Source organism: Diplotaxodon limnothrissa, linkage group LG20 (genome assembly GCF_057381915.1).
Source record: "Diplotaxodon limnothrissa isolate DT_005_m linkage group LG20, D_limnothrissa_male_GT1.1, whole genome shotgun sequence".
NCBI classification, from domain to species: Eukaryota; Metazoa; Chordata; class Actinopteri; order Cichliformes; family Cichlidae; genus Diplotaxodon; species Diplotaxodon limnothrissa.
Genome location: NC_140615.1, coordinates 23,993,455 through 24,232,694, shown reverse-complemented (window position 1 = coordinate 24,232,694; position 239,240 = coordinate 23,993,455). Strand labels below are relative to the sequence as shown.

At 40.2% G+C, this 239,240-nt stretch overlaps 9 protein-coding genes across 15 annotated transcripts in view; 4 read left to right on the top strand and 5 right to left on the bottom strand.

Moving 5' to 3' along the window:
- Nucleotides 1-4,002: 4,002 nt before the first annotated feature.
- Nucleotides 4,003-60,379, top strand: adcy6a (adenylate cyclase 6a). Of its 3 annotated transcripts, none has more exons than XM_085344283.1 (24): nucleotides 4,003-4,192; nucleotides 8,676-8,933; nucleotides 9,068-10,007; nucleotides 42,067-42,216; nucleotides 43,817-43,938; nucleotides 44,596-44,707; nucleotides 44,929-45,056; nucleotides 45,190-45,348; nucleotides 45,849-45,990; nucleotides 48,666-48,794; nucleotides 48,892-48,920; nucleotides 49,006-49,153; nucleotides 49,262-49,359; nucleotides 54,398-54,485; nucleotides 54,584-54,700; nucleotides 54,791-54,943; nucleotides 55,060-55,235; nucleotides 55,488-55,508; nucleotides 55,863-55,892; nucleotides 56,082-56,214; nucleotides 56,410-56,673; nucleotides 56,761-56,965; nucleotides 57,062-57,186; nucleotides 58,449-60,379. In XM_085344283.1, exons 2-24 carry the CDS (start codon nucleotides 8,914-8,916, stop codon nucleotides 58,575-58,577), a joined length of 3,618 nt encoding a protein of 1,205 aa, XP_085200409.1. In that variant the 5' UTR covers nucleotides 4,003-4,192; nucleotides 8,676-8,913; the 3' UTR covers nucleotides 58,578-60,379. The 3 variants fall into 3 exon arrangements, with proteins under 3 accessions (XP_085200409.1, XP_085200410.1, XP_085200411.1); XM_085344284.1 differs by having other exon boundaries at nucleotides 4,003-5,553; XM_085344285.1 differs by lacking the exon at nucleotides 4,003-4,192 and adding an exon at nucleotides 5,658-5,936.
- Nucleotides 60,380-65,264: 4,885 nt separating this feature from the next.
- On the bottom strand, nucleotides 65,265-66,533 carry spmip11 (sperm microtubule inner protein 11). Its single transcript, XM_085345541.1, has 4 exons — nucleotides 66,347-66,533; nucleotides 65,604-65,780; nucleotides 65,397-65,520; nucleotides 65,265-65,313 (listed from the first exon to the last, which is right to left on the bottom strand). Exons 1-4 carry the CDS (start codon nucleotides 66,531-66,533, stop codon nucleotides 65,265-65,267), a joined length of 537 nt encoding a protein of 178 aa, XP_085201667.1.
- Nucleotides 66,534-73,274: 6,741 nt separating this feature from the next.
- LOC146610962 (glucose-6-phosphate 1-dehydrogenase) lies at nucleotides 73,275-86,128 on the top strand. Of its 2 annotated transcripts, none has more exons than XM_085345452.1 (14): nucleotides 73,275-73,335; nucleotides 74,899-74,970; nucleotides 75,441-75,559; nucleotides 78,455-78,492; nucleotides 78,587-78,695; nucleotides 79,069-79,286; nucleotides 81,249-81,407; nucleotides 81,873-81,998; nucleotides 82,680-82,773; nucleotides 82,854-83,040; nucleotides 83,123-83,358; nucleotides 84,486-84,562; nucleotides 84,724-84,816; nucleotides 85,150-86,128. In XM_085345452.1, exons 1-14 carry the CDS (start codon nucleotides 73,284-73,286, stop codon nucleotides 85,238-85,240), a joined length of 1,671 nt encoding a protein of 556 aa, XP_085201578.1. In that variant the 5' UTR covers nucleotides 73,275-73,283; the 3' UTR covers nucleotides 85,241-86,128. The 2 variants fall into 2 exon arrangements, with proteins under 2 accessions (XP_085201578.1, XP_085201579.1); XM_085345453.1 differs by lacking the exon at nucleotides 73,275-73,335 and adding an exon at nucleotides 73,389-73,527.
- A 592-nt stretch (nucleotides 86,129-86,720) lies between these two features.
- On the bottom strand, nucleotides 86,721-96,908 carry LOC146610961 (glycerol-3-phosphate dehydrogenase [NAD(+)], cytoplasmic). Its single transcript, XM_085344199.1, has 8 exons — nucleotides 96,800-96,908; nucleotides 95,729-95,906; nucleotides 95,383-95,523; nucleotides 95,128-95,266; nucleotides 94,781-94,893; nucleotides 93,520-93,756; nucleotides 88,581-88,687; nucleotides 86,721-88,494 (listed from the first exon to the last, which is right to left on the bottom strand). Exons 1-8 carry the CDS (start codon nucleotides 96,841-96,843, stop codon nucleotides 88,398-88,400), a joined length of 1,056 nt encoding a protein of 351 aa, XP_085200325.1. The 5' UTR covers nucleotides 96,844-96,908; the 3' UTR covers nucleotides 86,721-88,397.
- A 13,864-nt stretch (nucleotides 96,909-110,772) lies between these two features.
- Nucleotides 110,773-174,099, bottom strand: LOC146610960 (acid-sensing ion channel 1-like). Its single transcript, XM_085344060.1, has 10 exons — nucleotides 173,738-174,099; nucleotides 167,535-167,730; nucleotides 114,623-114,773; nucleotides 114,324-114,451; nucleotides 113,173-113,323; nucleotides 112,986-113,042; nucleotides 112,520-112,673; nucleotides 111,335-111,426; nucleotides 111,170-111,249; nucleotides 110,773-110,892 (listed from the first exon to the last, which is right to left on the bottom strand). The coding sequence occupies exons 1-10, from the start codon at nucleotides 174,097-174,099 to the stop codon at nucleotides 110,773-110,775; spliced, it is 1,491 nt and encodes a 496-aa protein (XP_085200186.1).
- A 7,044-nt stretch (nucleotides 174,100-181,143) lies between these two features.
- Nucleotides 181,144-184,412, top strand: spryd4 (SPRY domain containing 4). The gene is made up of 2 exons (XM_085345107.1): nucleotides 181,144-181,278; nucleotides 183,487-184,412. The coding sequence occupies exons 1-2, from the start codon at nucleotides 181,146-181,148 to the stop codon at nucleotides 184,026-184,028; spliced, it is 675 nt and encodes a 224-aa protein (XP_085201233.1). The 5' UTR covers nucleotides 181,144-181,145; the 3' UTR covers nucleotides 184,029-184,412.
- gls2a (glutaminase 2a (liver, mitochondrial)) lies at nucleotides 184,360-206,653 on the bottom strand. Its single transcript, XM_085345106.1, has 18 exons — nucleotides 206,310-206,653; nucleotides 204,593-204,680; nucleotides 202,728-202,849; nucleotides 198,732-198,861; nucleotides 198,566-198,645; nucleotides 198,259-198,422; nucleotides 197,385-197,443; nucleotides 195,550-195,582; nucleotides 195,393-195,451; nucleotides 195,242-195,308; nucleotides 195,075-195,125; nucleotides 193,071-193,247; nucleotides 192,824-192,955; nucleotides 192,545-192,643; nucleotides 189,208-189,269; nucleotides 187,955-188,031; nucleotides 187,743-187,806; nucleotides 184,360-187,648 (listed from the first exon to the last, which is right to left on the bottom strand). The coding sequence occupies exons 1-18, from the start codon at nucleotides 206,519-206,521 to the stop codon at nucleotides 187,492-187,494; spliced, it is 1,833 nt and encodes a 610-aa protein (XP_085201232.1). The 5' UTR covers nucleotides 206,522-206,653; the 3' UTR covers nucleotides 184,360-187,491.
- A 7,376-nt stretch (nucleotides 206,654-214,029) lies between these two features.
- On the top strand, nucleotides 214,030-235,626 carry col2a1a (collagen, type II, alpha 1a). Of its 4 annotated transcripts, none has more exons than XM_085344544.1 (54): nucleotides 214,030-214,123; nucleotides 215,910-216,104; nucleotides 217,275-217,291; nucleotides 217,401-217,433; nucleotides 218,086-218,118; nucleotides 218,245-218,298; nucleotides 218,562-218,654; nucleotides 219,045-219,122; nucleotides 219,698-219,742; nucleotides 219,849-219,902; nucleotides 220,209-220,262; nucleotides 220,922-220,975; nucleotides 221,070-221,123; nucleotides 221,230-221,283; nucleotides 221,386-221,430; nucleotides 221,568-221,621; nucleotides 221,764-221,808; nucleotides 221,908-221,961; nucleotides 222,366-222,464; nucleotides 222,568-222,612; nucleotides 222,719-222,817; nucleotides 222,919-222,972; nucleotides 223,078-223,185; nucleotides 223,306-223,359; nucleotides 223,513-223,611; nucleotides 223,750-223,803; nucleotides 224,148-224,246; nucleotides 224,379-224,432; nucleotides 224,517-224,570; nucleotides 224,671-224,724; nucleotides 224,990-225,043; nucleotides 225,592-225,636; nucleotides 225,791-225,889; nucleotides 226,703-226,810; nucleotides 226,970-227,023; nucleotides 227,170-227,223; nucleotides 227,335-227,388; nucleotides 227,950-228,003; nucleotides 228,101-228,208; nucleotides 228,524-228,577; nucleotides 230,982-231,035; nucleotides 231,141-231,302; nucleotides 231,439-231,546; nucleotides 231,852-231,959; nucleotides 232,083-232,136; nucleotides 232,263-232,370; nucleotides 232,451-232,504; nucleotides 232,634-232,741; nucleotides 232,831-232,884; nucleotides 233,431-233,538; nucleotides 233,638-233,926; nucleotides 234,842-235,029; nucleotides 235,127-235,369; nucleotides 235,480-235,626. In XM_085344544.1, exons 1-54 carry the CDS (start codon nucleotides 214,030-214,032, stop codon nucleotides 235,624-235,626), a joined length of 4,452 nt encoding a protein of 1,483 aa, XP_085200670.1. The 4 variants fall into 4 exon arrangements, with proteins under 4 accessions (XP_085200670.1, XP_085200669.1, XP_085200668.1 ...); XM_085344543.1 differs by lacking the exon at nucleotides 217,275-217,291 and adding an exon at nucleotides 216,347-216,373 and having other exon boundaries at nucleotides 215,910-216,106; XM_085344542.1 differs by having other exon boundaries at nucleotides 215,910-216,116.
- A 3,170-nt stretch (nucleotides 235,627-238,796) lies between these two features.
- aaas (achalasia, adrenocortical insufficiency, alacrimia) overlaps nucleotides 238,797-239,240 on the bottom strand; it is an 8,484-nt gene continuing 8,040 nt past the window's right edge. The window contains exons 16-17 of the mRNA XM_085344760.1: nucleotides 239,225-239,240; nucleotides 238,797-238,981 (exon numbers count right to left, since the gene is read on the bottom strand). The exon at nucleotides 239,225-239,240 is cut by the window's right edge and continues 69 nt beyond it. Of these exons, the coding sequence (XP_085200886.1) occupies nucleotides 238,826-238,981; nucleotides 239,225-239,240 (172 nt within the window). The 3' untranslated portion in view covers nucleotides 238,797-238,825. The remainder of the gene's footprint in view (nucleotides 238,982-239,224) is intronic.

Here is a 239,240-nt window from a genome sequence, read left to right as displayed (position 1 = left end):
GGCACTCAAGTTCAAGTTTACAGCTTAAATACCAGTGTTAATTTAAGCTTGTCCACTGTAACCTGCTAATTTCTGTTTGTTTAAGGCTCAGTTTTATGAGTTGTCAGCCTTTGTAAACACCACTGTAGTGTCCTGTCTGATTTAGTTTAGGCACTGACGATAAATCAGGAGGCACTGCTTAGAAACCAAACCCTGTTCATCTCCAAGAAATGACTGTGATTACAGAGTTTACAGGAGCTGTTGGATTTTACTGTAAACTTATATTATTTTGGTTGTTTTTAATTAAATCAGAAGCAAGTGGAAACTATATACAGAACAAACATTGTTTAAAAGCTGATTCCATTTGAGTTTTACAGAGAAAGCTGTGAGATAACTAATTATATTGTTTTGAATGCATCTATGTACTGCGTTTAGCAGGTTGTATTCTTCCAAAGAAGGCATCAACCCTCTGAGGTCCACATGTAAGTCGGAATAGGTGACAATCCTAACCTTAACTTTAACTCTAAACCTAATCCAAATATATAACTCTTTATATAACTTTTTTTTATTTTGTATAAATTATTCATTAAAGTACAATTGGGGGGGAAAAAGAGAAAATAATCAATATAACTGCGCCACATCAAGAACTACTACTCTGTTTAATTTCTAAAAACAAGAAGAAATATGTTACAAGAACAAAATATTTTAACTAAGAGAGTTTTAAATATATATAGAAAAAATTGTAGTATTAGAAAAATGTTTGCGTGATCTTTTTTTTTTTTTTTTTTAAGAAAAAAAGGTCAATGCATCATACATACATGCATCATATATACCCAATTAGGGTAAATCAATATAATAAATATTAATTAGCACAACAAATGTAAGCAAGAGTAAATAATTCAGTATTAATCAAAATACACTAGCGAAATAAATGTTCAGTTTTAAAATAAGAATAAGTTATTCAAAAAAAGTTTAACTCCTTCGTCTTTGTTGTGGATTACAAAGACGAAGAAGAAAATATCTCTCCCTCACAATCTTTCAGATCTTTACATATCAAGCATAAATGAGGCTTGTGTGTAGTAATAATAAATTGAGCTTGCCATACAATTATAATGTGAATAGAGCTGCTACAGGTCTTATAGCTTAATTACATAAAGAAATATGCTATTTACCATGTGTAAAATCATGAAATAACATACTGTTAAGATTATTGTTTTTTGTTTTTTTTAATCATCTAAGAGTCTTTTTTTTTTTTTTTTTTTTTTTTGGGGGGGGTCCCCCATTCTGAAACCAAACCATTGGTTTTGAGTCATTACACAAAAAATCTGTGGATGTCTCTGACCTGACCCTCTCACATTTAGCTGTATTTGTTTGGTACTTTTAGAACTTTGCCATATTTAATGAAGCTATGCAAATCTGTAATGAGTCTTTTTTACTAGCTATACATATTTTCAGAGTAACAGGCCCTGGGGTACATGGAGCGTCTACATTTTGCTCTTTTTTAAACTTTAACATTTTTCCAGCATGTTTGAGCTCTTATAACTTTGTAACGCAGGTGATAGGCATGTTACATTTTTACAGCTGAAAAATACATTTAAGCTCTGTTAAAAGCTGGAACTAGTCCGACTTTTCAATGTAAAGCCATTGGTCTAACAAAGAGTAAAAGAAACAAGCATTGGCACCCAGGATGTTTGATCTGTTTTCTCATATTTCACTTGAAAAAAATACCTCAATAAATACATTTTGGGTAAACTTTAAAGGTTGTCATGTTGTGTAGGTCTTATAGCTTATGGCTCTGAAACAGAAGAACAATCACATTTTCTATATAAAAATTCAGACAGTTAAGTCCTGAAGAGATCTTTCGAAATCCTTGCAATGTGAGCACACAGAAGGGATTGCAGAGATCAAATTAACACAATACTGCTTTTCGCTGTATGTCTGTCTCCATAAATTAAAAGATAATAAATACAATTACTACACTGGTTAATTCTTTACTCTCTCACAGATCACAGCAGGTGTTTGACCTGCCCGGCTTGCTGCAGACTTCACCTCTAGAGGGCGTGCCGATTGAAAGCGGGAATGAGAGTGGTGTGAGCAGCAGCGGCGCGCCTCGGCGGAGCGGAGCTGCGCCAAGCAGCCAAAGTTAGACAGCATTACGCCGGAAATTAGAGGATTTTCATGTCAAAATAAAAGCCGAAAACGCCACAATTGGAACGTGCGAGGACCACAAGAAGTGAATAAGCTGATGCAATAGTTGAGATTTAATGGAATAAAACAAGATAGGCGTGAAGAACAAACCTTCATACTCATTTTAGTCAATTTTCTTTTAGCTGCTGTCAAGGTCTTTTTTTTTTCTTTTCTTTTTTTATTACTGGATCACTAGATTAAATGAACACCCAGATAAGAAGCTATGCATTAAATATTTATATAAATGAATGTAGTTCTTTTAGTTATTCATCAACTTAATCATTAGAAAACTGGGTGTTGCAAAAATATTGTTTAACTTGCTGCTAAAACTTGTTTTAGTTTGTAAAAGAAGGCCTGTTGTTCTCATCCACAGAAATCCTTACATGCGTACTATATGTAACACTGAGGTAAACTGTGCTTCAAAGCTATTGCTTATTTTTTTACAAACACAGACCTTCATGTTTGTCTAGAGCCCCTTATGTTTTTATTTGCAATATAGTTTTGATTAAAAAACCCATCATGGGTCTTTGAACTTTACTGCACAGAAGAAGTTTAATACTAAAAGAATGGATTCCGATTCTGCTTCTGAAACTGGGCTAAAACCTGCAAAGAATCACATTAGTCCTGTATTTTAATTAGGGGTCAAATTGTTTAACAGCTGGCTTGCATCAATGCGATAATATAACTCAAACAGAATTCATTATGAATGCTTTTTTCTAGTATGCAGGTGAAATCCTATTATATCCTGTGATCAGACTTTGTAAATTTAAGATATTTGGATGGTTTAACTATATTTTAAAAAAACGACACACCAATAATGTTAAAAGTTTTCTATCAGAATCAGAAAGCTTTAATAATCCCTAAGGAAATTATGTGGTTACAGTTGCTCCAAGACTGTAACAGTAACAGACTGAACAAAATGAAATAATGCTGTATATTACAAAGTTTACAAAGTATAAGGAATAGTTGTAATTATAATGATTTAACTTGGCAAGAGTCACATACATTATGTTCACCAAATATAACAGTGGTTCTAAAACATTTTCTATGATGTCACCCTATAGAAACCAAAAACATTCAGGGCCTCAGGGGTGCAAGTGAATTTACAGGTAAATAAAGCATCAGCAAAATGCTGCTTGTTTCTCACCCTTAAAGATAATTTTCAATCAGTTTGGTTTCACTTCGTACTTTTCCACTGATCATCTGAGCCTCTAACACTTCGATAACTACTGAATGTTTGTTTATCAGAAGCATGCACAGTGTGAGTATGAGTGACAGCACTGGCTGATTTCCAATCCTCTGCTGGGATTTCAACTTCATACTTTTACTTACATTCTAGCGGTTTTTTATATTAATGCTAAATACAAAATAAATCAGTCATTAAGAGTTTAAAAACAATTATAATCACAGAAAATATCCATGGGAAAATAAAACAACAATAATTTACATATATTTTATAACTATATTTTGCAAAAAAAAGAGCAAAGAAAATAATAAAGGTTCTAAACAGTCTTTCTCGTGCAGCCCCACAAGTTTGCGCCCTTTTTGACAGACGTAAACATTGGTCCTGACTGACCTCTGCCTCTTTAAACATCAGCCTAGGAACGCAGTTTGCCAGCAGATCGTTTTGTGCTTCGTACATAACCCGTGCTGTGTTAAGATCAACTAAATCTCTGAATTGTAAGATGTGTAGTTTTTATGTTCCTTCTGTCAAATACGTTTAGGATTCTTCTGCAGCGGCAGCAGCATTTGAGTTTGAAAACCGTATACGGAAGTGTGATGTTTGTACTCCCCCTGTCTTGACAGTGGTGCTGGGAGCCGAGAGGGTCAGGGGGAGGAGAGGCAAGGGAGTGGAGCGAGAAGACGACAGGAGGAGATCCACCACAGGGTGACCAATTTAACCGGACCATCCTTGGACCGCTAGGCTACAAATGGTCCTCCACCCTGGGCGCCACCACCGACAACCACCGCGCCGAATCGGATCGTGTGCTGCGCTCCTGTCGGCGGATAGAAAAAGATGATCTCGGTGAGTCCGTCCTTTTTTAAAAAAAAAAAACTGCTGCTGCTGCTGCTGCTGCACACCGCAGGCCGACATATATAAAATATGTTCTCCTGTCACACAAACGTCTCGGGCGCTGTTGCGCTGCGCCGCAGACGCCCGTGCCACCTCGCTGTCAGTACTCCATTTGTGCTGAAGTGAATGACATGGCTGGCGACAGTTGCTGCGAGGCCTCTGCTTCACATCGGCGGCGGTGTGGCGGCGGTGGTGGCAGAGGATACGCGGCCAGTACATGTTTTCCACTGGCGGCCAAAAACAACATATCTGTGTAGCAGTGGGGAAAGGATGAGCCGCATCACCGTGCGCCTGTGTTTCCGAGCACAGCTGACAGCGCTGACGGGCTGGCTTGCATCTCGCATGAGGCGCTCATAATGATTCGGATCTTTTTAATGACATAACTTTAAACTCAAACACCTCTCTTTATGCGCTAATTGCCTTTCGAATGCGGTGGATTTCTTTCTTTTCTTTTCTTTCTTTTGTAGGCGATCGCTCGCTTTCCTTGCACTGACTGATGCTGAGGAATGTGCAGCAGTAATAATATAAATATAATGCTAATCTGTTTATTTACCCAAGACTCGTGTTTGTCAGTGCACTAATCCTGTGAGCTATTGCTTTGCTGCAGACTGAAGGACAGAAGAGGAGAAGGAGGAGGGGGGACGACAAAAAGAGAATAAATCGCTGACAGAGGCGTGTTGTGTCCTAAGTTGAGATACGGGACGCGGCGGAATGGTTTTATGGTCCCCGCTATGGTTGTCACACAGGCCGTGGTGTTATGTAACAAGAAGCCTACGCTGTTTGAATGCGGGCCCTCACACACGGCCTGTCTGTGCATGGCATTTAGGCACAGGATCGCAGGCACATCATCCGCACATGAGCTAAACAGGGCCGCAGAATATGCGTAAATTGCCCTTTCAAAATCCACAGCGTACATTTGGTCCCCCCCACCCACTACCAACTGCTTGATCCTATTTTATTTCCTGCATTTTATCCTCTGGATGAGAAGTGCACCACAGGGAGAAAGAGACGCATGCATACGCGCCCTCGGACATGTCTACTGCCCCGTAATGAGTGACTTGAATGCTCGCTGTTTGTGGCCAGTTGTCCGGTTTAAAATGCCCCTTAGGAATCGGTCGGTCACCCCCCTTCTCACCCCCCTCCCCTCCCTGCCTGTCCTAGAGCCAGTGGGGAGGGATTGGGGGGCGGAGAGTGCAGCCAGGCACCATGCAAACACAAGCGGCTGGCAGCTCCGCGACGTTTGCAAATGGGCATGAGCTGGTCGACCTTGTGCAGGGGAGCGAGGGACGCAGCCGTGGAGGTGGGAGGAGAGGGTAGGGAAGTGTGTGTGTGTGTGTGTGTGTGTGTGTGTGTGTGTGTGTGTGTGTGTGTGTGTGTGTGTGTGTGTGAGAAAGAGAGAGAGAGAGAGAGAGAGAAGGGTGGTGAGGTGGTGTTGGTGGTTCTCCTTGAATGTTGTCGATACGCTGCCAGGGAGGAGGGATAGGCTACAGCTCGGACAGATACGTGCCAGCGAAGGCGCATGCAGGCAGCAGGATATAGCGAGGAAAATCTATTTTTGCTTCAACAACACATCGTGCCTCTCTCCGGTGAAAATACCGGCCGAGGAGGAGGAGGAGGCGGCGGCGGGTGCAGCAGCAGCAGAAGCGGCTGTGCGTTTCCTGCGTTATGCGTTCGACTCTGCACTACGGAGCTGAGGGTATCTGGCAGACAGACGTTTTATAACTCAATAAGGGACTGTAACAGTGCTTACAGTGAATGATTACAACGCCAAACTGTTATTGTGTGTATTTTCCATGACATGAGAGCTCTAATAGTGATATCACAACAGGTAGAAACACAATAAATTTGAACAGGTCAGCACAAATTCCCAATTTAATTCCACAGACATGCCCATTTTAACAGACACAGTACTGCACGTCCTAATCCATATTCTTATTCTTGGACTCAGCTAGAGTGGCTCTGGATTCAAAGTTATCCTTTATGTATCATTGCTGAAGTTCAACCACTGTCTGTAAAAACTGGCCACCCTCTGTTTAAACCAGCCATCCTATAATTAATTAAAGCCAGCATGAGTTATTAAACAAGACATTATCTTATACACAGTATAGCAAAATGCAGTAGTGAGTAGTGAAATTAATGATTTTGCTACTTTAGGCATTTGCGATCGAAACAAGAAAACAAAAATAGCAGACAAAAGTGAACTTTTATTAACAGTAATTTGAAAGGGAAGTTGCTGGGCCCATTTCAAGCTTCACAATATTAAACTTGAACTCTGCTAGAGTAGCTTTGCATAATTCAAAGCAGTTTGAAAATAATCCTTGTCTATCTCCTTGGCCTTTGTGCAGTCCCTCAGTTCATTCTCTGTCTGAGACAAGTTGTTATAGCTCATTTCTTCTGTTGGAACATCTGTGTGCCCGACATGACCACAATACAAATGTCTGCTTTTGTTGACATCATACAGAGCCAGAGTAGAAAAAAAAATGAAACATTATTCTGAAGTTCAAGCTTTTGCCTGTCAGGGGTTGGTTTATAGAATTGCTGACCTCATTATTTGAAACTTGCTTTGTCAGGTCATTGTTAGGCCATCTGGGGCTAAGGTTAGGGTTAAGTTTTGGTTAACGACCAGCCTTTTTTTTATGGATTATTTGATCACTTGAAACACCCAAAAGAAAAAGCTTTAAAATGTAAAATTTTCTAGTTTGTGAAAATGTAAGTATTTAGCAGGTGGTCACAACAAAACCCAATCCTAACAGGTTGCAGATTACCTGGTACATGTTAAGAGGTTATCATGTTATATTACAGTATACGTATATATAGTACCAATCAAAAGTTTGGTCATAGTCATAGTATTTCTTTATGATGGAAACAAAAAACATTTCAGCTGTCAGTCACCTACAGCAACTCGAGCTTTCTTCACCGAACTGAACCAGGAAATTGTGCCTTTAGCCAAATATGTGTACCTTGGTTCAAGCTTATTTTGCTGCCAAATTATTGTTCTGGATAAATCATTAACAGCCCAATGAGAGGAAAGCAAAACCCCAAATACACCTTAAACACTTTTACTGCCAGAGGATTGTTTTGAACTTACCAAAGACTCAGGAGAAAGTTCGATTTTTAATACCATCGCATGATGTAAGTCGCCGGCGCAGATAATGTGAAAGACAGCAAAAGAATCATCAATTTGAAGATTCCACTTCCAACCATCACTCGTGTTTTGTTATGACTTTTAATTGTTCAGAATTTTCCAAAACACTTAAAACACACAAATTTTCTTTTTGTGTGTGATGCATGGATACGATTTTCTTTCTTCTGTGGAGCTCACAGGGGTCATTCTCTTGTAAGGTAACATAAAGGCAGGCATTAGAGTGCCATATGCTATGTTTTCTTTTGGTTACCAAATATAACTGATAATAAAAATATGATTATGATTATCAAATTAAATTAGAAGACAAAAAAAAGTTTCTCCTAAACTTCATGGCATTAAGAGAGATGTAATATTCGAGATCATAAACCACATAAAGTAAACATACATAGAAGTCTTTAAAGGTTAATAAAACAGAGTGTGCTCTGAGTGTTGTCCTGTTAGACGGAGAGAAGCAATTTTCAGGAAAAGCACAACTCCAAAAGTTTAATTTCATTTATTCTGGAGTTCACAAAAAATCCCTACTTTTAAATTTTATCCAACCAGACGACAAATTACATGTAAGAAAATGTATGTATGAAATGCTGTGTGTGTTATGTACAACTAAAGGGAAAATATAGGTGAACAACTTGTGATTTAATCCTGCCGTGCCCCAGATCCTGTCATGTTGTATATGCTGCTCCTGTCTTGACAGTGTCCTGTTGTCCGGCTGCATTTATCTCCATTTTTCACTCGTCTGTTTATTGTTGATTGTGATTATCAGCAGAGCTTGAAGGAACCTTTCTGCATCTTCAAGCCCACCTGCCTTCAAATTTCTGTGTTTATACCAGAGGGTGTTTTGTTTTTTGTTTTTTTTGGTCTTTTTGTGTGTGTGTGTGTGTGTGTGTGTGTGTGTGGGGGGGGGGGTCAAACGGAGCAGGTTCTGGTTCACCTTAAAAAACCCACACCTACATGCTATTTTGGGCCCCCTCCCCCAGCTCTGAATCCATTTTCAGACTATATCAAGTGTGTCTGGTTTTCCAGGAAATTAGATTTATGTGCATTTTGCTCTCAGTATGATGCATTTTATTTCCTGTCAATTTGCGCATGGAGAAGCTTTCCCCCCCCCCTCTAACGAGCTATTAAAAGAGCTAAACGTGTGTCAGAAGAGTTTATTAGTATGACTACTAGCATCAGTGACAGGCTGCTTGTGTGTTTCACCTGATTACTTAAAAATGTTTTTTTGCTTCACCTTTTTCTGTTTGTCACTGTACAATCTTCTGTGTGTGTGGTTTTTTTTTTTTTTCCCTTTAGACCCAGCAGGAGCTGTGGAGATAGGCCTGGCAGCAGAGACTGGTCATCTTATTAATCTTGGTCTCTGATCACTGGCTCTGGCACAAACATCTGGAGCTTTGTGCGCCATTTAACCCCCATCCAGTCACTCCCACCCTGCGGCCCTGCAGCGTGGCTCCTAAAAACACCTCCTTGCGTCTTCAGAATTTTGTCCACGGGGATAAATGAGTGAACCGGCTGCAGGGGAAAGGGCTGGGACATGTACCAGAACCCCAACAGGTAAACGAACAACTCCTCTACTCCAGGCGAGGCGAGGAGTAAAACGGTGTTTTGGTCCTCCACTGTGGTATCAGTGCTGTGGCTGTTATGTGAACTGTTCTTTTACTGAATGTTTTTCCTCTCTGCTCACACAGAATGTCCTGGTTCAGTGGTTTCCTAGTTGCCAGAGTGGACGACCGCAAGACTGCGTGGGGGGAGCGCAATGGCAAGAAGTCCAAACGGAAGGGAGGCTCATCTCTCTGCAACCCGCGTTACATGAGCTGTCTGCGGGACCCCGATGCTATGGAGCCCCCTTCCGGAGCCCCCCTCCATCAGCACCACCGCGGAGGGGGGGCAGGGGCCATGGGAGGTGGGGGAAACTTCGGCGTCCGTTGCGGATGGCAGGAGGACCACTATGGCAAAAGGGGAGGGGCTCCGAGCGAAGGTGTGGGGCTGAAATCAGTTGACCTGGGCTTTGAGGACGGGGAGTTAAAAGGGAGGAAAGGGGGATGTAATGGAGGAAGCAGCGACATGGGCGACGAAGGTCCCAACGGCGCAGCGGGGGTAGTGACGGCTGCGGACTGCTGGCTCAGGGTGGTACGAGTATTCCAGTCGAAAAAATTCCAGTCCCGCAAACTGGAGCGTCTATACCAGCGTTACTTCTTTAGGCTGAACCAGAGCTCCTTGACCATGCTCATGGGGGTACTTGTGATCGTGTGCGGCATCATGCTGACCTTCCACTGTGTCCACGCCGCCCCTCACGTGGCCTATTCGTCAGCCCTTTCAGTGGCGATGGCACTCTTTATGGCTCTAATGGTAGTGTGCAACCGCAATGGCTTCCACCAGGACTACATGTGGATGGTCAGTTACCTGGTGATCGGGGTCTTAGTGTCCGTCCAGGTTTTTGGGGTGCTCATGGTGGCACCCAGGAGTGCTTCGGAAGGCATTTGGTGGTCCGTGTTCTTCATCTACATCATCTACACTCTGCTGCCTGTGAGGATGAGGGCGGCGGTACTAAGTGGAGCAGTGCTGTCCATCATACACGTGGTCACCACCTGGCAGGTCAACCAGGAAGACAAGTTCCTTTGGAAACAGGTAAAAAGCCTGATGTCTGAATGTTCTGTGGTGTCTTTGCTTTTCATGTGAAGCGACACAGATGGCCAACAGTAGTTGCTTTTTTGTCTCCATACATATTTGCTTGGCAAGTGAAAGATCGCTGGTTCATTTCCAGCCCACAGATACAGATCTCCTTTGGGGTTGTGGCGGGAAGGGAATCCGGTATAAAACTGCCAAATGAAACATGCAGAGCTAACTGCTGTGGTGACCCCTGTGACAAGGGAACAGCTCCTTCTTTTCTTCCCATTCTGTGGTTATTGATTTGTTGTCCTGCTGTTTTTTAGAAGTTCATGATCAAGTTCATACTCTCATATCCTCTTAAAACACACAGGCTCTTGGGTGAGTCACTCATTATAAATGGCATAGAGTGTAGCTAAGCATTGGTTGAATCAATATGCTGAGGTCTCCAGCAAAGTTTTTAACCCCCAACCTGAATAATAAAAAAAGAATGCCATTTTCCCACATTTAAAAAGTATTCGAATGACCAGATCCGTTTGAAGCAGAGGGCCACCACAAACAGGAACCCAAATGGTTTCCCCCCTGTTAATGGCCAGTATTGGCCTCTTACAGATGTATTGGTAGTCGTGAGATTAAAGCTGTTTTACAGAAAAAAAGGCGCTTGGATTCATTTAGTAATGATAACGAAGCAGCTGCGGCTCAGCAGATGGTGGTGCAAAAACAGGCGGCCTTTTCACATTTAGGTTTTACACATACTGCTGTTAAGGTAGCTAACAATAACATAATAATTCCGTTTAATGCTCCTAAAACCATGGTTGAGAGGTCCAACTGAAGTCTGTGACTTGCTGGCAATAGCAGCCTATTTTACCACATCTGCCAGTCAAAGTGGCCACACCCCTAACTCCATGAGGAGGAAACAAACTATAGAGGCTAAAGGGCCTTGTAGTTTTGATGCTTTTAAGCGGAGCATTTAACAAGGGAGTGTGAGGGTTTACTCAGCTTTGGAGCCAGAGCCTCAAGTGACACAAAGAGGAACTGCAGTTTTTGGGACTTAATTGTTGGCTTTATTTCTACAACCCTGAAAGTTGCTGCTTTATGTAGCCAAACCATATTGACTGATATATTATCATTTTTTTACTCTCTAAAAAAACCCTCAGGTTTTAAGATACCATAGCAATAACAGCAGGAATGGTGGTTAGTACCTTACTTTGTAATAAAACTGCATAACAGCAGAATAGTACCTTCTTACTTTTGTTCTTTTGACAAGTCAGAGAAACACAGTTTTAAGCCAAGCTTTTATCCCCATGTTTATTCTTCTTGGGCGTTATGCAAGAGAAGCATAAGAGCACTCAGATTGATTTAGGAGGTATCTAAATTAAAACTGCATTCTGGTAGAACATCTGTAAATGCTTTGAAGGCTGTAACATCCTAATAGTGATCTCTCAAATGTCACCTTTGCAAAACAATCTGTATTTACACGTCCAGGAGACAACAAGCTAAGTTAGATTCATTGGGAGTGGCCTTCCTGATGATTTGATGATCCAGTTTTTGTTCAAATATACTTGGTGCCTTTCTGTGTAGCGTTTGCATGTTCACCCCGGGCCTCTGGGTATTTCTGCTGGGTATTTCCAAAGACATGCATGTTTGGTTCATTGGTGGTAAACTGAACTGGCTATAGGTGTGAACGTGAGTATGAATGGTAATCTGTATTTCTGTGTTCTGTGTTAGAGTTTACGGTGTACTTTGGGTTTCTCATAGCATTTTTTTTATGGAATAAGCTGGCTGTAAGGGCTGAAAACAGAGTATATAAGAGCCAGGAAACAGAACAGAAACAGTTTCTTGTTGCAAAACCAAAATATGGAGCTGAAAGTTGTTAAGTTAGGTGATGGTGCACTGATATGAGTAAGGTTTCTTTTCTGGACTTAATTAAAATCAGTAAAATAAAACACACTCAAATTTCTGACAAGCACAACCAAACCAAACCAATGAGAAAATCAATTAACAGAAAATATGAACACAAATGGCATCCTTGGTGTAAATATTCTACATGATCCATCCAGTTTCCTCCGCTTATTCAATTCAGGGTCACTGGGGGGCTGGAGCCTTTCCCAGCTGTTGTTGGGAGAGAGGCAAAGTACACCCTGGACAGGTTTCCAGTCTCTCTCAGGCTAACACATAGAGGCAGACAACCACTAATGCACACGTTCACATCTACATCCAATTAACCCAACCCCATGTTAGGTTGTTTTTGGCCTCTGGGAAGAAGCCAGAATACTCAGAGAGGCCCCAGTGGCCCTAGACTGGATTCAAACCGAGGACGTTTTTGCTATGATGTGACAATGCAGATTTGTAATGAATTTCTGTTGCAGTGTGATTTTAAAAAAGCAGAAATAATTAGTCATTTTCAAAAACTTCTATTGAAAATCAGCTAATTTCAATAAAACACATTGCCGAAACTGGTCAGTTTAGTTATGAGTTTGTTGCTTTGTTAGGCAAAAGTAAAACTGAGCCTTACTACAGTGTGATAGGAATTTTATGTACCTACCCGACACTCTATAGATAAAATATTTATTCACAACAACAGCAATTACGTTCAGGTTCCAACTGTTTTGGGTTAATTAAAAAAGGGGAAACAATGAGGTTTTGAATATGCAAGCAAAACGAAACGTTGGATGTATAGTGATAAACTTCTCTGTAGATTGACTGAACTTGACTCTCAGTCATATCCCTGACTGCATTTAAAACACTGACATCATGCTGTTGATGGGGCGGCTAGCATGTGAACTGTAAACGGCTCTGCTGGGTTTTGTCACCACGTTGTATGTGCGTATTTACATGGACTTTGGGGCTTATGGGTCTCGCTGTACAGTGTGTTGTTTGTGCGTCATGCCAAGGACCTAGGGGCTCACTGAAGGTCAGTGGGCTGAATGAACCGCCCCAGCTGGACGGCTGTAAGTGTGTGCGCGTATGTGTGCTGTTGTGTGACAGTGGGAGAATACCATGATATAAAGCAGTATCACTCAGGTCTCTGTGCTCTCACACAAGGGACACTTTGTACTTTTCTCTCAGGGTGGGGGTGACGGGGGTGAGGCCGAAAGAGAGGGGGGGCAATATGGTGGATGTTTGGCCTCTGTAGTGCCTTAGCTGTTTTACAGCTGTCTTCTCCTCTGGGAAAAGTTATGCAAAACAAAATAGGAAGGCCATTACTAAGAAACAATAAGGGGGATATTAGGCTTAATCTTAACTAATTGTCATTGTAATGCATTTATCGACTCCTGTGTTATAATATTGTGATTGTTTATTATAAATTAATTACTGTAGCACAGGAGTAGATTAGGGATTCGTGGGAACTCAGTAATTACAGCGTGCTCTGTCACATCAGGCACGATATATCATAGTGTAATCCATCACATGTTCTTACATTGTTTGCCATCGTTACGTGAATGAAAGTCATGAGATCGCTGCAGCCCAGCTATGCTGTTAATTCCTAAGGTCGCTTGTGTACTGTGTGACCAGCTAATTCAGTGTCATCAATCACTGCTTCACGCTTGCCTGCAGCTATTTCCTCTTTCTCCCATAACTCATTAACCGGCTTTCTCTTTGGATGGATGAGTACAGGTGATTGGTGCAGGCGATTCGAAAACTGGGCATGACGAATGATGTAAATGCAGATAGTGTTTTTGTTTTTTGTTTTTTTTTAGGGTGGAGAGTTTGTTAGACTCTAGATGTCTTATTTCACTTCCCTTATTTTCTGTCAGAGTGAAGCTGATTAATCTGCATCACATAAATTGGGTTGGTTAGCATAGTTGATATGCTAAGCTAAAAAATGAAGAAAATTCTGTTTGTAATTCAGTGGATTTCTTTGAACTTTACCTGAAAACCTACAGAAATAAATCACTGGCTGAGGTTATCGTAGCTCAGTCTTATAGCTAAATTTGGACATGTATGAAGAGGCAAAAATAAAGGAAAATGGTTTGATTAAAGGCAGAATTAAAGAAATATTAACAACTAAAGCAGTGCAGTACTCAATCTTTCTCACTTGCCATGCTTTAAATATCAATGGATGCCAAAATTATCATTGAAATTGAAACAATTAGATAAATTGAGCAGCTCCGCATCAAACCCTAGTTTCATTTGCTTCTTGCAGAAATCATTTAAAGCCATAATCAAGTCAAAGAGAAACGATGAACTGAAACCACAGAGAACGTTGTTAATGAATAAAAAGTAATAAAGTTTGGGGAAATTGTTGCTGTTATTATTCCTGCATAGATTAGTATTTATAGAAAGCAGATATTATACTGCATACTCAGGTAGAATTAAATCTTGGGGAGAGATGGGATACACCCTGGAAAGTTGAGACTGCTGGAACCACTGATGACCCTGTTGTATGCCTGATTTAGACTAGATTTAGAAATCTACATCATAACTTACGACATAACCAGAAACCTCTTTTAAACCTGCAATGTAACCTTCCTGCGACTACCTGCAACTCGGAAGGTTACAGCAAAGAGTTAAAAAGGGTTTCTGGTTACGTTGTAATTTACGACTTAGATTACCCGCAGAAGTCTAAATCAGGCATAAGTCAGAAAAACTGTGTTTTAGTCTGGACGGGTTAAAACTGAGACTCTTAGTAAAAGATGGTGTTTGGTTCCTGGTTAGGTCTTACATTTTCAAATCGGCAGTGAATGGCTTATTTTTATTGCCCTGCTTTCCTTGAGTGAAAGTAAAATTGGCTGCTCGCTTATTTTGCAAGGGGTCACAATGGCACATCCATCTCAGATGGCCTTTCTGACCCTACCCAGGGTTGGAACCAATGTTCCCTCTAAGCTGCGCACAAGCGCAATTGCGCACTGCTGGCACGGTCTCTGCGCACAGAAAATCTGTGTTGCGCACAAAAAAATCTAACCTGAATTGAAATTAAAATTTAGTATTTAGTATTTAGTATTTATTTATTTATTGTCATTGTCAAGAACAATGAAATTGCGTTTGGGGCTTCCATACAACCCCAAAAAAAGAAGAAAATAATAAATACCCCTTAAAACCCAAGTGTACATATTTAACCCAGTGTGACTCCAATGCAATAAGACAATCCTTAGCAATAATGTTCGTAGAAATTCAGACAAAGACCTGAGAAACATGACAAAATACAACAATGCACCCATTCAATATTATTGTACTGTGAGATATGATATCAGATATGATAGTTATCTATTTAAGAAAGGGGGGGGGGGGGGGCAGGAGGGGGAAGAGAATAAAGATATGATGCACCAATGCAGACCAGTTCATTGCTATTAAGAAGTTGGATATGGTTATTGTCCGTGAGAGGGGGGCAGAGAGTTCAGGAGCCTCACAGCCTGTGGATACAGGCTGTTGGCCAGTCTGGATGTTCTGGCCTGTATAGACCTGTACCTTCTCCCTGAGGGCAGCAGATGGAAAAGGTGGCGCGCAGGGTGATGTTGGTCCCGCAGGATACTGTGCACCCTCCTCAGACAGCGAGTGGGGAAGATATTACTGATCTCTGGCAGACTTGTTCCAATAATTCTGCCAGCTTCTTTCACCACCCGCTGGAGTGCTTGCTGATCGGCCTTGGTGCAGCTGGGGAACCACACTAGAAATCCATACGTCAGAACGCTGCTGATGGCACAGTTGTAGAAGTTCAACATCAGAGATCTGGGAATGTGTGCGCTCCGCAGTCTCCTCAGGTAGTAGAGGCGCTGTTGGGCCTTCCGTACAACTGAGGTGATATGGTTGCCCCAGGACAGGTCCTCGGTCACAGTTACCCCCAAGAATTTAAAACTGCTCACCCTCTCCACCGCCTCACTGCCAATGAAGAGAGGCAGATGGTTGTTATGACCCCTCTTCCGGAAATCTACAATGATCTCCTTGGTCTTTTTGGTGTTTAAGACCAAGTTATTGTCGTGGCACCATGACTCTAGTTGTTGCACCTCTGTCCTATAGTTTGTCTCATCATTGTTGGATATAAGTCCGAGCACTGTAGTGTCATCTGCAAACTTAACAATGAGATTGGACGCGCAAAATAAATACGTTAACAGTTCTGTTTTGCAGTGTTAGTCAGTAAGTGACTGACTGCTCCAGTTTGGGATTAGAACGATGCCACCTTATACCATAGTGCAGCTAATGATGTGATTCACATTCGTATATACGCAGCTAATCAACGTTGTTGACAGGCTATGACAGCGTCCTTAGCTAGCAAAGCAGCGTGGCTGATGTGGAGTGAAGCCACGTTAATGACAACGTGTACAACCGTTGGAGATGTTAGCAGGACAGACGGAACAATTGACGGAAAAAGTGTGGACTTTATACCAGTTTTTAAATTGTGACGATAGGCCACGTAAAACCAGAGTTATGATAAAAATATATACAATGTTTGTCTTTTTTTTTTCCCTGGATACTAACGTTGTTTTTAATTACTGTGGGAAGAAACGGTAAAAACGGCATTTTATAAGGAAAATGCTCGAAAGCACTCTTCACCTGTGAGCAAAAACAAAACCAAAAAACCCCACCCTTTCCTATTGTTGGAAATTTTACCATGTGGACCAATCAAAAAAATTATATGGCAACATGGCATTTAGTTGTTTAGGAAGGGAGGAAGTTTTAGGAGTGACAGCGGTGTTTGAGATGTGAGAGATTTGAACAATGAGGCGACTGCTGAATGTTACAGGTGTTACAGGAGTTCAAGGTTCAAGGTTCAAGGTTCTTTATTTGTCACATGCATAGTTATACAAGTATAACACACAGTGAAATGTAGCCTGACACGCTCCATTTCACTGTGTGTTATACTTGTGATACAGGAGTGATACATCTCCTGTTGTCAGGCCTGCAGGTATCAGGCTGTTGTTCTCCTTTATCTCATAGTGGACAGAAATTATTTTTTGGAGTGGCACAAATAATTTGTGTGGCATCAGATTTGATGCAGAACACCTGATTGTTCTGTAAATAGTTTGAAATGTTTATTTAAAAAAACGCCTTGGCTGCATTTTTAGGTAAACAGCTGCAAGAAACTTTAATGTTTGCAAAACTCAGTTACTTTTTTGAAGAAGTAACTATATAATTAATTGCCCAACATTGGTCATTATTTACAGTATTTTGCAGACCGAGAGTTACAGGACTCGCTCCCAGACCACAGACTCATACTCATAATACAAATCAGAGCTTTATTAAAAAAAAGAAAGTTGTGTTTTCAAAATTGGAGTTCAAGTTATTTTTACTTCCAATAGTGTTAACATGCTACACAGGTCATGAACAACATTTTTTACATTTTCATTGTATGTGGGCTAAAGCAGTTAATTAAAAGTAGTCTAACATAAATGTAAATGCTGTAATTTGATTATTTTAATAAACCATGTGACTTGGATGGATTCGATGCTGGCGTGACCACAGTGCACACGTCTGCTGTTGCTCACAGTGGTCGCTCAGGGAGTTTGTGTGTTCGCTCAGACACATGAAAAATTAGAGGGAACATTGGTTGGAACCAACACTGAGAGTACACTAGCTTGTGATCCACTGAGGCTGGGTTTGTGTCATGAATGGTCAGTGTGTTAACCACGGAAGTAAATGGGCTTTTTCCACAGTCTACTCATCTTGGAAGATTTGTTCTGTGGGAAATAAGAGTTTATGACACCTTTTGTTCAGCAGGATAATCTTTAAAAATTAACAATACCTTTGAAGTATAAATGCAATAAATGGACTTTAGTGTCACTACGAGTCTCATAGTCACCAAATCCCGTGTGGGATGTGATGAACGTCTCCAACGTCATCTTCAAACTCTTTTAGCTGCTCGTTGGCTTTGAAATTCACAAGTGGCATATTTAGTACAGATTCTGTGCTGTAAAACAAAATGAAAGCGTTTCAAGCTTTTGTGAAGTCTTATTGTCCATATTGGATGTGATATAACCACCGGACGCTCAGGAAAAATGTGTACTTCCCAGCTGGTTGTTTCCTGGAGGTTGCTGGATTTTGCTGCATGAAATCAGATGCAAAGAAAGTGCTGCACATGAAACCTAATGATTGGTGTGGTTAACAACAGATTGCCTGTAGTTTTTCAAGGGTTGCTAAGGATTGGACATGGAGAAGGTCACCTTTTACTTTTCCCTCATGACTGGTGGTTGTCAGATGATCATGGACCAGTCTCCTGGCCTGGGGGCGTTGTTCACTTGAACCACGATTGTCCAAAATTATGGACAAGCCACTGAAAAAAACCTTCATGAGGATTCAACAGGAAGTGCAAAAATATAAAATAATTTGTGGGTTTGAAGACAAATTTCTGCAACACTCTACTCAAAGACTGAGTTCTATTGCATGAAAAACAAAGGCACAAAAAGATTCATGGTTTTGCTGTGGTTATTTTTATAAACTGACATTTTGACTGGCAAACTGAACAGTTTAAGGTGAAAAGCTAAATTAGCTTGTCTGTCTCTATAGCATATATGCATATGATTAAAAAAGACAGACCTTTACTGCTTTAAACATTGTATTACTGTGACTTGTTAAGTAGGATATATCACCACCAGAAGAAGAAGAAGAAGCTGCTTTTGGCTCATAAGGGGTCGCCATAGCGGGTAGCTCCACCCTGGACGCCCTTGATCTGTGTCTCCTCTCCGAAGCAAACTGTATATCACTGCACTATGGAGCAACTTTAATATGCCATCGTCAAAATAAAAGAACCTTTAATGAAGTTACAGCAAATTTCTGCATGAATGTGAGTGTTAGGATGTGTGTTCTGCTCAGGGTTGCTTTTTTTGTAACATTTCTCAGACGTGTTCAGACCAGCTAAGACTCTTGGAGACATCTCATAAGTGTGTAATCGCTGTATGGGGGGTACTTTTTGTTCAACCCATGACATTTCTGGTCCTCAAACCTTTCAAAACACAGGAAGACCTTGTGGTTGTTCCCTATTGCTCTTGGATTTGGTTTGGTAGGTGTGTTTTTACAGCTGTAGAATCGAGGATCATCTCTTTCCGCACAGCCTCGCACTGTAAACCACAAAATGTGGCGGTTTGATCGACCTTGTTGTATAAGGCTTACGAAACAAACACTAACAGTTTAAACATGGTTCGTGTTCGCCCTGTTACGTGAGTTGCGTGAGCTTCACTCTGCTGTTTTTGTGTCACGATGTCTGTGCTCCTCAAACTTCCTCAGCTGAAATCAATTAGCTGTAACTGTACAGTACGTACACATGTCCCCTGTCAACTCATACACACACGCACACACACACCCGCACACACGCACGCTTTGTTATGGTTTACGCCTTCCCTTCTCCCCTCTATTGAATGTTGTCAGAATTGCTGCTCTTTGTTTTTCTTTGGGAAATAACATCACAAAACAATGGTCCTGCTCGCCTGTGTGTGGGTGTCCGTTTCTGCGTCCATACTGACATGTGCTTGTCTACCTCCGTGCTCGGCATTAAATTAGAAACATGCAGCATGCACGCTTGAATCTGCACACTTTGTTTTTGCACCCTCGATCTTCTTTTTGTCGCACAATCTTCTCACGCTCGCACCTTTCGCACAGCAGAGTTGTTTGCTTTACGGCCACTAACAATGGCCAACATTGTCGTGGAGATGTTGTTGACACAAGTGCCGTGAGAGGTCAAAGACTGGTTCCTAAAAATACCTGGCCTTTGGCGTTTCTGCTAACTGTTGCGTCACATGGAACAGTCTTATCAGAGCCTGCGTCAGAGCAACGGGCAGGTCACTCTATCCCCCTTTTCTGTGGATACACATTGGCCTGCTCTTTCACATGCCCTGAAACACACTAGCCTCACTAGGGTAGAGGCTTCTAACGCTGTATAATCACAGATAGCCCAACCATTCCTTTATCTTTTAAAGTTGTGTGTAGATGAATGGGTATTTGAGTTTTGGCCACAGACGAGATGGCGGGTTAAGAAAGAGCACAGAGGGCAAATCAGGCCTCCTTGTAGACTACGAGGACCCTGAGTCAATTTGTTACACTGGCTTCCTTGTCTAGCTCTTATTTAATAAGTATTTTGTATTTGTTAGATAAGATTAGAGTATGCAAACCCCCTGGGGTTTCACGTCAAACTTTCCGAAAGGCTGTTTACTCAATTTTCAAATTTCCATGAGGTTTCACAGAGAATAGATGCATTTCCATCAGAGGAAACCTCACACAGACCATATCAGCTGTTTACAGTTTCAGCATCTCCCGGTGCTGGAGTAACCCTGTGTGCGCATCATGCATCAGGATGAGGGGCGGGGGGCGCTTGGATCTCAGTGGGAGAAGCGTCAGCCTGCGATGGCCACCTGTGCAAAGCCGCAGCTAGGGCTGAACGATTATGGAAAATAATCTAATTGCGATTTTTTGCCCCAATATTGCGATTGCGATGCGATATGCGATTATTTTTTAAGGTCTTTGTCTTCTGTATTATTAAACAAAGACAAGCAATACATCATATAGTATGGCCAATACTATATTACATTAATTTTAAACTGTTCTTTCCTGGAAGACAGACCTCTGTTATGATGACATGAGGTGATGCATGAATTGATGACTGACATTTTTATTTAACTTCTTCAATCACAACAGTATATTTGAACATACACAATAGTTTATTTTTAGCTTACAAACATCTGAGCATAAAGTGCTGACAAGGAACCCTGGTGTAAACATTAAAATGAAAGTCAGTACAATGTGCAGATTGCAGAAATATACATAAAAAAAATCAGTGGCTTTACCACACTCAGTTTTTCGACATCTGTGAACTACTAGACAGTCATTCAATTAAAAAATAATATTAAATAAATAAAACTAATAAATAAAAAATACACACATCTTACTGATCTCTGCAGTCAGTAACATTACACATAAAGTGCAAACATAATAGCAATTGTATAAACACACACACAAACACGCCTTTAAAGTTTAAAGGCGTGAAATTGGACGGTCTAGTTCTGATTAGCGTCACCGCTGTCTCGGTGGAGTTTAATAAACTCGGCCGTCTGCTTCTTGCTATCTAAAATATAACCAGACACTGGTGTAAATTCTCGACTGTCTCATACTTCTGTTTAATAAGTTTTCTGTTTGACGTTTAGTCAGCTGTGTGAAAACCAAGGAGGAACCCACCCGGGGGATTAATAAAGTTTTATTTTATCTAATCTAATAACTTTAATCTCAGCCAAACCGATTTACTCACGAACAAACAAAACACTGAAAAAAGCCCAACAATAACATTTTTAGGTTGTCTAAGTGACTTATATATTACGTTTAACCCGAGCAGCGAAACTCCGCGGTGATCTGAAAATGATGTGCCGGGAGTTGTGCCGTTCTCGGCCGCATCAGTAATCCTCGAGCTCCCGGCTAGCTGTCGAGCTGGTGGGTAGCAGACGCCTCTGAAAACGTCGAAGCACTTTTGCAAATATGGGATATCTTGATAAACCGAGCAGATATTTGATGTTTACACAACTACTTTCTCGCCTGAAAATATGTTAAAAGTTTATTTTGTGACCCTGAAAGATTAGTATGAGTAATTTTAAAACTTAGTAGCGGCCGCCATTGCTGGAAACTGGAGTTTGGCTGGGCCGCGCTATGAATTCTGGGATATGGTAGTAATTTGGACAGCCTTCGGCGCGTCGCTGTGACGTAATCGGTCTACAAATGCGGCCTCAGGAGGATGCAGCCCATGAATTTGGACATGTCCAGAGTATAATCGCAGCCTTTGCGGTTAGAAAATTGCACTTGATCATGTCGCGATATTATCGCAAATGCGATATATCGTTCAGCCCTAGCCGCAGCTATAGAATAAGGGAAAGAGGAACGGAGCAGAATCTGATATTCTCTGCACGTAATCCTTCCACAGCCTCCTTGATAAATAATTTGTGTGTTTAACTCGGCAGCAGCATTTTAACGAGGCTACCTGTCACATGTACGCTAGGCTCACAACCAGGATGGGACACGCACAGAAAACACACAGTGAAGAGAATTTGGAGGGAAATTTATTTTTGACTTTGGAAAATGATCAAATACAGTTATTTAGTGCTTAGTATGGCACAGTTCCACAGTTCCATTTTTTGTTGGACAAAGAGTTTTTGTAGTTTTGCTACTGTAGACCAAATCAAATAATCGATATGTGACAGAAATGCAGACGTTCACCTTTAATTTCAGGGGTTTTGTGAACATTTTACATGAATTGTTTAGGAATTACAACCATGTTTTATACACAGTCACCAGTTTTCAGTGGCTCAAAAGTAGTTGGATATTTGGTTGATTTGGAGTGTTGAATTTGCATTTTATAGCTTTTCACTGTCATTTTAAATATGATGCCTAAAGAGATTGCCAGTGCAAGTCAGGATAGCTATTATTAGGCTTATATAGCAAAACAAACTGATAAGGGAGATAGGAATTTCAGGAGTGGCCAAATCAACAATCATTCCTAAAAAGAGGAAACACTGGTAGAGCCATATAGTAGCTCGTCTTGTTATGTTGGTACTGAAGGCAATTGCAGGGCCTGGGTTTGAGTGTTCCTTTCACCATTTCCTGCACATCATTCCCCACACTTTCACCCTGCTTCACCATCACTCGTTTCACCATCCTGTTCCTATAATAAAAGCTTGAGCCCCCCCCCCCAAAAAAAGTTCCAAAAGACCTAACAAGATGACAGAATTCTTTCCTTGGTTAAGAAAAGTAGCTTCACAACATCTAACCAAGTCAAAAACACTCTCAGAGAGGTAAGCTTGTCATTGTCAAGGTCTACACTCAAGAGACAAGAAGGGCTTACAAGAAGGTGCAAACCACTGGATACACCCAAGAATATGAAGGCCAGAGTAGGCTTTACCAGAAAACAAAAGAGCGTGCACAGTTTTGGACAGGTGAAAGTAAGGTTAACTTGTTACCTTAGAAGAGAAACAGGTCATAACCCAAAACATACCTCATTACCCATCAAACATGGTAGAAGCAGTTATATAGCATGGACCACTGATAGAAGTAGCAGGATAAATTGTGAAGTGTCCAGGGCTATTCTTTCCGCTCCGATTGAGACAAGTGAGCTTCTCCTCACAATGGAAATAGATAATGATTCAAAATATACTGCAAGAGCAATCGAAGAGTTTCTCAAGGCAAAGAAATGGGATATTCTTCAACGACCAAGTCAGCACCTGAGCTCAACCCAATAGAACACGCTTTTCAGTTATCGAATACAAAACTGAATGCAGCGAAACCTGCAAACATGCAGAAACTGAAGACAGCTGCAAAAAAGGTATAGCAGAACACTCAATGGATACGTCATTTGATAGTATCCTTGGATTCTAGGCTTCAGGCAGTCATTGACTACAGAGGATTTTCATCCAGTAATTAAAAACAATCCTTATATTTGAAATTATGCTAGACTGCCCAGTTAATTCTGACGCTCTGAAAATGATTGCCTGTGTATAAAAATGCAAAAATGTTGGAATTAAAGCTAAAAGTCTGCCGTTAAATCATTTAAAAATGCTCTCTTGTGCTGGACAGACACAAAGATTGTGTGTTCAGACCTAACTGTACCTAGTAGTAAATTTTGTTTCGGCACGTCATTATACAATTCTAGTTGTTGTTTTTTTTCTTTGGTATGTCTGTGGGGGTAACATTTAAACAATAATTTAAGAATTATTTACTAGTACTCCACGCTACTAATCCAGTAAAAATGATTGCATTTTTAAGATAAAGCCACTGTAGTCAAAGCTCAAAAGATGTTAGCACTTTTCATAGCTGCCTGCATTAACTTAACTACGCACATACACACATGCACATACATGCTCACACATGTAACACCACCAACACCTCCCAGTATGCCAATCTGTGGACCAGTAAGAGTGCAGGGGAAGGAGTTAGCATCACTTCTGAGACTGATGGGGAATAAACAGCATCGCTAAGTGTCTCCCTCAGTGCTCGTGTTGAGTTGGTCCAGTGTTGCCATGGAAACAACTACGACTCAAGCAGCCAAGACCCAGTTTGGTAACCGTTGCCTCAAGTGAAGATGGGAGAAAAAAACCCATTTCAGAAATCAGGTCAAAATTGATTTCTGCCTTTTACCTCTCCTTCTGAGAACCACAAAGCTCGGGTGGGGGGGGGGGGCAGCCATTGGAGGGGGGTCTGTGCTTTCTAGACACGATGCTGTTCGGCTGCTCGGATAGATTTGTGCTTTGTTTTCCTCCCCCCTGCTGTCGAATTGAGACAGTCCGTAATTAAACATGGCGATGACAGGGAAGAGGTCATATGAGTGGAGGTGGTGGGGAGTCGAGAGGAGGGATACACAGGATGTTGTTTGCCAGTTGTCTGGTTCAGAGAAGCTTATCTCTGGTCAGCTATGACTGTGCATCTTTGTAACCCCAACTGCTGTGGAAACAGCGAGCGTGTTTTAGGCCTTAAAGACAAACAGCTTTTAAAGAAAGTTCACTTGCTTGAAACGTCGGCCTTGTACGGTTCTGCTATTTATACAGATTTCTTTTCTGGGTGCCGATAATTGGCTTTATTGCTAATTGCATCTCCTTTACGTTCCTCTAATACTGATGTAACTCCTCTATGAGGCTTTTTGTTTTATCACAGCAGTTATTCCTCAGTCTGCCGGGCCCTGCGTCGTTGCGGGGTGTCCCACGTATTCCAGACAACTTGATGATCGTGTGATTTTCTTCTTATGCAGATTTTGTTGCCATTAAAATACAGTAATTTTTTTTTTTTTCCCGCCTGTCCCATTTGGTTCTTTAGCCATCAGAATTGTTGTCTGAAGACCAACAAGGATACCCAATGGATTTACTTTGCCAAATGGATCATCGTGGCATTGCCGTATTGGTCCATTTGGTCGATCTTTGTTTTTATTATTTATTATATTTTATTTTCAGATGTTACAGACGGGACAGACATGAGTGAGAGATAGGAAAGGGAGAAAGAAAGAGGAAGGAAAGGAAAAACAGAAGGGGAGAGGGACAGTGAGAAAGGGGGGGAGAAAAAAAATAAAAATCTCCTGGATCACCTGTTGAGAGAAGAATAGAAAACAAGCAAAAAAAGACAAAAAAACCAAAACAAAGCAACATACTAAACACAACACCATCGCATTAATCTAGCTAAGTGTAAACAGCAGTAAATACTAAATATTCAATGTTGTTGTGCAGCACGCAGGACAGATGTGCTTCAAAGTAGCAGCCAAGAAAGGTGTAATTTGGGTCTACGAGCAGTGAACACCCGTGTGCATACCTGTGTGGATCAGCGCGCTTGTATTCCAAAGGTTTCTCCATGTAACGATCTGCTAGGGAGTGTGGGGGGGCCACAGCCCCGTCCTCCGGGGTGTGAAGCAGGTATGGAGGAGATCAAAACTCCAGACATCCAGAGGCCCCCAGACACAAGAGACCATGGAAGACCAACAGAGGGGCAGCCGCGCCACTGTTCCAGTAAGAGCTGAGGAGAGTCCCAGATGAGGGTTCACTCAAAATACAGTAAATTAAAAAGGTTTTTGCAGCACTAGTGCCAGAACCCTCTTCTTTTTTTGTTTTTTTCTTTCTTTCTTTTTTTAAAAGTCGCACTCTCTCCACAGAAGTCACACCCGCCTGGTTGCCAAAGGAAATGTGTGTGTTGCATAGTTTTTCAGTGTTAGGACCCCCAGCTTGTCTCTGTCCCTGCTTACAAAAACTGATGGGTAAGGAGTTTTAAAATGCTCAGTAAGAATAAGTTGCTTCATATTAAATTCACGTGAGTATTTGCGTTGAGTGTTCCTTCTTCAGTCATCTTTCTCACTCACTATGTGTTAATAGACCTCTCTGAATTGAATCATACCTGTTATTAATCCCTGGCTCTCCCACAGTATGCCTTTTGTCTTGTCTTCCTTCTCTCACCCCAACCAGTCGTGGCAGATGGCCCCGCCCCTCCCTGAGCCTGGTTCTGCCGGAGGTTTCTTCCTGTCAAAAGGGAGCTTTTCCTTCCCACTGTCGCCAAAGTGCTTGCACATATGGGGTCATATGATTGTTGGGTTTTTCTCTGTATGTATTATTGTAGGGTCTAACTTACAATATTAAGCACCTTGAGGCGACTGTTGTTGTGATTTGGCATTAATGCATTAAAACCAGCAGGCAGATTTATTAATAGACATCTGAGTGAGTGAAAGAGTTGGTCTGGTAGTGCAGTCAAGCTTCAAAACAATATTTGTTACAAGCAAACATATTGTTGCTGGCTTTGCAAATAAGTTACTTTTGAGAGCAGGAACAGTTGCGTAAAAGTATTCAGATATAACATGAGCCATCGGTTTTCCTTTTTTTCCCCCATTTATAACTCTAAAACTAAGAAAACTTAGTACTTCCTTTTTGCTTCCATGGGAATTAAGTGGGTAAATAGCAACCAGGTGCTGCTAATCTGTTGCACTTTATTAATTAATCATCAGCAAGTGTGAGCACCTATATAAAAGCTGTCTTATTGGTCTGGAGCATTCAGGTGTGTGTTATCACAATGTTGCCCAGCTTTGAACCCACTAGATTTCTATAGAATTGTCCTTTGGACAGACAAGCCCAAGGTGGAGATCTTTGACCAGAATAATAACACCGTAAATAATAATGCAAGGCAAAAATACAAAATACAGCGTGTCAGCACAAACACCTCACACAGCTAGCTGTCAGTCAGAGGGGAAGAGGTGATGATGTGGACTTGTTTTTCAGGCCACAGGACCTGGGCACCTTGCAGTCGTTGAGTCAACCATGAAATCCTCTGTGTGCCAAAGTTATGCATGAATGAATGCCCGCAAACCTCAGTGAACTGAAGCTGTATTGTAAAGTAGTATAGTGTAAAATGCAGGAAAACAAAATTCCTCCACAACAAGAGAGACTGATGAAGCCATATAGACGGCAATTATATGAAGTTACTGGTGCTAAAGGTGGTTCTACAAGCTATGAAGTCGTGAGATGTGGTGTCGTTTTTCATAGGACTGCAGCAAGTCCTTCCTTTGACTGTAAATATACTAAAAACCCACTTCATCCAGTAACTAATGCAAGCTGCAAGTAATAAATACTGAATAAATGGTTTATTCTTGCCTGGTGGAAAGGTATCTGCATAAATGACTTCTGAGTAAACGTGGCGCTATGATCCTAGACTGTGTTTGGTCTGAAGCACTGTTTCTTTGAGTCATACTTAAATTTCCACTCATTAATCAGATCTGTTTTTGTTTCTTGGATAGAAACGGACAAACAGAAGAGAGTGGATGACTTTTTGAAAATCTTTTGTAGCTGGTAAATGTTTTGTTGACGAGTATGCAAAGTGCTCACATTGTACTTTTATTATCAGCAAACAGAACCGTATTTGCACGAGAAAGTGCTATTTCTGTTTAAATGACGCTGATTCTTGTCAGTTTTAGACAGACAGGATGACAGAATTTGGAAACTGTGTTTTAAACAGTTTGATTAAAGGTGTCGTGGAAAAAAGGATTTCCTGGGAAACTCTGCTCTGCTGTTCATCACAACTTTACTGCTTCTGACAAGTTACAGGCACGACGGGACTGCACGGGTGACCACTCTCCAAACTGTTTAAAAAGATGTTAAATGTGTCTCAGCGGCTGACGCTCCGCTCGTAGACCACCCGGCCGAGCCAGGGAGCAGAATGAGCAGGCGGGGCTTGAATATTTATCTGTTGATGTGTTTCTGGTCATTTCAGATAAGGGCAGTGTGAGCTGCGTGTAGACATGAGGCTCAGGCTGAGTACACAAACCCAGCAGCTGCCTGGCACCAAACACACACAGACTCTTTCACAAAGGCTGAAAGTGACAGCGAACGCGAGTCAGAGCAGGCGGGAAAAATAAATAAATAAATGAAATGAAAGAATATGGAAATAAATAATCTGCCCACTCGAGGAAAGATAAGAGTCAACCTACGGGAGAGACTCTTAGGTTTTGTGGGGACTGAAACGCTGTCATTGTGTTTGAGGTGCGAGAGTGTGGTTTGCAGAGCCTGATCTAACACAGATGTTCTAAGGACTTCCAGATCCTTCTCAAAGGCTGATAGCCTATGACTTGCACTCTTGCTGGGATCGTTTCCACAATAATATCCCATCGTTCACCACTCCCTCTGGGAGAAAGTCTTAATAAATAAATTCAGAATCTTGTTTGTCGCGCAGTTTTCGCTCTGGGTAAATAATTTTTTTTCCTTGTCTCCTTGAAATGCTCTCAGTGTATTTCGGGACAACACCAAGCTCTTTGAGGTGAAGCGACGTCGAGAGAGTTCGTCGATTAATTGACATTTTGCGAAGCCACTCTCACGGACAGATGCTTGGGCTTAATTTTTCTGTACATGTTGGAAAAGTTTAAGCTGTGTGTTTGTTCACTCGAATGTCTGATTACAAGCTAGACACAATTAAGAGTTAGCAGACCATTAGATACTTAAATGAATTGCTTATTATTTCGTTTTAGTTTATTGATTTAGTCAATAATGATAATCTACTGTGAAAAAACAGGAACTTTTTTAATGTAATGGTGTCAGTTAATGCTTCATCTGTTACTTTGGTGTAGTGTGGCAGGCCGTGGGTGATGTCTGTCAGTAAGAAGGTTAAAATGCTCTCAGAGTTTCAAACTTTTGGCTTAGACTAAATAAACAGTTAACACTATGTATGTATATGTTCCACTCTCAATTAGAAAATGCAGGGTATCAACGGTTAATGCTATTGGAGGTGATGATGTAATGCTGTGGGGAAAATTTTCTTGGCACAACTAAGTGACTGCTGAGCACATAACACAACGGAGATGAAATGAATAGCAATGAAGTGCTAAAATAAAAAATTATGACGGTTTATAAACCAAATGCAAAAGATGATTCCGATAGAGAGGAACGGTGTCCCATTTATTTCATTTTGCATTAAGAATCTTACTTTAATACAAGCTTGTTAATGCATAACCTAAGAAACAAAAAATCTGAAAGGTGCGTCGATCGAATGTATTCATCTTGAACATTTTTAATCTCTAAGTGAACTTTTAGCAGCTTCTCAATGACTTGGTGAGTTAAAAAATATATAAATATATATATATATTGATGAAGAGTTGCTCATAGGAGGGAAATCAGGGCCAGGGCATCCTGAAAATGCAATATGTTCCTCTGACTTTGGTATGTTGACAAAGACACCAGCCAAGCCTCGCACACATTACCTCCCCCTCCTCGGCTGGTCCCCCACTCTGCACCCTCCCTGAATCTGGGGGGGGACGGGACTGCAGGTCATTGGAGTGAGGCTGAGGAATGTGGGTGATAGTTGCTAAGTGAAGGCTCCGTTGCCATCTCTGATAATTCACAGCCTCCGTGGGTGTAAGTTTCGGGCCAGCACTAAACAGAACCTTTCACAAGACTGAGAGAGAAGCTCACGCTGAGGAAGAGCGAGAGGGGGAAGGAGAGGATGCCTGAACAACATCGAGATATATGCAAAAATCTTTCTTCATACATTCTTATATAGTTCTATATTGTGTATTGTGTATTTTGTTGTACAGTTATTTTATTTTCAACTTTAATTTATATATTTATCTTTATCTTATTCTTCCCAGTTAAATTTACCCTTCATTCTAATTTGTGTTGTACAGTTATTTCATTTTTAACCTTAATTTATATTCTATTCCTTCCTAGTTAAATTTACCCTTTTTAATTTTTCATATTTATTTCCTATCTTATTCATAGCCTTTTCCTTTTTTGTTTTCTTTAGGTCACGAGCAGTTGTCCAAGCATTTCACTACATATCGTACTGTGTATGACTGTGTACGTGACAAATAAAATTTGAATTTGAATTTGATTTGAAAATCATCAGGTCTCTGTCTTCCACGTAGAACAAGGCCAACAATGAGCTCTTTTTACCTGAACGTTAAGTCACGAGACCGAACATAATACCTGTATGGACGTCACAGCAAAGCTTGTTTCCAATCTGACCATCTCGGTTAAAAAGATGAAACACGTCATATTTTCTTGCTTACAGCCAGTCTAAATGGATTTAAGGTGTAATTTTCACATCCTGAGAGAGAGAGCGAGAGAGCCTTTGGTGCTCTGTTTCATTTCACTGCCTTTTGTCAACTGACTTGTCACTTAAAGAGGTCTGGATAAATAAAGTGGTGTAGTAGTAATATCGTGTGTCAGTGGGAAATTTAGTTAAGGTCATCCGTGATCTGATAGTTTTGTACACTCATGCACACAAACGCCTTGTTGTGCACCGGGTTGGGTGTGGGCTGAGTATTGTTAAGAAGGATGGGGAGCAGGATGGGGGATTAAAGGAGGGGGTGGCAGGTCACCTACTGCTGCGCCATGTGAGCATACCGAGAAGAAAAGAAAGAGACGCTTGGACTTTGCACTGTAACCTTAGTTGCTTTGAGGCGGGGGTGTGGTTTGTAATGAAACTGGCTTGTGAGTGCCAGATATCAGCCTCACTGAACTGTCTGTGCAGGAGTGAAGTGTTAAGTAATTTAATTCCTTTATCTGCGCAGCACTTTTTCTTTGTTCTTGGCCTTTAAATTTGCACTACAAATACTGGATTTTTCTGAGTCAACAGTAAAAACAGTTTCTGCCAAACCTGTTATCACCCTCATCTTTTCTTATACGTCTTATATTTCCATTTTAAAAAAAAATCAAAGTCCACCCTGTTTGAAGGCAGGTGCATGTTAAGACGGTGGGAATGGCGTGGAACTGCTCTCTCCCCCCTCAAAATCTCATAGCCCTCTAGTGTCGTTCAGCTAGTAGTAACTTAGTACCTTACGGAAATATTTGTACTTGTAGAAATACTGCTTACTAGTATTTCTATGTTATCTGACTTTCTGCTTCTACTCCACTAAGTCTGAACCTCCATGGGATTTATATCTTGTCTTGATGCACGCTCAATCATCCAGGTAAAATAAAACCCAAAAAGCTGATGAACAGAATCAACTTTTTGGGGTTCTTTTTTGTCAGTTTTAAAAAACAAATTCTACTAATAAATGCTTTATTATTATGGATAAAGCTCCCTAGCTTTGTAATTCAGTTAATTTCCATTCAGTTTTATCAATATAGTGCTGATTTATAACAGAAGTTACCTCAGAGCGCTTTCTTGTTCTCGAGAATAAATGAACCCCTATGGTAGCACTTGGTAACAGTGGGAAGGAAGAACACCCTTATTACAGGAAGGGGGAGGGGAGTATAGATAGACAAGGACAAAAAACAAACTATGGGAGAGGGAATACAAAACTTCATGCACGGAAATGCATAAAAGATGGAAGTGGAAAATAAATTTTAAGTGTCCGAGCCAAAAGCAGCATAAGTAAGGAATAATTCATGTTCCCCTGATCCAGCTCTGACTATAAGCTTTATCAAAAAGGAAAGATTTGAGGTCTGTTTTAAAACTAGGCAGGGTGTCTGTCCTCTGAATCCAAACTGGGAACTGGTTCCACTGGAGAGGAGCCTGATAGCTGAAGGCTTTGCCTCCCGTTCTGCTTTTGTAAGCTAGGAACCAGAAGTGACCCCGCAATCTCTGAGAGTGACTGAGAGTGAAGTGCTCTGTAGGGATAATATGTCCCAGTGGAGTATCCCTCCCCCCTCGCCTTGTTCTGGGTGTCCCCTGTGTCACCCCATAAAAAAAATAAAAAAAATCCTGGAATCTCCTGGTAACATTTTAAGGGGCCCTTGAATGACAAGGAGGGAAGGCTCTGCTGCACATTTCATTCATCCACAGTTCATTTCACTTTTCTAAATATTTTTTAATCAGACTAAAACTTCTTAACACAGACGAATGAATTGTTGAATTGTTACAGTCGCCTCGGCAAAGGTTAAAATACTATAAACCAGCATAAAAATGACACAAACCACCATCGTTTAACCGACACATAACAAACACTCACTAAATGTGTTTGACTTGTGCGTCTTTCCTGTGTGGTTCCTTTTTATTTGGCATCGAAAGGCAAGGCAAGGCAAGGCAAGGCAAGGCAAGGCAAGGCAAGTTTATTTGTATAGCACAATTCAACAACAAGGTGATTCAAAGTGCTTTACAGAGACATTAGAAACAAGAACAAATAAAAAGCATGATTTAAAATTGATTAAAACAAGCAAATAAACTAACTAACTAATTAACAAACAAACAAACAACAGTATATAAAATCAAAACAGATAAAATCAGAACAGTAGATAAAATCAGTAGTTAAATGTAAGTTTTGAAATTTAAGCTTAAAGTGTGGATTTGGTGCTTTATTCAAATGCAGCTGAGAACAGGTGAGTCTTCAACCTGGATTTAAATAAACTGAGTGTTTCAGCTGATCTGAGGCTTTCTGGGAGTTTGTTCCAGATATAAGGAGCATAAAAGCTGAATGCAGCTTCTCCGTGTCTGGTTCTGATTCTGGGAACTGATAAAAGACCGGATCCAGATGACCTGAGGGATCTGGATGGTTCATACTGGGTCAGGAGGTCATTGATGTATTTTGGTCCTAAACCATTCAGAGCTTTATAGGCCAGCATCAGAACTTTAAAGTCTATCCTCTGACGGACAGGCAGCCAGTGTAAGGACCTCAGAGCTGGACTGATGTGGTCCACTTTTTTGGTCTTAGTGAGGACTCGAGCAGCAGAGTTCTGAATGAGCTGTAGTTGTCTGACTGATTTTTTAGGTAGACCTGTAAAGATGCTGTTACAGTAATCAAGCCTACTAAAGATGAATGCATGGACTAGTTTTTCCAGGTCCTGTTGAGACATCAGATCTTTTATCCTTGATATATTCTTGAGGTGATAGTAAGCTGACTTTGTTATTGTCTTAATGTGTTTTTCTAAGTTTAGGTCTGCATCCATCACTACACCCAAATTTCTCGCCTGGTTTGTGGTTTTTAGATGTATAGATTGAAGTTCTCTGGTGACCTGTAATCGTTTTTCTTTGGCGCCAAAGACTATTACCTCAGTTTTGTTTTTGTTTAGCTGGAGAAAATTGTGGCACAACCAGTCATTGATTTCCTCAATGCATTTACCAAGAGCCTGTACAGGGCCTCGGTCTCCTGGTGACATTGTGATATATATTTGTGTGTCATCTGCATAGCTGTGATAGTTTATTTTGTTGTTGTTTATAATCTGTGCCAGTGGGAGCATGTAGATGTTAAACAGAAGGGGTCCCAAGATGGAACCTTGGGGAACTCCACATGTGATACTTGTCTGCACAGATGTGAAGTTACCTATTGATACAAAGTATTTCCTGTTTTTTACGTATGTTTTGAACCAGTTTAGTACAGTTCCTGAAAGACCTGTCCAGTTCTCCAGTCGTTTGAGTAATATGTTGTGGTCAACTGTATCAAATGCTGCACTGAGATCCAGTAAAACTAAGACTGACATTTTTCCACTGTCTGTATTCAGACATATGTCATTGAACACTTTGGTCAGAGCGGTTTCAGTGCTGTGATTCTGTCTAAAACCTGACTGGAAGGCATCGTAGCAATTATTCTGTTTTAAGAAGTAACTGAGCTGTTGAGAAACTGCTTTTTCAATGATCTTACTTAAAAACGGGAGATTTGAGATCGGCCTGTAGTTGTTCATTTGTGTCTTGTCAAGATTGTTCTTTTTCAGTATAGGTTTGATTACAGCAGTTTTTAGTGATTCTGGAAACACACCTGATAATAAAGAAAAGTTGACGATCTGTAACAGGTCTGACTCTAAAGTCTTTGAGACCTTTTTGAAAAAACTTGTTGGCAGGACATCTAAACAGCAGGAGGAGGAGTTCAGTTGACCTAAGATGTCCTCCAGGTCTTTGCTGTTAATAGGTTGAAACTGTTTCATGGTGTTTAAACAGTTTTTTGGTGGACACAGTACATATCCTGGATCTGCTGTTGATGTACCAATTGCTTGTCTAATTTTTTGGATTTTTTCAGTGAAGAATTTGGCAAAGTCATTGCAGGCCATGGTCGAATGAAGTTCAGCTGCCACTGACACAGGAGGGTTTGTTAGCCTGTCAACTGTAGAAAATAAGACCCGAGCATTATGGCTGTTTTTAGTGATGATGTCAGAGAAGTAGGACCTCCTTGCATTCCTCAGTTGTAAATTATAATTGTGAAGTTTCTCTTTATAAATGTCATAATGAACCTGGAGGTTTGTTTTTCTCCATCTGCGCTCAGCTTTCCTACACTCTCTTTTTTCATTTTTCACCAGTGTGGAGTTCAAGGACCCTTGCTCTGTTTTCTTTTTCTGTTCTTCGCCGCCTCTTGAGGAATTTTATCAGGCTTTTAAAGGGTAAATACTCCCCCATACTCATGAGCTATTCTTTAACTTTCTAATTTGTGGATTTAAAGTATTTTTCATTAATAACAGCTTCCTGCTACAGTGAAGTAAACCAAAGTTGAAGCTAAAAAAAACATTTAAATCCCTCGTAGAGATGTGTGTGCAGCTGAGCAGCTACAAGAGATCCCTTTCCCTGGATTTGAAACCGTGTGATCAATTGCTAATGTAAAAATATTTCTGTTTTAAATAATGCCGTTCTGTTGCACTAAATTTGTTTTAGTCTCATTGGACACTTTCAAACATGTCATTTGTCCGTATTGTCACGCATTTCTCTCTCCTCTTTAAAGAACACTCTTTGTCAGTCTGAAAAGGGGCCCGATGGCCTTAAAAGTCAATGTTTATAGGCTCGCTGCCAGGACCGCAGACTTCCTGTTAAAGTAAATGGCCGCCGTGCTGAACCCATCATAAAAGGATGAGAGAAATTATAAATACATTTTCTGGATATTCCATTAACCCCCCCCCTCCTCTTATTCTCGCTTGCTCGTCTGGCAGCTTTGGAGCTTCGCTTTGATTGGAGGAGAAGAAAAGGTGTAGCGTTGCTGTTGTGACAAATGCTTACACATACAGAACAAGTGAAGACACAAATGTAGCACTTTGTTTGTTTAGTGTGTGTGTGTTTAATTTTAGCCTTGCTGGCTGCGTGGCTCTGGGGACGGAAATGCGAGCAGCTTTTCAATGGATTTCCATGACATTTTGTACAAACATTCGTGATCCCCAGAGGACGACTCCTACGGACTTTAATCCCTTGCTGAGAGGCTGCAGTTGAAATGCTTAGTGCAGCTAATTTTAATCATAATTATGAGCCATCATCTTAGCAGAGACAGCAATTCTTACTTTTCTTTAGTAATTAATGAGGTTTGTAACCATATTCACTTTTACATTTTGTCTTTCTTTTTTCAATATAAGTGAATTTAAGCTTATTTTTTAAAAGATGAAAGTCTTTCTTTATCAGCTATAGGTCCAACTCTTAGCTGAAGCCATTTGATGTTTACATTAGTTTTTACAGATGTTCTGACATCAGTAGATCTTTAATATTGTTGTTCTTTAATATTGCACTGTTTTCTGCATTTTTCCAAAATTTCATAGCCATATTTGATATTTATTTAATTAAGCACTCCTCTATCATAGCAAAAAATGTACTTTTATAATCAATAAATATAAACTTAATATATAATAATAATAATAATTATTATTAATAATAATAATAATTAAATTTTTTTTTAAATAGATTTAGATTATTACTGATAAATAATTATGCAGTCTTTTTTTTATTTACATATTAACTCTGGAGGTTAATATGAGAGCAACACCCTACTTGTTTTGTACTAAGGTTGTTATTGATTCAGCAATGCATCCATACAGTCATGCTAATCATTTATTGATTATACCCTCGTGTTCTTTGTAAGCTGATGGGGGCTTTCTGTGACTAAGTGCATTTTAATCTATGCTGTAGAATAGCCAGTGTTACTGCTGTTTTGGCTTTCCTGTGTAGATCTGAGCAGCTCTTACATAATGCCATTTTGATATCCAGGGATTAGGCTGAGGTCCTCTCCACAGACTGGCCGGCTGCTTCCATCATGTCACCCACGGGAAAATGACAACTGCTTTTATGGCAAAAACAAAACTATATGACATTCCAGTGACGTGATACATTTCGGTCTTCGCAAACCGAATATAACGTTTATAGTGGGCTGTAAGCCGAGCTGGTAATTCAGTCCAGTCGTGAATCTCACCTGCTGATGCGTAGTGGCGAGATTATAATGGCGCCGGATTAAACTGGGAAAAGTGACACCCTTAGATAAATGAGGGTGTTGTTGAACTTAGAGGACACGAGCAGGTGTGGTGGCCTTTTACAGGTAGCAGGTAAACGCTGCCAAGCAGAGCTGCTAAAGAGGTGGAGTGCTGTTGCGTAAACACAGGTCTTTACTGTGTACTCTGTAAACGCACTAGCCTGTGCCCTCTTGAGAAAAGCAAGCAATTAGTTTGAAGGCTGCACGCTCAGACGCTTGGAGTGCGATGCGGACGTTAAATGGATCTCAACAGATAAACACTGCAGCTCATTAAATATTGGAAAGAAGACCCACTCGCATGTAGTCTCAGCTGCACCCACGTTCAGACCGACGGGCCGCTCTCACCTGCAGACATGCATCGTGCTGCAGGTTTCACTTTTGTCTCATGCCTGTTTTTGCTTGAACAGTGAGAGTAATGTAAACAGAGCTGAGCGCTCTGAGCCATCTGCCTAATGTCACTGTGGCCCATATCTGTCCTCTCCCTCCCTCCCTCTCTTACTGGGACGCTTCTTATTCCTGTCATCCACACATTGTCTTTTTCCTTCCTCATGCCGCTTCTGTTTTAACCACTAATTTCCTTCCTCCCCTCAACATCTGTCATTCTTCAGTTTTATCTGCGTTATCCATTATGTGCTTTCTTTCTTTCTCTTTTTTTGTTTGTTTTGTTTTGTTTTGCCCTGCCCCGTGTTTACTTTCTTTTTAAACTCCTGTCCCCATTACCCATCTGCTTCTATTCTCATGTCTGTGATGCTCTGTAAACTATGTCATCTTGGCTTACCTTAATCCTCTGCTGCTATTCTTAGAATTACTTTCCAGCTGCAATATATATATTTATATATATATATTTAATCATGCAAACTCTCTACTTAAGCATGATTCTTTTGATCAGTGTTGGGACAGGCTGTTCTGTTTTTTAGCAAGTACTCTCAATTTGTACACTTAAATAAAAATTAAATAAAAAAAAAAAAAAAAGAAAGAAATCAAATTGTAAACAAATCATAAAGCCGCAATAAAAGAAATGCACAAACACATAACGTGCAGAATGTTTAAAGAAGTCAGTGACGCTTCAGAAATTAGGATAGAAATTAAAACCACTTATGAGGAGGAATAGTCGATCCTGTCTGAGAATGGGATTAAAAAATGTGTTATAATTTTGGAAAACGAGATTGAAGATTCCCAGCATTAACTTTAAAGTACCGTTTCCACATGTGAACAACCCTAGTCTATTAAGCTGCAAAGGTTGAGCTATCTGGCTGTACCTTTAAAGGTTCTTTTTTTTGGGGGGGCTTTTAGACGTTATTGTGTTAGGACAGTGGAGAGGAGGCAGAACTGGGAAGGCACAGAGTAAACGGCCTCGGGGCAGATTCAAACCCAAGCCTTACGTCATATGGGTCACCTGCTCAACTCAGTGAGCTAAACGGACACCCTAAAGGCACTACTTAACATTAAAGGATAACAAGTTCTTGCAGAAATGTGTTTTCAGACTCTTTTAACCTTTACTTAACCAGCAAGTGAAAGTCTTGAGATTAAGAATCTCTTTTGGGTTACCGAGTCCGGTAACCAAACAAATTCTAAATCACGTCGTGCTGTGAAGCAGCATTTCCAAAACCGAGCCACGTGTTATGACAGGCCTAAGGTGCTCGTTGTACAGCATTAACCTAGTCTTAGCCTTGTTGTAAGTCAGGTAATGTAAAATCTCTCTATTTACTTTCAATAATATGAACATAAAATCACATAAAATCCAAATTCTGGCTCTTATTTTTCTCACCATAATATAATTAATTGGTTTAGTCCATCACAGGGTTTGGAAAAAATAGGTTTTAAACCAAATCTTGTTATGTTTTTTCCAGTTTTTGCAGGGCCTGTCTTGTTTTTAGAGACGTGGAGGCTGTAACAATCTATTAGTGACAGCTTGACCACTGTCCAGAAACCTGTTTTCTGTATCTCACTAACAGAAAATCATTTCCTGATGGTCTTGCAGCATATAAAATATTTTAGCTGACTGTACTGATGTCAGTATCAACAACTATACTGAGCACAATAGTATTTATGAATTTTAGTCTAAGAGAGCATGGTGGTAGGTCTCTGGATCCCCAAGTCAGCATTCCAAACCTCAGTAATGGCTGCTTCTGGCTTATAACCCTTATCTTAACTTTATAACACTAAATGTCTTGTTGTGGTTTTACAGTTTCCATCATTTACAAAAATATCCATCCATCCATCCATCCATCTTCTGCTTATCAAATTCAGGGCTCTGTTCAGGGTGAATCCCGAACAGGTCGCGAGCCTCTCGCAGGGAAAATGACTAACACCGAGACTTGAAACACTCAAGTCAATGACAGAGGGGTAGCAACACAAAAGGCAGGAGTAAATAAAAACACAAAGAAACAACTAAACCAACAATTAAAACAGAGACCATGACAACACGGGACTCAGGAGCGCCTAAATTCTTGAACTGTTTTCCAAAAATACCTAACAGTGCACAAAGGTTTGCTGACTTCTATTATGTTTTGTTTTTAAACAAGCTTTTAATAAGGAATCTTTTATGTGTTTGCATAGATAAAATAAAGAACAGGGTCAAAGTAAGTGTAAAATAACTATTACATAGTTGAAGAAAAGTGCTGTCTTTGCTCTTTCATGGTCTTGTTTTGTCTGTTTTTTTGTTTCTAAGGTATGTTTAAAGCATTACCTGAAGCACAAAGTATCTCTGTGTATTTCCATTTCCACCCAGAAGATGTCAGTGTGTGATACACTTGGTGACAGAAAGACACTAAGCAGAAGGACTGGAAAGCAGATTTCCGTGTTAAAAACCGCTCCGTAACACAGACAAAATATTTTGGATTGAAGTTTCCACTTTACAGGCCTGAAATCTGTTTCTTTGCTCCTGTTGATATTTGATGCAGGATGTATCATCTCTGGGTTTCCTTCTGGTGCACAGACAACCTTTGTTACTGTCTAAGTGTATCCTCTACCGTGAGAGGCGTCACGTTTAAGTTGTAAACAAGAGCACATCTCTGAAGGAAGTGGCCTTATGTGGGGTCAGCAGCAATCCCCATGATGCGTTTGGGCACATTTGTATTATTATTTTTGGATACTGGGGGTTATCCCATGGCAGCAGCGCTTTAAACCACAAACACTTCAAAATAAGATAGCAGCACACAGCCAAGCTGCAAATATTAATAAGTGGTCAGTGGGCTGTGAGGGGTAGAGGGGACAACAAATCCCACAATCAGGACCATTTCCTGTCAGGAAGTGTGTGTGTGTGTGTAATCCTGTCTAGCTGTCTTGTGAGGACGCACTCACCGGTCCTCACAAGTTTGAAGGCCTTTTAGAGGCTCAAAATGTGGTTTTAGTGTCAGGGTTACATCTAGGTTATGGTTAGGTATAGGGTAAGGGTTAGGGTTAGGCATTCATTTTTAATGGTTAGGGTAAGGGGCTAGGGAAACCATTATGTCAATGAAGGTCCTCACTAAGATAGCTGAACGGGGTTGTGTGTGTGTGTGTTACTAGTTTTGGAGAAATTATTTAAAAATAAATATATATGAAATGAATATAAATATTCAGAAGAAGCAGTCTTCTAATCTGTTTAAGTCCTAGTTCATATTCGGTCTGAATTTGCACCATGTAACGTTTATTCTGTTTATTAATAAATGTTACATGGTGGCAGACGATGACTTTTCCAGGCATCTGTACAGAGATTGGATTTTGACTATCCAAAGGCTTATACAAATAGTCTGTTCACGATTATGAGAAACATCATTTAAATGTGGACATACAGGAACAGCATAATGATGCCTTTATTCCAGTAATACTAGTCTGTTTACCTGCAGAGTGGTTGCTGTGTAGCAGTTTGATCACAATCATTTCGCAACCAAATAAACTGTCGATCAAACGTTATGTTAAAAAAACAGACGTGTGCTTCCATTGGGCAGGTTGAAGAGTACCACTTAGATTTCATTTAGACCTCTAATCAGCAGGCATTTGCTCAGAGCATTTATGTTACAGATTACAGATTTTATGGACTATATTCCATCTGTGATCTGCGCTATGAGCATTTGTGATCTATTTATGCTACAGTCGCACTAATGAAAACGGTGCTTGGAGACCACAACACAACCAAAATTATTTCAACCATTAATATGTGACCTTGTCACCTTTAAAGAGTCTTTAAAGAGCACGTCTACAGCAACTTGCAGTCAGCTGCTGTCTTCAGAGGGACTTTGATGTGTCAAGACTAAGATACGATGGAGTCAATCTGCTATTATTTTGTGATTGAACGAGGTTCAGTTGGTAGTTACATGCAATCTGTTTGTGATAATATTGCAAATAACTGACAGATTGGTGAAAATAGCAAATCGGTTAACGTCTACATACACAGAAATTCGATTTAAGTACTTACATTCAGAGTCGAATCAGAACCTTAAACATCTGAAACAGAAGTTCTGAACTTCCTCCACAAACAGTGATGTAGTTGCTGCAGACTGACGATTCAACTGCAAAATGACGCTCTCTGAAATCTCGCTCTCACATAGGACCAGAATACACCAGCTATGAGGCACAGAGACGGACTCAGATTGTTTTTGTGTGATCGTGTAAGCAATCTATTGTCATCAACTAAACACTGATTATTTCAACCCTTAGCCAATCTTGTTATTTTTGTTATATTCATATGTTGGGAATAAAAAAAGTCAACCAGTCTGTCTAAAATTAGTGCAGGCAAACCAAGGGGTCAACCAAGGGGACAGGTTGTGTCCCACCAGGAAACCTGTGTAATTGATTTGAGCTAAAAAGTGGTCGCCCAGAGGCAACCGGTTTATTGTTACTTGCAAAACACATTGAGGGTTTTACCATCCATCACAAGAAGGTTGGTGTTTTTACTGAGGCTTTAGGGGCACAAGAACTTCTAAGAATCTTAGAGTAATAGCTGTATGGACGTGTAGCCCTGACAATCAGTCACATGCAGATCACATGCCACACCGCAGCAGATTAAAAACAACCACCATCCACTAAAAAGAAGTAAGATCTCTATATTGCAGTAGCTCAATACTAAGGAAGTATAATTGTGTTTTAAGACAAGTTTTAGGTCATGGTTGGTCACCGTCTAACTGCAAAAAGGCAATTTATTCCATAACCTCGGGGCAGCAATTGACTGCTCTGTCCCCCCTGAGCTTCTGCTTAGGTCACATGACCTGAGAGTTCGGACAGGAGTGTAGGGGTGAAGTAAAGTAAAGTCAGAGATGACTCTAAAAAGCACAAGTAGCTAGTGAAGCGAAGCCAGAATGAAACATGATGCTCTGGCTTCGTTTGATTTTTAACTATGTGTTAATGTTTTTGCCAAGTGCAACAAGTGGTTGCACTTGGCCTGCTGTTTTTATCTGTCCTGCAGCAAACATGACAAAAGTACACAACATGCTTTTTTTGTTTGAATTATTTGCCTCTATAGTACTTTAATTTGTTGTTTTACTGTTTATTTCAGACTCCATAGCTGACAGAAAACAGCCAGCATTTTATTAAATCAGCATTGGCTCTAACAGGATGTGAGTGTTTCTGTTACTTCCTGAAGCCTGCTGGAAACCATCTGTCTTGACTCGATTTTGGTCGGCAAAGCTTCAAACCGGCCATCTGTGATTTAGGACTTTTATTTTTGGACTGACGATGGAATATTTTACCAAGTTCCTCTCACACACGGCCCACAGTGTAAAGGCGCCTTAATGCACAAACAGTCTTGAGTCTCTTGAGACAAACGGAGAACTGAAATGTCAGAATGACAAAAAAGGTAAACAGCAGAATGAAACTCACACCGCTTGTGTCGTAGTTTCACCCTTACAATGAGTGTAACACAAACCCTGCCGTCAGTTATCGTTTTGTGTCCTTTTATGGAAGGAAGTGAAGTTGAACACCTGTATCTCTGAGTCTGTTTGCATCACTGCCGCTACTGTTACAAAGATTAAAGTACCTAATACAGACCGTTTTCTAGCAGTAAAAGCTGCGTTGCTAGTGCATGTTTGATTATTCCTCTTCCTTCTTCTTTTCTAATGCTTTATAATCTCTTCCCCCCCCCCCATTCACTCTCTCCAGGTGAGTGCTAATGTCCTGATCTTCCTGTGCACCAACATCATTGGCATCTGTACCCACTACCCTGCCGAGGTTTCCCAGAGACAAGCCTTCCAGGAGACCAGAGGATACATTCAGGCCCGGCTTCATCTGCAGAGGGAGAATCAACAACAGGTAAACCTGCACACACAATTCTATCTCCCAGCACTTATTTGCAACAGAACACAAAGAGTCTCTCTGCAGTGTCAGTGTTTAATGACTAGAAATGAACATAACTTTTTGATCTTGATGTTGCAACATTTAGCGACACTCCTAATTCATGGTGGTTGCTTTCTCCAAGACGCTGGAAACACCTTTGACTCGTTTTTATTGTCAGGAGTTTATCTACATTCTATATAACACCCTCATTTTACTTGGAACAATATCACTTACACAAGCACGTCCTCCAGGAAAAAGAACATCAGATGTACACGAGTACATTTATGAGTACATATACCTGCATGTGAACCTTTGCTGATTCCTGGTTTGGCTGTTGATGAGCTCTTTTGGTGTGGAGGAGGGCTCGTCACCAACACCACCATACTCAAACAGTTTCATTATTGAAAGCAGTGATGTTTTGACTCTTTCTGAAAGCGTACGGCCTGCACAGTCCATTTATTTCTTCTTTTTGTAAAGATGTATGTCAGTTAAAGTGAACTATATGTGGTTCAGTATGAAGCAGCAACAAAAACTAGAGATTGACACAAAAGTTGTTTGAAACAGTTGTTATGTTTAAATTAATAAATGGCTTTAAATTCGCTCATAGCATGAATAACATTTGAGCGAAGAGTATGATGAGATGTAGCAGGAAGTTGAGGCCCTCTTAAGCCAGCCAAGGCTTTATCAACAATGGAGGAGGGCTGAAGAGAGGCATAACAAGCAATAGACTATAAAGGCATGACAGCGGTACATTCTAGTGGCTGTTTTATTCTAAACCCAAGAATTAGCACCATCTCACAGCACAGTGTCCATAAAATGAAGCAACAAGCATATGAGATCAGCATCAATAGACCAACCCAGAAAACAGGGTATCAATAAATACACGCTCAGTGCCGACATCCATTTCCTGTGTGGTGCTCCGACAGAATCCTGGGTCCTACAAAAGACATCTTTATATAAAACTATATAAAGAAATATATGTATATCTGTCTAAGGCTTCTAACTTGGGAAAAATTTCACTTGCAAACTCAATGCAAATCTGTCCATTAATCTTTGTGTTCTCCTGCCAACAGACAAACTGAATTAATGAAATAAGTAACTTCCTCAAACAAATGTAGTTTTTAGCTCATGCTACTGAATCCAGAGGACTAAAAAGCATATTTTTGTCTCTCAAATGGATAGGATAAGTATTTTCAGCTGCTGACAGGATGTTCCTCTGTGAACGATGGAAAGAAAAATGCCGACATGTTCATGATAATGAAAGGAAAGGGCACCCTTTTATTTTTGATAGTTTAAGGATAACATCTGGGGCGCAGAAAAGTGCAGCATATCAGGCTCTGGATGCACTGACAACACTTGTTAGACAAATCAGAAAAAACACGTCCTGTCTGCCTAAATCTGGACTTCTACCACAGCACAAACACACAGAGCTACTCACTCTAAGATATGAGTTCTAAATGTCTCTGTAAATAATGGGATAATAAGAACACAGGCACAAACACATATATAGAAATGTAACCACAAAATTGTGACTGACAAGATCTGCATTTCCTTGTTTATTTTTTGTGATTTCCAGGAACGTCTGTTGCTTTCAGTGTTGCCGAGGCATGTTGCCATGGAGATGAAGGCTGACATCAATGCCAAGAAGGAAGACATGATGTTTCATAAGATCTATATCCAGAAACACGACAATGTCAGGTCAGCCGGGCGTGTGGCCTCAACACCTAACGTAACATTTAACCCATGAATTCAGATTTTAGCTACTAAATTGTCTTTCTTTTCTATAATTGTTGTAAGAGAGGTACATGATACACTGAAAAACATGTGACATTGTAAAGCATTAAAAAGCCTGTTAGGATTTTGTTAATCCCATAAAATGAAGAGAAAATAAACAAAATCATACCATAAATTCATCCTAAGAATGGCTAACTCACGTTGGTGCACACATAAACACAAAAACACACATGTTTGAGCGCGCTCACAGAGTCAGAAGACGGTAGAGTGGTTTGGCAGAGTGGAGGCTAATTAACACTAGTGAGGGAATACTTAATCACCAGCAGCCAAGATAAGATAATCCCCAAAGATGGAAAGCTTCAGCACACATTCAATTACAGCACTGAGCAAACACGGTGCACTCGGTCCCTCACACACACGCGCGCGCACGCACACACACACAGATGCTTTAAGGTCAAACACCCTTCCTCTCTCAAGGTCATCTGCCCTGATAGTAACATAATGCAATAGTATATCGCTGAGGTGTAGCTAAATCAAACTGAATCAGCTTCGTAGGTTTTTATCTCTCATGATCGAGGATTAACTGTGTTTTGTTTTTGCTCCTCTTCATCTCGTCCTCAGTATTCTGTTTGCAGACATCGAGGGTTTCACCAGCCTGGCGTCTCAGTGCACGGCTCAGGAGCTGGTCATGACACTAAACGAGCTCTTTGCCCGTTTTGACAAACTGGCGTCGGTAAGCAGTCTTCCGTTACTTGTGTCTGTTTCTAAAAGGGATAGTTTGGCAGTTTAAGGGGTTGTTTTAGAGTGTTGATAGTGGATTTTTTTTATCCTTTGCTGTTTCTTGTGTTTCTTTGTTTTAAGTTTAAAAGCAGGTGAGAAGTATGAAGTGCTTCCTGTATGGATATGTGTTTTTATTTATATTTTTATCTTGTCCTGTTGTCTTTTCTTCCTCAGGAGAATCACTGTCTCCGTATTAAAATTCTGGGTGATTGTTACTACTGCGTGTCCGGGCTGCCTGAACCCCGGGCTGACCACGCCCACTGCTGCGTGGAGATGGGTGTTGACATGATAGAGGCCATCTCGTGAGTAAAAACAGTGTATACATGCACCTGTATGTGGTGTTTGTTTCTGCGTTGTTTACAGTGTTTTGCATATTCCTCCCACTGCTGATGAGACACTCGTGTGTGTCTGTGTGTGTGTGTTTCTGTTTTCCAGGCTGGTGCGTGAGGTGACAGGGGTCAACGTTAACATGCGCGTCGGCATTCACAGTGGCCGTGTGCACTGCGGTGTGCTGGGACTCAGGAAGTGGCAGTTTGATGTGTGGTCCAATGATGTCACGCTGGCCAATCACATGGAGGCAGGAGGCAAAGCAGGGTGAGAGCGAGAGAAGCGTTTACAGTTTGTAAAAACTATCACAGTGTTTTAAGAACTCCAAATGCACGGCCACTTACTGCGATCATTTTTTTACCCTTTGTTTTGTTTTGATGTTTTTAAATTGCTACTGCTTCAAAAATAATTTGTTGCTGTCTGGAATTCATATTTTTCCGTGGTGGTACAGTTCGTACTGATGTCGGAGGTTGTTAAAAGCTCTCCTGTTATGAAAATATCATATTTGAACTTCAAGAAGTACAAGTGATAAGGCCATTTTGAGACTTGACTTGAAAAGCTTTCTGCGCTCTTGAACGTTGTTTTACAACAAATTAAAAGAAATTGTTTCATTCATTTCTAACATGTTCCTGACTTATGTTCAGCAGCAGTTCTGGAGCTATTAATATATGCCTGCTGTCCCCCTGTGTATGCCTTTAATGTGAAAAAAAATAATAATAATAAACACCCCACATAAAGCCACTTCCTGGTCTTTTCGTCCCTGCCAGGCGGATCCACATCACAAAGGCCACGTTGCAGTATCTGAATGGGGACTATGAGGTGGAGCCAGGTTTTGGAGGTGAGAGGAATGCGTATCTGAAGGAGAACAGCATTGAGACATTCCTGGTCCTTGGCTGCAGCCAAAAACGGGTCAGTACACAAACATACACACAAATATAAGAGGTGTAGGCGGGGAAATCTTCACCAAATTGAGACATTGGTCAGAGTTTTCTAGTCGAACCTGAAAAAAACCTCACCAGAAAGGGACCAACAAAAAGGTCGTCACACACTAAAAATATACATAGAGATCAGATGACTGCCATGACAGTATTGCCATTAAGAAAACTGAATCAAGAACATAAATAAAATAAATAAACAAAATTCAACATCCTATTGGTTTGAGGAAAAAGTAGAGGTCACTGCTTGTGACAGTTCATTTGGTATCGCTGAAGACAAGGCCCCCATCTCTTGTTAGATCTACCCTGAATATCTGTTTTATACTTATGCATTTCTTCCATCTGTATAACAAATAACACCACCTTAATTTAATATGCAAAGGTATATGGAGATTTAGACTTAAAGGTTTCTATGGAGCATCAAAAAATCACCAAGCTATGGTCCAGTCCATCTGGAGAACATGCCAGTCGCGTAGGGCCAAAAAATAAATACTAAAAGAAGAGTCGTACTGTATATGTGTCAACATGACAGGGATTTCACAGAGTAACAAGAAAGTAAAGTAACGAGTAAGAAAATGAGAAATATAAGTAATGAGTAATGTGTAATGTGTAATACATGCTCATTTGGAAGACCGTATTTGGTATAAAGGAAATGATGCTCGTCCGTAACACATCTGCCAGAGTCACAGTCTGCATCTACCTGCATCTAACACCTCATCCAGCTGAGCAGGCATAAAAGAATGGTTATGCCATAGTGGGACATGTAAGGAGACACTAGGAGCCTGTCTGTGATTGCAGCGCTGGAGAATAACAGAGTAAGAGGATGCATTTTTAACAACTGAGGTCTCAAGGTGTACCCACAGGGGGATATCTTCATTGCTTGCATCACTGGATTGGTCTATCCACTTCCAATAAACAAAGGCTCTTGAATTGGCTGCCCAGTAGTAGAGTCTCAGGAAGAAGAAGCCCAAGGCCTCCCACCCTACTGGACTTGTGTAGATGGGCCTTAGACTTTCAGTGTGACTTGTAGCCACAAGTAGGTAAAGTAGTAAAGTCAGTAAACTCACCATTTTAATAGGGTTCACCCTGACAGTCATAGTTAAAGGCAGCACTCTACAACGTTCGATATTGGCTCTGAGTTTGTTGACTAATTCCATGAAATTAAACTTCAAGAGTAAAAAAATCATCTGCTTGTCTAAATGGCAAGGTTTTCAGAAAGTCTGATGAAAGTTATGAATGTTAAGGGCATAATTTGACCAGATAGATTTAATAGATACAGTGTGAATACCATTCCACTGACAAACTGGGAGTTTTGTTGCTTTAGCAGGCGATCAGTCCAAAGAAAACAGGCCTGTCTTCTAAAGCCAAAAGAAGAGTTGGTGGGAGTGTGTTGCTTCAGGTGTTGCTGAAATATGAAATATAATCCAGGAAATACAGCAGCTGGAAAAACAGCAACCTCCCGCTAATCCAAGAGGAACATGTAAGATGACATAGGATAAAATATAGTGGGGAATTCTGGCTAAAACATTACATAACCTGTAAAACAGCTCAAATTGAGTAAAATACAATAAGAAAGGACAAAATAGCTTGATAAGATGAAACATTATACAAAAAAAGAACACAATTAAATTTGGCCACAGTTTGGATTTCCCCTGATATCTATAGTCTCAAAATCAAAAGGCGCAAACAAACACGTCCCTTCACCAAACGCCTACTTTCAGCTTCTCCTCTTTCCACATTGTATTCATGAGCACAGGAACACATCCCTCCACTTTCTTCCATTTATCCAACCTAAGATCATGGTGGACTGGAGGCTGTGCCAGCGGTCTTATGGCAAGAGGCAGGATACACCCACCAGTCTGTTGCAGGGCGAAAACAGAGACAGTCTACCAGTTACGCTTGCATTCACACCTACAATCAATTTAGATTTGCCAGTGAAGCTAACCTGCATCTCTGTAAATCCTATTTTGAACATGAATATTCACTTTTGCTTAAAACAATGAAGTCTTGCCAATTTAAAAAGTATTAACATATTACATTGGAAACACTGAATATGAAATAAACACAATTCCATTAATTATAAAAATGCATTTAGGCTCCTATGGTGTCTTCAGACCGTGAGAGGAAGACAGAGTACCAGGGGAGAGAACATGCAAACGATGGTTTGAAACCCAGAACCTTCTCACTGTGAGGCGACACGGCTAATCACCGAGTCATCATACCTGTTATAAAGCATTTATTATTATAACATAAATCATCAGATAAGAGTTTTGTGTAAGAGCAGGTTACACTTATCTTAACAGTAGGGTGTTAATTATTTTTTCCCAGTTGTGCTGGCAAAATAAAAAATGAAGTGCTTAATAAAATGATTCATTTCAAATCATTTTATATTTCTGAACTACTTTAAAGTACAAAGGTTTTGAAGCACATTGGCGATATAACAGATAGTGAAGATGTAATAGTTATTGAAGGAAACAGAGCTGAAAAAGCATAATTTGTGAATGAAGTCCTCTTGAAGATCCCGAGCTGCCTCGTGGGAAAATTGAAAGCCAGAATTTAAACAAACCCTCAGTCACACATTTTGTCGTTCTCCATGTTGTGTTGCACGAGAACAGTTGGTCAAGCCTTCGTGTTGTTCTCTCCGAGCAGAAGGAGGAGAAGGCGATGATGGCGAAGATGCAGCGGACAAGAGCCAACTCTAACGAGGGGCTGATGCCACGCTGGGTTCCCGACAGAACCTTCACCAGGACCAAAGACTCCAAAGTCTTCAGACAAATGGTGAGACTCGACATCGACGCGCTGCTTCACAGCGACAGAGCGGCGCTGCAGCTTTTCTGCCAGAACCATAATTTTGTCTGCTCTCTTTCTTCTCCAGGGGATTGATGAAACCTCCAGTAAAGACAAGTAAGCACGGACTCTGACACACCACTTTGCCTGATTGGGTTACCCCTGTTATCGCCTGCTCAGTCTGTGCCTCTTCTTTTTGCAGCCGTGGCGTTCAGGAAGCCATGAACCCAGAGGATGAGGTGGATGAGTTTCTGGGACGGGCCATTGACGCTCGCAGCATCGACCAGCTAAGAAAAGACCACGTTAAGAAGTTTCTACTCACCTTCCAGACTTCCAGTCTGGAGAAAAAGGTTAAAACTGTGATGCCTCATTATTGCTAAAGCTTTTTATCTTAAATATCAGCCATGTGTGGAAAAGTCTACTCCTATTATTTCTGATTTCTTCTTTTTTTTGTGCAGTATTCCAAGAAGGTGGACGATCGTTTTGGAGGCTATGTTGCCTGTACTCTGCTGGTATTCTGCTTCATATCCTTCATACAGATTGTTATTTTTCCACAGTGAGTATTTCACCCATTCCCATAATGCTCTACTGCGAATGCTTCTGTGTATAACCCCATCAAGGGGACCCGTTAGGCTCATTTGTAGCTATTCTTGGTTTCTGTGAGAGTACCTTTGCATGAGTCACAGCTGAAATGATTTATCTGTCCTTTTACAGATAAGATTGATTAAAAGAAAAAAATCTCACAACCCCAATGATGTAAAACATTTTAAGTTATTAACAAAAAACAAAAACAAACATGCTGATGTTATTTATGAGATCTGATCTCGTTCGTATTTTGACTTTAACCTCCTAGGACCTGGCGTCCACATATGTGGACGTCACATTTTGGGTTGCCTAGACCAAAATACAAAATTTTGCTCTACAAGGGCCTGATATTCATGTACAAGCACATGATATTGCCACTGCTCGATCAAAAATTAAAACGAATGTCCTCATTTATGGATCTCATTTTTCTCAGAAACAAAAATCTTGTAAAAAAACTATTTGTTTTTACATTCATGAGGTCCCAATCAGCCCAAATATCAAAGAGAAATTAAATGCCATGGTTAAAGATGGCGAAATGTTGTCGGTTTCAGCATAAAGACCAAACTGTTGCAGCTAATGTAGAAATTCTAAGGCTTCATTATGAAAAAGTTTTCATAATTTCATCTTTATTTCTGAAATATCTAGCTTTTTCTCACGCCAAAGTGTTTAAGCTCTAGGGGTGCAACGATACACAAAATTCACGGTTCGGTTCGATACTTTGGTGTCACGGTTCGATATTTTTTCGATACAAAAAAAATGTTCATGCCTTTTTAATTTGTCATTTATTAAAATTATAAATATATATTTTAACTCAAAAGTACAGTTTTTAAATTTAATGTTGCTGAAACAAAAGTAATGAAAAAAATAAATATATCTCAGGGCTCTCAAAATTTCAAAATCCCTGGTAGCCCTTCGGGCAGGGACTCTTCAGTTTTTGGTAGCCCAAAATAAATGTAAGTAGCCCGAATAAAAAAAGAGAGCAATTTTTTGATTGATATTTTGTTTCCTGTTTTGTTTCCTTTACAATATTATACATTAAAGTATAATATTGTAAAGGAAACAAAACATTCAACAAAAAATTGTTGAAAAACAAATTACAACATTGTATAAAAATTACAATCATCAACTCAAATACTTGGTTCTAATTGAACAGAAATTTCTATGAACTTGTAAGAACTGTGTAGGACATGAATCAGTCTGTGTCAGATCCTGAATTTGAAATTTCCGCTGAAGTCACAGGTAAGAGGCAAGTGGGACCAAGATCTAGGCCATTTGCTTTTTGAAGTTTGCAAAGACTACTAAATTTTGCCAGTGGTAGTTCACTCTTTGCAACATAGTACGCTGTTCTAAACAGATTTTTCAGGTTTATTTTTAGTATGTTATTTGCAATTGGTGTTTGTTCTGGGAAAGATATTGCAGACTGCGCAATAATGCATTTCTTGCATTTGGGGGCCTTTCTTAAAATGACTGGTCCCAGTAACAAAGGCGCTTGTCGACTCAGAAATCGAGAGAAAACCAACAACACACCCGGCAGAACATTATGTTATTTACACGGGTGCACATAAGTGGTCCGCATGTGCGCATTCGCTGTCAAAATAAAAGACGCGCACCAGATAAGAAGTTGCAACGCGCGTTTGCGTCCATATAAAAAGCACTGTTTTTGTCCACTAGAGTGGGATTTTCACGGCACATTCCGCACCACCTCTCTGTGCGTTCATCATTTGTTTGAAGCCAGCTCACCTCCTGCAACCACTTTTCTGAGAATACGCGCTTCTTTTGTGGTTCGGACTCCTTCTGACATTTCTTTGGAGGTGGAGGAACACCAAAGTAATTGCTTAAAGGAGCTTCTTCGACATCTTTAAGAGTTTTAAACAAATGTCTGTCCTCCTCCAGAAAATCTTATGTATGCAAACACGCGTTGCAACTTCATATCTTGTGCGCGTTTTTTTTTGTTGTTTTTTTGACAGCGAATGTGCACCTGCGGACCACTTATGTGCAGCCCCGGTTATATAGCTCGTCATATTGCAGCCACAGAAATTCTTTTGTCCATGAAACCATAAAGCTGCACTTTCTTTTTGCCTTTCAGTCTGATTTGTCATAACGTTTTGTGGTAAGCTTTTCTTTGGCTGTCACTTCTTCACCCTGACCTGTCTTATTTGGCTCAGCAGAACTAAAATATATATCCTGCTGCTTTTACACACACACACACACATAACGGTCAGTGATTCTCTGCGCGATCAACCTCTCATATGTTTAAGCTTGCTGCGGGAGATTTCACTTGTCATGTTTGCATAGTAAGCTAACGATTGATAAGACGATGTCAGAGGAATTGGTGCGCAAATTATCATCACTCACCAATCAGTACTGTCGCTCTCTATACACAGTTCGCGCGATTGCAAAGTGAAAGCTAGCCCCGGGACGTCGGGCTAGCGATTTTGCGAGCCCTGTATCTGATTGAGGAATCACTCATCTTTGAAAAAGAGAGTTTATTACAGAGAAATGGCTCTTTCCAAAATAAAAGCTATACTATACCCTTCTTCTGGGCTATATTCTCAGCAGCATATTGTAGCGGGTCAGGGCTGTTCGGGGTTCTGTTTGTACAGTTGTGTTTTGTTTATGTTGCCATAGTGACGGATGACGCCCTCTCGCTGCGACGATGTGTCTTTCCGGGGTCAGAGGGCGCCCTGTGTGTTGTTGTTGTTGCTGTGCGGTTGCCGCGCTGAGCAGTTAGCTAGCGGTAGTGTTCTTCTGCAGATGTCAATAAACGGCTGTGCTCCCTGGCTAGCTCACGGGAAGCAAGACCAAATGACACCTCCGTCTCCTCCTTGTCTGAGCTCGCCACATTGGTGTCAGAAGTGGGATGATGGTGGCACCCCATGTTCTGACCCGAGTGACTTTTCCCCCGCCGGTCGTGACCGGCCGGTGCGCCAAAAGAAGGCACCTGGACATTTGCAGGACTTTGTGTGGGGTAATGGGGTCGTCGGGGACGACTGACCCCTTAGGTGGGGGCTATGTAGAGGGTCAGGGCTGTTCGGGGTTCTGTTTGTACAGTTATGTTTTGTTTATGTTGCCATAGTGACGGGTGACGCCTTCTCGCTGCGACGGTGTGTCTTTCCGGGGTCAGAGGGCGCTCTGTGTGTTGTTGTTGCTGTGCGGTTGCCGCGCTGAGCAGTTAGCTAGCGGCAGTGTTCTTCTGCAGATGTCAATAAACGGCTGTGCTCCCTGGCTAGCTCACGGGAAGCAAGACCAAACGATACCTCCGTCTCCTCCTTGTCTGAGCTCGCCACAATATTAAACATATCAGGTCCCCATAAGGAGAATCATGTGCTAACGGCTGTCTAAATGACTCGGGTAAAGTTTGTAGCATGCATGTTTGTTGTTTTTGTCTGCTTCCACTTGTCTTTGCACTAGGATGATGTCGGCATAAATGTGCAGTCATATTCATTGTGTTCCCACTAGTGCTGTCAGCGTTAATCTCGTTGAAATGACGTTAACGCCACAACACGGCAAATCTCCGTTAACGAGCTACCCCTGATCGCCCCGTGCGTGGGGCTAGACGGCCAACACGTTAACGAGCTAACTGCGCTAACACACTAGTTCCCACCCATGTAATTGAGCATTGCGTGGCACATCCAACATACTGTTTTACTTTAGTCCATGACGCGCTTACCTTCAGGGTCATATGTCACATGAAACCCAAAATAATTCCAAACGCCAGATCTGAATGAGGGTGGGGGAGGTTCAATTTGCCATGTTGCAAGGAGAGCTTAACTTCTGTCTCGCTAGCTTGCCCTGCGCTCTTCCTTCTGACGATGCTGTCTGTGTTGAACGCTCAGTGGATCTGCGCTCGACAGTGCAGCCTAGGCGGAGTAGTTGAACGCAGATTCACTGAGCGCTCAACACAGACAGCATCGTCAGAAGGAAAGTTGATAAAATAAATTACAAATTTTGTATTGTTCATACATATGCGTACCGAACCGAAAGCACTGTATCGAACGGTTCAATATCGATACGAGTATCGTTGCACCCCTATTAAGCTCCCAATGTGTTTTGACAATATAAACTTTCACAGTGCAACAACGTTTCCTCCTGAAATCCACTTTTATGTCCAAGTTGTGTCACCTTTGAGCCCCCTGTTGTCAGCTGATTGAGTGCAGTTTATTATACACATCACTCCTGATGTGTAACTGACTGCTGGTCTGACCTTTCCCCACTGATGCACACCGTTCCAGTAAAACGTGATTGAACGACATGTTGCACATGTTGGTGAACTGAACCTGCCCGAGGGTTGCTCCGCCCACTTTAGTGACTAATAAGAACTGATGAGGAACTCACTGGTTGTACACTTTTAGTTATCCTACCTCCTTAGAGTTACAGGCTGTCATGCTGCTGGGCTTTTCCAGATGTTCACAAATATGGATTAAAGCCCCCACACTCATTTTAGACCAGCGTTCCCCAACCTTTTTTGCGCCATGGACCGATTTATGTCCGACAATATTTTCACGGACCGGCCTTTAAGGTGCCGCGCATAAATACAACAAAATAAAACCAGTGCCGATACCCCCAAAAAAGAAGATTTATTCATAACACACAGGAAAACTCCTGGGGAAACCGAGTTAACGATAAAAACATTAAAAAAATAACACTAAAAACCAATAAAAACCCCGAAAACCATAAATTTCACACCCAAGCCTCAACTCTTGCGGCCCTGTACCAAGCGACTCACGGACTGGTCTGTGGCCCAGTGGTTAGGGACCGCTGTTTTAGACCATGATTTTTTGGTATAAATATATTTAGATTGATTGTTTTTTTTTTTAAAACTGTTTTAAAAAATGTTGATATTGTGAAAAACCTTAAGGGTCTTTCAAGGTTCTTCCTTGAAAATGAAATGCCAAAAATAAACTGGGTATTTTTCTGAAATTTAACTGATTTAGATAATAATAATGATGATTGTAAAACAAAACCCTAAATGTCCTTTTATAATCTGTGTTCTCTATTCTTTCCTGCAGCACCCCGGTCATGCTGGGAATCTACATCAGTATCTTCATCATACTCGCCAACATCCTCTTCATCTGTGCCATATACTCTTGCATCAAGGTAGAGCAGGTCACCTGGACTCCATACCAAATGTTGCGCTCATTTTCTTTTTCTTGCCTTCACCGTGTATTTAACATGTTCATCATTTCCGCTCGTAGATTTTTCCAGCTGCGATGCAGACTGTCTCGAAGAAGATTGTCCAGTCTCGCACCAACAGCACGCTGGTCGGAGTATTCTCCATTATCCTCGTCTTTATCTCTGCCTTCGTTAATATGGTGAGATCAAAGTTATCGCTAAACAAATTAAGCGCATCTGCTAACTTTGTGCGACATTGTTTGAAGTTGTGCTGCTTCACTTTCATGCAGTTTGCCTGCGACACCACGGGTTTGGCTGAATGCGTCGCTGAGAAGCTGAACACCTCTGCGGTGACTCCCTGTCTGATCCGCAGCTTGAATGTGTCCGTCGAGGGGGGTCTAGAGATCTGCCCCAGCCGAGGCCCCTCCTGCCCCTTTCCTGAGGTGAGCAAACGGTCCACACGCTTTAAAAGAAGAGTCTCAGATTTGCATTTGTGTTTTCCTGACACCTATCGTCGATGATGCGTGCTTGTGACGCCGCTGCCTCCTGTTTGTGTCAGTATTTCAGCTACAGCGTGCTGCTGACGCTGCTGGCCTGCTCCGTGTTCCTGCAGATCAGCAGCATAGGGAAGCTGGCCCTCATGCTGCTCATCCAGCTCACCTTCCTGCTGCTGGTGGAGTGGCCACAAGTAGCACTGTTTGACAATGCAGACCTCTTTGTCACCTCCAATGCCATGTAAGTGAAACAAGTGTGAAATTACAAGTCACCGAGAGGGTTTACTTCATTTGTACTGATAATTTAAGGGATGAAAGGGAATGGAAGATTTTTATTTTCAGTAATTTAAGGATAAATCAAAATACTTAAAATACCCTTATTTGCTCTTTCATTGATTTTGCTTCTGTTTACTCATGAATTCGAGCATGTACAACAGTGAAATCAAGTTTGTGCATTTTATTAATATATTTGAATCTTTCTGTCTGTTTTTAGTGATTTAAATGAAACTCAGTGGTAAGTTTTTGTTTTTTTTTTATTATTGATGTTTTTGCATTTAAACCTTTGCCATTGAATTTTTTGGTCAGAACACAAACAAAAAAGTACGGTTTGTGGATTTAGCTTTTAATTCCTTCACTTCACTTCTATACATACATATTCCATTAGATTGAAATCCACAGTTTAAAACATGTTTCATTGTCTCTTTCTAAAAATCTACTTTCATTTATACCTTAGCTGCAAATATGTAGCATGAAATAAATTGATATCAAAATCAAATCCTTAGACTGCTGATGTAAATATCTCTTGCATCATCATTTTAAATGATTTATTACTACTGACTAAAAGTTGTTGTTTTTTTTTTAATTTAAGGCCCAGTTTCAATGAAACTACAAACCAGTGGTAAGCCTACATTCAATGTTACTTTTAATTTTTGCATCTTGTTCAGTTACTATAATGTATTTTGCCCAATTTTAAACATCACCTTTCTTTAAATGTTATTTTCTTGTTGATCTTTTGCTTGTTTCTTTTTCTGTTTAATGTTTTTTTGTAGTCTTTCTTTAATCTCACTGCTTGTCATTCTCTCCGCAGCTCGTTTGTTGTGACCAAAGTGTCCCTGAGGGTCATGACTCCAGTGATCCTCACAGTTTTTGTCCTGGCACTGTACCTGCACGCCCAACAGGTTGAATCTACTGCACGCCTCGACTTCCTGTGGAAATTACAGGTATGGACATCAGGGTCCGCTAGAGGGCGCCACCTGACAATGTTAACCTAAAAGATCTTCCATTAATACCTCAAACATGTCCATGAGTAAAAAGTTGATAGAGCTGTTGTATGGTTAATTGAAATTAATTATTATATTATTATATCACTGTGTCTATAAGAGCTGATTTAGTTAATAAATAACCTCTATTTCCAGGCCACAGAGGAGAAGGAGGAGATGGAGGAGCTGCAAGCCTACAATCGTCGCCTCCTCCATAATATCCTACCGAAGGACGTAGCTGCTCACTTCCTGGCACGTGAGCGGCGTAACGACGAGCTGTATTACCAGTCCTGTGAGTGTGTAGCCGTCATGTTTGCCTCCATCAGCAACTTCTCCGAGTTCTACGTGGAGCTGGAGGCCAATAATGAGGGAGTAGAATGCCTCCGGCTGCTTAACGAGATCATCGCAGACTTTGACGAGGTAAACTCAGCCTGTCTCGGAAGGCCGCGTGTGATCGTCATTTGTTTCTCAGGTGCAGTCACCATCTGTGATCTCCTTACTTCTCAGATCATCAGTGAGGAGAAGTACAGGCAGCTAGAGAAGATCAAGACCATCGGTTCCACCTACATGGCAGCGTCAGGTCTGAACGACTCCACCTATGACAAAGAAGGCCGTTCCCATATTACTGCACTAGCTGACTATGCCATGAGACTGAGAGAGCAGATGAAATATATCAACGAGCATTCCTTCAACAACTTCCAGATGAAGATAGGTAAGAGGAAGTTAGAGGAGGAAACACGGTGGTTATACATTGCTGGTTTTGTTGGTGCAGTTTAACTTTTTTTTGTTTTTTGTCTTGAATTGACAGGTCTGAACATTGGGCCGGTGGTTGCGGGGGTTATTGGAGCACGGAAACCTCAATATGATATCTGGGGAAACACAGTCAATGTGGCTAGTCGTATGGATAGCACAGGTGTACCTGACTGCATACAGGTAGGTTTCTTGTAACTAATAAAATCAGCCCGGATAGGTTATTAGGGAGCAATCAAATATCACTGGGTGGATTTGATGGTAATATTTTATATCTGCACATTTATAGATTGCTGTAGAAATGTGAAATAAAAACACTTTAGAGATAAGATGTCCAGGTGTGCTTTAATACTGAAATGAAATAATATAGAAACAACGATGAAAACAGAACAAAAACAAAATTTAAAGCAATAAAAAACGCAGGACTGCACATAAGTAACAAATACAGGACACATGCAGGACTATTTATACACAGAGGACAAACAGGAAGTAAAAGAAACCAAAACTTCAAAGTAAAATAAGAAATAACCAAAGAAGACCAATAGAGATATGAATACAAGCACTTAGCAGAATGTAAGAGACCTACATGAACACAAAGGGAACAAAGCGTAAACGCAGAAATGAGACTGAGGGAGGCACAACGCAGGGAACAAGACTACTATGCAGACAATAGACGAGGCTCAAACAAGAACACAAGAGACATCACAGAACTGAAAGAGTAAAGTAACAGCAAGAGACTCGATATCATGATATTAAAGATCGCAGTATACTAGAACAATAAAGAAGTAAAAACTCACAAAACTAACATTAGTCAAATAAAAATTGGAACTCAAAGCAGCTTACTATTTGCATTTTTTTCTGAGAGAAATTTATTGAGCAGATATTGAGCTTTTTAGTTGCTGAGTGCTTCTCTAAACTCAGCAGCCTTTTGCTTACTGTGTCTCTCTTCAGTTTAGTGCTGAAGTGTTTGTGGACAGTGGATTTCCCCCCCCTAAAAACTGGCAAAAGCTACTGCTAGCATTGTAAAGTTGTAAACGGTGAGATAAAATTTGTTTTAAAACTTTTATCTATTAGCGGAAGCTGAGACACTGTCTTAAATGTGAAAAACAAAACAAAACCAGAATATAATTTTTTTTTTAAAAACCCAAAAAAACCAACAAAGCAGGCCTCAAATATCTCAGTTTCAACATTTCACATATGATTTTTTTTAAAAATATTTTTGGTAAGATTTAGTGGTATGAGTGTTATTATTTACATTTTAACCAGCATCAATACGATTTAAATTAAAAGTTGCTTAATTCAGTTTTAAATGTAAAGATTTCTTGACTTCATTTTGTCAGCTTCATAATAAAAGTTTATCAGTGCAAAAACAGACGAAGAGTTTGAAGTGACTGCTTTTAAAATATTGCGCTCTTTTGTAAATCGTTGTGTACATCTTTTCACAGGTGACCACAGACCTCTACCAGGTGCTTGTAAGCAAAGGCTACGTGCTTGAGTGTCGTGGGGTCGTAAAGGTAAAAGGTAAAGGCGAAATGACAACCTACTTCCTGAATGATGGACCGCCCAACAGTTAGCAGCCAAGACAGCGGCAGCAGCAGCAGATGCTGGGATGACCCCCCCACTGCAAGGACACGGCACCACTGAGCGAGGACTCGCGGTGTGAGCGAGCGGCTAAGAACTAGAGACGCCACCACTTGAATCCCGAGCAAAGAGGGGAAAAAAGAGAAACTTTGAAGACTTCAAACGGAAAGTGTTCTAGATGAGAGGAAAATGTTCTCGTTTGACGGCCGTTTTGGATCCCGTACATGTCGAAGGACACGTGTTTTTCTCATGTCTAGCCTCTCTCTCAGGCTTCTTGAAAGATGCAAAGTCTGTTTATTTAAAACGCCTTTTAGCCTGTGTCAAAAGAAGATTAACGCTGTACATACGGCTACTTTTTTATTTTACTTTGGGTCTTTTTGTTCGTTTGTTTTCTTATTCTGTATTTTTTTTTTTTAATTTCACATGAATTACAAACAGGTACTCATGTTTTATTTCTGCATTAATTATTTATTTCGATCTCGATGTTTTGTGCAAAAAGGGTCCTTTATGAAAAAGTGTGGAAACATACGGGCACAAATATCCAGTCTATTACACGTTTTTTAAGTGTGTATGTACATGCATATTTGTGTGTGTATGAATATATGTATAAACTGAGGAGGAATATATTGACCAAAGACTAAAGTATTTACTAAAAGCAAGGCAAGACGTGTGGATATGTTCTTGCTAGAGTTAGCAATGATCTCCGCCTCTGTTATTTAAGCAGAGGGCCTGAACCCTCCGTCTTTCTGCCCAAATGCTGGCCACAAAGTCTGCTCCCTCCCTTTTTTAGACTATGTACAAAACATTTATTTCGTCTGTCATTCAGGCAGCAAAGAGCATATCACGAACCCTAAATTCAAACGCTGACCTCGATTGTTAAATTAGGTTAACTTAAAACTGACTAAAGACGACTAAGGATGTTATCAGAAGGTTATACCTGAGCAGTAAAAGTAGAGCCAGCCAGGATTTGGCCCCTCTTCATCCTCACTTCACATCCGATTGGTTCCTTAGAGCTTGAGCCGTTTTTTCGGCCGTGACAGTACACCGACATCAACTGCTCCTTCCCTTTCAGAGAGGTATTGTTTTGGTACAGATGGAAATGAAGGAACTTAGATCCGAGACCCGTTCCAGAGCCTTCGGGGGGGGAGGGGGAGAAACTTTGGATTTCAATGCATCGGTATCGCACAGCCTGATTCTTCTATGAAGAAGAAATAGATGAAGGAAATTAATATATATTGATTTTAACTGAATACTGTGCTTTGTAATCCTGAAGGGGCATAACTATTTTCACTGTGAGGTTTTTATGATACAATGAAACTGCTTTCTTGCCAAACATAACTGCTTTGAAGCATGTCTGATTGTGGTATCTGGTTTTCATTTTTGTTCGTTTTCAGCGTAGGGTATTTTGTATCACTTCTGTATCCATCATTTGTATATTCTTAATGTTGTTATTATTATGATGATTCTGATTAATTATTATGCTTAATATGATGACTCCATTCCGATGAAGAGGATCAAAGACCAGCACGCTTTCTTGTAAAATGCCAGTCGTAAAGCTCCAGCTCACTGGTACCAACTGATCAACTGCAGCCAATGAGTTCTGCTGTTCAGTCCTGATGTACAGTACAGTATTTTTAAGCTGACGATAGGTGTGATCATGTATAGTAAGTAATAACCATTAGCTGCCTTTGCAGCAGAGCCCAAGTGGTGTATGCTCACATAAGCATAGCAGTAAACACACACACATTTACAAATGAATCACTGTGCTTTTTTTGTTTTTTGCTCTTTTTTTTTTTTTTTTTTTTAAATTCATGCCACTACTGCAGTATTGTAAATCTCAGCCAGGCTTTTCGGTGACCTCCACACACGTTAAAGTTCTCAGTGGTAACAAACAGCATCCCTCGTGTTACGCTGTTTAAAGAGGACAAGGTCGAGTTGGTAGGCCTTCACATATTTTCTCTCCTATTACACCCGCCTCAGTGGAAAATGAAAGCACTGATTGCTGAGTCTGATTGCCTTAAGTTGACATAAAACAAATCACAGATTAACACTAAATGGGAAGTGTGCTTGCTTTCCCTGCCTGGACCGCTAATGTTCGGGCAGAGAGAGAGAAAGAGGGACAAGGGCTCGTCGACATTATTATTATTATTTTTTACGTTAACTTTCTCATCGTTGTAAAGGTCTTGGTTCCCCCGGGCGCAGCTTTCTGTTAATTTGTAGGATCAGCCCTGACTCAGCTCTTCCCTCACACTTAGCAGTGGCAACCAACAGTTGATCACGTTTGTACCAAAGCCAGCTCACGCAGCCCTGTGCTTTTGGTCCCTCCTGTGCAATGATACTCGGGCTTGCGTCTAGAGGACAGTAATGCAACGGAGATCACCAACTATCACATGAACTGTGACCAATGAAGAGTGATTCGTATAAAGCAAAGAGTTTATAAAATGCACTTGAGTTTATTATAAAGATGTTCATTGTATGTATTCTATTTCTATTGGCTGTCCATAGACTTGTGTTGATTGTTAACTCTTGGGATGCTTTTGGGAGGGGAAGGGAAGAGGAGAGGGAAGGAAGGTTTGTCCCCATACTACTGAAACAGTGTTTTTGCTCAGGCCTGATGAATCCTTCCGTATTTGTTTTTGTTTTATTTGTATTTTTCCCTGAGTTGGAAGAGTTGAAAAGGGGATTTTTTTTGTTGTTTTGTTTTTTGCAAAGTTTTGAAGGACGAGAAGAGTTGAGGACTATGACAAAGAGAAAAATAACATTTCCCCTTGAAGAAAAAAATAAAAAAAAATCAATGGCTGTTTTGTGTGACTGTATTTTTGCTCCTGATGCTGAATGTGACTCAGTCATTATCTTTGCTTTATAGAAACCTCCAGTAGTCTTAGCTTCCCTAAACCTTATTCTGCCAGAGGTTTTTTCCTGTTAAAAAGGAGTTATTCCTTCCCACTGTCACCAAGTGCTTGCTCATAGGGTGCTGTCTAATTATTGGGGTTTTTTTTTTCCTCTATTATTGTAGGGTCTTTACAATATAAAGCACCTTAAGGTGACTGTTGTGATATATAATTAAAACTAAATTGACCTGAGTTCCTTTTTTGTAAGAAAAAAGGGTTTTAGATCACATTTTTTATGTAGGGGGACCTTAAATCCATCATTTTTATGTGTAGGAAACAAGCCTTCAAACCAAGGTATTCTCAAAGGTAAAGGGCAACAGCAGCAGGAAACATGAGAAAAGACTCCTGATGATCAGTGCACCAACATTATCGGCATATATAAGCTGCTGAGGGCAGCACAGTGGCGTAACGGTTAGTGCTTTTACCTCCCAGCAAGTATTTCCTGTGTTTAAATCCACCATCTGTTCAGGGCCTTACTGTGTGGTGTTTACATGTATTTCAGCTTCCTCCTACAGTCTGAAGACATGCAGTTAGTGGGGTTAATTGGTTCACGTAGATTGACCATAGGTATGAATGTGAATGGTTGTCTGTCTCACTGTGTTAGCCCTTTGAGAGACTGGCCAAGGTGTACCCTGCCACTTACCCTATGGGAGCCGGGATAAGCTCCAGCCCCTCTGACCTTTGAGGGTCAGATTCATTGACCTCAAATTGGATAAGGGGAAATAACTGGGTGGATATTACCGATTTCTAACTGTTGGTATCTGTTATGGCCACAGGCTTTTGTGCAAGGTTTGCCATGTGTGTGTGTGTGTGTGTGTGTGTGTGTGTGTGTGTGTGTGTGTGTGTGTGTGTGTGTGTGTGTGTTGCAGGAGTTTCCTGGAAAACCTGGCCCTCCACACCCGGCCAGGGACATTTGAACCCTGCCTTTTGAGACCTCGCCCTGTCTTCACTCCGACTACTCCTTTGCTGACAGTGTTTGCACCGCCTCCATGCAATGGCAACCCTGTTTGTTTTGTTTTGTTTTGTTTTATTTGACCTATTATCTTAATTCAGTTTCTAAACATACAACTGCCATCCATTCATGGCTTTGCACCACTGATACAGCCTTACATGAACCATGATTATTACTAAGTTTAATAAACCTTTGGTAATCCCTATTCAGTGGGTGGTGTGATTCCATTCTTTGTTGTGGCCTTTGAGGCAGTCATAATAGCACCAGCATGTATAACAGCCAACAAATGAGCATGAAGAGACAGGAGAAACCATTCACAGCACAAACACAGAAACTAGCTGACCTGAGTATAAACGGAAAGGGAAATCTTTTTATGTTTTGTGTTTCTCAAAGACATAAATTGTGACACGATTAGATTTCAGGGAACAAACCGTTATCATTCTGCTGAAGGATCCCAGTGTCAGCCCATACTGTACTGATTTCACTGCTTCAGCACTGGAGGAGGTAAATATATTTCAGACACATAAGAAATAGGAAGCCTCAGTCATCACATACTAGTTGGCAGTTTTGATTTCCAGTGCCAAACAGGAAGTCTTCAAGGACTGGGTTTCAGGATCAGTTACTGCAACTTGTGAACTTGCGGTCATGCATACTTTATGAGATGAATATATAAGAGATTAAATTCGCTCAAACATGTGTTTATATTCCCAGATTCCAGCACAGAAGTGACAGAATCCCTCACCTGGTGTAACAGAGCTGAAACCTTTGTAGACTTACTTTCTGAGTCTACAAACACTGCTTACACACTGCTTTTTTTATGACTTAAATTGAAATATGTACTTTCAAACTTAATTATATTTTTTTTAACTGTAAGTAACCAACCTTAATTACCATGAGCATCTCAACTCTGAAAGTAATTGTAAGAGTTATTATTTGATTATTTTAGGAATCACTGCACTTACACATGGCTCCTTAACAAAGGGGATGTTGCTGACATGGTTTTGCTGTGGTGAAACCCAAAATCCACATCTTAAATCTTTTCTCTTTGTCTTCTTATGGGGCTGTTTTAATGCCATGTAAATGAGAACCACTGGTGAAAAAAAATCTTAATTTGTTGCCAAGGTTGGTACTTTAAAGAAAAAAAAAAACTGGCTAAAAAGGTGAAATTAGATGCCTTTTTTAAAGGCTTTGTATGACTTAATAAATGGAAATATTAAATAATGCAATACAGCAATGAACACAACTAACACATGAATTATGGTAAAACTTCAATTCACGTTAATCATTTTAAAAGAGCTCATTATCTTTAATTATGCAACTTTTTTCATACTAGGCAATGACATCACAAGAATATCAGGCGTGAGTTTAATGTAAGTTGTTTTGGAAGTCTTAAAACATATCAGCACGTCATGGCATGGAATGAAAAATGAACTGTTAGCTGGCATTATCTCTTTTCCTTTCAAAAAGGATGCTCCAGTGTATCCTCTGTGTAAGGAGGTAATACAAGAATCGCCAAAGCGACTCTAATGGTGACTATAATGGTGAGTTCCATTTGAAGCTGGAATTTCTGAGTTCCCGAGAGGAATTTTTAATTGCAATGCCCATTTATATATCAAATACTTTTCAAGATAAATATATATTTTTAGATGGTCCGTCAGCCCACTTCCACCATGTTTTTCCCACACTTTGAAATCTGAGGCAATGTTTGAACATGATTACCTCAAAAACCAAAAGCCTGAAATTTTCGCTGGTCTTTCTTACCATAAAAATAAATCATGACCTATAATTTGGGACGGATACATAAAAAAAAAAAATCAGAAAATGCATTTGCCATGCAATGTGGAACAAATATGCAAGTAGTCTTGTAAAGTTCCATATTTGAGCACACAAAAAAGAAATTAACAATGCAAAAAATGACTAGTGGCAATCTGTAAATTGTAACTAAAACATGCAAAACATTTTCTAAAAATGATTTTTTTTGGTGATAAAAATTATGGAAATGCTCTTTTCATTCAACTTTCGTGCTGGATTTAGCAAATATGTTACAAGTTATACCACAGAAACAACAATATCAGCAGATCTGAACAGAAAAAATATCCAAATAGTTTCCAAACTGTAATCAAATTAAAACTGAGACAATAACTTAAAATATATGTGTACTTTTTTTCATTTTTCACACCCACTTTATATGCATGCACATTGGCCTGGAAGGGTCAGATAAGTCATACTGAGTTTAAAAAATAATAAGAGGCATTAAAATTCAACAAGTAAAAATAAACACAGAAAAAAATATTAAATGTATTGAAAAAAACTAGTAACTCATCTGAAATGACTAGTCTTCAAGGAAAGGTTGCTGTGTCCAGATGATTTAAACACAAAATTATGACAGAAATCAGAGATAGTTAGAGATAGATAGAAAATGTTCTAAAAATTCAATGATCTGAGATGTAAGGACCCTTATTGTTAGTGATGCATCAATGGCCCTGTACCTTACTATGGAGTAAAGCAAATCCTGTTTTTCCTTGCTTTAACAACTTTAAGACTGAATACCCTTTTGTTTTTCTCCAATGAGCAACCCTCCAACATTTTTACACCTCCAAAAACTGGCTGAGCAGTAACTTTCTACAAAGGCTTAATACTGTACATGTCATTCAAAGAATTACTTAAATGTAAAAAAAGAGAGCACACTCATTACAAAAATAGGCTTAACACTATTGCATGAGGCAAAAAAAAAAAAACCTCTAAAAGTGTGCATGTTGTCAGTTTAATTTCACGTTTTCACATCATGTTTGTTGCTGTTTTTATGTGTGAGGTAATTTGTGTTACTGCAAAAGTTTTCATAACAGGCTGAAGTTCGGGTCCGTCTTTAACATTTCTTTAACAAACCTATGAAAGTAATAAAAACAAGTTCACTCACATGTTATAAAAAATAAAACAAAAAAATTATTTGATTTGAAAATGTTACATACTTGGTCATTTCGCTGTTCTTTCGAGGAAACCGTCTGACTAGCATCCATGGCTCAGGGTTCTTGGACACCATCCAGCCATACCTCTGGCTCTCTGTCAGAGGCACCATGTAGAGCTGGTTTGGAGCTGGAGAACAGAGGAAACCAAGGCTCTCATTGTTTGATGCAGCTGTTTACTCATCAACATTCACATCTGTTATATTTACTAACATCTAGGTGTTTGAAGCCGCTTAATCATCGCTTCGCATCTCTCATGGCTCCCATTGTGTATGTCAGTGCTGTGGGGAAGAGGCTGGTCAGAAAGTTGGCAGTCCTCTACACATCTGAGGTGTCTCGGTTGTTCTTGAAGAGAAGGTGGCATCCCGGCTTTGATGTTGCTGTTGCCATCTGTAATGAGATATGTTACCACTGCTGTTACAACTAAATATGGTCTAATAAAGCTTGTCAATGGCCCTAAAGGACAATATTAAGTTGCCTGCTGCTACAATCAATCTAATAGAGCAAATTTGGGGATTTGACGGATATACATCAGGGATGTGCAGCAACTGTGTGATGGCATCATGTCAATATGGACCAAAATCTCTGAGGAATATTTCCAGCGCCTTGTTGGATCGATGCCACAAAGAATAAAGGCAGTTCTGAAGGCAAAGGGGAGAAGCAATTACTGAGTGTAATTTAATTCTATTTTACTGACCAAATAAAAAGTCAAAAGATTGTGAAAATAAATTAGGTATTAATAAATTAAAATCAAAGTTCATGGTGTAGACATAAATCAAATGTCTACACCATGAACTCCAAATACAGACTGCTATCTTTTATTCTTTTTGAAGAGTTTTGAAATTATGAGCCAATTTTCCACGTAGCTAAACCTTTAGGTAACTCTAGGCCAAAAGACAACCAAGCCCCGCTTTCAGACCTATTGTTCACATAAGCGAAAGCAAAGCTCTCCTTACCGTTAGGATTAGACGGTCCCCGGGGATTCAGTATCATTCTATCGCCTATCGGGTTCTGATAACCCAGGTATGTCAAACCAAAAAAGGTCATAACGTTGCAGTTTGTCTGCCCGAACCTGCCGTAGAGACACACCAGAGACAAAACCCCCTGTAAATAAACCAGAACTTTCCGTTTACACATAACCATGGCAACAAGCCCCGCCTACCCGGAACCAACTTAATGATAAATAACTTGCTAGATTTCAAAGATGTCTGGTGCGAGTTAGGGCTGTCGTATATCTGTTGGATTCACATCATTACAAAGAAAAAATCTGTAATCATATTGGCATAAAAAAGGTTCAGTTAGAAAAGACAAAACAGATAGTGATTATAAAATTGTGTTTCGCTAACGTTATGAAGAATTTCTTTTTACTACTGATACTGCTATATCTCAAAAGCAGTCAATTTAATTTCTAAGGGTTTCTAAGGGTTCAAAATTCACTGTTCTACAATTTTCAAATAACTCTATAACTAAAATCTGTGTGGACTGTCACACATTTAACATTTCACACAAATAATTTAAACCGCCTGGCATGCAAAACAATGTCAGGAAGTCAGAAGTAGTTAGTGATCTGTAAATATTTGGTCCAGATCACCTGAAGGCATTTAAGCACAGCCAGTTCCCAGATGAAATAAAACTAAAAATACGAGGTGTTTTGCTGTATATATCAACAAAATTTTAAAAGCCGTTGATTAATGGGTAAAACCCTATGTAGAAAAAGTAACAATTTATAACTCAATGTCTTTATAACTCACTTTTAGACTAACAACTTCACCTATGATATCTTAAAGGTTAGAAATGCTTATTTCTAATAATGCATTGATATACACTGCATACATGTTATACAAAAATAGAATATTTGCTGTATAATGTTATTTAAACTGTGTTTGTGATCTAATTTTATATACAATATTAAAAATAACTCTTGCAGTAAAAGATAAAAAGGATACAAGTAAAGTGTGAAAGCAGTAAAAATCCAAGTTAAAAGAATAGAAAATTAAAGACAATTAACAAGCTAAGACAAGAGACAGCGAAGAAAACATGTAAAAGCTGTGGAATAAATAAAACATCTCTTCCAAACGATAAACCGGTTTGAGCAGTTGTTGTTCTTTTTGATTGATTAAATTGTTTCCTACTACCAGCCAAATTACACGTTCAAAAAACAATAATGGATGGGTTCAACACTTAGACCCATATAGGGATATGGGTAATGTGTAAGTGCTGATTAGAATTTACAATATAAACATTGTGTTAACTGCAGTAATTGTTCTGTAGATAATTATTTTCACATATATTTATTTTATATTATTTGTAAACACTTCTTACTCAATCATAGATGAAAATAAATATCATATGAAATCTGGTACATGGAAATTGAGTTTAATAATATACTTACTATAACAAAAAAAAAAGCATGCTGGTGGGTTTTATTTAAAGACCATTCAGCACATTTGCCAGCAATAAATGATTTTCTTTATGACTTAGTAAGTAAGTAAAACTTTATATAATTGCTTTCTTAAAGATTTTTACTGTTTTCTCTCATTTTTTTCTGCTCTGTTTTATGTCAGCACTACCTTGTGCTAATCATGTGCTTCTTCAGCCATCAATTCACCCGATCAGTAAAGTTAGCGATAACCTGCTTTTTGAGTTTGCTGTTCATTTCATACTACATCATTTACAAAGCCCCTCCACAAATGGCCTGTATTTGTATAGCGCTTTTCTAGTCCCTAAGGACCCCAAAGCGCTTTACACAACCTGTCATCCACCCATTCACACACACATTCACACACTGGTGATGGCAAGCTACATTGTAGCCACAGCCACCCTGGGGCGCACTGACAGAGGCAAGGCTGGCGCCACCAGGCCCTCTGACCACCACCAGTAGGCAACGGGTGAAGTGTCTTGCCCAAGGACACAACGACCGAGACTGTCCAAGCTGGGGCTCGAACCGGCAACCTTCCGATTACAAGGCGAACTCCCAACTCTTGAGCCACAATCGCCCCAACCACCATACCTCCCTTTGGCAGTGTGGGGAGACTCAGGGGACTCATCCTTGAGCATAATAGCGTGTTCCCAGATTCTTCAGGTCTCAGCTGTTCTCCTAGACTTTACCTTAAAGAGGAGCTCAAGCCTCAACTTCAGAGGCCTCTCCAAGATTCCAGGGCACCGGGCGCAAATGATAAAGACCATAAAGGGAAAGTAAAATGGACTAAGAAAAACCAGTTTAACCAGTTTGCCGGTGATTGTATCTCCCTCCACTGTGATCTGGGCAAAGACACACGAGCTCTAAAGTGAATAACCACACTGGTTGCTTTTTTCATGACTGCAGACACACACTCACACAACAGTGAGTGTCTGCAGTCATGAACATTACAAAACATGGTTTAGTCTCTGTAATAGTTTGGGGTCCACTCACGCTAGTGGTGTTGGGGATCTTGTCAAAATTGATGGAATTATGAACGCAGAAATGCGCCGTCAGATTTTGATCCACCATGTAATACCACATTAAAGCATCTGATTGGAAATTGCTTAATTTTTCAGCATGACAACAATCCCATACACATTATCAGTACAGTAGAGGTATACCTGGATAGAAAAACAGAGTGGAATCCTATCAGTGGTCTCTGGGTCATGACTGCTTCAATATTATTCAATATTAGTGAAGCAGTCATCTGTTATCTTGACAGAAAATGGAACAAAAGGCAACCAACATTTAAAGAAGAGCTTTGAACGTCCTTTAAGAAGCCCAGAGAACTATTTCTAAAGACTACTTAAAGAAATGACAAGAAAGCTTGCCTAAGTGAGTTCAGGCTGTGTTGAAGAATAAAGGTGGTCATACCAAATATTGGCTTTCAAGTTAGAATTATACAAACTCTCTTTTTCCCTTACATACTGTATTTCTATGTGTGTGACTCGAGATTTTGCACAGTACTGTACCCCTTGTTAAAAATCTAGTACGGGTTAACTTTCAGTTTGGCTCTGACAGCTGTTTGAAACGGATGTTTTGGCGTTGTCCTGGCCTCCCGACCACCAGTGTGATCATAGTGTTTCATAATGAGGCCTGGTCCGCTCTCCTCAGGATGGTCCACAGTGTCTTACACACAGCTCCTGCTGCCCTGCTCACAGAGATCTTACTGGAGGATGATGCCAGCACAGATGGTGAGTGCATTCACAGTACTGCATGATGAAGCTGTTGTAATTCTATTCACACTGCACATCAGTGGTTCTTCAAACCTTATTTTACTGTCATTGCTTGCATTTAAAACACACACTTTACCTATGAAGAAAGTACTTAGAAGATTATTAGGAATATTAGCAGTAAAGTGTGTTTGCTGGACATGTATATTGGCAGGTATATTGCTTCTGAGAGGACAAAAAGACTGTGACATTAATTGATCTTTTCCATATGCAACCATTTTCTAAAGCACATATCCAATTCCCAGGTGCCATCAGATCCATTATTCAGAAAGAGAGATGCTACACTTGGGCTGGGTTACCAGGTCATCACAGAGAAACAAGCAATAATTCAGATCTCCGGCCAATTTAGAATAACAAGTTAAACTAAGATGCATCTCTTTGGTGGAAGTAAAGATAGAGTCAACCCTTGGAAAGAAAAGCGTTTGGGCTTCTTTAAGTTGCTTGAAGACGTTTCACCTCTCATCCAAGAAGCTTCTTCACTTCTGAGGTCAAATGGTGAAGAGTCCCAGATTTAAGCCCCATGGGAGTGTCGACCCAAGAAGGACAAATGATCCAAATCATTTACCTTTACAATACCTAATCACATGAGCGAAGGTGTGAAAACAGGTGTAGGTCACAATCAGCAATCACAATAAGGTTTCAGGTGAACTCATTGTGAGACCTTGCCCCACCCTATTAGGTGATTTCCTGAGGTTAAAAGGCCCAGGATGTTAGTGGGGGTTAAGGCGTCTTTGAAGGGATCTCAAAACTGGATTATAGATGGCAGACAGTTTGTGTCAGACCCAGCCACAAAAAACTAGTTCATCCCAAAGACAAAACTCCTTGTCTTCAAGCACAGACACTTTTCTTTCCAAGCTCCTTAGACTACGATGACTTGACCTGGATGACTGAGAACCTTTACAGACATTATTCAACCCATAAACAGAGAGGCCGCAGCCAGTTGAACCCACACCCGTTTGCTGCAAATACCAACCACCGTACCACTCTCTGCACCACAAATCTCTGCTCCGAAAATGTAATACTGCTATCTACTGACACACTAAAGTAACTATTTTGCCACAGTCTAGATTTATACCTGCCTGTACACACACACACACACACACACACACACACACACACACACACACACATATAAAATATTGGGACTAATGATGAGCAGATGGAGTTCTGAGGAGGTGAGAATTTGGAAATATCCTTAAAGGTAAGAGACAGACTACAGACCTGTCCACCTGCCCTGCTTTTTGTTGTGTTTTTGTAAGAGCATGCAATACAGCTATTTTTGAGTTACCTCATCTTCTGAGTCCTGCACTTTGGGCTTATTCTGCCACACAGTAACTCTTTACATTTCCATGTTTTCTCAAACTGAGCCCGTAGTTGGAACAGGAAGTAGCAAGTTTATGTTTCCTCATTCTTATCACTTTGTATCTAAATAATGCATTGTTCTTATTTCCAGAACTTGAAGAACCCCTCATCAGGCAAGTGTTTGACAGTATCTGCAGGAACTCTGATATTAACTTTGTGCAAATCAGCCCAAGCCAGTCAAAGCTGGATCTTCATCAGGGACTTGTCATGGATTTATGTGTGTGGACTCTTCTTTGAGGATGTGTATCAGCTGTGGTGTGATCCGTGTTTAAGTGTTGGTCTCCTACTACAGTAACTCAAATTTTTTTTCTTATCACAAAGAAGGATTTTTGTCACTGTTTGGTAAATGCCCTCTTGGCTTAATTATTTGTACTGCTGAGCCTCATGTTAGTTCCACCTAAACTTTGAAAAGACTTTTAGTATAATGCAAGTGTTGTGCACTTCTTCAAAACAGTTACACAATGTTACACAAGTCTATAAGGCCGGAATGAAAAAGGGGAATCATTATAGTTGCTCTTTCTTTCACTAGTTATGTATGCGCATGTGACTGCTGAAATAAAGGTCTGTGAATATTCTGTATTTTGATTATAATGTAAGTCCCCTCCAACCAAAGACTTAACAGTTGGCTCTCTTGCACCAGCCCCCTACTCTCATTAAAAATCATAATGTCGATCACCACTGCAAAAAAGAAGGGACTCAAAGCAGATTCCTGATATATTCCCACCCCACCTTAAACTCATCTGTCAGTCCTACCACACACCTCGCAACTGTTTTGCTTTCCCCATACATGTCTTGCACCACCTTTAAATACTTCTCTTCCACTCTTGACTTCCTCATGCACTATCACAGTTCCCCTCTTGGCACCCTACCATATGCTTTTTCTATATCAACAAAGACACTGTGCAGCTTTTTTTTATACTTCTTCATCAACACTCTCAAAGAAAACATTGCATTGTTGGTGCTGTTTCTTGGCATGAAGCCATATTGCTGCTCACTGACCATCACCTCTGTCCTTATAGCTTCAACAGCTCTTTCCTATCTGTTCATGGTATGACTCATCAACTTTATCCTTCATAGTTACTATAGCTTCACACATCACCTTTGTTCTTGAAAATCAAAACCGGTACATCATCATCTCATTCTCCAGGTTAAATACTCTGCTTAAGAAGTCCATTGCTCTCTACCTCCAGTGTCTACACAGTCTCTAGAATGTCTTCTGGTACAGACCGCCTTTCCACTCTCCCTTTTTGCATTTCCTGATTCACTAGCTTTCCTCCATTTGTCCTCTTCTCACTCTCATCTTCTTTCATGAACTTTGTTTGAGAAAAAAAATTATTTATATAACCATATAATTCCAGTATTTATAAATACAATTATTGTCCCGATGGGCTCTTAGTATCCGGTTGTTCAGTCTGACGTCACTAGCCGTGTCTGGGTCTAAACTCCGCTGCAGGTCCATATATCAAACGATCACTGTGGCATTACTGAGAGTTGAAAAACTGTCTAAAGTCTTTCATCTTTAATAAAATGATCAGCGTTCTGCTCTACCAGGTGTAACAATTGAGTTTAACATCCAGGCATCCATGAAAACGGAATTTATGACATTTAACGGAGTTAGAAGTTAGCAGGGAGTTAGCTCGCTAGCTTCTATCTAAATACAATATAGCATGTCCTGACTGCGGGGTTTTGGAAACAAATTAAAACATACAGCTTTCTTATCACTTCCAGCATAAATGAAGACAGAAAACTAAACAGCAGTGACGTTTGTAGGGTTACTGAAGTTTGGCTAGCTGGTATATAATGATGTGCTACGTGACCGCTAGCGACATAGCTATGTTAGCATAATATAAACAAGCTAACTTTTTTTCCACTCGATAAAAGTTAACGTGAGTTTTCTCGGTGGTCAGAAACAAATGTAATCGCATGGCAGGATGCTGTAAAAGGACCAAACTTCAGCCAGGAGAACAACTGAGATAATTCATCTACAATACAAAGTTAGTCATTCATATACTGCTGCATGGGCTGGGCTGTAGTTACATCCTAAGGTTTTAAAAACTGAGCTTAAATAAATGATTAGCGGTAATAAAAGCCGAGGGAGGTCAACAGGGATCACTGACTGTTTTAGGAGCTTTTTGAGATCAAATAGAAGAAAATACATAGCATTAAACATGTTAACAACATAAAAGCCATATTAAACGCAGACTACTTTAGACCCGGAAGTAGGATTCGTCGCGTCATCACTGAACAACCGGATTGCGCAGTCATTAATATTTATATAAAGGTTTCATTCAGATTGGAATGGGGGTGCAGGGGAGGGGCGATTAAACACGCCCACTTATGGGCGTGGCGTCACCAGAGTCGACAATGATGGGATCTCGAGCGAGCGCTGGTGAGTTTCTTCCAACCCAATAAAATCTCTCAATTCTGCTTTGTCACCTCAACCGGGAAGTAGGCAGGACAGAGAAATAAGCACCACCGAGCAGGGCTGCCGTCGCTGTGAGGTTGCATAAAGGCTGTGGCGTCTTGTCTTGGGTTCACAGGTTTTAACTGCCAGGTTATCGTCTCCTTAACGGACCTGTTTGTAAGTAGCATTACAGTCGCATTAGCTTAGCTTGTAGTAGCTTTGCCGCTTTTTAAACGCACATTGTGTTAGCTAAGCGAAAGCTAGGTGCTCTTTTTTTCGCTAGCTGGGGTTGGTTCTGTCAATTCATGTTGTTATAAGAGGATGATAATGTTGAAGCTTTTGTCTCAGGCGAGGAAAACGCTTTGTATCTCCGTTTAATAAAAGTGTCATCAGAGCTCTTCCATATTGCCTACCAGTGCTGCTAACCGCACATTAAATAAAACGCTGGTTGAGCAACAAATTGTCTGCTGGGGTGTCATCCTGAGATGTTCGCCATCCAGCTTTATCATGGTGTTGTGCATTAAGGTTCAGCAGTCTAAACACGGGATTTGGTGGAGGATTTGACTAATGTCATTAGAGTATGTTGCTGTGTGTGAGACTATTTCTGGGAGTAGTAGCTTCCATCTGACAGGCACACACGTGCACTGTTGTTTGTCAGTACGTCAGTGGTAATGCAGCTTGCAGAAAGTGAAGAAGTCTGTGATAAAATTACTGGACCAACTTGTACTTCCTGATTGGCTAAGCCTATACCTTTTCCGTTGTTTTTCAACGTTAAGTAATATTCGAGGAAGTAAACGCCTAGTGCCAGGGGTTTTGCCTCATTTAGCTCGTTTTACAAGTCAGATGCCCTCTCATGACTGGTAACAACTATAGGGCGAAATCTATTCATTTGGATTCCCTTTTTATAGAGTCCAAAATGTCTTGCTTTGTCACAATCCCAATAGGATTCACTTTTCAGTCATTACAGTTTATTCAGAAACTAGAATCAGATATTTATGTGGGTTTTTTCCTAAACATTTGCTTTAATTGCTTTTTTTTGTTGTTGTTTGTTTTTTGTTACAAATTTTAAAAAATGCGCATATTAGCTGTGTGAACTGACTCTTCTGGCATTTATTATATTTAAAAATGCCTGAAGGAGTGAAAAACACCAGTACTAAAGGTGCCATCAAAATCAAAGGTTTTATTGTTAGTAAAATAATCATTAAATATAATATTTGCTCTTTTGAGCGTTTTGAAGAGAAGGACGAACACAAGGGGCGAAGGGTAGGCGAATGACATTTATTAAATGGTCTTGCCGACCATCAAATTGGATACTCGCTGAGGTAGCGTTGATGTATAGATGGATAGCTGCTGTGGTCTAGTAAGTAATTCGTATTATACAGAAATGAACTGGTGGCTGTAGGAGAATGATGCTAAAACAGTACAGCATGTAAGCATTAATGAAAATGTTAAGTTTTACATTTCTGCGCCAGTGTAAACTTGAGGTTTAAAATCTTAAGCATCACGCATTAAGTGAGCCATCTGACCAGACCTAAATTCATTTTGCAGAGCGACCGCAACTGACCAGGAGTGAAAGAGAGATGTCCTCAGCCACAAGAACAAGGAACACTGCAACAGATGGTAAAGAGCCCAAACCTCAAGATCACCAAATTGGTCTGAGATTGCAATATGAGAAAGAAGTAGAAGATGTTCGTAAAGATATTGGGAACAAATTATCTTAGAAAAGTTTGCTCTTTTAACGACTTGTGCAGTTTGCGTGAAGTTAAAGAAAACCAAATAAACAAATTAACATTATTTGTGGTATTTATTTGTAAAGGCTGAAAGTTTTGCACACGTGTGATCTTTAAGAAACTGTTCATTGCATTGTTTTTCTTTACATTATTTCTTTGAAGGAGAGTGATGATTTTGAGTGTCTTAGATACTTGTTATGTAGCTTTGGAGGGCGCGGAAAAATTCCTGACACTTTCTCCTGTCAGCTTGAGGCAACTTTGGCTGTGATTGGTGCTATAGAAATGAAATAGAATTGAAATTTGCTCTTTTTCTTTAACAGGTAAAATGACTTTTTAACCTTTTGTATGTCTGCTTTTTAGAGAAAATGAGCATCCCTCTCTCTCGCTCTGAGGTGTTTGGGGAGCTGAGGAAGGAGCTCTATGATGATGAAGAGTTTCATCAGTCCGATGTTCATGTCTTCATCATCATGGGCGCATCGGTAAGAGTTCAATCACTCCCAGAATAAAACCTAAAAAGGGTACTAATAAGCAGATTTGTGAAATCAAATAAAGAGGTGAATTGTCTAGAGGAATCGCACTCAAAATTAAAAACAATGAGCCTTCTATTATCAGGAGTATATAACTAATCTCTTTGTCGCTTTTTATTTTGGCACATTTAGACTGTAGGGCACTTAGCCAAGAGTGTTTGGCAATATTTTCAAAGAAAGTGTGTTGAAATCCTAAAAAAAACTTGCAATAATTGCACCCACTGTGATTAGGTAAATGTTGAAACTGATTTCAAAAAGCTTCTGCAAACAAGCACAACTGGGACAGTGTTCAAAACTGAGACAGTGAATCAGGCAAGGTTCCTCTTTGTTGTCATTTGAGGAGAGGTTATAAATGGAACATTTTAATTGATTGGCAGTAATTTTCTGTCTATATAAAGTAATAATTGCACCAGTGTTGTTTTTAGATCTGTGAACAGTTCACTTGCATTGAACTAATTGGTAAAATGAGCATTGCCTATATTTTTCAATATCTGCAAAATCTAAATGAACATTTTTATTTATGTTTTGTTACTCTCGGTTACTCTGAGGTTAAAAGGTGAAATGAAATCCATCCAGACAAGTGAATGAAATATGACTTTATTTATAGTATAACGTTTCCTTATACTTCTCAGGTGCTGTGTTCAGGAAATGAAACCATTTCCAGCATTGAAATTTTTTTTATTCCCCTTCTTTCCTTGTTGCACAATATTCTGATTTATCATCATTCTGTGCTTTTACCTACTGGTCCTTCAGTCTTAACTTATCATTAAAAACAAAAAAACACTTATCCTTAAAATTGCAAAGTCATGCTTTTTAAAGAATAAATCTCTTTTTATTGTCATCTTCAAAGACACTGTTTCAGTTATGATGTCACTGTTATGAAATGTAAAACAAAAATAGCTGCATTTGCGTTATATATGAACATCTAACTGGCTGTGGCATCTGTCTGCTGCACTGTGGCTCTTTGTAGGAGAGAGCGGCGCTGTGGCTGTTTTTTGCAGAGTCACAGACAGTCAGCGTTTTCCTTTCACTGTGCTATGTAGGATCAAGAGCAGGCCAGGGCTAGGCTGTGATTAGCCTCACTCTGGTTGTGCTCGTTTTATGTTTGTGTTTCACTACCGCTTTAAGAGGTGTAACTGCTTTTTCCCTTCAAACAAGGATCATGCCACATATTCAAACATTTATTTACCAAAAACAATTGCCTAGCTTTTGTGGTTTAAGTAGATAATATCTTTATCAGGTTAAACTCTGATTAATAAATGTAAAGAGGGTTGCTGTCATTTTAAATAAATATTATGGATTCAACTTTGTACAAAGTGGCAGGATTACAAGTCAAGGAACTCCCATGTGAGTGTTTTAAATGAGGTGTGTCAAACATAGAATAGAATAGTACTTTAATGCCGTTGTACATGTACAACGAAATTATGGGTGCTCCATGCCAACTGTGCAGGAATAAAATATAAATGGTAAGATGGCAGGAATAAATGGCATACAGAAGAAATTTATAAATAAGGAGAATGTATACAAAACAAGAGACATGTACACATTTGAGAACAAAGTTCTTGGAAGTAGTGCAAAGGACTTGGCTTAAGTATCGAGTCCATGTGTGAGTGGCCTGAGTGATGAGGGTTACTCAGGTCATCAGGTGCCTCAGATTGGTGAGGTGCGTGGGCAGAGTTGGGGTGTAGAGGGATGGTGTTTGTTAACAGTAACTGAATGGCCCAGGGAAAGAAGCTGTTTGTGAGACTGGAGGTGTGGGACCTGATTGACCTGAGGACACTAGGTAAAATAGGTGGCCCAGTGTCCACAATTGTTCCAGTGAAGAGTCCCATCCAGCCCCCTGAGAGTTTCAGTGAAATCAATAAATTCTGGAGTTTTTCCACTCTCGGTGATGCCAGCTTTACTACACAGGAACCAAAATCTCAGTTAAAGATAGAAAAGTACTTCTTTTGTCACAGTTTTATGCCTTTCTGCTGTACTTTGTAAACTACACGTAATGGGCAGGAAAGCAGACATTGTTGAAATGTGTTTTTATACCGACTGCTCACAAAATAAGAATAATAATTTAACAAGAAGTACTGTTTTAATATCTGGCACACTTTTAAGAAGCAAAGTTTCAGTTTTTAAGAAATCTACACTTTACACTTTTCTGTGGCGCTTTTACTGGTCCAACCCATTTGAGATCAATTTATGTCCCCCTAAACTAAAATGAGTTTGACACCAGCATTGGCAATTACATTTCTAATTAAGTTGGCTTCTAATGTTCTGCTATGACCGTTTGGTTACGCTGAGGTTAAAAGGCAATAAAAGTTGTACTTTTATTTGGGTTATAACTGATTTCAGAGCCTCTATTGCGTTTTATAGTGATTACAAGGCATTAGCCTTTATATAGCAGACAGGTTGGACCACTATGTTTAAGCCACTAAAGCAGCAGGTTATTCAGTAAGATTTCCATAAGCAGCAGGGCAGTGTTGTCTCCTGGTGGTTGGCATTTGTTTCCACTGGGATTACTGAGGTTGTGCAATTCTTAAATAAGCCAAAGCCGCCTACTTACCTGTAGCAGCACAGTGTAACCGGTTTGCACTGCAGCATCTTTAGACCTTTGTGTGCTTGGAAAATGACTAATGCTCGCTGAGATTACTAGCCTAAATAAATAGTACACTGACTTGCATGTGACTGTGCTTGTAGCCTGTATTTTGAAGGTGAGATGATATAAGATAACTGTTTATTGCCATTGCAAAGTCATACTTAGTACAATAGTACAACGCAATTGGGACACTAAACACAACAAAATACAACGCCGTAAACTTTAGAGTGGATCATTTTTGTGTGTGTTTGCTCCAATAGGGGGATCTGGCTAAGAAAAAAATCTACCCAACCTTATGGTGAGTACAGGCTCATTAAAGATACTACTTTAATCTGGATTGTAGCCTCAGTGGTGGGTTATAGTGAACCATGTGTTCCTCTGTTCTCTCCCAGGTGGTTGTTCAGAGATGGCCTACTACCTGAGCAGACGTACTTTGTGGGCTTTGCTCGCTCTGCCCTGACAGTTGATGCCATCCGGACTGCTTGCATGCCATACCTGAAGGTAAACATGGACACTTGAGATATAGTGCTCAACAGATTATTCATTTATTTAATGGAAGAAAGAAGGTCAGATCAGATTGTTATAATGAAATCATATCCACAAAACGAAGATGAGTATTAGAAAAATGCAAATAAATTGAAAACGCCATCTTAGTTTGTTGGCTTTTTTCTGTTCTAAATTAAAACTATTTGATAGCGATGTGAGTTATAGCAGCATCACACAAAATAATAGTGATTCAAAGTGTGTAGGAGGGTCTTGAGTTAAATCTCATTTAACTTTGCTAGATCTCAGAACACGGTGCATTTTTTTGTGAAAGATATTATCAACAATGTGTTGTCCATACATCATTAAAGGTTTTTCCTCTCTGGCACAGGTGGCAGACACAGAAGTAGACCGGTTGTCAGCCTTCTTCGGCAGGAACACGTACGTCAGTGGGAAATACGTAGATGGGGATTCTTTCTCCAAACTCAACACACACATCGAGTCTCTTCCAGGAGGCCCTGGGGCTAACAGGCTCTTCTACTTGGCCCTGCCACCCACCGTCTACCACGATGTTACCAAGAACATTAAGCACCACTGCATGAGCACAAAGTCAGTACACATTCCTGTCTCTGACGTCGATGTGCCACACAGCTTGTTTAATTTTTTTTTCTTGTGCTACCTGCTGTATCTGACTGTAAATCCATTTCATGTAAGTGGAGAGTTTGATGCAGTGGATTCTTTGCATTCATCTGATATGAGTGGAATGTCACCTAAAAGTCTGAGGTGTTTATCTGTGGTGTAGGAATTTGTAAATTAACTCCAGAATCTCACACTGAGAAATGAAGTGCGAGACATCATGGCAAACCTCCATTGCAATTTTGGAGTAGTAGTAGCTTCAATAATACTGTAATAAAATTTCCATTACCTGTTCTGCTAGCAACAGTTTTGTGGTTCAGTAAACTCAAAACATTTAGACTTTGAATTATCTGTAACTAGTACAGTGGGGCAAAAAAGTATTTAGTCAGCCACCGATTGTGCAAGTTCCCCCACCTAAAATGATGACAGAGGTCAGTAATTTGCACCAGAGGTACACTTCAACTGTGAGAGACAGAATGTGAAAAAAAAATCCATGAATCCACATGGTAGGATTTGTAAAGAATTTATTCGTAAATCAGGGTGGAAAATAAGTATTTGGTCAATAACAAAAATACAACTCAATACTTTGTAACATAACCTTTGTTGGCAATAACAGAGGTCAAACGTTTACTATAGGTCTTTACCAGGTTTGCACACACAGTAGCTGGTATTTTGGCCCATTCCTCCATGCAGAGCTTCTCGAGAGCAGTGATGTTTTGGGGCTGTCGCCGAGCAACACGGACTTTCAACTCCCGCCACAGATTTTCTATGGGGTTGAGGTCTGGAGACTGGCTAGGCCACTCCAGGACTTTCAAATGCTTCTTACGGAGCCACTCCTTTGTTGCCCGGGCGGTGTGTTTTGGATCATTGTCATGTTGGAAGACCCAGCCTCGTTTCATCTTCAAAGTTCTCACTGATGGAAGGAGGTTTTGGCTCAAAATCTCACGATACATGGCCCCATTCATTCTGTCCTTAACACGGATCAGTCGTCCTGTCCCCTTGGCAGAAAAACAGCCCCATAGAATGATGTTTCCACCCCCATGCTTCACAGTAGGTATGGTGTTCTTGGGATGCAACCCTCCAAACACGACGAGTTGAGTTTATACCAAAAAGTTCTACTTTGGTTTCATCTGACCACATGACATTCTCCCAATCCTCTGCTGTATCATCCATGTGCTCTCTGGCAAACTTCAGACGGGCCTGGACATGCACTGGCTTCAGCAGCGGAACACGTCTGGCACTGCGGGATTTGATTCCCTGCCGTTGTAGTGTGTTACTGATGGTGACCTTTGTTACTTTGGTCCCAGCTCTCTGCAGGTCATTCACCAGGTCCCCCCGTGTGGTTCTGGGATCTTTGCTCACCGTTCTCATGATCATTTTGACCCCACGGGATGAGATCTTGCGTGGAGCCCCAGATCGAGGGAGATTATCAGTGGTCTTGTATGTCTTCCATTTTCTGATGATTGCTCCCACAGTTGATTTTTTTTTTTTTTTTTTCCACATTCTGTCTCTCACAGTTGAAGTGTACCTCTGGTGCAAATTACTGACCTCTGTCATCATTTTAAGTGGGGGAACTTGCACAATCGGTGGCTGACTAAATACTTTTTTGCCCCACTGTATGTACATTTGTAAAGAAATACTGGTGAAAATGTACTACTTGCAGTTGGGATTTACTTGTTCTGTCATAATATGGTCACTTGATTATTTTCTTTCATTGTCTGCATATCAGTCATGAATGAAATGATTAGTTGCAGCTGTAGTTCATATTTGTCTATTTTGGCAACTATTCATTTAAAATTGTGTTGGATAGGTGGGACTATCAGATGCATTTTATCCCCCCTTAACTCTCAAACACACTGTGTAAATCTGATCATTTAATATATTGTTAAAGGTTTAAACTATTTGTTCGTGCCCCCCCCCTTCTCTGTTATTTAGGGGCTGGAACAGGGTGATTGTGGAGAAGCCATTTGGTCATGACCTTCAGAGCTCTGAGGAGCTGTCCACTCACCTCTCGTCCCTCTTCACTGAAGACCAGATCTATCGTATAGATCACTATCTGGGCAAAGAAATGGTGCAGAACCTCATGGTGCTAAGGTAGGAAACCTGAAATATAGTAGCTTTTTTTTTTTTTTTTTTTATTATAAATATGTGACACTTTTGATTGTTGTAAATGTGAAAGCAAGTGGCTTTATTACAGTTTACAGCAAGTGTAGCAGAACAGAGCCTCATGGAGAAATCAAATGTCTGGGGCTTCATCAAAAAACATTTCTTTTTAGCATCGTTATTCAAGTATGAAGAAGAAGACTTTTTTTTTAAATATTTAAATTTTCATCGTAAAAATAATGTGCTCTTGATTGTAAGTTAATTATGCAACACTTCATTTTCAGCTGGCCTGTGGTTTAAAAGAGCCACTATGAAAATCTTGCACCATGAATAGAAAGTGGGGGCTAATCAAGAACAAAACCAAAGATAAATGTTTATGCATGTTGTCATGAACAGCTGTGCTGTTGCTCTGTGTGTGCTGCTGAGCTGAGGACGAATGCACTGTGTTCGCTGCAGGTTTGGAAACCGAATCTTTGGGCCGATCTGGAACAGGGACAGCGTGGCCTGTGTCGTCCTCACCTTTAAGGAACCCTTTGGCACCCAAGGTCGAGGAGGCTACTTTGATGATTTTGGCATCATCCGGTGAGGAGAAAAATACTTCAATCAAGTTTAATGCTTTTTAAAGTACTGTGAATAAGCAGAATTATATGAGGGCTGCTTTAAGGCAAATGTTACACTTATTTTAGAAAATAAGTGATCACAATTATTTAACAAGGTTACCCACAGACTTTGGATTTATTTAGCTGATTTTTTATTTTTTTTTAATTCCACGCAGATTACCTTGAATGTTAACAATAATTCAGTTGTGGGGGGCACCCAAAAGAAATAAATACGTTGAACTAAATCTAAAACAAAGATTCAATGCGCTTATCTCTAATGATGAATATAAAAACAAGCGGAGTACCAGAGAGTAAATATGTGTAAGAATACTTCCTAATATTTATATTGGGACAAGACAAACATGTCTTTGGCTATGAGCTATCATCGCCAAAGAAAATATAATTCATTGGCAAGCTATATACCATTTATATTTATTAGCTATTCAAGTTTTGCTAATGTTACCACACTAGTGAGTTAAAGTGCAGTTGTGTTTTGTTTTTTTTCATTTGTACATTAAGAGCTCACTGCAGGGAGAATGTTAATAGATTTAACCGGTTTTACGAGCACATTAAAACCAACACATGATCAGTTATCATTTGAATTCATTTTGTAACAGTTTTCTGCGTCTTTAATGTGACCACCTGTTCTTTCATTCATAATCAGAGATGTCATGCAGAACCATTTGCTCCAGATGCTCTCCCTAGTTGCCATGGAGAAACCAGCTTCCACCAGCTCTGACGATGTCAGGGATGAAAAGGTACAAAGTCGCCTGGCAGAAACCAAATACTTGTGTTCTGTGTATTAAATGAGGTGTGTCTGGTCTTATACCTTTGTTAGGTGAAGGTGCTGAAGTGTATTGCTCCACCAACCATGTCGGATGTTGTGCTGGGTCAGTACGTGGGGGATCCAAAGGGTGAAGGAGATGCCAAACTGGGTTATCTGGATGATCCCACAGTACCTAAAGGATCAACTCAAGCCACATTTGCCACCACTGTGCTCTACGTACACAATGAACGCTGGGATGGTAAAGGCGCTTATTTGTTAAGAAAAAATAAAATAAGGTGTTTTAAACATTCTCCTGTGCTCATGAAAATGTTTCTCCTCAGGCGTTCCTTTCATCCTTCGCTGTGGCAAAGCACTGAATGAGAGAAAGGCCGAGGTGCGGCTGCAGTTCACCGACGTCCCCGGAGACATTTTTGGAACTCAGTGTCGCAGGAATGAGCTTGTGGTACGCGTCCAGCCCAACGAGGCTGTGTATGCCAAGATGATGAGCAAGAAACCTGGCGTGTACTTCAGCCCGGAAGAAACGGAGCTGGATCTCACCTACAAGAGCAGATACAAGGCAGGCTCAAGTTTTATTTATTTAATTGCCACACACACTCTGAGATCAACTTTGAGTAGGGCTGGGCCATATCATACCGTTCGCGGTAATACCGGTATAATGTTGGGCAACGATAAGAAAATGAAATATTGCGATAGAATATGGGTAAAACGCGCATGCGCAGTGCCTTTGTTTTCATACGCACATGGCGGAAAAAGCATGGCGGTGACGGTGAATGAGAAGAGCGAAAGCGGATCGTTGAATGAAACAGATGAACCAGAATTGGTTTGTAAAAATGCTGCAACTTCAGTGGTGTGGAACTGGTTTAGCTTTTGTCCGTCAGATACAAAACACAATTTTTGGTAGAGCATGCTAGTGGGCCGTCGTTATTACAGTTTTTTTTTTTTTTGGAAAATACGGCACACTTAAAATCAACCCTTTGATTTTTCTGAAAATCGACAGTGCCCCTTATAATCCCGTATGCCTTATGTATGAATTCTGGTTGTGTTTACTGACCTCGAAACAATTTTATGTGGAACACGGCGCTCGGAAATCTGTCAAATGTCGTAGGCAGGAGCCTCGCGGAGTGATACGCACTGTGCTTCAACATAGTATTACCGTATTTTGTGTGTGTGTGTGTGTGTGTGTAATCTCTTTTTAAGTTTTGTGGATATTATACATGGTCATGCTGAGGACATGTCGGCCAATTTCCACTGGCAATGCCTTTTGGTTAAATTGTCAGCAAGGAATTTGCATTTGCACTGTTAATTTTTTATATAACTTTAATGCACATAAAAAAACAGCTGCTTGTTTAAGTGAAAATACAACGATTGTTTTGTTGTTTTCTTTGCGCACCAATAAAGTTGTGGAGTTATAAAGTATTTTGTCTAGTGTCAACTATATGGTCAGTTATCGCAAATTTTCAAATGTATATCGTGATAAATATTTTTGGTCGTATCGCCCTGCTCTAACTTTGAGTATTTTGGGGTGTTACAAGGTAATATAAAGAAGAATCTAGCACATATTTAACACTGACTTCAAAGACTGATTAAGAGTTTCACCCCGTTTTAGAGCTTCAGAGGTAGTAGTACAAAAAAAACCCCAAAACAGGTCTCTAACAAAGCTGTAATATGGTATTTTTCTTTTAGGACGTGAAGCTTCCCGATGCTTATGAGCGTCTCATCCTGGATGTCTTCTGCGGGAGCCAAATGCACTTTGTACGCAGGTCTGTACTTTTCCTTGTCCACTCTTAAGTCACTGCTTGTAATCTAAAATCTCCATCACTAGATGGAGCCAGAGGGACCTCTTTTTGCTATCAGGTGCTGAGTAGTGAAAACCTTGCACCTCTGTTTGACCTACTTCTGCATGTTGAATTATTGTCTGCAGTGATGAACTGAGGGAAGCATGGAGGATCTTCACTCCTCTCCTTCATCAAATAGAGAAAGAGAAGCCGAAGCCAATTCCTTACAATTATGGAAGGTAGGAAAGGTTTTACTCAGCTCTCACTTGGAAGAGGAAAATCATACCACATTCAAAAAAAGATTCTTTAGCCTCAGCAAACATGAAGAAATAATTGTGTGTAAAATGCAGCTGAAATATATGAAATCAAAGTATTAAAATAGTAAATCATTAAGGAAACCATGTTTGGTATTTAATATGAAGATATTCCGTTAAGTGTAAGCTTTTACATTGTACTTGCTTAATGAAATTACACAGAAAGTTTACATGTCAGCAGGTTTTTAAAAAAATTTGTTTTTAATGTAATTACTTTAAAAAAAAAAAAAAAAAATTTCCCCCCTTCCTTCTTTTTAGCCGTGGCCCTCAAGAAGCAGATGACCTCGTGCAGAAAGTTGGATTTCGTTACGAAGGCACTTACAAATGGGTGAACCCTCACAGACTTTGAATTGCGATGATATGAGGGATGAGTGGAGGTAGGATGGTAGGAGGGGTGCAGTAGGGCGAGTGGTTAGATATTTTCCAGTACAGGATCATCTTTGAGAAACAAGGCTTTTCCACGATGTGGATCTATCATGCCGCAAAGACAGAAAATCTCAGGTATTGCAGTTATTCCATAAGGCCTGGTCAAACTTTCACTAGACATTTGTGAGTTGATTGTGTTTTCATGGGCTTGTACCACAGTTACGGTGGTAGTTTTCATACATTCACAGCAGTTTTCAGCTTTAAGTAGAGATGGGATCAAGTCTGTGAAAAAACAGAACGATCAAGGATTTTTGGGAACAGATTATTCTGCTAAGTGGAACTCCTTATTCCTGTCTTCAGTGATTAGATCAGATATCCAAACCACAAGAACAAAACGCTGCAAGCTAAGTGTTGTCCACATAGTGTCAACCAATGGACACAGAAAATGAAGAATAGGAACAAATGTCCGCTAGCTGTCGCTCTTAAATCACCACAATTTTAATGCCATTCTGCTTTTGATTGCATTGTTTGCATTTCTACTTTTGCTGCTGTTTTTCGCCTCCTCTGTGTGGGACCAAGGACATCATGGTGGTTTTAAAAATAAACAGATTAGTTTCCACGAGGCGATTTTCTTCAAAGCGTTTATACTGTGAGTCTTAACTGTCTTCACGGACGAGCAAAGCAGGCTCCTTTTTAGTTTCTGCACTTTGAGCTTCATTCCCTTTTTGTTTACATTTTCCAGATTTATTTAAGTTGCTGACATTGATTCCATATTTCAAAATCCAGACGACAGTGGTGTGTACCACAGGTCAGCAGTGAATGTCTGTTTTGATGCATTGTATACCGCACACTCATGTAAAGCTAGCTACATTTCCACAAGTTGTAATAAACTAGTTTTGCTTGTTATCGTGTTGTTTTGCCTTCTCGTCTAACCGGCCATCCTGCCTTTGACACAGAAATCAGAATTTCTAAAATGCATGTGGAGAGGGGAGAGGAGGCTTGCTGGAAGCGCTATAACATATCATACTGACATTGCTTTAAACCAGGGGTGTCAAACTCAAATACACAGTGGGCCAAAAATCAAAACTGGAACAAAGTCGCGGCTAACGTTAATATTTATTGAAAAGAAAAAAAAAAAAAAAATCTTCCTCTAGATATAAGAATCTTTTCTTATGGACTCAAACAAGTTTTGCTGAAAAACTGAATATGGAACAAGTGAAATTTAATACTAAACTATATATATATATATATATATATATATATATATATATATATATATATATATATATATATATATATATATATATATATATATATATATATATATATATATATAAAAAAAACCTGTAAGTGGGGAAAAATAATCAACCCTTTTATTGAATAACAAGAAATGCTGTAATTTCTACTGCAATTTCCAATTTCATTGTTTCCTTTCTAATGAAAATGGAAAAAAATTAGTCCAGCCATGATTTGATACTAGAATGAATTTATTCACAGACAAATGTTGATGATTTCAAATGTATTAGTAACTGAGTGAAAACTGGGTCAGGCAGGATCACAGCTACAAATGACGTAGCGGACGGATGTTTAAAGACTTAATTCAGATTCATTTCAGCCTGGCATGTTTCCTCATTGATGTGGCCATTGTGGTATATTATACCAATGAATAACCTCATATAGCTACAGCACTGGATTTTATATGTATTCAGCTAATAATATAAATTAATTTATACTTGGTCCTTATTGACATTGTTGGAAGTCCAGCTATATATCTAAATACTATCTAAATACAAAAAAATTGATCATAGTTTGCAATTATCACACGTTAATTCCACGTCTGATGATTTATAGGATGGTGTTAAACCTTGACGCGCTTCACTAAATGGCATTTTTCTTAACCCCTTCTCCTCATTGGAGTGGGGCTGGAGCCCATCCCAGCTTCCATAGTGCAGAGGAAACACATTTAAATGCATGAAGTTCACAATTAAGCACTCTTTAAGTGCTTTCTGCCAGCACTTCTTTCACACCTTTTTGCAGCGTGTATTATTATTATTATTATTATTATTATTATTTTGTTTTAATTTTTAAACAATGATCTCAATGATCTGTTCTTCTTGGCTTAAGTAGGCAGTACTCCGTTGCTCCATTTTTATGTGGAGAAGAGTGAGCTGACATGTTAAATTCCCAATTTTTATGGGGGCATACACGCAGCGCCTGATGAAAAACGTCTGATTATAAAAGCAGATTATGCCTGATGTGAGGCCCATTATCTTTGATGGAGGATTTTAGGATTTGTTGAGACAGCTAAGGCAAAGACAGCCTAGTTATGTCAAACACCTGCTTACTAACTGCAGTAGAGATCTGCAGCTTCATGCAATAATACATCTTCAAGGAGCCATCTTGTTAGCACGACCCATACAGACATAATGAAATTTAAGCCAAGCGGAAATAAACCGTAATTATCCTTTGACTTTTTTTGGTCAGACCACAAACAAAAGCTAAAGACTTGAACCATGCATTTTAAGGCACATTAGCTTTTTCCATTTAAAAACAGTTTTTGTGCGATTGACAGTATTTTTCACTTACAGTACAAGGCAGCAGATGTCAATGAATGATGTAAGACACTTAAAGCATACAGAGACGTGACGAGATGAGGTAATACATCTATTATTAAATAACTTGTGGCGATGGAAAGGTGTTTACTGGACGGAAACATTAAAGATTAATCCCACTCCAGAAGGCAGGCAATGGCCCTGCATTTTCTGAAGTCGTGAATGTTAATTTCTGTATTAGTGTTGTGATTTAAAAACTGACAGATTTAATTAGTTTTAAAACATAAAAAGCATGCATCTTAAGCAAAAAGTAGTGGACAATTACATGAATTGGTTATCCTTCAAGTTTCAGTACACGTCAGGAAATAAAAGTACTTTTAACATGTTGGAAATTCAGTGTTCTGGTTTCAGAATTTGCTGAATTGGAGTTGAAGAGCCACACTTTGCTGGCACCATTTCCTTGCACGACAGCTGTGGTGTGTCCGGTGCAGCCTACTCCATCGATTTCTGAACGGCTGCGAAAGGGGTCGTGTTCTCCGTTAAGAAGGCACCTTTAGTTTTGTTTGTTTTGGGGTTTTTTCGTTCTCTTTACATGTGTTCTGGGTGGTTCTGCAGACAGCTTATGAACTCTGTGACTGGGTGGCCCTCGAAGCAGATCTGATAGACTGCGTTGAACAGAGGAAACCTAAAGGAAGGAGGAGGCATAGTTGAGTGCTGGAGTGAAACAAACTGATTTCATTTCAAAGCAAATGGAACCTGTGAGTGTCTTACTTGTCGACCATGTTTTTGTGCTTGAGGATGAGATAGACCTCAGCTGCTGTTGCTGGTCCCTGCAGCTTCTGGCCATTCAGCATCTCTTTCTCCAGTTCCTCGATGGACTGAATGAGATAAGAACCAAGACATGCTGAAGATTCTTGAGTTTAAAATGAGAGAAGGTGTACACGTCTGATGCTCAGATTGGCGAAAGCTCGGAAATAATTACAGTTTAATTATAAACGCAGGGACACTTCCAACATGATGCAATCAATGGAGTCTGTTGCCATTAATGAAGAGCAGAACTTGTCTGAGATGCGTCTCTTTAAAATAAGGGATTTGACTCAACTGGTTGTTCTCTGGTTTCAAAGCACCTTTGTCATTTTTCAGCTAACTTGTTGTTGTGCAGCAGCTACGTCAGTGGCTCTGTGTTAATGTCATTTTATTAATGGTTCAATACACCAGTGCCACTTTGTAGATGACGTCGCTGACCTGGTCCCCATCTTCAAAGAAGCCATTTCAAAGGCAATGACATTGCAAGTTTATTGCACCCATTTACAATAATCCTCTGACCACTTTCTGACTCTGTCGTCTTTGGCGTGACTGTAGAATTCAGAGTTTGCTGGGGTTTTTTAAAACCAGTTTCTGAATCTTTAGTGAGTATTAGTAGACAATATATAGTGCACACAAAGTATCTCTCAATACATTGTGAGAAGTACAGCTGATGGTCACTACACTGCATCAGAGACCAGATTTGTGGGAAGAAAGAGTCAGAACATCACAACAGCACTAACACAAAATCACATTTGAATTTATTATTTGAGAAAATGTGCTCATTCTAATTGTGTCATGGTGTTGATGTAATTAATATTGGAGAGAAAATGACCAGAATGTTGTTTTTTTTTTTTTTTTAATTTTGCTGACGAACTCGCTCACAGTTCTAAAAAAGAAAACTATGTATGTGTCAACCTCTACAGTGTGTGTATATATATATATATATATACACACACATATACACACACACACATATATATATATATATATATATATATATATATATATATATATATATATATATATATATATATATATATATATATATATATATATATATATATATATATATACACACGTGTGTGTGTATGTACGTATATACACACGTGTGTATGTGAGCAGCTGGATAGCGTAGTGGTTAAACTACACGCCTTTGGAACAGAGGATCGCAAGTTCGATTCCTGCCTGGGGCGTCTGTATCCAGTAAGGGTCCTAAGGCTAGACCCCCTATGCTAAGCAAGCCTACCGCAGACATGAGCGAGACAGATAAATATGAAGGCATGCCGGCTCGGACGTCGCCCGGATCAACAAGGTCCGCGTCAGGTGTTGAGGAACCAGGGCACCCTGACGAAAAGTGGGCTACTGGAACAAGAAGGCATCGGTGGGCAAGGGACGAAAACAGGGCGTTGTTGGAATGCTACTACGCAAGTAACCCCGGCGGAAGGGGCTACATGAATAGGATGAGGGACCTATGGATTCTTCGATACCCAACATCCACAATGACGGCAAAACAACTAGTAGCTCAGTGTTCCAACATTCGAAAGAAGGGACTGCTCTCACAGCTAGAGATTGACAAGGTGCTATGGCAAGGAGGAGTCAGGACGCCAGGTCAGGGGGGAGATATCATCACCCCCACCCGAGATTGGGTACATAGCCCCAAGTGCGATAGGAGAAGGATCGTTGAGTGCGAGAGGAACTGACCTGAAAAATAGGATCATGGCCAAGCTTGAAACCTGGATCCCCCGTAGCCGGTTACCAAGATTACGTGAAGTACCCTCAGAAGGTCTGCTAGATGATGTTAATGCAGCACTACGGGCAATACCTACAACCACGATTACCGACACTAACAAGCTGATCTACAATACGGCAGCAGTGATCAGTGAGATGCTTGGCTACAAGTTGAACAGCCACAAGGGGCAGTACCCTCCATGGAGAAGGAGGCTAGAGGGCAAGATCAAAGTAGCACGGAGGGAGGTTAGCCAACTAACGGAGTTGCAGAAAGGTGCGACAAATAAGGTGCCTAAGAAATACAGCAAGCTGTCCATACCTGAGGCCTTGGAAACTGCCAAGCAAAGACTCACAGCCTTGGCCAGCCGCTTGAGGAGGTACACCAGAGAGATAGAAGGCAGGAGAATAAACCAGCTGTTCTCCACAGAACCAGCAAAGGTGTACTCTCAGTGGCAAGGGAACAATAAGAGAACAGCACCACCAAGGCTGGAGACGGAGCAATACTGGAAGAGCATATGGGAGAAGGATGCAACCCATAACGGCAATGCTCAGTGGCTAGTGTATCTGAGGGCAGACCACAGCGGCCTCCCTGAACAGGGTCCAGTAACCATCACAGTGGCAGATATCCAAGAAAGGGTCTCCAGTATGAAGAGTTGGACAGCACCAGGGCCCGACATGGTTCACGCCTACTGGCTGAAGAAGCTGACTGCACTCCACGAGCGTCTGGCAGCACAAATGAACCAGCTGCTAGTTAACAAGAGACACCCGGAATGGCTAACTGAAGGCCGGACGGTCCTGATCCCCAAGGACCCCAAGAAGGGACCGGTCCCCTCCAACTACCGACCAATAACCTGCCTCAGTACTACATGGAAGCTCCTGTCAGGCATCATATCGGCTAAGATGAACAGGCACATGGGTCAATACATGAGCGGGACACAGAAAGGAATTGGCAAGAATACCAGAGGTGCAAAACACCAGCTACTGGTAGACAGAACAATCAGCCGAGACTGCAAGACCAGACTGACCAACCTGTGCACTGCCTGGATTGATTACAAGAAGGCCTATGACTCAATGCCCCACAGCTGGATACTGGAATGCCTAGAATTGTACAAGATCAATGGGACCCTAAGAGCCTTCATCAGGAACTCAATGGGGATGTGGCGTACAACACTAGAGGCCAACTCCAAGCCCATAGCACAAGTTACCATCAAGTGCGGGATCTACCAAGGAGATGCTCTGTCCCCACTGCTGTTCTGCATAGGCCTGAACCCCCTCAGTGAGATCATTAACAAGACTGGCTACGGATACCGACTACGGAACGGAGCAGTTGTCAGCCACCTCCTGTACATGGATGACATCAAGCTGTATGCCAAGAGTGAACGAGACATCGATTCACTGATCCACACTACCAGGCTATACAGCAATGACATTGGAATGTCGTTCGGACTGGAGAAGTGTAGTCGGATGGTAACAAAGAGAGGGAAGGTAGTCAGAACTGAGGGGATTGAACTACCAGAAGGCAACATTGCAGACATAGAGGACAGTTACAAGTACCTGGGGATCCCGCAGGCAAATGGGAACCATGAAGAGGCCACTAGAAAGGCTGCAACCACCAAGTACCTGCAGAGGGTCAGGCAAGTCCTGAGGAGTCAGCTGAATGGTAAGAACAAGATCCGGGCCATCAACACATACGCCCTGCCCGTGATCAGGTACCCTGCTGGGGTAATAGGCTGGCCAAAGGAGGAGATAGAAGCCACTGACATAAAGACAAGAAAGCTCCTGACCATGCATGGAGGGTTTCACCCCAAGTCCAGCACCCTGAGGCTGTACGCTAAGCGGAAGGAAGGGGGCCGGGGACTGGTGAGTGTCAGCACCACAGTCCAGGATGAGACAAGGAACATCCAAGAATACATTGGGAAGATGGCCCCAACTGACCGAGTGCTCAGTGAATACCTCAGGCAGCAGAAACCCAAGAAAGAGGAGGGAGACGAGGAACCATCGTGGAAGGACAGGCCCCTGCACGGTATGTACCACCGGCAGATAGAGGAGGTGGCTGATATCCAGAAATCCTACCAGTGGCTGGACAAAGCTGGACTGAAAGACAGCACAGAGGCACTAATCATGGCAGCACAAGAACAAGCTCTGAGTACAAGATCCATAGAGGCTGGGGTCTATCACACCAGGCAAGACCCCAGGTGCAGGCTGTGTAAAGATGCCCCAGAGACAATCCAGCACATAACAGCAGGGTGCAAGATGCTAGCAGGCAAGGCATACATGGAACGCCATAACCAAGTGGCCGGCATAGTGTACAGGAACATCTGTGCCGAGTATAACCTGGAAGTCCCGAGGTCAAAATGGGAGATGCCCCCAAGGGTGGTGGAGAATGACCGAGCTAAGATCCTGTGGGACTTCCAGATACAGACGGACAAAATGGTGGTGGCTAACCAACCGGACATAGTGGTGGTAGACAAACAGAAGAAGACGGCCGTAGTGATCGATGTAGCGGTTCCGAATGACAGCAATATCAGGAAGAAGGAACACGAGAAGCTGGAGAAATACCAAGGGCTCAGAGAAGAGCTCGAGAGGATGTGGAGGGTGAAGGTAACGGTGGTCCCCGTGGTAATCGGAGCACTAGGTGCGGTGACTCCCAAGCTAGGCGAGTGGCTCCAGCAGATCCCGGGAATAACATCGGAGATCTCTGTCCAGAAGAGCGCAGTCCTGGGAACAGCTAAGATACTGCGCAGGACCCTCAAGCTCCCAGGCCTCTGGTAGAGGACCCGAGCTTGAAGGATAAACCGCCCGCAGGGGCGTGCTGGGTGTTTTTTTTAATATATATATATATATATATATATATATATATATATATATGTATATGTGTATGTATATGTGTGTATATGTGTATGTATATGTGTGTATATGTGTATATATATATATGTATATGTGTATATATATATATGTATATGTATATGTGTATATGTATATGTGTATATATATGTGTATATATATATGTGTATATGTGTATATATATGTATATGTGTATATATGTGTGTATATATGTATATATATATATGTGTATATATGTATGTGTGTGTGTGTGTGTGTGTGTGTGTGTGTGTGTGTGTGTGTGTGTGTGTGTGTATTAAAAAAAAAAAAAAAAAATCTTTAAAATTTGTACCTTCCCCGTTCTCACAAAAGCTTCAGCAACTTTGCGGTTACGTCCACCGTAGCAGGTTGTGATGAGGTCGGCCACGCCGCAGCTTTCAAGGAAGGTTGCTGAGGACACGGGCCCTTCTTTGCAGAAAATACGGGCGAAGGCAATCATCTCCATCAGGCCCAGCCTGATCACTGCCGCCTTCGTGTTGTCCCCGAAGCCCAGACCGTCACAGAAACCAGCTCCGACTGCAACAATGTTCTGTAGGACACACACAAAAATAATCGGATATATTATAATGACTTTTTTTTTATTTGACTCTATACAAAACAGACTAGAAAAAGGCTCCAAAGCCTCATATCTGAGAAGTTGCAATGAGAGAATGTTTGGGCATTATCCTCTCCTATGATATTCTTATTTATTCTTTAATTAAAGGAAAATTAAGCAGAGAAAAGGAACACAACCACCAACAAACTAATTCTCTAAAAACATGGGAATCCACATCCTACAATGACGTGTGTAAAATTTCTTCGAAAACAAAATATTTGAGTTCACATTAAGAAAAAAATCCTTCCAGACTTTTCAACAACTATTTAGATTAATGTCTCATTAGAGCCAACCCTTTCACAATGCTCACAATGGGTCCTTAGACATTTTGTTTGGGCAGCTTTACTTGAAGTGTTTAAAGCCTCACTGCGTACGTCTACAGAGATCTCTGATCCTCACTGCCTAATTAACAGAGTGACTAGATCCCAGCACACTAAATGTGGGGCAAACAGCATGTTTGTGTGTGTGGCAGTGTGGTAAATGTTAATAATGCTGAGAGAGAGAGTCTGCAATGGTGACACATCCAAACACACAAACTCTGCAGGAAGAGAACACATTCTTTGGTTTCAACAAAAATAAATGTTGATGTTTAATTTTTAACCTAAATCTTTTGAATCTGTTGTTATCTGTTCTGTGGGATCATCAGCTTTCAGTTTCAGTACTGACGTGCCCATAGATCAGCATGTCTTTATGAGGCACGTGCTTCTTATGTGACTCACAAGTACTGTGTCACTTCACTTTATAATCTCACGCATGTGAAACAGGAACTCTGTGGGGGAAAAAAAAAAACTGGGACAAGGGATAAAATGCCTCTACTCTGTTTCGTGTGACTTTTGCTGAGTGCGCAAAAATAGTCATTGGTCCTTGATACCATAAATAAACCTGTGTTGAAATCAAGATGACTGTCCATGTTTTGTAATCGTGTTGCAAGCAGACATATTCTGCACTGAGAGCTCACCTTCAGGGCTCCGCAGATTTCCACCACATCGTATTCCTCCACTACAGTAACTCGGAAGTTGCTGGTCTGCATGAGCTCCTTCAGGAGAGCACCGTGATTTTTATTCTTACAGCCTGTAAACCAGAAGAAATATGCTGACTGTAAACCCTGTAAAAAAAAAACATGATGGAAGCACGCGTTGAACCAAAGAACTAACGCTGAGGTCGCACAAAGCTTTAACCGAAACAAATGTGCTTCCCGTTTTTAGGCTAAAAGCTGCTTATCTGGATCTTTAATTCTTAATTAAAGTGCAAAAATAATTCAACAACAATGGGCCCATTTGAGCGCAACAAAGGGACAAAACTAACCAATGGTTGTCTCACAAAACTTCTCATCAGCAACTTCATTGGCGATGTTTGCACCCATCAGCACGCTCATGGTGATATCGAGCTTCTCCTGGATCACGTCAGAGATGAGTTTGAGTCCATCTGGACCCTCGTCTACGCCCTGAGGGAACAAAAGCACAACATGCTGGTGTCTGGATCAAACACCACTGAATAAACTTGGCAATATTTTGGAGATAAAAGGTGTAAAATCCATGTCTAGTAATAAAAAAAAACAACCTTGATGAGTGATATTCCCAGTGCATCGTTCTTTATCTTCCCTTTTATGGTGTCACATACTTTCCCCACAAACTGGTGCGGGATCACAAACACCAAAATGTCTGCATCGCTGGACGCCTCCACCAAGTCCGGCACTGCCAGCTGAGAAGGGATGATGACATGTCTTTAAAGCCCGAGGCAACTTACTGTAGAGTAGGAACCTGCTGCATTCAAAAAACTCACTCACTCTTACAGCTGTTAAACTTATTATAAAACTAACAGCTGCAAAGCATCTATTCAAGGACCTTATTTACATATATGAGACAACAGGCACTAAAATGTTTGTTTAAAAATACATTTTTCTTACCACATTTGCTGGCAGCTTGTGTCCAGGAAGGTACTTGACGTTTTCGTGCTCGGAGTTGATTATTTCAGTGAGTTTGCGCCCATTCACAGTCTCCTCAAACACCCACATTTTTACAGTATTGTCGAACTTTGCATTTTTACCAGCATTGGCACCCACGATCTTGGCAATGGCTGAGCCCCTGCGTGGTTAACAGTTACAAGTCAGTGTTCATTTTACGGGAAAAATCCATATTCTCACTCAGTCACACTGTGATCTAATGGGGTGATCATTAAAGGTAATGATTCCTATTTGATCATTAACTAATATTTCAGGGCAGGCAAGACGGCAAAGCTGCACGCAGAGATAAGCTGATAGCGGTATGCTGCAATCACCAATCCTCCATACGGTTTCCACGGGTGTACACCGAACTCCATTGAGAATTCTTGCAATTTTATTTTAGCATAAGCAGCAGCAAAATTACAATGGCTTTATAACCAGTTTATGGAATGATTTTAATTATTTGGGGGGTAATCATGAATTCGGAAATAAAAAGAAATAGACATACATTTAATTTCGTTCCAAAATAAGAGCTACAACTACAAAAACCACAGTGTGTGTATGAAAAGAATGTAAAAATTTAATATTTTTTATTCGGCTCATAAACTGAACCCACACACCGAATTTACAGGATGATTTAAAAATCTATTTTTCGTGTCAAATCATCTTTTATCTCTTTGGGGAGGTAACGTTAATTTATTAGACCGGTAAACGGAGCAGAGACATCAGCTACTGCTGTCTCTGCTACCGCTAATAAGAGCGAGCTAACAGGCGGCAGACACCTTAAAGCTAACGACAAAAATCCCAGTAATGTTGCCAGACTTGTGGCCAGTTTTCTGCGATTATAAGCCGGCTTGTCAGCATGTGACTCCACGCGGAGATAAACCCAACTGTCGCCTCCGCTAACGAAGCCTATCTGGTAGTTACAGGTACAGCAGGTCAAACTTCCCGCACGTTACTGTGCACCGTGTCCAGCGGATAACCGCACATATGAGACAACCGGAGACGGTTCAAAACATCAACACTTCGACTTGCCAGTTTCCAGAGCCCACGATGCAGACTTTCTTTGGAGCTGCCATTGTGAAGAGGTAAACCGCTGAGTGTGTGGAGTGAACCTGTACTGACTGCAGTCCAGTTATGCAACACACACACACACACACAGTGCCTCCCTGGTTTTATTGGTCTGCCCGAGGGGAGACACCGGCCCGCCCATTAAAGCAAGGCCAAGGCCATCAGAGCAGAGGCTAGCATGCTAGACTGGGGCCAAAGTCTCCATGTCAGCCTTTATGGTTTCACATCATCTGCATGTGCAAGTGACTTTTCACCCAGAGGCGGCCAAGTATGGAACGCCAGGACTGCCATAATGAATTAATTAAATACACCATTAAATAATTAATTAAATGTGTCAATAATTAATTAAAATTGGAATTAATTAATTAAATAAATAGTTATGACACATGTAATTAATTAATTATTGACACATTTAATTAATTATTTATGTATTTCACATTTTAATTAATTATTGACACATTTAATTAATTAATTATTGACACATTTAATTAATTATTTATGTATTTCACATTTTAATTAATTATTGACACATTTAATTAATTATTTAATGATATATTTATTTATTTCATTTTGGCAGTCCTGACGCCTGGCTCTCGTCATGAAATAATTTTATCTGTCAGCCTCACCCATCAAACTCAGGGGGCGGGGTTAACGCTGCCCATGCTCTTCTCTAACATTTGATTGGTTGCCGTGCAAAGTAAGTCAAAACAGGTCGATCCTAGATAATCGATTGCTTGTGTAGACTTGGGGCAGCCAGTTATCCCAGAATGCAGATCAAATCACAGGCAGCAATGGTGGTGGTGTAGTTTTTCTGTCACCAGCTACACTTTTAACAGTGTTTTAGCCGCGAATGTCGCGCCGTATGTCTGGTCAGGTTGTCAACATAGAACATGTTTGCAAAAGTGCTCAGATGTTTTCAGAGATTTCACTAGCTCTGCTAACAGTTAGCATGCAGAGCGCACCGAGGGGGTTACGTTAACCGGTTTGTTTACATATTCCACTCTCCGTGTTCCACATGTTGTATTCGCAGATTCTCATTTTCACCGAACGATCGTCTCTTTCCGCCTGGTCTTGTGTCTCTGTGCTTCTGTAACATAAAGAACGAGCTGACATTTTTCTCACGAAACCAGCGATCAGCTCAGCAGACCCTCAGTTTACCTGCATGCATCCTCCTCCTCATCTGTCAGCTGTTTAACACCTGCTGCTAATTCAAGAAACACGCCTACGTTACCTGGTGATAGTCACAGTTTAACTGGGCAGCCGGTGCTCGATATAACGCAATGTCAGCGCATTTTTCTGCACAAGATAAGTAAATATAGTATTTTCCCCGAGCGCAGAGCTGCTGGAGCTTGTTTCCTTACAGAGCACTTTATAGGCGAGCCAGCTTTATCAGCGGCTGATGTCCAATCACCAGCACACAGCTTTCAAACCTCAGCTGAGTTTTAGCTCTCAGTGGTTAAACGCTGGACTTCATTCACTCAGGTTCTGTCTGTCGGGTCACGTTTACTTCGCTGTTTTATTTACAACTGAGCAAATCGGTTTGGCTGAGGTTAAAGTTACGTTTCATAACTGCATAGTTTCACAGACGTTTAATGGTTCACTGGCACATGTGTTAGACTGAACTATCATCTAAATATCATCTGTTTTTTAATAGTTATTCAACTGTATTCTAAGCACCAGCTGTCTGTTAGAATGTGATTTTTTTTTCTCTCTCTGTTGGCAGAGGTATAAAAATGCGCAGGAAAATCTGACGTGCATGGCAAACTTCACCGACGATATTTAGGGAGGAATAAACACACATCAAACATAAATGAACCATTTGCCTGTCTCCATAATTGAGAGCATTTTCTCTTCTTATGTCAACACTCTCTCTCTCTCTTTTTTTTTTTTTTTTTTTTTTTTGCTTTTTCGGTCATGTTATGTTTACCTGTCAAAGGCTTGTTACAAACTATGAAACACATTGTGCAGACTTCTGGATGTTAGAAGAAAACGAATACTGCTCATGAATGAGACTAAAGGCAGGAAGGTGTCCTTTAAAACTAAACATGTTAATAGGACCTCCCTGTTTATATCATAGTTTATGATATAGCATGTGTATTTCAGTAATAGCCTGCTGAGGCCACTATACGTGCTGGCCTCATATCAAATGTGAAGGCAGACTGAGTCTATGTTTGACGTTTGTTTATATCTAATCTTCCTTTTCAAACATTTAAACAGCAGCGAGTCTGCAGCTGAGGGAATACAAATTCAAATTGTCGGAACAGGTTTGCTCGTTTCTTGGATTCATTTGGTGATTTATTAAATGTATAACTGTTATTCTAATCTGCTGCTGAGTCTCTTACACTTTTCTTTATGCTGTATATTTTCACGTCTCTGGAATAGTTGGCAGTTAGATAGTCAGCTGGGAAACTTTGTGTTAACTCATGGAGCTGAGGATATCGTGGATATGCTGACCTCGCTGCGTGGTGTACAGAGCGAGGTCAGCATGATTAATATTCACAATAAAAATATTAGCCGAACATCATGAAGTCTGTATGTGTTTCATAGTGTCGAACAACCTTTGTACAGTTAAAGCCAGCAGTTACTACATGTCGGAAACACCAACGTTATCTCTTTTATGTGTTTATACACAGGTCACGCTGATTACTGAACAAAAACCCAAAGATCAGATGTTAAACAGATTTATTTGCTCTCTCTCCTCCTTAACAGAGGCGGAGCCAGACATTTGAAACACCCGGGGCTTAGCCCTAAAGGGTAGTATGCATGTGGGATTTTTTATTTTATTTTATTTTATTTTTTTTGGGGGGGGGGGGGGTTTAGAAATGACTGAAAAATTAATTGGCTCTGTTTTGAGTTAGGGAAAAATAAATATCACATATGCAGGACACCTTAAACTAGTTTTTTAATTAAGCAGCGAGGCAGAACAAAGTCAGGGCTGTATCAAGACACGAGGACTAATCCCCAATTCAACCAGACCCAGAACTGATCCGGAATTAAAACAGGACTACAACAGTTCAAAATCAGGACTACTGAGGACTTAACCAAGACAGAACCAGAATCAGAACTAGATGATAGCAGCACTAAAAATCATCATAGACCTGCACTACACTTATTTTTTAATTCTACCAAAGTACAATATTTAGATTGAGAAAAGTTTATATAATTATTTAGCCTTGTTGTGCAAACAAGCCTGCAAAACTTAATAAATGTAGAATTTGAAAAATAGCAAACCTAAAAAGAAACACGAGATACATGAGTACCTATGATACGGTGATACTTTTGGTAAACAACCATTTGACTAACATGTGTGTCTCACCTGCTCTTGTTCATCTGTTCTGTCCTCATTCTCTCTCTCCCTCTCTGCTCCTCTCTCTCTCTTTGTGCTGACAATCATCAAATATACAGTTGAAACCACATATTTACTCTTCAGATAAAAACACTTTTTTAATTGTAACATCAAATCAGACTAAAAGTTTATTTTTTTTAGATTGATAAATATAAAAAAACATATTTGTTAACTTTAAGAGTAAAGAGAGAAACTGTCTGTATTTCTTAATTGTAAATGGCACCAAATTGTATTCAAACTGAGCCACACTTATGGAGCTCCACAGTTCTGTTCCTGGTGTTTGTTTTGGTTGACATTAGAGCAGGGCGATATGGCCAAAAATATTTATCACGATATATATTTGAAAATTTGCGATAACGATATAACTGACGATATAATTGATGCGAGACAAAATACAACTCCACAACATTACTAGCGCAAAAAGACAAACTTCCATTTATTTTCACTTAAACAAGAAGCTGGTTTTTATGTACATTAAAGCTTTATAAAAATGTAACAGTGCAAATGCAAATTCCTTGCTGAAAGTTTAACCAAAAGGCATTTCCAGTAGAAATGGGCTGACATATCCTGAGCATAACCATGTATAATATCCACTGAAGTTAAAAAGAGGTGCTTTGCAACATTAAACTGCAGTGTGCAGTACGCATTTTTCGGACCATAAGGTGCACGGGATTATAAGGCACATTAAGCGAAACAAAGCAGTCAGATAAATCAAACTTTATTAAACTCATTCTTCTTGCTTCCTCCACTTCTGTACCATTGATTCATTAATGTTGAATTCTCTGGCAGCTGCTCTATTCCCATGTTGTTGCAGTATATTAATGACTAACCTCGTATTGTGGATGGATTATCTCAGTTGTTCTCCTGACTGAAGTTTGGTCCGTTTACAGCATCCTGCCATGCGATTGCATTTGTTTCTAACCATGAAGAACCTTCACGTTAACTTTTATAAGTGGAAAAGTGTTAGTGTTCGTCCTCCAGCTTCACTGTTTATGTTATGCTAACATAGCTGTGTCGCTAGCGATCACGTAGCACATCATTATATACCAGCTAGCCCAACTTCAGTAACCCTACAAACGTCACTGCTGTTTAGTTTCCTGTCTTCATTTATGTTGGAAGTGATAGCAGAGCTGTACGTTTGATTTTTTTCAGAAATCTCTCAGTCAGAACATGCTATATCATGCTTAGGTAACTAGCGAAACTAGCGAGCTAACTTCCGCTAGCTTCCTGCTAACTTCTAACTCAGTTAAATGTAATAACTTTTGTTTTCATGGATGCCTGGAAGTTAAACTTTATAGTTACACCTGGTAAAGCAGCAATGCTGATCGTTTTATTAAAGATGAAAGAATTTAGACAGTTTTTAACTCTAAGTGATGCTGCAGTGTTGTTTGACCTGAAGCATACGGAGTTTAGGACCCAGATTACTCCCAGATTTAAGAGCATCTTAGTCCGACAAATACGACAATAACAACGGCCGCTTGCATGTTCTGCAAAAAAATGTGCTTTGTTGTGTATCTGACGGACAAACACCAAACCAGTTCCACATCACAGAAGTTGCACCATTTTTACAAACCAATTCTGGTTCATCTGTTTCACTCAACAATCGGCCATGTGCGTATGAAAACAAAGGCACTGCGCATGTGCGTTTTACTCCCATTCTATCGCGATATTTCATTTTCCTATCGTTGCCTAACATTATACCGGTATTACCGTGAACGGTATAATATGGCCCAGCCCTAGTTGACATCTCTTGATGTTCCCATGTCACAGAAACAGGCTCTGTGTTTTGCCTTATATGCATCCACAGCTGTGCCACCAATTTACTCACATGGACTCTACGAACCAATCAGAAGCTTCTTCAGCTCAGAATGGAATCGTCTGGAGTTTCTTATTAATTAACAATAAACTTAGTGTATATGTACTCCTAAATTTGATGAAAGTGATGATAAATAGAAGCTCTGTCTCTCTTTATTCTGACATTTAACTAATTCAAAAGATATTTCAATATTTATCCAAAACAAAACAAGTTTACTCTAAATGACATTGTACAGTAAAAAAATGTTCTTGTGTTTTCCATAAAGTGTAAATATCTGGTTTCAGCTGTGAATACACACATGTAAGCTGAGACTCTCCAAAGAAACAGCATTGTTGTTGTTCGGCTTTTCATTTCGCCATTTGTTGATTCACTTGAAGAGCAATAACGTAATATTGGTCAAGTGATCAGTTTAATATCAATCTTTCGTGATGCACCGTCATATTTACATTATTTGTACGGTACGAATGATTTGCTTTGGTACCTGGTCAAACTTAAGCTCTCCTTAGTATGGCTGGCTCCGTCTCTCCAACCTCCAACAGCGCACTCACAGGCGGCAGCTGCCCCGCCCCCTCGCTCAGTCGCTTAGTGCCTGAGCTCGGATCATACCAATATCAGGGGGGATTCACGCACAGTCGTAAATTCCCACAGTGTGCACTATGTGCTTCGACTATTGTGTGTACTTTTTGTTTTATACAGTTGTCAGCCAGACATCTAACTATGAAAAAATTACACCCCAAAATACCCCGGGCTTCTGACAAAACAACCCGGGCTTAAGCCCAGTAAGCCACCCCCACGCTCCGCCACTGCTCCTTAAACATGTTTTTAATGTTAGTTATAATTCAGAATTGGCGACTGAAACACGTAGGACACATAAGAACATCAGGAAATAAAACACCGATAAATATAACCTCAGTAAAAGAAGTCAGCGGGGGTTACTACAGCTGTGTACCGGGGCCTGCGCTTTGTCGGTGGGATTGCTTGCGAGGCGAGCGGGTCTATCCCACGCTTTGCCGTGAGACTGGGACGACATCTCCGAAATCATCGAAACACTTTTGCAAAGAGGCTGTATCTTGACAAACCGACCAGACACATGAAGATTAAACCACTACATTCTCGGCTAAAAAAATATTAAAACGGTATTTGGTAACACACAAACAGGGTTTTTCAAAGCTCAGTTCTGTTAGCTTCCACATGCCGGTTGTTGTGTGCTAGAAACAATGGCCACCAGGCCAAAGCAATGGTTTTGACTCGATCAGCGTTAACCCCGCCCCCTGAGTTTGATGGGTGAGGCTGACAGATAAAATTATTTCATGATGAGAGCCAGGCGTCAGGACTGCCAAAATGAAATAAATAAATATATCATTAAATAATTAATTAAATGTGTCAATAATTAATTAAATGTGTCAATAATTAATTAAAATGTGAAATACATAAATAATTAATTAAATATGTCAATAATTAATTAATTAAATGTGTCAATAATTAATTAAAACGTGAAATACATAAATAATTAATTAAATGTGTCAATAATTAATTAATTACAAATATCATATTTATTTAATTAATTAATTCCAATTTTAATTAATTATTGACACATTTAATTAATTATTTAATGATGTATTTAATTAATTCATTATGGCAGTCCTGGCATTCCATAGGCCAAGCTGTCGGATTTTATTTAATTTAAAACCTGAACTATGGTTGTTTGAATTATATAGATGATCAATGCTGACATACTAACACGCAATCTAAACCATTATCTTGTCTGTATATGTGTAATATATACTCACCAGACGTAGATTTAGATTAATGACATATCTTACAATTGTAATTGACAAAACGAGATGGTTAAATATCGAATAATTACCAACTTAGCAACAATTACTAAATGATTACAACTTAATCAAATCTTGTAATGACATATGATAACATATGGGGGCTTTGCCAATTCCTGTAAAACAAACAAACAAAAGTGTTGGGAGTTGTAGTTTAAATAAATTACTGGATTAATGATACAAAACATTTGTTTAAACAGGACATAAAATTGTAATGTCAAGGTGATTATTTAACAGTTATATTCACACAGATAAAACATTTTTTATTTTGACTACATAAAACAGTTGCTTAAAAACATTGAAGTAAATATTAAAGTTTTCATTCCTTGAGCTCCTTGTTATTAACAATCAAAGCAAGGCAATCAGTGGATTATCTTGATAATCTAACCTGATACTAAGATACCTGAAATTTTAACTGAGGGGAAAAACAAAACAAAAAATATGAAACAGGATTAATGTTCAGGTTAGTATCTTCAAACTTTAACTGAAAATGTTCTTACAAACTAAAAATTTTAAGTTATACTTAGAAAAGTGCTTGAAATTTTCAGATACGTAACTCCAAATTTTGTGATAAGTTGAGATTTCAACTTTTATTTATTTATTTTTCAGTGGCAGAAACAATATTACATCGAAATATTACCTATATTTATATTTTCTCATGGGTGCTAGTGACTGCATACTCATACATCACTACTTCAAAAATGAGTCCTTTATTCTCCATTCTGGTGCTTTAAAGTATTTTTACTTACCTGTATTACTACTTCATTAAATGCTTGAATTTAGGAATGTTAATTGTATTTGATTGTTTTTACTTAGAGTGTGTTTCAAAGGCAAAAACAAAAGAAGTACTTAATCCTGTGAGACCCAGCCCATCAAAAGATAGCCAGAAAATTCTGATTTTTTTGGAACTGAGATGTTTATTAACCCTTAGAACAAAATCCATATTTTTTGCTATATGATATTGTGTATGATACATTTTTATTATATATTTATTACATATTTTTTGTATCATATTTCATACATTGGGCGTTTTTGGCAACTTTTTGTTAACAACAATAATGTTAATTTTACACAAAAAAAAAAAAAAGAGTTTCGTCCATAACATTTTGAAATTACGGCAAGTATTGATCATGTTGATGAGATAGAGGTCTCAGAAACTTGTGTATCAAATATAATACAAATGGCATTATAGGTCTTTTTCCAGTCTTTTAATTTAGGGTAATATGTAAACACTTTAAACGTGCATTCTTTTTTAATGATCAGCAGGGGGCGACTCCTCTGGAGGAAAAAAAAAGTCAGATTGTATAGAATTTAGAGGGATAGCGATCATTTGGCTCCCTTGATGTATAACCTCAGTAAACATTTTCCTGATGACTTTATGGTGTCGGTCTATTTTGCAAAATCTCATTGAGGACAGCATGATGGTGTAAGTTGGATCCCAGTGATTAGAAAAGTAAATAGGTTCAACAGTAAAGGCAGCCTAAGTTTTTGGGTAGGCTTATTTAATGATTTAAAAGTCTCAAAAGATGGTTGGTGGTTCGATTCCTGGCTTCCCCTAGTCTGCATGCCAAATATCCTTGGGCAAGATACTAACCCCAAATTGCTCTCTGATGCATCCGATGTGTGTGAATGCTACATAGAAAGCACCTAGAAAAATGTGCTTGTGCGAATGGGTGTGAATGGGTGAATGCACAAGTTGTGTAAAGCGCTTTGAGTGCTCAGAAGAGTAGAAAAGCGCTATACAAGAACCAGTCCATTTACCATTTAACAATGAGACTAGTATCTCTTATGTACAGTGTAACCACATTGTATTGTTAATGCAGCAGCAAATAATCTGAAGATCATCCAGTATAATTTTTGTTGAAGATAAAAAAGAAGTAGTAGTCCGTGAAATATTTAAAACTTTTCCATGGAATCCATTATGGCAGTCGTGTCTAATATTAGTCTCTGGTTGTAGCGCTAGCTTGTGGTTAAACCATTTTTTTTTCACCAGTTAAAATAAAACAAAACTTTTTTATTAGCAGTGTTTTTGAGTTTACTGTCCACTTCAATGGCTGAAAAAACTGTCAGAACATTAAAAGCAGGCCAATTTTAACAGTTTAATGCATCAGCACCAATAGCACAATGTTTGATAAACATTAGACAGGTAGGAACTTCTAAGTGAATTTGTAATGGTGTATTTTTTTTCTTTACCACTTTACTGCTCTTTCTGAACTTCTCTTTAAAATATAAGCAGGACATTAAAAGTCACTGGAGCAAACCACAAAAAGCTCACTGTGGCAAAAATTATTTGGTCCAAAGGGCTCAAACAAAGGACCGCCTTGTTACGCAAGTGTTGATCAGTGGGTGAAGAGGCAACACGGGAAGGAAGTGCTCTCAGCAGTCTGGTTTAGCAAATTTAAAACAAACTGACAAAATCCAGCTTATTCTGCAGAAAATAGTTCAAAAAGAAAGAGTTGACTGGTCTGATATGTGAAGCTGTGTTGCTGCGGGGTTATTAGAGTCTAGGAGATATTTACTGTAGTTCATTTATAAGTGAAAATGTAAACGTTATAATGAATTTAAGCCAATATGCTTGTTCTTAAGCCAGTGGTTTTTTTTCCAGGATCTTTCAAAGGGGGGCAGTGGTCCATCCATCAATCCCTTTTCCACACTTATTCAGCTCAACTCCCAGGGGCAGCACTGAAAGCACAGATGCCCAGACCTCCTGCTTCATAGCCACCTCCAACTCACACAGAAGAGTCCCCAAACTAGTCCAAAGACATAATCTCTCCCAGTCAGACATTCACATTCTTCCCTCACTTACAGGCAAGACCCCAAGATACTTGGAATTCCTCCACATAAGTCAGCAAGCCCTCCCCAACCCAGAGTGTGTGCACTATATTTTACAGCTGTTATACATGTCATCCCAGCCCACTCCACACCCACCTGCAAACTGCCCTAGTGCAAGCTGGGAGTCAGTTGAAGCCAACAAGAACAAATCATCATCATTATCAGGATCACATTGACGATACTGAAGATGTCATCCTGCCCTTGTAGCATGCACTGAGAGACTGCTGTAAAAACAACAGAAGCTGCACCGAAACACAGGATTCAACAGTGAGGTCATGGTGCTAACAAAAGCACGAGTATAAAAGGAATTGGGGGAGTGGACCAAACCACTTCGAGATATGAGGGGGGAGTCCATTTAAAAAAAGAAAGTGTTGTTTTGCAGCTAAAATGAGCACAGGAACCTTCAGTGTATTATTTAACATTATATATTTATAGTTACAATGTTCCACTGAGGAGGACCACTGTGCTTTTTCTAGAAAAACGGGATCTGGATCCATCCCAGATCCACATTCAGCCACGCTCCTGCCTCCAAAGAAATTTCTTCAAAGCCAGAAGTCCATTTTTCGAACCTTTTACTGATTTTTCATGACGAAAGTGTAAATGATGACACATAACTCCTCGAAATGAATAAGAGATACATACAGTTAGCATTTGATCTTTAATGTAACAACCGATTCAAGTCCATTATTCATCTTTACATCACCAGACTAAAACAGCTGTCCTTTCATATCACAAATGAAAAGGCAAAAGTAAAGGAGGAGGCAAAAACAAAAGCAGTAAGCTGGGCGACCTCATGCAGCAACAGTCTGGCTATTTAATTCTCATGTACTGATGAGAACGGCTGCTGTGACTCAACTCTAGCAATATTAATAAAAACAAACAAACAGCCCCCCCTACTTTGTCTTTGACAAATAAACAAATTTACAGTCATTTACAGAAGAAAAAAATGAATTGAGACACACAGCAAGTTTCTTTGAAATAAATCCATTAAGTACACCGTTAGACAAACCAGACTATGCTAATACACGAGGATTATTATCCACAGTCAACAGTAATATTTACACTAAATTACAACTGATGGAATAATTGTGCTTGATAGTAACACCACACAGCTACACGCTAATCAGATCCCACTTCCTGTTGAGAACAACTAGGAGCAGAATAATGAACATGGTTAGATTTTTGGTAGGGATGCACCGACTGTGAACTTCTGGGCACGCCACGCTTTGTTCTTGTTTGCTTTTCCTTCGTGTGCCAGGAAGACAAGTACATTTTCAATAACAGAACTGACACACCATCTTAAACATTAGGCATTGTGAAAAAAAGATCAGAAAACACTCACGTCAATAAATACATTCTTGTTTGCAGAGAAGTGAATGGTCAACAAGGCGGAGATCAGGCTGTGCCGAGGGAAACTCTCAAACATGCTCCGCAGAGCTCAGATTTTCTCCATCTACCTGACACCACACTCACTGTTGAGCATTTTAGGGCAGTTTCTTTCCACTTTTCTTTCATCGCCGTAAAACCGCAAATGAATACATGCTCACAAAACGCACCCAGACACGAGGACAGAAGAAGGCTTAAACTGCAGGTGTGGATGAACTGTACATATAGGATGCTTGCTGTACAGTGCTACATGCAAGTAAGCGTTCGAAAGTAAAAAAACATTCAAAATATTGATTCTAGTTGATGTGATCCAGCCTTGTTGACACAACAGAAGCAAAATTCCTTAAAATGTGACAAAAAGCATGTAAACATGAATGACATTCTCTTAAACGAATGTTATGGCATCACGTGTTAATAAATTTCTCATTTCTACAGCAAAGCTATACAGTACACGATGATTAAGTCTCTTTGTCATATTGTTCGATTACATCTTTTTTGTGGGGAATCTAGCAACTGGTTTTTAACTTCCTGCTCGTGTTTAACCCAAGTAGTTCCCTTGGGCAGATCTTTTTCACAGCGGGCATTTGAACTTGTTACAGCAGGAAAAACACAGGTTACTGATAACATTCACAAGCGTCATATGATGGGCCAAAGTGCGAAACCGTGCGCAACATCAGAGGCTGGATGTATAAACTATGCGTGTGCATAAAAATCATACGTAGGCCTTTTTTACTCTCATACATAAACTGGTTATAACAAAGAATGTGCGGTGAAAATGTGCAAACAAACGTTTGAGAGAAAGTGAGAAAGAGCTTATAGTGCTCATTTCCAATTCTGTATTTTTATTGTGGACTACATTACAATAGGTCTACATGAGTTACAGTTCAAATTATTCTTTGTGTGTCTTATGCTGGGCCTTTGGGTAGTTTATCGGTTCATTCGCTGTCTGAAAAAAGCAAAAACAAGAGCACTCAGAGAGCAACCGACTAGACTAAAACTTTGATGTTTTATGGTGTTTTTATTACAATACATAACGTTAGCCTGTCATGGTGTTACTGCAACACCATAGGGCACTGTATTGCAAAAAAAAGTGTCCTCCATGCCCTTTCATATGAGATATTACTTGTTATAGATTCTTGAAATTTTGATCTTCGTGCTAACAGTATAGGTCAAATGCTTACCCAGGTACTTGTATCCCCAAAGGCCTTGTATATTGTTGTGAAGTTTGAAGACGAGCCATTAAAAACATTGGGTAATATAACGTTTTTACTGATTTTCACATGTCACCTTGACCTGATTTCCACCTAAATGAAATCAGCTTGAGCTGTTATTGGTATCTACCATCACACAAAATTGAAAATAATATCTTGAAAACTGCAGAGGCTAAACTGTTAACAGACAGACAAGCAAATGTAACCAATTGTATATTCCCTGTCTTCAAGGGAAGAAAAACTCTTAGCGCTTCTCCAATTCAGCCAACTTTCGTCTGATTGGCTGCCTTTTGCAAATAGAAGGTTTGTCCTGATATCTCAGGTTATTATGACAGTGGGGTCTGAACTAGCTTAAAGCTGCCTTTTTGCTAGCAGGGATTATTTACACATATCTGAAACTCTGGCCATGTTTATTATGACCATCCACCATTACCTCAGGATTTATGTGACAGAAAATAACTACCATAAAACAAAACAGTTACTTTCACAGAGCTTACACTTACTCTTATTATTTAATCTTTTTCTATTTACAAACAGACCTAGCTACACTAATATGAGCAATTTAACATCTATAACATTAAATACAAATTCGGGGTGTACTAATTTTTATTGGGCTTAAAAAGTTCAATTAGGTTTCATTCACATAGTGCCCCTTCACAACTAAAGATGTGTGACTGTGCTAAGGTAAAGACCCTACAATAAGAAAGACAGAACCGCAGTAAACAGATGATGCCCTCTGAGCAAGCACGTGGTGACGGTGGGAAGCGAGATTTTATTACGTTTTATTCATCCAGCTGCAGGAACCCATAATTAAAGTAAATGGATCTCAGCTATCCTTACATTTGTGCTTTTACCTATTGTGACACATCAAAATGCTTTCTGTGCAAACCGCCTGCAACTACTTTTCAAGAAAATGTTGGGCTTTCTTTAATGTCCGCCTACTCTACATGGCAGTTACCTTTTAATCAGTCAGTTTTACTTAAATTATTTTTAGCACTGTCATCCTGCGAGACGAGGTAGTACAGTATGATGGCAAAATGCGTAGTTTAACAGGGGAAGACAGCTGTAAGTAAAAGAGAAAGCTGGTTTAGTCCAAACAAAAATTCCTGTAAATTAACAACTATTTCACACAAAAACAGTCAAACTGACACCACATTGCTGGGATTTCTAACACTGATTTACTGAACATATAATGAACCTGTGTAACCTTTAACTGTATCTGTTACTACGTCTTGAAAAGGTGTTTACAGAAGACCATGCAGTTATTCTAACATTTTTTAAGTTTTATTTCTCTTGGTTCTCCTGCCCTCGCGTCTCTGTGGCCGTCCGCCTACCTCAGCCACACGTCCCTATTTCATCATGTCGCTTACACACTTTAATCAGGCACAGTTCACGCACTTCCTCTGTTGTTCCAGCAGTGGGAAAAGAAAGAAAACCTGCAAAGAACAAAGTCCACGAAGCTGCTCACAAGCGAGAGAGTGCGGCGGCTCTCTGCCCCCGGCTGCAGAAGCTTAGTGAAAGTTACTGACGTGACACTTGACATCGTCTAAGCTCAGGACCGTTCCCTGGTCATTGTTGTTGTTATGCTTGTGCTTCTTATCGGAGCAGCGGCACAGTTTGTACTTCATTACCTGAGGGGATGAAAAGCACAGTCGCAGCAAGGTCGGTGCAGGAAAAGAAATAAGTCGCATAACGCAACAAGAAATGCTTTTAATTATTTCAATTTTCTAAATATGAGGTGTAAACACTGCTTCAAAGCCAGAAATAAAACAAAACTGTGTTGTGAAATACGGTCTCCTCTGATCACTCCTACTGATCTAATTATGGTCAGGTTTAAATACATCAAGTCCAAAGCTTTGCATATTAAAAATGACAGACTATATGGCCTCTTAAATGCCTATGTCTTACCTCATAAAGGTAGTCAAATATCTCCAGAATAGTCAGTATACTTGCACCAATAAAAAGTCCCATCTGACCACCAATATCACCTGAAATGAAAGCATATTCATAACAAATGCATGAAGACAAAAAAACGCAAGCAGTCTATGTTATATAATAGAAATGAAGCTATACCTAAAAGTCCAGCCACTTCATATGCTTTCTTCTGTTCAATAGTTTCATAATTGAGAGCTTCAAAGAAGATATCTAAAACCAGGATATTTTCCCTGTGGAGACAACATAAACAAATGAAGACACAAATCCCTCATTTTGAAGCTGCTCAATAATAATTAAGAGCACTTGAGAGATGAGATTTGAATGTTTTCTTTGTCAGTGGCTCTGAAAGGACTGGTTCGACGTTTGAAATATGACCCTGACAATGCCATCTAAGTTATCACAACACAGCTTTTGAGACAACCTTTTTCTTCTTCCTTCAGCTTCTGCCTTTGGAGGCCACATCTCACTCTATCCCAACATCCTCCAACACATCAACCCTCTGAATGTCCTCCTTCGCTATATCTCATCTGCGCTCTTTCTGTTTTCCTCCTGTCTGACAGCTCTATCTTTAACTTCCTCTGTCCAGTATGTCCACTATCCCTCCTCTGCACATGTCTGAAGCATCTCAACTTTGTCTCTCTAAATTTATCTCCAAACTGTTCAGCCTGATACATTCATTTCTAATCTTCTCCCGGTCCCTCATTCTGAAAATCTTGGCATCTTCAACTCAGCCACCTCCAAAGTTACTCCAGGGTAACTTTGTCTCCAAACTGATTCCCGATCCTCTCCATCCTGGTCGCTCCTGTTGTCTCAACACTGGGTTTAATACGGTTTTAATCTACTCCTAGATTTCAGTGTGATAATGGGGTAATCTTGGGCACATAGCTCTTGCTGTGAAGGCAGAAGCCCCACCTACTTACTGTCTGTCTGTACAGAAATATGATCAGAAAATATCAAAATGCACAAAAGATGGTATAAGTTGATGAAAACTGAATCAAAGCAGTTTGGTATTAGATTTTATTTCACCCCTTAAAACCATTTAGAAAGTCATCAGTCAGCACACGTTTCTATTGATGATGGCCTCTCAGGTTGGGTTTTTCTTCCTTTTTCTTTTATTTGAGAGGGAAACTAAAAATGTTTAGCTTCTGGACACAATGAAACTAAATGAATATCTTGAAAGAACACATTGGGCCTTTGAAAATGCCCCTTTTTTATATTTTGTTAGTGAAAGTCAATGAAATACAATAATCCTGTAATAAAAGAATTATTCATCGCAGGCTTTGCTTTGCGCACACAATAATGAGAAAACCCAAACATACTTACTTAATGTACTGCTCAGATTTGTTGTATTTTTTTGCAAGATATTTAGCAGAGGCCTTGCTGGGGATCTTGACAAAAGACAGCTCTTTGCTGTATCTGGTCATGTTGCACGGCGTCTCACACACACAGAAATCATTGTCTCTTTCCACCAGGAAATCTGGAGAGAGGAAAACCAGAGCTCAGCTTGACCTTTGAATCAGTGCGACTGCGACTTCAAGATGTCACGAGCTGATGTGCCTGCATCTGTGTGCGCGTGTGTGTCTTTCTGATGTTTTTGGGGTATAAATCTGTGCATTCTCCTTTTTTGGGGGAAACTAATATCATAAAGACATATTAAGGTAATATCAGGTTTTGGTTAAATGTGCAGGAAATAAATGTGATGTCCTGTGAAGCGATGCAAACATGGCTCTGTTTGTGCATGTGTTGCTGTTCTTTAAAGATTTAGAGGAGTATGAAGCCTCTTTCTTACCCAGAGCTGGGTCAGCACATTCTTTGTACAGCTCGGGGGTGCAGTAGGGGGCATCGCCTGTAGCAGCAGCAGCAACACACACTCACGTTAATGAATTTTTTCTTTGATTTCCTTCTTTGAAGTGCCTTCAGTAATTTCTCAGATCGGCGTAAGTCTGATACAACACAGAGAAAGACCGGACGCCTACCAGGCATGTGCACCATGCGACAGTTGCAGTTGTCCACCAGGTAGCGCGTTTCGCAGTCAATGCGACAGGCTGTGATGCTGTAAGTGTCAAAGAAGTCCGACTCCATTGGCGTCACCTTGCAGTCTCCCCAGGGTGGGGGGAGATATATCAGCTGCAATGACCACATAACGACTTAATAGTGTTTTAAATAAGAAATAAATACCGCATGAAATAAAAAGCAGGCTTCTCCTTGCAGGGAAAAGCAAGAACTAAACAACTGAATCCATTTTTTTTTTTTTTTTAATTCTACAACTGCACAAATGGGAAAGAGATTTAAAATGTCTGATGTGACCTGCGGATAATTCTAATCTATTATTCAGAGCTATGGATGTGATTTTTTTTATTAGGAATAATAAAGTAAAACACTCATTTAGTTTAAAAAAAAGAGATTTTAAAGAGGCTCCAGTTTAACTTTGTTCAGTCGAAGAAAAGGGAAAGTGAAAACTATAAACATCTGCCATAATTCACAGAAATGTTTTTTTTACCAGCTGTGGCTATTATTTTCAATTTCATATTCATATCAGTGTTGAAACTAAAGTATTTCTGGTTCTTCAAATGTTTGATTTTAGATTTATAAATAGGTCTCACAAGGGAAATCTTTGTCCTACAGCAACATGATAAAGAGTAAAAATAGCACAGCCTACAATAAACAACGCAGTCAAATAAAAAGTGCCACAGAAGCCCAGTAAGTGCCTTATACTGTGAGATAGTGCAACAGAAACAAAACAAAACAGAAAGGTCAAAATAAAGTTAGTTAAAACCACTAAAAGTATGACTGACATTGTGTAAAAGTGATTTTATCCAAACAAAACACTGAAAAGGATCCAAAGACGCATTCTTGGTTCGTGTGTACTTTTATTTTTAATTATAGGACAAAATGTGTCTGATTGAAAGCTGATTAGTGAATCAATGAATCAATCAAATGGCAAGAAATCAGTTGGTAACCAAACTGTTTCAATCATTTGAAACCAGATTATTTCATGTCTGTTCCTCATATGGAACCTTGCTTTGCTTTGTTATAGTGAATTATTAATTGTTCAGATCTCTGAACTCTTCCTTTGCCGAGTATGATAACGTAATAATTGTAAAAATTAATAAGCAACAGTTTGTACCCTCTGTTCCTGACAGGAAACAAATGTCTGGAACCCGGGTGCCACTCCGAATCCGAGCTGGTCAATGAAGGACGGCTCGTCCTGACTGTGGATCTGAACTTTGACCCCCGCTTCAAACGAAGTCTCATCTGCAGGAAAGCAAAACGTTTGGGATCACTGTAAAAATGAGTTTCACTAAGGATCCAAACACGCAGAAGAGTTTCAGGCTCTGAGGTATCGACGCCCACAAACACCAACACATCAATCACACCAGTGTGACAGACAGCTATAACCTGCCACGTGAGTGGGCTTCTTCTCACCTGTTTCTCCCCAGACTGGCAGGTATTCATCCTGCTGAATGTCCAGCATGAGCTCGAGGCCGTTACCCATACCTCCCTTGGTGGTGATGAGGGGAGTGCGCCCATCACCGCCAGCGTTAAAGGTGTAACACTTCCCATAGCGAGTGAAGACCTGAGTGACACAGGAAAGATATATAATTTTTTAAGCAGTTAGAGAAATGTTTCTGAGAGAAGGATTCAGGTCAATTTTGTCACAGCCACACAATATTACTGGAATATACAACTGAATGGAAAATTATGGGCTACTCCACTGCACTCATTTTCCTTAAAAAACAACAACAACAAAACAAAACAAAAAAAGGGTATTAAATGGAAACCCGATCTGTCTGCACAGTTGTGGGATGCTGGAAAAAAATGAGAGCCTGGAACATATAAGACTTCCACTGAGCGCTCAGAGGATAACAAGGGTTAAAAGCGGATCACCTTCTTGCGTGGTGTAAACCACCAGCGCAGATGGCTCACCAACAAAAGAAAAGACAAGAATCTATACACAGCATCAAAAAAGCTACCTCGTCGTCAGGTCATGTGTGATATCTCTAGGGAAATGTTGGCCAGTTCTAAGATGCTGCAGAGCAAACTGAACAGGCACCTGGCAACCAAGACTCTCTTTAGAGGAGAAACTTCAAAAACAGTCCTGGCTCTGAACCAGAGACTACAACCTACTCAGCAGTCTAAACAGTGCAGGCAGTGTAGGCTAGCAGATTTGAATCCCAAAACTTCTCGTGTCACAGCAAGAAGGCCCTCAGTGAACATTCTACACTTAAATATCGGATGAAAAGCTTTGACTGTCTAGAGATTTGCACAAATAGGTTCACTTTGGCACCCAGTGTGGTCTCCTGCTGCTGCAGCCCATCTGCTTCAAGGTTTAACATGTCACACATTCAAAGATGTGCATACTTTGTTTGTGACGAGCGCAAGCAGTCAGGCCATTCTACTCTGACCTCTGACATCAGGAAGGCATTTATGCCTGCTGCTCACTGTATATTTTCTGTTTTGGATTAGCTTCTGTAAACTCTAGGGATGGCTACGCTGGAAAATCCCAGTAGATCAGCAGTTTCTGAAATTCTCAGATGACTCCATCTGGCACTGACCACCGGGCCACACTCAAAGTCACTTAAATCACTTTTCTTCCCCATTTACTTTGGGCACCTTAACCATGTTTACGTAGATATGCTGCCAAAGGATTGGCTGATTGAGAAGGAGCAGTCTAAGGAGGAGATGAATAGGTGTGCCCAATAAAGTGGACAGTGTGCCATAAATGGCTTAATATACAGCTTGGTGTGAATTAGAAATGTTTATGTGATCTATTAAACTCTACCATCTAGACCTCTAATCAACAGCAGAAAACCAGCAGTCAGTCTGCAAACAGTGTTTTGCAGACATTTGGTGCTTGGGAAGAGACTGTGGGACTGTGTGAAAAGTGTCTGATAAGGTGATGGAGGCAAGGTAAATGCTATTGAAGTGTCGACATTCTTGGAAATAAAATTGCTGGTGTTGTGCCTGATCCATTGCCTTTATTTGACAATGCAATCCAAAGAAAACCTTATGATGTAAAGGCTATTTTATGCAGATATGAATTGAGATGTACAGCCTCGTCTTTCTTGCTGGTGTAGGGTTAGGGGGGTTAAATAAAAAGTGATTTGATTTGATTTGGTGTGCCTTGGACAGTAAAACTTGTGTCAGAGGATTTGAGAGTGTTTTTCCACTGGGGGTCAGTGTTTGACTCGATAAATGGTGTGTGTGTGTGTGTGTGTGTGTGTGTGTGTGTGTGTGTGTGTGTGTGTGTGTGTGCGCGCGCGCTGACTGTATGACTGAAATAGTATGAGAGGAAAGGAGAGAGGCAAATGTGTGACAGACAGAGGAGAAAGAAGGAGAGTGGAAGAGAACGAGGGAGAAAGGAGGTTTTCCCGTGGGAGTGTGAGTTACACAATCAACCCAGTGAGGTGATGGAGACTGGCAGACTGGCGATTTAACATTCCCTCACATGCTCTTTATGGCACTTATAATGGACCTGATGTTACCATGGAGACCAAGCATCCCGACAAGGAAGAATACCGCCTTAATTTTAAAGGAAAGCCGAGACACAGACGTTAGACTGAACCTCTGTGAGACATCAGCAAAAGGCCTTTTGACAAACAGCCTCGAGCGTGCGACGGTGAACAGACAGAAGCGTAACAATATTGAGCTTTCTTCGGCGCGGAGTTAATGTTGTATTAGTTTTTAGTGTTGTGTGAGTCACATAACCCATGCAGGGAGAGAGCAGGAGAGCAAGGAGCAATGGAGGAGCGAAGGAGGGCAGGGATGCAAAGTGAAAGAGACAGAGAGGAGGGGGGGGGGGATTTAGCTGCTAACGCTTGAAGCTGGCTATTGTTCAGCATTATAGCACAGAATGACATATCTATGATTAGAAAGAACAAACCAAGCAAGTAATTGTAGAGAAAGAGTTGGGATCTTGCCGAGGGCAGTTTAAACATTTAGGCCATCTATCACGTCAAGTCAGCGAGAGACTGCTGCTGGTTGCAGAAGCAGACATCAATCTGAGTGGGAGAAAAAAACAAAACAAAACACAAAAAGATTCTGCACAAAAAAAGCAAATAAAAGCAACAAAATAATGTGTGTCCACACCTTTAGAATTTTTCTGTCATATGCTGCAGGCTTAAATAAAAACTGATGAGGGTAAAGACGCACTTGTTACTTTTAGAGACTGACACTCTAACATCGACGCCCACCTCACACCACGACGGGCCAGATGGGTGTTCACAACTCACCTCCGCACAAGTGCCACAGTATGAACGGCTTCCACATGAGGCTGTCTAAAAATGGGCACCTAAATTTCCATATTTACCTTCAAAACAAGCAACAGCTGGCCAGTGGGTTGGTTGTTTAAAGAAAAACAAAAGTTTTAAATTCTGGTGTATATTTCAAAGTCTTTGAAGTTACTTATAAATATGTCAGTCTTAATTGTGGAAGTTGTCTCTTAGTGTAGATTTACCGAGGTGTTGGGTCTACTTTTATGCCACATATTAACAGTTACAATGCTCATCTTTAAGGGCATATAATCCTTGTCAACCTAAAGTTTGGGCTTCATAATGCTCTAAACACTCAAATTCAGTCAGATTGTTCAATTCGCTGCTTTGTATGATGCCAAAGGAAAGGCGAAATCTCAAGCAAACAGCTCTGACTGTAAGCACAGCACCTGCTGTTCAATTCTTCCCTTTCTGCGGCGCAGCCAATGATTAGAGAGTTTGCCTAAAGGTCCTTGTTGTAGACCCCTGTGTTTAAAAATAGTTTAAATCCCTCTAAACTAACTAAACATATCGATAACATTTAAAGAAACAACACCTATGACTTCATGTCCTGAACATTTATGTATCGTGTTGACAAGATAACAAGTGAAGGTAAATTAGAGATGAGCTGTACTTTTGTGTAATACCAATCTTTTTTAACCACAAGATGATGCAGAACGTTAACCAGGTAAGAAATTAATAACACGTTCTTATTTAAAATAGGCCACATTATGGAAGTTTGTTTATGCCACTAAAAATATTATTTTTTCTTTTGCCATCCTTAAGTCAAAGTTTCAGAAAGAACAGCAGCACACATCTGAAAACTATTACACACATGAACTGGTAAAATGCTGCCTCCTAGTGGTTTTTGTTAAAATCTTCACAGGGTAACTACAAAAGTAACTTTTAGAACAAGCTGGCAATCTCAAACCTTTCATCTTGAATGTGTGTGTGTGTGTGTGTTTTTAAAGGGAATCCATCCAACATTTGTTGGGATATTTGACCCACAGTCTCAAAAGTTAATTTAATAATGCTGCATGAAAAACCGAGAGAACATCAAAATCAGCAGGAATCCTGTGGGGATTTTAAAAGTTTCATGGCAATATTTCTGATAAATGTTGAAGTATTTCAGTTAGGATTAAAGTGAACCAACTGACAGACCAACACCATCCCTTGAGCCCTGGTGTCACCGCAGGTAGAAATCATCCAGTAAACATAGCACTACCCAGCCTCTCTTTTCCCCATTTACTCCCAGCCTTCTGTAATTGCTCTTTGCTGCACACTATTGATCACAGGTACACACTGTGGACCCTGACAGATTGTCAAACATGTGTAAGAGTGGAAAGGCTCTTTCAGATCATAAGGTGACTGAATTTCATAAATAAAATCAATCATGACAAAAATGTTAAACCCGTGTGTATGACAGGTGCACGATTGTTCATAGGCGGCTCGATCAATACGCAGATCTGAGTTGATGTCAGGTAACTGGTGTTCTTTTCCTCTGGTTGAATAGTTGTGACAGAGGTGGTAGGAATAAAAACATGAACCATGTATAATGCACAAAGTCTGCACGGCACACTGTTATGATGAATAAATAAATGATCGTGCACATGTGTAAAAGGTTTTCTGCAGCAGAAATTATACGCTGCATGAGGAATAATGAGTGTTACAACAGAGAAGGACTTTAATTATGACAGATGCATGACTGTCACACCCTTTTGTCACTACTTAGAGGTACTTCAAACAACAAATCAATGCCCTTTTTTCCACAGAATTGAATGCATTACTTACCAACTGCAGTTTACACACACACTATCTTTACAGCTCTGATCAATAAAACTGTCACTCACACACAATTTCCCATGTATTGAAAAGCACTCAACAGAGCTCTGCAGTAATTAATCATTATGCACATAATCATGAATATCTGTTTCTATAGCCATCAAAAGTTGAAGGAATCTCTAAATCGCAAATCCCTGCTCTTTGCCATCCATTTAGGGAGGTCTTAATACAGTCTTGCAGTCTGCAAGCAGCTAAAAGACGTCTCGACAGGCTAAGTTCAATCCATTAGTGCTCTGTTGTTTTATGGGGATGTTTTCAAAGACTTTAAAGCCATCTCTGTAAAGTGCAAACACTTTCACTGTTATTATGCTGTTATAGCCACCACTGGGGAAAAAAAGCTATTTAAATGGAATGGTGAGCAGACAGTAGTCCACAGTGACCAGGGCTGAAAAAAATAAAAATTAAAAATTAAAAAACGGAAATCATTCACGGTTATTGCTGCCTATTGTGCATTTACAACATAACTCAGGATTGTAATCTGATGAGGACTTCAGGTGACCTGGAAAAAGTGGGAAGTTTCACACCATGCTGCTTTCCTTCACACATGGATGAACTTATTAATAAGAAAACAAGAGTCTGCAGTCATACAGCCTCTGGCAGCCTACTGTAGTCAGAGTTCTGCTTTAAGCTAAATGCTAACATACTCATATTTACAATGCTAAAACGTTGATGTTAGCATAATATTTACATAAAGTGCATCTTAGGTTAATATTACAATTATCTGGTTTACACCCATAAAGCTTGTACATGCATGTCAGGGATGACCATGAAATCAAATTATTTACAGTTTATGCAGGTTTTTTTTAAATTAAATATATTTTTTTTTACTGATACCTGGGGATGTAATGCAGTACTCTGCCACTACAATGACTGGTGCTATGAATGCATCTAAACAACTAGAAAATGGGAGAACTACAGTCAACCCCCCGTAACTCCAAATTATTCGCGGAAAATACTCCTATTCGCTTTTTTGGGGGGCGGGGGTAGAGCATTTCTAAAATATTCGCTAATTATTTTCATTTTATTTTCGTGAGGGTCTAAAGTATTTGCAGATTTCAGCTATTCACGGGCAGTTGTGGTCCCTAACCCCCACGAACTCTCTGAATACCGGCACTTATTACCTGCCATGGTTGCTGGACTGGTTCAGTGTCATTGGTACTGTATAAAGCACACTGCTGCTCGTAGTCTTCAATCACAGGCTCAGAATTTGCTGGTTGTTCCGCGTATACCAGGGGTGGGCAATTCCAGGCCCCGAAGGCCGGTGTCCCTGCAGGTTTTAGATGTGTCCTTGAACCAACACAGCTGATTTAAATGGCTAAATTAGCTCCTCAACATGTCCTGAAGTTCTCCAGAGGCCTGGTAACGAACTAATCATGTGATTCAGGTGTGTTGACCCAAGGTGAGATCTAAAACCTGTAGGACACCGGCCCTCGGGGCCTGGAATTGCCCACTCCTGGCGTATACGATTGAAGACTAGGGGAGACGGAGCTTTTCAGTCGGTGGTGCCAAAGCTTTGGAACAGTCTCCCATTACAATTATGTTTATTTCAATTTCCTTTTATTGTGATACTTTTAATTATTTTAATTTATTCTGTTTCTTACCGTGTTTTTATATATTTTACTATCATTTATGTAAAGCACTTTGTGATCACTTGTCTGTGAAAGGTACTCTATAAATAAACATTACTTACTTCCTTTCTACGGCTATGAAAACGTCTACCACCTCTCTGCAGAGGTGTGGTGCAATATTCAAAGCACAGTCAAAAAGTGCCCAGTGAATATGAAACTGTATTTTTGCTTGAAATGTCAATTGCCAATACAAATGTAACATGTTCCTCTGCGTTTTGTTGTTCATTGCAAAAAAGTTAAAATATATAGAATCTAAGTTTCTTTTCCTTTGAACTGCTTTTATCTATTGCTCATACTGAGGCTGCTGGCGTGCAGTTGGCTCAGGTTTATATCTTTAGACACTTTGTTAGTTTCTTTTAAATGTCCATGTTCAGTTAGATGAAGGTGATTTAAGAGCCTGATTAGGTTTGTCATTACAAACATTTTCATGGTATCTAAAAGATACATGTTATCATGTATCTTTCCTCATTGTGAGGCCCTTTCACACTAATGAGCATGTGGGCTATAAGTCTGTGTGAAAGTATTTGCCTGCACTGCTGTGCGCATATTGTGCATGCATGAAATAGAGTGGCTCATAATCAGGCATACAGCTAACCGACAGGTTATGGGTGAGGGCTGAGAACGCTGCAAAACAGCTGATTCTGGTCTCTGGCTGGTCAGTTTGTGCACCTCAAACTACATGTGTTAAGGAATTCTTTGGTGTTGGTTCCTATTAAAATTTTATCCTTCATGACACTGAACTGGGTGTAAATTTTTTTAAAAACTTTTTCTCCTAATTTATATTTTGGATGAATGAGGTGAAGTTTGGAATCAAAATCAACCTTTGGATAGGTGACTACATGTAAAGCACGCACCATCTGTGAAGATCTTGAAGCATCGACTCTGTGTTATCTGGCAAAAATCTTGGCATTTTTCTGTTTTATGACCATTTGGAAGAACACGTACAGCTTCTGTGTTTGAGCAACTACAAATTCAATCAACAAAATTGATTAAAAATTTGTATATTGTTTTTGCTACAATGCACGTGTTCTTCCTTTGGTTCTTTGAGGGAGGTTTAAACTGGTAAAACTCTGACATTGCACCACATTTATTACTTTTACATTTAATAGCGATCCATCCACTATTATTTGAGTTTTTCTTTGATCTTTAAACAAAACCCAAAAGCCCAGGAGCGTGATTATTCAATGAAAATACAGCGTGTGTTAAAAATCAAAGGAAAATAGTGATATTATGTACCAATAAAGAGTGCTGGCTTTTGTGTCCTGCACAGGTGATTTATTACGCTTTACACTCTCAAAGATGTGCGTGATCTTAAAGTCTGAGCGCGCCTGCTAGCTGCACACAGGTTAAATTAATTCGAGAATAAAAGCATCAGAGCCAAACCAAACACTCCCCCGCTCTGTTTTGAATGAATAGCTGACTCACCACACTAATAACCAGTCTTGGGTGGAAAAGAAAGCTACTCCAAAGACAAAATAAAGTATAGGCAGGGGATTGAAAGCCAGAGGCACGGTGGAGCTTGGGTGTTTGTGTGTGTAATAATGATGCCCAGAATATAGAATCAGACCCTGAGTCACTGGTTGTCAAAATAAAGAAGTAAAGATGAGAGGCAAACAAGAAAAGGTAGAGAAGAACCACAGGGCTCCTCGGGGGAGTACAGATAACTAAAGGGTTCATAGAGAAAAGCTTTTTTCTTAATTAGGGAGAAAAGACCAAAGACTATCCTGCGCTACTGAGATACCCACTTTGTGGATCTTCCATCTTTGTACCTGTAGTTTCAGCGTGGTCAGAAAAAAAAAAACACTACAAGAAACACACTTATCCTCACCACATTTTGATTTGTACTTTCAGCAGCAGTAATGTGAAGGCTGTACGACAGTTTCTCCATCTCTTTGGCGGAGACCGAAAACTCTAAACAACTAGTAGATTATATCAGCCTCTGCATCAGAAATAGTATATATATAAAAAGAATTAGTACAGTGCTAATATTTAAATGGAAAACAGTCACCTCAAACATCAAGTAATCAAATCAAATCAAATCACTTTTTATTGTCACATCACATGTGCAGGCACACTGGCACAGCACATGCGAGTGAAATTCTTGTGTGCGAGCCCCACAAGCAACAGAGATGTGCAAACACAACAACACAAACGAGCAAAATACAAGAATGGCCAACCTGAAACTAAGTATCAGCATGAGTATTGTCATTGTGAGCAAAATACAGGTGTGAGTCACGGAGCTGCTGACAAGGCCAACATGACTCTACGATTTATTCACAGTCTACAAATCAAGATCCACACCAGACGTCTGTCACCGCTGTGGTTATTTAAGATGGCAAATCTGTGTTTTTCAGTAGTTTAAAGAAAAATCCTGAGATTGAAACATCAAGCAGTTCAATAAATCCTCATATGAGAGCTGGCTTGTCTGAGGATCAATCTGTTCTCATACTTTCTGATTCAAGTCCCTTTTGTTTCCATTTATTCTTTAAAAATAGGTCACAATTAGGTGTACAAAGATTCTCATAATCCACCATTTGGTTCATATCTTTTATTTTTTATGAGGTGGGTGAATAGGGTGAATCATCCCGTTCTGTTCATGATCCAATCATGACCATCTGATCCTTCCGGCACAGGAAAAAAAAAAAAATTCAAATGGATTTCCAGCACACTCTTTATCAGAAGGATGGTTAATCGCCACATTTTTCACCAATGTGGTATGCTTTAACCAGTTATTAAATACCACCACTCCAAATTTACCTTAACAACCTAATTTTACAACAATACAAAATACGCTCCAAGTAAAAAAAGGCTAAACAATTACTTAAATACCAGCACATAGCTTGATAATAAGCCTCAGACCTAGAGACAAAACACAGCGTCCTTGGGGAAAAAGTCTATTCCCTAACAGGCCGATAGCTTCTATCCGGTTGTGATGATGTATGAACCGTGCTTCCAGATCCAAACTACACTGCGTTCATTAAGGCTGTTGTCTTTATAACGTGTTTTAATGCTTGGTGTCTTGTTCTATTTAACCTGAAGAAGCTCCTAAAAATAGTCGGTGATCACTGACGGCCTCTCTGGATTTTTATTATCACTATTCATCATCAGCAGGTTTCAAAACTCAGTTAACTAAGTTAGTAGTCCTCTTCTTCTTGTCCTTTGCGCGGGCGACCAGCGGCGGTGGTGGTCGGCCGCGCAACCAGTACGCTGCTGTAGGTGCCGCAGGTTCTCTTGCTTGACCAACGATTATCTTCCACGCTTTTCGATCTAAGGTGATGGTTCTTGCCTGCTCGAGGTCAAGTCGAAGGGCCTTCAAATCATCCTGGATTTGTTTCATCCATGTCTTTTTTGGTGCATTTCGATGCACCCTCCAATCGGTGGGGCGGGTCAACCAGAGTAGGCCATGGGGGTAGCGGCTCTGGTCCATTCGACAAATGTGGCCAAACCAACGGAGTCGGTGGCGCTGGATTAGGTCGCCGATCGTTGGTTGGCTGCCGCAGCTGGTGAGGATGGTGTCATTCGAATGACGGTCGCGAAGGGAAACGCCGAGAACGCATCTAAGGCAACGCATTTGGAAAACTTCGAGCTTGCTCAGGTCGTGTTTGGGCATTGTCCACGTCTCCGCGCCGTAAAGTAGAATGGGCAGGATCAGGGTTCGGTAAAGGCGGATCTTTGTCGCCAATGAGATGTTGTTCTTCTTCCAAATGCACCTGTTCTTCTTCCAATGAGCGTATCTCCACTGATGATGCCACTTTCTTCTCCTCGACGAGGGACCCCAGATATTTAAATTGTTGGACTTGTGTGATCTGCACACTGTCGAGGTGGGCGATCGCTGGTGAACCGTCTGTGGTCAGGACTTTGGTCTTCTCTGCGTTAATCTTGAGGCCGCATGGTTTGGAGTGCCGGGCGATGTCATAGAGGATGTGAGTCGCCTCGGTGTCGTCTTCAGCAAAAATGGTGCTATCGTCAGCAAACATTAGTGTTAGTAGTATTAACTATTAAGATTATTTTTTTTCAACTTTAATTTTTATTAGTTTTAGTTAACATTGAAATATTAAGTTTATTTTTATAGGACATCTGGAAATGAATACAGAGCCGTTTACTTGCTGTGAACGTGGTATATTGAGTGTTACAAAATTAGGATTACACAGACGTGATTTGATGCTTGCCAAGCATACACGATTTTAGTTTTGTTAGCTACTGAGTGAAATGTGATAGTAAACCATTAAACAAGAGAAGCTACACTGTCTCCTAGATTTTTCCCCCTCACATTAATATTAGCATTTATTCTGAATAGTGGACCTCTTTCACCCAAGGTTAGGTAGTCAATCTGTGGGTTGAACCGGGCTAATGTCAGCATGGTAGTGTAATAAAAATATTTGCAGCTGATGTTTATATCTAACGTTTAAGATAAGAAATAATAACATACAGTATATGTTATTTATTCTGACAGTTAAGAATTAGATTCGATTATTAGATTAGATTAGAATTAGAACAAAACCTAATACAACTTAAAATATGTAGCGAAATAACATAGCTTTATAAAGTAAATTAATTAATTTAGATTAGTAATGTTTGGGTAATGCTAGGAAATAATTAAAAAAGTATCCAATTGAAAAAAAAAAATCAATTAGAATTCATCATTCATTTTAGCATGTGTCCAGAAAATTCAGAAAAAAAGTTTGTTGGGGATTCTTTTCAAGAATTAGCTAAACTGGCTGTTCCTAAAAGGTTTAATTTTGGTCTTTTCAAGGCATTTGGTGACAATAACAATAAAACTCACTACATGGCTGAACTATCAGGAGACTAACACTCTATCAACGTTGCATTATTGACAAAAAAAAAAAAAAAAGAATAAAAATGTCATATCCAGTGCATCGATTGGCAGACACCTTGAGATGGTACCGGCTAAGAGAAAAGCTGCGTATGATGAACACTTTGTTGTTTTAGACAAAAGTCCTTCTGACAGCTGTTTGCAAAAGCTTTTCAGTGCTTGTAAAAAATGAGTGTTTACCAGTTTAAATGTCAGAATTTAATGCATGTAGGAAACCATCATCTGTCTCTCGCCTTCCTCACCAGCTACATGAAATACTATCAAACCTCCCCCACTACTGTGAGGGGAGTTTTTATCTATCATATTTGGAAATTTATCCACTAGCTCCCACACAATAAAAATATTTCTTTCCCTCCTTTATTTCATTATTCCCTGGACTGCAGAGCTCTTCCATGGTTCCCTTGTGGCTCTTGAACTATGATGTTCTTTCCCCTGTGGACTTCACTCCATCTCCTGCCGCACTTCCCCACCCACCATTGCTTCATTTGATGAATATTTCACAGGCCAGTAGAGACAGTCGTCCTCCTCTCTCATCCTATTCCCAGACACTACTCAGCTCTCAGTACAGAATCAGAATCAGAAACTTTATTGTCATTGTCATGAGAACAACGAAATTAAGAATGGTCCCCGATCATTGCATCATCCCTAGCAATATCAAAATATAAATAAAACAATAAAATTCAATAAATAAAATAGATAGAATACTTAAAATACTAAAACTTCAGAGATGATAACATCCTAGCGCTGGGTAAGTGGCACCTGAGGAGTCAGCTGGGTCTCTGGGAGCATGCCATATGAAGAAAAATGGAATTGTGTATTAACTTAAGCTCTATACGCCTATCTAAAACCATCTAAAACCTGACCGTAGCACCATATGAGATTTAGGCTAAAGCTGGCAGATATTACAAAACAAAACGGCAACACCCATCAGGTGCGAAGAGGAAAAGGACCCGCATGGGCGCACCATGATACTGTCCAGTGGTGGAAGAATTATTTTAAGCTTTTACCAGAGCACAACAACACCTAAAATACTCCAGTACTACAGTAGTGAAAGCAGCCAAGTGTACTTATATAGATAGATCAATACCAGTGATGCAAATGATTCATTAGGCAATTAATCATTTTTTATAATCACTAAAAAAAAAAACTAAGCTGCACGCTCACAGGGTCCAATTTCTAAGGATTTGAGAAAGGATTCTCTTTTTGTTGCTTATTTACTTAATCCCTTGTTTGATTAATCCCTTGGATCCCTTTTGACAAATGTCAATATAAAAAACAATAAATTAAAAATGATAAGTGATGAACAGAATTTTTGCAGTTCTTTCTGATCATTAAGTTTTAACTCCTTTACATGTTTCAGAACAAGGATTCTGAACCTAGAGAGACACACCAATGGTCACAATTTCAAATTCCAGCGTCACCTTTCTCAAGTTCACAAGATTTTCAGAAAAATTTGACTTTGACTACCAGGTGATTGAGATTCGAATACGCTCGAGTTTTTTAGTAGGGTAAGGTGAATGTAAAAACCTAATAAAGTAGTTAAAAATCAATACAGTGTCAGTACTTAAAATGACTAAGTTGTCTGGCCAATAAATAAATCAATAAATACAGTATAGGTTTAACCTTCCAAAGGTTTAACCTATAATATAGAACCAAAAGTTAATATGTAGGTTTTAGACTGTAGGTCTCCTCTTTAGAACAACTCGTAAAGGGCTTGTAAAGGCAGACTGCGTGGCTCGATGGTAGATTTTATACACCTGTGGCAAACAGACTAAAACACCTCAAAGATTAACAGATGCGTTGTATTCAATATGCATATTTGCAGATGCAACTAGGGGTAACTGAAATGGGTGTCTTCACATAGTTTGCCCAGCAGAATGACTCCGTTGTTTACAATACTCTCACCGTCTGCAGCATTGGCAATAGAGTAAAGTTCAGAGCTCAGCAGGTAAAGGTGCAGAGTCAAGTGACGACTTCGTGGTAAGCTGCAACCTAGTTTTTGCAATATGGTGCAGAAAAGTTATTAAAAAAAATGACTCAATCATTTTCTGTTTTTAATATAACCAACACGCATGTATACATTTGTTTATATGCATGAACACTGGACAAAAATCTTCTAGACTAAAATGATAAACCAGAGTTTATTTATCCATCTTAGTGTATTTTCTATAAATTTCTAACTTGAAGATGTCAAACTGCATCTGTTCTTTGAAGTACTGTTTGGCAACAATGTAAAACAATACTTGTAGCTGATTTGTAACTAATAAAACTAATGAAAATTCCACCAGGTTTGCATGAAATCATTGATGACAGTCTAGAGTACACACCATTATCGTCACAGGCTAAAGACAGAAAACCCAAAAAGTTTATTTAAAAGGATTTTGGGGCAAAATAGAGCAGTTTTATTTGCAGTTTATGTAGACTAGTCAATAAACTACATTTTTCAGGCAGTTTTTTTTCCAGGTTAGATATGACGTTGAAAGGTCCCCAACTGACCAGGAGACACAATATCAAAAGATTCAGGCCTAAACAAAAATTTTGTATTTCTCAGGCTCACATTGCTTATTTTTCGTCATTTTATTAATGAAATTATTAATCAAAAATGAAGAAACAAAAGAAAATAACAGACAGGCGGAAAACAATGAAATAATATCAGAGGGTGGCACCAGTCTGTCATTATCATTTAGATAGATGTGGCACAGTGGGATCCAAATCAGTGGAGAATTAAAGAGAGACCCTTCTTGTGAAAAAACAAAGGAGAATCACAACAAAACAACATAATAGCTGATCAAGAGGCGACAGAAGAGCCTACAGGCTGCAGTCTTTCCTCTGAGGAAAACTAATTGTTGTTTTAATGCGATCGCTGGTCTCTATGGTGGATGGACTTGGAGATGCATGACACACTGAGAGGAAATAACGCCCCGGGGAAGACTGCATACAATTCCTCCCTCCTATGCCTGCTTTTCACTCAAATGAAGACAGAGGGAGATTTCTGTTGAAAGGCTTCTTTAAATGACTAATGAAAAATGACGCTTCCACATTCCTCCAGAGTGCCGGCTTCTCGGTGAATAATGGAAATGATCTTGTGAATTTGGATGGGAGACATAAATGTCTTAGAGTTGCCGGTTCACATTCATTCAGAGCTGTTAAATTTTCAGTTGAAGCTCTCACAGTTAGCAGAAACCCTCTCATTCTCCCCCCAAGTGAGCAAAGGAGAGCAAAGTGAGACCGTAAATAGCTGTACAAAAGGGCTGATACATTCGATATGAGCCAGTTACAGGATGTACTTATACAGTTCATTTTTATAATGCACTTATATTAGATTAAATAGCTATATGGCAGCTTAAAAGTACTTGCACTGCTCGCAAACTGTGACATGCAGCATTAATCTCTGCTTTGTTGTGCCCCTTCTCTCCCTCCCTCGATGCTGCAGATCCATATGGAATGTTAAAACCTCCTCTGCCTGCCTTTTCCCTCAATCATCACTGTCGCCTACAAATCTCCTGCCTACAAATCCTGTGTCAGCCATGTGCAGAGCCCACGCTCGCTCTCTGCTGAGGGGAAAAACTGCCAGGCAGCCGGAGAGGCCATCACTGTAGCAGCAAGCTTCGCTGTAACTCCAGCGTGCGCTGCCCTCTCATCCGCTACAGCTGAGTAAACATCGGGGGGATAAACAGCCAGAGGGGCAGAGGCCTTACTACAGCTGAGGGCAGTTTAGTTTGCACACAGCACAGTGGGGTTAACTAGGATTAAATCATCATGTGTCAAGTGTGACTATGTGTCTTCATTCGTCATGTACTTTAATATATCAGCACAATGTGAGAGAAACTGTGAATAAAAGACTCATGGAGTGACAAAAAAGAAGCGATAGTGTCGACTTACATGAGAACAAGCAAGGTGATAACGGATGAGACATTTGAACGTGACGTGGTGGATGTGCAGGATTTATAGTGTAGTAATTAGAATATAAAGAGTGACAGCACACTGGGGGACCAAAAATAATTTTTTTTTTTTTTAATGAACCAATTTTTGTGGCTCGAATGAAGGTCTGTGCAAAGGATTGTGATAGCCTGATGAAAGAAACCTACCATCAGATCCCTTGAGATCCCTTCCCAGACGCCTTAACGCCCACTCACATCCTGGGCCATCTGACCTCAGGAATTCGCATGATAAGGTGGGGCCAGGTTTCACAATGAACACACCCGAAACCCTGGCTGATTGGGACCCACACCCAGTTTCACACCTTGGCTCAGGCGATTAGAGGATCATCAGGGGGTCCTTTTGTCCCTCTGTGGGGGGATACTCCCACTAGGTTTATATCTGGGCTCTCCACCATTTGACCTTAGAACTGAAGAAGCTTCTCGGATGAGAGGTGAAACGTCTTCAAGCAACTTAAAGAAGTCCAGACGCTTTTCTTTGCAAGCTCCTTTGACTACGATGACCTGGATGACTGAGAACCTTCACAGACACCTACCATCAGCTTCTTTGAGCTTCTCCTCAGATTACAGTAAAGCCTCCCTTACAGCGACACAGAGAGGGGTCATTGTTGGGAACCGTTTTCCTTGATTTGGTCCTAAATGACATCAGGTTTGGGTGATGCAGGCTTCATGGTGCACTTTAACTCTTAACCAAAGCATCACCTGAAGGCTTTTACACTGATGGATTTCTGATGCATATTCCAACCCACTATATTTCCCATAACTGGTCACTGTGACTCTGTGGATACTGGTAACTCTTAAATGCACAATCAGTAACACATTTGCCCACCTGAGAATTTGTAATTGATAAGATATGCCAATGAATCTTTTAAGAGTCCAAATTGGATTACAGAATATGGACACAGGCACAGAGACATTGCCCACTGGTTTGTCGAAGTCAGCTTTTCAAGCTTTGACCCGTGATCGTATTTGGAAACTTGCTTGGTTAGCAAACTGGGTTAGCAGGCTGCGTCAACAGACGTAGATATTTGCTAATTAGTGCAAAGCCACTCACTAAAACTAGAGCACAGACTTCTTTGTCGATTTGTCAATACAATTAGATACATAGCAAGCTGTATTGCTTTTCAGATAATTAAATTTAAAAGGCACAAACAGTCAACAGGTCCATGCTCAGTGACTTGAATTAGCTCAGGCGAACCTTAGCAGAGTGCCTGCCAGTCAAAGCAAACATGCCGTCCACATTAAAAACTTTTAATTATTGTCACAAAGGCTGAAATTAGCTATAAAAAAACAAAATGATTTTCTGTACCAGGCTTTAAACATGTGTATTTCATCTGTAATGATGAAAAAACATGGTAGTCTATGAGAAATGACTCACTTGTTACTTGTCGTTGTTGTCCTTGTCTCAGAAGATTATCTCAGGAGAGTCAGAGAAACAAAGTCTTTTAGGACTTTTTAGCACATCATCTACGTAACTCGGCCTGTGGATTGCTTACAATTTATGTAATCATTATTTATTTATTTTTTATTCCATCCATCCATCCATCCATCTTCATCCGCTTTATCCGAGGCCGGGTCGCGGGGACAGCAGCCTAAGCAAAGAGGCCCAGACCTCCCTCTCCCCAGCCACCTCCTCCAGCTTATCCGGGGGAATACCAAGGCGTTCCCAGGCCAGCCGAGAGATATAATCTCTCCAGCGTGTCCTGGGTCTGCCCCGGGGCCTCCTCCCGGTGGGACATGCCTGGAACACCTCACCCAGGAGGCGCCCAGGGGGCATCCTTGTCAGATGCCCGAACCACCTCAGCTGGCTCCTTTCGATGTGGAGCAGCAGCTGCTCTACTCTGAGCCCTTCCCGGATGGCCGAACTTCTCACCCCATCTCTAAGGGAGAGGCCAGCCACCCTTCGGAGGAAGCTCATTTCTGCCGCTTGTATTCGCGATCTCGTTCTTTCGGTCACTACCCACAGCTCGTGGCCATAGGTGAGGGTAGGGACGTAGATCGACCGGTAAATTGAGAGCTTCGCTTTTACACTCAGCTCCCTCTTCACCATGACGGACTGGTGCAGCGTCTGCATTACTGCAGCTGCAGCCCCAATCCGTCTGTCGATCTCCGGCTCCCTTCTCCCATCACTCGCGAACAAGACCCTGAGATACTTGAACTCCTCCACTTGGGGCAGGAACTCATCCCCGACCCGGAGTGGGCACTCCACCCTTTTCCGGCTGAGAACCATGGCCTCAGATTTGGAGGTGCTTCACACTTGGCTGTGAACCATTCCAGTGCGAGCTGGAGGCCTTCACCCGATGAAGCCAACAGAACCACATCATCCGCAAAAATCAGAGATGAGATTCTGAGGCCACCAAAGCGAAAGCCCTCCGCCACTTGGCTGCGCCTAGAAATCCTGTCCATAAAAATTATGAACAGAACCGGAGACAAAGAACAGCCCTGGCGGAGCCCATCACCCACCGGGAACGAGTCCGACTTATTGCCGGCAATGCGAACCAAGCTCTTGCAACGGTTGTATAGGGATCGAATGGCCCGTAGCAATGGGCCAGACACCCCATACTCCCGCAACACCTCCCACAGGACACCCCGAGGGACACGGTCGAATGCCTTCTCCAAGTCCACAAAACACATGTAGACTGGTTGGGCAAACTCCCATGCACCCTCAAGTATCCTCGAGAGGATAAAGAGCTGGTCCAGTGTTCCGCGACCAGGATGAAAACCGCATTGTTCCTCCTGTATCCGAGGTTCGACTAACGGACGAACTCTCCTTTCCAGCACCCTGGCATAGACTTTCCCAGGGAGGCTGAGGAGTGTGATCCCCCTGTAGTTGGAACACACCCTCCGGTCCCCCTTCTTAAAGATGGGGACCACCACCGCGGTCTGCCAGTCCACAGGTACTGCCCCTGATCTCCACTCAACATTGCAGAGGCGTGTCAACCAGGACAGCCCTACAATGTCCAGAGCCTTCAGGAACTTGGGGCGGACCTCATCAACACCAGGGGCTCTGCCACCAAGGAGTTGTTTAACTGCCTCAGTGACCTCGCCCCCGGAAATTGGCGGGTCATTCCCCTCATCCCCAGACTCTGCTTCCTCCTCGGAAGACGTGTCAGTGGGATTAAGGAGGTCCTCGAAGTATTCCTTCCACCGCCCGACAATTTTCTCAGTCGACGTCAGCAGCGCTCCGCCAGCACTATACACAGTGCAGGTAGAGCACCGCTTTCCCCTCCTGAGACGCCTGACGGTTTGCCAGAATCTCTTCGAGGCAGTCCGAAAGTCTTTTTCGATGGCCTCTCCGAACTCCTCCCACACCCGAGTTTTTGCTTCAGCCACTGCCCGAGCCGCATTCCGCTTGGCCTGTCGATACCTGTCGGCTGCCTCCGGAGTCCCACAGGCTAACCAAGCCTGATAGGACTCCTTCAGCCTGGTGGCTCCCTTCACCTCTGGTGTCCACCATTTGGTTTGGGGATTACCACCACGGCAGGCACCAACCACCTTGCGGCTGAACATGGTCCATTCGGACTCAATGTCCCCAGTCTCCCTCGGAATGCTGTTGAAGCTCTGCCGGAGGTGTGCGTTGAAGATCTCGCGGACTGGGGCCTCTGCTAGACGTTCCCAGCACACCCTCACTATGCGTTTAGGTGCACCAGGTCTGTCCAGCGTCCTCCCCCGCCACCTGATCCAACTCACCACCAGGTGGTGATCAGTTGACAGCTCAGCCCCTCTCTTTACCCGAGTGTCCAGAACATATGGTCGCAGGTCTGGTGATACGATTACAAAATCAATCATCGACCTACGGCCTAGAGCGTCCTGGTGCCACGTGCACTTATGGACACTCTTATGTTCGAACAGGGTGTTCGTTATGGCCAAACTGTGATTAGCACAGAAGTCCAATAACAAAGCACCGCTCGGGTTCAGATCAGGGAGGCCGTTCCTCTCAATCACGTCCCTCCAGGTCTCGCTGTCGTTACCCACGTGAGCATTGAAGTTTCCCAGCAGGACAACAGAGTCTCCAGGTGGAGCACCTTCCAGCACCCCCCCCCCCCCCCCCCCCCCAGGGACTCTAAGAAGGCTGGGTACTCCGAACTGCCACTCGGCGCATAAGCGCAGATGACAGTCAGGACCCGTTCCCCGACCCTAAGGCGCAGGGAACAAACCCTCTCGTCCACCGGGAGAAACCCCAACGTACCGGCAGCAAGCCGAGGGGATATTAGAATACCCACCCCAGCCCGCCGCCTCTCACCAGGGGCAACTCCAGACTGAGACAGAGTCCAGCCCCACTCCAGGAGACTGGTTCCAGAGCCCAAGCCATGCGTAGAGGTGAGCCCGACTATATCTAGCCGGTACCTCTCAACCTCACGCACTAACTCAGGCTCCTTCCCCACCAGAGAGGTGACATTCCATGTCCCTATTGCCAGTCTTGGCAGCCGGGGGTCAGTCCGCCAGGGCCTCCGCTCCTGGCCGCCACCCGGCACACAATGCACCCGACCCCTATGGCGCCTCCTGCGGGTGGTGGGCCTGCGGGAGGATGGGCCCATGACTCCTCTTCGGGCTGTGCCCGGCCGGGCCCCATGGACTAAGGCCCGGCCACCAGATGCTCGCCCTCGGGCACCCCCCCCAGGCCTGGCTCCAGGGCGGGGCCCCGGTAACCCTATCCCGGGCAGGGTAAACTGTTCCCTCGATATTCTTTTCATAAGGGTCTTCTGAATCGCTCTTTGTCTGGTCCCTCACCCAGGACCAATTTGCCATGGGAGACCCTACCATGGCAAATTCCCTATATCTATTTTTATTTACTAGCTTTGGTGGCACAAGATTAGTTACGGGCTCACATATTATTTCTATGCCTTTATCTCCCGTGTTTTGTCTTACATTGAAGCAGTCTAAATGTTCTGTACAGTGCCACAGCCCACATGGGTCTCTGTGAATTGAGCTGGAGTGGAGCCTAATAATGACGGGTCATTTCTGTAGAGTTTAAATTAGTCTCCAGAGTCAAATGACAGCGTGTCTGTCTGCCTGCTAAGCCCGAGACAAAAGGTTAGCTGTAAATTAGGAATGATTAGCTATAATAGGTCATATACCACTACCAATATTGGGTGGACATTTATCGATAGGTACAGTGTGTGTGGCTATATGTCAGACTGCCTGTTTCTTTTGAATGTTTAAATTTGCATGCAAGCCTCTTTTCATGCGTGTCTAATAGTGAGCTGTAATCCCCTTCCAACAGGAATGGGGTGGGATGGGGGGGGGGGGGGGGGGGGGGGGTTCATTTCACAAAGCCAAAAGGCTGTCACAGCGCATTTAACCTGACACCTGACTTGAACTTAGTAATGGCCTCAGAAAGCTGTTGAGATTGCATGTTTCACTTCGCACATACATCCCAGCTCCTCACATAATTTACACCGACTTAAATCGATACTGTCTTTGCCTGTTTAATGAAATTTCATGCCGTGCTTAAGCTAGTCTCAGTAGTTTTTTTTTTTTTTTTTTAATCAAAATCTAACACGGTTTCCACGAGCACGATCACTTACTCCACTGCAATGCTGGGGCACAGTGATGCCTTTGTGATCCTGTCGTGTGATGTGAAAACTTAACTAAATTTCACATTAAGAAATGCTGTGTGTGCAACATGCAGTCAGACAGCTTCCCAGGAAAAAACCCAGCATATAAATAAGTCACACAGTTTGTTCCTGGGTGGGATGAGGATGGTATAGACATATGGTAACAGTATATCAGAGGGCAACAGTGCATATCCATGCATAGACACGTAATGGAGATATACAGATGGGTGATACGTGACATATATATTCCTGCTGGATGCCTCTCGTAAAACATAGTTGAGTTGCACAATAGAGTACTCATCGGTTTATTTTAGGAATTGAGCCGTGATTCAACATCTGAGTGGCTGTAATGAAAACGTTGAGCTCCTCGAGGGGGTGAATTGGGACCAGCTTGTACAGGAGATATTCTCTATGAAGGAAGGTGGACAGCAGTCATTGCAGTCAGTCTCGATCTTTTGCTCATAGGCCAATTTGTTCACCGGGACGGCATCGCATCTGCTGAGAAGGAGGAAACCATCACCCTCATTAATAAGAAAACATCAAAAGACAGATAGAAGCACTCCTGGAGAAGAGCGCCTCTCTGCAGCTGTGCTGCTAACAAGCCCCTCTTTTATCAAACGTCTTTGATTTTGCAATTCCCAAAATACCACCCAGCGAAGGTGGGACGAACAACGATTAATGAATGTGTTTATTACTTCTGTCACTTTATGGTGCAGTTTAGAGGGCGGGAAAAAAAGTCAGGAGGGAGAAAAGGCCCTGCAGCTGTACCCCTGGAGTGAACCTCCTCCATGTGACAAATTTCACAGTCTGTTGAGAGAAATCCGCTGAGGCTTTATGTTCCTTTTTCACTAGTACCTACTCGGTCGGCTCGCCATGGCTCGGCACCGTTTCCGGGGGTTTCTTTCCTAACATTTACTCTGCCAGGGTTCCAAACAATCCGGGTCGATCCGAAAATGTGACGTCAACAGACTGCATGCCACTGATTGGCTGGTCAGCGGCGTCGCTTGGCAAGTCATGAGTATGTCCCCACGCCACTTTTGAAACCCGGCAACGAGGTAAAGGGCTACTAAAAACTAGAGATGGCACGATACCACTTTTTAATGTCCGATACAGATTCCGATATCATAAATTTGGATATCTACCAATACTGATATGAATCCGATATAGCGTATTTTGTAATCAAAACTGTTTTTTTCTAAATATCTTGCTGCATTTTGTATAAGTTCATACTCAAGTTTTAAAAAACAAGAGACTGAAGCTATTCTGTTGTACCTGTATGCAAAAAATACACTGCACCCAAAACATTTTATAGTTCAGCAACACTGATCAATCTAATAAATTTAAACCTACACCATCCTCCCTATTCTGGTATTCTAAAGAGTACTTACCTACCTAACTAATAGGGTTACCAACTCCCAGCAAAAATAATAGGGAACCACAGCCCACCCATAATCGATGTAATCAACTTTAATTTAATGCAAGTGTAAAACAAATGCACAGAAATTATTTATTTTTCTACAATATTTAAATAGATTCAACATATTTCTTCAACAGAATTGCAGACTGCACAGATGGTACCTTCCCAAAGGAAAAAGTACTATAGCTTAGTAGGGTGTATATTAGACTTATTAGTTACTATATACAATAATGGATTTCTATACATTTAATCAGAAGACCACTTTTGTTGTAAGATTCAGATAAGTTTTTAAATGACAAAGAAAAATATTTCTTTGTGTCCCCCTTTCCCAGTTAATGCCCTATCGGCCCCCCTGACAAAACTTTGCTAGACCCGCCCCTGCACAGTTACCAGCCTTCAGCTACGTAGAAAAGGATCCTGGTGTTATTTGTCTCTCAAAAACAGTTCACTTCCCTTCAACTCATTCATGTCACCTAAAAGGTAAACCTGTTTCTCCATCACCTGCTCAGCTCTGATGTTTTAGTAAGGACATCTCCTGGTTTCATCTTCATGTTTCCCTCTCACCACATGTCCAAACGGATATCGTGACCAGCAGCTTTTACAGCCGTGGCTCCAGCAAACCTCAGCTGATACTAGAAAGTAATATTAAATACATTCTAACAACAGCTTATCACGCTTAAATGTGCTACTGTTGTTTATCCGCTGGTCTCCTCTTTCTAACGCAAAGTGGGCGATAAACAAACAAGAAAGCTGATCAGCTGATCATTGATCAGTTTCATGTTTGAAGTAATAACAGGAGAGGAAGGGGGAGTGAATGAGAGAAGAAGATGCAACTGCACAGCAAAGACAGAATAACTCCAGCTTTGTGTCTATTTTTTAATTCTAGCTGAAGTACGTGACAAATCGCTGCCTTTTCACCTCAGTATGGAACTCCGATGGCCAGTCCAGCAGTGGCTCAATATATCAGTTGTAAAGCTTAACGTGGAAATACTATGCAAACATTCAGGGATGAACTTCCATACTTGCTTTACTTCTCTGGGATAGTTTTTGCCGAGATGAAAAGCCGCGGTTAGGGAGCATGTAGCGAGGCTCCAAATGCTCCAACAGACCGCCGCCAGGTCTCGCAGACAACAGCCGCTCTATCACGTGACACATACTGCTCCGATGCGCCGAGCTGGGTTACTCCAAGTAGCGCGTTTTGTGAGGTAATTTTGTGACTTCGGATCGGATTACATTTTTTATTTCTCTCCGATATCCGATCCAGTAATTTAGGTCAGTATCGGACCGATACCGATACGTAATATCGGATCGGTCCATCTCTATTAGAAACAACGGTGCGATTCCAGAGTCTGGCGAAAAGCCAGAGACTGAATGAGCAGCAGGCGATGATATGCCTGCTGCTCATTCAGTCTGCTGCTTTTTCACTAGTACCTACTTGGGTCGGCCCGCCACAGTTTTCGGGGCTTTCCATCAGGTCATGGTATCTGTTACCAGGTACTTTTTTAGTACAGTTGGAAAATGTGACATCAACAGATTGCATGCCACCGACTGGCTGGTCAGTGAGTGAGTCTCCTTCACGAAAATCAAAACCGCCATTTTTGAAGGGCAGCAACGAGGGAAATGGCTGCAAAAAACAACGGCTGACAAAAAGTCACAGACCGAGCAGATCATTGCCTTGACGTCCACGACTGTTGTGGCGTTCATATCATACACCTATTACATCACGGGATGCTGGGACGCGTTGCTATAATGACCCCACGCACATTAGGTGGTACTTGATTGTAATGGAAAACGAGCTGAGGCGAGTCACACCGAGCCAATCTGAGTTGGTGCTAATGGAAAAAATGGCTTTAGAGGGCGGGAAAACAGTGAGGAGGGAGAAAAGGCCCTGCAGCTCTACTCCTGGAGTGAACCTCCTCCATTTGACAAATTTCACAGTCTGCTGGGAAAAATCCGCTGAGGCTTTCAGCTTGTCTCATGCTGTTGCTGAATACCAAGAGATTAATTCATTTCGCAGATAATGCGTGTAAGTGACTCCAACTCCCAAATATGCAGGATTCAGACCGACACTACCTGCCCAATCTCTCAGCGACAACAAGGGAAGATTCAGGCTGGGAGGCGAGATAACAGACAGCACACAAAGGTCAACACATCAAACAAAAGATCCTGTTTGTAGACTGAAACAAGAATAACACAATTCCAAACTAATTTTACCCCCTCTCCCTGTCCCTGCACCAAGTCTGATTAAGGAGAGCCTGAGGCAGCAGTAAAAGCTTTTTGGACTGGAAGCTGATTTTCAGTGCAAATAAAGAACCTACTGTAAAAACTGTCTGTTTTTTTAAGTAAGTCGGGAAGGTCAAATGTAGATGTGACTTACAAAAATGCTTTAATCTTCTTATATTGATAATCATTCGCTAGTTTTTGTTGTATTAGTTTTTACTAATCAGAAGGTCGGTGCTTCAGCTATCTACTCTAGTGTGCAAGAAACTGACCTTAAGCCAGAGGTTCCCAAAGTGGGGGGCGCAGAGCCACTGCAGATGGTGAGGGTATGAATAAAAACAAACAAAAAAACACAACGCTTGGACACTGGATATAATGGGCTCCCACACAAACGCAAAGCAGAAAATGAAGCATCGCCAAATATGTTTCCAAACCAACTTCCTTCCAAGCCAAATACTAGAAAATATGATAAAGCATATCTTCCCTTTGGCTTCTGCACAAGTGCAAAGGTAGGTCTCCCTGACAGAATTTGTTTCCCCTGCGTCGGGAGCACGCGCTGGGCTGTCCAAACCACAGACAAACAGTATCCCACATTTTTTATTTTTAGTTCACAAACACTTCTTATAACGACTAACTACTCCTGACAAAAAAACCCAACTACACGTAAAATAATCACACCATGACGCCTCTGCCTTTCTAAACGGAGGGACAGTAACTGCATGTGTATATGTAAGCGTGTAAAAACTGCAGATAGTAAGGTTAACAGTAACAGTATTTTGTCTCTATCCACCATTGTAGAAATTCATCTCATGTAAACAATAGCGTGGCGAACAGCGCAAAGATTTTCTTGTAAAACAAAGGGGGGCCTAGCAAAAGAAGTTTGGGAAGCACTGCCTTAAGCTAACCTAAACCCTAAATTGCCTGCAATGCATTTAGAGTAAGAATGTGTGGAAGTGTGTGAATAACACAGAACTGGCAGTTCTAGTGTTAATTTCCTTTTCAGCAACCCAAACTTTTATTTATTTTATATTTTGGCATCTTTGGCATTAAAAAAAAAAAAAATGTAGGCATGTCAAACTATACCTTAAGACTTAAGAGGCTTAGTGGTTTTCAACACCTTCAGGATGAATTGACGTTATTGCCACAGTTTTGGATACTCAGCGTCCCTTACATGTTTAATTTAAGATGTGTCCATCAGGTAGGAGGTGCAGTCTCATTTTGAGCAGCTCTACACCTGCTCCTCGTCAGGCCTGAGCAGAAGCAGGTGTAGGTGAGTCCCGCAGTGTGCTAGTTGCTGATTGTGGTTTTTACATTTTGTCGTGTGCTTATTTTTGGCCCAGCACCCGTCCCTGTTTTGGTGTGGATGCACGTGTATTTTTCTAGTCTTTTGTATAGGAGCATTAGTCTCTCAGTAGGAAGCACAACTAGTCAGAAATTATGTCAGTGTCATCATGTCGACCTTTTTTCTCTTTTCCCATGATTCATTGTGTCAGTGTAAGAGATTTGGATCTTGTACCGTGTTTGCTGATTATGTTGGACTACCATCTGTAAAGCAAATTGCCCCACAGGGACATACAAGTTCTACTCTATTCTACTTGATTTAACGCCCTTGGGATATAATTAAATGAATGAAAAATGAATCAACTGTATTACTCCAGTTGCAGCAATCATTAAACAGCATAAAACTGTATGCCCTGTATCCTATTAGTCCTTCATCAACTGAATAGCAGAGCCATGGGAGGTTTTATTAAAGACATCATCGTGTTTTTCACACGCAAAGCAGGCGGCAGTCAATTTATATTAAAAGGTTGGTAAAGATGCATCTAGGCATCCATACCCTCTGATAAACAACCATTTCTGTTTCTACACTGAAGACCCAGACAGAAAATAATGTTGCGCTGTATGACTTTCAAAGGGAATGAGCCACTGTTCAGCCAGTTTTGTGTGTGTGAGTGTGTGTGCGTTTTGTGCACAGTGTTTCAAAGAATCAATGCTGTTTTATTTGCCTCACGCTGTGTGTGTTTCTTTGGTTGGCTGGATAGATATGAGTGCGTGTATGTTGGTGTGTAGCAGAGCCTGCTATGTGTATGGGCTGGTGTGTAGCTTGCTGTGTACCTGAGCTAGCTCTGAGATAGATATTGTGGTAGCTTTGTACCATGTCTTATCTTCTGAATCTGTGAGGATGAGTATGCCAGTCATTATCACATATGACAAAGGAATAGAAAACCTGAAAAATCTCTCAGTGATATTTAGGCCTGTTCCAACTAGTTTGTCTCAAGACTATGATTTACGCATAAAGGGGGCTGCTTTTACATTTCTGTCATGCTACAACAATAATAAGAACAATAAGAATTGGGTTTAAATTAAGTAGACATCGTGTTGAGAAAGTGCCCACTTCCAGGAGTAAATCATAGTACGAGACATATGACTCTCATAAGACTTATAAATAAAACATAAACATTTACTATTTGAGGCAATGGGGCAGTCTTTTTCTGTTTCTTTTCCATGACCTACTTAAAAATGTGGACTTGCTCCATGTTGACTTACAGCAGCCAGCAGGAGAGGAGACAAACCCAGCAATAAACTGCGTGAAGAAATAGGAGGGCTGCTTAAAGCAAATATGCTGTTTAATTGTGCTGCAGCTGAGCAGCTAATTAACTATCAAGCTTGCAACTCGACATTAGCCGTGTATTTTTTTCCGGCTGATCGTTCGCTTGGTTGACTGCTTGTTGCACAAACGGTGCGGGGAAAGATGTGTCTCTGTTTGCAAGTTAGAAACCAAGCAGACTTCAGCAGAAAAACAAATGTCGACTGTTGTTAAGAGTCAGTGGCTCGGGTGCTCCGGTTCAAGGTGAAAGCATGGGTAGCATGTGGTTTAGCGCTGGCACCTTGCTTTATGTAAAGATTTTATTTTGCTCTAAAGAAGATAGACCTACAAATGTTATTGCTTAAAATATGTAAAATATGAATTTCTATTTTTCAGTTTAGGATTTTTTTTGTCATCAAAAGGAGCACTACATGTGGCATTGACAAAAAACAAAAAACACCACCAACAAATATATGCAACCAGTTTCATATGCATGCTTTGGAGACAACAATCCCTTCTGCACTGTTAAATCAATCATAAGTCTAAAAGCTGTGACGACGGCTGACAAGAAGCTGGAAAACACCCCAATGGCAATGTCACACGTGGAAATGAATTAGTAGTTATCAGAATCCATTTGGAAAACATTTAGAACTAATTAGAAGCTGTTAATAATGAGGAAAAGTATTTTAAATAATATTTAACACTATCAGAAAATGATAGAAGAGAGCAATTACAAAAAGTCACACCAATCTGTGACAAATGGGTGTTAAAATGATTTCCATCTGTAAATGACTGGCTCTTATAAATTATTTCCCCACATTTTTTCCCTTATGGATTTTAGTCTCTTCTTATCAGTTAGAAGCTGCACTGCTTCTCCTTTTTCTTTTTTCCCCCTCTACAAGCTGGTTTATTTTAGAAATCCCAGTGAGCTTACATCAAGTGAATAGTGTCAGTGAAAGTTGAGGGTCAGGCTCTTAACAGCCTGGGGTTTCCATGGTGACCTAAAAAGGGGCTAGCAGGAGGCTAACAGCTCATTTAGACAGAGACTCACTGTAGTCTTTTTTTTTTTTTTTTTTCTTAAATGACATCACAAACAGCAGTATGCGACATTACGTGATGGCAGAGCTTCAGTTCATCCTTTGTCATTTTTTTTTTTTTTTTTTTTTTTTTTTTAATAAATAGGACAGGGGGAATGAATGAGAGAAAGAGGGGGAGAGACTACTCACTGTAGTCTTAAACACAGGTGCCTCCTGCTTCCACAGACCTGTGGGAGTGCCTGTGTGTCTTTACGTGTTCATTTTCTGTGAGTGAAGATGTTTTCAAGTTCAAGGACAAAAAAAAAAAAAAACTAAACAAACAAACACATAAAAACAAATACTGCAGTCATCTTTGCTGTCTAGAGTAAGAGCGTAGGTCTCAGCCACAGCTAATGAGAGGCATCGCTCAAGGCGATGGCGTCTTTTTTTTATCAAAGTACACGATGTAATCAAATGATGACTTGATGAGCGCCTCACTGTTGCACAAATCACAGAGCAAACCAAACACAGAATCACGCAGCACTATTTCTGCTGCAGCAACTACAGTACATATTAATATTTTCCAACTGCCTATGAGGCTCCAGTTACAGACAGGCATGTTTGAAGTGTAGAGCATTGTCAGTGTCAAGACCAGTATTCACTATGCCAAGGAGTACATAGAGCTGAATGTCTCTTTTAATACAGTACTCTGAGAAATGTGAAAGAATCCGTTGGTAAGCAGGGGGAAATGAATGGATGGATGGATAAAATGATGTAGGTGGTAACAAGTCAAAACAAAACAGTGACATTCAGCAAATCCAGTAATGCTGATTTTTGGGGATTTGCTGTTGAAATTTTTTTAATTTAAATGAAAAATTTAGATTTTTAGACATCCAGTGTACATTTAAATCAATTTAATTGGACTGAATTTCAGCTGTTGAACATATTTGAACTGATCTGAACAAAAGCTGTCAGAACACATTCAGACTGTAGCCTCGTAAACTCACTTTATTTTCCCTCAAATATTCACTTCATCTCAAACAAAATGTTAATGAAACTCTTCACACCGGCTTTCAAAAGTGATTAAAAAGGTGTTTAATGTTTATAATTGTACTACCCGCAGACCTATATTACTGCTTTCTCAATTTTTAAAAGTACTGGAAAGCATTTTTGAACAGAATAGAGCTATTTTATTAACACAGCTGTGGAAAGAACAGATCTATGAAAATGGTCATTATAGATTTTATAGAAAATCTACGGTAAATCTGCAGCATAAAAAAAGACGTTACACAACTGGGCTATTTATTGATGTTAAGAAGTTTTGTTAAAATTCTGTGAACCACAACATTTTTTTTCCAAGGTATAGCGTATAATTTGGGGTTCCACAGGGATCAATACTAGACCCCAACTTTTTGTCAGGTAGTTTTACCTGACAAAAAGTGGTATTACTTTTTGCTGATAATACCACTTCTAATGATACATTGTTGGGCTCTTTTACGAATTAAATTGTGAAATAAAAAAAAAATGCAGATGAAACAAAATGTATTATTTTTGGAAAGAGGAGTAAAGATATACAGATTGAAATGCTTGAAAGTAAACTGCTTGGTGTTTAGGATAATTCACAAGATGGTTTGAAGAGAAAACACCAACAAATTGTTTCTAAATTCTCAGTGAGACTTCACAATCTAGATGACTTGAAATTTTTATTAATGATGTTTAATGCAGTACATGGAACATTACCTGCTGATGTACTGAAGTCGTGTGCTATTAGTAACAATTCTGCTGAGCACAGGAGAAAACTTCACACTTAAGTTACTACAGGTAACATTAGCTGACTACTAAAAAAAAAAGTTTCTAATTATGCAGTGAAACTATGGAACCATTAAGACATCTTTACATTGCACCATGAACACGATGAGCTGTATCTTTTGTGATTCACAAAAAATGGCCAGTTCAGTGGCTCAGTTCAAAGTTGTCATTCTTTTGTTTTGAGCACATGTATGAAATATGCAATCATCTGTATATTTATTTGGTTGTGTATTGACAGGCGTAGGTAGATCTGCATGTATGCATAAAGACATTCTGGTATTTCAAATTACCTTATTGCTATTCACTCCCATAAAGAAAATATAGAAACTAAAATAAAATATTCTTCTCCCTGAACCTTTTTCACTCACCTTGACAGTAGTGTGGAAGTTATTATTGTGCCTGACAAATATTTTCCATTAATGCAACAGATTACAGTATGACAAATGACTGATTACTGATCAGTGTTCTATGTCTCTAAAGCGTCACGGTGATTCATTTTATTTAAAGAGCGATTACCACAGTAACATATGGTAAATGTTTCAGTGCAGGGAACTGGCTGACATCCTGACAGCTGCATTACTATCCAGAGCCACAGCATTAGAAAGATGTGGCCTATAGATTTTCTTCTAAGCAGATAATAAATCCATGATTGCTGTCTCCGTCCTTACATTAATGACTGATTAATTATAAAAGCATTCGAGGAGATGAGTCCGAGTGTAACTTTGAATTTGTGCAACAAAACCTGCCAGCTAGCTGGTTACATTCATAAAGCCTGTTACCTCGGTAACTGACTCATAGTTAAATTCATCTCTTTCTCTGGAACAGAAAACCCAGAGTTTTGTTGTACCACACACACACCCTGATTCACTCTGATTACTTTCACCCAGCCGGTGTGGCACTAACTCAGCCTGCTGAGAACGGGATGAGTGCACTTGAGGCTAAAGGAGGAGGAAATTTCAGAAACGTATAACTTGATGTCCATCAGTAGTTTTATAGCCCTGGCTGCCTATAAACTATTCCCCTCAGCATAGCCACGGCTGGTTTTCTGAGTCATACATACTGCATTTCCTAAACTGCTTTTCACTTTTAACACATTGACATTCTCTGAGTGTCTGAGAGCAGCAGTGCACTGCATCTTTGGTGTGTGGGTACAGTTGAACTCTGAGCAGGTCCGTCTGGTGGTTTTCAGGACAAGGAGGACATCAGTAAAAAAAAGAAGTGCATATCTTGTTCAATTTTTCAACTACTGCTGAATGTTTCTTTGACGGTATATGCCCTCAGTAATACATTAATGTTCTGGTGGCTCAGTGTTTCTCCACAGCAGGTCCAAGTGCATGCTGGGATATAGGTCCTGTCCCTTCTGCGACCCTGAATAAGAATAAGCTGATATAGAAAGTGGACTGCTGGACCTTAATTTAAATCTTTTGTGTTTTTCTCAGTCACAGATCCCAGTCTCCCACACAGGTGTTCACTTGTTCACATGGCAATTGCACTCAAGCACCACCCACTGCATGAAGGAAAACATATTTATACATAGCTTTCACTGCCAGTTAAGTTTATCCTGACTCTCCACCACCTGCTGCTGTCTAACTGTCAGAGGTTTTTCATCACATCTACTTCTTTCATCTACCGTCCTTGCTACTGCGTAACGGCACTCTGGTGTGGCAAAACGGAGCTCAGACAGTGGATAACGATGTAATTTGTGCCACCCAAACACAAAGGTGCAAAGCAGCTAACAAGAAAGTCAGCCAATTATGCAAACACAAGACAGATCACAGCATTCAAAAGGTGCAGTCAGGGCACAACTGATTTACATGATATGGCAATAAGCAAAGGTGACAGAAATAGCATGGGCAGGACTGTAGACATAAACTCTGTGTCATAGCTAACCAAAGATGTAAATGAGCCATTTGATTGCCATTAAAAAGCTCTATAAAACAGGCTAAACAATCAATAATTCCTGAATAAGATGTCAGACCCCCCCGCCCTTCATTCAAACCGGCTGAATATCAAGTTCAGTTAAATTCAACTGGTTCAGCTAGTAACAGAGACCACATTTCTCACCTTAGAAATGTAAAATAAGAGCAAGATCCAGTGTGCCTGCACATTTGCACATAAAATTTCAGACCTTATGGGCTCAAAGCTGTGATTTGTTCCACCCCAAAAGGCATAACAATGCTAACAGTGAAGTGAAAGAAATGTCAAACAGATTCTGCATACACCTACACAGCAATCTTAAGAAGCCTGATTATCCAAAATAATTCCATTCTCTTGCATGGGCTTACATGGATTTGCAGGCATTGGTGAACACATCTATGAGAAAGCTAAACATGCGATTTTGCATCCTTTCAGGACTGTGTGAAAGTGCAGAGACCTTTCGGCTGACATTTCACTCAGCAGCCTCTTAACTTTGATCTAGCTGTTAGACTCACAAACATGAAGGTACAACCAGACTGAATTTTTCTCCCTTTCCACGTGGAATATTAAGACGTGATTGATTCGTTTGTGCAAACTGACCCCCTCTCTTTTACTTGAAACAGGTCAGGCTTAAAAGTTTAAAACATGGGCTCAGGTTGCAGACATTGAGGGTAAGATGTTAGCCAAAGCAGGCTCCTAACATCACATAAACCTCATTTGAAGAAATTCAGAGCTTTGCCTCGTGTGCCCACGCGTGTAATCAAACCAAAATAAGCATACATCTACAAAACAAATCTCTCAAGCTAGAAGATGAGCCAGTGGGCTGAGATAATAAGGTTTTAAAAACTGCCTGCATTTGATTTCATTAACAAAGTTTTAAAGGAAGGCTTCCCAAGTTCAGTATTTACCCGAGGAGTATAAGAGTAAGACAGCCTTGAGACCTGAATCGGAACAGTGGTTTTAAGTATGGGAAGACATGATATACTGAGGCAGCTCCTGCCGGAGACTTTTTATGAAGAAAACTAATAGAACATGTTTTTTGTGCCACAGGAAATACTCTGGATTGAAGAAAAGCATACTGTAGGTGTTAATCACATTAACAAAGGCTCCTAGTAAGGTATGTGAGTGTGACAGTAAGCTGGAACCGTCAAGAAAAAGCCTGCTGACCTCCAAGTGCATCGCTGTGCTAAGGTTGCAAGTGACAAATTGGCGTCTTAATTATACAAACATAATCTCAAGGTGGGATTTTACACCGGCTTCCTCTCTCCTTGTCTTTCTTCTCTTGGTCTATGTGATTCTCAGTCACCCTCAGCTATTCATTATGCATTCTTCCTCCCTTTTCCGTATCTGAACCTGCGCAGCCCACTTCCACAAAGTGGAACTCATTTGTCTGTCTTCAAATGCTAATAGAACACATAATGAGTGCCACTCAAAATTATCTCCCCTCGCCTATATCAGCGTATAATTAAAACAACACTGTCCTTAATAAGGTGTCAGAGGTGATAACGCAGGGCGCTGATAACTCTTTAAAGACACACACATACACATGCATGCACCCAATCACTCCCGCGGTGCCAAGCAACAATAGACTTATAATGAGTAGGACCATCAGGCCAAAACTAATTTCCAAGTATAAAGACAAAAGCTCTGATTGCTCAGTGGCGTTCCATAAGTAGGTTATTGCCTTTAGTTATTTACTGTTTTAATTAACCTTTTTTACAAACTCAACACATCATTTCTCTAAGAAATGCTTTGCTTTATAAGCTAATTTTTTAAATAATTTTGAATTAACAATTACAGTACTTGAAGTTCTCACTTGAACTTTTGCAGTTTCCCTTGACCGCTTTCACCTCCCAACTTTACTGCTTCGGTTTACTCTCAATCTTTCACAGAGTTATGGCCGCTTAAACCCCCCCCAAAAAAAAAACAAAACAAAACAAAACTTTGAAAAACTGTAAAAATCCAAGCCCAGCACTCAATAACAAAGCAAAAGTGAAGCATTCAGCAGCTAACAAGTCAGACATTGCATTAAGCACATCTATCAAGTGGCCAGAAGCACAACACAACAAGTCCAAATGAATGATGATGTTGCTCTTTATCTGCTGGAATGCGTCTGCTAACAAGTTCAACAGTGTGTCAGTTTGTAGTGTTTGTTTCTGCTGCCAAAGGGGAAAAAAAAAAATAGCCAGTAGCTCATTTAATTCGGCTGCACCTGTAGAGGACTCAAATCAGATTTTACCGTTTCTGTTCCCCATTCCAAACCTCATTCAAATTATGCTAATTTCCACATTTTTACACTTTGACCAATTCAGCTTTGCATAATTCGCAAGATTCACATTAATTTTTTTTTATTATATACTGGGCCTTCAGTAGTTCAACAGTTCAGTTTTTTCTTCCTTATTGTTACCAATCATCCCCTTTGCAAATAAAAGGGTTTAACAGCATTCGACCCCAGAGTTTACAGCTATGAAAAAGAAACTTTTAAATCGCAAAAGGAAGAGATTAATACCTATAAGTGTGCTACTTTTTTCACTCAATCCCTAGCTCAATTACTTGAAAGCACTTGCTTGCCCTCGGGTGAGACACTTAACCCTGATTTGCTGCAGAGGGTCAGGCCAGCATCTGTTATTTTTGCATATATTACTGAAAATAAATCTAAACATATGAACGCACCAAATTGAAACAACAAACAGTTTCAGCATCTGATAATAACTGCTGTACAGGATGATGACAGGTCTTAGGATAAGAGTCCAGGAACATTTCTGCACGGCGCTGAATCTTATGCAATGGCACAGACATGATGTCATCTCTCTACAGACTAATTTTAGGTAACTTTGGAAAGAGTAAACTCATCAGCTGCATGCTTCTGAAGACAAACTCTTCATCACTGGGCTGCGAAGTTAAAAAAAAAATAAATCTCAAGATTTAAGGGCAGAAACTGAGTCATGTGAGACGTCAGATCAAGAATTATGACCTGAGGTTGTGAAGCAGTGAGACAGGCTGTTCCATCAACCTTGTTTTCTGCTGTCCCGACTGTACACACACTTTATTGCTTTAATTGAGCCCAGAAGTATAATTGAGGTGGAGAGTTGGGAGAGAAGCTGGACCAGCGGGGGGCTCAGGCACAGACAGCAGCATCTGCAGGCAGCGGACACAGACGACTGGAGGAGCATATTAAGTTGCTGCTCCTACTTTACCAGGTGTGTCCCTGTCAATTGGAGGACACGGGGAAAGCGGGAGACAGCGCGCCTGACAACTCAGCCACAGCTTCCACTTCAGCTCAGCTCCACTTATCAGAGCACAGACAAACAATGACCAGCGGAGAGTAAACAACAAATGAGTCTATTTACTTTTTCAGATATACCTTTCACTCCTGAATGTTGCCACACACTGCAGTGACTGATATACCCAATCCAGGCTCATTGTCAGAACATCACTCACTAAGCGGTAATGCCGGGTTTACCCAACGTCAGTGCATAGCAGCATGACTGATAGGTTTAATTTCATTTCATTATATAAAGCGAACAATTCAGGATCATATTTGCTGACTGTGTGTGGGAGGCAGGTGAAAAATGTCCAGATATGTTTGAAATCTAGTGAACAACACTGCCATCCCCGGTTACTCATCTTAACGACTCAGGCAATCTGATTAGTCTCCTTTTTGTGTCTGAATAAGGCATTAAATAAATAAATCATTATCTGTCCCCCTGTGATCTCCACAACGCAAACAGGTTTGAAAACAGCAACCCAGAGCGAGCAGTTGCAAACTTGTTTCCCATCTTCGAGGCAACAATGTGAAGGTATCGAGATTACAAGTTCTCTGCACACGGTCGCGATAATTTTGGTCATACTGTGGTCTCCAACCACTGTTTCCCATAGTGTTACTGTAACATTATAAAAACATAAGTGCACATTACTGAGAAATGTATTTAATTCGAATAATGCATGACTTATTAGTAAATGTTGCCATTACTCATCCTAGTTCTACATTTTATGTTTGCTATCCATCCATTTTCTTCTACTTATTGAGGGCTAGAAAAGAGAAGCCCACACTTTTCTCTCCCTGGCCACTTCCTCCAGCTTGTCCCAGTAAGACCAAGGTGTTCCCAGGCCAGCCTAGAGATATAATCTCTATATAATTTCTGCCACTTTTATCCAAAATCTTCTTTTGGTCACTACCCAAAGCCCGTGACCATAGGTGAAGGTAGGGACGTAGATTGACCGGCAAATTGAGAGCTTCACTTTTAGGATCACCTCTCTTTACTATGATGGACTGGTACAGCGTCTGCATCACTGCAGCTGCAGCACCACTCCTTTTTCATCTCATTCGCCGACCCCTACGACACCTCCTGCAGGTGGTGGGCTTACAGGATGGTGGGCCCATGTTCGCTCTTTGGGCTGTGCCCGGGCAGGCCCCGTGGAATAAGGCCCGGCCACCAAACACTTGCCCTTGGGCACCCTCCCCAGGACTAACTCCAGGGCAGTGCCACAGAAACACTATCCCTCGTGTGTTGAACTGTTCTCTAAATTTCACATTCGTTGCTTTTTGTCTGGTCCCTCACCCGGGACCAGTTTGCCATGGGAGACCCTACCAGGGGGCTTGACAACTTAGCCCTAGGGATCCCTGGGACACACAAACCCCTCCACCACAATAAGGTAGTAATTCATGGAGGAAAGGAATTATTTTAACTGAAACAAATGAACAGTTAGTAAAAGTTAGTAAGATTTTTCCCTACATTTTTACCATTTACACTTTGGATCTTGCTGCACTTACAGAAAAAGAGAATAAATTCACCTTTAATAAAAATTAAAAGAATGAGCTAATAAACGAATTTCAGAAGTTATTTATCTTTATTGGGCACTCTGCCCAGCCATTCTGTCCTCTCTCTTTTCTCTTTTCCTCCTCCCCATCACCCTGTAAATGCTATTCTATCCATCTCCCCACTCTGCTGTCAGTCTGCATTGTATTCTGTGCGGCAGAAACAAAATGTCATAATGATAATATTTCAAGAAAGAGGTGCAAAGGTCTCAACAAATCAACAATCCACACCACAAACACACCAGCTTCACTGGCAGCACACAAACGCACACATCATGCCAGCTAATGAACTTATTTCCACATACATGCCCCCATTTTCCACGGACACAATAAAAAAGAAAAAAAAAAAAACAGAAAGAAATGTTGCCTAAACTCAGGCTGCAGGCCAAGACAGAGCCATCGCTGGTTAACTGATTAGCTCAGTAATTGCAGTGGAAATGCCATTCTAAGACTGATATAAAAGTGCAAAGGCACATCCAGGAAATACTAATCAGTCTCTCGGCTGTTCTCCCAGGAGGCTGCTCTTCTAGTCCTTGCTGCTGTTGGTAATGCCACTGCCTCCAGCAACAGCATGTTATCTAAGTGTAGGTTTTTGTATTTGTGTATGTTTGTGCTACATATTTGCACCTTGAGCTTACTGGCTAGTAATTAATATCTCCTTCTTTACTTGCAGGAATAAAAAACCTTTAATATGGGCGCTGTAAATCTGGGCAGGATCTTTCTGCATGTCAGAATAAATGACTCATTACAGCGGCGTCAGTGTAAGACATGCAAAGAGAGCCTTCCTTGTTCAAAATCTCCTCATTATAAACCTCATTTTTGTTCTGCGTAACATGCCTCGGGCTTTTTTTCCCTTCACTCCCCTTTCTTTCATCCATTTGTCCTTGCCTCGTTCAGAGAGAGTTTGTTTGTGCGCCATGGATCACACCTACAGTGACTACAGTCTACATCCTCACCTGTCACTACAACTGCTCCCATCTGTCTTTTCTCACTTTGTCCTGCCCTGCATCCATTTCTCTGACCTCGTTACACACAGTGACGCAGTCTGTTTGCACACAAATTTTGCACGTGAACTCAGAAACGGGCAATATTTAAGTTCACACAGACACACAACTTAAAAGGAGGCTCTTCTAAAAGACAATTTGAGGCGAGTTGAAAACACAGCTCACGCCTCTCTTCTCCAAACTCTGTGTTTGTGTCTCTGTCAGGTCTGTTTGTACGGTGGAAGGATTATTTGATTGTTTACAGGTTTAGAGCTTGTCTGCAATCAATCTGCTGTGTTTACGGTGCATGTTGTCTGACAATGAAGGATTATTGGGAATTGCTGTTTGTGTGTGTGCTTGTGCATCTGACTGGATAACCTACTTTAACTACAAAAATGTTCAGTTTTCCCCCCCATGCTCCTGTTACGTGGCTTCATTTTATCCACTCCGCTGAGCAATGTGTCAAATATACTGCTTGTTACTGCGCTTCATTGAAGCAATATGACATTCAAACAGAGTGAAATATTAGAAAACAATATGTCATGTTTTCATGGCTACATCGTTAGATCAAATGAAAACATCTCTTGATTGTGATTCAGTCTGGCTTTGCAACTTTCTCTTAATTTTACCAAAACTTCAGTGGGATAAAATTAACTGCCTGCACATCATAATGGTCCTATTACTGATTTTAGACAATTTCAACCCCCTACCAACCTACTACCAAGGTCTAAAATTGAGCTAACAAAGAAGTACCAAAACTACAGTTCCACCAATTGCTATTGCAGCCTTGTCTCAACAGCAGGTCAATCTCTAAATTTGCCCACTAAAAATGCCCATCTTCTGTAAGGAAATTTAATATTTGGTCTTTATTGCCATTATCTTTCTTTGTCGTGTCTTCCTCCCCTCACCCCTAACTGGTCACGGCAGATAGCCACCTCTTCCTGAACCTGGTTCTGTTAGAAGGGAGGTTTTCCCTTCACTATCACCAAAACGGTTGCTCATAAGGGATGATATGATTGTTGGGTTTTTTTTCTCAGCTACAAATTTCTTCTTTGTATTATTGTCAGGTCTTTACCTTACAATATAAAGTGCCTTGAGGCAACTGTTTTTGTGATTTGGTGCTATATTAAAAAAAATGAATTGAATTGAATTTTCTTCCCTTGTTTTGAAAGACAGGACGGCGTCCTAACAGTTAGCAAAGCTTCACCACATTTAATGCAGGTTATTGAACTCCAGCACTTGATGTTTGCAGTGTTGGTGCCTTTCTGGGCATTTTTAATAGAATTACCTCATCATTAATATGTCTCACTGTGTGGTACAGAGTGTCTAAGAAGTTTGTGTTTTCTTTTTGGTGATTGACAAAAACAAAAATGTTGAGGCCTCAAAATTATAAGTTCAAAAACGAATAGGTGATGTCATGATGCCCATTGTCTATTTACAGTCTATGTGTACTATTCACACCGGTGTAGGGACTACTCAGGCAAAGGAAGTAAACTAAATGTAAGACCTTCTATCTGTGGCCACACACACCTGCCATCACAGCAGCTTTCTGAGTGAACTGTCCAATTACTGAATTACTCTCAAACTTCTTTAAAAACAAAAGCAAAGAAAGAGGTATGTGCATATAAATGGCTCTAATTCTTTAAAGGTTCATGTATTTTTCTTCAACCTTTTGAATTTAAGCTAAAAGCATACACTTTCAATTGAATCTTGATTCTTTTATTTCATATCTATTGTGGCTAAGAACAAAGCCAAAAGAGTGTGTCACCGTCCAAACATTTTTCGAGCATTACTGTAGATTTAATTTGTTATATGACTAATCAGAGAGAACAAAAGTAAAAGCCATATCTTAGAATGCAAAAGCACATTTATTTTTGAGATTTTGTTAAAGCTTTTAGTGAAACAAAACCTCCCTCTCTTCTAAATAACAGAATTTGAAGTGAGATGTTTAGAGGGAAGATGTCTCTTTGGTGGAACTACTCGGGAACATATGAAATGTGACAAGCATCCCCAACTAGACGCTACATTTTTGTAGGTGTCACAACCCAAAAACCCCTTTTTAGAACAACTGGTTTGACATGCAACAACTTTGCTTTCAATTTCAAGTTTCTCCTTAACTGAAAGTAACTGTCAGAAATATTCATTTCTGGGAAGAACTATGACTGAAAAAGAAGAGTGATACTTAAGTAACTAAATACATGTACTTGGATACTTTTTAAGCTTGGCTATCAAGCCGGTCTGTCACATCTAAAAGAAGCCACTGGAGAGACAATTAGCGTAATTATGGGGTCAGTCGAGAGAGCAACCCGAACTCTGCCGTTCCTTCTCAGTCTCCTCCTCCTAAACTCCATCCAGCAGCTTGAGTCACTGCTAGCCCTTTGCCAGCTTGCCTCCTGCCCACACACAGCTTGGCCCTTAAGTCACCTGCACTAACCCACAGGATAAATAAACCATGTGCAGAGCAGGGTAGCCACCAACCTGGGCTATTTTCAGCCCCACTGTGCTCTTTTTTCCCCCTTCTTCTTTTCTTTACCGCCTTCTTCCTCAGTCCAAAATGTCTTCTTAAAAAGCATTTCCCCCTCTCAGTCTCAGATAAATAGAGCGTGCTTAGGCAGCATTACTGATCCATCTCGAAACAAGCCGGAGTCGTTGAGACGTGTCAACCTTTCACTATAACAACACAGGAAAAAGATATGGTTTTAAAATAAAAATGTAAGATTACTGATCCTTAATTGCACTGTTACAGTTAAAGCAAGACATCGTAAAGAATGACTGGGATATCTAAAGCTCGTGATCCCCGATTATACATTTTTCTGTGCAGCAAAAACTCATTTGTTATGCTCATTCCCTTGTCACCAAACTGCACGCCTCCTTCTATTCTTACATCTCATTTTACCTGTACTTCCTTCACACTCCCTCCTTACTTGTCCTACAAAAGCACCAGCCTCAACTTGTTTCGGGAGGATTGATTCTCAGATGGCATGAAACAAAAAAAGATTTTTCTGCAGGAAAAAAAAAGAAAAAAAAAGAAATGAATTATTAGATAGAAATGGGCAGAAAAAAAAAAGACTACTGCAGGAAACAAAAACAAAATAGAGAGTACAGTGGAAATGGCTTAAATGTCACCTGCCTTAGAGAGACAACTGTGGGATACTAAAACATCAGATTGCAGCACTGGGTGGAACAAAATCTCAAAAGTGGAACAAAACGTAAATGCAAGATTTCCATTAGTTTTTCCCCTGTTTGAGGTCTGACTGGAGCTCATAATTATATCTCATGTTGCCAAAATTTTACAGCAGTGGTGCAGCCAACTGGTGAATTAGTACCACCAGCTGTTATCCATGTGTTAGGTCCTAATATTCACACAAAAGTATTCTTTTGGGGGGGAAAGACTAATGAGTTTTTCACCATATTTGAGATCCAACATTATAATTTAAGTGGTGCAAGCAGGATGACACTCGGCTTTAAGTTGTATGCCTTGTCATATATGAAGGTAATCTGCAGGGATGCATGGAAGATGAATGTTTATTAAATTTGCGTTTTAAAGTGTGTAATAAAGCTGCACTTGAGCTCTCCTGCTGTGTTGGGCACTTTCACTGCTGACAGATGGCTTTTGTGTACAGGATTACTCCCCATTATGAGCCCTGAGCATTTACCTGCCGATCTGGATAATGTGGTTACGCTGGGCCTCAATCACTCTTTGGACATGGTCAGCACTAAATAGCCCTCGTTCAGCAATGTGCTGCAAATATTAATTTAATCCTCAGTAAGTGTGTTCAGATGATTTTTTTTGTTGTTGTTTTTTAATCCAATTCACCACTAGTAGAGAGATTGAGGAGTCAAAGGGGAATGTCATGGGAGCAAAGAGAACAAAGGATAGGGGCACAAGAGTGAGGCAGGCAAAGGGAGATAGTAAGAAGAGGCGAGAACATGTCATGAAAACATAATGAACACCGTCATGCCCATGAGGTTTGATGTGCATTCCTCACATCAAACCTCATGGAGTGTAATGTGAAGGGTTGCGATGAAGGAGGAATGCAGAAACTCTCTAAGAAGTGAAGGGGGGGGGGGGGGGGTAAACACTGTGACTGAGATATGACATAACTTTGCAAACTCAGCACCAGAGCACGTGGCAGGTTCACGAGTCAGGCTGCGAAGAGCAGCTGTGCTGACCCACAAGCCGCTGGGCGGTGTGGGTGGTGGCTGTGCTCCACATCTGTCGCTTCGGGCCACAAACCCTGAGGAAATGCAAGCCTAAGTATATTCCTGCCAAGGGAAAGATTGGCTGCCCCCATTCCAGAGTCTGGTTCTTTTCCAGCTCCCAGCACGGCTGCAGTTGTCAGAGAAATCTGAGCTCATTGTCACCCTGAGGGTTGCTTTTGGAGAGTTGATCCTGGGGCTTAAGACCATCACCACAGGTTTTACAGCAGTCAAAAGAGAAATAAGATGTGAAAACACAACAAATGTGTTCAACTGCAACCCTGCAGACCAATGAATACAGAGAGGAAAACAGTGCAGAACTGAAAACTCCGCAGAGGCTTTATTTAACAGCTTTTCCCCCCTAAAGTATTCCAGTTATTTTACATCGCCCTTCCAAACAGTTACTGGTTTACGTTCTCTAGGTATTTATTTTGACCAAAGTTATTTTACATATTCTGCAGATGTGTGAAGTGACAGCTCTAAAACCACAATGCTTTGGGATATTTAATTAGGATATGCAGAATTTATAGCAAGTATACTAAAGCATGCACAGACCTTAGACTTGTATATGACTTCTTCTTAAACAGGCTTTCTCATGACATCTACAGCTGCACAGCTTGCAAATGATGAAATATATAAAACACTGTTATTCTCATACCACCAGGCTCTCGCTTCTCTTCTCCTCGGCACAGCTTGTCTTACATTTTGTCAGCGAAATCTACAAATGCATGTTGCCTTCTTGAGACATGACAGCAGCGATCAGAGTACTGAAATTATAACACAACTGTCACGATAGCAGTGTGCTGGGAGCTTGCAAACACACATCTATTCCCCGGGTAGAGCTGTCAAAGCCTGACTTTGACAAACAAAAAAGGGACAAGCATCAGGCCAAGGGAAACGCTCATCAGAGTGAGACTCACTCTGTTCTCCTTTACTGGAGTTCACTGCTGAGTGGGTTCTTAAATAAGCCCAGTTTGCTCTCTACTATAGAAATACCTCAGAGTCCAATTAGCAGTGATCATTCTCTTCAACTGTTAAGGAGCAGAGGGGGAGCGCTGGGTGCTTTCGATAACGCTGCAATAAATACTGGCACGACATTACAGGAAAAATGTCATCCATTATGCTTTTCTTGCTTTAAAGCTGCAATCAGTTAAATGTCTTTAGGCAAATGTCTGACATTTTGGGGATTTTGAACATTTGAAAGGACACTTGTCTTATACAGCTACAGCCAGTGGGCTGTTAGCTTAGCACAAAAATAATAAAAAAAATAAAATAAAATCTGCCATCAAGCACCTCCAAAGCTCACTAACCAACACAATCTCTCTTTTTCAAACAGCACCGTCACAGATCATTGCTTTAAACAGTGTGCAGCATAGCAGCTAAATGTCATTTCACCCTGTTCAGCTTCAGAATACCACCAGCTAACCACTTCCTGCAGATCACAAAGACCTGTCATGTTTATGTTCATTAAACATGTCAGAGAAATATTTACTGCCAAACCATTTTGTAACTTATAGACAATAAGTATTAATTTGAAGTAAATTCTATATCTTACAGGAAACCAGTGCAGGGAGCAGAGAATTGGAACGATGTTTTCCCTTTAGCCAGTTTTTCTTAAAATCCCAGCTGCACCATTCGGAATGAAATGTAGCGTCTACACTGTAGAAGAGCGGCTGTAGTTAGTCAACTCTACAGGAGATGAAAGGATGAATACGTTTCTCTGCGGTTTGCTCTGACACTCTCACTCACTCTAAATTTCTAAAATACCAAACGGCTGATTTAGTTACAGCCTTAATATGTTGGGTAAAACCAGGCCCTCATCTTACACCAGGATTTATCACATTGGTTGAAATTTTTAGTGCCCTCGATTCTAGGTAGGAACTAATTTGCATCGGTGCATTTTTGTTTGCAGACAGGAGAGTCTCACAGCCTTGTTTCCATTTAATTAAGAGAAATTTTGTTGCTCCAGCTGTCCAATTTTTCAACACACAAACATAATACAGTAAATCAATAGAACTGAAGTCATTTGGTGAGACGGTGAATGGCCCACATTCACACCAGAGTAAAATAAATAAAATAAAATAAAATAATAATTTTATTTTTTCGTATTTACCGAATTACTCCAGTGGTGCAATCATGGAATCACCTCAACCGGTTGTATTCTGGTTATATTCCTATATAAATGAAAGGTTGCTGAGTGCATATGCCATTTTGCAGGTCACTCACCATCCTGCAGCAACTATGTTACTATTTGTGGTAAAATTTCTTAATTTCTGTACCAAATCTTTAAGGTTCTGTCTGGATTCTGAAAGTAAGAAGTTACTAAATTTCTGTTTAATGCGAATTTTGTATGTAGATGGCAACAGATTTACAATTTTCTACAGCTTATCACATTTAATCGATGTATCATCACCAACAGATTCCATGTAATTACAAATTTAAAATGTGCTAAGACCTGAACCATCTAAGGACAGTAAGCAGTAGTGCTAAGGCACATCAGCTTCTCATGCAAATGTTTACAAAACAACAAATAAGTGCATTTGCTTTTTCTTTGACACTTCGATAGGTAGAATAAAGACTCGGACATCAACTTTTAATTAAACTCAAAAGTCTTCTGTCAAACTGAGTCTTATTTTCAAGCCAATACAAACATGTTTAAGATTTTTTATGAGAACATTTCAAACATATAATTCTCTTTTGGGAGCTTCTCTTTAATACACTGAAACTCAACAGCAGAGGAAATATCTTCTGCAAAAATATGGAGAAATAAGCTGGCACGACTCAACAGAAAACGATAACGTATTGTCAGCTCTCCGCATGCACCATCATTTGGAAAAATCTACCCTTGAGGTATCTTACAAGTGCAGAATAGTTCTTTCGTTTTCCACATTATATGGAATAAAAATATTTCTTTAAAAAAAAAAGAAAAAAAGAGAGAGAAGTGATCCTGTCAGTTCAGTCGAGTTTTCAGTCTGTATTCGTGTCACAAACAGCTTGGAATAGTTTATCAGCCTCTTTTCTGGGTTTGATCTTTTTACAAAGAACAGTCTGTTGGGATATATCTCTTTCCTTATTCATCAAGTATGTTGCAATGAAACAATGAAAAGATTAACAACGCAATGCATCAAAGACAGTCTTCAAAGGAAGTGTATTTTCCAGTTTTCTGGAGCTACGCGGTGATGTAGATAACAAAAGGAAGTGGAGAGGAGAGAAATAAAGGCCTTAAACCTCTCCAGGGGAAACACCTCTCTGCTGCCACTATGTTCTGGCCAGATGTAATTTCCTGAGCAGCGTTCTGCTCTTCAAAGAGTGGAGAAATTGCCCTATCACAGTAGACACAGTAGAGAGGATGTGGGGGCTGTCTGAGTAACAGTCTTAGGCACATGTGCAGCAGATATTAACTACTACATAAATTATCCATCCCCCACAAATTAGAAGAAAAACACATAAAGGTCAATAAGATGTCTGAACGTGTATTAGACTCAGAACTACAGAGCCAGGAACGGGGTGACACGAAACAACTATTTACATGATTCATGTGCGCACATTTCATATTCCAGTGCTGAAATGAATTGTTGAGGCAGAACTAATCAAATGTTTGGGAGCATGTGCTCGCAACCAGAAAGCAGTTTTGAATTCTACGAAGGAAAAAAAAAGAAAAAGAAAATCATGATTCAATTCAATGTTTGGGTTAAAGAGAAGGGCAAGCAGCTCGGCCAACATCGGCTGTGTCATTAAAGCACCACAACACAACTGCAATCTTCACCTTTCAGTTCAAGGGGCTGTTTGGTTGGGTGGAATAAATATGTCCTATTGTGGAGAGAAAAAACTCATTACCAACCTTGTTATGTTTCTGTGTGCAACTTGAAGGTAGGTTGAAAGGTGATCTCAGACCATGTAATCTTAGCAGAATGTCATCTTTAATGAGTATTTCTACTTGCGAAAAAAAAAAAAATCAAGCGTAGGTTCTACTAACAAGAAGTGTGACTCGTTTCTTTTCAAGCGTCCAGTAAATCAGCTAGACCCTGAAAATGACACACCTAGATAGAACTGAGCCATAAAAATGATTATTTACAGCTCTTTCTTTCCTCCTGTAATGTGTGACAATTACTACCTTGAAACAGCCAGAATACACTTTGAAATTACAGTGTGAAGAAACTTCTTTAGCCACCATATATAGATTATATAGTGGCTAGGTAGAAAAAGTTCAGGAAGCACACACTCTTTCCCCCATAAAGTCAATGTTTGACAACCTCCCGTGTATCTTTAACGGCGAGTTTTGACACCTCGGTAAATATCAACGAAGATGTAGTTTGATGACCATCAGAATAGTTTCAGAGTTTTTCCAAGAGACCACCCTCACAAACTCCTGATGCACACCCAGTCATTTTGCTCTATAAGCAGGTCTGAAATATGACAGAAATCACTCAGTTCAGAAAAGAGCTTCTAGGGTTACTCCTAGCAGGCTTTCAAGGGGTAAAGATTATTACTTAACAGGACATCATATAAAAAAACAAAACAAAAAAAAACCCATCTGGTCCTTAGCAGAGTCTAAAATTATTTAAATTCGACCTAAGAACAACAACAACACATGACATATACTGTGCTGTGTTTATGTTGTGGCCTTTTATGCAGCATTTCCTGGTATGGTTACATAATTTAAGAGTGTTCAAACCATTTGCCATTTTTCTTGCAAAAGATAAAGAAATGAGGGGAAGTTCAAGACTTTTGAAGACTACTGTAGATAAATGGTGCCAAAATACAGAAGTAAATGTCATGATTCAGGACCTTTAGCAGCAATAACTTGCAATAATTGTTTTTTGTATGACGTTATCACTCTTGCACATCACTGTTGTGGAGGTTTGGCCCACTCTTTACAATGTTGCTTTAGTTCATTGAAGTTTGCAAGCTTTCATCTATACACAGCTCTGTTAATGTCCCGCCACAGCAGCTCAGTCAGGTTGAAGTCTGGACTTTGACTGGGTCATTGTAGCACCTTGATTCTTTTCTTTTTCAGCCATTCTTTTGTAGATTTGCTGCTGTGCTTTGGATCGTTATCCTGCCGCATGACCTAATTTTAACCAAACTTTACTTGTTGGTCAGATGGCCCCACTTTTAACTCTGGATTGACGCAGTGACTGCAGTGTGTTCAGGTAAATCATCACCCCTCGTGCTCATCGTGCTCAGCAGTTATATGAACAGATGTTATGTGCTGATATGCTTTGTTTGCTTTTTGACCAAATGGGGGAAAAAGTGGGGAAACTTGTCTTACAGCAGAATATTTAAATTAAAAAAGAAATCTGCTCATTTTTCTCTTTAGGAGGTTTAACCCTTGTTCTGAAGTTAATTACTGATTTTTTTGTAAAGAATGTCCTTTGTGGCCATCCAAGAAAAAGCTTTTACTTGGCAAACCCTCCAAACAAACCAAAATTGTTCTAATTATAATGACATGAACTTTAAAATTTTAAATGCTAACTGAGCCCTGTAATGTCTGAGAAGTAGCTGTTTATTTTTGTTTTGTTTTGCAGTTTTCCTAAGCATTACCTGATCTGACCTTGAGTTGAATTTGCTGGGACAGCCACTCCCAGGAAGACTGAATGTTTTCCATTTGTTGGGGGGAAAAAAAAAAAAAAAAAAAATCACCCAAAAGTGATGGACTTCAAATTGTTTGGAAATGACCTCCCAGATCAGTGGGCAGCCAGAATTGCGCTGCTGATGTCCTTCCACCTTGGCATCATGTTAACATACAGCTGAATGAACCAGACCATCAAAACGTCTTCTTTTATAGAGGTGATCGATTAATCCAATGCATTTGATTAGCAGCACTTAGGCGTTACTTATCCCCTTAATTCCTATGGAAGCAGTGAGGTTATTCTTAAGTTTTTCACAGGATTTTGCATTATGTTTTTCTTAAACAATTAATGATATGACATATGACATTTAAGATTGTATTTACCTAAGTTAAAGACATGGCAAGGATCAAATGACTTTTTAATAATGACCTGATAATAATAAAATAAATAAAATAAAAAAAAACCCTCAGAATTCAAATAAGTTTATTTTTTCAATAATTTATATTGACTATATATAACTATATATGAAGATTTGTTTCCAGGTGGCCTCAACCTAAACCTATAAAAAGTCAACAGGTTTCACACGCATACGTACATTAATGCCAAAGGGAACTTCTTATTCTTGTCTTGTTTTTGTTTGTTTTTTTGCCATTCATACATTATTAGACCAGCACCCAATGTAATGTTTATGCCATAGATGCCCTAACAGTACTGGTAATTACCAAAATCATTCATAATTCAGCACATTAGTAACATTAGTATTTTTAATTAAAATGCCAAATTAGTTATTTACTTGCATTATTGAAAAGCAAAAAAAAAAAAATGTTTTAGTGGTTGAATGTTGTGCTTGATTAACTTTTGATTTCTCAGTGAAGTCCTGTGTGCCGGCTCAAATTATAAAAATATAGTAGAAGTATAAAAATGTGCATACAGAAACAAGTTTTTGACAGATGCCATAAAAACAAGACAGCAAATATTTTAGATCGTTAATATAAGCACTTTGCACACAATATTACAACAGTAGATATTCAGATTAAATACTGCCAAAGTCTGACATAATAATGCAAGCAAATAAACCTTATCATCAATGACGTCAGGTTACAGACAACTGTATGAAATGTCCCCCCCCCCCTTTCTGGTCACTCTGTATAATGTCATATGGAGGGAATATAGCTAATAAAATCATCTCTGAATCTTGCTGTATGACGAAAGTTACAGTCATCTGCTTAAAAAGGGGAAAAGGAGCCAGAAAAGAGTATAAACTGAGGGTATGTAGAAAGATCAGGGGCGTAATTTACAGGGGGGTTAGGGAGGTTATGCCCCCCCGATAATCAGACCTAGCCAATATAACCCGCCAATAAAATTATGAATTATCTTGCATAAACAGGCTGTTGATTTTCTTTACTCATCACCAGCAAAATAGTTGCATGTTTAATCATCTGGGAATCCAAGAAGCGTCTTCAGTTCTAAGGTCAAGTGGTGGGGAGTCCCCACCTGGTGGGGCCAGGTTTCACAATGAGCTCACCCGAAACTCTGGCTGATTGGGACCCACACCCATTTTCACACCTTGGCTCAGGCGATTAGAGGATCATCAGGGGGTCCCTTTGTCCCTCTTTGGGGGGGATACTCCCACTAGGTTTAAATCTGGGACTCCCCACCATTTGACCCTAGAACTGAAGAAGCTTCTCGGATGAGAGGTGAAACGTCATCAAGCAACTTAAAGAAGTCCAGACGCTTTTCTTTGCAAGCTCCTTTGACAGTATTAAACATCCATTTTCCATTTGTTGCTTATCAAGCTAGGCTTGCAAAGGGCTGCAAAAGGCTGTTTTGAGCAAGAGTTGGTCTACACACTGGTCAGGTCACCAGACCATCAGCAAGCTAACGCAGAGAGACAATCATGCACGCCCACGGCCCATTGACAGTCACTAGTTGACCTAACAGACAGGTCTTTGGACTGTAAACTGGAGCAAACCCACACATGTGTAGGGAGAATAACACACACTACACACACCTCAGATCTAAATCCAGAACCTCTCACCTATGAGTGGGGAGCACTCACCACTGCACCACAAACCAATACATATTCATAAAATCATTTATTTGACCCCTACTGTAGAAAAGTGTGAAAGGACTATTGTGAGTGTGCCTTTAAGTGTGACCTCTTTGAACAACTATTTATAATACCAGTATAATTAAGCCACATTTAATTCCAAGCTTGATTGCACAGCATGACAAAGAGACTTCTTATTTCCTTAACACACCTGTCCCTTTAAATCTCACCACTATAAAAAGGTAAAAAAAAAAAAACAACAACAACCAAACCAAAAAAAACCCCCAAAGCAATAAAATTTATTGAAATAGGAAGGACACTACTCAAAGTGTCTCAATAAAAAAAAGAAACAGACACCAAAGTGAGGAGCTAAAATATCGGTTGTCATATGCTGCATGTAAAGTCCTTTAATTAAGGCAATTTGTCATTTGGGCTATATCAATAAACTAGACTTGATGCACAATACAAATAGTGTGGGTGTGGAAAATGAAATATGAAATCAGAGGTTTAGCAGCCACAATCTTAAAGGTACAGGCTCTTTTTGTTTTAAGTCTGGAGTGAGAAACAACCCAGAAGCTTGCTTTAGAAGATCTACTAACTACTCTAATGCAAGCAAGGAGAGCTGTGACTGCTCTGACCATGCAGAGATCTAAGAGGTTTTGTTTTTTTAAATTTGAAGATGGTTGAAAGAAAAGCGGGGAGATGAAAATAGATCAGAGCTGCTGCGACTTGCTACCAGGCATGTCTGTTTTTTTAAAAAAGACACTCTAGTAGTGCTGCTTCCAACTACATGTGGAGACTCAAAAAAAGGCACCCAGTTGCTTTGCTTTTATTGGTTTAGCAGGAAAAATGGCAAAATTGCCCATAAGCAGAAATATCACTTCAAAGCTACTCCAGTGCAGCTGCTACACTAAGCGGCAGCTTTAAGAGCTCCTCTCTGGTGTCATTGTGGATGAATGCATGTCATTATATTCCTCCTTTAATCTCTTCGGACTGCACATGCACGCTTGTTCTTCCTCAAATCTGCTGGTTAGATCGAGGTAAAAACTCTTTGACGACTCGTGCTCCCGTGAATAATATCTGCCAGATAGTAACAGAGATGCTCACAGAAAGTAAACGGAAATCTTGTTAGGAAAACAACTACAACTGAACTTAATCCAATCTACTCAGCGAGCTCGCCGTTTCGAATGATCAATGTTCAGCTCCAAATTAAAAACCATGTCTGCTGCCAGTGACTTCTGGCTACAGCGTTTGGGTGGGCCGGCGTCAGCAGAAGGTTTTATAGCAGAGACATTACAGTCGGGCAGCTCTGCTCCTGTGCTGCAGGGGAAACGTACTTTTCCAGTCAGTCAGGCAGACATATATAATGTCAGTGGACTGCTTAAACAAATTTTGCCAGCTCCAGTGCATTATTTCACATCCATTCTCCACAAGGACATCTGTGCACATTGTTTACTGGTTTGTTTTATTTATTAGGATCCCCTTTAGCTATAAACACAAAGCACATCTAGTCTTCCTGGGGTAAAAATATACAACACATTTTCAAACAATGCCTCCCTTTCATTGTTTAAAGGATAAAATTAAAAACACTAAAAACCATTTTTATTTTAAAAAGGTAGACGCGAACATTTTTTTTTTTAAAAGCTGAAGGGATTCAAGCGAAATAACTAAAAAGCTCAAAACAATGCTTGATCATTTACTTTAACAAGAACTTGTTAGAAGACACGGAAGACTCACAGAAGTGAAAATGGGGGTTTTAAACATCTGCGTGCACTTGGGATTAAAAGAAATGGCGTACATGCCCATACAACAACACGTACTGTGGCAAATTTTGCCACATATATGCTTTAAAATATATATATTTTAGAATTGATCTAAATCTTACAGTATAAAGCTGGTTATTTTATCAAAAGCTTTATTTTCATGTTGATCTCTGTAACGATGGCTTTACACTGGATTTACCACAAGGTGTTTGTTCTGACTGTCAATGTTGCATTTGATTGGTTCAGTATCTGTGTGTGCAGATATGATTAATGGTTTGCAATTTCAATTTAGTTTCATTGGCTACATAGCAATTAACTATCCGAGGTGCTGACTTCAGCTGTTGCTCATTCCCATCTCGGATTCGAGCGCAGCCAACACAACTCCGCGTCATGATCTCAGTCCCTGGTTGGCGACTTTTATCAGTCTGGTCATTTGCCAACATAACAACTGGAGCCATAAAAGAAAGACAGCTAATGCTTGACACCGCATCCTCTGTACTTTAATATAGGAGAAACAAAATAGGGGCTCTGTCAAAACAGTATAAAACATTAAATCCCAAAAAAGCACATAACTCAAGGGATGAGCCAGTGTTGCAGCCTGTTGCAGAAAACACAATTTGTTCCCATTTGTTTAGTTGACTGTCCAAAAAGAAAAAAAAAAGAAAAAAAAAGCCAAAGATAGCAAAGAGGAGGAGGAGTTGTTCAGGAGGGAGGTACAACAGTGGGTGTCTTCAGCTATCTGTAAAACACGGTGGAGGCTCTGTTATGGTTTGCCGTTGCATTTCAGCAAGGAGTGTTGGGGATTTTTTTCAAAATTGATGGAATTGGGAACAGAAGAAAGTACCAGCCAATTTTGATCCACCATGCAATACAATCTGGAAAACATCTGATTGGCAACAGCTTCTCCTTCTTTTTTAATGTATCGACCAATTTTAAGTGTTTTTTTTTTCCCCTTTATTATTTTTCAGTAGCAGAGTAGAGTAGACAGGAAAGGAGGAAGAGAGTGTGGGAAACAACAGAGAGGAAACAGCCCAGGTTGAAATCACATCTGGACCCCTGCTGAGCTATACCAGCACTTCAGGTAACACTTACAGCTTTAATACCAAACACACTACCAATGCAGTAAAGGCATACCTGGATAGAAATAAAGCACAAACACACACACCATCAGTGATGGACTGGCCTCTTCAGAGCTCAGACCTCAGCATTATCATCTTGACAGAAAACAAAACAAAAGGCAGCCAACATCCAAAGAAAGGCTTTAAATGTCCTTCAAGAAGCCTAGAGAATATTCCTGAAGACTACTTAAAGAAATTACATGAAAGCTTGCCTAAGAGACTTCAGGCTGTGTTGAAAAGTAAAGGTGTTCATACCAACGAAAGCCTTCTAAGCTTGTTAGAATTGCTTGCACATGTTTCATTTCACATTTTCCTGACAAAATATAAAGAAGTGCAAAAGTGAGTGATCATCCCATGCACAGTTACCATTAAAAGTTGTGAAATTTGTTGACACTGAGTGTAGTGCACTGCATACTGTAATATGCATGTATGGATGAGTGTGCAGAACTGCTGATGACTCAGTATGGGAACCACTTGGGTCAGCAGGCATGCCCATCAAAATGCACTGAGGATTGCAATTGTTTTTTTTTTAAAGTTTAACACAGTAATTTTTATCTCTGTTTTGTCACAGCCTGTTTAATAAAGCACTCTATCAATTAAATTTCAGCTTCAAAAAAGCCTGGACTGACATAAAACATCAATGTTTGTTCACGGCTCTGCAGACAGTTATTCTGTCAGATATATGAGAGGTTTCAGAAAAATTCCCAGCTATAATTACAGCTCGGTTGTTGCAAACTAGCAATTATAGAAACAATGTGACTAGAGCGTAATCCTTTAATAATCTTCTGATCAAATCTTCTGGAGCAATGACTTACCACTTTGAAGTCCTCTGCTCTGCACTCGGTGCCGTGGAAGTGGCAGGAGAGCAGCATGTCACTGATATCGTGGCCGGTACGGTCGTAGAATTCCCGCATGTTGAAGGGTCGCGGTTTAAAGTTGTGGAAGTCGGCTTTGACCTTGAGACTCTCCAGAACGCTCTCCTCCACCAGGTGCATGTCTCTGATCTCATACCTTTGAAATCAGATAGAGAAGGAGAGTTCATAGAAATGTTTCAGCAATTGCAAATTTCATGTCTCGTAGTTTGGTATGGACTCAGCCGCTTGCTTGAGCAGCACATCCCAGCAGTTAACAATCACTCCCTTATCATAGACTTTGTAAAGGTGCCTTTGTACACTTCCAAGAAAATTTATGAGCGTCTACACCAGTGAACCTTTACTCTCCTCAACCTAAAAATAATACTGCACAATGAATCATAAGGTGCAGAAACCAGACGATAAAAATGTACAAGATGGTTTTTCTGTGGCATTTTCCACCTCTCAGATGACAAGGACTACCAAAGTGTAAAGCTTTATTTTATATTACAGTGCATTATAAAGTTGAGACAGGAGCTGTACAAGGCCATTAACCCAGTAGTCCCTTCACTGCAACAGTTCCAGGCTGCATGGTATTTCAATTTGAACCAACCTTATGTTGACTGGATTATGTTGCCTGTCAGAACATTTGGTTAAACTTTCATGTGAATTTTTAAGCTGACTGTCTCCTTCAGAAGTAAAAGTAACTAAATCTTTTAAATCCATGGCAGAGGTATGGTGAAAAAAAAAAAAGGGAATTTTTCAGAACAATGGAATCATTAATATATTTCTGGGTCACAGTTCAGCTGGTAGAGGAAGCCATAACAGAATTACCACCATGTTTGAAAGATGAGACATTATGGTGGGAAACGTGATGGCTTTTTGCTTCACATGGTGCTCTTTCTATCATTTTGACAGAAGCTCATTTTTGTTTCATCAATCAACAAAACTTAGTTTTGTTACTTAGATTATGGACATTAGCAAAGAAACATGTGCACCCACATCCCAGAGAGCATTCTCCAGCTAGCAGTTCATGAACATACTCAAATACAGTCATGGTCCCTGTTATATGTGCTGGTTTGCTGTCCTTTTGCTGAATTTTCTCCTTCCTTCTGTGCTTCCCCATCAGTGTAAGCTATTTGTTATTTCCGGTTTTACTTTGAAGTCTCGTTCTGTGTATCTCCATGCTTTTGCTCCTGAGCCCTCTGGCTCACCTTAATTGTGTCTCTTTCTGAAATCAGCCCTCTAAGTGTGCATACACACATACACACCAGCCAATTCATTAGCTACACCTTGCTGGTACCAGGGTGCACTCTTTTTTTGTCTTAAAAAGTGCCTTAAATTATTATGGCACAGATTCAGCAAGGTGCAGGAAAAATTCTGAGATTTTGATCCATGTTGACAAGATGGAATCACACAGTCACTGTAGGCTGAAGCATTTGAACAATGATCAACTGCCACTAAGGGGCACACCACCAAGAACCACTGGTACAAGGCAGGATGGAGCCATGCTTTCATGCTGACTCTACCATCTGAATGTTCCAGCAGAACTCGAGACTCATCAGACCACAACAGAGCACAGGTGAACTGTCGCCTCCATTTCCCGTTTCTGTCTGACATTAGTAACACCCAGTGTAATCTGCTGCTACTGTAGCCCATATCTTTCAAGGTTTGACTTAATGTACTCGCAGAGATACTCTTCTGAATAGTGGTTATTTGAGTTACTGTTGCCTTCCTAACAGCTGGAAACATTTTGACTAGTCTCCACTAATCTCTGGCATTAGGAATTCATTTTCTCCCAAAGCATTCCCATTCAATGGATATTTTATACTTTTTTGGGAGGGGACCATTCTCTGTAAAACCTGAAGATGCTTCTGTTGGAACCCCCCCCCCACAGCTTCTCAAAAACCCAGGCTAGCTTGTGTGGCACCACCAACAACGCCACTTTTGAACTTTTAACTCACGTTTCTTGCCCGCTTTAGCAAGTCATTTTGACTATGTCTACATGCCTAAATGCAACGAGTTGACGCCATGTAATCTGCTGATTAACATTGAACGGGTGTATCTAATGAAGTGGCCAGTGAGTGCATAGTTTTGTCCTTTTATCAGATTGTCCGTTTACCTTCTGAATCTTTGTCTGTGCACTTCGTTCAATTATATCAAATACACATTTTAGTTAAGTTAGCAAATGTCAGCTAGCTAACAAGCTTAACATCAAAAAGTTTGCATAGTTATTGTAGCCATCTTGGAATATTAATAAAGTAGCATCCACTAACCAACCCTAGAGTGGCCACAATTGATATCTGTATAGTTGCTAATGGTGGGGACCTTCACAGGATGCCAAGGAAAAGTACAGTAAATAATAAAAAGCTAACTCTTTCCCCATAAAAACAGGTTCAGGTAGCAAACAATCTGACAATGAACAAAGGTAAAAATAAGACTACATATGCACAAAAAGCTGCTTAACCAAGTACGCACATGAGGAAACAATCAAACCAGGACAGAGTCACAGGGGAAGGAAATCAGACAGCAGAAGGCAAGACACAGGCTGAAACAATCAGGCAGAAAGCGAAGATGCAGGCAAGGAAGTGATAAATAAATAAATGATAAATGTTAAACTAAGGTACGAGCATAGAAACAAGAAAGAGAGAGGCAAAGACAGGGAAACAGGAGACACTGGGAACATTAAAAGCAGAAGATAGTATATTAAACAGAAAAAAAAAATCAAAAAGCCTAATTAGGTCTGTGTTTTAGCATTTAATACCCATATTAATGAGTTTCTCATCTGTAATATCATGTATGATGTTTAACATAGCTCTGCCTCACTGATAGCTTGGCATTCAGTTACATTTCTGTTGGTTTCGTCTGTTTCTCCTGACAGACTCTTAACTATAAAGGCCTATGTGTAACGTAGTGGGGAGCCAGACAACCCACATCATACGCAGCATTATCGGTAGCACTGGGAAATTTACTTTCATTTAATGGAGCTCACAAAAATCTGACCACGCTGCCTTGTATTAAAAGTGAGCAGAATAGCTGTAAATGCAGCCGCTCTCCAGCCTTGCTGTGATCTCCCACTGAGCTATTATTAAAAATGTCACCATTTTAATGGACTCACCAAAGAGCAGACTACTCCAGCCCCCCATCTCACCCCACCTCAAACGCTGCTTCAAATGAAAGGATTTTTTAGAAATTTCTCATATGAATGTACTGTGAATATGGTCTTTTATTGTGGCAAATACAATTAATACACACCATGTGTTTTATGTGCAATATGAATAAGAATGAGATCCAGTGGCTGCTTACTTTAAGAATGGAGTCGGTAATGTGCAATTATGCCAAGCTATTAAAATTTCTTATAAAAACAGGGTGCAGTAAATGCTTTTCTTTTCATTTTGCGGAAGGCAAAAGGGCATCCAACTAAGTGAAATCATCAAAACAACAGATCAATAACAACTAGCTTCATTCTGGTTTAAAAATAAGTTCATAGATTTTAGACATTAAGAAGAGCCTAACCTTATTAGGATGGGGCAGGGAGCGCTTTTGTTTGATTGAAAGTGAACTTAATTGAGGAGAGGCATTGACTCCCTGCTGTTTGTACTGTGGACAAACCTGCCAAGAAGGCACTTATGAGATAAAATCCCAGAAGTACAAGCCGACAGGATCAGCAGAGAGTGACACTTCAGTATGTGCACAGCTTAAATATCATGCCACAAGACATTTCCCAGACCAGTGACTCCAAACATGGGAAGTAGGTGGAGAATGATCTTAAATGGATTTCATGCAACGAGCACTTTCATTTCTGGCTGGGGTATAACAGCTAAGTGTGTTGTTGCATCGCCTCTCTACCTTGCCAAGGGAGGCAGGATAATGAGCACTAAACCTACTTCAGAGTGTAAGAGTTGAGATAAGTACACAAGGAAAGAAACTTAGAAGGAAATTCAACCCCTTTCTGATTTGGTGGCCAACTTTGACAAAAAATTCAAAGGGATTAGGAGATGAATTGATGTAGAAAAATCCAGATGGCAAGTGTTGATCATCAGCCACACCAGCCTCACAGGAAAACAAAGCTAATTTTACTCTTCAACTTCAATTTCTGTTAAAGATTTAGAATAGAAATTGTCTCCATCTCCATGTTAAAGTAAACCCACCAGATGCTGAGTCTTCTCCTTGATCTCTTTAACAGACAACATGTTCAAGCCTGGCATAATCTGAGGACACTTTCGTGTTTTTGATGACTCGGGTGAAACAACGGTCCAAACTCTCCTGAAATGCTCTCAAGCCCTGATTGTAGTGAATGTCAAAATCTTGCTAATTGTTGCATTATTGCTACCTCTGTTGACATTTGGAAGAAAAAAAAATATTACAACACCACAGGGAAAGCAATCAAACAGCATCTTAAGCAAGGATTAACGCAGCCTCTTGTTTTTGCCTGCCTCTTCAACAGCCCTGTGCGTGATCATAATCAGCATTCATTCTGAACACCTCCACGTAATATAACATTTAAAATCTACTGAGTAGATTTAATGTGCAGGAGGAGAATTTTTGGTGAGGTTTCACTGACATGAAGGATGTAAGTATGTGAACGACAAAAAAAAAATAAATAAAAAAAAATACCCACAGCGTCTTCCATTTCACTTGCAATCAAAGGAAGCAGACTTTCCACATCTTTTCCTCCTGTGCATGCTGTACAGTACGACGCTGCTTCCAGCTCCATTACCCAGAGCCTTCAGCTGCACCAACAAGGCGGCTGGAGTTTTCTGATTAGTACGCCTTAGTTAATTCAAGCCTGCCAAGCATGCTCTCTCCAAGCCCTGAATCACTCAACAAGGTATGAACTATTAGGGCTTGCTGGATAAAGGAGTGCAAACTGCCAGTGGGGGATGAAGAACTCAATCCTATGCTTAAAACTGGGGTATGCTTTGAAGGTGGGGCCACTGGACTTTAAAAGAAAATCCAGATTAACCTTTCAGCACATTGTAGTTTAAGTGATCTAAGAAGTAACTAGACTACTGCACCTTCTCTAGCCTGTAATGCAAGAATTTGACCACAGAGGTCATAGAGTAGTAGAAAGTGGTAAGACATAGTGGCATAGTGGGTTAAGTAGAGTTCTTTCCACAGGAAAGCAGGTTTGGAATCCCAAGTGAAGCCAAAAGTCAGTGTAAACTTATTTTAGTGCATATGCCATGCTCATCAGGTGGGAGGGAATTTATTTTTCGTCTTTCTTAGACTTCTGCCAGTTTTCAGTAACAATGCTGCAAAATACAACCACTCTGTTACATTCCTGTATTGAAAATATCACCTAGAAGTATGTATGATTTATTCTAAAAATATGTCTAAATGGACAAAAAACAGAATATTAAAAGACAATTTGCTAATTAATCTGGAACAACGTTTGATAAAAACATTAAATGTTTTATCTAAACTTTGAAAGTGTGAATTACTTTACTAACTATCATAGGGTGAAAAGCAGGTACGCCTGTTGGGTGGTTGGTGCCTATCCCAGCTGTCATAGGACATAGTGTCATAGTGAGCTACACCCTGGACAGGCCACTAGGCAGCACAGCTCATATTCACACAATTAACCTAGCGTGCATGTTTTTGCACATTTGTACTCGTTTGTGTGGGAGGAAGTCAAAGTACCCAAACTCCACCCTTCCGGAGTTCGAACCCAGGAATTTCCAACACTGGCTCACTGGAAAAACGACCTAAACCTGTTGGTTAAATCTTTGACTTTAGTTAAAAAGAAAAAGGCTGCTTTTTTTGTTTCCTTTGTAGAAGATTTTGATTTAGTGAGTTAATAATCTGTTAATTTATGTGACCCCATCTTTATATTTTATTTTCACTATATATGAAAGTTGCTAATATGTAAGAAATGTTTATTCTCTGAATCTGTAATATATGGTGCATTTTGTTTGTATGTTTATATTACTAATAAAAAAAAAATTAAAAAAAACCCGGAAAAAAAAAAAAATTAAAAAAAAAACCCAGGAATTTCTTTTTATGAGGCATCGGTGCTAACCACTGGTGCAGTGGGGTGTAAAATATGGGGCGTTTTAAATGCCCAGCTAAAAGGGCAATATTAAATGCAGTAATTCTCCTGTAGCGGAGGCAGAGTTGGAAATTAAATTCGGAGCGCTCTCTATTAACTTTTCTTTAACAGCTACCTTTGGTTGAGAAGGGCCAGCAGCTCCCCTGCGTGGTACAGGTCGTTGCGCGTCACGCGGCTGAAGCGGAAAGCGTTCAGGTTGCAGAAAGTGACGGCGGGGAACGTCATGATCGGGGTCGTGACCTCATCCAGTTTGGTGACGTGAGGGTACTCGAGGTAGAAGTGGATCCGGTCCACGCACACGTACAGCAAGAAGGTCAGAGAGCCCAAGAAAAACACGAGCCACAGGCAGCGTTTGACGCAGAACCGCTCGTACGTGAAGATGTGAGAGATTCCGTGCAGGGTCGAGCTGTGCGCAAAAACTTCTATGGGTGGAGGTTGATTTGACTCCATTTCTTCGGTTTCCACTTTGAGATCCATTGTTCACCGTGCAGCCCTCTCGAGTTGTATGCCAGAGTCAGAAAGCGGCTTCAAAACAGAAAATATTCATTCACCTGTGGCATAAATTCTCATTATCCACGCGAACAGGTCCAAACGTGCAGATAACCTCTCCGTCACCTGGTGCGGTTCGGACGCCATCGCTCATACACACCGACAAAACATTTTAAGCTTTAAAGAAAGTCAGGCGAGCGAGAGATGTGTGCAGAAGTAGCGCCTTTGAAAAAAAGCACAATGTCTCCAATGCGTGCATAACCGAGACGCCAAAGCGAATGTCCATCACCGCTGCGCTACAATGATGTTTTGCAGGTTTCTCGCTGGGCTGCAGAAAAGCAAAGAACAATATAAGGGCTGACAAAGTGCTTCATCAGCCTGGAAATTCGCTGGTCGATTATAAGTCCAGTGAAGCACGCGTCGTTCCTGCGCGACAGCGAGAAGAAAGCCGGAGCTGTGGGAGAAATGGAAATCCTTCTTGGCACTTCAGCCCGTTCATAAAGAGTTCCTCTGTAGCTGCGCTGCACGCATGCCCCTTACAGTCAGTCCGCAGATTTTCAGGTCAGACCCGGAGATTTTTTTTTTATACCCTACTCAGGAATCTGAAAACCTGTTTAGGAGTCAGACGGTTGGTTGTTGTGGTGAGTCGTGAGGTTTCCTCCCCCCGCGCGCTCATTTATGTCTGTCTGCAAGCAGCAGTGGACTGAAGCTCTGCTGTTCACCTGCGAGTTAGTTACTCCAGTTGTTTTTTATATGTCAGCACTACACAAGCTGGCAGCCGGGAGGAAGAAAAAAAAAAAGAGAGCGAGAGGTGGGATTTCAGAGACTGTGCAGATTAAAGTGGATTTGTTATCTTGGGATATATTTATTTAAAAATATAATTGAATCAGTGATTTACACCCTATCGATATTTCAGGGATTCAATAGAATATTGAGCAAGTCATTTATACAGATTGTTAACTTTGGTCTAAAATGATCAAAGCATATCACCATCCTTAAAATATACAAACTTGCCTCGGGGCTTAAATGAGGCTTTGGTGATTCACTGGGCATATAAGAACAGCTACTTGGCATATATTTAAGTCAGTGACTGACTTAACTGTGCGTTTTCATTTTTATTTTGTCCTGGCTCTTAGACAAAGTAACGGACAAAACTTGTTTTTGTGTCTAGGAATTTTATTTTACTTTACGTTGCTGAGTTAAACTAACACGTTTCTAAATACTTAACCAGCTAGAGCAACCGAAAAAAGCAACTTTTTTCAACCCCCTTTGTTTTATCTAAGGGAGATGCAGTAAGTGCGTTGTAATATGTGTTGGTTTATGTGGCTGACTCAATTTTTGTATGTTTTTTTGTTCACATAAGATTACCTGTTTAAATGAGGGAATAAGAAGAAGAAGAAGAAGAAGAACGCCCCCTCAACTTGGACTTGCAAATCAGAAAGTTGCAGCAGACCAAAGTACCCCAAGTTAGCAATCCAAGATAGCAGGACCGAAATAAACAGTTGTAAAACTGTAAACTTTTAAATGTGTACTGCAACTGTATATTTTTGACTCACTAAATAAGCCATACACCGAGCGCTGATCAGGCTCCATCCATGAATGTGTTTGAAACACAAAAGTATTATGTTGTACTGCTAGTATTACCCGAATGACTATTTTGCTAAGAACCAAAACAAATCCTTATTTTCTCACTTTTTCTAGAACAAGCTAACTCAGGAGTGACATGACTCCTGATTAAAACTCCCATGCCACTGGTTCAATCACTGTCTCATCTTGGACCACTTGCATGCCTCCCACCAGACACATTGTTAAAAGTCCTTTTTGAAGGACTTTGGTTCGAACTGGTGCATACATGCGAGAACACTCAAAATCCCCAAAACATGGTAAATGGCCTGTATTTATATAGCGCTTTACTAGTCCCTAAGGACCCCAAAGCGCTTTACATATCCAGTCATCCACCCATTCACGCAAAACATGCTTTTTTGGAAACTCTCTGGCCGAGTCATCCAGCAGTCACAGTTTGTCCCTTGTTTGTCAGCACTTCACAGATTCTTACATTTGCTCATTTTACCTTTTTGCAGAGCATTAACTTCAAGAACTGAGTGTTCACCTGCTACTCAATACATGCCTCTCCATGGCAGGTGCCATTGCAGAGAGATAATCAGAGTTATTATTAGCACCTGTCAGGGATTGTAACATTTTGCCTGATTGGTGAAGACAATTTGGACTAATTAGCTTCTTACACAATAAGCCCATTTGGAAAACCTGAAAGGTGTATAATAGTAAAACTGACAAAATGAGTCATTTGGATGAAAAAAATTCTATTGCGATATTATGGCAGCATCCATCTGTCTGTCTGTGTTTTTTGTTTTCTTCTAGCTTTGTTTCTAGCACACTTGCGTTGTATTAAGAACTGATCAGCTGCTAGCTAAAATGGATGCTCTAAGCTGTGAGTCTACACAATACAGTACAACCTAACTTTTCCCACAGAATGGGAGTTAAAAGAAAAAGTTGTAAACTTCCCACTGTAATTGTTTAGAATCAAATGTCAGATCAAAAGAGCAAGACATTTACGTATTCAAGCTGAGCTGAAAGAAAGTAAATACCGGACCTATATTTGTCAGGCAAAATCCAAATGAATGAGAGAATAGTGAACAGCCAATTTGGCAGAAGGTTTTCAGAGAACATTATTTCCTGTTAAACAGAAACTATTTGGGTGCTTTGACTGTTTTTTGTTATAGGAGTAAGAGCTACATCTTCCAGCTTAAGGGAAGTGATTCCTTATGTGTACTGAAGTTCCTTTGAACTCTAAAAGAAGAAAAAGTTTGGGAGAAAAAAGGGGAGGGAACTGCATAATCAGTGAATCTTTGAAGTTAAAGGAACAAAGTGATTTGAATCTGCAAAGATATTCATGATTTCCACCTTTATAATATCAACCTAGAAGGTGATAGTTAACGCCATGTACGTTATTGCATTTTTAAAGAGGACAGACTCTCACATAGCAGATGACTTCACTCACCCTCTGTAATTTAAAGTCAAATTCAAAGAAAATAATTTCAGCACACAAAGGAGAAAACTGAATTTTCCACAGGTTCATTCCTTACACAGACAATCCCAACGCCAGGATTAAAGTCATATTACTCCTCATATGAATTAAAAAAGACATGAGCAGTTCTTTTGTTTGACTGCAGCCTCAGAGAGAAAAGAGCCTGCTGAGTTTTGAGGCCAAAAACGCAATAAAGAAAGTCAATTTCAGTGGTATTTGGAACTAAACAGACCATACAAAACAATACAATAAAGTGCAATACGTTAAATAAATACTCCAGCAATTTAATAATACTGGTGATCTCCAAAGATGCAACATTAAAAAATAAAAACAAAACAGAGGTGAAATTAAGATGAAACTCAAAAGCATCTTTTATTAGACAGTCTAAAGATGTGGAAGGAGACTCTCCCCAAAACAGGATCATTATGAGCTACACAGGAAGGAAAAATAATGATATGTGCCACGTTTAGATTGGACCCATGAATAAACAATGACATTTTATCCTCAGCTGGATGTTGGCGTGAAAAATAGATCCGGCTGTGCAACATGGCTGAATCAAGCTTTGTTAATATCACAAAATATTTATCACATGTCATGAAAGATGCATTGAGCTCCCTAAATACCTCAGCATGAGAAGAAAAAGTCCTCATCTCTGACATTAAATGTCCTGTAACATTCGGCACTGTGCCTTGGAGCAGTTCTTATCTCAAATGCTACATAAACAGCTATATGTGTTGCAGAATGTGTATTGAATTAAATATATATATATAGACATTTTTATGTGATTCAAGCAAAGCCTTTTCCACATGTTTACAGTCATGACTGCATGATGTCTCTCTTACGTACAGTCATATGGTGGAAAGAAACTGAATGTTTTATTCATGGACTGTACTGTACTACTCAAGAATAAGAACTGTAAGTATTTTACTTTAAATGGGTACTTGAGTATTTCCAATTTTCTGCTTTATATCCATATTTTTTTCTAGTCAAATATATTTAATTATAAGGTTTATTTGCTTTAGTGATTGTTACTTTTGAATTTTGTCTCCTCCTTTGTAAATCAAACTCTCATCTGGTGCCTCATAAAACTATATATGAACTAGCTTAGCTTCCTACTACAGGGAGTGTCAAACATGTGGCCCAGGGGCTAGGAAAGGCCCACTAAAGGCTTCAATTTGGCCCACTGGATGGCTTTAGAAAATAATTTAAATAAGAGAAAGGAATACATTTTCCACTCGTAGCTATATTTTGGTTAGTTTTACAGTCTTCTCATAGCCTGGCAAGCTACACCAGAGTAAGTAAGTAAAAGATAAACCATTATAAACCATTAAAAAACAGAAAGGACCCTGTTTGTTAATGCTTACTTTAGAAATTTCAGTTGTTGTTGTTGTTGTTTTTTGTTTTTTGTTTGTTTTTGGGTTTGTTTGTTTTTACAGTGGTTCCATTGTAAAATATTAAAAGAGGGATATTTTCTCTGAACTAACAGAAAATTTCAGATTTTCTTCACAGTAATTAAAAACTGAATGGGCTGCCAGGTAATTATGATTAAAAAAAATCATTAGTAAAAGTCATGAAGGACCTTCACTTCTAAACAAGCTCAATGCTCAAAAACATGAAAGGAACTCGTCACAATATATCACAAAGATGATGCTGTTGGCAGCATATTGTTCACCACAGCATCTCCAGACTCTCTCATGTCTGTCACACGTGCTCAGTGTGAACCTGCTGTCATTTCTGAAGAGAACAGTGCAGTGCCAGTGGCAGACCTGCTGACTGAGCTGCATGCCACTGGTTTATGAGCACAGGTCCCATCAAAGGACATTGGACTCTCATGTCATGCTCACTGAGTCTGATTCTACTGCTCTGGCAGTGATCTTCCTCTTCCTCCTCGTGCAGTGGAGCAGATACAGGTCCCGCTCCTGGGCTGAAGCCCTTCTATGGCTCTCTTCCACTCACTCATGTAGCAGTCTGTCTTCTGGCATCTCCTCCACACTCTTGAGACTGTGCTGAGAGACACAGCAAACCTTATTGCAACAACACATATGGATTGTGCCACTCTGGAGGAGCTGTGAAACCTGACTAAGCTGCAGGTCTAATGCAACCTGAAGTGACAAGGGAACTAGCAAAAGGCAAGGCTAAAGAAAAATCAGTCAGGAGGGATAATAAGAGACCAATGTTCTGTTCAAAAGCATTCCCTTTTGGGGGGATTGCCTTTTGTTGCCCCTGCAGTGCACCTGTTGTCACTTCCATTTGCAGCAATGTAGCTGAAATTGATGCACAGTGCTTTATACTTCCCTGAAGTTTATCTGGCCTTGTGTTACACTGTGATGGTCAAGTGTTCCCTTATTTTTATTTTTTATTTTTTTGAGTAGCATAGTTTACACTCTTGTAGTGGTCTTTTTACTTACATAAAGGATCTGAATATTTCATGTACTGATTCACTGCCTGGTTTGAAGCCGATGTTGTACAGAGGATATTTTTCCTCCATTTACTATTCTTTAAACAAATTCAGCTGCCACCAGAAACTGAAGTTGGCATTTGAGAGACGTTATATTTCACAATACAATCTCATATTATTTATGCTGTATATTAAGAGCTCATTATTACATATTTATATTACAGGGTGATTCCAATATGGTAACTGGTATGATTACTTTTAAGCTGTGGAAGTGGAAAATGGGAGTGAATAAAGAATTCACTATTTACCAACATGGAGCTCCTGGCAGTACCATCTGCATATCCTCCTTTACTACATCCATGAACACCGTCCCTCCTCTGCAGTTGTCCAAACCATCTCACCCTAGTCTCTTTAACTTTGTCTCCAAACTGCTCAACCTGAGGTGTCCCTGTGATACTCCCTCTGATTCTAGTCCGGTCCATCTTGGTCACATCAAATAAATAATAATAATAATTACTGATATATGATCGGAGTATCCACCTCCTGTCTTTTTATTAGTGACACTGTCTCCAAAACACAATTCCTAGCAGCTCTCACTACCATCTTGTAAACCTTCCCTTTTCCTCTTGTTGCTATCCTTCTGTCACAAATCACCCCCGACACACATCTCTACCTCCTCCACCCTGGCTTCACCTCTCTTTTTGTGCAATTCAATTAAATTCAGTTGCATTTATATAGCACCAAATCACAACCAAAGTTGCCTGAAGGCACTGAATATTGTAAGGTAAAGACCCTACAACAATACAGAGAAACCCCAACAATCAGATGCACACTGTCCCTATGTGTCAATTTGTGTGCTGTATTGTAATAATGTTTGCATAAAATGTATTTTGTACTAGCTCTTCACTGAAGTCGTGTCAGGTTTAATAGACCTTGTGGTCGGTACTGTATATAGAAACACCCGTCCATCCATCCATGTCGTTGCAAAGGCTGTATCCTGTCCCAGCTAGGCTGTTGCTGAGCCACTCCCAGAGTGACCAACAACCATTCATGCACACATTCAATAATACTAATAATAATTCAGTAATACTGAAATACATACATGTATTATCCATGCCACGCAGTGGGCTAAATCCTGTAAAAGTAGATTGAAAAATGCATGGAAGAAAACATGTTTGCTCTTATATACATCACAACTGCTCATAGAAAAAATACAGCTAGGGCCATAAATCACCTACTAGGCTGTTTAAAGGTTAAACTAATAATTAATATTGAAAATGTATTGTTGTGAATCTAATATTACTAAAATATTCCAAAAGTGTTGCTCCCTTCTGTTAAATGCTTTATTGCATGATGTTTATATTACTGTATGTATTATTTATTATGGATAGAATAAATAATATATAATGCATCAATTATGTAAGGATAATTGATAATAGGCAGGCTGCTGTCCGTGGTACTGATCAATGTTTTGGCCACGCGGGTGTCGGTGCTACTCTCCAGGCCTGCAGGGGGCGGCAGAGCGCGCAGCTGCTACATTTGATGAGCAAAAGGAGCTAAAACGTGAACAGCAGCAGCCGCAGCGAAAACATGGCGATGCCCGTGAGTGCGGCTCGTGTCTGTCGCCTGGCAGGACGCACTGTTTCCTCCCTGTCAGCCGGACACAGACGGGCTGTCAACCTGCCAGCGAGGACCTGCTTCATCTCCACATCCACGGCCAGCAGTGAGTTAATGTAGTGGTTAAATAAAGGTTAGCTTTTGAGCCCGCCCCCTTAGAGGTCAGTGTCTCAACAGGCGTAACCTGACAGCTAACGGGTTATGTTTGTTAGTGTGGATTCTCCGTTATGGCCTACCTTTTCTGTAGTAGTAAGGGCTGTAAGTGGTCATAAAATCCGAATAAATTTATATTTAAAGCAAAAACAAAAAAACAAAGAAAGCTGTGCGGATACGCCTGACTGATGTTTTCACACGGAGCCGTAGCTGTCTTTGTACCTTGAAATGCACGCCCATTGGGACTAAAATTTTAATAAACATAGACCATAGTATGTGTGCACAGTGTTGAAGTAATAGAAGTTTAAACTGAAATAAAAAGCAGCGAAACAAGTACTGTCCGAAAATAGGTGCATTAAACTCCTGCCTTCAAATGTTTTTCTGAGTAAATGTACCTTTAAATGAGCAGTTTTATTACTTTTCTAATGTCCATTGCATTCAGAAAACACTTGAGCACCTGTGCATACTAAGATCTACTGTAGTCAGGTTAGTAATTGTACGATAATGTACAACAGACCGATGGGCTTAAACCTGGGAGAAAAATCAGGGTTTTTAACATTTCGAGTTGCCAAGTAATGCACTGATAATTGTTGGCAAGTTTAGAAGATGTCTAAATGCAGAATGAATGATTTTCAAATCTCATAAACCTGTATTTTATTCCTAATAGAAAAGAGAAAACATATCAAATGTGTTTGGGGTTTTTTAATGAATAAATATTAGCTCACTTTGAAGTTGATGCGAGCAACGTATCTCAAAAAAGTTGGCACAAGGGGTGCCACTTTGGCTCAGTGGGTGAGTAGGTGAACACATAAGAAAAGACTAAGAAAGTAAGTGTTCATTAAGGGCATCTTGGAGAGGGCAGTTTCTCAGGAGTAAAAATGTGTAGAGGTTCACCAGTCTGCAAAACAAATCAATCTACACGTTGTGGAACAATTCAGGATAATGTTATTCGACATAAAATTGCAAAGACTTTGAATATCTCATCATCTACAGTGTATAATATCAAAAGATTTAAAGAAACTGGTGAAATCTTTGTGTGCAAGGGACAAAGCTCAAATTCTGTATTGGGTGCCTGTGATCTTCAGGCCCTAAGGCAGCAAAAAAAAAAAAAACAGGCATGGAAATCACTGTGAACACAGTTCACTGTGCCATCACAAATTCAGGATAAAGGTCTGTAAAGAAAAAGCTATATGTGAACGTGCACCAGGAATGCTGCTGTTTTCACTGAAAGCTACTTTAAAATGGACCGAGTCAAAGTGGAAAACTGTTCTGTGATCACCTGAATTGAAATTTGAAGTTCATTTAGGAAAACATGGACATAACATCCTTTGATCTGAGGAGAAGAGGGACCGTCTGACTTTTCATCAATGCTCAGTTCAAATGCCTGCAACTCCGATGGTATTAAGCTGCTTTAAGTGTATATGGATCTGACAACTTGCACAGCTGGAATGCCACCATAGGTATATACAGGTTCTTAGAGCCAAGTATGTTCCAATCCGGTGACGTCTCTTCTTAGGTCTCGTATATTTCAGCAAGATAATGTTAAACCACATTCTGCACCTATTAAAACAGCATGGCTTTATAATAGAAGATCCCGGGTACTGAACTGGCCTGCCTTCAGTGATGCACATGCATTTGCAAAAGAGACGTACAGCACCTAGTAACTGAAGCCATATATTTTTAAAGCTGTCAACTTATTTAATCACTTCTCAGTGGAGAGTGTGTGTGTGTGTGTGTGTGTGTGTGTGTGTGTTGGCCCGCGCTATCAGTGTCCCAGAATTGATTTAAATATTACTTATGAGTTGGGACTGCTTGCACATCTGCCCCCCCCCTCAAATCTCAGTGTAACCACAATAAAGTGATAATTAATAGTCCGGATCACAGCATCTTCTGAGAATCGAATTCAACAGTATTAGAAAAGCTGGTATGCAAAGCGTCCAGGTTTCTTTATTGATATGAAAGAAAGGAGAAGAAGGTCAACTTTTTTAAAGGATTCACGTCTCTCTTACTTAGAACTTTTCTTGTAGCCCATGCTCTTTTGCTTTCTTTTTTCACAGGCAGGCAAATCACAGATGAAAGAGACTTTTTTTTTTTTCCTTCCACTAAACTGATATCAAACTTGAGTCATGTAAAGATACATTCCTGTTGTCTTTATCTCTAGGTCTGCAGTTCAGGCTCGACGAGCGAACAGCCCACAGCAGTCTGGACCTCTTCAAGAAAGACACAGGCGTCATCTATCGCATGATGGGCCTTGACCCCAGCCAGGTCCAAGATGACCCCGAGCGTTTCCGGGACTGGGCTGTCGTGTTCGGCGACAAGAAGATCAGCAGCGGACGACACTACTGGGAGGTGACGGTGAAAAAGTCTCAAGAATTTCGTCTGGGCGTGGCCGAGGCGGCGATGTCCAGAGACGACTGCGTGGGCACCAACAGCTCCTCCTGGGTGTTTGGTTATGCTCAGCGGAAGTGGTTTGCCATGACCAGCAATAAGATAGTTCCCGTGACACTGGTGGGCAAGCCAGACCGTGTTGGGATCCTTCTTGACTATGAAGGGGGTTTCCTGGGGCTGGTTGACGTGGAGCAGCCCAGGATCATTCACACTGTTAGGGGTCAGTTCAAGGCCCCCCTGTGTCCGGCGTTTGGACTTTGGGATGGGGAGCTGCTCACACACTCGGGTCTGGAGGAGCCCGAAGGCCTAATGTGAAGCTGGATGGCGTGATCGTTGTAAAGGTCGGGGAAAAGTAGCAGGCTAGGCTTGTTACCATGGCAGTACTTATGAGAACAGTATCTTTAATAAGTGGAGAAAAGAAAGCAATATCTTTATGCATCATGTCTACCTTAATTTGTGTGTGTGTGTGTGGTCCAGATGTTTTCTAACCATCCAGTACTCTGTATGTCATCAAGCCTCAGGCAATTATAAGTGTACCTCATGTGCTACCTCTGAGAGGAACATCAGCTGCCAAGTTTTTGTTTTGTTTTTTTACATTGAATGTGCTGGCATTACCCACCTTTGCAAACTTAAGTCAACACAAAGCATTTTTCAAGCTCATGTTCACACTCAAATTTAATAAAATAACTTCACTGATGCTGCCTCTACATTCTTTTATTTACAACAGTTTGTCATTTACAGTGACCTTAAGGCTTTAATACAAATCAGGAAACTGCTTTTTCATTGCAGGTAAAGCAGTTTTCACACATGAACTTTTCAGCAACAACACAGTCACGCTCGTCATTCAATCCCTCTTTAGAATGAGGAGACTGTGCAGGAAGCACCCTCACTTAAACCAGAATATTTCCAGAAGTGAGAACTGTCAGGACATGAACTTTCTCCTGTTGAATGCGGCATTTGAGAAAGGAAACTGGACATCATCCCAACATTTTCCAGACTTCATGTGTGTGAAAACAGTTCACGTTGCAAATGAAGCGCAGTGAAATCATCACAGGTCTGCATACTGATAAAACACAAGTTTGCGTTCATATATGTGCACAGCTTATATTCACATTCACATATTGTGTCAGCCCAAATGTACACTGTTCCCAGCACCTGACACATTCAGATATTTGTTTGACAAGAATATCCAATGAGAAGTGTTTTTCAAACTGCAAAAAAGAAAAACAAAATCACATCACAGTCCATCAGCAGAGTAAACTGAAGCCTTGACAAAGAAGAGTGTTTCTCATGGGCATTAATACCCGTTTTATATGTTTCACATATAATCAACATCCTGGTTTTGAGAAACATGGACAATCCGCCTGACGTACTTCAGCAGAAACTTGAACAGTGTGGCATGTCAAAACCTTTTCTGAACATCTTGTGGCTGAGAAAGAAATCAAAACAACTGCACAAAGATGATCAGAAATTACTGCATGGTCATGTACACAGGAAAATAGGGGAAAAAAAAATAGGTTACTCATGTTTCCTATAAAGACTAATTTGGACATACAGGAGTCTGATATGAAACTGACTGAAACGGTACTTTTAGTGTTTCAGACATTAACTACAGTCATGGTAAAAAGAAATTACAGCCCCCGTCAGTTGTATGGTTTTTTTGAACAGTTATGGTCAGATGTTTACATAACACTCATTGTGAGCATGAATGATTTCTTCCAACTGTTCTTTTTCAGGGTGGAATAACTATACAGCACAAATCTTTAATGACTTTAAAATCCAAAAACTGGATTCACGAGTTGAAGTTATTTTGGATTATTTCTAATCCACACAGGGTCAAATATACTGCTTAATGTACTACAGTGTCTTGACTTCATAAGGCCTATTAACTTCTCCTTAGTGATCATGATTGGTCATTGATATACAGTCTATTTGACAGCACTCATTGAACTGACCAATACTCAGAACAATGGTAAAGTCCAAAGAGCCCAGTGAAGATGTAAGAAGGAGAAACACAGATTTACAGAAACTGGGAAGGTATCTGGAGCCATTTCTAAAGAACTGCAGTTTCTAAGATCATAAGTTCAAACTGTACACAAGTACAGGTTATTTGGATGTGTCACCACTTTGCAAATGGTAGGAAGAAGATCCAAACTGTCACATTTAAATAAAGGGAAATTAGTTAGGATGATCAGGAAGAATGCAGGAACCACCAAGTCTGCCATGAACTGGAAACTGCTGGAACACCAGTGTTAAGTTCTGGACTTTGGATCATTGCAACATCTTCATTCTTTTCTGTTTTTTTCAGTTTTGTGACCTGACATTTAGCCGTCAGACTGACGGCCTTACACTTGAATCGGAACACTTTGGTATACAGAGGAGTTTATGGTCGACTCAATGACTGCAGGATGCCCAGATCCTCTGACTACTAAACTAACAAATCATCACCCCTACATTATCCAGCTTAAAAGCTAGTATGAGGTTTGTGCTGGTATGCTGTGTTTGGTTTTTTGCCAAACACAGCTCTTTGCTTTTGGACCGAATATCTCCATTTTGCTGTTGTGCTCAAAGGACATTTGTGGGTTGTTCAGATTAAATTTTGCAAACTGAAGTTGTGCTGACAAGGTCTTTTTAGGGAGAAGCTTTCTCCTAGAAACCTTTCCAAGACATTTTCTGTCATTTTCTAATTGTACTGTCTAACTGAGGCCTGTAGAGTCTTGGCACTGTGTTAACACACCTGAATGCTTCACACCTGCAAACTATCTAAACATCTGCTTTTACAAAAGGTGGTCAAACTTGCTGATCATCAGTTAATTAAGTGCACTTAGCAGCGCTTGGCTGCCATTTACCCCCTTAATTCCTATGGCTGCAGAGAGGCTCTACTTAGTTTTTCCACACACAGCTTTTGGATTTTTTGTTTAGTTTTTTTTAATAACGTCCTTTCACTAGCTGGAACCACATCACATTTAGGTTTTACAGCATTTCAAGTTGATAATGGCAGATGGTGTGAATATGAATTGAGACTGTGGTTTGGGGAAGGCCTCAGATGGGACTGGCAGCAGGGCAGATGCCAAGGTAAAAATGAGGAGGGCATGAACTGAAAAAGAGAGGAAGGCTGGGAGACAAAATCAAGAACAAACAGCTTGTAGTGTAGGGGTAGGGGTCATATAAAGACAGAACTAGAAGGGGTTTGTATAGAGGTGTGGTCCTACTCCAGAAATTATCTACAAGATATTAAAACCTTATAATTTAAAGAGGATGTCCCTTCTTTTTGCCATGACTATGAATCATATCCTGTCAAGGTAGAATAATTATTAAAGCAGCTTTAGGCATATTTACAGTCATTTCAGTAGAAGCATAAACCTATTATTATGATTAAATTACTCTCTAATAAGGCAGATGATACAACATCTCACCGTGTTAAAAATAAATAAGCACTTTAGATATTTACATCTCATTTATCTATCGGAAGCTGAGCATAAAAAAAGCATTAAAGTTTCAACGCAGTCCAAATCACAATATAAATCAATGTAATTTTTCTCCACACAAGCCTGACATTGCTTGTTTGTATAGCGCTTTTCTGATACAAACCTTCTGTCTGCAAAGAGATACAGCTTTTCACAGTCTATGAGACGATGCTCACGTAACATTTCTACCACATTTAAGTTGAACTAATTCATTCATCACTGCTCTCAGTCTCACTTCTCTTTCATTCCTCTCAGCTACATAATAAAAAAAGACTAATTTTCATTGCAAGCTCTCATGATCCCTAGTAGATTTAAACAATGCTCTTCAGCGTATCAAATGCGGCTTTCTGCTCATCTGTGTTGCTCAGTGAGTCGATGTCATCGTACACACGCTGGTACTCTTGCAGAAGCGAAACAACAACTCCATGGCCAAACTGCACGGCGTCATCTAGAGGTGTATTCCCCCATCTAACAAGTAACAGGGCACAAAATGGACATAAATGTTTTTTTAAAGTTAGTGTTATCGCTTTCAAATGAAGGAGAGGACAATTTAAATTCCTACCTGTCCTTCATGTGAGGATTCACTTTACATATCTCGGTTAGAAAGATTATAGCTTCCACTTGACCTGAAAAGAGAGGAAAAAAAAATGCAGCAAGCCCAACGTCAGAGCCCAAAGAACAGAAGACTAAACATGCTGTAGTCAATTTAGACTTCTTTGAATATTGAAGCCAGGATTTTCCAACAATGAAAGAAATAATAATGAAAAGTGTCACCTTCTGCAGCAGCGATGTGGAGCACTGTGCGAGAGTCGTAGTCCCTCTGCTCCATGTTCACAGCCGAAAGGGCAAACCTGGGGGGATAACAAGGACACGGGAAGGCGAGATAAGACGCACACGAAAAGGTTATTGTAACTCCAGTGAAGGACAACTGTCAGAAACCATGGTATGTGAGAAACAGTTACATGATGAAATCACATTTATATGGCAGCTAACATGCTCTTTAATGTTTTTTCCCTTTCTTTATGGAGAATTAGGTAAGAAGACTGATACCGCCTCATAAAGGTCTGTTACAGCCAGCAGACAAGCTAGCTAGACATAAAGACTGTTAACATACAGTAGGGGTGGGGGGAAAAATCGATACTGTGTAGTATCGTGATATTTTGTTTGCTAATAATGTATCGATACAGGGACAGCAGAAATCGCTATTTTGTTACAAAAAAAGTTTTTGTGCTCTGACTTCAGAGCATGTTGATCCTTTTTCTGAGCAAGAATCCTGACATTCCTTCACTGTCCAAATGTATTTAACTTTTTTTTGGCAGCAATAAACATGACAGTTTACTTATTTTAATTTAAGACATGTTTTATTTTAATTAAGTTTAAAACTTTTTTATTTAATGTTAAATTATATTTTGTTTTAATTTACTTTCAAATTCTTCAGTTGCTGAATGGGCTGCATAGTTTTCATAAATTGCATAGTTCAGAATAGCTATAATTGTACCAGATGGTTGCATTCAGTTAAGTTGGACTAGACTGTAATACAAACCGTTCAGTTTGTCAACAATAAAACTGACTGAAATGAGAGAAAGACTGAGTGCAAGACTTTGATATTAGATAAAATGAATATTGATAAAGTTTACCTTTATGTACAGAATCTGAATATCGCAGATATTTAAAAACAAAACAAAAAAAAAACAAAAAAACAATCGCAATAATATCGTATAGTGCGTTAAGTATTGTGATAATATCGTATCGTGGGATGTATGGTGATTCCCACCTCTAACATACAGTATGTTAAAATGTATTTATTTAGTATGACAACAAGAAAACTTAGCACAAAAAGTGATTATTTCTTTGTTGTAACAATGTGACACTGTTGTTTCCTTTTAAATGGTGCCACATTATAAGGAAAATGCATTTGCATTGATGCCCAAAAATCTGCTTATGTAAGAATGCATCATACAACAGTTTGTGTTGTGTATGTGTTTCTGGTAAAAACTAAAAAACGATTATATCCAGGTTTTACTTACCTTCTTAGAGCAGAGACGTCACCATTGTATGCTGCGAACATCAGGTTTACCACTGACTTGTTCTAATGGATCAAACAACAAACACTGTGAGAGTGGTTGTATCTGCTTTGTTTTGGATGCTCATACTAAACATGGCCAAAGTATTGCATATTAAGGCAATCTGTATAATGTTAAAGCTCAGCCTTCAGATTGCTCTAGAATCTTAGTTTCAGATGCATTTTGTCTCCTTTAGGCTCAAAGAAAGGGAGTCCTTAATTATGTCATCTCAAACACAGATGGTTGAGAACAGTTCCAGTCAGTCACAATCAAGATCATGCAACTCATCAAAAGTGTACAAGGTCGCAACAATAATGGAGACCGGAGAAAAACTCGGGCACCTAAATACTTAGACTGGTCCATTGTAGGTGATGTGAAGCGATACAGAAAGAGTGTGATTACGCAAATACCACATCCTATGTGTGGTATAAAGTGTTTACACAAATTAGTATTTCATGCAGTGAGTTGTAGTTAGAAACCTCACAGCTTTAACAGTGTTAAACGAGTACATTCTAAACACCTTTAACCTCCTAAGACCCGAACTCTTCCATGGCATGCATTTTTAATTTCTCTTTGATATTTGGGCTGATTGTTTTTACGTTCATCAGGTCCCAAAGAATTGCCAGATTTTTCTTTACCTAATCTTTGTTTCTAAGAAAAATGAGATCCACATATGAGGATATTCATATAAAATTTCGATAGAACAGTAGCAGTATAATGTCCTCGTAAGTGGATATCAGGCCCTTGTAGAGCAAAATTGAGTATTTTGGTCTAAATAACCCAAAATGTGATGTCCACATATGTGGATGCCAGGTCCTAGGAGGCTAAACAATCAAACCTTTAAACAATCACAGATCTTGCTGTCCAAACCTTCTGTTTTTGAGAGCAGCCAATCAGAAGAAAGCTTATTTAAAGAGACGGGTAAGGGAGATAAATCTGTTTGTTTAATGGAGTGGATAAATAAGAACTATTTATCCTCATCCTTGTAACCTTGGACTCTATTTGAGACCAAGGTTACAAATATGAACCTTGATAATGAGCATAACAGGGCTCCAGTATATTGTTAGTAATTCATGTTCCTACTTCTCTGACATCATCACCAAAACCAGTCATAATGCTCGGGTCTTATTTTCTACAGTTGACAGGCTAACAAACCCTCCTGTGTCAGTGGCAGCTAAACTTCATTCGACCATGGCCTGCAATGACTTCGCCAAATTCTTCACAGACAAAATCCAAAAGATTAGACAAGCAATTGGTACATCAACAGCAGATTCAGGATATGTACTGTGTCCACTGAAAAACTGTTTAAACACCATCAAACAGTTTCACCCTATTAACAGCAAAGACCTGGAGGACATCTTAGGTCAACTGAACACCTCCTCTTGCCGTTTAGATGTCCTGCCAACAAGTTTTTTCAAAAAGGTCTCAAAGACTTTGGAGTCAGACCTGAATAACTGCTATGATGCCTTCCAGTCAGGTTTTAGACAGAACCACAGCACTGAAACCGCTCTGACCAAATATGTCTGAATACAGACAGTGGAAAAATGTCAGTCTTAGTTTTGCTGGATCTCAGTGCAGCATTTGATACAGTTGACCACAACATATTACTCAAACGACTGGAGAACTGGGCAGGTCTTTCAGGAACTGTACTAAACTGGTTCAAAACATACTTAAAAAACAGGAAATACTTTGCATCAATAGGTAACTTCACATCTGTGCAGACAAGTATCACATGTGGAGTTCCCCAAGGTTCCATCTTGGGACCCCTTCTGTTTAACATTTACATGCTCCCACTGGCACAGATTATAAAGAACAACAAAATAAACTACCACAGCTATGCAGATGACACACAAATATATATCACAATGTCACCAGGAGACCGAGGCCCTGTACAGGCTCTTGGTAAATGCATGACTGGTTATGTCACAATTTTCTCCAGCTAAACAAAAACAAAACTGAGGTAATAGTCTTTGGTGCCAAAGAAAAACGATTACAGGTCACCAGAGAACTTCAATCTATACATCTAAAAACCACAAACCAGGTGAGAAATTTGGGTGTAGTGATGGATGCAGACCTAAACTTAGAAAAACCCATTAAGACAATAACAAAATCAGCTTACTATCACCTCAAGAATATATCAAGGATAAAAGATCTGATGTCTCAACAGGACCTGGAAAAACTAGTCCATGCATTCATCTTTAGCAGGCTTGATTACTGTAACAGCATCTTTACAGGTCTACCTAAAAAAAAAAAAAAAAAAAAAAAAAAAAAAAAAAAAAAAAAATCAGTCAGACAACTACAGCTCATTCAGAACTCTGCTGCTCGAGTCCTCACTAAGACCAAAAAAGTGGACCACATCAGTCCAGCTCTGAGGTCTTTACACTGGCTGCCTGTCCGTCAGAGGATAGACTTTAAAGTTCTGATGCTGGTCTATAAAGCTCTAAATGGTTTAGGACCAAAATACATCAGTGACCTCCTGACCCAGTATGAACCTTCCAGATCCCTCAGGTCATCTGGATCCGGTCTTTTATCAGTTCCCAGAGTCAGAACCAGACACGGAGAAGCTGCATTCAGCTTTTATGCTCCTTATATCTGGAACAAACTCCCAGAAAGCCTCAGATCAGCTGAAACACTCAGTTTATTTAAATCCAGGTTGAAGACTCACCTGTTCTCAGCTGCATTTGAATAAAGCACCAAATCCACACTTTTAAGCTTAAATTTCAAAACTTATATTTTAACTACTGATTTTATCTACTGTTTTTTTAAATCAATTTTAAATCATGCTTTTTATTGTTTGTTTTTTAATGTCTCTGTAAAGCACTTTGAATTACCTTGTTGTTGAATTGTGCTATATAAATAAACTTGGCTTGCCCTCTGCTGTTTAGACTGCTTACATTGAACTCTGGTTCTCTCTCTCTCTCCCTCTCTCTTCGGTGCAGTTTGTTTGTGCAGATGTGAACATGGTGCAGACCAAAACTAAGAAGTTGGCAACTGACTGCTTCCAAATATGTGATGATGTGTGATGCTTTATTTATATTTGGTCAGATAACCACTTTTGTCAGCTCTTTCCTGTATTTACTTTTGTTGCGCCTTCCACAGATACATTAGGCTAATATAAGAGGACTGAAAGTCCATATTTGGCTTGTTCGCTGTGAGTTTTGTGAAGTAACCAAATGGGAAAGTTTACAAACTCATCCTCTGACCCCAGACCAGAGGAAGCAAACTATCGGTGTGAAAACACCCTTAGTTAGTCAGTCACCTGAAAAGAAAGCACTGGCTACACTTGTTGCACTAAACTCACTGGATCATCATCGTCATCTAATCGTCTCCTCGGGTCGTGTTTCTTAGTGAAATGCCTCAGGTTGTCGTAATTGTGGAAGTTAAAGCAAGACACGAGATCCTGATGAATCAACAAATAAAAGACAATAATTAATATGACATACATAACATGTGGTGAATTTGATCTTTAACTTTTTATCATAAAAACACAAAGAAGACATGAACATTTAGCTTCTGTTACAAAATGTAAATATTTAAGACTTAAAAAAAAAAAAACTGTCATTATGTTTAAGAAGCATACCTGACAGAAGTGAATGCCACGAACACTGTTTCCAAGACGATCTAATGGTGGGGACCAACACATCATACCCATGACATTGGGGACCACCAGCAGTACAGCACCTGAAACGCCAGATTTAGCCGGCAAGCCCACCTAGACAAGGACAACCAACAAAACATCTGAAATCTCGATGCAAACATCTCATGATTAGTACTCTATGATAAAAAAAAAAAAAAATCTATTTTCTTCCTCCAGTACAGGGACTCACTTGGAAGGCAAACTGTCCAGAAAAGTCATACATGCCGCACGAATGCATGAGACTTAGGGTGTTGCGCACTGCCTCGGCACTCAGCACGCGGTTGCCTGTGATTGGACAAATACCCCCATTTGCCAGCGTGGCAGCCATGACGCTTCCTGACTCGCAGGTTACCTCTATGGAGCACAGCTGGAGTTTAAGAGAAAAAAAAAAAGATTAAATACTCACAGAATTGGACTATATTGTTCTTACTGTATTATTCTTACATTACAGATTTCTTTTGCAACGTGGAAACTTGTGAGGGAAATATTTTGCTCTATAGTAGTTTTAGTGTTTAACCCTTCACTTTCTTGATCAGCTGGTCGCCAACTATGTCAGTTTCTTGATGCAGAAAAGATTGTGTGTAAAGACTGCTAAGAGATGAGTCCGTAAACTATAACAGAAAAAGATCAATTAGCTAAATCATGTAAATTTCAGGTGTTAATTCTGGTCGCCATGATTGACTTTTCATGGTGCACATTAAAATTTGATCTTATTATGACGAATCTATCGACAGTAAGAGATGAGGGTGTTTTATTTTATTTTTTAGCTAAATGCTAATGTTTCGCTGATGCTTAGCAGGTACAGTTAGATCCGTCATTTGTTGGTCAAAAACACAATTTCTGTAGTTTTGCCTCTGTGTACCACCACAGTGGATTTTAAACCAAACTTCAGCTTTAATTCAAGGTTTTTTACAAGAATCTTGCAATAACTCTTTAGTAAATACAATTTTTTTTATATATAGGCTCTGATTTTCAATAGCTTAAAAGCAACTGAACAATTCACTGACAAGTTTCAGGGTCGGGTGAGTGTTGAATGGGTATTTCATGGCTTTTTACTGATATTTTAAATATGAGAGCTGCAGACTTGTCAAGTGAGGGAGGCCATCATTTGGCTGAAAAAGCAAAATTAACCTATCACAGAGATGGCAAAACTTTAGAAGTGGCCAAATAAAAAAATCTGACAGAAGGAAGGACGAAAGAAGAAACTAGCTTAATCGTTTCTGACCATTAAGGACCCTGAAATGTACTTTATAGGTTTTTTTGGTTCACTACAGACTTCTTGGCTTTAAATATATTATCTGCCCCTGCTGGTAATGCAACTTCTGCATGCATGCCCATTTCATGTTTCGGAGAGGCAAAGTATGACATTGACAACTAACAATATCTAACCAGGAGAAAAACATTTTGCAGGAGGTAGGAATATCATAATCAAAGTCTATAACCAAGAGACACTCAAGAACAGGAAGGCTAAACTTTGCCAAAAAAACCAAAAAAAAAAAACTAACACTCAAGCCTGCAAAATTCTGCAAAAGCGTAGAGGGCTATGTTCTGATTCAGCCAAATGCTGCAAAACAGCATGACAGCACTACAGAGCAAATCGATAATGACCCCCAAAAATGCTACATAATCAAACAAAACGTTTCTTAACGTAAAGAAATGGGATAATCTTCAGTAGCCAAGTCAATCATCTCAACGCTACAGAGCATGCTTTGATAAAAATGTCTGTAGTACCTTAACAGTTAACGGAAAATTGTTGTAAAACCCCTTGAAGTAAAGCGGGAAGTATGTACTTCAATCACATATTGATAGTTTGATTTAAAATTCACTGTGATGTGATGAACAGAGGCAGTGAACTGTAGCAGAGTGTAGATTTGCCCTAGAAAAAGAAGTTTCACTGTCCAGCAAATTATCGACCTATAATAATCATGAGGTTTCTAATTACACTGCTTACTTAGCTAAACATTAATATTAAAGCTGAGGTTAGTGGGAGTGATACTTATTTAAATACTTGCAAAGTGTCATAGATTATTGGACAATTGGAAACTTGAACAAGGGGTAAAAAGATTCATGACTGGTGCCGCCATCCAGTTGTGTTTAATCTGGATCAAATTGTTGGACCAACTGACAGGGAGCTGCTCTGCTAGCATACACATGCTAAAATATTGTTTCCAACAACTTTAAAGGACAATCTCACCTGAAAGTAAAAGTCAAGAGCTGCAATCATATCTGCATTTTCAGGAAAGCACTGCAAGGAATAAGATTAGAGTCAGCATATACTATTCAATTAAATTTAAAACCTCAATTCAATAACCCCTGAAGTAATTAATATTGTATGCAAAACACCAAAAATAATAAACGCACCTTTTTCTCTTTGAGGTAATACCCAATGGCAAAATTCCTGTCACCAGTCTCCCTCTCTGACTGGAAACTGCCGGCACACAGCGATATGAAAACCATCATTCAGGGCACAAAATGACAATAGTTTTTACATTTCTTGCAGCAGGCCACTCACGTTGCATTGCTGAAGCCCACATACTCTGTACCAACCATGCTTTTCAAGAACTCCATCACCTGCAGTAACATCACTTTTAGAGACCATTGAGCAGGAAGAACAAATACCAAAAAGGGACTAGATATAAAAATTTCTAAAAAATAAAACATTTACTTACATAGTCAAACCTCTCAGCCTTATTTGAATGAGGCTGTAAGAAGAGAAGAGGAAAAATAACTTTCTGTTGCCAGCTCAATAGAGTCAGTAAGTCCCTACAGATGGCAGTGTTTGAGTGCTTTGACACTGAAGCATACTTTTGATCTTGGGTGTGTGTCAATATCTGATGTGCACATGGTGTGTTTGAGCGTGTCAGCCCTCGTGGCAATGTGCTCGCTGTGACGTGAGGGCTGCTTATGGTTGTGCTTGAATTTCATGGACCAGCAGATGATCATTACCGTGTTGTAGAGGTACCAAAAGGGGATGGCGCTACATTCATATTTAATGGCCTTATCTCGAAAGGTTAAGGATGATAGCAGACATCACTGAGTTCAAGGAAAGACCTGAGGACTAAATCTCATGACCACTAAAAGAGTAGGCTTTATGTCTTTCAAGGGAATTTATCTCTGGTGTGCTACCTAATATGAAAAATTATTTTTGACCAAAACATACAGATGTTTGATGTTAAACTTTGATATGTAAACCTTAGCAATATTTATGCACTCCCGAATGTGCACAAATGTTGCATCTTCTATATACTTTGTAGTTTTAGCCTTTAATTTCCTTTTCTGTGTCTAAAATAAATGCTTTTTAAGTATATAATCTCCTCAGTGTAAATATAAACTATATGCAGATACACTGAATAAACTATGTTGACACAAGTATTGCCCCCTCTAAACACACTGAGCTGTGAGGCTGGCTAACACACCTTCAGTTCTGGGGGCCACAATTGGCCACAAGCATGCACACGCCATGTTGTCCGCCCCAGACCGATTCCCCTCCCTTGCAGCTGCACTTGGCCCACATATGATAAGAGTCAGCTGTCAGACTTCAAAAACCAACACAAGCAAAGCCTCTACGACCATATATGACTGTATGTTTTGGAGTAAAGGCAAAGATCACAGATAAGTCACTATGGGGGGCATATAATCTCAGCCAATAGATAAGGATGTCATGGCTGTTGCTGACGTTATCCATCAGGAGGAAGTTTGTTCAGTAAACTTCAACCTATTTGGTATAAAAGTGTTGCTTTCTAGAACTTTGCATTGTAAATAACATTACATCACCAATAGTTTGACCTTTAAGAAACCAGCAATCTGTGGCTTTCAGCTGTGTATTTCTTTAGCGCTTCATACCCATGAAAAAAGCAATTTTCTAAACTAGTTCACAACATTTAGCTCACAATTGTCTTTATATTGAATATTCTACCGTCCAAAGTACCACTAAAGGGATTTGCTTGCTTAGGTCACACACAGATTGCAAACTGTGGCACAATCAGGTTTCATAATGACTGCAAATTTTATAAGATTGCAAACCATACAGGGCTCGTCCCTACTCATGCACTGGCTACAGGAATAAAAAAAGAGTTTGTCTATTTTTTTGAAAGAGTTATTTTTTTGGCAACTTCAAGCTCGTGTTGAGCCGGCAGCTAAAACCCAAGTGAAACCATACATTATGAAAAAATCTTTTGCAAAACCTATTTCACTCCTGCTTTGTACAGACTTTTAAACAGGTGATTACCCCTTTGAACTGTGAATCTCTGGAGAGGCTACAGAACACTATGCTGCACTGTACTAATTAAAGGGAAAACATTTAATAAGGACTGGGTTTAAAAATGGAAAGCCTATTTTTGGTCATGTCCAGCTGCCTCCTAAGAGACTCCTCTGTTTTGCCCCAACAACCTCATATAATGACCGACAACTACGTAGTTATTTTATGTGCATATTCTTAAACACAGACATGTGCATTCAGTAAGCATCTATTATCACATCAATGTATTCAGGGCTTAGATTTTACCTTAATTAAAGAACTGATGACAATAGCTCCAGCATTCACCATGGGGTTGTGTGGTTTATCTGCACAAGAAATGAGAGCAAGTTATCACTGATTTGCCCCTAACCACAAGAATAATAAACTGAGACTGCTGAGACTGGAGAATAAATTTCATCTTGGGGGCTTAGGATGCAGCGACGGCTAATGAACTGAAGACATGCAGTAAAATCCAATTGGCTTTAGAGATGAGCAGGTACTTTAATTGTAACCCAGCTGGCAGGAAAATTTCATACAACATTTGTAAATGTTATACCTACAAGCTCTAATGATGTTTCCGATTGAATGTTCAAGGAATATTTCTAGGTTAGAAGTTTAATGCATTTCTGACTGCAATATACATAATAAATATAATGCTTTGAAAATGTTCATTCATAATATTACATGGAAACATTAAAAATGCAAATATTCTCTGCATTCAGAGAATATTTCCAGGATGTTTTTGGCATTCCTTTAATGTGATGGAAAAAAGATAATAAGCAAAATAAAAACAAACAAAAAAATACACAGCCTGTGTGGGTTGACTCTGGGTACTCTGTTGGGACATTAGGTTAACTGTGGTTCTTAACTGGAAATAGGTGGGAATAACCATCAAACCCTCTAACTGCAGCTAAATACACAGATAACTGTTTTCAATTCTGAAATTGCGTAGTAATGTTGTTCCCATCCACATAATGTCCTCACAGAGACCACGCACGTGCTGATCGCTGGGTCGGGCAGAATAATATGTGCAGCAGTGTCTGGACATTTGAAAAAATGGAGGGACAGATGTTCTTGTAAACTCTGACTCATGTTATTATCGCAGGGAGCATAAATGGGGTTCTTTACGCAAATCACTTGCCTTCCTCATTTAGGGACAGTTTGTTGAACTTGAGACCACTTGGCTCTTTGCCCACAAACTGGTGAACGTGCTCACTGCCAAACTCGTGCACAGCGATGGCGTACTCCAGAGGCTTCACACATGACTGCAGACAGAAGGGAACCTTGGTGTCACCCACAGAGTGTCTGCATGACATGAGGATGTAATGGAGAAAAAAATAAAATAAAATAAAAAATAAAATAAAAATGGAGGCGTGTTAGTGAGGCAGTACACACGGTGGAGGTTTAGAGAATGGAAAGACGTAGAACAAGTGGAACTGATACTGCACCTCTGTCCGTCGATTGTGCACAGAGATACACCCCACAGGTCAGGGCTGAACTTAGCCAACTGTGGAATGTAGTCAGCCACCTGCATAAAGACAAGAAACATGTGAGTGAGCTAAAAAATGATGACGCACACGCTAAAATCAATACGCGTGTTGGTCTGGCACTTACCTGTCCCCCCTCCTGCTGATGCGCACTGTCGTACATTGTATCAATTTGGTGGACAAACTTTTCAAAGTCTGGGATGATAAATTTTTTTCTGAAAGCCTTAGTCAGCAGCATGATGTTGTTGCCCACACACCTACAAAAGGACACAATTACAATGAGGTCAAGAAACCCTTAAAAGGCGCGCTTTAATTAGTAAATTTTGATATTCCTAACTGTCACTGAAGCTACTTTGTAGCAAAAACACTGCCCATAAAACCACCCTTCAATAGGAGGAGCCAAATAAAAGCCTTTCAGTGAGTAAATCCAGGTACCGATCAGTGTTTTCATGGCAGACATTATGACCCTTTACAGTTAAAAGACATTATATATATTAATGCAAAGATGGTTCTGTGCCAGGGAGCCGTGTCAATGTGACAGAAATGCAGCATGTACAATTCCCACAACTGAACCAGACTAATGGATTTAATAAATTTTATTATTCACACCAGTGTGATAAAACAGGACTTTTATCCCATGTAATAAAGTGTAATGGAGACTGAGATGTTTTCATAAACAAATAAAATCCCTTTGCCTCTGCTGTGTTAAGTTACAGCAGAAATTGTGGGAAATATTGGCTTACTTGGATTATTAATATCAGACGTATTCTTTGTGATGTGAGACAGGCAAGCAACTACACCTCAGCTTCACACGTAAGACAACAGAAAACGCTGAACAGCAAACACCAATCATAAACAATTAACAATTACAGGGCCTCTTGGGTACTTCGCTAAGCCAAGTCGAGACGAGCTACGTGATTAAAGTACTAAGTTAAATTTAATGAAATTTGGTGGAGAGGTGGAGCTTTGTGAGGTTTTTGATGACTGCGGTCTTGGTCTAGGATATTGTTTCAGAGTGACTCTCAGGACGATTAATCAAACAAAGAGCTGTACAGCTAGCAGGTCCTCAAATGGAGCCATATAATACTGTGCAAAGGTATTGAGCTTTCACTCATGTCTTGGCATTTTGCTTAAAAAAAAAAAAAAAAAAAGGAAAATATGTGCAGGATTTTACTGAAACTTGCAAACAAATCAAGGTACAGCACGTAAGGCAAAAAACAGAGTTTCTGCAATTCTAAATAAGCTTGAAAGCCAATATTTGAGATCAGCACCTTGCGTGTATTAAGCAGTAGCTTGAGTGCAGGAAGCTGGTGAGGAACTTTGTGGAGAGGTCTGGAAGAAATCACCTCCTTTTCAATGTCAGCAAGGCAAATTGTAGACTGCACTATTTTTCATTCTTAACCTGTTACTGTAAGACAACAACTTCCCTTGTAAGGATCAATAAAGTAGCTATCGGTCTATTCTTTCACATAGCCTGAACTCTCTGAGGCAAGCTTTTGCTTTAACTTCTTTAAGTAGTCTTCAGAAATAGTTATCCAGTCTTCTTGGCCAACCTGTGACTAATAGCGTTTTATTGTGTTTCATATTCAGGTATGCTTTTACTGCACTGACGGTGTTTTGGGGAATGTTGTTATGAAGCTGTTGCCCGTGAGACACTTTGTAGATAGTATTGCATCACAATGTGACTTTTCTGAGTTCATAATTAAATCAGTTTTCAAGATCCTCAACACCACTGGCTGAAATGCAATCTCATTTCAGCCAGTGGTGTTTTCAGCCATGACAGAGACTCTGCTGTGTTTTGAAACACACCATTCACTTTTGTAGTTTTCTAATGACCTTCCCATGACAGTGATTTGAACTACAAATGCACCTTTCTTAAGAATGTTTCTTCACGGCAGCTTCAGTGAACAGCAGATGGATCAACTGAAGGTCCAGATCCATCCATCATGTCTCGTATCAGGTCTTTGTTGGATTTCTCTCCCATTTCTTAAGGACATGAATTTCAGATACGGTTCATCTTTTGCAGATAGTTTTTCATGCCTCCTACTTCTTCTTTTGTACTCCATATTTCCAGTTCCCTTAAAAAAATTTTTTAAGAGCACACTATGCACTGTACATGCTTATATTTTCTACAAAAAGTCTTTGGGAATCACCTAGTTGGTGCAAAAACACTATCTTAGGCCAATCAAACTGTTATCATTAGCATTTTTCAAGGATTAATCTAAAGAAATATGAAGAAACGATTAGCTTTTGCTGCTAGTAACAGTAAAATCTTTATTTATTATGGGTTGTTATGTGTACACTCAACACTAGTTCATTACTTGAGCCTTGCATGATTTATAAGTCAAATGGCAAAGAAACAATTCCTCTGAAAAAGGTTAACGATTGGACTGACTCAAGACTTTTTGCACAGTACTGTATAAACTGAATGGCTTATACATCAGAATGGCTGATTGCACCTTTAAGCTAAAAGTTATATTAAGTAGTTTACTCTGAGTTATATGTAGTTGTATTACTACATAACCGTTTTTGAGAATTAGTCAAAACACTCCTCTGTAATATGAGCGTCCAACCTTAAACCCTTAAAAACCTGAACCATGAAATAAAGCATTTATTGAAACTTAAATAACATTAATTTGCATATATTTTAGTTCATCAAATGAGTATAATATTTGTTACGTTTGGCTTTTTTTGCAATTTTGTTTTATTGCAGAAAAGAAAAACTCATTGATGATGTAAAAGTCTCAAAAAAATGATACACTTGGCTTTACAAGATAAACCTTTGGCTTTTTTCAAAGAAAAGGAGTCCAGACATTTTCTTTAGCTTCTTTGATCCAAGCGGAAAATCCTGAAGTTATTGAGAAAAGTGGTGCCTGAAAAATTGTTTATATAACTAAAACATCAATCAATAATTGAAATCTTCAACACGCAGGCTTCAAAGTAACCTGTTTCAGGCCAACTGACATTTAGCTAAAAGGGTAAACAAACCTGCCCATACCAACTCATCCAGTAGTTATTATAGATTTCCATTGCTGTGTGTGTTAACTGCTCAGCAATGCAGTATGCTCTCAAGGAAAAGTATGCACATTCTGTCACAGCTCTGAACTAAAATATCTGGGCCCAGAGGCCTCACTAATCCAAGACGATGCTAACGTGAGGTTTGGGACACCAGGAAAAGAGAGTGGAGAGAGCTTCCATTATTCATACGGGTCATATCTTTAAAAAAAATAAAAGCTAGCTCTCTCCGTTTCTAGTAGCATATTTATAGTATGCTCTTGAGTGTTCTTCAGGAACAGATGACCTCACAAATTTTAGAAAACAAGCACAGAAAATCAGAAATGACCAATTAATTTTAACAGAGATAGTCAGACTATTTAACCCTGTGCTGTTCCAGGCCAAAGGAAGAGAGCGAGTGAATTACACAAGTCTGCTATGAAATGATATGTCTGGTCAGCAGCCTGCATAGCACTTACGGATCTGTTGGGCCTGCTAATGTAATTGCCACAGTCTGGAGCCAAACCAGAATGATGCCCTTTCATTAACAGCCCCAGAGACCCCCTGTCTTCCAGCACACTCCACTGCTTTGGCTGGCATGCATGCACGTGAATTTTGTTAGCTGCAGCTGTCGGCCATAAAACGCCCGTCTCTGTCAGGCCCTTGGACTCAAATAGCACTGATCACAGATCACTAACAAACACTCATGTGAAAACTCAACCAAACTTCATCATTTTCCTCCCATTTACTCAATCTTTATTTGAAAGATTATAATTAAATATATTTCACTCAAGGTCTTCTGACTAGTTCAAGTATTCAGCAACTGTGTCCCCAAACGAAATCAGTTTGGCGATCGTTGCTCAAGAGTTGGCAGTTTGTCTTGTAATCAGAAGGTTGCCAGTTCGAGCCCCAGCTTGGACAGTCTCGGTCGTCGCCTACTGGTGACGGCCAGAGGGGCCGATGGCAGCCTCGCTTCTGTCAGTCTGCCCCAGGGCAGCTGTGGCTACAACTGTAGCTTGCCACCAGTGAGTGAATGAATAGTGGAATTGTAAAGTGCTTCGAGGGTCTCGAAAAGCACTATATAAATGCAATCCATTATTATTACATCACCATACACAATGTTTTTCACCTTCTGAAAAGTTTCTTATCCATCATGACTATCCCAATGGAGTCACGGGTGGATTGTCGCATCTGATGGACACAATCGCGTAGCCGAGGGTCAGATGTTAACAAGCCTGTTTTTCTTAAAGCCTGCAGAGAAGGGAAATAAGAAGCACAAGGGAGAAAAGAAGGGAGTGACCTACTGACATATTCTTTCACACACTGAAAAAGCTTTTTATGTAAGAATATTAAACATGTGTCAAGGACATGTACAGTGAAAGAGCTGCAAAGCTTCAGGTGTTGCCACAAGGGAGAGAGGCGGAAATACAGGCATAGACCAGATCACTGGAATCCCTCTCGCAAGTCACAGTGACAGCCGCTGTATGTGGGTCTATTTTGGGGACACCATGTGTACAACCCTCCTGACCAGTGAGACACCTTTTGACTGGTAAGTAATTCTGTAAGCAAGCACGCGGCTCCAAACATGCTCTTGCAGGAAGTGCTGAAATTAGACTGTTGTAGTGTTCCTGAGTCTATTTTAGAGTCGAGCCCTTCAGTTGACTGTTTGAGGGTTGGGTTTGTGAGCACAACAGACAGAACTTTTTATAAATATATGTTAGCGAAAGGCAACAGCTTTTAAATGAAGCAGATTGTTTTTTTAACAGCAACATGACGTTCAGTTGTGCATTTAACAGCTTGTTGAAAATAAAAAATAAAAAAGAAGAAAAAATTGGGTCAGTGGAAAACACACTTATAATTAATTTTTACAAGCTGTTCATCATCACACACAATTATCTCCTTTTCATTCACAAATGATGGCCCAGTGTATCCTTTGCTAAAGAAGGAAGTAAAGGAAGAACCAAAGTAGCTTTTTTAGTATTTAGAAATTTCAAACATCTCTAATTATGGCTGCCATGCATATACTTCTGGGTCACTTTACTCACTTAGAAACCTTTCTAAGCAAATGTAACTATTTGACTGCACTCAAAGTCCTGACTCTGCCTTTTTTAGATCACCTGCTTTAGGTTTCCAGTGTTTTATGACACCCTGAGGGTCAATGTGTTTTGCAGTTGTTATTTCCATTGCAGGGACACCGAGTACCACTTTCCCGTTCCATCTCCGCTCCAGTAACCTCTACAAACACACCAAGTCATTTGTGCTGTCACCTGTGTTGACACACGTCTCTCCTTCTTAATGTACGTTCTGTTTTAAAAAGACTGAGTCGTCATAGACACCGCAGTCACCAGCTGTCTGTATAACATGTCCCATCACAGGAGAAAAGGGAAAAAGACTCCGAGTTTATGTTCTATGCTCTAAGTCTATGTTCTACTTCTCAGTAACCTGAGCTCTTGTGAGACTTTTAAGATATGAAAAGGTTCATATCTGTTCATAGAAGCATGACTTTTTTGAATGTGTGAGCTTAGTGGGACCTCATGTATCTGACAGGAACCTCATAATGCTCCTAAGATTAAGTAAGGAAATAGTAGGTGCTGGTTCCTAAATTAAATTCCTTTAATCTACTAATATTATTAAATCGACCAGTACAACATCTCAACTGTAAAGTCCTGTTGTAATTAAAGGCAAAATAATAATTAAAAATTAATGTGAACAATTAATATTGCTCTCTGATTCTAATTACTTTGGTCCTTAGTGCCACAGCTACTATATATAGTCCTATTGCATAAGAAAGTCCCTAGACACTTTTTAAACTGGACTCCTCAGTCAGGTGGAGATACTCTGGATTCCTGTTGTGGGATAACATGGCACTGCCAAGGGTGATTTGGTTAAAGTCAACGGTGTAGTCGAGTGTGTTTGTGTATGTTCACATGGGCCATGAAAAGCCAAAACAGTGCTCAGTGTGACAGAGGAAGTGTAAATGTGCTGCTGACGTACAGAGATGAACTGGGAGAGAGGGATCATCTCTTTGCCATCAGTGATGGTGTAGAAAAGCAGGTCCTCCATGCTGGACATCAACCTGCTTCTATAAAAACAAAAAACACACACGCAATAGGTTTTGATGTTTAAATGTGGACAAGCTTCAATGTCAGAACTTGAGCAATGAGTCAAAGTTTATGTCAACATAAAGCTAGTGTAAATACTGGCATTTTTCCAGTGATCTACTTTGATCCTAACATAAACTTTGTTTTAGAGAAGGCTTAACTACATGTATATTTTTAAAAAAATCTACATAAAATATACAGTGTAGTTTTTGGAGTGTTGCATACAATTAATATGCAGACAGATATTTTAAAATATAATTGAACTTATCAATTTTCATCTATAAGAAGGGCAAAACAATTAACCTGCTTGTCATGAAGTGTTATAGAGTTAGCAAGGGTGACTGAATCAGTTTCCAAAGAACCCAAAGTAACAGCACCATAGTCATTTTAAGATTGATAATGGTGTCACTCCTTTTTACAGCAATTTTTGCATCTTTCCTGCTGTAATTATATACATAATAGTGATCACTTGAGATTTACAGAATATGCACTTTAATATAGTGTTAATCACTGCACTTTTAATGTGTCTGTGTTTAGGCAATTAGCAGAATAAAGAAGGAAATTAACTGCTTTAAGTCTGGCAAGTAATTTGGTGCCAATTAAATAAAAAATACTGTTATATCAAATAATATGAATTCAGTGCCTCAATTATGCCATATTTCTCAATTGAGTAACTTTTATCACTAGCAAATACTTATTATTTAATCTACAAATTACTTTTTTGTATACACAGAGATTCTTGTTTTGTTTGACCAGGAGCCCAAATTAGAGATATTTAGTTACTCGCTATACATTCCTTACTTAAATCACTGAAGGTAAGTGAAAAGCATCAAATCAACATATTTAAAAATTTGAAACAGTGAAAATGTGAACAGCATAAAGAGGAAAAAGGGGACCAGGCAGAGTGATGGCCTGCTAATTAAACACAATATGTGTTATGGTAGCCTAGCTTTATATGTATTTTTTTACATTTGTTTTTTTTTGTTTTTTTAATGTATTGGGTTTGCTCATTTCAGTTTAGCTTTTATTGTTTAAAAATGTATAATTTTAGTTTAGGATACGGGTCATGTCAAATAGGAACCCCAGTCTCAGTTAGCCTGCATTAAAGCCTCCTGATGTAGTAACCACACCGACAAAAGTTTCAAAATAGCCTTCAGTGTAGTTTTGTGGGAAGCAGATGTTATATTGTTTCTTGACCTGGCACACTGCCGTATTGTTAGTATTACAACTGTTTTGTCAAAGTTTGCTTTCCATGCATGTGTTTAATTGCTTTTATTAACCTCTGGACAAAAGCAAACCAACATTTTTTTCCAGCTATTAGCAAACATTAGCTGCCTGCAAGCTGCAGTTTTACATCTTACAGACTTCATTGGTGAATCTTCCCATCTTTACATAAAAGGTAAGACTATTTACCACAAAATAAGAAACTTTTCTGACAAATTTTACTTTAGTTAGTGTGGCCACCTGTTACTACAAGCTTGAATAATGAGGGGGACTTAAGCAGCTAATGCTAGTAGAATTATTACTCTTATTGTGAGAGTACTGTAGTAAAAATAAAAGTACTGAATGATTTTTTGACTAATTAATGATGACAGTCTTCTGTGACCTACTTGGTGTGTCCTTGGTCCACATCAGGGCCCTGCTGGTGATGATAGGCTCTGTGGGTGTGGGGTGATGCTGCTGCCCAGCAGGGGAGAAGAACAGGTTGCTGAGTCCTGGACAAAACCATGCTGTCAGCTCCAACTCTAGCAAAGATCCCTGCATTTTTAAATAGCTGCAGGATTCCCGGGTTAGCTGTCCTCAGACTTTTCAGGCAATGCATTGTGATAAGTAGGGCTCAGCGTTTAATAATTCAAAGTAGTTTTTTTTTTCTTTCCTCCAGTAGCTGATCTTGAGAGATATCTGTGACCTGCGCTCCTTGGTCCTCGGAGTTTTAATAGCAGCAGCTGTCTTACAGACGGGATCAAGTAGAGGCTGTTGCTCCGGGGCGGGGCTGTGACACCGGCAGCATGGTGGGGTCAACAACCAGTACCTATCGACATGAAACTGATGTAATTTCGGCCAAAGTTAAATCACTTCCATTTAAACAAAAGAAAAAAAGAGAAAAAGATATATTCTCTATACTTTTCAGGGATTTATATTTTCCCCCTCCATTGACCATCCAAAAATATTTATAAATTGAGATTAAATGGAGTTAAAACCTGAAATGAGCTCATAAACAAGCTTTGCTTTCGTTTTTAGGCATATATATATATATATAACTTACAGAAAACAATCTAAAATGGTTTGTTTCTTACTGCATGAATAACACATCCAATATCCAATGCCTAATATTGAATTCATATTTGATTGTTTATGCAAAATCTTACATATATTTCTCCTATTAAACTGTTATTTTTGTTTTTATTATTACTAATAATAATGTTGGTGATGATAGTGTTTAACAACAACAACAACAACAACAACAATAACAGTGTTTTCCACATTTTATATGAAGAATATAGGCAGTGTTTCATTATAAATGCGTCAGTAGGACAACTGGCTCTTCTATTAGTCATGATATGTAAATATGGACTGATGTAAATGACCAACTGTGTTGTGTTTGTCTCCTACATACTTCCTGTAAGGTTGCAGTCAGGTTGTCGCTACGGTATTTTCTAGTGTTGTGACATAGTGACACCACCTGGTGAGTTTCCCACGCTCATGGACTGAAATCTTACGGTCCTGTCCGCTAGGTGGCGTACTCACTCCAGGACCTTCAACTCAGGTCAGTTTCCCCTCTCTAACTCTGTAGTTTTACTGAGTACACATCACAGTGAGATCTTTCCTCTCCAGAGGGTTTCTCAGCATGTTTCCTGGTGCTTCAAAGACACTTTAAAAAGATCCCTTCTTATTTTTTTGAGTTTTGGACTTGGCTTCCTGTCTTTGATCTCAGCTGCTATGTGAGATGTTCACTGAAGAGTATCACCAAAACTTTTACTCCTTAGTAAAACTATTTCTCATCGTAGTGGAGGATTCTTCCGAATTGCAGACATCACATGAAAATATGTATATTTTCTATTTTTATCTATTCATATTTATCTATTTATTATTAAGGCAATCAAATCATTGAAATACAGTCTTTCTCACGCTTTCAAACTGTGCAGTAACACTTTAATTGTAGACTAAAGGGACAAGATATTATCTTTATTACCAAATAAACAAGGCCTTGCTAGGAATGGCCTTCTCCTTCGCATTTCCAGCCATATCAGTTCTCTAAAGAAGTATATGCTAACCCATGGTCCCTCTGTGCTACCTCTGCCGGTTGTAGCTTCTCTGTTTTCAGCAGAAAATGTTTTCCATTCCTGGGCCAATGAATGCCACCTTTGTCCCTTCATCCTCCGTGTTGTGTGAGAAAACCCCCCTCACTGCACTCACCAAGCCTGCACAAACTTAACCTCTTTCCCCCTCCACCTCACACAGGGAAAGAAACTTACCGGCTCTGGAGCTTTGATTCCATCTTAGTAATCTGGAGGTCTGGCTAAAGCCTTGCAATAGAGGCCACTTTGGACAGACGTTTTTAAGTACCTTAGGGAGGAAAAAAGGTGAAATGTGATTGGAACAATTGTTAGGATACTCTGGATCAAAACAACAAATATAGAATAAAGGCTGCTATATAAGAACATAGAAAGAGCTAGAGAAAGATGTTGGTTATAGCTGTTTCGTCAAAGTGAATTGTGTAGAGGTAGTTCATACAAAAAAGTGTGGTAATTAACAGGGTAGGAGATATCTATTAGTTCAAGGCTAATTTAAAGCCCTGGGAAATCCTCATTATCAGCCTGTCCTCACCACATTACCAATTACACTGCCATTTTCACTGGATTGGGGCATGCTTATTTTCCTGAATCACTCAAAACCGTCCAAGCCCTGAAACACATTTTACTCATGCTACCACACACCACTCTTGTTCGGATATTACCCCAGAAACAAAGGATGTAAAACGCCTTAATTTAATCCATTTCCAGTTCCTGTTAAACTCAAAGCCTCCTACACCGCCTGCATGGCAATAATATGATATTAGGAAGAGGTATTAAATAGGTATAGCACATTGTGAAATAAAGCTCCTCATTAGAAACTATTGAAACCTTGTAGAGATTTAATGCATCGTTTAATGCATCTCTCAAATGAAAGGATAAGGGCCATTATCCCTGTGCCACCCAGGGTGTAAGGAATTCCATCTCTTCTCTAAATTGAGTCTTACCCACATAGCGACACACACACACACACACACACACACACACACACACACACACACACACACACACACACACACACACACATAGAGGGCATAAAACTGAATTATAATACATTCATTTCCTGGAGACTTATCCTAACCATCCAATCCAGTATCATAGGATGTCTTGTCATATCTGTTGCTCGTCTGTCTGTCATAATATTGCCCCCAAAGTGGCAGCAGTAACACCCCGGGATGTTGTAGTGAGCATAATACTCATTAAAAAGATATCTAAGTTGAAACTGTTTTTTTTTTCTTTCATTGTAATATTCTTTCTCTCTGTGGTGACCAAAATCAATCGCAGTCTTTGGTCTGTACAAAAACTACCAGCTTATGTTTAACTGAGGCTTGATCAGATGTATCTGGTGGCTATAATTAAAACTGACTATCCTTTTAATTTGAAATTCCTTTTTTGTGTTTCTCTGTTGGAATAGTAATGCAAAGTGAGGATTTTATTTAATTCAGCCTCCTGTTAGCTTATTGGCCGCATCACATTAAGAAGAGATTACTAAAAGTCCAGTATGGGTATGATGTTTGATTACAGCATTATTCAATCAGACTTGAACAAATCAGAGCCTGTCTTTTAAATCTGTAACTATTACTGTTCACCTTGAGCTCTAACCTTTAATAATAAGCATACTTTTTGACAAAGCTTATTATGACACTGTACCCTCCCTGATGCATTGACCGTTTCTTCTTCACTTACATATTTTTACTCACTGTTATTATTAAACTCTGGCTCTTTTCCACAGTCTACCTTTGTCCTGTCTTCCTCTCCTCACCCTCAGGTTGTGGCTGATGGCTGCCTCTACCAAAGCCTCGTTCTGCTGGAGCTTTCTTCCTGGAGAAAGGGAGTTTTCCTTCCTACAGTCACAAAGTGCTTGCTCACAGGGATCATCTGTTTGTTGGGGTTTCCCTGTATTATCATAGGGCCTTTACCTTTAAATACAAAGTGCTTTGAGGTGACTGTTGTTGTGAAGTGGCCCTATATAAATTAAATTAAATTGAATTACTATAGCAACATACAGAAGTTCATATGTCCATATGTTCATTTGTCACTAGTTCAATGTACAAATGAATCACTTTAATGGATGTCTATACTGATATGAAATAAAATTATTAGTAGCTTACTAGCTTTGAATATAGCAAAAAGTAAACAAGAGATAGGAACGTTTGACTTCAACCAAAGTCCAGCAGCCAATCTGGCATATCAGTAAGCCAGCGGTAAAACAAGGCCAAGTTTGTTCATGTTCAATTCTTAATGACTTTATTCATTTATTTAGATTAATAGTACACAGCTGGAGGGGCTTGATATGAGCCATGTAGGTCTGTCCTTCTATGCTAACCACCACTAATGAGGTTCAACAAAAATAAGACCGCAATTTTCAGTCATCTAGTTTTTTGTCAATATCAAAGGGAACCATTAACGACGGGTAAAAAAGTTGCAGGTTTGATACCACTGGCCTAGATGTTAGACTCCAGTGATTTGTGGGGACGTATTGCAGTTTCTATAGACATTTTTACAGATTTCATGAATTGCAGAAATTCCTCATTCCTCTCTAAAATTTCTGATTGAATTTCTTATTCTCTCTACTAACTCATGACAAAGGTTGAAACGCTGGTTCAGTGTGCACAGACTAAAACCCTGTCTGTAAGTCTCAGATGAAGTAAAAACAAGATAAAGATTAATGTGGTAACTTTAACTCACATGTAAGCTTAAATGCTATACATTAAGGTCTTTATGAAGTGCACTGGTAAATTATAATGCACACTGGGGATGTGAACATCTCAGTATTCAAGAGTTGGTGCATAAGCACACAACTGGTCAGCTACAAAGAAGAACTTGAACTATTAAAAACTGAGTCAAGTCTGAGGCTGACAGGTTGGATCTTAATTGACCCAAAGTGGCCAGTGCACAGCAAATCTTTGTTAGTAGAAACATGACCCTTTCTGTGGCACCGGTAAAGCTACACATTCCACCCCAACGAGACAAAATCAGGTATGTAATGAGCGTTATAGCCCTGTAGGACAACTGAATTTTTGCTGCATATGTTTTTCCTCCTCATTGAAATTTGGCATCCTTTAGTCTCAACAATGGCAGAAACATTAAAGCGGAGTTTCTTGCAGCCACTACTATCTTATGTGTTCTTCACAACCAAATGAGGGACAAGATATGTTGTGAATAGGGCCTGTTCATACTCTCTTCTGCCCTAGGTGGGTGCTAATTATCACCACTTTGCCTGTACACAGGGCTACATCCACCCCCTCTCTTACGGTCACTGTGCCGAAACCTAGACACCCTCTAGACCCCAGGAGCCTCAGTGCACCCGTACAGTACTGAAAGATCAGCCCCCCATCACCACCACCTTCCGCCTTCCTTACCATCTCTTCCCCTTTCCTTTCCCCTACCCCAAAACCAACCCCTCCCAGTTTTCATCCTCCGAGCACCCACACCCTTCCTCACCCTCCAACCCCCATCCTCACCATGTAGCTATCCCACTGCCCTGCCATCTCGCAGCATTCCGCGGGCCGTGCACACAGAGGCCTATTGTGTGGGCTGGGAGACGGCAGGAGGCTATATACAGTCAGAGCACCAGAGAAAAGGCATGTGTAGGGCTGAACTGGGCTCAGTATTCCTGCTGTACTTTGAAACAGATCTGTAACTGAAATTGTGCTGGAAATCAGCGCTATTCCTGTAACATGAGTTTAAAGAGAGCTATATCAATGCAACACTGATGAATGTCAAATGATTGCTACACAGCTCTCTTCTGCGTTCGTGTTTGGAGGTTATACATACTCAGCACTTGTTGGATGCTGTAAATGGTGGCAGTAATTTCTCTAAACCACCAGTGTTGCTTCTCCTGGCATTGCATAAACACTTGATATTTATAGTTTTATCACTGGAGTTTGTTGTCTATGATTATGATTTGAGGGTTATTTAGAAGATGTAATATAAAAGACTCAGAGTTATTTTCCAAGTAACCAATGAAGCTTCACCACATCTTTCTCTGTGTGACACAGCAACATTGACTTGACACCACAGTGGATAGAGTTAGTGCAGAGTGGCACTGTGTACTCCTTCTTGTGTTAAAGACTGGTGATTATTGGTTCAGCTGGACCGTTAAATTCCTGAAATGTTTTTGTTGTTGGACTCATTAGCTTTATTGCTGGTTTGTCCTGTCCTGTTAAACTTGATGACTACATTTTAAAAATCATTTTAAACAAGCATCTGTTTTCCTAGGTATCAGCTGTACTATGAAAATCAAACTTTATAGTACAATGAATGCTTCTGTGAATACTTCTGCTGCATCAATTTTCTTCCTCGAGTGCAATTCCAATATACAAAATTGCTCACTGCTCACACAGGTCCAGGTAAGAAGTCAGTTTCAGATCTTTCTTTTCTCTGTGTGGAATGAAGTTGGGCTCTCTAGAAGGTCATGACCCTGGAATTACTGGTCCTTTGCTCATGACAGACTCCTTTTCAAGCTCACTAATCTGGGTCTATCCACCAGAGAGATATAGTAAAGATCATGCAGATCTTTCATCTCTATTTTATTTCAGCTTCACAGGAGATGCTGTAAATCTGGTATATATTGGATTTTTGCATGAACTGTTGCCTCAAGATCAGCTAACTCTTGATTGCAGAACCTTTTGCCTTAACTCAAAGGCCAGAAGAATTATCCATTTAACTGGATAGCCACTTGTTACTTGTCTTTGTCCGAAGAGAGAAGCCTCTCAGAATGTCTGACTGTAATGAGAGTGTGACATAGCTGCTGATTGGTCAGCTCAACACTTAAAGGTTGTCTAAAGTCTGCAGTTTAATCCATAATCCAAAAGGCTAAACTGACCCAAACAACCCTGCTGACCCACTATTGAGTTGCCATAAACTGAGAGTTTAACTGCAAGTAGCGGTTCATTACTCAGAAAACAAAAACATGTATTCTGTTCTCTTTTGCAAAGGTTAGATGCATTTCTAATATTGTATATGTTGTATTGTATATATTTTTCAAATAAATACAGCAGTCTGGTGAAACGTTACTGTCAAAGTGCTCACTAAATCACAACAATATGACCAGAGAAAATTCAATGTGGAACGCTTCATGACTTTATGGGATTATTCCCAGAACTTTTTGATTGCACCTTACGTGCTGAATGAATCAACTCTCTATTTACCTCCTCTCCAAAAATCTTATGATCCAAATAAAAACAACCACAGGGCATCAATCAGTCACCAATGCACATGCAGAGCCTGTGCATTAAAAAATATGTTTTTTTGTGTGAATAAAAATAAATTTTTTGAAGAAGGGATTGCTGTATTGTTGATATGTACCAGGATGTTTGCAACCCCCTTAACCATCAAAATGAGACCCCCCTCCCCCCTTTGGATCTGTTTAATTCAGTTGAAGAATCATCTGAAGAAAATGCTATAGTTTGTGTGTAGTCATTTCCCATGTGACCAACATCATCATATATGTTCCTATTAAAACATTTTTGGTGTATATCCTGATATTAATTGATACTTTCTTTAAGTTTGTTCACAAGACAGAAATATGAGTCACTCTAAAACAGGCATTTCATAATGCCCTGACACAGTGGCATGTGACTGACCTGTGCTCTGCTTCATGCAGCCTCCTTTGTAATGTGAAAGTGTAGGTGCGTCTCCTAGCCAGGCCAGGCCAGGCCAAGCAGGGCAAGGGAAGAAGGAGGGCTTGAGTTAAAAAAAAAAGTCCCAGGGAGAGTCGTCGGTGCTGGATTGTGGGGAGGGAGATGAGGTTCAGGTTACAGCCTGACAGGGGGTCTGGGGGAAGGACTGGTATTTTGGAATATACGAAGATCCATACAAGGCACAGTGACATAAAACCGCGGTGCCTGCACTGACACAGTGGGTGCAGAGTGCCAGCTGGGGCCCCGTGGTGGATTCCACTTAGATTTTGGAGGGTTTGACTGCATGGTGCCATAAGTCTCCGGGAACACACTTAACATACCACTGACTGAAAGCCTGGTCTCCTCCATCCCTTTATTTCTCACCCAAGCTCTTGCATGTCTAATTTTTAGACATGTTCAGCTTTGTGGACTCAAGGACTGTTCTGCTACTTGTAGCATCCCAAGTTGTTTTACTATCCGTGGTCAGATGTCAGGAAGAGGATGACCGTAAGTTGCAGTATTTTTCTTTTGCACTTCCTTATTTATAATTGAATTGTAATTCTGATTCCATCACCAGTCTTTTCTGTTTCTATCTTTGTAGATCTAGAAAATCCAATGAAAGTTGTCTGTTTTCACAAAAAGAACTGTGGATACATGTTTCTGTTTCTATGTACACTTTTTAGACAATTTTTTCAAAGCAGTAATTAAATGTTATTGATGCTGTCTGCTTGTAAAATATCTCCCCAACGAAGTTAATAGATTTTTTTTCAGTAGATAGGTAAGGTTGACAAGGTGCATCTGTGTGGGATGGAGGACCAGGTGAACAAGTGCCTGTTTGTCCTCACCTGGGTCCTACAACTCAGCCTTTCATGCTCTGTTTGATTACTTTGTAGTGAAAGTTTTTAGCAAAAAAATTAAGAAAAAGAAAAGCTAATAATACAGCATCTAGCAGCTGTTTTTTTTTTCTAGTATTGAGCAGAAACACTTTGGTAACAACACTTAGCAAATAAAAAACTAAGTTTACTTTTTCTTAAGGACTTGTAGAAATAAACCTTCCCCACAGATTTTGGCCGGAGCAGTCTAAGATTTTTTTCCACTATGTTAAGTGACAGTGCCAGACAGTGCCTGACCCCAGACTAGCAGGCTCAAAGGGTAGCAGGACAGTGTGCACAGCAAGGAGTCAACAGATGATGGACATATAGGTGTATTTATAGCAAGACAAATTTCACTGTAACTGTTTTTATTTCGACATCTTCTTGTTTTAATAGCTTTTGCTTTAATTCCAAAGTTTCATTTTTTACAATTTAGTTCAGGAGGTTTCATTAGCAAGTAGCCAGACTAATCAATCCTGACTTAAACATTCATGTTACATATATATGCTATATATATACATATATATAAGTATCACTTTGACAAATAGACCTAAAACACAGATAGCAGGAGTTAGTAGGCCCAGTTCTAAGCTGTATAAGCTGCATGATCGAAACAAATCACCCATTCTTAATTCCCCAGCGTGTTTGCCCTGGCGCTTAACATAACTATGGGATCCAGATGGAGAAATGTAGAAGGACCCTCTGTTTACTTAAAGCAGCAGCGTGTCAATTGGGCATGCTGTCCCTATAAGAGAGGGTCATTCATTCGAGCAGCAGAGCAGGCCTGCAGGTTAAATATGCTCAGCCAGTGATGTGAAATGCCTCAATCAGGGCTTCAAACATAACGGCTAACTGTGGCTTGTGTTTACATTGCACTTTACGCTGCTATTACGATAACTTAGAGGCATTTCTTTACATACATTGTGTGTTAAATTGAAAACTCGTGAATTACTGTTGTGCTCCACAGCTACTGATTTACAACAGTGTGTTTTGGGGTCAAATCAGCACTTGTTCATCTGTAACAAAGGAGCAAGTCTTCTCACTCCACTTTTTTTTAAATCACTAAAGCACATATTTTTTAATCCAGTTTTGACATTTTTTTAATGGTCAACCACCCAGTGTTACAGTGTTCAGAGTTTTTGTTTGCAACCAAATAACTTTTTTTTTTTTGCTTCTTCCATCTACGCCTATACTCAATAATCCCTCCTCTTCTGCTGTTACTCCTCCCACTTCCTTGCCTTGCCCCTCGATCCCTAACATCCTCTTATCCTTGTCTTAAACCAATTATTTTTTTTAAACATCTATTATGCCAACTCACAACATTGTTCAAATGCTGTTACCTCCCCCTGTCTAATTCTCTCTTGAACCCTCTTATTGCTCCTATTTCTGCTTTGCCACCTGACCCCTGCTGGCCACCACAGAGGAGTCAGGGGGTTGCATCCAGGATGGCCAGCTGTATAATGATAAGGATGTGTGGAAGCCAGAGCCGTGTCGTATCTGTGTGTGTGACAGCGGAGCAGTTCTGTGTGATGAGATAATCTGCGAGGAGATCAAAGAGTGTGCCAACCCTATCATCCCATCTGGAGAGTGCTGTCCCATCTGCCCTGCTGATACCAGTGCCCCCTTTGGTTGTAATTTATTTATTCACATACCCATAAATAAATTACTCTTTTAGCTTGCACTCATCTCTTTCCTGGCTAACACTTTTGAATGGGGAACTGCCACTGGATCCAAATAGTCTGCCTGATCAGGACTAGAGTGGTTACTGATTTGTGGCCAAGAGCAGCTACAATTTCTAGTTTTATAATTTCTATTTTTTTTATAAATTTTGACATTTCTAAAAAGAAAAAGAAATCAGTTGCCAGCCAATGTTCCCTGTTCCAGAGTGACTTTTTTTTTTAGATGGTTTTATAGAAACTAGATAAGCAACATGATCAGGATTTTTTGCAGTCCCAGTGAAAGTCTTTTCATGTGGGATTTGAATCCTGTCATGTGCTTTCTGATCCACACTTAAACCAGCAGAGACACTTCTGCTCAATTTAACACAAAGCTGGGATGAAGTCCTCATATTGTGCAAGAACTCAATGATTCATTTGACCCATTTTGAGGCTTTCTACAAATTTCAATAGTCTCTTGAAGGTCTTTCCAACCTTTCATGTCAAAATGACTGTAAATATGTGTTTCCTCAAAGTTTCAAGTTTTTGTGAGCAGCTGCTGTACTCCAGCACTGTCTTCAAAAATCTGCTGTTAAATTCATATTGTGATCAAGATGTTGAAAGACAGAATATTTATGATTTTGTAGAATTGCTTCTTCTTTTGCTAAAAAGTTTGGGAATGTAATGGGCCTCTTGGGCTCTAATGTTTAAGGTCCTTTCCAGATTGGTTACAAATTTGCTATAAAAAAAAAATACAAAATTTGACAATACAATGTAAGATATACATCTTAAAACAAACACACTAACAGCAGTTGCCCTTCTTTATTAAATAAGCTCACTTTTTTTTCTATTATTTACATTTTGCATGATTGAGTCTAAACCTTCATTTCTTAGTCTGAGCTTGTTTCTGCTTCATCTCTTGCATCAGTAATATAATCTGGATGGGTTTTATGCGTTTGGGTTTGGTAAATGTTATTTGATCACTTCAGCATCTTTGGATTTCCTTACAGGTCTCCTTTCTAAGAATCACAGAGTAGCTTTTAAATCAATCATATGTTTGAAATCTCACTTCAAGGTATAACTTTTAATAATGCTCTTTCTTTCCTCTTGTTCCTCCTTCTGCATCATCAGAAACAATTGGTGCTAAGGTGAGTCAGTGATCTCCAGCAACTTATGCACAGAAATTATATTTCCTTTGTAGTTGTGGTGCAGTGAACTGTCAGACGACTCATACAGTTTGATTCTTTTATCATTCAGGGCCAGAAAGGAGAACCAGGAGACATTGCAGATGTAAGTATGGACGCTCATGGATATAAAACTGCTAAATAAAGCTTTAAATAATTGTTGTTACAGTTCCTCTTAGATAATTCTACCTGACCAAACAAACATTTTGGGCATCTTTTGTTCACTTTTATTTGAATGGAATTACAGGATTTAAATATCTGATCAACTGTCCATCTATGTTCATTATGTTCAGCCTAAAAGAAAATCACGTTTTTATCACTGGTTCTATCTTTTATAACCCACTTTTGCTTGTACTTTCAATGTGTTTTCCCTTAAAAAATGTGGCAAAGTTTCTAATGTTTCTCATGAGTGAGAAACTCTGAGAAACTGTGAATGTTTCTGACTTTCTATTAAATGAGGAAAAATCCTGCATTCCTGGGACATAATGAACCCAATCAAATCCTCTTAGATCTTCTCAGCAACTTTCCTCCAAGTGCACATGTCAGAAGAAAAAAGCCAGCCAAATTAGAGGTTAAAGGAGGTGGTGGTCATACAAAAACTTGTCCTGTCAAATCAAATCCTTTTAATGTTCACCTCCTACAAAGCTGGAATGTTTTCTAATTTTAGGAAGTTCAAACTAGTACAAAATCACCGGTTACGACACCAATGTAGAGTCAGTTATGAAAACAGCCTCAAAAACATTTTTGTCTCTCTGTAGGTTGTAGGACCAAGAGGACCACCAGGCCCTATGGTAAATATCAAAGATTTGGCTATGTTCTCCATATTTATATGCTTCACAACAACGTGACCTTTCTTCTGAATAGGACGTTCAGCAGTTTTGTGAATGCTACTGAGGCTTTTATGTTTGTTTCTGTAGGGCCCCCCAGGTGAGCAGGGACTACGAGGGGAAGCTGGCGCTAAAGGTGATAAGGTAAGAAACAACAAAATGTGTGCAAAAAAAATCCCTTTTACCAATCTTTCAGCACTGGGTCCTTAGATACTGGGTGAAGCAGCATTATCAGAACTAGGAGAATGGCCTGTAGAGTTTGCACTTATCTTATTACTACTCATGTAAAATCTTTATTTATTTGGATGCAGCAGGTGGATGAAGTCACACAGATGACAGTTTTTGTAAAATCTGCTTTATTGCTTATTTTGGTAACTCCTTTTCCTTCCCTACTCTCATTTGTGTAGGGAAATCCTGGACCTCGAGGAAGAGATGGTGAGCCTGGAACCCCCGGAAACCCCGGCCCACCTGGCCCACCTGGACCTCCAGGACTTGGAGGGGTGAGAATAAGGACTGTAAAATATGGCATATGCAAAATTTGAGCAATAGCTGCTTTTTTGCAACACTTTATTGTTAATGTGTAAATCTTTTATGAAGCTTCTATTTGGCTGCACTTAACTTGTTACAAGAGCGCAAAACAGGCCACACAATTTATAATGCATGAAAGTAGAAAGAGGAAAAAAGAGGTAAAAGTCACAAAGAGGTGAACAGACAAACAAACAGGTGGGCACACTGACACCTGTTTTTGAAGCAAGATGAGTGAAAAATAGAGTGACGGTAACAGGTGTAAACCCCCATTCATGGCACAGATGTACCATTCACATTACTATTTGTGGCTCACTTTGCTTAGGCAGATAAACTGACTCTTGGTCTATTTTGTGTGTTTACAGAACTTTGCTGCTCAGATGGCTCAGGGTTTTGATGAGAAGGCTGGAGGAGCTCAAATGGGTGTGATGCAGGGACCAATGGTATGTATCGCTGGGTGCATCTAACAGGGTGACTGTACTGTATGTTTACAGTTTCATCGTGAGAAAAAATGTGAAAATTTTTTGTTGCAAATATTCATCTGGTCTGCAAATCACTGCTGAAAATAATTACTGAAAAATAACCAATACCTCACTCAGATTGCTGCAGTGCTGCCACCTTGTGCCTCAATAATTTCATCCCAACAGAGAGCCTTACTATAACCTTTTAAAATCCTGCTTTCTGAACTGAATGCTGAATCTGCACACAAATAGAAATAGATTATAAAAATAGCATGTGGGAATGAATTTGCCTCAGTGGACACATCACATAAAATAATGAAATCTTTCTATGAAAGGTTTTGAACTGGATACCAGTCTTTAACCTCAAATATTTTTCTTAGCTGGGACAAGGTTTAAATTTGACTTTACTCTTACTAGTTCTGAATGGTTAATGTGTAACTGGTGAAACCTTTATTTACTCAGGACACCTGTATTCATTTGGTAAATTTGTTCCACTACTTGTTAAAATAAATGATGCCAGACTGATGTTCTCTGTATTTGTTGTGTTTCTTTTGTAGGGTCCTATGGGTCCACGGGGTCCTCCTGGGCCTAGCGGAGCTCCTGTAAGTACTCTGATCACAGCCCAAATCATTATATGATTGGGTTTTATAATCAAATAGCTTATTTGAACACATTTCTAATGCTTTGCATTATCATCTGTTACAATAGGGGCCACAAGGTTTCCAAGGGTCCCCCGGAGAGGCTGGAGAGCCCGGTCCCGCTGTAAGTATCAGTATCAATCCCAGAATGGATCTGTATGCCTTACAAACGAGCTGAGCTGCATATGAGGTGTAAATCTTGGGGTTTGCCAACAACACATACACTGTCAAAAACAATACTGATTATAAATGTCATGATTGTTCATTGTAAAAAAAAAAAAAAAAGATCTCTATTATTTGCTCAAAATTTAATACCAAATTGATGGCCTTAATGGCACTTTAAGGCAGAGATATATTTTACATAACATATGAATTTTTGTCTTTATATGTTGATTGTCAGTATTAATGCTCTTGCTTTGCGTTGATACAGGGACCTATGGGACCTCGTGGACCACCTGGACCTTCTGGAAAACCAGGAAGTGATGTAAGTCATATTCATAGCAAAATTCAAAACTCTTAAAATACATGCAGATTTATATATATATATATATATATATATATATATATATATATATATATATATATATATATATATATATATATATATATATATATATATAGATAGATAGATAGATAGATAGATATAGACATATACATATATGACCTTCTTAGATGGTCAGACCACATTTTTATTTGGAAAAAAACAGGGATAGCTCAGTAGGTAGAGTGGTTGCCCCATGATCGGAAGGTCGGGGGTTCGATTCCCCTTAACAGCTACCCTGGGGTACCCCTGAGCAAGGTACCGTCCCTACACACTGCTCCCCGGGCGCCCAATGGCTGCCCACTGCTTCACTGAGTGAATGGGTTAAATGCAGAGAGCAATTTCCCCACGGGGCTCAATAAAGTACAATAAAGTACACACTTTCTTCTTCAATAAAGTACACACCTCCATAATGTACTTCAGTTATACACTCCATGTGCCACCAGGGGGCACTGTGTATCTCCAAAAATTACCAACGAACATGGTGACTTCACAATACACAGCCTTCAAACACAGAACAGTGAAGGGCCATTGCAGCTACATCTTATCTTGCAGCTACAACGCTTCAGCATGTAATCCTGAATTTTGCTGCTGGTTTTTAGGGTGAATCTGGCAAACCTGGCAAACCTGGTGAGCGTGGACCGGCAGGGCCTCAGGTGAGCAAATAATAATTATTCAAATATTTTTTACTTCATACTTAAATCAAAAAAAAAACTTTAATCTATTGCTGCATGATTGTTTTTATTTCAGGGAGCTCGTGGATTCCCTGGAACTCCTGGACTTCCTGGCATCAAAGGACACAGAGTGAGTGTTTCAGTTCAGTCACATGTTTCGCAAAACTCTGGCTGCTCATTGATTGCATGTGGTGACTGACTGATGTCTGAGTCCTGATTATGAGCTTTCTTTGTAGGGTCACCCTGGTTTAGATGGAGCTAAAGGAGAGACTGGTGCAGCAGGAGCTAAGGTAAGGTCATCTTTTGTGACAGTGTGGGTTTTCCAGAAATAACACTTTTTCAGCTTACTTCTGCTATTTTGTGCTTACTCATGGTAATTTTGTTCCTTTCAGGGTGAGGCTGGTGCTCCTGGAGAGAACGGTGCCCCTGGACCCATGGTGAGTTGCCACCATCGCTTTTTCTAGTCTGCGATGCTCTGAACTTTCTGACAACATCAGTAAATTTGCATAGCATATTAGGCTCCAGCAATAAAATAAATAATGAAGATATTTATATATAAATCATTCTTTTATAGGGTCCACGTGGTCTGCCTGGTGAGAGAGGACGTCCTGGAGCTGCTGGAGCCGCAGTAAGTAACATTTCCGCAGCTGCTTAAGGCTATTCAACAGGAATTTATTTCTCATTTGCTATTTATTATGGTTTTGAATCTTTTATTAGATCATAACACTGTGATGAACCAAACTAAATTGACCTGTCTTTGCTATCCTTAGGGTGCCCGAGGAAATGATGGCTTGCCTGGCCCTGCCGGTCCACCTGTATGTATCATAGTCACCGCTATGTGGCCATTTCGTGCTGTTGATTTTTCTTTAATCTGTTGCCTTTGATCTGATGATTCTTTTTTTATTTCTCTACAGGGACCAGTGGGTCCTGCTGGAGCTCCTGGTTTTCCAGGATCCCCAGGAGCAAAGGTTTTTACAGAACATATCATCCAGGAAACATTTGCTGTTGAAGAGCTTGTGTATTAAAATAAAACAGAAAAAAAGACTTACAAGAGCCACTACATCAGTCTTTGTTCACTCTGGTTGTAGGACACTAAATTCCAGTTTTCCACAACACTGTATGTTTAGTTATTGTTATTTTTTCATAGACAAATATACAACTATGTCAAACTTCTCTTTTTGCTAAAGAAGATAAACTGGCCTTCAAATTCTTTTTAAATTTAGTTGACTTATTTTGAATAACTCTCATAGACAATGAAACAGCAGTATTATATTCAGCTCTATGGCAGGGAGGCACCAATACACAGCTCAAAGAAATCTACAACCAATACAGTTTTACTATGTTAATGATAAATTTGTTGTGCCTTTTTTAGGGAGAAGCTGGTCCTACTGGCGGCCGTGGCCCTGAAGGATCCCAGGGGCCACGTGGAGAGGCTGGTACCCCAGGATCGCCCGGACCTGCTGGAGCATCGGTTTGTTTGCCTTCACTGTTCATAAACATTCAGACTTTGATTTTGATTCATTTTCATTGGTTGATCAGGTTGTTGTTAATATAATGCTTCTTGTTCTATGCAGGGTAACCCTGGTACTGATGGTATTCCCGGAGCTAAAGGATCTGCTGTAGGTTTACACTTTTGTTAGTGGTTTTGATGCCTTTCTTTAGGTTAAATTTTATTCAATAAATATTTCTCTTCATTCTGATATTTGATTATTCCTTTCAATGAAGGGTGCTCCTGGTATTGCTGGTGCTCCTGGATTCCCCGGCCCCCGTGGCCCACCTGGACCTCAGGGAGCAACAGGACCTCTAGGGCCCAAAGGACAGGCTGTAAGTCAGCTGAGATAGTCTGAAGTTATGCTAAATTTAAATATTTTGTAATGTTGTGATTATTTATTATTGTGGCTGCCTTCTTTTCTTGTGTTGTTCAGGGAGACCCAGGTCTTCCTGGATTCAAAGGTGAAGCTGGACCGAAGGGAGAGCTTGTGAGTTTCAGTTTTTTGTGATCATAAATATACATGACCACATAAAAATTTTATGTGGAATTACTCCCTAGAGTAGATTCACTGAAATATCTTTATCTTTTCCAGGGCCCTATTGGTCCTCTAGGTCCCCCTGGCCCTCCAGGGGAAGAAGGAAAGAGAGGTGCCAGGGGAGAGCCTGGGGGCGCTGGACCAATTGGACCTCCCGGAGAGAGAGTAAGTGATCAGGACATGCATTACATGTTACTGGTCACATCTGACTAAAAACAAGGGTAAACATGGTTACTGTATTCACAGTCTAATCAAATATATCTTGATTTCTGTGATTCCTCCCAGGGAGCCCCTGGAAACCGCGGTTTCCCTGGACAGGATGGTCTTGCTGGTGCAAAGGTTGGTGCCTGCAAAATGAGATCTTTTGAAAAGTTATAATCATTTTATCTCAGTGATACCACAGCATGACAGTGCTGCATGAGAAAGATACTACAACAAGTGATTTTTCTATAACATATTTAAAGTTTACACCTTTGGTCTTTTCTTCTTCAGGGTGTCCCTGGAGACCGTGGTGTTCCTGGTGCTTCTGGGGCTAAAGGCGCTACTGGAGAACCTGGACGCACAGGAGAGTCTGGTCTCCCTGGAGCCAGAGTGAGTCTTGCAACTTTATGCAGTGTTGCACATTTTTATGGTTTTTGTAGGATGTTTACTGTGGCAGGTTTTTTATGACTGATTTGATTTTGATTTGAATGGAGCTGACAGTCTCTGTTGCTTGTGCCTTTCACGCAGGGTCTTACTGGTCGTCCTGGAGATGCTGGTCCCCAAGGCAAAGTTGGACCTGCTGTAAGTACAATATTAATTACAATTACATTAAATGTGATTTATAGATTTACTTCCATGAAATTTGAAATTAAAATAATAGAGCAGCTGATCCTGTTCTAAAAAATACAAGCTTTGCCTTCAGTAGGGTTACTAACACCATGATCTACAGTTTCATTGTTGCTTTATGGAAATCATAAAGATTAAACAGAGCAAAATGCTTACAACCTTCTGCTGCCTGTTTAGACTTAAGAAGAATTTTTCATGGCTGGTGCAATAATCCTCAGAGTAAAATCATAATAACATCCAGGTTTTAGCTTCCAGGCTAATACCTTCTGATTTACAGTGTTTATCCGTAATTTTGACAGGGTACCCCTGGTGATGATGGCCGCCCTGGCCCACCTGGTCCTCAGGGAGCCCGTGGTCAGCCAGGAGTGATGGGATTCCCTGGACCAAAGGGAGCCAATGTAAGAGTCTGAAGGTTTCTATAACAACAGACAAGCGGCACTTCCACATCTTATGATGCTGTTCTTATCCCTTTGATCCCCAGTGCTAAAGAAACTTCCTACAGTTTATAGTGTATGATTTCTCTTTGACAGGGTGAGCCTGGAAAGCCTGGAGAGAAGGGACTGGTGGGTCGCCCAGGTCTGAGAGTAAGTATAGCTCTCCATAAGTGCTTAACCATCATTAATTTCTCTCTCTAGGTCCTTTTTCCTAACTAAAGTGCTCTTAATTAGGGTCTGCCCGGAAAAGATGGAGAGACTGGTCCTGCTGGCCCTAATGGGCCTGCTGTAAGTATTCTGTATAATAACATGTTTTGAGACACTTTTATAGCCAGCAAACAGACTTTTATGTTTGATTGATCAAATGTGTTTGCGTTTATCATCTTAGGGACCTGCTGGAGAGAGAGGAGAACAAGGATCTCCTGGACCTCCTGGCTTCCAGGTGAGATAATTTTCTGACCCATCCCATCATATGACTTTTGGTAAAACCTAAACATGTGCACAATGTCCGTGCCTTAAACATTAGAAGCTTTAGTAATTATGAGTTTCAGCAAGTATTTAAGCTAAAGAAGGATCACCTTTTATGGATTTCGACATCACATCTTTCAAAGACACCTCAGAATCATGTATTATAAAAAACTTACAGATAATATTCTAGTCCATGCTTACTGATGGCATTTCAATAACTATTTTGCTATTATGGGCAGGGTCTACCTGGACCATCTGGTGCCCCGGGAGAAGCTGGAAAATCTGGAGAGCCGGTGAGGTTTTACTCTATCCAAATAATTTGTTGCACCTGCACTTCTCTGTTTTCTGACAAACATGTCAACAACAGTGTATTCTACAGTACATGTGACGCTGCCTACATGCAAAATACATTCAATGGGAAACTTTCTGCTAAAATAACACAAAATGGCTTATTAAATGCCAAAACACTCGAAAAACAGATGTTGTTAATTTGTTTTATTAAGTATTGTAATGTTTTATTTAGGCTGTTTTTATAGTGTATAATTCAGTTTTTACAGTTAAGTGGCTGCTGTAACAACTTTTTCATGGATAAATATTCTCTTTATTTAAAAACCAGAGTGGTCTATGTGATCATTGGTCCTCTATTTATCGAGGTAAAAATCTAATTGAGATTAAAATGTCATTTCCAAGAAAGACCTGGCATCCTGGCAGCATCATCTTTAATTACGTAGCATTTTTAAATTTTAACGTGAACACGTAAAACTCGTTCTGTTGTCAGGTTTTAAGTGTTAAAACAAAAAAACAAACAAACAAAAAATGATATAGTTTGTCCTTTCTGCAGGGTCTTCCTGGAGAGGGTGGAGCTCCTGGTGCTGTTGGACCCAGAGTGAGTTTCCACTAATTATGTGTATCATATGTGTACATAGAACTAAAGTTTGCTGTTGGTTTCATACATGTAATCTTTTTGTTTTGTCTTTGCTGAGCTATTCCTTATATGCTTTGCTTCTCTTCTTATCCAATATCGCTCTGTCTTATTACAGGGCGAACGTGGTTTCCCTGGTGAGAGAGGTGGTGCAGGAACCCAGGGTCTTCAGGGACCTCGTGGACTTCCTGGAACACCAGGCAGCGATGGACCCAAGGTCAGTGGATGACTCAGACTAATTTCTGGTTGCAGGTTCAAGATTCTTAACTGCTCTTCTCAGATGCAGATGAATACCCACAATAACATCATCTGCTGATATTTTTATTATTCATGCCCATAGTCAATGTTCAGGTTAAAAAAAAACCCCACACAAATCTGTGCTGACTACATTTAAGGTTGTGACTCCAGAACAACATAATGTCATTGCTGTCACCTGTCTAGTCTCTACTATTTGCCTGACAGCCTCATAGCACCAACTAGACTGACAAAAGCTTTGTCACAACCCACATCAAACCAGGATGTGTCACTTTTACGTCACAGTTTCTACTCAGCTAAACAAAAGAGATATGATCTCCTGATTAGTCAAATTTGAATGTGCTGACGTGCAGATTTTCTTACCTTTGAACGTACTAACACCGTCTGTTCCTCCATATTTTCCAGTCTTGGTGTGATGGTATCACATTATACGTTTTCTTATCTAACTCTCAGCAAGTAACACAGTAAGCACTTTTCTCAAAACATCAACTTTTCTCTACATGAAATAAGAAGAATTAAATAAAAAAAAAAAATTAAAAATCAAGTCTGTTGAATTTCAGGTGGAAATGTTTAACATCTGCAGCCTTGGTCAACTTGTTTTCTGCAGCACAATATAATTTGAACGACTGAGACTTTTCCAGATGTTTTTTAATCTAAGGAGCTTGGAAAGTTTTATTTAATTTTTTTTTTCATAACATCATCAAATAGAGAGGAAAGATGAAAGATTTGGATTGACAAGTGCTCTCCTAATTGTGGTCCATCTTGCTTTTATCAGGGAGCTATTGGACCAGCTGGCTCTCCTGGAACCCAGGGACCCCCAGGCCTGCAAGGTATGCCAGGAGAGAGAGGAGCTGCTGGTATCACAGGACCCAAGGGAGACAGAGTGAGTGATAGATTCTTTATTTTCACTTTGTGAATTGCTCTCTAAGTTAAAATGTAGCTTACAGTAGTAGTGCATAAAGTAGTGTAAAAAAAATACTGCACTGTAAATATTGCATTCTGTTCTGTATGATTAAAACAAAGCTTATCTTTTTGCCCACAGGGTGACAATGGTGGAAAAGGAACTGAGGGTGCTCCTGGAAAGGATGGTGCTAGAGTGAGTTCAAAAATATCTTTGATCTCTTCTTATGTTTGATACATCTTTACAGTTTAAACCCTGTAAATCATTCATCAAACAAGTGTAACATTCAGTGACACCTACACTATGTTCTAATGTGTTTCCTCCTCTCTCCTCTTTCTTAGGGTTTGACTGGTCCTATTGGTCCTCCTGGCCCAGCTGGACCCAATGGTGCCAAGGTAAGAATAATCCTTTGCTTTGTTATGTGAATAAACAGTGGTTTAAATTAGAATTTATATTGTATTATTAACCATTTTAGTTGTTTGAATGATAGTTTCTCTTTTATCCAGGGTGAGACTGGACCTACTGGGCCTCTTGGTGTTAGTGGTGCTCGTGGTGCTCCTGTAAGTACTTTTTCTTGAGTTTAAGTATCAGTATCAGTAGCACAGAACAAGTATACATCAGACTGATCAGGTCTGATACAGAGGCCTGGGTTTATAATATTAGAGCTCTTTCTCAATAAAAATTCTACTCTTCTAGAGAAGAGCACCAATAATAATGGATTGGATTTATATAGCGCTTTTCAAGGCACCCAAAGCGCTTTACAATACCACTATTCATTCACTCTCACATTTACACACTGGTGGAGGCAAGCTACAGTTGTAGCCACAGCTGCCCTGGGGCAGACTGACAGAAGCGAGGCTGCCATATCGCGCCATCGGCCCCTCTGGCCAACACCAGTAGGCAAGTAGGGTAAAGTGTCTTGCCCAGGGACACAACGACCAGGACAGAGAGCCCAGGGATCGAACCGGCGACCTTCCGGTTACAGATGCGATTACCAACCCCCTGAGCCACGGTCGCCCTATTATTATAATAATTACCATCATTATAATAAGATAATGGGTGGATCAGGATGCAGGATTGCACATCAGAATAACTAAGCATCATCCTTCTTGTGCTCACAGGGTGACCGTGGTGAGGTTGGTCCTCCTGGGCCTGCTGGTTTTGCTGGACCTCCTGTAAGTAGAGTCCCCATAATTCATTCTTTACATATGGAATTTAAAAAAAACATTTATTGATGTTCAGCTTCTATCTTTTTCTGATGAATATATTTAGGGTGCTGATGGTCAGCCTGGTGCTAAGGGAGAGCTTGGTGAGCGTGGACAGAAAGGAGAGTCTGGTTCTCATGGACCTCAGGGACCATCTGGTGCTCCTGGACCTGTGGTAGGTATTTAAACCAAAAATTAAGTCATGGAACTTGTTACTATGTATCTACTATCTGTCGAATCGAATTACATAGTGAAAGAAATACATTGCACAGTGTTGCACAAACACTTTTACACTATTTTAGAGCAGGGTAAGTTTTCATGACGGAGTAGCAATTTATGAAGCCTATATATGTGACTGGGCCAAACAGAAAAACATTGCATGTGAAATACTTTTAGTCAGTGCTTGTATGGTAGTTTCCATTTGTCACTTTTGTCACTTTTTTAAAAGTTATTCTACTGTGACATAAACATGATCATTCCCCTTTTTCAGGGACCTACCGGTGTATCTGGAGCTAAAGGAGCACGTGGCGCTCAGGGACCTCCTGTAAGTAACTCCTACATGTCATACAGTGCATATATATTTATATATATGTGTGTGTGTGTGTATGTGTGTGTGGCACATTTGGGTTTTTTGGGGTCATAAACAAGAAGTAAAACTTAAAAAAATATGAAATCATTAAAGCTCCCAAGGTTTTAACTTGGCTTTTCAATCATAAATCAATCATTCAAAGGTTTTCAATGCTATCAATATTGAAAAAAAAATCAACCTGACAAAATTAGTTTTCTCTACATGCCATCTTGGACACAAAAAAGACACATTTTAGATAAGTTCAGTTAGATCTTTAGTAACATCCCGTAGCAACAGATACACATATAATAATAAGACAAACACAAAACAAAGCAAATTGAAAAAAAAGTCTAGTAAGTTGTGATTGAAACTTCCTAAGATGGAAAATTTTGAACTCTAAAATATTCTTAATAAGTTTTTATTAACAATCAGAGTTTGCTGGGAACATATGAATATTTATAGCAGTTACTCTTTATCTTTGTGCAGTCTAAAGCGTGAGCCTGAGGGCCAGATTGCTGTGTGAGAGCACAGTTTGATTTTAAACATTTCTGTCAAACAGATCAAATAGGCTTCTTTGTTTGTTTCCTATAATCTTCTCTCTGGTGAGACAATTTTGGGGGCTGCTGCAGCTGCTGCCTGCTGTGAATAAACATCAGATCAATAGAAGATTATAAAACAAAAACTGCAGCCTTAAATTTAAAAGTGATAAAAAAAAAACTATTTTTTGGCCTAATGATAAAGTTTAAGAAATCAATCGGTTTTACGTGAAAAACTTTCTAACTACCAACAGAGATGTGCAAATGTCTTTGATATCCAGGCCATAAACATAATTCCTATTCAGTGTTGAGATGAGCGTATAGACTCCATCAAGTAAATATCCAGTTTGTATAAGAACTAAATCAAGTTAAATGAAGAGTATTTGCAAAACACACTGGACTTTACTGAGGACTCTGAAAAGCCACCCATCCATCCATCCATCCACCCATCTATCCATCCATCCATCCATCCATCCACCCATCTATCCATCCATCCATCCACCCATCTATCCATCCATCCATCCATCCATCCATCCATCCATCTTCTGAACCTATGGGGTCTATCCCAGCTGTCACTGGGCAAAAACAGCAAGACAGACCTTCAATTATACTCACAGTGACCTACAGCCAATGTAGAATCACCAGTTAACCTAAAAGGCACATTTTTGGACTGTGGGAGGTGGGCAGTTTGAGTGCCCAGAGAAAACCAACACAGGTACAGATAGACCATGCAAGGCTTGTTCTGCGTATACTTGTACCACCTATACCACTGCACCACTGCTGCCTGCCTCTGAAAATGAAGCATGACATTTCCTCTGAAGGGAAATATGGCTCAGCCATTTCTCTGTTTACTATTACATTTAGACCCTCAATCAATCAATCAATCAATCAATCAATCAATCAATCAATCAATCAATCAATCAATCAATCAATCAATCAATCAAAAACACAAATAAAAAAAACCCTACAAAAAACTAAACAAAAAGAAGTTTGTGACTCCCTGTTATGGTTGATGATGGTGGCATGGTTTTTGGTCTTTGGGTTCCTTTAAATTGAACTTGCCTGATCACCAACCATGCCATCAAAACATGAAATGAAGGGAAGTCACTCAAATGGATATTGTTATGCCCTTTCAGCAGCATCCCAAAGAACCAATCCCAGAGTCCACTTGAGCTGTTTTGTTGGTCTGTGATGAACTGAATTCTACTCAGATACGATGCCTACATCTAATATCTATTTTTTACGTTAACTTTTCATCTGTCTGCCGCCAATACATTACATATATATACTGCCATGGAAATAAATGCCATGAAGCTCCCAGGAGACAGTTTTCGTGCTGATTTTAATGCAAGATGAAGTTTAGAACAAATTATTCAATCAACAGAGTAATGGTGACTTGTACACACCATGTGCCTGCAACTTTTCATGGTCTGCAGTTTGATGGCTTAGTTGCTGTTCCTAAATCTTTCTATTTTTACAATAATACCACTTAACCACAGTTAATTGTGGAATATCTAGAACAGAAGAAATTTCACAGACTGGTTTGTTGCAGCCGTGGCATCCCATTTCAGAACCACACCCAAATTCAGTTTGCTCATTATAACGACCGAAGGCAAACTGGGTGGTTTGGTGGTTGATTTTATAAAACTTTGGCAATGGAAATGAAATGGAAGCTCCTGTTAAATGTTTACTATCAAATACTTAATACATCATAAGAATTAGGAGAATGTTCTCAACCAATAAATCTTAACATTTTAGAAAAATTCAAATTTAGGATTACCATATTAGAACAGGTCAGTGGGCCAGGACAAATTCATGTTTATTGATCTCTTTCTCCTTGACAGGGTACCACAGGTTTCCCTGGTGCTGCTGGCAGAGTTGGACTTTCTGGTCCTAATGTAGGTATTTTGTCAATAATAAGCTGCACAAAGAAATTAGTCTCTTTTTGTTTGTAGATTATGTGTATTTTTGCTCTTACTCAGTGAAATTCTGTCTTTTCAAAGGGTAACCCTGGCCCTGTTGGTCCTCCTGGCCCCGCTGGTAAAGATGGACCAAAGGGTGTTCGTGGTGATGCCGGCCCTTCAGGAAGACCAGGAGATGCTGGGCTTCGCGGACCACCAGGCCTACAGGGAGAGAAAGGAGAGCCTGGAGAGGAAGGGAAGCCTGTGAGTTTATTTTTGCACTTCACAGGAAACCATAAGTACCCGACACTGAAGCCAACATCCAGTCTGAATCACCTGCAATATTTGCCAGATATTGACTGTATTTCATGACTCAGTCATCTCTGTCTTGACTCTATAGGGTACTGAAGGGCCCTCGGGTCCCCAGGGTTTGGCTGGCTCCCGTGGTATTGTTGGTTTGCCTGGGCAGCGTGGAGAGAGAGGCTTCGCTGGTCTTCCTGGACCTTCTGTGAGTGCTTTGGCTTGCACACAAAACGTTTAGCTATGTTTATCCTTCACGTAAACTGTGTGAAAAACTGACGCTGGTCTAATTTTGTAAATCTGGATGTACATTTTTCCAGAATTACAGCTATGGTTGGTTTTATTTAAGACTTGTCTTAAACTTGTCAAAGATAAAACCTTGTTATTTGCAGTACATTCAAATAAAGTGTGAGCTTTCTGATAACATAGTTGATTTTCAAAGTCAGAGGATTATTTTGGGCCTTCAATGTCAAATGCTAGATTGAAAGATAAAAATATATCCTGTGTGTGTAGGGAGAGCCTGGTAAACAGGGTGCTACTGGTTCTGCTGGTGACCGCGGACCTCCTGGACCAGTTGGGCCTCCTGGACTTAGTGGACCTTCTGGGGAGCCTGGTAGAGAGGTCAGGAACTGAACTTCAATAACAACAAAATAGCAATATTTACAATGCAGGAAATAATACAGTCATCTTCATCTATCAAATCAATGCACGTTAAATAACAAAAAACATGCTTTTATTTCTCAGGGTACCCCTGGATCAGATGGACCCCCTGGTAGGGATGGTTCTCCTGGACTCAAGGTAATGGACGTCATCCTCACTGAAATACACTAAATCAATTTAGCAACTCATTGTTTAAAAGACTTTTCAATGCTCGTTAACATAAATTGTTTTTAACCTGCATCAACACCTTCCGTTCATTTGCAGGGAGAGCGAGGTAACACCGGTCCTGCTGGCGCTCCCGGAGCTCCTGGCCGCCCTGGTTCCCCTGGCCCTGTAGGACCCCTGGGCAAGCAGGGAGACAGAGGAGATGCTGTAAGTATCACAAAACAACGTAAGAACCCCAAGCACAATGTAATTTTAAATGGCACCCACACCTATTATTTCCTTTTTAGGGTACTCAAGGACCTGCAGGACCCCCAGGACCAGCTGGAGCTAGAGGAACGGCTGTAAGTATCATTAAATCAAAATGTATTTTATCATTAAGTTGTTGTTTTTTTTTTAGTTTCTGATTTTATTTGATTAAAACTGCCACATGTACAAATCCATGAATGTTAAAAGGTGAATCTTTACTTCAGGGACCTCAAGGACCACGTGGAGACAAAGGAGAAGCTGGAGAGGCTGGAGAGAGGGGGCAGAAGGGACACCGTGGCTTCACTGGTCTGCAGGGTCTTTCCGGACCCCCTGTAAGCACTTTAATACACATCTAATAGTTCATCCATTCGGTGCCGCTTTCCGTCTTTCTCCTGATCTGTTATCATCTTTGTCCCAATAGGGCCCCTCTGGAGATTCTGGACCTGCCGGACCTGCAGGACCAAGCGGCGCTAAGGTGAGCAAACGAAGCAGAAGAGATGAAAAACTATATTTCCATCCTGCACCTTTAACACAGAAACTATATGATGGTAATGAAGGGCACAGGTTAGCATTTTTGTAATTCTCCAATCACCTAGAAGAAGATGGGGACAGGAAAGGCCGTGTGCTTTAATTACCCACCGCTGTGATAAGATGGGCAGCTGAGGCATTTTGTAATTACTCTCTGTGAGGAAAAGTGGCAGACAGACAGGGGGGACTGTGATTTGTGAAACCCACTCCCACTGAGATCCGAAATGGGCTTCAATCTCTGTTCTTGATAAGCTAAGCACTGAGCATGATAAGAAAAATGAAGGGAAATGTCACCATACAAATATTCTTCATGCATAATAAGGCAAAGGGTCTGAGGGTAATAGAGAGAAACTGCTGGTGCATTTGATTTCCTTTATCAGATTCTCTTATCCAGACTTCACTGTGGATCTGAAGAAATAACAAAGTTTTACACTTTGAAAAAAAAAGCCCAAGCTCACTTAATGAAACTGCTTTTCATCCTCTCGTTCTGTAGGGACCCCCTGGACCAGCCGGACCTGCTGGCAAAGATGGAACTAATGGACAGCCCGGCCCCATTGGACCTCCTGGACCACGTGGACGCTCTGGAGAATCTGGTCCTGCTGTATGTAACATGTCACGAGAATAATAATCTACAACCAAATGAGTCTGTATGCTATTCTATTTCAGTCAGGTCTCATTTCTTGCTTTTGCCTTCTTCCAGGGTCCTCCTGGTAATCCCGGACCACCTGGTCCTCCCGGGCCACCTGGCCCTGGCATCGACATGTCTGCTTTTGCTGGCCTGGGTCAGGTGGAGAAGGGCCCCGATCCTCTCAGGTACATGAGGGCCGATGAGGCATCCAGCTCTGTGAGGCAGCATGACATTGAGGTCGATTCAACACTAAAGTCCATCATCAACCAGATTGATAACCTGCGAAGCCCTGACGGCTCACAGAAGAATCCCGCTCGCACCTGCAGAGACCTCAAACTGTGCCATCCTGAGTGGAAGAGCGGTAAGAAAACCAGACACTAAGGTCTGACCATATATCATGTATCATACGGTATAGGATCCCTGATTGCGACTCCATATTTTTATTATTTGGCTAAAGTAGAGTAACTTTGCACGATTCTCAATTTAAAATCATTGTTTTTTATTTTATACTGAGCCTCTCAGTCCATCCATATCTGAAACAAGCTGTTTTCCTTTCCTTCCTCTTCCTTTAAACCACTGTTCTTGTCATTGGCTGCCCCTGGCAAACAGGTAAGTAGGGCTTCTGGGCCTTCAGCTAGAGCTGTGTGCCTGAGATGATAACAAAAAACCACGGGAAATGATCCACAACTGTAACAATGACAGATATAACAGAAAATAAGGAAAAGCATAATAGGGTGGCCTTTAAGTGAAAACCCAGACTGCATGAACAGGTGTTATGCTGTTCGTGTAAAATCCTTTCAGTCCTTGTATTCCTAGATCGCAGCGCTGCATTTGGGTCGGTGTCTCTATACTCAAACACACATTCTGTCTGTTTTGTTATCAGTATGAGAGAAAGAGCTCAATTTGTGGCTTTCTTTTACCTTCAGTTCACCCCCCACTGCACCCGCCCAAATCATTAGTGACACTAATGGCTTAGTGTGTCAGGACAACTTGTTCTGCCTGAATAGGGACAAGAAGCAGCAGACCTTGATAAATCCTTCACACCAAGACGGGAGCAAATCTGCTTTTCATACTTTTTATGTATACTCTTTGATGGACCATTCATATTACAGCATTGCTCCTGAAAATGTCATAAGCCTGGCTTTAAAATCCTGCTGCATCACTCTTCTTTATGATAATTAACTTTTCTTCTTCAGATATGAGCAGTTGAACAGGCTAAATCTTACATTTAGTGATTAGGATTCTCCTCATTAACTCAACTGTCTCATTTTCTCAGGTGAGTACTGGGTTGATCCTAACATTGGCAGCACGGCTGATGCCATCAAGGTCTTCTGTAACATGGAGACCGGAGAGACCTGTGTCTATCCAAGCATCGCCAAGGTACCAAAGAAGAACTGGTGGACGAGCAAGAGCAAGGAACGCAAACACGTCTGGTTCGGAGAGACAATGAATGGAGGATTCCATGTGAGTGCACACATACATCATTAGTGAACATCAAACTCCTCTTAAAGAGTCTAATGTACAAGCTGCTAACTCTCCCACCTGTTGTCTGATTCCACAGTTCAACTACGCTCAGGATGGCATTGCTGGCGTCGCTGCCAGCGTCCAGCTGACCTTCTTGAGGCTTCTGTCCAATGAAGCATCCCAGAACGTCACTTACCACTGCAAGAACAGCATTGCCTACCTGGACCAGGCCACCGGCAACCTGAAGAAGGCTCTGCTGCTACAGGGTTACAATGAGGTGGAGATCCGTGCAGAGGGCAACAGTCGGTTCACTTACAATGTGTTGGAGGATGGCTGCAAGGTGAGTGTGGGAAAAGGACTGAGAAAATAACTGTTAATTCAAATCATGTTAGAAATTTTACTATGCAGTAAGGCTGAACTGTAACACATTCCTTTGGTCTCACTCAACAGACACATACAGGCCAGTGGGGCAAGACTGTCTTTGAGTATAAAACACAGAAAACCTCCCGTCTGCCAATCACGGACATTGCTCCTTTGGACATCGGAGGAGCAGATCAGGAGTTCGGAGTGGATGTAGGCCCTGTCTGCTTTATCTAAAGCGGAGTTTCACGATGGCCCCCCATAAAACAGGAAATAAATAAACTAAACCATGAAACATTACACACATGCCCACAATAAAGAAGACTGGAAATTATAAAAGAAAATTGATCGTTTTTTTCTCTCACTACAAAGTGCTCTCCAAGGTGTACTCCTTGGATGTTAGCACTGAAGGGCACCGGCAATATCTGTACACCACACCAGCACTCTCTGTCAACCCGCTTCCTGAGATCCAGTCATGTTTCCCATGGCCCGCTGTTGACAGGAATGAGTCAGAGCCAAGAGGAAGAGGCACAGAGCGAACAAGTTATGAACAGAAACATGGCTTGATGTCACTTATTTATTGTTTAACCTGAATAGGAAGAGCTGAGGTAGGACTGGACGGGTTTTCTCTGTAAGTAAGCCAAGCCCCCTTTTCCACTACAACCTCTGTCGCAGTCCTACTCCACCTCCCTCCCTGTTTCTCTCCTGACACACAAATATTGCATTTTGAATCCGTGTAGACCAATAAAAAAATAAAAATCTCAGTAGGTGAAAGTGTGAGCTCCAGGCCCGTCCATCGTGAGCGGGAGCAGAAGCTTTTACTGTGTATTATAAATCCTTGGTTCCATTGTTGTAAAAGTCTGTGTTTATAAACAACCAGATGGTTTTATATATATTTCCACATTATGTGTGTACATGTGTCTAGATGCGCACCAACACTTTTGGGAAAGTGAGGTTACATTTGGGATGTATGTTTCCAGTGTCCTGTACCCCTTGACTGGCCATCACAAGAAGGCCCAGTTTGTACCCCCCCACCCCGACCACCACGACCCAAGAAAAAAAAAGAAATTTATTTTGAAGAAGAATTTGCTTTGCTTTTTTTTTTTCTTATTGTAGTCATCCAGATTGTTCAAAGCTACCTCACACTGACAAACAAAGTGAAAATGTTGAATTCAAATCTGAGCTGACCAAACCTTTAGCTTTCAGATGGATCTAGAGCTTGAACCGCCATCTTTGTTTTGGGTTGCTCTGTATTCGGAAGGTGCTATGACGACTCCTGCGCCTGAGACGATAACAAAAAAACAAAAACTAAGATCCATCACTGTAACAGTGACAGATATAACAGAAAATAAGGAAAAGCATAATAGGTGGCCTTTAAGTGAAAACCTGGACTGGACAGGTGTTATGTTGTTTGTGTAAAGTAATTTCAGTCCTTGTATTCCTAGATCGCAGCGTTGCATTTGGGTCAGTGTCTCTATACTTAAACACACATTCTGTCTGTTTTGTTATCAGTATGAGAGAAAGAGCTCAATTTGTGGCTTTCTTCTACCTTCATTCACCCCCCCGACACTAATGACTTAGATCTAGAGCTTGAAATCACCAGTCGCATCTCTGACCCTCCCACTAGCTTCACACCACACACTCACACTCCACCCTGAAGGAGGGGTGCAGTCAGGTAAAGACAGGAGAGACAGGCGAGCTCGGAGGCCTCCTGTGGTGTCCACACCTCCACAGCTGAATGTGGACCTCCAACAGCAGCCCCTCAGAAGCAGCCAGGGTGGGTTGTCTCTGTGTGTGTAAAGGGTGTGTACATTAAAAAAATTTTTTTTATAATGACCATGATCATTTTTGTTTTTATTTTGCTACACCTCAAATTGATGTAAATTGAATAATAAAAGGAAAACCGAACTGAGGATGGCGTTTATTTTATTCAGTTGAGTTTCGAATAAAAACACAAATGGCGCAGGGGATGGATTTCTTCTTTTAGCAGAGCCAGTCACGTGTGCTCAAATGTTATTTTTCCTTTTTAAACTTTTTGTCTGTGTGCGTGTGTGTGCGCGTTTTCACATGAGCAAATCTCATAACACGAAGGAACAAAAGTACTGTATTTGTTTCGGGGTGGTGATATATTGTGAGGTAGTGGCACATTGTGAGCTGCATCACTGCCTCAGAAAAAATATAGTTTAGAGTTCCTAAAAGAGCAGACGAGACCTGATTTTACACAATAAAACCATTCATTTACCATTTAGAGTTGTTAGGATTTCATTTGTCATTAAAAATCCAAAACTGTGAGTTGAAAGTAATTTTTTTTGCTGCTTTAAATACAATTTAAGACCAAAAATGAGATGGGAATACACATCACAGTAAGTATGCGGCTGAGTGTAAGGACAAGCTTAATAATATTGTGATTTGTCCTGAATTTGCACAGCACAGCTTGCTAAATTAGCATATTCAGGTGCTAGGATTTAACCACCAAGAGTAACTGGCTTTCTCAAGAAATTTGTCCGTAAATCAAGTCAGTCTGGCCTGTTCCACAAATAGCATGGTCTCAGTGTAAGAGCTAATTGTGTAGGAGGGTGAGGAAAAAGCAGCCGAGAATAAAAAAACAAAAACAACAAACATCTAAAGTGGATTTCAGATCATATCTTCTGTTTTAAGACACATCTTAGACTTTATAAGCATGAGTGTGGTCGGACCTGTTTATTTACAAGAAATTTGCACAACTGAATGTCAATTATAATATTTCACAACTCTAATTTTCTTATTTTACACTGGACTTGAAAAAGTGTTTCAATTTTCTGCTGCCCATTACAGAAACCTCTTTGCAACTGATTTCACCCAGTGTCAGCCAGCTACCACCATACATTTAATAGTGACTGCTATTCAAGCCTGTGTGACTGAAGCCTGAGATGACCACAGAAGAGATCTTCTCTCAGTGACATCATTAAACTGGCTGGCAGCTACCAGTCCTGCCCATCGGCCTCCTAGCAAATGAGACTGTGGAATCAATTAGAAAATCTGAGGTGACATCTTTCTTGAACATCGCATTCACAGGATGTTTAGAAAACCTGAACTCGGACCTTGAAATTAAGGGCACCAAATTTTGAGGAGAGATTCATCTATGGTGTCAATTCAAAATCCTGAGTGACATTTTTCTCGAGTTATCATGTTGACAAGATCTAACCTTGACCATATGATTTATACTTGTCTGAGATCTTTAATACACACCTCTATAGCATCAATTTGAAGATCTTAGTTTGAAGTATTGTCTTCACAAAGTCATAGATCACATCATAGATCACCTTTAACCTCAGCTTTTAACAAATATTTGAGAAATAATGCAGCAAGCGTGTGTTTATTTAGCACTTTCAACATATTTATTAACAATCCACAACAAAACATGATGAGTGACCGTGTGATGGTGGGTGGAGGGCAGTCAGGAAATGAGCTCTGTAAAGAGAGACTGATTGGCAAAGTCGGCGGGCCTTTCCTGGACATGAGGCAGTGTCGGACTGCCGCTGGGGCCCAAACGCGGGATGCTGGCACTCAGGAAATAGAAAGGCACATGGGTAATTCTTCCACTGGACCAGCACTGAGAACAAAGAGAGAAAACATCAACAGTAACATCAGATACCTGGACTCAGATAACCAGCATCAATAAATTATATTTTAATGAACTTGATTGATTTTTTTTTGAGGAAATGGATTTTGATGCTTTGACTTTCAGGGACCGTAGGATTCCCTAAGGCTGACATGATTAAGGTGGAGTTTAAAAAATAAAGGATGAAAACAGCATAAAGGAACTAAAACAGGAATTTAATATTTTAAGACTGACCACAGTGAGCAGAGCT

What these genes read in the sequence shown, in the direction of transcription:
- adcy6a (XM_085344283.1), top strand. Translation starts at nt 8,914, where the DNA reads ATGTACCAGAACCCCAACAG. An exon ending in TTGGCTGCAGCCAAAAACGG is followed by an intron (nt 45,991 to 48,665) that starts GTCAGTACACAA and finishes CTCTCCGAGCAG; the next exon opens with AAGGAGGAGAAGGCGATGAT. An exon ending in GTGTACCTGACTGCATACAG is followed by an intron (nt 57,187 to 58,448) that starts GTAGGTTTCTTG and finishes ATCTTTTCACAG; the next exon opens with GTGACCACAGACCTCTACCA.
- spmip11 (XM_085345541.1), bottom strand. Translation starts at nt 66,533, where the DNA reads ATGGTTATGTGTAAACGGAAAGTTCTGGTTTATTTACAGGGGGTTTTG. An exon ending in GGGACCGTCTAATCCTAACG is followed by an intron (nt 65,781 to 66,346) that starts GTAAGGAGAGCT and finishes ATCTCATTACAG; the next exon opens with ATGGCAACAGCAACATCAAA. An exon ending in AAGAACAGCGAAATGACCAA is followed by an intron (nt 65,314 to 65,396) that starts GTATGTAACATT and finishes TTACTTTCATAG; the next exon opens with GTTTGTTAAAGAAATGTTAA.
- LOC146610962 (XM_085345452.1), top strand. Translation starts at nt 73,284, where the DNA reads ATGGGCGTGGCGTCACCAGAGTCGACAATGATGGGATCTCGAGCGAGC. An exon ending in TCATCATCATGGGCGCATCG is followed by an intron (nt 75,560 to 78,454) that starts GTAAGAGTTCAA and finishes TTGCTCCAATAG; the next exon opens with GGGGATCTGGCTAAGAAAAA. An exon ending in AAAATCTACCCAACCTTATG is followed by an intron (nt 78,493 to 78,586) that starts GTGAGTACAGGC and finishes GTTCTCTCCCAG; the next exon opens with GTGGTTGTTCAGAGATGGCC.
- LOC146610961 (XM_085344199.1), bottom strand. Translation starts at nt 96,843, where the DNA reads ATGGCAGCTCCAAAGAAAGTCTGCATCGTGGGCTCTGGAAACTG. An exon ending in GTTTTGTGAGACAACCATTG is followed by an intron (nt 94,894 to 95,127) that starts GTTAGTTTTGTC and finishes TCTGGTTTACAG; the next exon opens with GCTGTAAGAATAAAAATCAC. An exon ending in CTTTTGTGAGAACGGGGAAG is followed by an intron (nt 88,688 to 93,519) that starts GTACAAATTTTA and finishes TATCTCATTCAG; the next exon opens with TCCATCGAGGAACTGGAGAA.
- LOC146610960 (XM_085344060.1), bottom strand. Translation starts at nt 174,099, where the DNA reads ATGGATCTCAAAGTGGAAACCGAAGAAATGGAGTCAAATCAACCTCCA. An exon ending in GAGCAGAGGACTTCAAAGTG is followed by an intron (nt 114,774 to 167,534) that starts GTAAGTCATTGC and finishes TGTGTCACTCAG; the next exon opens with GTCTTCACTCGCTATGGGAA. An exon ending in ATGTGCTGACCCAGCTCTGG is followed by an intron (nt 112,674 to 112,985) that starts GTAAGAAAGAGG and finishes TCCTCTCTCCAG; the next exon opens with ATTTCCTGGTGGAAAGAGAC.
- spryd4 (XM_085345107.1), top strand. Translation starts at nt 181,146, where the DNA reads ATGGCGATGCCCGTGAGTGCGGCTCGTGTCTGTCGCCTGGCAGGACGC. An exon ending in CTCCACATCCACGGCCAGCA is followed by an intron (nt 181,279 to 183,486) that starts GTGAGTTAATGT and finishes CTTTATCTCTAG; the next exon opens with GTCTGCAGTTCAGGCTCGAC.
- gls2a (XM_085345106.1), bottom strand. Translation starts at nt 206,521, where the DNA reads ATGCATTGCCTGAAAAGTCTGAGGACAGCTAACCCGGGAATCCTGCAG. An exon ending in CTCTCTCCCAGTTCATCTCT is followed by an intron (nt 202,850 to 204,592) that starts GTACGTCAGCAG and finishes CCTTCTCTGCAG; the next exon opens with GCTTTAAGAAAAACAGGCTT. An exon ending in TCATCAGTTCTTTAATTAAG is followed by an intron (nt 195,583 to 197,384) that starts GTAAAATCTAAG and finishes CTCTTCTTACAG; the next exon opens with CCTCATTCAAATAAGGCTGA.
- col2a1a (XM_085344543.1), top strand. Translation starts at nt 214,030, where the DNA reads ATGTTCAGCTTTGTGGACTCAAGGACTGTTCTGCTACTTGTAGCATCC. An exon ending in CTGGCCCTAATGGGCCTGCT is followed by an intron (nt 224,571 to 224,670) that starts GTAAGTATTCTG and finishes TTATCATCTTAG; the next exon opens with GGACCTGCTGGAGAGAGAGG. An exon ending in CTGGTGCTCCTGGACCTGTG is followed by an intron (nt 228,209 to 228,523) that starts GTAGGTATTTAA and finishes CCCCTTTTTCAG; the next exon opens with GGACCTACCGGTGTATCTGG.